Source organism: Lampetra planeri, chromosome 3 (assembly GCF_965212315.1).
Source record: "Lampetra planeri chromosome 3, kcLamPlan1.2.h2, whole genome shotgun sequence".
Taxonomy (NCBI): Eukaryota; Metazoa; Chordata; class Hyperoartia; order Petromyzontiformes; family Petromyzontidae; genus Lampetra; species Lampetra planeri.
In genome coordinates, this window is record NC_136109.1 from 17825474 (window position 1) to 18113831 (window position 288358).

General features: G+C 45.5%; 3 protein-coding genes across 20 annotated transcripts; all 3 read right to left on the minus strand.

Annotated features, from left to right (window-relative positions):
- Positions 1-14135: 14135 nt before the first annotated feature.
- LOC144739339 (ceramide synthase 1-like) lies at positions 14136-72878 on the minus strand. Its single transcript, XM_078622307.1, has 7 exons — positions 72250-72878; positions 35198-35357; positions 29616-29796; positions 28452-28613; positions 23672-23819; positions 18329-18471; positions 14136-14674 (listed from the first exon to the last, which is right to left on the minus strand). The coding sequence occupies exons 1-7, from the start codon at positions 72535-72537 to the stop codon at positions 14629-14631; spliced, it is 1128 nt and encodes a 375-aa protein (XP_078478433.1). The 5' UTR covers positions 72538-72878; the 3' UTR covers positions 14136-14628.
- A 3619-nt stretch (positions 72879-76497) lies between these two features.
- Positions 76498-106849, minus strand: LOC144739352 (CTD small phosphatase-like protein 2). Of its 10 annotated transcripts, none has more exons than XM_078622322.1 (16): positions 106740-106848; positions 99906-99957; positions 96233-96263; positions 95751-95892; positions 94347-94558; positions 92067-92196; positions 89714-89854; positions 88406-88657; positions 86055-86181; positions 85298-85409; positions 84266-84352; positions 83635-83697; positions 83447-83526; positions 82162-82288; positions 81474-81569; positions 76498-80781 (listed from the first exon to the last, which is right to left on the minus strand). In XM_078622322.1, exons 4-16 carry the CDS (start codon positions 95779-95781, stop codon positions 80716-80718), a joined length of 1524 nt encoding a protein of 507 aa, XP_078478448.1. In that variant the 5' UTR covers positions 95782-95892; positions 96233-96263; positions 99906-99957; positions 106740-106848; the 3' UTR covers positions 76498-80715. The 10 variants fall into 10 exon arrangements, with proteins under 10 accessions (XP_078478448.1, XP_078478484.1, XP_078478454.1 ...); XM_078622358.1 differs by having other exon boundaries at positions 95837-95892; positions 106740-106847; XM_078622328.1 differs by lacking the exon at positions 96233-96263.
- Positions 106850-123965: 17116 nt separating this feature from the next.
- On the minus strand, positions 123966-227945 carry LOC144739426 (semaphorin-4A-like). 9 transcript variants are annotated; one of them, XM_078622434.1, is made up of 18 exons: positions 178909-182743; positions 167438-167835; positions 146634-146794; positions 144095-144154; positions 142070-142168; positions 141362-141473; positions 140222-140338; positions 139014-139159; positions 137929-138101; positions 137469-137613; positions 136651-136852; positions 135569-135684; positions 134449-134612; positions 133513-133571; positions 132323-132793; positions 128634-128930; positions 125513-125722; positions 123966-124267 (listed from the first exon to the last, which is right to left on the minus strand). In XM_078622434.1, exons 2-18 carry the CDS (start codon positions 167583-167585, stop codon positions 123981-123983), a joined length of 2967 nt encoding a protein of 988 aa, XP_078478560.1. In that variant the 5' UTR covers positions 167586-167835; positions 178909-182743; the 3' UTR covers positions 123966-123980. The 9 variants fall into 9 exon arrangements, with proteins under 9 accessions (XP_078478560.1, XP_078478529.1, XP_078478534.1 ...); XM_078622403.1 differs by lacking the exons at positions 123966-124267; positions 125513-125722; positions 128634-128930; positions 178909-182743 and adding exons at positions 222499-222595; positions 227704-227945 and having other exon boundaries at positions 129362-132793; XM_078622408.1 differs by lacking the exons at positions 123966-124267; positions 125513-125722; positions 128634-128930; positions 178909-182743 and adding exons at positions 222499-222595; positions 222789-222807 and having other exon boundaries at positions 129362-132793.
- Positions 227946-288358: the final 60413 nt, after the last annotated feature.

Below are 288358 nucleotides of genomic sequence, written 5' to 3' on the forward strand. Positions count from 1 at the left end.
TCGTGGTGTAGGAGGAGGGGGGTGATGGTGATGATCGTGGTGTTGGTGGAGGAGGGGAGGGTGGTGGTGATGATCGTGGTGTAGGAGGAGGGGAGGGTGGTGGTGATGATCGTGGTGTAGGAGGAGGAGGGTGATGATCGTGGTGTAGGAGGGGAGGGTGATGGTGATGATCGTGGTGTTGGAGAAGGAGGGGGGGTGATCGTGGTGTTGGAGGAGGGGGGGGAGACGGGTGAGGCTCGAGGTGTCCTGTGGTGGCTGGTTGGCTGGGCTTGTGGTGGGGTGTGAGAGCCGGCGGTGGGTGGGTGAGGTGGGGAGGGTTTATTGGTAGGTGAATCGTAGGTGGGGCTGGTGGTGGTGGTGGGACGGTGAGAGCTCGTGTGTGGGTGAGGGGGAGGGAGGGTGGGGGGTGAGTGGGTGTGTGTAAGTGTAGGTGTGTAAGTGTATGTGTGTAAGAGTTGATGAGTGAGTGTGTGTGTAAGGGTGGATAGGTCAGTGAGTAAGTGAAGGTGTGTAAGAGTGGATGGGTGAGTAGGTGTGTAAGAGTGGATTGGTGAGTGTGTGTAGGTATGTAAGTAAGTGTAGGTGTGTAAGTAAGTGTAGGTGTGTAAGTGTAGGTGTGTAAGAGTTGATGAGTGAGTGTGTGTGTGTAACTGTGTAAGGGTGGATTGGTCAGTGGGTAAGTGAAGGTGTGTAAGAGTGGATGGGTGAGTAGGTGTGTAAGAGTGGATTGGTGAGTGTGTGTGTAGGTGTGTAAGTAAGTGTAGGTGTGTAAGTAAGTGTAGGTGTGTAAGAGTGGATGAGTGAGTAGGTGTGTAAGTAAGTGTAGGTGTGTAAGAGTTGATGAGTGAGTGGGTGTGTAAGTAAGTGTAGGTGTGTAAGTGTAGGTATGTAAGAGTTGATGAGTGAGTGTGTGTGTAAGGGTGGATGGGTGAGTGGGTAAGTGTAGGTGTGTAAGAGTGGATGGGTGTGTAAGTAAGTGTAGGTGTGTAAGAGTGGATGGGTGAGTAGGTGTGTAAGTGTTGGTGTGTAAGAGTTCATGAGTAAGTGTGTAAGTAAGTGTAGGGGTGTAAGAGTGGATGGGTGAGTAGGTGTGTAAGTAAGTGTAGGTGTGTAAGAGTTGATGAGTGCGTGGTTGTGTAAGTGTAGGTGTGTAAGTGTAGGTGTGTAAGAGTTGATGAGTGAGTGTGTGTGTAAGGGTGGATGGGTGAGTGGGTAAGTGTAGGTGTGTAAGAGTTGATGAGTGAGTGTGTAAGTAAGTGTAGGTGTGTAATAGTTGAGTGCGTGGTTGTGTAAGTAAGTGTAGGTGTGTAAGTGTAGGTGTGTAAGAGTTGATGAGTGAGTGTGTGTGTAAGGGTGGATGGGTGAGTGGGTAAGTGTAGGTGTGTAAGAGTTGATTAGTGAGTATGTGTGTAAGAGTGGATGGGTGAGTAGGTGTGTACGAGTGGATGGGTGAGTAGGTGTGTAAGTAAGTGTAGAGGTGTAAGGTGAGATGGGTGAGTGGGAGCGTGAGTGGGATGGTACGAGTGAGGTTTAGTTGCAGTCATTGTGTGTGTAGGAGTGGGGGAGTTCATAGGTGCTCGCTCACAGCACTTGCCCCAACAGTATGCTAAGGCTATACGGGGGATCTTTCTCTTTGGGGTGATTAGGTATGCGAGTGTTGGTGTGCAGGATTAGATGGGGTGAGTGTGTAGGTAGAATGGTATAAGGAGTGAAAGAGGGGGGTGAGAGATAGCGTGAGTGTGGTGGAGGTGAGGTGGGTGTGTGAGTGTAAATACTAATTTGAAGCGAATGTAGTGTGACATTGGGTGCGGTGGAAGTGCGGGTAGAGAGTTTAAGTATCAATGGGCGAGTGTGGATGTGGTGGTGAGTGTGGGTTAGTGTGGATGGTGGTGTGTGGCGAGTGTTGGCTCTGTGAGTGGTGAGCGTGGGATAGTGGTGTGGTGTGTGGATGTTTCGCGTGGGAGAGTGGTGTGGTGTGTGGATGTTTCGCGTGGGATCTTGTGGATGGGGTGTGGTGGAGTGGCACCGTCTCTATGTGGTGGTGTTCAGGTGTGAGTGGGGGCTGTGTGTGTTGGGTGTGGATTTGTGAGGACTGTCATAATTTTTTTTGACACAACAACAACAACAATTTGTGGTGGCTTTGACATCACCCACAACGCAAATGGGCCGGGTCTGGTGTCATTCATCAATCATCCAGGGCACAGCACGCATAACTTAGTACGTGTGCATTTTTAAAACCAAAATATGTAGCTGTAAAACGCATAGAAATGTACTATTGTGTGTGTAATGCAGGTCTTTGTCTGGTGGGACACAATCGCGCATCCACCCACACACTCACCACACCTACACTCATCCCCACAGAGTACGGATCTATTACACTGCACAGACATACTACATCAAGTAATGCATTCATTAAAAGCTAAGAACTTCATGAAAATAATGTGCGTGCGTAAAGGCAGATTTCATACAAAGACAATGACTCCCCCTGTCGCCTGAACAGACACCCGGCAGAGACCCCAGTGATAACGATTATCTAAACTGGTTCTGGGCCTCCCCTCGGTTGACTCAGCCTTAAATGAGTACCTGTTGCAGTGTGTTTATATCAGCACTGGGCGTGGGTGTGATCACTCACCCCTCGTGTGCCGTGCCAGCCCTTTCATGGGTGCGTGCTAGCAGCACTTATCCCACAAATCTGTTAAGACTATGGGGGCAGTCTTTGTATTTATCTTTATCTTTGCCTTGTATATACTGTACTGTATAATACACATTACTTTGGCGATATGCTGCATGTGCCTTCGACGTGTGTTATGTAGCCATCTACCCTAGTTTATTATATAATTCAACAGTGGATTGACACATAGGGCTGTGAATACAGTTTTGTTTATCCTAAAATTGATGCCCAAAGCACATATAATTGTGAATACACGCAATTTTATTGCCTTTTAAACATAACATTTTAATCAAGATGGTTATTAAATGTTCAGGTTTAAGCCTTATGTTATTTTGCTGCCATTATTTATCTTACATTTGGTGGGAACATTGGATTGATGAACCCGTTCGTGAATTATCTAAATGTGATCGTAATATGGTAATAACACAAATGACTTTACACGAAGTGGCTTGTTGTAGATATGTTTGCGATACAATCATACGGGTTACAAAATATTTGTCTATTTTTTGTCTCAATATTAAACCGATGATTTGGTGATGATGCTGCTGCTGCGTTGGCAGTGGTGCATACGCAAAATTGTCACTAATTCTGTGGCCTTAAAAGAAAAAGTATATAATAGGTGACATTTTGGGCAATGGCCCTTCATAGTATATCAAGCATAACATGTTTACTTGTTCATGCATTACTGAAAATGTATATCAACAATAATTTCTCAGCCTCTGAGAAACCCAGTCCTCACGGTGTCATGTCAGTTATGGGGGATGTTTGACCGTGCTTTACCACGCTGGTCGGAGAATCGGATTCAGATGGCAGGGTTCACAGTGCAGTGCTAACCATTGTGCCACCACTCCACCAAGTCGTTTTTTAGTGAGGTCAAGTTTCTGTTCACGAGTGTTTGTTTGCTTCGAGTAAAAGTTAACCAGACTGTAGCACAAAAACGTTAACGTTGTGCAGTGTGCGTATATTTTAATATCGGCAAATTGAAGAACACAGACCTGATGGAGTATGGAATTTCACAATATGGAATGAATCCGTCACTAACAGTTCAGTTACTCTATTGTCAGTATACATTACATACAAATTGAACTTCACAAAATCGCTGAGGATATTATACGTTAAAGTAAATAGAATCTTGAAAATACCATTACAATAATAGGAAGTTATTACTTTTCTTTTTCATTCCTAAAAAATGTGAGTGCCTCTCACACTGTTGCATATACAGTATCACCATATGATATGCGATCAGTAAAAGCCATGTCACCCTGTACGTAACAAAAACCCAGCGGAAGAAGGTGGCAGTCATGAACGATGATATCAACCATTATATTTGTGAGTGGTGTTTGTGAATGTGTTGTGACTGATATCGCCACAACCATGCGTGTGCTGTGCCAGTCTCGATGTCAAGGCCAAGGGCAGCTATGGGTTGACATTTCCACAAGATTTGGGAATCGGACATCCTACGTGGGGTTTACCACATGGAAAAGTCAGTGGGATAACGTAACCTTAAATGTGTGATCATCTAACAAACAAAAAAAATGTTCCGTTTCAGTATGGGATTTAGGGCAGTTGTGGCCAGCCCTGTGGTCTGAACTTTTGACTCACAAGCTTCTGTTTGTGAGATAAAATCCACAACAGGGCTCAACTCCGTCCATAATTCGTCTGAGCCAATAACATGAGTATCATTTTGTCAAGTGACTTTCTTACGGACGAATTGGCTACTGCTGTGGGATTATGGAATTTCCACCACTTGCCTAGTGGCGCCAACAGGGATGAATGAGCAATGGATGCCCAATATGCTATTTTAAAGCCAGGAATGCCTGAGTATCAGTACTTTTAACAGGGGGCCCTGCTCAGTTTTGCACCAGAGTACGAAGTTTCTATGTGTTTCCCAAGTGAGTAATTTGAACCCAATCTACTTTTTCGCCATGTTTAATGAATCAAATACGAGGGGGTAACACTCAGAGCTCCGCACAAATGTATTCAATCTCTTATCGAATATGTTGAATCTACAGTACAGTATATTCCGTGTGTAAACCGAGCCCATTGCTGTACTGCCATCTCCTGGACACCTTAGAAGCAGTAGATTTTTTACAATGTCAAACAAAAATAAAATGTTAGAATTTTTGTGGCGCAATACAATCACAACGCCTTTGATAACCATGTTTGACCAGTTTTTGGTTGGGGTTGTACACTTAGCACGACAGTATTTTAATTAACAAAATTGGGTTTGAACACCGACTACAAATTGGCTGACAGTTCGAACCATCACTGTTGCTGGTGAGTGAGTTCCGTGATTAAATCGTGACTTGTTAACGTCATTAAAGCCTGATCAGCACCACGTGATTTGAGTGTGCAATTTCGCACAAAACAGCATCCGATTTACCTGCCTAATTTTTGAAGCAATGCCACGAAAGTGGATAGTCAGTTCAATAATTGGCTTTTACTGGAGTTTATAATACGTCCGATACGGTATTTAAATGTATTGCATGTTAAAGTCTGAAACTGAACATTAAATAAAGTTACAACTACATTACTGTACTACTGTCATGTATGTAGATGTCTTCTTGGTTCTTTCGGTAAAGTCACGTAGAAGGGAAGTAATAAAATAATAAAAATAAAACATAATAAAACAATTCTCACGACGTTTAATTTTTATTATTTTATTACTTCCCTTCTACGTGACTTTACCGAATGAACCAAGAAGATGAATCCCTGCAGTCACGAAAGCTTTACATCGAAATTTAAAAATGTATGTAGATGCTTTCACCAATCTAAATAAAGATTCAGTCTATTTTGTGTTGCTGCTGGCTTTATCTGTGGTGCCAAAATAACAAAAAACGTAACGCATTCGTCAATGGCACTGCCTTAAAATAAATATACAAGTCGAAGTTTTGGGCAATGGCCCTTCTTAGCACACAGAGGCCAGAGAGTGGATCAGAGTTGGTCACTAAACTCTGGTAGAGTCTGCACTGCACTTTAGAGCAGCATGAAAAAGGGTCATTGCGCGAAACATCGCCTGTCTCTTTGTTCCATGTAATGCCACTTGTCGAACAACGTGTTGAGTTATTTTGCCACACGTACAAAGGAGTGACGCTCAACGTGAAGTGAGCGTGTAGCAATGATGCCCTCTAGTGGCCACGTGGAGGAATCGTCAAACATATTGTGCCGGGATGGCGAACAAATAAAGAGGACAAGGAGCGGAGTGATGCACTGGAATATCCGTTTGCATAATTCTAGATTTGAAGCTTTCGTGACTGCAAGGATTCATATTCTTAGGTTTTTTTCGGTAAAGTCACGTAGGTAAAAAATTAAAATTAATAAAAGCAAAATTGCTGTGACGGTTCCACCTGAAGACGGAAGCTTGTGTTGCCTCCGAAACGTCGTGATTTTTTATTTTATTTTACTTTTATTAATTTAATTTTTTTACCTACGTGACTTTGCCGAAAAAAACTAAGAATATGAATCCGTTTGCATATCTACACAAGGGCCGTCCGTAAATTACGTCACGCACCTGGGGGGGGGGGGGTCAGACATGTGTGACGAGGTGGGGGGGGCTGAGAAATGTGACGTCACATCAAAATGCGCAACTTTAAATGAATGTAGACAACACGTTGTACTTAATTAAATACACTTTTTAATACATTTTTTCTCCTACAACATCAGAGTGCAGCGCCACATTAAATACGCACTACAATGACAATAGTTTAAAGCGATTTGAAGCATGTTTTATTTTCAAAATGGAAATATGGTTTGGGGGGGGGCAGAGCATTGTGTTGCCTCCGAAACGTCGTGATCTTTATTTTATTTTACTTTTATTAATTTTAATGTTTTTACCTACGTGACTTTACCGAAAAAACCTAAGAATATGAATCCTTGCAGTCACGAAAGCTTCAAATCTAGAAGTTGTGGATTTACTCTCCAACACACGCGTGGGCTCAAGTAGCCACGAATTGAGGCATTGTTGATGTGACACAACCCTTATTGGCTGTGTCGGGTGGTGGAGGGTTACGACACATTGATACTTACACGGTCTAACCCAAAACCCTTTATTATGAATAATTGTTGAGTAGTTGATAGTTAATTGGGGGGTTACAAGACATCTGGACCACCCTGAACATCTGTCTGAGGATGTTGACGATGTGGAGATGACTCGCTGAGTTGATCTGTACGTAGACTGCGTGCCGTTCGGGGTTCCTGGGGCCCAAGCGGTTCGATTTCGTGTCCAAGTTGAGTGATGCGAAGAAGGGCCATTTCCCGAAACGTCGCCTGTCGTATGCAGAAATACGGCTACCACGATTTACGTGTCCGCCTTCTGCGTCGTTTCGCGAATACGTCTTCACGTTATGAACACCGCTACCCGATGTGCGTCGCCTCAACCCCCACGCTTACGTCTCAGACAGCATCGTCACCTCCTCCTCCTCCCAACACGAACTACTTTGTGTCACGCATAAATAAACTACTGTAGTGTAGAGGACAATATATTATTCACGTACACAATGTTGGTGAGTTTTGTTTACAGTGCACTGTATCTTATTGTACCCTGTATCATTTGTGTTTAAGTTTACTTTTGTACACTAGTGTTGAGTACAGTATTTTTTTTTGTAATTCAATATAACGTCGTGTGTACGTCTGTGATGTTTAGCTCTTGTGGAAAAATTGCTTTGACTTACGTCGTTTCGATATTCGTTGCACCCTTCAGGAGAACGCATCCCCGACGTAAACCGGGCCATGACCTATTTTGTTTTACATCAAGGCAGTGTTACCGACTAATGTATGGAGGGTTTTTGTTGTTGTTAATTGTGCTTGTGGCACCACTGCTAACGCACCAGCACCAATTAATTGGTACTGTGGATGCGTCCCTTCACAACGCGCCTAGCCCACTCTATCCACTGAGCCAAACGCGCACAAGGCTACAGGGCAATTTTCCCAAACCATAGCCGATTGCATTGTAGTGTTCTCTTATAAAGCATAATCTGTACTTACCTATATCCAGTACTGCATTACTACAATCCTATTCACCTTTACATGTTGAAGCCAAGTGCATGCCAATATGGTCAAGTGGCATTGTTGCAAAGTGTTAAATGTGTATTTTTATCAGGGTCTGTGGTTATTTAATTGTAACTCAAGACCATAACTCTCACACAGCATGGCCAGGTCCTCGTCCAAGTGTGGGTTGACAAAAGCCCTGTGCACAGTGCTAGAATGTCAGCCAGAATCATGTCCCTTGAATTCGTTTAGTGCACCAAATCTCTTGCCTTATATTGTCTTCGTGATAGTGCGGAGGTGTTTATTATTGTTACGTCATGGGACTATAGAGGATAATAATGTTGTAGTGCCGTATGCCTATAATTCTTACTCCAACCCATCCTAGCAGCGTTCCAGAATATAGAGATATTAAGCCCTGGTTGTAGTGGTAGTGCCTTGTGCTATAATCCTTACTCCAAGCCAACCTAGCAGCATTCCAGAAAGTACTGATTGAGTAGTTAAGCCGTGGGTGTAAATGCTCTTTCATTACAATATATACGGTCAGTTTAACACGTAAGCTTTCGCGACCAATATTATTCATAATAAATGTGTTTTGGGTTAGATCGCGTTATTTATAAATGTGTCGTAACCCTCGACCACCCGACACGGCCAAACAGTAAAAAAAAGTGTCACGTTTACAAAAGACAAATAGTTCACTACTTTAGCCCACCGTTGTGTTGAAGAGTGAATCAACATCATTTACAATTTTGGAGTACGACGTTTCGCTTGTAATTACATCCAGCATCATCGGGCAATTTGCCAGAATGGTGAAGCCCTCCACTTGCTCCCAGTCTTAACACACCGGTGGGATAAAGTAGTGAACTATTTGTCTTTTGCAAACGTGGCACATTTTTTACTGTTTGGCCGTGTCGGGTGTTGGAGGGTTACGACACATTTATAAATAACGCAATCTAACCCAAAAACAACCTTTATAATGAAATACATACCGTGTTAAAATTCCAAATAGCCTCCCCTCTCAAGTCAAGAACTCTGATATCTTAAAACACATGTTCAATCAGAGATGGCATGCAAAAGCGGATTGATGCATGCAGAGGGTAACATTGAAGCAGCGCACGTGACCCTCGCTCCACCGCAATGTGTCCCCCATACTGGGTCCTCACGGAGGGCCCGGGAGGGAAGAGAGAGAGAGGGTCGTGGGTTCAAACACATCCACAATGATCGACTCCGAGTGACTAAGTGGTGACTTCACGGGTCACGTAGGGGAGGCATTGCCTCCTCAACCGTGAAAAGAACATTTTCCAGTTTTAATTGGGTTAAAACACCCATTCATAATAATAACAAACCAAAAACGGAATTGTAATTTAAAGGGTATCACTGTTCGCGTGGGGGTTGAGCAGTGATTTGGTTGATTGCGCAACTGTGCTGTGAACGTGGCAACCTCAAATGTCGATTTAAAGCTTTCGTGACTGCAGGGATTCATCTTCTTGGTTCTTTCGGTAAAGTCACGTAGAAGGGAATACAATTTATTATTTCCCTTCTACGTGACTTTACCGAAAGAACCAAGAAGCTGGCAACCTCGGTTAGCTTTTTCAGCCACCGCTATCATCAGTGGCGAGTGCTATCACACTCAGTGCTGATGGGGTCCCCCTTCACCAACCCACACTGACTAGTGTGGTGAAGTAATGTACACAAACAAAGATCTCCCGTCTCGCCTTCACAGACTGTTGGGGAAAGTGCTGTTAGTGAGTGCCTGAAGGACGGCACTGCACACGAGAGGGGTGGGTGGCCAGCGCCACGCCCGACCGCCTTTGTCTCACTAGTGGTGATGGATACACACTGCACCAGGTACTCATTTGAGGCCGAGTCGATCTAGGGGAGGCCCAGGACCGGTTCAGATGATCGCTATCACTGTTGTTGGCCGTGAGCGGGAATCGAACTCGGGTCGTATTGTTAAAAACCATCGTGACCAGCATGGCACGGGGGAGGCGTTGTTCCTAGAAATGGGGACGAGAAGCTGACACGTTATTTGCATTACTGTTATCAGACGTGCGAAACAGCAGAAATCCGAACCCCGCTGCAGCTGGTGGGCAATGCTTGTAGTGGGATGTTTTGTGGTTTAAGAGTAATGCCAAATAATTAACGGGAGCGCGTCTCTGCACAGTTTGGAGTTGATCATTTATGTGCCGACTTGACTAGACTTGCAATGCAGTGGCAACTGAATTGTGAAGCCGTGCAACACACTAATGACGTATCTCAATTATAAAGCATTGTCACTCTTACATCATATATTACAATATCATGTAAAATATGAAGACATATCTGGCCGGACAGTGCTGTGATAGACGAATGAAGTTACGGATGGAAGGCTGTAAGTTCCAATCCTGGTTGAGAGTTCATTCGAGGACAATCATTATCACCTTGTAGCAAGGCGACAATTGTGATCCTACGAAAAAAACTGGCGCTCACCAGAACAATTGAGAACTTTCACAACTGTGGGATTTGCACCACTGGCTCAAAAATCTGAATGCAACCAATCATTGCTCATTTGAGGAGGAAAACACTTGGACTCTTGCGATTGTATAATCGAAAGTCAACTTTTTCATGTCCACATCACAAATTATACGACGTACAGGTTGATTTCTTTGTTGGTATTTTTGCACTGGCTTCATACATTGTCTTGCAGTGGGCTGTCAATGGGTTGTAAGGGTTTGCAGTCGGGCATGCAATAAGAGCAATGTCATCAGTTAAAACATACTCACTGAAAGCGGTGTTGAATGTTGAACTTCTTTCGCACCCTATGTAGGCAACCGTGCTAATCAGAGGTGTGGGGAAAGGACAACTAAACACAAAAAGCAGTTCTAAAGTGTGTAGCACCAGTGACTTCCTAATATAGGAAGAGTGTTCCAGACGGCCGCAGAAGTGCATTTGAAAGTGCGCGATGCAGTGACCGTCTTTGTCCGATGGCTAGCCAAAGGCTGCTGCGAGGATGACCGGAGTTTGTGTGATGGTTTATGGTTTCTTGACAAGATGAGCAAGGTATTGTGGTTCATTTGTGGCAAACACTTTTGTGTCATGTGACGTGCATGACCGCAATTGAACAACCCTGATGACAGTTTCCATCATCAGGTCTATTATGTTCTCAATGTACTGATGTCTAATGCCCCACATGCTGAAATTTATACTTGAAATATGACGGCATTATTTTGGAATACGTGTATTGGAGATATACGTGAATCAGAATTGTTTTCTTTTAATTCTTAAATAACCTTACAGGTGTTATTGCTAAAGTTATGGATTCTAAAGTTCACATTCGAAATCACATTGTGTATTTAATGTCAGCCTTGATTGCAAACATAAAGACAAGTGGCTCCACAGTGCAACTGGCTTCATACAGTTGAACACTTTTCAAAAAAAGCACAAGCTGAATAAAATTGTGCTCTTGCTACAGCAATGTGTTTCAAGTGATAAGGCCACAATCATGGCCATACACATGGCTCCAAAGCTGCCAGAGTGAAGCTGGCATTGACGGGGTAAAAACATGCTCGCATACACCCATACAAAGACCCCTCCCCCCCCCATATAGCCCCCATATAGCCTTGACTGTTGGAGCAAGTGCTGTTTGCAAGCACCTATGAACGGGTCAGCACGGCACACGAGGGGGGTGGGTGGTCAGCACCAAGCCCGGCCACCTTTTGTCTCCTTAGTGCACCAGATGAGGCCGATTCGACACACTCGTACACACACACACCGGCACACACTGGGGCTACCGAGCTGGGGCACAGCCACACTTTAGAAGTCGGTGGTGTCCAGCCAGCACATGGGCCCAGCTGGTTATTGGTTACATTACATAAATTATCCACGGAGTCTGTCCCCGGCCACTTCGACACCGGGAAGCGCTCTCCTGAATTATAATCCAACTGGCTGCTGGCTAGGAACCGAGCCTAACTGCTTGTGCGCTACTGTGTATTTAAATGTTTCATCATCAGCATGTCAACTGCTGAAATAGAGAAAACGCAGACTCAAAAAATACCACTTGTTGAAATTATTGTGGGTGTCTCGCCATAGCCATGTCCAGACATTGTGTGTGTGCGGACGCCTACGACACCCGCCAGTGCCCCCTGTTACTGAGCGAGGTCCTGAGTTGGGGTCCTCGTTTCCAGCAGTGCCTGAAGCACTGATATTTCAGGGAACAGGACTTCGTTATCCCCAGGTGTTCGTTTGCCTGTGACCACGGATGTAAGAGTGAGGAAGGCAGCACGCTGTGAGGAAAGGATACTTTTTAACTAAAAGGAACACTTCTCATCGCTCAGAAAAAAGGGCTTTCCAAACTACACACAAACAAAACGACACCCCGACGACATTCATTTGAATTGCATTTTCTTACAATTGTCTCAAAAAAAATTACGTTGACAATAATTTAATTTAAAAACAATTACTACCCGCTGCACATTTATAAATTAGACATTTATGGTAGTACAAGTAAAACGAGAAGGAAAAAAAATAGGTCATTTATCATTTGTTGCTACTTAATAACATGCAAAAACAGGTGAGCGCATTTCTCTTAGTTGTACAATGATTAATAAGAATTCTTGAATATAGCTCGAGTGATGACAGCATGACTCGTCTCGTTAATGAAAAACCGCACGAGTTACAATTTTTCCCGACGCGTCAGGCATGTGCAACGACGGTGAAGTTTACAAAAAAAAAAGCCTCATGAGAATGTTTCCTTTTGCTCGACGGTTCGGGGATTGGGAGATCTGGGATCCTTTTTGTGCAAAGCAGTCTCTTGTGTTGCGGTGACGGCGACTCGGGGCGCGTCCCTTCCTTGATACAGAATTTTTTAACATTCTCTTCCACCAAACGAGCGCATTGCTGTCCTGGCTCCGGTCCAACCACTGCGCGACATTTATTTACTGTTGTCAACGTGGCTCCTACACATGAGCACGTGTCTGTGTTCCCACACATGCCTGCTTATGGCCAATTCCCGTGCAAATATTATTCCAGTTACAGACTCTAACCTAAAATACCCCCCCCCCCCCTTCGTTCACATTTCTGTTTAATGCAACAAGAATTAATGAAGGGGACATGCACAAGATAACGATCAATGTACACCGCACAACTGCACAAAAACCATAAGTATTGTGAATGCATGTTTTAACTTTGTGGGAAATTCATTAGAATGTAATGTTATCGAATGTTTCCTTATACCAGGAAAGACTCACTGAGCCTCTGAAGGTTACATTTTATAGGAGGGTTAAGCATTGAGATGTTTGGACAATTTCTTATTGAGTATTGTTTCGCATGTAGGAGGAAGCCAGACTGCCCCGAGAAAAATCCTCGAGCGCTAAACGAACCCATGTGGAAACCCACAGAGCGGATAACAAAAAATGTTTCCATGGGCACACATTCCATTGGTGCTCAATTTAAAGCGGTTAACACAGCTACGTTAGAGGAGACCAGATACAAAGTCTGGTAACGGTTCCTCATTTATCATCAACAGAAATGTCATATATATACTGTATACATTACTTATATGACCATTTACTTTCATAAGAGCCATGTCATGCGGTCAGCATAGGTTCACATGGTGCCAGGGAACGGCCCCGCAAGATGACACTACAGAACTACTTCTGAGGTCACCTCAAAAGGCCTCTCTTACCCAACACTGAATGGCACTCCTTCATGCTCTCCGAGGAGTATTTTTTTTTTTGCCACATGTCAAACATTCGGTACATTTATACATTTCAGCCCTCAGTGCTTGGATGTGCCAAATTAAGTGAACAACCAAATATGACACAAAAGTTTTTTTATACAGTCCTTGGTGACCAGGCTAAGATCACAAAACTTGCTACACTTGGGGGACCTGATTTAATCACAAGTGGCCGATTTTAATTCGAACTCAAGTTCTCGACGGCGGTGGCTCAGTGCTGTAACCCTGGGCTTTAGCTCCCTGAACCACCCATCGGCTTCACAACCCCGAGTGCACCTCAACGTTCGGTGAGGTCATTTGCGCTGGTTTGTGCTCACACAGTGCATGTGCCAATTGCCACAGCATAGGCTCAAAGAGGCTCCACCATAATCTAATAAGGCCTGGGCATTGTGTCAAACCCAGTTGGCAGGACTGAAATAAAACGTTGTGTCTAAAAAATTTTAATATCTGTAATCGCATCGTGTTATGAGATAGCAAACTTTGTGCCCCTTAATGCCCTGTGTTTAAGATTTTGTGTTGCTTCTTGCAAGATGCACACATGTGACTTCCAAATTACACTCTCAATTCGAAAACGCCAGCAACACACAACTCGATTAAGTGAGTCTAAAACAATTATAAGATTAAGAACGTATTATCATATGGCTGATTCTTTTTTTTTCTGAAGATAAAATGTTAACTAAGAGTGAAAAATTAGGAATGAATGGCAGTGGTTGACATGTTCCCCATAACTATTGCATAATCGCCATATATCGATCACAAGATTTTGAATTTCATCGTAGAGATTTAGTAAGACGTTTAAAAGCAACACCGAATGGTCTGAAAGGAGGAGTTGTATGACAAAAAAAATACAACATGAGGTAAGTACAAGCACTGGGCTTAATATGAAGCATAACTGATTTTAAAAAATGACCATACCACCATCTAACCAAATTAGGCTCATGCCACATGAAAGTGTAAAAAAAACACAATTACATACAACCAATGCATATCTAAAATTGTATTCGTTAGCTTTGTTTGTTTAGTCTTTTGAATTTTTGTTGTCCGTCTCTTTAAAACGTTTGAGCAACTTTCCTTAAACACAACTCGCCCGACACTGGAACACGCGTGGAAATTAACAACCGCCACTCAGCAAGGCTCGCTCGCAGCAGTCACGCGGAGCTGCGACGAGCCTGACCGATGCAAGATAATTTGTCAAAAATAATAAGCTCGAGCAGGAGACAGGAGCCACCCTTGCGATGACGGTGGACACACTGTTCGTCCATCACTGTCGCTTGTCCTTCACCAACCCGTTCATCTGTGCGACTTTCCTGAATTGGAAAAGGCAAAGCACAAACAGGTCGAACATTTATGTTCAGTGATTGTTCAGGCAACTTCATGTGAGTAAGCATCTATTAAGGCTTGCACGATCTAACAAAGGGATAGTGTTGCAGTATTAGAAAGCCGAGTTAAAGTTAGACTCAGTCCATCATTCATCCAAGGTCAAACACATTCCTGCGGAGGGAGCTGGTTAGGAACGTTGGGTTGCTCCGTCAATGACCAGGGTCAACGGCGGCGTGGTGTATTCCGCAAATATGCCCGACTGTGAGAGCGGGCACAAGCCGGCATGAGTAGGTTAAACGTTGAGTTTTATAAGGGCACCACGGGGTGACCAGCCCCACCCCTCCCACCCCCCACCCAGCCCCTCCCTCCCCACCCAGCCCCTCCCCACCCTCCCCACCCAGCCCCTACCCACCCTCCCATCTCCACCCAGCCCGACTCCTCCCATTTTTGGATCCACGACGGACGGACACAATAATCCCCTGTGGGCTGGTGGAACCAGGAGGTTCCTACCAGTATCAAATAGGAAGACTCATTTGCGCGAAGGCAACAGTTTTTGTAATACAGTCAGACGAATCCCTGCCGTGGGAATGTCGACTTTATACCAGTGGATCAGGGCTTTCAAAGGAGATGAGCACCACTCGATCAGTCATTTGAGCAGAGATAGCAATGAAGGCCTCCCCAAGTGGTTCATCACGGTCAAGAGACACAACAATCCATCCAAATCGTGCACACGAGTGGATCCATCGCTCCATCAATGTGGCGGACATACCATCAGTCGTGTTACTACTTTGTCTGCCATTCTCTCATTTGTCTCAAGCACCGGCCATAATCCTTTCAAGCGATGTGTTTTGCACAAGCCCACACGTTTTGTAACAGTCAATATGACGTCTGATCCATATGATACTCTGTCTTTCAGTGTAATTCTATGCATGCAGTTTTGTACACGTCATTATAATTTTCTTTGAACTTGATCACTTATTAATTATGGTAATAACCATCAAAAGCAATGTAAAACTGTCTCGAATAAAAATTGTTAAATCAGTGTATATTGCCTGCAATGAGATATTGTTCAGAATGCTGATGACACAATTACAATATACTGCATGCGAAATTAAAAATAATGTATTCTTGTCCACATGATTCGATGCATGTATCACGAACATAAGAAAAATTCTGAATCGACACATCACGTATCATTGCATACCTATTAAGACACTCCAAATGCCAACGTGATGTATGTTGACCTGTCACTGATGTGCATGGCCAGGAATTTATATTACCATTTTTATCATATTATCGTTATATCCGTAGAAAGTGTCCTAAAGGCGAAATGTGAAGATAATACGATCCCACCCTACCAAGGCCAAACAAACACAGTAACGGCCCCCGCACCTCCAATAAGCACGGTTGGCTACATACGGTTCGAAAGAAGTTCAACATACATCCACTTTCTTCACAAGGCTGAGAGTTGGTTTGGGATTGCATTCAACTGTTACAGACACATTTTTTGAATTTTAAATCCTCATAAACTGAGGCGTATGCAATGGGGCTGAACTTTGATATGAAACTCAACACACTCGCCAATAACGCTGCTTTAAAAAGAGAGATGTTTAATCGGCAACGCTTCGGGCAATGACCCTTATTTATAGCACATCCTGAACGTCGATGATTATGTATATATTTTAAGGGAGAATCTTTGGCCTAAGTGCATTGAGTGTTGTTGTTAATTGTGCTTATGCACCACTGCCAAAGCATCTAAAATATATATATATAAAATAATAAACTAACTTTCCCATTAAAGTAATACAAATAAAATAAAAAAATACATTTTATAAATTGGAAATAAAAACAAATAATAATAATATTAGTCTGCTTTCATCTTCAAGCCTTTGTTTATCCACTGCTGGATGAAGGCCTTCCCATTCTGTGTCAGTCAATGGCGACTGTTTGACTGTACTGCTTCGTACCAGTTAATGCCTGTTGGTATAGGGGGGCCCAGGACTGGTTTAGATACCACATGCCACTTATGCTAGCTGTGGCAGGGAATCGAACCCAGATTACCATGTTCAAAGTGCAGCGTGTTAAACTGCTGCACCATTGCTCCACATCTGTTACCCTTTATAATATATTTCAATACATGGATTTAAGTCTAAAATACCAGTCAGCAGATCAACTAAAGTAATGTTTTATTTCGATGTGGAGATGCAGAGCAGATGTCATTTTATTTCATAACTCAATCTGCTCCGAGAAATGGATGTAAAAACATTCCAGGAATTTATTTTTCAATATACTCACCGCCTTTTAAATATGTTCAATATTATCTAATTAGAGTAGTATTAAGTATAATATACATGCAAATACATTATAAAGAGCCCCTCTGCTCACTAAATGAGCATTAGCCAGTGGTGGAAATTCCACGCTTCTATGACTTCAAGCCAAAGGACAACATACATCCACTTAGGAGATGGAGCTTGTGTATGAATGCATTTTGAACTTCTTTCGAGTTGTTGGACTGCAGGACTGTAAAAGATAGCAATGGCTTATTTATTTTCATTTCTTAATAAACCAGTGATTATTCTGTACAGTAAAACCTTGGATTGCGAGCATAATTCGTTCCGGAAACGTGTTTGTAATCCAAAGCACTCGTATATCAAAGCACTCGTATATCAGTTGTGATCACGTGACGCTCTGCAGACAAAGCGTAAACACGTACTGCTCGTATTGCAAGACCTCGCTCGTTCATCAAATTAATATTTATTTAAAAAATGTGCTCGTCTTGCAAAACACTCGCAGACCAAGTTACTCGCAATCCAAGGTTTTACTGTATATATAAAAAAGTGCACATAGGCATCAAGGGCTGGTGCAGTGGCTCGTGCAATGTCCTATGCACCTGTGCGCCATGGGATGCGAGTCATGACTCACGTCACTGTTAATAAATAAGCCAGTCCTGAAACCCCACAGCCTCTTCACCAACATGCTCTGACCAGTACGGTAAAGTTTGGTCAAAACAGCCCCCCCCCCCGTGACTGACAGAGTATAGGGTGTGCCCTTCATCCTGCAATGACTTGACTCAGGGCTGTAAATGATTGGGTTTTTTTTCCATCAGGAATGTTTTGTTGTTTCCCTTGTTGGTGGTGGTGGTGATGGTGGTTATCTCGTGGGGAGCAGTAGTGTAGGAGTTAGCGCGCTGCACTACGAACCCAGCGACCCGAGTTCAATTCCCACTCACGGCCAACACCAGTGCTGATTATTTGAACCAGTCCTGGGCCTCCCCTAGGTGGACTCAGCCTGGAATGAGTACCTGGTGCAATGTGTAAAACATGGCCACGAGGGAGACAAAGGCGGCCGGGCGTGCTGCTGGCCACCCACCGCCCTCGTGCGCCGTGCCGGCCTTCATTAGGTGGTCACTAACAGCGCTTGCCCCGATCTTAAATTTGGAGCTTTCGTGACTGCAGGAATCACTCTTTGGTTCTTTCGGTAAAGTTCCGTATAAAGATAAAATAGTATGCGGTTATTTAATTTATTATTTTATCTTTATACGTGACTTTACCGAAAGAACCAAAGAGCACTTGCCCCAACTAGTCTGTTAAGGCTACACGAGGGAATCTTTGTCTGTGGTGGATATCTCGGCGGTGACTCACCCTTTGACGTAGTGATTCTTGTTGGATGCGTCACCGCCTGCAGGTCTCATCTCGGCCTTCTTCAACTCGATATCGTACTCGCGCACGTCGTCCACCTCAGTGATCCGCCCGGTCACCACTTTCATCACAAACATCAGGATGAGCTGGACATTGGCGACAGAGAGAGGGGATGCAGGGAAGAGAGGGTTGGGTAACAGTAAAGAGGAGGGGAGGGAGGTACAGGGCAAGGAAAGAGTTGAGAAAAGAGAACATGCATAATGTACGTTGGCTCATTGATCCCCCTCCTCCCCCCCCCCCCACTTTGCGCAAGAGCGCAGAATCGTGGTTACACCACATCTACGCCTCTATATAAGGAACGAAAGAGTAAGACTTCTCCACTAATCTGGCTGTCGCCTGATGAAGCTGGTTGTAATTACTGGCGAAACGTCGTACTCAGTTTGTAAATGTTGTGGCTTGGCTCTCCAACACACCGGTGTGCTGTACCAGTGACGAATTGGCCACGGTCTGTTTACGTGACAACCCTTACTAGTTGGCTGTGTCGGGTGGTGGCGGGTGTTAACGACACATTTATATTCTTTGGTTCTTTTCGGTTAAGTCACGTCTAAAAATAAAATAATAAATTAAAATAACATATTACGACGTTTCGATTGCAACACAAGCAATCATCATCAGGTATAAAAGAAATAGCAACAAAAATCTAACTAGAAAACTATAGACAGACATACAAGCAGACAGACATCACAACGGCACACAGAGAGAGGACACAAATCGGCACAAAGAGAGGGGTCGTTTCTGTGACGGTCCCTTAAATATAGAGAGGGGGGGCGGGGACGGAGAGAGGGAGGGGGCAGAGAGGATTAGCATATCAATGAGTGTACGGCAACGTACTGCTGTTGCAAGTAAGATGACAATGTGGAACGGGCACGCAAAATTGAAAACGGGCACGCAAAATTGAAAATTAGGAGACAGGCACACGAAAATTAAATAACCTAGCAAAATATCGAAATGTGATGTAATACAACACAGAGAGTCGGTTAACACACAATTAACGCATAGCCTGGTTGATTACGTGTTTCAAAATTTGCTAAGTTAGAATTTTAAGTGTGAAAATTCCAAAGAGAGGACACAGGCAGAGAGAACAAATAGCCAGAAAGAAAAAGGATAAGCATAAAACTTCCCCGTAGAAGTGGTTCAATCTTAATTTTGGAGCTTTCATGACTGCAGGAATTATTCTTTGGTTCTTTTCGGTTAAGTCACGTCTAAAAATAAAATAATAAATTAAAATAACATATTACGACGTTTCGATTGCAACACAAGCAATCATCATCAGGTATAAAAGAAATAGCAACAAAAATCTAACTAGAAAACTATAGACAGACATACAAGCAGACAGACATCACAACGGCAGTCATGAAAGCTCCAAAATTAAGATTGAACCACTTCTACGGGGAAGTTTTATGCTTATCCTTTTTCTTTCTGGCTATTTGTTCTCTCTGCCTGTGTCCTCTCTTTGGAATTTTCACACTTAAAATTCTAACTTAGCAAATTTTGAAACACGTAATCAACCAGGCTATGCGTTAATTGTGTGTTAACCGACTCTCTGTGTTGTATTACATCACATTTCGATATTTTGCTAGGTTATTTAATTTTCGTGTGCCTGTCTCCTAATTTTCAATTTTGCGTGCCCGTTTTCAATTTTGCGTGCCCGTTCCACATTGTCATCTTACTTGCAACAGCAGTACGTTTCCGTACACTCATTGATATGCTAATTCTCTCTTCCCCCTCCCTCTCTCCGTCCCCGCCCCCCCCCCCTCTCTATATTTAAGGGACCGTCACAGAAACGACCCCTCTCTTTGTGCCGATTTGTGTCCTCTCTCTGTGTGCCGTTGTGATGTCTGTCTGCTTGTATGTCTGTCTATAGTTTTCTAGTTAGATTTTTGTTGCTATTTCTTTTATACCTGATGATGATTGCTTGTGTTGCAATCGAAACGTCGTAATATGTTATTTTAATTTATTATTTTATTTTTAGACGTGACTTAACCGAAAAGAACCAAAAAATAATTCCTGCAGTCATGAAAGCTCCAAAATTAAGATTGACACATTTATATATTTACGCGATCTAACCCAAAAAAAACTCTATTACGGATGATATTGGTCACGAAAGCCTACGTGTTAAACTGAACTTAAAAGATGTTGAGTGTCAAGTCAGGTCGATGCATTTCCCTGTTGATATGAACGTGAGGCAGTGCTGATGTATGTTGGTGGCCACAAGCCACTGGATTCTACATTGCCATGGCTAGGACCAGTCATGGCCTACAATGACCATCCGATGTCGACAACCTGAGTGCATTCCCCGACAGCGATTGTAACTCACAAACCTTCAGACTGCGAGTAGGGCTCTAAGCAACGGTGCCACCTAAATGGACAGCAGAATAATACATTCTTGATACCAAATAGAGAAATAGTGGGAATAATAAAAAAAGACTACATTAAAATAAGTAGGACACTTGTCCAAACTGAAACAACAGTTGCCCAAGTGTCCCACTGGAGGGCATGCTAGAGGCGAGCTTCACGTACGATTATTATTTGTACCCAATCTTGGTACAGAAATATCCTGGTTTACGTCGGGGATGCGCTCCTGAAAGGCGCGACGGCAAATATCGAAACGACGTCAATCAAAGTGATTGACAGGGTAAGGTGGAGGCGAAGGCCGAGGCGACGGATACGAGAAAGGACGGACGATGCTGTCGGCGACATGAGTGTGGGGGGTTGAGGCGACGCTAATCAGGTCGCGGTGTGAAGAAAGTGACGACGTATTTGCAAAACGATCTAAAAAGGGGAGACGTAAATCGGGGTATTACTGTAATTCCCTTAGAACCCTATTTGTGCAGGAGTGCATCACACGGTGATAATATAATAATAATTTACATTGGTAGGGCGCATTTCATCTGTAGATCCCAATGCGCCATAGAATACAACCAATTCACATCTCATCAGACCTTGGAAGCTAAGCAGGCTTGGGCCTGGATAGCGCTCAAATGGACGACTGCCATGCATGCTGTTATAGGCTGCAGGGATACCTAATGGGCAGAAGGGGGCAATGCTCCCACATCTATACTCCCCCCGCCTTCACCATCCTGCACCGACTACCAGCACGGTAAAGTTTGTACAAAACAAACCACACGGCAATTAGGAGGCCTTCGTCCAGCAGTCGACTGACATGTACATGTTGCAGTCCGGCCAAAGTGCACTGGTAAGCGGGTCGAGTGCACTAGAGTCACTGCAGCTCAGTGGCAATGCCGAAGGCAGTGACGGCACATTCGCGTGGCCATCGCAATACGTTTCACACGCGCAGGTGCCCGGCAGATCCTCTCTGCCGCCGTGCATTCCCATGTGACGCTTTGTTTCTGGTGTTTACCAATGGACGATTTAGTGTGAATGTGGGCCGCTGTGCTTCGTCATTGTTCACAGCCTTTCCAAGTTGCCAACTGGGCACAGCTGAGAGCACTGCGCAGCGCTCGCTATAACAGACGCTGTGCGGCGGTGTTAATGGAATTGCGTTCAAATACATCGCATATCTTGGCATAGCGGCTGGAGTGCCCGACTCACATTTGGAAGGCTGCGAGTTCAAATTGGGATACGGCTCGGCCCACGATTCATCCCCGTGCAGTGAAAAGTCTGCGATTCTGATATAAATCAACATTGGTCATCATATGTGTTGGGTGTCGGACGATGAGAAAGAGAAATTTCCACTGCTGGCTTGGGACTTTTAACAGAAATGACCACCGCCCCCGATGCTCGTTTGAACACAGAGATGCCTCCACTTGTCTCGAATTCGCTCTAGGATCGAACGTTTAAAACAAACACTTAAAACACCAAATGGAATTGTTGCAAAAACGTTGTTTGCAAAGAAGTCAGAAGATCCTGAGTTATAATCTCCCTTTAAAGGAAACAACGTATACCACAGGGCTTCAGCCTGTTTATAAATAAATAAAAAACTATTGAAGAAAGTTCTTGTTATCACAACAAACAGCAGCTGCTTCTGTCATCGTGGCCGTTTGCCACAGCACTCCAAGGGTTTCTTCACGCTGGGTTTAACGCCTTCCAGCGGAAGGCATTTTAGCTGAATTTGTATTTCTACCAATTTATCCAGAGGTACTCGAATGTTCCACCCACTCTCCATTCTCCCTGGTGAATTGGGCATGTGCTTGTGATCACCTCTGCCCAGGACCCTGGACCAGTGGTGGGAATTCCACATTACTATGGTGGGTGCCAGTATATCCATAGGACAACCACTTTTCAACAAACAATATATCTTTTTCAGCGAACTGTAATTATAGCCTGTAATTAAATAAATATAAAAACAAATACTTGCGACATCTGTACTGTAACAAAAGCTTAACAAATGTGACTTAAAAATGTTCATTAATATATGCCTCCACTCGTTGATGAATGCATGCATAATTATTTACGTGATAGTAGTGTTGAGTATCAGCTTTCATATTCGTGAGTTTCTCCAGTTTCCTGCCATATGCCAACCACTAATTACCCAAATGCAGGACCACATTGAAATAGTCTTGAGAATCAATTAGGGTTTTTTTCTCCATTTAAAACTAATAAAGCCTTATTATAATCACAATCATTAATAACCATGATAATGATTGATAACCATCATAAATGTGGTTGTCTTGGGGAAGCTTTTATCCCACAGTGGATAAACCATGGCTGATGATGATCAGTTCTAATTTAGCAAAAACTGCGTATTACAAGCTTTCGATTCACACCTCATTCACTGAAATTGGGGGAGCAGGTTTAGAGGAGTTCTCCGACATACATAATAGGAAATGAGTTTTCGCATAAAAAATTAAGATGTTGTACCATCAGATATTTAGGCCCAAATTCAGATTTTATGTTCAATTTCCATATTTAAATGCATTACATTTGAATTACATGTATTGTTTATGTACAAATTGTAACCCATTTAATAAAGTTATATGTCAATCATTGCATATTATTATTCACCATAAAGTTGCATCAGTGAAACAATCGTTTTTAATATACACACTTTTGTATGTTAACACTTTAAGCAACGGTGACATGACGTTATATCAATTTTTGCGTTGAAAAGCAATGCAGTAATGCCATGGAAGTGATGTCACTTACATCTTTTTCAGATTAAATCCCAAATCATGCCTTATCCGGACATTCCGAAATTGAATAACTTTTATGGCGGATGTTCTGGTTTGATTTATTTCGTCAGATCAACCTGTAAATCGGGACCGCATCCCTACTGCTCACGTACAGAGTAGCCACATGTTGCATAGCTGGGAAGGAAGCGCTCACCGAGAACCAGTAGAGATTCATGAGAGCGATGGTGAAGAGGAGGCAGTTAAAGAAGAAGTAGAAGGGGATGTCGGGCACGGTCTGCATGCTGGAGACGCAGGTGGCGTACAGCACCTTCAGCGGGAACCAGTAGAGCCGGAACACGAACCTGGCATGAAGAACCGGAGCACGGGGCACAGGCGGGCAGACACACACACACACACAACGCAGGCGGCACACGGACAGCATGTAAGACGGGGGGCAATGCTAGAGCATGACATATTCAAAGAGTCACGTGGGTAAAACATCAAAATTAATGAAAATAAAATAAAATAAAATCAAATATTTTATTTTCATTAATTTTGATGTTTTACCTACGTGACTTTACCGAAAAAACCTAAGAATATGATGCCTTGCAGTCACGAAAGCTTCAAATCTAGAATTAATATTCAAAGAGGCGGACAAACGGGTAGACAAACAGGCACACAGATGTAGACAGGGGGGCCACGGTGGCGAGATGTTAAGCACCTCGCCTGGTATACAGGAGGTCGTGGGTTCGATTTTGACCCTGATGTCTATATATTTGGAGTTTGCATGTTCTCCCCGTGGTTTCATGGATTTTTCTCCAGCTCCTCCGGTTTCTCCCCCCACATTTATAATCAACATGTGTTTAGAGTATTTGGCCGCGATACATTTCCACGTGATAAGCATAGTTTCGTTTAGAGAGGTGGAAAACTGTCAGGCAGACAGGGATACAGTATGTAGAGATACAGCGATGCCGAGAGAAAGATGGGGAAAAGGAGATGAGCATAGAGATATAGACAGACAGAGAATAAGAAGACAGTGCACATATAAACATATATACAGGGAGACAGGCACGTGGACACACAGAGCGATAGAAACTGAGACACCAAGAGATACTTCAGGTGATCTATACTCAGGCAGGCATAGATACACAACAGAGAGAGAGAGGGGGAAAGTGGGATATTGGGAGAAAGTTGTTTGGAAAAATAGATACAAATAATCAGACAGAGATACATAGACGTTGAGAGACACAGACAGGAGGCAGGTGGAAAGACAGATAAGATATAGAGAGAGAGAGAGACAAGGAAGCCAAAAGACAACGACACAGCAGAACAAATAAAGAGACAGACATACAGGGAGGGCTGGAACACCAACACGGAAGGTCTGGACGGGGACATAAACAAAGGCATGATACACCGCCAGAGGCAAAGATAATCCTGATCACTGCAGGTTTGAGGCAGTGAAAGTTCTGCATCTGCATGGCCTGTGGTGTGTCCAGGCACAGATCAAGCATCATCACCGACGCTGCCTTGTGAAGGAAAAAGGCTAACAGTGACAGTTAGATTTTAAAAGTGGATGTGCCAAGCCACTCTCATGAGCCATGGCTGGGTCTGATCCTTGCACAGGACAAACGCAAACATTAATAACATCCCACCCATTGCCTTTAATTTGGCTGTGCGACAAACATTGATAAGGATCAAGATGAAATCCACCGCTCCCGATGTGGTTCATTTCACCTCACCTCGTTATCATTTCCTTCCCTCTGTCGCAACACCCACGACCAATGTGCAATCAACCCCCCTACCTTGGAAAAGTTACAGCAGCCGATTTCGACATTAAATATGGTGCAATCTGCTCGCCCATCTGTAGCCGAAGGTTGCTCGAGGTTAGTTTACTGCAAGCATGCGGCTTGACGGAATGAACAAATACCAAAGAAACCAGTGTGGGCTTCGGGTAAATAAGCAGCCGCATTCATATTTGTGCATCTGAGCACGTTTGTTCACCTTGGGAGAGTGCCAGGGACATTTTTTTTTATCTCTCTGGCAGCGAATTGGCAGCAGCATTGTCTTTGTGTTTCCGAGCGTCTGTCTGCATGCGCACGCGCCCGTTTATTCATGAGTTTCCGTGTACAATTTTGAACACAGTTTAAATAAGCAAAATATGAAGCCTCCAACCTCTTTTGTGCACAAAAGAGAAATGACTTTCGCTTTTGTTTTTCAGTGTTAAAGAAAAATATATAAGCCTGCTCCAACGACCAATGAGGAAGTAATTGTATTTGTTGGCAGCCCCTGAATCGGTCATGTAAATTCCACATTCCTATGGAGGGGGCGGGGGGGGCAGTATCTCCACGGGACAATCACTTGTTACAATATTGATGCTCTTTGTGTATCTAAAAAAGCCTCGCTGAGTTTCAACACTCTCGTTGAGAGGGTCCTACGTTAATGCACCACAGATCTCCCTTGCAAACTAGCTGGGTAACTGGCTGGATGGGACTTACATGTGTAACAAATAAACATTGTCTTCTTGGTTCTTTCGGTAAAGTCACGTAGAATGGAAATAATAAAATAATAAAGTAAAACATAATAAAATAATTCTCACGACGTTTCGGCCACAACGCAAGCAGCCGTCCTCAGGTGAAGACCAGGTCTGTCGGGGAGACAGCATCTGAATGAATGACGCTGTCTCCCCGACAGACCTGGTCTTCACCTGAGGACGGCTGCTTGCGTTGTGGCCGAAACGTCGTGAAAATTATTTTATTATGTTTTATTTTATTATTTTATTATTTCCATTCTACGTGACTTTCCCGAAAGAACCAAGAAGATGAATCCCTGCAGTCACGAAAGCTTTAAATCGAAAAATAAACATTGATTGATTGAAGTTCATGAATGAGCCTCTGGCACGTGGGCAGGAAGCATCGTACTCATACTCGGATAAATCCCACACGTAAAAATTGATTCTATGGACTCGCTGTACTTCCATATCCTGCCCACCCCACAGCCGAATGGATTTGTGAGTTTCACAATCGTGTGTGATTCACCCACCATAGCCTTCATTATGGGCTTAGCAACCTCTTAAACACACACACACGTACACAATGCCTAGCAATATAGCAAAACACGGGCTCTATGTCAATTTCCACTGTTGTTTTCACGAGAGGATAGAGTTTGGAACAGGAACATTGGCCAACAGGGAGAGTAATGTTTTTTAATGAACGTGTCCACGAGTTCACATAAACCTCCCTGCCACTTTGTCAAAGAATAGCTTCCTTTGGATTATATCTGTGAACAACCAAGTTGCATTGCAACTGAGTGGAATGACACGGGGCTAAATATGTGGAGTGAAAACAGAGCTAAAGAGACCTTGAACAAATGCAATGTTTATGCCAATATTGGTGGTGTTTGCTTTTAGCATTGATGCACACGATACAGTAAAACCTTGGATTGCGAGCATAATTCGTTCCGGAAACGTGTTTGTAATCCAAAGCACTCGTATATCAGTTGTGATCACGTGACGCTCTGCAGACAAAGCGTATACACGTACTACTCGTATTGCAAGACCTCGCTCGTTTATCAAAGTGATATTGATTTAAAAAAAATTCTCGTCTTGCAAAACACAAGCAGACCAAGTTACTCGCAATCCAAGGTTTTACTGTATTAGAATTTTAAGGCTACGAGTGGCTCAAGAAATTCAAAATGACCATGTCAAAACTACCGAGTTGGCTTCACTGATTTTACAGATTCGAATCCAGGCAGCAAATGTGTTACTAAACCCATATATCAAGTGCAGGCAGTTCGAGGTATCCTGCCTGAACATCCATCAAGACAGAAAATGAAAATCAAATAAAGTTGGGGTGGGGTTTCTTCTATTAGTTTGGCCCAGCCGAGCTCAACTCCATGGGCTGCAATTTATAAAGAACATTGGATTCATGACATGCGGCAAAACCACTCCGTGTCATCACCAGGAAGGAAAGCCATCTCATGTTAAACAAGGTAGGCATACTGAGGTGACCACAGAAGTATGGGCAGTTGTCAGTGGCATCTTCCAAGGTCATATTCGGTGAGATCATGTGGCATTATTATGACTGAATGAGTTCCGGAAGGAGGTTAACTCTGCCTCGTGACATAAATGATACCATAATTGTGATGCAATTAAGATTAAAATATGCTATTATTCACCAATCTATATAGTAAGTACCGTTCAGCACTTTGTTATACGACTGTTGGATGAAAGCCTCCGCACTCATTTATTGACCCTGGAGGGATAATGGGCGAAGTTGGTCCCGCCTGGAATTTGAACTCACAACCTTCTGATTACAAAAACCTTCCGATTATGAGACAAACGCTATTTTGAAACAATGCCTATGGATAGACCAGCCCCTTGTCAGAGGAATGTGGAATATTCACCACAGAGTCATGACCGCCAAAGAAGATGAGCATTGCCCAACCGTTGTTCGAGCTGAGAGACATTTAGCTTTTCTTTTATATTGAAAACCAACAAAAACAAGATAGTGATTTAAATAGTGCTGAGAGTGTGTGCCTCTGAAATTGTAGTGCAGGATAGGCCACAAATAAAGGCGTCATGGACCTTCTATAGACATTTGAATTCAGCTGGAAGAACCCAATGAGCTATGAAGCTCCGTTTCACAGGTATCCCAGACCATGCTGGGTCAGCAATGGTGGAAAATCACAGAGGAAGTTACATATAGATAGATTAATTAAACAATCATACGTAAACTTGAAGAAATATACATATCGAAACAAATCGCACCAATCGTTAATAACCGTACACATAAAGGGATACATTATACTCGCAAATTCGTAGTTGTCAAATCATAGTCGCCAATGTATGTATGTATGTTGAACTTCTTCCGCACCAACCGTGCTAATCGGATGTACAGGAGAAGGACAACAAACTAAACACATTGCAAAAACAGCAGCGGGTCATGAGCGACAGTCGTGAATGCGGCGGCCGCTGTGGTTGACATCGAGCATCTGACCAGGACACGGCGAAGGTGATGCAGCCGATGTTGGAGAGGATGTTGTTGAGCCTGTGGTAGGTGTTGTTGCGAGTCTTGAGATAGACGTTGAGCTTGGTGAACTCCAGCTGAATGTCGGTCACGTCGTGCAGGAAGAGGGCCAGCATGCCCACGTTGTGGTAGCTGCAGACGACCGCGCACGCACACAAAGCCAGAGACGACCATCTCCCATTTGGCCCGAGATAACCATTGGAACAAAAATCTGTCCCCGTGATCGGCGAGAGGTGATTATCGCCGTTCGGCCACGTCAGACACATGCCAGAGGACGCCCCTGGCTCATGCCGCCTTACGCGTCACCGACAATTTTGCCAAATTCATTGGTGGTCGGGCTGAGACTATCGACTCGTGGAGTGAGACCGATTGTCGATCGAGGAAGGGTCAAGTCGGTTGGCATCATCACACCGTGCCATGTCACACCCAGCCTCGTCACACCGGACCGTGTCACACTCCGCTGCTTCACACCCACAGCGTCACAGCCCACAGCATCACACCCAGCCACGTCAAACCTGGACGCGTCACACCCGACCGTGTCATATCAATACCGGCCACTCTGCTCCGGAGACGTGGATTGCTGCGAGTGAGCGGCGGGGGTGAAGGCAACTACGACTATTTGCTGATCGAGCACAACAGAAGTAGTAGTGGTACAACTGGCATAAGTGCCATGACCATTGGGGGCAACCTACTACTAAGGCAAATTGCATGAGCATCTGGTGTGGGTAACACCACGCCTGTACAACTCTGCCTCTCCGGCTGATGTTGTTCCCATTTCAGACAAGGTGTTCACTTATGATTTTATGGCTAAGTAAACCTAGGGAAGGCACAGGGCAGGTTAAGACAATACTGATGTTATCCATGAGCTGGGAACTGAACGGAGGCCTTTCTCTTTACACACACACAACTGGCGCACTTGCACCACTAGAGTTCCGAACGGAAACTTCCATCTCACGACACAACGATGACAGCGCAATCGGAATACATTCGGGGGGCTAAAGACGAAAACAAAACAAAAGCCCAATGTGAAAAACCCTCGCGGCGTTTATCATTTTATTTAGTGTACATTTTCTTCGATCAATCCGCGCAACTGCTCTCCAAGATCATCGTGCAAAGCGCGTGCGCGGGACTGACCGGAAGGCGTAGGAGGAGATGAGCAGGGAGAGCGTGATGACGTGGTGCAGCAGCATTACTGGCGAGTCCTTGCGCCACGCATCCATGTACAGCGTGCCGTATATGGAGTGAGCGTAGAAGCTTGCCTGCGCCACGTACGCCAAGTAGATGTCCGTCGGGACCTCGATTCCGCGCTTCCAGCCTGCAGAAGGAACATTTTGTGAAGTTGCACAGGTGTGCGTCTCGGGAACCCGAATGCTACAATGGCGTCGGATCCTCCCAGACCAACACAGCCGAGGGCTCTGGGTCTCAATCCCGAAGGTTGAACCGTATTTCTCGGCTCTAATGAGAGGAATTAGCAGCGGACCGGTCGCTAGCGACTGCATGAAAATAACTGCGCATGCACATGATCCGGCAACTTGGAGGTGAGGATGGTGGATCGTTTTATGATGAGATCGTGTGTGTGAGAGAAAAACCCACTTTGCCATGGGGCAGCAGTTGTGTCGGTAATTAACAGGAAACCGAGTAGCTTGTTGACATATTGGCGTGGAGTGTTTTAGTGTTCTGCCCTCGTATTCAGGAGTGTTTGGAGGCACTCCAGTTTCCTCCCACATGCAGAAATAGCCATAAGGAACTCGCCAAACAACTCTAAGCAGGGCCCTCTTGAAAAAGACTTGAGACTCAGCGAGGCTTCGGTGAGTCACAAAGTGCCGCCCCGCTCAAGGGAAAAACGAAGCGTCGTCGTTTCCATCGGCAGTCCTGAGCCAGTGGTGATAATTAGCACAGTTGGCTAAGTATGGTGCGAAAGAAGTTCAACATTCATGTGTACACCATTCCACATTTCAAGGGCAGGGGGGCCTTTTTCAATGAAAGGCAGCCACTGTTGACTTTCCACACACTGGTATCCATTTTATTCACCGAAAAACAATGAAAGGTCGCGCTAGCCCTCGACTGGATTTTGAACTCGTCTAACCTTCCGACCGTGAGCCGCTCACTTTACCAGCTCCACCAGCCCGGAGTGAAATGATTGAGCAAATACATAATCGGTGTTATTCATATTCGAGTTCAACAGTTGCTATGTTGTCCAAGTCCACTTTTGAATAAAATGCCAGGGACACATCCATGTGGTGGTATTATCGGTGGCTGCTCTCAAACTCAAGGGCAGCGCCGGAGCCCCTCTGCTTGGCACCGAGAGATTCGCAGCATAACCACGTCTCGTGTTCGTCGTGTGCCACCCGCCCGCCCGCCCGATCGCCCACACAGGACAGCTCTCAGCCTCCACTTCACTGGTGGCTCTCCAAGTCCCCGCAGCTTCCCTCCTTGCAGGAGGCGCGCCCAATAAAACAACAACACCACCAGAACCCCTGCGCCGTGGAGAAATGTACGGGACAAATGCGTACAGCCACGTTTGCACCGTTGGGTTTACGCGGTTGGTGATGTACAGTTCTTGGCTGCGTTTTCACCTTGTACCGTACGTTGTTTGGCATGAAGTCTGATACACAGTACAGCTATACAACTAAGGTTGCAACCGGTCCTGGTTTTCCCAGTATCGTCCTCTTTTTGAAATAGCAGTCCTGGGAAATTTCCGTGTTTTCGTTACTCAGAGATTGCAACCGAAGGCTCACAACCTAGTGACATAGCCGGGTGGGTGTATTGTCCATGAAAATACCATGTGCCGTCTGCTTCAAAGTGGACGTTACAGATCGTGTGATGTCGTTCCCAAGTGTAGGCCATTGTGTGCCGACGTCATTGTCCAAGTCTAAAAAAATTGCCCGCAAATTACCGTACTCAACTGAGGATCATACTTTGAAATCATCGCCCGTTACTGCGAAAGCTTAGCAGGACCCTCGTGAAAGAGAGTCATGAGACTCGGCGAAGCTTTCGTGGGTAAACAAGTGTACAGTATTCCCTCGTTATTAACGAACTTGCTATCCACGATTTGGGCTGTCCGCGAATTGCATCAAGAGAGAAAATGAGACTGATGAGATTAAGTGATGAGAGACGACATGATGCGAGAAAGCGATGAGATAAAGTGATGAGATGAAGAGATGAGAGACAGAGAGAGATAACTTCTGTAAGCTTTAGAAGCATCTGCAGACCTTCCGCATACGATATTCGTAGGCCAATATCATTAACCGCGAAATTTGATGTTCACGAGCATCTCCGGAACGTATCCCTAGTGAATAACGAGGGAATACTGTAATAAAAAATAAACCCCCAAAAACCCATCGGAGAGCCATGTCAGTGCCCACGGGCAAATTGCACAACCCATCAGCGCCACGGTACATACAAACAAAGAAACGCATGAGGGTTTTAAAGGGGCATAAATGCCTACCTACCCGTGCATACTTCAGGACGGATGGTTATTATTATGTCTTTGCGTTTCATCTGTCACTCAGAGGCACACACGTGATTACCACCATATTCACTCCCTCCCCCCTCCACTAGATCGCTTGATTCTTAACTAGCTGCGAGTTCAAAAACTGGGTTTGGAAGATTCACTCAGCCTCTCGTCCCACCGAGGTCGATAAAATAGATACCACTCTCAGTGTGCAAAATTCAACAGCTGTCATCCTGCAAAGAGTGGTCCAAGTGAGAAAAACGTGGAATTTCCTTCACTTCCTAAGAGCTGCCAATGAAAAAGAGTAATGCCCCAATTTCCATTTGCTCAGGGAGAAATATACATTTAATTTTAAATGAACAACATAAAATAATCCCTTTTCAAACTCCAGAACAACTCGGAGTTACTTTGTGTTGGTGGTCGTAACAAGGCACATTAAGTGTGTTGGTCACGTGACATCTAAGCAAGGCATGATGGGAGTCACACCACACTGCTGTTTGTGAACACACCTTTTGCCTCTTGTTAAAAACTAGGGAGTATAATATAGAGCTGGACTTATCCAACAAATGGCGTTAGGACTTGCTTCCATGGTTGGACATGATATGCAAAGAAAATGCAGGACATTATGAGGACAAACAGCTGTTAGCAATACGCTGGAGAGCATTCCATCTCCATGGAAATGTTGGTGATGCCACTACCCAGCCCCCACCTCTCCTCTCTCGCTGCCTTCACCCCACTCCACCGCACCACCGCAAACCCCTCCCACATCTCCCTCCCTTCCTTTTGGCAAAGCTCCACGCACGAATTCATTTCTAGATCGTCGGTTATTGCCGAGCATATCTCTGCAGAACAGCACAACGCTCCACGCTCAAGCAGAGCCAGGCCAGAGAAGTCAATTTGTATGAGCATTTTTTTTTGTTAATCGAATGCACTCAACGATGAATGATGTGATAGGAATATTATTGTGTCCCTGGGTTGGCGCTGTGCAGAGCCAAAGACAAAGATCCCCCGTGTGGCCTTTCACAGACTATCGGGGCAAGTGCTGTTGGCAAGCACCTATGTTGGGCCGGCATGGCACACGAGGGAATGGGTGGCCAGCATCCACGCCCGACTGCCTTTGTCTCCCCGGTAGTGATGTTTAAACACTGCACCAGGTTCTTATTTCAGGCGAGTCGACCTAGGAGAAGCCCAAGCATGGTGCAGATATTTGTCACTGGTGTCGACCGAGAGTGGCAATCGAACTTCGGGTTGCCGGGTTTTTAGCGCAGTGTGCTAACCGCTACACCACCACTCCCCAGGGGGGGTGGAGGGTGGTGGCTTTGCCCCACCACCACAAGTGACAACAGGCATGTGATGGTTAACCCCTCCACTCCCAGAGATTTAATGAATTGTCACCATTCGGCTACATTATTTGTGTTTAGTTTCTTGTCCTTCCCCCGCACCTCGGATTAGCACGGTTGGCTATGTACGGTGCGAAAGAAGTTCAACATACATACATTGTTTTTTTAAATCTTATTTTACTCGTTGGAACCGTCTCATTTGCGCCGGGCATCTGATTTGTCCCGTTTTGTTTATTATATCAGCCTCAAGTTACATCAGAGTATAATTTGTATAAATTGTAAATCATTAACTCTAAGAGACACATTCAACGTATACGTCATGAGCGAACTATCCTCGGAAAAATAATTTCCACTCAGAGAGTCTTAGCTGGATCAAGCACTTCACTATAATTATTCCCAATGACCAAATAATTTCAGAATCTCTGATCGCATCAGATCCCAGAAGCTAAGCAGGTTTTAGCCCCAACAGCGCTTACACGGATAACCGCCGTGCATAACAGGTGCTACAGGTAGCAGGGCCACGTGTCGACAATCCACAGTGCAGTGCAGCAACAAGAACCTATTGTTGGATTGTACCTCTGCGTTCCACATCTACGCTCCCCAGCTTTCACCAACTCGCACCTGCCAGCGTGAGCTGGGTTAGTAAGTAAGGACTTGTCCCTTGCTTTTTATTCGACGCGTGTGCGCGATGGCGCAGTCATCGATCGAGGGTCCGATTCGAACCGCGTTGTGTGATCGGCATCGCGCTCGCTGAAGGTGTTTGCCTTCAGGGAAGTGGTGTCCTGTATACGCAACTGCGCACAATTCTGTGAGTCACTTATAACCGCTTTGCCGTTACTTATTGCCAATTATGGACTCAGACTATTGTCCTATCATTCATAGAGTCCCTGGCACACAATAATATGCTACAGTGGCAGTGGGGGCCGCAAAATACCGATTTATCTATATACATAAAAGGGGAATTTGTGAATATGTGTGTCTGTTCAAAATGTTTAGAGCGTACTTCCTGACATGCAACAAATTTGCCATGTGGGTACTTTCCAGACTGTACACCATGAAAAAATTATAAAAATAGACTTTTGTATTTTTTTTGGGGGGGGGGGGGCGCAATAATGCATATATTTTGCACGGCAAGTGAGCTGTGACGTCACATATGTCATGTGATCCGTGTGCGGAAGCGTAACAGAGTGTGCCTGCTGATCGCGAGTAAAGTGAAATACAAATGTGTTGCAGGTCTAAGGCGTTCTTTGCGCAGCATTGCTGCTTTATTATTTCAGTCGTTTACTGCCGTATGCACCCTGAAAGTTGTATGTCTGCAGCAAGCGCATGTATGTGTACCTATGGACGTGCGCGTGTGTGTGGGGGGTGCGGTAGTGTAGTGGTTAGCGCGCTGCGCTACGTACCCAGCGACCCGAGTTCGGGTCGAGTAAGTGGTGTGGTGTGTGAACATCGCCACTGGGGAGACAAAGGCGGCCGGGCGTGGTGCTGGCCACCCACCCCCTCGTATGCCGTGCCGGCCTTCATAGATGCTCGCTAACAGCACTTGCCCCCTACATTCTCACAGGCTACACGGGGGATCTTTGTCTTTATCCTGTGTGTGTGGGGGGGCAGCGACTGTGTAGCGATTCGCGCGCTGCACTATGAACCCAGCGACCCGAGTTCAATTCCCGCTCACGGCTACCACCGGTGACGATTATTTGAACTGGTCCTGGGCCTCTCCTAGGTCGACTCAGCCTCAAACGAGTAACTGATGTGGTGTGTGAACATCGCCACTGGGGAGACAAAGGCGGCCGGGCGAAATTAGGGATTTTGATCGGATCATTGCGGGGGCACGTGCCACCCCACCCCACTGGCTCCGCCAGTGCACGGTGCCATGGGTGGTGGTGGTGGGCGCATCGTCGTCCTGCGCCGTGGTCACTCACCGTAGAAGACGGCCGCTGGGTTGTGGTAGAAGGGGTACTCCTCCTTGACGAGCAGGTGTGCCGCGTACAGCCAGATGGCCAGGTAGAAGAGCAGCTTCCAGCAGCTCTCGGGAAACTTGTCGGCGTCGGCAGGACGCAGCCTCAGCCACTGGGCCATCGGCTGTGGAAAACAAGGATGACAACCGTGCTGATCACAAGTTGTTTATTGATGTTGTTAACAAAAGTAAATAAGCTGATGTGTGTGCTTACACGTGACATCGGCCACACGGCCTTGCGGGGGTGCGTAATTTTAGCCGCGTTGGTCCAATACAAGCATAACTCTGGTCCGGTTTCAACATTTAGTGTCTCGTCAGCAGAGTCAGGCTTGCTTGAAGTAATGCTGGTGAATGCCAGATGTTTATCGGCAAGGACCCCCTCTGTTAGACACGGGTCCCAGTTCGACGCCACATACTGGTACGCGACACAAAATAATGATGAGCATCGTAATGGAGAAAATCAGTAGGAGTCGGCCTTTTTACTTTTATACTTATCTTCTCCAACAACGACGCGAATGATGAATTTGTATTATGTGCAACATGTTTTTTTGTGTAGACATAGAGCAGCACAAATGTGTCAGCGAATTCATACGAAGCACTCGGGGTCAGCGTGTCTCCACGTTCAAATGAGTGTCGATGTGGTGTGCTTATCTCTTAAAGGTCACACTTATACACACAAAGTGCTTGCCACAAATTAACCACAATAACATGCTGACCTCGTCTCAGAGAATAAACCATCCCGTGAACTCCGGTCATCCTCGCAGCGGCTTTTGGTGAACCATCGAACAAAGACGGTCACCGCATCGCGCGCTTTCAGATGCGCTTCTGCAGCCGTCTGGAACGCTCCTCCTTCCCAGATTAGGAAGCCACTGGAGCTACGCACTTTTAAATCATCATCTAGCTTGAAAACTAATTTCTTTAGAACTGCCTTTTGAGTTTAGTTTGCTGTCCTTCCCCAGCAACTCCGATAAGCACGGTTGGTTATGTATGGTGCGAAAAAGGCTCTACATCCATACAAAGAAGTTCAACATACATACAACATCTATTATCTCCACCCGGTGGCCCTGAAAGTAAAGGTGCAGCCCTGCACTTGCTTGCTCGCGGAACTGCCGGTGGCATTGCCTCCGCTGCTACGACGAGCTCTAGAGAACGACTTCTGACCTATTCTTCCACAATGACCACATATCTCGGAAGAGGTGGGAGTACCCGCACTGCTAGCGCATCATGCGCGACCTGCCGAGCCACCAAGCATCGAAACAGTGGTGGAAATTCTAAATTCCTATGGCTGGCATAAGCCTCCCTCTCTCCCTGTAGGATAAGCAACGCTGACTCACCATGAAGTGGGTACTGTAACTCAAATCATTGCCCTAGAGGGAATGACAGGTCGAGCCAACCCATGCCCCTGCTCTGAACTTGCAAGTCAAATACTCTGCTACTCTTTGGTTCTTTCGGTAAAGTCACGTAGAAAGAAAAACAATTAAATAATAGAGTACGGCGTTTCGATTGCAACACAAGCAACTTTCATCAGGGAAAGCTAAATTTGAGAGAGACAAAACACAGACACGGAGACACACAGACACACACAAGCAGAGAGACACACAACATAGACACAGTGTGTCTCTCTCTGTGTGTCTGTGTTGTGTGTCTCTCTCTGCTTGTGTGTGTCTCCGTGTCTGTGTTTTATATCTCTCTCAAATTTAGCTCTACCTGACGACGGTTGCTCGTGTTGCAATCAAACCGTCGTACTCCATTATTACATTTATCTTCTTTCTATGTGACTTTACCGAAAGAACCAAAGAGTAATTCCTGCAGTCACGAAACCTTCAAATCAAGTTTGCTCTGCTACAGTGCCGAAGGAGTGTAGACACGTCCGTTAACAAGACGTGGCTCGAGGAATGTGTTCTCAGGTAGCACAACGCCGGGCGGTGCAACCCAGAATCACGTGCGAGAGCTCCGTGGCACCAACGTCGTGCCGCGTGTGAAATTCATGACGTGAAGCACTTTAATTTGACCGTAGAAACAGTGGCAGGGGCAAATCCATTTTCGAAGGGTGTGAATTCGGCACGTTTAGTGTGATTTGGACCCTCTGCGTTTGCTACCGAGTGAAGTGAAATGGCCACGGAATGCGATAAGCATTGTGTCGGGAATGATCGCTTTTCCTGCCGGGCCCTGCCTGCTCCGCACTTGCAGAGTCAGCATCTGATAATAAACAAAAAAAGTGAACACGGCCAACTACACCGACCAACGTACACGCAACAGCTTGTTTTGTCAGTGCACCGCTACACGGAGAGCCTTCCCCAACACGCCTTTCGGAGGGATGGCTGAGGCGTGCAATTGCAGCGAACGGCATCTATAGCATTGTGTTGGTAATGATGGCTTTTCCTGTCGGGCTCTGTCTGCACCGCACTGTACTCCGCTCCGGGGGTGATGACGCTCCCTCGTGCTCCCTCGGGCTCCATCGTTGTGCTGCTGCTGCTACTGCCATGCGCGGTGTTCGCATCGCAGCGCGGAATTCCAGAATGTGGCGGAGGGTTTCTAGACCGAGAACGCTCTCTCTGGGTTATTACGCACCCCGCCACCCACACACATACCCCACACACCAGCCACACCCCACTCAACACCCACATGCACCCAAACACCTCTACACCCACCCACACACCAACAACAACAACAACCGCCATTCGCCACTGAGTGGCGGTAACGTCACCATGGCGCTTGTGCCAGGCTACGTGCATGTTAAAGTCACGTGAAGTGTCGAACGTCCGCTGGCAGGAGGTCCTGGGACAGACCCAGGTGCCATGTGTCGACTGAGATGACTGGCCGATGCACCACCTGTGCCCTCTACTGTGCCAACTTTCTGTATTTTAGCCGCCCGGCGCTCCGCTCGTTGTTGTGAGCGTCGCTACTCCGCCCTCCGTTGTTGCTAGAGGGCGACTGCCTCCAACTGCCCAGTAGCTGCGTCCTTCACGAGCCTCCTCCACAGAGGCCAATCTTGACACCGCTGGTACCGGTCATCGGCAAGTCCACTCAGCTCCACATCCTCTTGTAGCACATCACTCCATCTCTTCTCTAGCCCGTGCAGCGCCCGTTTAGCCCCCTCTATCAGGCCTAACAAAATCTGTTTAGGCATGCGGTGGCTGGGCATGCGGTGGCTGGACATGCGGTGGCTGGGCATGCGGTGGCTGGGCATGCGGTGACTGGGCATGCGGGCTATAAGACTCAGCCAACGCAGCCTTGCCTGCCGGAGAAGCTCACCGATGGGACTTTGTCCAGATTTTTTAATGATTTGTGAGCTCCTCACACAATCCAGCCTGGTTACACCCAGGATGGATCGTAGACAGGCCAGCCTAAATGTTTCTAACAGGCGAAGATGTTTCATTAGGGGGGGGTTCACGTTTTGCAAGCGTGGAGAAGGGAGGGCATGACCGTGGCCGAGAAGACCTGAAGCTTCGTGCGGAGCGACAGACCAGGTAGCTTCCACACAGCGTTACGCAGCCATTGAAAAGATAATGCCACTCGACTGATTCGGAGTGAGACCTCTGCTGTCAAACCGGAGATGGTCATGAGCACACTGCCCAGGTATGGAAAACTCTACAATCTCTCTACAACTGCCCCATCACCAATTGGGAGTTGTGAGGGTGGAGTGTTTGATGGCACAAAATACCCCCCCCATCCACACCCCCCCCCATCCACCCCCCCCCCCGACCAGATTTGTGACATGTTGTGGGGGGATGTGAATCTTTCCGTATTGGCTCGTAATTCAGAGAATATTCGCATTCATCCTGTACAGTGTGAAGGCTTCTCCCTTAACTGTGGATTGACATCTGCATTGGGAAGGAAAGAAGGGTTGTAAATTGCGCGCAAGCGCTGCGTGAAGGAACGCGGTCGTGTCACTGCGCGTTTGCCGTCCGTTACACGCAGTTGGGCATTTTTCACGATTGGCGTACACATTGGTGTCCATCACGAAATGTGTTTTTTTAATCGCATGAGCACACCAGCCTTATTGCTTCATACCTCCATAAAATCTGTGCAGAGGTAAAACCCCACGAGGATAATTGGGGAAGACATTTCGATTTAAAGCTTTCGTGACTGCAGGGATTCATATTCTTGGTTCTTTCGGTAAAGTCACGTAGAAGGGAAATAATAAAAAATATTTAAAAAAAAAATGTTTTCTTTTATTTGTTTTATTATTTCCCTTCTACGTGACTTTACCGAAAGAACCAATAATATGGGGAAGACATGCTTTATTTCAAAGGCTCTCCTCTTGAAGATATGAAAACCCATCGCTTTTACCACATGCAATCACCAGTGGAGGGGAAAATAGTACGAGGTGCATTAGAAATCAGCGGGGTGGCGATGAACGGCTCACCGTGTTGTATATTCAGACGTGTGCTGTACGTCACCAGTCTGTGGCATGCCCAGTACTGTATTAATATGTTGAGGCTAAAAAATGTTTTGGACTCCATAGAGTCTTTCCAGGATAATAAACTGTATTAGTATAAGCATTCCTTACACCATTATCCGTATTGGAGCAGCACCATTTGCATCAATAAACACCATGGGATAAGTACACTTGACGTCAAGCATTCCTTTTATGGTTTTTTTTGGTAGATTATGCCAATGTCTTCATTAGTAACTGTAGTCTGTACTCCTTCAACGGAGGAGGAATAGCAAAAACTACACGAACTCTCTCCTGAAGCCCTCATCTAAAGTCATCTCGTGGCGAGCAGACCTCGACATGAGCATCTATCTCCTGAACATATTGCCATCATACGCAGGGATAGAATAGCAACAACATGGGATATTTTTCTTCTTGGTTCTTTCGGTAAAGTCACGTAGAATGGAAATAATAAAATAATAAAAATAACCCAATAAAATAATTCTCACGACGTTTCGGCCACAACGCAAGTAGCCGTCCTCAGGTGGAGAACAGGTCTGTCGAGGAGACAGAGTCTGAATGACAGACCTGTTCTCCACCTGAGGACGGCTACTTGCGTTGTGGCCGAAACGTCGTGAGAATTATTTTATTATGTTTTATTTTTATTATTTTATTATTTCCATTCTACGTGACTTTACCGAAAGAACCAAGAAGATGAATCCCTGCAGTCACAAAAGCTTTAAATCGAAATTTAACATGGGATATTGTCGGGGCAAAGTCTATTGGCTGTTTCATGAAGATGTGCGGTTTGAGAGTTTCTGGGTCCCTAAATTTGCACTGAAGCAGTGGTCACAGCAAATTCATTCACACTCGGAAAGTGAGAAATTTAAATTCAAATCAGGGATGGAGCCAGGCCACGAGTACCACTCTGAGGTGATCAGGAGGCTCAGAGTAGGGTCCTGCATCGGGGCATCTTCACCGCGTTATAGCTCACGGCATGACCTGACCTGCACCCGAATGGCAAGCCGTGAAAACGACCTCGTTCCAACTCGATTTGCGACTCTAACTCAGAGGTGAGGGCGCTGTGCTGGGGTACCTCAGAAATCCTGGGTTCGAATCTAGGCAGCCACCTGTGACTATACCAAATTCTCAAGTGGAGTAAGTTGATGGTCTTAACCAGCTTACCAAAGACTGTACGAGAAAAGATGATGAAATATCATTCTGCAACAAACAATATTATACTCTTTGGTTCTTTCGGTAAAGTCACGTAGGTATAAAATAAAATAAAACAATATTACGTAGCAAGGCGGGAGTTGCACTGCTCTGTGAAACGTCCACGTGACATGACACCGGACACACATTTGACATGGCCATAGGAATGTGGAAATTCCACCACCATCTCAGGGGTCACCGACGGAGACGAATTCCATCTCATTGCTCATTTGGGCATACAGACGCTTCACTAATCTTCTGTGTTTAACTTTGAGGCTTGAACCGTAAATGGGTGAGTGACCTATGTAAAAATAATTTTAAAAATTTGGTGACACTGCATTGGCAGTGGTGCAGAAGCACAAATAACAAGCACCACATGCTACGAAGAAGGACCATTGCCCACAGATGTCGCCTATTATATATGTATCCTCTTAAGGCAATCTTACTGACGAATGTGTTATGCTTTTTTGTGTCAAAAAAGCAAATACGGAGTCGGAACATATTAAAGAAAGCAACTCTTAAGCTGTGTCAACGTATCTCAATGGTCGAACTGCGATAAAGTCACGCAGAGCCTGAGCGGAGTTATACAACGCAGCGTGCGTGAACCCTCGGTAGCCACATTGAGAGGCGAGGTTTTCTGCTGGCTCTGCTACGCTGCTCGCAGCGGAGGGCGAGAGGTTGGACGGTGGGAGAGGTCGAGGGGCGGATCTGTGGCACTCACGGAGGGTCGTGTTTCACAGCGGTGACCTCATCAGAGGGCCTGTGATTTTTAACGAGCCGTGCATTGTACCACCCGTGAATGATGCTGGCCGCAAGCTGCTGGTAAAGACCAATTTAAACCGGACGGGCATCCGATGCTTCTCACGACAGAGGCACGACGATGGAATTCGAATTAATATTTTGGAAAACCTGCACGTGCAAGAGGTGTGAAACGCATGATTTGGCATGGCTAACTCGAGTCGGCACGAGTATTTCCGGAGCAAACGTGGGGATGACTTGATCTCAAATTAAACAGTGAGATAACAGGTGACAAGGAGACCGAAGCAGTTGGGCTAATGTTTAACAATAGCAGATCAAAATATGCCTCGTTGAGTCATCGAGGAGTATAAGCTGAGAGGCACAGGACAGAGGAAGGCCATCAAAAAACAAAGAGACAGAATTCTAATGAGGCTTGGGAGAGAAGAGGAATGACTGAGGGCGTGACCGGCACACAGTATACCAGAATGATTGCTTTAGGATGAGCGAAAGAAGAAATTCATGACCCATAAACGGTGTGCTTCTCATAAAATCTGAAATAGCAAGATTTCCCCAAAGCACATGACCAGTGCAAATACCAAACTCTAAGAGAAAACATATCCAGAGGTTGCACCCCCACCCCCCTCTCTCCCCAACCCTCATTCCTCACTTCCCCGCACAAATCCTGCGCCTCACACCCAAACACATGTGGTTATGCAGCAAGGCACCATATGTGCATTGCAATCAATTTCATCGACTTCTTTGCGTGACGATGTTAATGCAACTGCCAAGTGCTCGGGGCCTAGTGAGAAAGATGTTTAATCTCCAGGACGGCAATGCTGCACTTCTAACATCAGCATAAACAACCGGGGAATTTAGGCCTGATGAAGCTAGTTTGTAATTACTGGCAAAACGTGCTCAAGATTGTGGCTTGGCTCTCCAACACACCGGCGTGCTGTACTAGTGACGAATTGGCGCGTTCTGTTTACGCGACAACCCTTACTAGGTGGCTGTGTCGGGTGGTGGCGGGTTTTAACGACACATTTATATATTGACGCGATCTAACGCCAAAAAAACCTCTAATTATGGCGGAACTTATTGCTGGCATAACAAGCAGCCATGGGGTGGTGGGTGGGTGGGTGAGGGAGGGTAATTGATGTGATGACGGGGGTGGCCGCAGGGCAGGCGGAGAGAGCTGACAGGTGCAGTGACCACATTAGGAGCCGAGGTTGTCCGCTCGTAGTGATGGCTCAGGACCCGTGTGCATTGCGCGTGAAAAGCCACCGAGGGTTTGTCCCTCCCCCTACCCGTGCCCCTTCCACCCCCGTGGACTCCGTGCCCTTCACGTGACGCCCGAGTGTCAGGAGGAGTGCGGACGATGAAAAACAAAAATCCCCCATTTCTCCGCGACACAACGAGGACTCGCACGCTCTGCGTGTGAAGCACCCCGCGAGGCCCCTACTGCGGCAGTGCTGCCCAAGTCGGTTGCTTTATTTCAGACGCTGGCTCTGCCAATGTTTTATTTTTTGCCACCGCTGCCCAACCCACACTCTGGTTGGCGAATTAATTTATTAAAAATGTTCAAACACATCAAAGCACCCCCCCCCCTCCAGCTGTGTTGAAGGCCTTATGGTGCACCGGAATGAGGGGATTGTCCCGCTTGAAGCCTACGCCGAGTCCGAAATTCTGTGAATTAAAAAAAATCGGCGGCAGTGGTGTAAGTTTTGCCGTTGGGTTTTCACGTCGCGTGCGTTCCAGCTGAATAGCCACGAGCCCGAAATAACCCTCCCGGTTTTTTATCCAAGATTCTGTTGCATTCGTGTTATTTTCTACGTCACCCATAGTGATCCCAAGGCCAGAATGAACTCTCTTTTTCCATAGCCGTGTGCCAGAACCAACCAAATTATTTCATGCACTGAAAAAGGGTGAAAGGTCCAGCCCTGCAATTGCTCGCTCACGCCACTGCCGGCAGAAGAGCCTTCGCTAGAAGGCTCTCTCGGGAGTATGTTGGTCAAACGTCTTGGCAGAGGTGGGTGTACCCACACTTTACCCCACCACACAACCAAATATGGTTTACCCATTTGTTAAATTGATGGGTGGACAGAGGTATGGGGATTTAAGTAACTGAACCATTTTAACTTAATTATGTCCTCTGGATTGCAAGTGACGTGTGGTAACATTACACCGTAGCAGCATCTACTTTCATGTATGACAAAGGTTGAAACATCATGTTCTTCTCAAGGGGAAGGTAAAGAGACATCTGAAGCCTTAGAGCCAGTCATGAATTTAAAAAAATACAGCATGTTCTAAAATTCACAGCGTCGAGCGATGATCCATATATATCTTCCCTATAAACATGTGGAATTCACCAGCATTGGTTCAAGTAAACCTGATGAGACACTGGGTGTCAAAACCAGTCCAACGTTTGCTTGTATTAAACCAAAGCTGCTGAAATTCTGCACTTCCAGAAGGCTGTGTGGTTGATGGTATGTGTAAAAAATACCGTTGTGTTTTTATGTAGCAGGACAGGTATGTGAAGGAGGCATATTGTGTGACTTATTCTATTTCTGTGCATGCAAGAGAGCTGCTGTGTTCATGCGTTAGCGGAGTACGCAATTGTTGTGCTGAGAGACAGGGCCACACAGGTCCAACAAATGGGAAGTTTGGTCAATTCCATTAAAGACTTGTTTTACGTGTGGGAGAAAACCAGAGTACCCAGAGAAAACCCACACATATGAGGGGACAATATAACCGAAGCTCAGCACAGATGGGCTCCGGGTGTACGGCCATCTCCTGACCAATTCGCAGGCCACCTGCCCCTTCCTTCAACATTTCTGGAGCACAGACACGCACCACCATTCCAGCCGGATAATCACTCACGGCAATATCATCAGCCATGATCTATCCTACTGCTGGACGAAGACCTCTCCCCAAGCCACCAAGCAGTATTACAGGGTGTTTTAAACAGATGGACCCAATTTGAAATCGCTATATCTCTGCAACAACGAACCGCCCATGAATGAAACCACTTGAAAGGGCGGGGCATAGAGAGGGCGGGGCATAGAGAGAGGGCGGGGCATAGAGAGGGCGGGGCATAGAGAGAGGGCGGGGCATAGAGTTTCAAATGATTACCGCTAAATGCCTCTCCCAGCGCACAAACAGCCCCTAGCCTCAGTCATTCGCAAGACACACTGCCTCAACGTTGGATAGGTCGCATGGGACCCCAAGACTTGGCGCTACACTCTTGGCCCCCAAGATCCCCAGACATCACACACTTAGACTTTTTCTTGTGGGGATATATCAAAGACCGTGTTTTTGTGCCACCATTAGCATCTAATCTGGATGACCTCAAAAACTGAATCACGGCAGCGGTTACTTCAGTGGAAGAAGACACTTTGAGATGCGTTTGGGACGAATTCAACTATCGTCTCGATGTTGTCCATACAGCAGGTGGAGGGCACATAGAGCATTTATAAAATGGTTAGTAATACTTGATAACTCATTAAACCGTTTGTAACTTTTCGTGTAATTCTAACATGTTGCCATCGTGAAATATACTGCTTTGAAATTGGGTCCATCCTTTTGAGACACTCTGTACATACCCACAACTCAATTCCCGGATCGACGATGCCTTAAGGTACTGGAACCATCACGGAAATATGTGAAAGAGTCTCCTAGCACGACAAATTATTGGGGTGCCACTCCTATCTTTAGGAAGACCCGAGCCAGAGGTAGGAATTCCAAAGTACTCTGACAAGAGTTCAGTTTATCCATAGGATGACCCCTGTTGACTTCTGACACAAAGTGGTACTTAACTTATTAATTCCACATTGATGATGGGCTGAATGGGTTCCTGACCAAGATTTCAACTTGCAACCTTCTGTTTATGAGTTGTGTTTATCTCGCCACTCAGCCATCAATTCCTCCAGCCATGCTGAGGACTCGGCCTACCAGACCGACTGTTCTGTCACATCCATTCTGTGTTCAACCATCACACTGCAGGGCAAAACATGACTCTTCCTGCTGCTGACTCTTTGGACCTGTGCCCAGCAACTGTGATTTAAAAGCATATATACAATACTCCAATTGAACTGGAAAGAGTATTTGATACGTGTGCAGTGCATGATAATGCACAACTATTAGTCCAGGTCAGCAGAAACTTGACATCGATTTGGAGGGCATGTCGGTGACACACTCGCCAACAAAGAGATCTCCTTAATTACGGCAATTGCTCCCCAAGATGCAGTAGGGCTCCCATCTGTGGAGTTGTCTCAGCATTAAAGTGGGACAGCGTCAGGTTCAATCTGACCATGACATGTAGCTAAAGCTCAGCCGGACTTGGCATTATCCCAGGGGAAATCCTATTATATCGGACACAAGCTGCCAAAGGGGTGTGACCGGTGACAGATGCAGCAATCCAGGGATGTCACCCTAGCCCAGTGTGTTGAATTACCCAGAGCTCATGCCGAAGAAATGTTTCTGCAGTACATTTATTTGGCAGGTGTAGCTTAATTGAGCCTGGAGATGAGAGAGCCGTAACAATAACTCTGAAGAATGCTGGCATGGTCAGAGTGCCCCGAGTGTGCAGGCATATACAAGAGGATTAATTTGAATTCCGGATTCTGACTCAACTTACAGAGCAAACAGGGCTGGTCATTTTGGGATTCTCTCCAATGACTCACTGACCCAGTGTGGATTGCAGTTGGGATGGTTGTGATAAAACGATCAGCACAGAGCAAAGGCCAGATATGCCAGGGATGTAACGAATTTGGTAACACACTTTGTGCTGACACACAACAACTGTCAGCGGTTGTCAATTTGCCACGCTGCGGCATAATCGCGCAAGTGCAGGCTGCAGGACATGTTACCGTGTCTCCTTGAATGCCCAGGCACCAATTTTCATCGCGCGGATAAATCTAATTTGGCAATTAATTCCACCGAGCGGGGTCATTTACCACAGTTCAGGTATAATGAGAACTGCGTAACGTGAAAACCAGCTGTGGCGATAACGATAAAGCCTATTTTCAGCGTTAATTTGTAAAATGGCAAATTCGCGAGGCAGCATAAAGCTTGCTGGCTCCTTCCAGATAAACTTACAATGCTGGGCTCTATAATTGCATTTTAGAGTCAGCATTTAAAATAAAATAAAGTGAACATGGCCACTAGCAACCATGGCCACGACCAACCATGTACATGAACATGGTAGTTTTTTTGTCAGTGCACTGCTACATGAGGGCCTCCCCATGCCATGCGTAGGATGAGGGTTATTTGGCCATACCTCGTGTAATGGCCTAGCAGCGGTAACACGTTCGACGCTTGTTGCAGAGGTTGACGGTTGGAATCAAGCGGCCGCCCTGATAATTACCACCGATGTATTAACCATGGTAATACGCGCCGCCGTATGTCTGACAGTGAATGTTACAGATCTCCTTACATTATTTGCAGTGGTAGGCCAGTGTGTAAGAGCGTGAGGTTGCACATTTTGACGAATTATAAAATTATCTTAATTGGGACTATGCTTGTACATGACAACCATTACCCACTACTGGCAGGATGATGACTCCCAGTCACTCGTGCAAATGAGACGATAAACTTGAAACTTCACCACATAGGTCAATGCGGTGTGGTGCGGCGAATGGTGGCGTACTACAGAATGGATTTTTTTTTCTCTACGCTGCCCCTCAAGTGCCCACGTCGCCTACTGCACATGGACTTTCGCACATGGTGATCGCCCATCCAAGCACTATTGCGTAGCGTCCGAAATGTGAGGTTAGGCACAGAAACTATTCGCACGCCTACCAATCATTGCGCCACCAATTTTGCTTTCGCCGTATTCACGGATCACAGATGTGTCCCACTGCTTCCTCTGATCTATTTTATTAAACCTCATCTCCACCACAACGTTCATATGTACCGTTCTTAATCCTCTCTGTAAAGCGCCTTGATTAAGGTGCTACATTAATTACATTAAGATAAGATAATTTAACACATTTTAATGACCAAAACTATTGTGCACTCTGAACTGGGGAAATTCAAAAAAATATATACAATTGTAATAACTTTTTCAACCGACAATTTATATTTTAAAGTTAGTGCAGGAATCGCATACTGCACTGTATAGTAGTTTATCAAGTTCCTGTTCAAGTAAAAACTCCAATCTCCACCTCACACATTTCATCTACATAACAGCAGACGGCAGCTGTGTGGAACAGTGGCATAGTGGTTGGCGCACTGACTCCTGACCACGGCGAATATCGGTGGCCAGCGATGTCTGAACCAGCCCTGCCTCACAACCCCCTTCATCCACCCACACTCACCGGCATGGGGAAGTATGGTCAAACGACGCCCATGACCGACGACAGCGGCCATAAGGCCTTCATCTAGCTGTGAATTGACCCAAGGTCTCTTAATCATCGTTTTATTGCAGATCCTCGACGGCTAAAGCGTTCCATTTTGAACGTGTTATCACGTTAACTGTACACGCATTTTCAACTACTGTTCAGCAACACCGCCTCTTACCCGCAGCTGCATAACCCACCAATCTCTAATATCTGCATCCCCGATCGATCTCTGTTTTGTTCAGACACAAGAGGCGAGGGTAAGAGGAACTCGTAGCACGTGCATCCTGCCCATCCGTGTCTATCTGTGTGGTTGAAATTTAAGGAGAATTCTCAAGTGGGTATTTTAACATTTGGGCGGAAATGGAGCGGGCAAGAGAGAGAGAGAGAAAAAAAAAACTCCCGCTGCGTGATACGAGGACCGGCTGAGCCCGCTCACTCAAAGACTTTCCTTCACACAGGACACCGCGTACCACCGCGGGTGGCGGCACGCGCGTCTCACGCACGCGATAATTACTGCGATCCACCACCGGTGCCAGATCACAGGCGTGTCCCAACACGCCAACGATCGGTGGGGCAGTGGTTAGCATCAGCGCCTTCTCCAGCCCTGGGAGAGCGGTGGTGCAGCAGTTAGCATCAGCGCCTTCTCCAGCCCTGGGAGAGTGGTGGTGCAGCGGTTAGCATCGGCGCCTTCACCAGCCCTGGGAGAGCGGTGGTGCAGCGGTTAGCATCAGTGCCTTCTCCAGCCCTGGGAGAGCAGTGGTGCAGCGGTTAGCATCAGCGCCTTCACCAGCCCTGGGAGAGCGGTGGTGCAGCGGTTAGCATCAGCGCCTTCACCAGCCCTGGGAGAGCGGTGGTGCAGCGGTTAGCATCAGCGCCTTCACCAGCCCTGGGAGAGCGGTGGTGCAGCGGCTGTCAACATCACCCGCGGGGGAAGGCTTCATCCAGCAGCGGATTGACAAAAGGGTGGCACATTTTTACTGCACTGTTATCCAGCCTTATGTACTGTACACATATATAATTTAATTATGCAGTAGGGCACAATGATATCCATGTTTATAGCCACGTGTCGATTCGGTTCAAGGCCTGCCAGTAAGAGTAGCTGCCTCCAGTATCCAGTGTGTTGAGGGTTCAATGACAGTCAGGTGCCCGTACAGAAACTTAACGCTCATTTAAATACACTTCTGTATTACATTACTGCACTTTATGAACACGACACCTTATGATTGTTATATTTCATGCGTGCCGCATTGTCTGTCTCAAGCTTAACTGCATGCTCTAAATTCAATATTTGTCGAGCTCATCATTCCAATGTTTAATTGTTCTTACCCACTGTCACATTAAAAATGTCTATTTTTTGCTCATACATATGCCACTGGAAACAAGCGAAACGCTGCACTGTAAATAACATAAATTACCATAAACAAAAAAATTGCAATACCAATAATGATAGAGGCAACATCAACGTGACTGCGGATAAGAATCTAATTTGTGCCGCAAATTTGTGATGCATTCTTAAATCAGCTGACAAGGCGGGCAGTAGGAGCTCCTAAATACTATGCCGTGCGTGGTTTTCCAATCTGTAAATGATGAGAAAACTCCATCGTGAAAGAAAGACAGTGGAGGCTGGAAAACCATGAGTTCCAAATAAGATAAAGATCCCCCATATAGCCTTAACAGACTGTAAGGGCAAGTGCTGTTAGCGAGCACCTATGAAGGCCGGAACGGTACACGAGGGGGTGGGTGGCCAGCACCACGCCCGACCGCCTTTGTCTCCCTAGTGGCAATGTTTACACACTGCACCAGGTACAGTACTCATTTGAGGCTGAGTCGACCTAAGGGAGGCCCAGGACCGGTTCAGATAATCGTCACTGATGTTGGCCGTGAGCGGGAATCGAACCCGTGTCGCCGGGTTCATAGCGCAGCGCGCTAACCGCTACACTACCGCTCCCCACGAATAACACGCAGAAACACGTACAAAAAGCACCGAGAGCCTTTGTGCATTATGCCTCAGCCCTTGTGCAGTGTGGTTCGTATGACCACCTTGTGACCGAGATTGCAAAACAACCCAGGGGAAATCTCCCACGTTTATTTAACATTCCACAACGTCCTGCCAGATGATGGCAGGTTATTCATATTGCTCCTCCTATATGGCATGGCCCCTGTGCACTCTATCACACTACATCATGGGCCGTATTCAGTGCGCAAAGTAAAAGTGTCTCCCTGCCTATTGTATACGTGGCGATGGAGTGGATGCTCACATTCATTGGTGACAGTGATGGAAATTCCACATTCCACGTGGTACAGGCAAGTCTCAAGGTCCACCACTGCTGACTTTCCAAAAAGTAGAGGAGCATTCAATTTATCGGGGCAAGTCGATCCCCAACGAGCGTTTGAACTCGTGACCTTGTGATTGTGAGTCTGGCGCTCTATACCACCGCAGGTCTAAACACAGCACAGTGCTGTACTGCTACCGTGCGTATACAGGACTTTCACGTAGACTTAACTAAAACACCACAAGAGACGACGCGATCTTCAAGGAGAACCCCAGGCCTAGCAAGTGTACGCAAGCGTGTGAATAAATGAACGCGGTTGCTCGTTTCCCAGGAGCGCACGCACAAAACGTCTACTGGGCAGGGTTGGCTCGCCTTTCCGGGCTCGTTCGCCGTGGCAAAGGAGAACCCCATGATGGAATAGGGCAGCGGGTACAGAACTCCACAGTTCCGAAAGCGCTTCTGTCTCAACATTCAATTGTGCAGAGAAAAAGCAATTTCAGAAGCATGTCCTGCTCAAGACTGACAATGTTACTGTTGTGCATTGCACAAACGCCATTCATCAGTCACCAAAACAACTCTGTTGGGAAAAAAAAACATTTTATACTCCCCTCATTGGCCATTCAAGCCGATTTCAACATCAAAAAAGCGCTTACTACTGATGTTTAGCTACAATTGCCAACTATTGACCGATAATAGGCTCACCTCAGTTATGGGTGTTGTTCGTCTACTCAAAAAGGGAGACGAAACTTACTCGAAGAATTGTGGAGTAATTTGTGTCTAATCACATGTACATACAGTAAATTGATCACAAATGTCGTAGAGAACAGAATTATGGAGAATAAGAAGAGGGATTTAATTAAAGTTCTCAAAATAAGCACTCTAGGAAAATATAGATGTTTTAATGCATTTATAAAGGTGGACCAGATACACCGAGATTGTACGAAGTAACACAATACAAATGATCACAGGAGTCGGGCAAGGAGATACGCTCTCACCGCAGTTAATCATAACAACAGAAGTTATCTTACAAAAGTAAATTTGGAAAATTGGAGGCATAACATTTTATTGTCCTTCCCCGCACCTCCGATGAGCACGGTTGGCTACGTACCGTGTGAAATAAGTTCAACAGTGGAGACAGTTATTAACCAACTCAGATTTGCGGACAACAGTTATTATAACGAGCAATGGAAATTAACTCGAGGAAATGACCGAAGACTGCAAGGTTGGGCTCAAGATAAATACGAGTAACGCACAAACCATGTGCAATGAGTTTGCTGAAAAGAGGTAAATTGTTGGTGGACAATGCACCAGAGTACGTATATCTGTAACAAGTATTATAGTGGAATCTAAATTATGAACTCCGTACTATTGGGAACTGTTATTTGGAAAGGAAAAAAAACATAAAATATAAAAGATAAATGTGCCGAAACAGAAAAGTTTGAATCACTGCACGCCACATCGGATGGATTCGAAACATGGAACCTGACAAAGAACAACGGAACCAAAGCTGAAAAGTACACAGAGAAGCTTGGAGAGATGCATGCTGAAAATGACACCGAGAGACAGAAATAGTGCATAGTTCAGAAAACCTATGCAAATCTCCAATAAGCATGGATGGCTACGTACAGCACGAAAGCAACATACGTACAAATCTGACACATTGAATCGACTGTGTTAGAAACGTAGACTTGAGCAGGACACGTAACTAGAAGCATGGTCGATGGACGAGGCTGGTTATGGAATGGCTCCCAGGGGAGGGATCGTGCCCAAGAGGATTAACACCACAGATATGGAGCGATGAGATGGCCTGATGTGTGGCATCACATGACTGTGGGGAGTGTAACAACACATGGGAAGGCCTCGATGTCATCGGTACCGTCACCTTGGACGCACTGGGCGTGGCTTGTAGGGGGGTTTCCCACCTTCCCGGGGCAAGATGTAGGGATGGCCACCATTTCTTTTATTAGGCTTTTGTTGTACACAAGAACATAGGCAAAGAGCTAGGTGACGTACGGGAGTATCCGCGGGGCCTATGCACCCAACGCGTTCAGTCTATTTAAGGGGGGAACAGTCAACCCAGGCGAGGGTCCAGAGTAATTGACCACAAAAAAAGTGATTGATTAACTGGCTTCATTAACTAACCGTTTCAGCTCTCATTACAATATACTGAAAACGCACTACTATATAAGGTTGTGGGCAATGTGCTTTCAGAAGACAGCACAATAGTATACATATCAAATTGGTATCCAACACAAGCTTGGGATGGCACTCAATGCTTGTTTGCAATGCGGAGCCAGGAGGGAAAACCACGTGATGCAGGATCAGTCTATCCATAATGACACCCACTGTTGACTTCCCACAAAGTGGTACGTGATTACAGTTTTCCTTTGTCCCAGGGGGATGATGGACAGTCAACCCATGACCGGGCTGTGAACTAGGGAGTGCTCTATCCACAACACAACCCATGCCAACGTTTGCCCAACTTTGGCCCAACATTCCATGTTTGTACATATGCACGTTGAACTTCTTTTGCACTGTACGCAGCCAACCGTGCTAATCGGAAGTGCGAGAGAAGGACAACAAACTAAACACAAAAAGCAGCTCTAAAGAAACGAGTTTTTAGATCTACATTTAAAAGTGCATAGCCCCAGTGGCTTCCTAATATCGGAAGGAAGAGCAGCCCAGATAGCAGCAGAAGCGCATTTGAAAGTGCGCGATGCAGTGACCGTCTTTGTTCAATCGCTAGCCAAAAGCCGCTGTAAAGATGATCGGAGTCCATACGTATATGTGTGTGTGTTGAACTTATTTCGCACTGTACGTAGCCAACCGTGCGAATAGGAGGTGCGGGAAAGGACATCAAACTAAATACAAAAAGTAGTTTGTGGGATGGTTTATGCTTCTTGACGAGAAGGTGGATACGAAGTGCCTATACTATACTCGTTTACAATTTACAACCCTGTGTCAACCTTCTGCCGCCCCCGCGCCATGTCATGTTTGTATTGTATTGGTGTCATTCCGTATTTGCTATGCATGTGTCAATTGACACCCTGGACATCCTTGAATATGAGAGGTTACATCTGAAGGGATTATCTAGGTGAAATATTTAAATAAATGAATTTTTTATATATCGGTCATGGGGGTTGTTTAATCATACTGTACCATACAGTTGAGACCAGGTAAAGGTATGCAGCATGGACCTGAGAGCATAGAGGTAGAGTACAACAATGAATTTTGCTGTACTGTACTAGATTTATATGCATTCACCTCTGCTGCCTTCAGTGTATACCAGCAGCCGACAACAACACGTTTGTGCCGAGTGGAGACCCATCCAAGCAATATCCAGCCTCAACATTATGTAGGCCGTGGGAGGTTGTTTAACCATACTTCACCACGCTGGTTAGAGCCGGTTGGTCTCTAAAAACAATGTTTAGGCTTTTGCACTGTCCCAGCTCTGTAACTTGAGTGCAATGCTGTCACTGGTTTTGTCCCACAGGTCTCCCTTGCAAAAAAGACTTGCCTCCATGGGTTCTCATCTCGTAAAATGAAGTCTATTGCAGTACAGGGACCTCTACTTACAAACATTCGACTTACGAACTTTCAGAGATACGAACAAACCTGTCCGTATGTCCAGTTTCCAGTTCTGACCAATAGTTGTAAGCTAAACTGCCCCACGATTGATGACGGTGGTGACATCTACATCTGCAGAACGTGAAGAACCAGTGGCATCTACAGGAGATTATACAACTTGTAAAGCAATACCCTGTGTTTAGTGTCCATGCCGTACAATATGTTTGGAATCGACAGCAGTAAAGTTGGACTTACGAACAATTCGACTTCCGAACAGACCTCTGGAACCTAACTCATTCGTAAGTAGAACAGTCCCTGTATAACGAAATATAAAAGTACCTGCCGGCACTGCCGATATAATCAGAAGGCTTCCGACTTAATAACCCTTTGGCCGCAAAACAAGTTTCCAAAGCAAAAATTACGTCAAAATAAATGTTTCTTTCAAAACTGTTATAAAAGTATTCACCTTAGTTTACCATACTGTAAAGTAATCTACTACACCATAGTAGATGATAACACAACTTTATACTGTACATTACTGTCCTTTGTAAAATGTACAATAAGTATAGCATGTACAAGAGTATTTGGTGCAATGTCTCAGCATATTCCACACGCTGAAAAAGTCTGGAACTCCTCTTATCCGTGACAAATGTGAGGGGCCGACATTATGGATCCAATTATCCGTGCTGTTATCCGTGAATTTACTCCACCGATCCATGGGAAACATTTGGCAGTAATTTAACGGTAAACTCAGAGGAGTACTGTAATTAATTAGCCCTGCATTGCATGCGGATAAAAATCGATTATCAATACCCCCGGATGACCTGCGGTTAACGGAGTGAATGAACCACGCGACTCCTTTTAAACACAAAAAATCCACGCATAAATTATTTGTATTTAAATTATGCACCCCCGAGAAGGCTGTGGCGTTTAGGGTTTGTGAAAAATAAAATATTTGAAAATACTTTTTTTTTAAACACGTTTTAATGAAATGTACTGTCCGAGCTGCCCCTCCCCCTGCCCCCTTCCCCCATCGCCCCTCCCCTCCTTCCACATCCCCCGCCCCTCGGCGTGGCTCCCCGAGGCTTGCCGTGACGTCAGGGACCACGTGGTGATTTACAGGCAACGTGAGTTGAGCGTGGACAATTAGAGCCGTAAAAAAGATTGTTTAAAAATATATTTATAATTTCAATGATAGAATATAGTATTGTCATCAGTATGACATAGCTATACCAAGTTTGCAGTCGATACGACATTGGGAAGACGGTTGAAATTGAGTTACAAGATTTGAGGATACGACAACACAGAGTGAGTTAAATAAAAGCGTGTAATGTAAAAAAAATATGTTTTGGAGTTTTTACGATAGAATATAGTCGTGTCGTCAGTATGACATAAGTATACCAAGTTTGCAGTCGATAGCACATTGGGAAGTTGGTAAAAATTGAGTTACAAGATTTTTTGAGGATACGACAACAGACGGAGTGAGTTAAATAAAAGCGTGTAATGTAAAAAAATACTTTCATTTTTTATGCGTCTATGTGACATTCACACGCCCAGTAAACATGGAACGTTGGGCCAACCATGGCATGTTTTGTGGGCAGCTTTGCTGCATAAGATAACCCCCCCCCCCACACACCGTGAAAATGCTTTAGAATCGTGCACTGCACCTTGTGAGCTGCATGCATTACACTGGTCAACATACTTTTTCTGGCATAAGGTATTCCAACGGTTTTGGGGTGCTGATTCCAAATCTGGCATCAGTTTTTGTCTATCACATCAGGTTTTTGAGATATCAATTTTTTCATTTTCAATAAAAACTGCAGAAGAAAAATATTAAATAAATGTGGATATCTACGTAAAATGATATTATAAACACACTATCCTAAAAATACAGCACCATATTTTAACACTAAAGCAGTCACTGACTCGCAACAACTTGCAATCAAAAGTGACAGTTAATTTCGGGTAAAATCAATGAAAATGGGGTATGCCGATAGCATAAAAATGATCTGATAGAGAAAATCTGAGATCAGATTTGGAATCAGCACCCTGAAATTAGTCTAAAACAGCTGCAAAAGTCCAGGCCAGAAAAAAAAAAGTTTTTTTTATTGACCAGTGTTATCATCATTACACCGATCGACCGAATCCTCGATGAAGATTCAATCTTGAGCTCATGACACGTGCATTGCACACGCAAGACATCACTTTCATTCAGCTGGCATACAGCAGAGCTCATGTGCAGGCGCGAGGTTGGATTATTACGTCGCAAACAATCGCGTGGTAGATGGCAACGGCATGGAGGGGGCCTTCTTCCGGGAATGGATTGAACACGGCAGATGGTGATACAGTGATGATTCATTATATCCGTATTGCTATATATGCCTAGTACACTGTACGAGAACTACATGCATACATGCGGTAATTGCATAGAATACCAATAGCACAGTCGGTATTTCACACTGACAGGGTCAAACCTTCATTGAAATACAACACAAATCCGAAGCTAAACTCGGTCATAATTGGCTGCATTTGTGAGACCCATTGTTCTTCTAAAACCGGAGCAATGGTTCACAACACTCTCTGATTTGAGTTCAGTAAGACAGCAAGCAGGGGTGCATTAAGGGCAGCTTAGGGCACTCAAATTTAAAAGCTGCAAGAGGTCCATGGCCTCCATCCCACTCTCGGCTCAATGGCCATGTATTTCAGGCACAGTATCAAAAAGGACACCATCTGTTCGACCCCAGAAATGAATCCCATGACACCCTGAGCAAGCGAACATTTACGATGAAGCCAGACTAGAGCCAGCGGACAATTTAAATACCTGCAGCGAAAGCACCAGCGTTTCCCTTCGCGTAAAAACCCAAGCTTCAAAGTGAACACATTTAAAGCGCGGCCGAACAAATTCTACCGTGTGTGTGTACAAAGAATAAACATGAACATGATTTAGAAAAGCGGTGTGCTGTGTACAATAAAAAAGAACTGTAGCGTGTTGGCTGCATGCACACTCATGCTTGCGACACTCTAGGTGTCCACTCGTATGTGACGAAGCATCTATTAATTTGACACGTATGGACTCGTGAGCTCACAATGCATTCCCCAGAATTGACGTAATTCATCCCGTATAAGGTTCAATCTCATGTGCAGGTGCCAGGATCATTATTACATCGCAGGAGAGTGATAGATGGGCAGCGGCAGCTTGGGGGAGGTCTTCATCCAGCCATGGGCTGACCGTGGCTGCAGATGATGACGATGGTGAAATTTTAACGACCTCGCCTGGTATGCAGGAGGTTGTGGGTTCAATCCCGACCCTGATGCCTGCTGTGTATTTAGAGTTGGCATGTTCTCTTCCCGTAGTCGCGTGGATTTTCCTCGGGGTCCTCCAGGTTTTTCACTCCACATTTAGTAGCGGCTGCTGTAAATGTCCACACGATAAGCCACTCCATTGAGCTATCATTTGTGATAGCCAGGTCGCTTCTAGAAAAAAAGCTCTATAGCTCAGTAGGCCTTAGCTGGTAAAATAAGAAAAATCGTTGAGTATGTAATGGCTTCGTGTGACCGCTGCGACCACTATATTCAACACGCTGTTTAAAAATGTAATTGATTGTCAAATCGAATAGCCAGGCCTAAATTGTGATGATTCATCGACTTGTAACAGAGGTGGTGGGGGGAAGGGAAGAATGGTTACACCTCTTATGCACACAATGTCGAGTCACCTCTAGGCTACATGAGTTTGTGTTGGCTTAGCAGCAAATGCGTGTTTGATATGTTTGTTATAGGTAAAATAACAATGCAATCAATAAAAAATGTTGCGTTAAATGTCGCACAGAGCATGGCGTGACTTTACCCTTTGCGTGAGAATGATAGCAAGACACACGCTACCACTTGTGCTAAGAGCGAGTGCTGCGATGGGGTGAAATTTGTGTAAATGACCCCCATCATATGAACACAATGCAGTTACGCCGAATCATGTGATGTGTTACCTGTCATTCACATTCAATCATATGTCACTTACAGTTATTGGGGTAACAGGACATTGCGAACAGCCTGTGCCGTATACTGTATGTAAATCACCCACAATTGACAGGTCACTAGTTCATGTGATTGACACAGGTTTCCTCAGCCAATCGTCCCCACTCAAGGTTATCAAATGAGTAGTACCACTTAGAGGACATTCACGAGTTATTTGTCCTGAAGAAGACGGATCCACACCATAGGAATGGCACTTCCACTCGCGGCTGAGGACATCCAATGACAATTTGCAACTCACGATACTCCGTTCAGCATAAGAACACTGATATCTTTTTTATACAGAGGCACTGATTTCGCTGACTAGTTATCTGTCAACCGTAAGTGAAGGCCTCTCTATTTTGGCACCAGTGCTAGTGAGCTACATGTAACCGCACTCTGATGTGCACTCTTATTTCATATTTCCACTCTGGTCAGCCCCTCGAGTGTGTTCCCTTCCTTGAGTGCTGCTCTCTCAATTGGTTTGATCGTCGATGTTGCCATAACAATATGGTATGCCCTGTCAAAATATATTTCTCATCATAACACAATACAGTTGCTGAAAGCATTGCATTCAAGTTTTGTTTTCTTAATCCGTGCATTTAATTTGTTCTGCTTCCAGCGATTTCAAGCGTGACTTTTCCCATCCTCCTCGGCAAGATTTTAGCCAAAGAGCACGGGGCTAAAACAAACCTTAAACAATCCCACTGGTGTGATTCACAGCTAACTTTTGTCCAGAGCATGGATGCCCTTGTTGGGCTTGGAGGGAGTATCCTGCGAAACAGTGGTAGTGCTGGGAGATCGGAAAGGGTTGCCTCAGAGTTTGCAAAAGCATTCACTCTCCCTATTAAAGACGGTGGTCACATTCCACTCCAGAAACACAGGAGCTAATTGGCCATGGCTATATTCCCTAATGGGCAGAGGGGGGTCCCGCATCCTCCAAGCGGGTATGCGACATGCGTCATCATCCTGGCTTTCCCCTCGGTGTGGCTCGTGTTTGGCTCCAACAGGATATTGTACAGCGTTACCTTCCCTTGAGTTGCAAACACAAAAGAAAAGGCCCATCTGGTTTCCCAAGTGTTTTGATATACACGCATAATAGAAGTGAGTGTCTGCAGGCTCATTTATAAGTGAGCGTTGTAGTTGGCCAGTGCTCAACTCAAAAGAGTCCTGAACCAGTGGAAAAAGCAGTCAAAGCCCAACAAGGCCACTGCTGATTTTCCAACAAGTGGAGGCGCTTCCTCAGATGATGCTCATTTTTACCAAACCCTGATGGATGATAGGTCGGGTTCACTCAAGCCAAGATTTTAATTTATCAGCTCACATCTAAGAGCTTCTAAGCCCAAATCCTTGAACCTAAGAACCCAACAGAGGTATAATCCTGCTATTACAGTGTATTCTCTGGAGGAAAAGTGTCTCGAAGCTCGAATGAGATACAGTCTGTTCTATAACGCGGTAGTTGCGTTCCTGAAACAGACTGCGCATAAAAATTGCGTTATAATAAATAATATAGAGTAAAGCACAGTCTGCGATAGCGTGTGAGTTGCGAATGCAGGCTGAACAAAGGATTGAGACACGAGATCATGTAGGTTTGAGGTATCAGACCCTTTAGAATCGAGATATGAGACCCTGTAGGATTTAGATATGAGACCCTGTAGGATCGAGATATGTGCTACGACAACAAGAACTTGGGATCAATGACACCTGCAAAGGTTTTGCGCACTCTCTCCCAACCGGTCTAATGTCAGGTCTTAGGAGGTACACGCTGACCCTGGAGAGTTTACCGAGAGTGGGCTCTGTGTTAATGCGGGCCAGATGGAGGAAGTTAACCAATCTAACATTTGATGCAAGACAAAACTGAATGCAGTATTGTGGTTTTTCGACCGCGACAGTGATCACAGTAGCACAATAACAATATAGTTCCTATACAATGCTGTACAATAGTACCATATGCAGTATTTCTTGAACTGCCACGAGGTACTTTATATGTACAGTCGTGGGATTCTAAGGCGCTGTTATTTAATCTGCCGTGAATATTTGATGCACGCGACTGTATATAAATACTGAAGACATTTCACGTTTATGCTGTACGGCACTGGACCAGCACTGTATCGACATTGCAAAAATACATGTACATATTGGGTGTCATCGCACTCTGTACGACGCTAATGGGTGCGTCGCTTCTGTTGGGGGAAATTCTACAAAAGAAATTGCCAATTTTGTGATTCACTTCCCCCCCCCCATTCAGTCCTTGCGGGCACCCACAGTGCTTTCAACGCCAATTTCCAAATCGGTGACCCATGGGATTAGGATTTGTGCAAACGTGAGAGTGTGCACAAAGCTCCCTTTTCTCCACACATTTTATTTTGGTTTGTTTGTTTAATCAGCTTCAACTAAAATTACGAGTTCGTTTCCAACGAGACTCTCTCCACCCCCTTTTGGAATACAACGCCGCCGTAATCTAATGATACACCGAAATGTAAATCTCAATTAAGAATTGCACAATTACATTCAAAGATTATTTGTGCTCAAATAGATCCAGTGATAACATTACACCTCATTTTACATGGATAGCCAGACGTAAAAGAGGAAGAGATTTTGTTTTATTTTTCTTCAAATTAATCGGTCTGCTGCTCTGCAATTTGTGGCAAATATGGGGCGTGACACCACAAACAAAACGACAAATGTTACAAGCGATAACACAGAGTCTTTGACATCCTCTTTGCAGCCAGCATCATGCTTTGGTAATGCCCCACATTATTAAATAACTGTCAGCAAGATTCAAGCCATGTAGAACCCACGTTGATTCATTCACTCAGTGAAGACCTTGAGAACGCACTCACTGTATGATGAGCAGGATTGCAACAACAATTCACCATCCCAAGTGATCCCATTACTTGTCGGGTAATGATTCTTTGTCTTGTTTTTACCATCTTGTTTGTATTGTTTCGTTCTTTTCTGTCTTATTTGTACACACTTGCCAGCTTCCTGAAGACGAAATTATATTAAAAAAACGCATTTGCATATACTTTGCATAAATCGTAAATTATTGATTTTGGCACACGCAGTTCCATGATGATGACAATGGATTGTAATCGATCAATGCATACTTTGAATAAATGCTGCTGCCCACAAACATGACCTAAACACATTGTACCACTATCATCATTAATACTGCCTTTTACCATAAAAATCAAGTACATTACAATACTCTACAAACCTTACAGTGTCAGGTGACCATTTCTTATAAATGATGGTGACCCAAAATCTTATGATAGAAAACAGTTTAAAGTACAGTAATGTATATGCCAACAGCCTCAAAATGTTATTGTCTCTTCAAGTTCAATACATCATATTGTGTTTTAAAATGATGTATCATAATCATCACCAATGACCAATCCACTCTGGATAAAGACAACCCTAATCCAATGCCATCTCTCAGGATTTTGAGATGCAACATTCGACCCAGCACCTGCACACCAGCCAATTTAATTATTCCATTTCCTCGCTGGATCACCCTGGGACACGGTCCTTCCCTTTCCATGCTGTCGCTATTCCTGACCCACCGACCATCGCCCTCCCCCCCCCCTTCTACCGACGTGTCCCTGCACAAACCAACTTACTTTTATAAACAATTATAACAATGTCTTTATCCTGTGTATATTCTGCCTTTGCCCCGCAAAAGGGTAATTTCCCAAAAACATTAGCCTCCTATTATATCAATACTGTTAAGTTTCTAGTTTATTTTGTGTAACCAAATGAGAACTCAAGAGCCCAGGATAAGTCTCATTTGCAAGAGTGGCCTGGGGCATTAGTCTGCCAGTAGGTGACAATGATTGCTTTTGTATATAATCCCAATTGAGTACATTTTTTGTGGGTCATTTTCGAATTTGGCTAATTTGGACCCTGACGCCAGCACACACAGTGGTCTACTCTCTCGAATGTCAGCAGGTGATCTTTAATATCCAATGTAAATGATGATGGTTATTATACCAGCAGTAATAATCAGGGCGGCTGCTGGATTCGAACTGTGAACATCTGCAAAAGTGTCAAACGTGCTCCCACGAGGCCACGTCACCACCAGTGCTTTCGTGTTCTGCTACCTGCGTTACTGGGTCGCGTTAGTGTCAGCAGCAACGCCGATGAGGTGTTTTGGACCTGCATTGTGAACCATTCATAGCGCTGTCTCTTTAATGTTATTATCCTGCAGAGGACTTCCATGTTGGCTCCTTTTTATGGGCATCAGTTATTGTATAAGCTCATTAAATACTGTACTGCGTTTTTTTTATTGATTTACATAATTCTCAATTAGTATTTAAATTTGATTCGCGTGTTTGGTGGGCTTTGAAAGGCTTGCACTATTGGAAGCCATTTCTTGTAATGATGTTTTGATTTTGACGTATTGCACATTACCACATTTACATAAAGTACTGCCAAATTATTCCTCGTCTAGAGCACGTTTAATACAGCCAGTTTTGAACATCACACAGGATTAACATTTTTAAATGCAAATGAGTCACATAAAGTATACATATATATGACTTTGTGAGCGTAAACACGTATGCTCAACAAGTTTGTACGCTCGTTTTATGTTTTGCTGAAGGGCACAGCAGGTTGCGGGCCACCACACCGTTATTTCGGCCAACCGCGGTCCACAAACATACTGCACTAGACGGTGCTGTACTTACCATTAGGATCAGATCACTTCGATCCCTGACATTCTTTTTTATGCATCACTTTGATGAGTGGTCGCGGTTAAATTCTCAAACCCATATTCCGCCGAGACCTAAACAGACTCTAAATCTCGTCATGGTAATGTGGCTCTACTACCCCCTGCTCAGGGCCGCCAATGCGGAGCAGTGCTGCCCAAAGCAGCACTTTTAGGACGATACCAGTCATAGCTTGCTATAAAAAAAAAACACTCCCTTATAACCTATCACGTAACTTACATATGCAAATTGGAAACTCAACACCGTTATTCAGAAATGTAGCTCATGATATGAAACATTTGGGGTTCCTATGATAAATTCTTCTTTTTCTTTGACAAGAGTATTTTTTTCAACCTAGTGCTGGATGAAGGATCTCCCATGTTGTGTCACTCATGGGGGTTGTTTGGTCAATGGTGGGTTTATGAGGTGGGAAGGACCACAACCGGTTTAGATATAACTTGTGACTGATGCGATCCATGGCCTGGAATGCAACTCAATAACTTTAATTGCATTCCACTGTGCCAATACTTGCCTTGAAACTAATATCAGGATGTTCAATTTATGCATGGCCTCATTTTTATTACAGGATATAGTATTTATTTATTTGTCTTCTTACCACAATGCAATGAAGAGCAGAAGTGCAACGTATCATTAACACTGCATTGTAATAATAATACTTTCATTTTACATAGCGTCATTCATGCTAACAGCATCCCATAACACTGTACAGGAATTATATATGAGGACCAAATCCCATATACAGCCACTACCAAGCAAATGAAAACCCTGCTACCAAGCAAAATTAAAACTGAATAAACTAATTAAGAAATGGCACCAAAAGTAAAAAGCACAAACAACAAAGTTATTACAACAAATAAATCAGTCCAATAGGTCACATTTAGAAAAAAGAATGCATTCATACTGGAGTCAGTGAAGGTTCCAGGGACTGGCTGTTATTCAGAGCTGAGAGAGGGATGGAAGATTTACAGTCCAGTACTGATAGTAATATAGGGTAGTTGGAGACTGCAGTTACCATAATATATGGAATTACGCATTCAAAGTTTGAAGATTTGACATTTGGGAATTTTATCCTGGATATAACTCAAACGTCTAAGCGAATTACCATAACTGTTGTTCTTATGATGAATTATGAAAAATATGAGTCTCACTTTAGTATTCCTACTATCTACTTTTCAGAATGCTATGACTTGTCCTTGTGTTGTAGCACCTAGAGATCCAAAGACCATCCGTATAGCCGTACAAACTTTTGGGACAAGTGCTGTCAGCGAGCGAATATGGAAGCCCGTGTGGAACACAAAGGGGTGTGATGTAGCCAGGAGCATGCTCGGCAACATGATTCCCCAGCACTGATGTTTAAACCCCACTCTAGGTAGGCCATTTAAGGCCAAGTCAACCAAATAGAAACCCAGGACAAGTCCAGACAGGACTAGCCACTCGTGGTTGCCTGTGATCAGGAATCTAACCCAGGTGCAGGAGGCTAACCACTGTGCTATCACTGCCCAGTGTATTGTATAACTACTTACACATACATGAATAAGTATTGCACGTTTCAAAAGCAATACATGTTGACACGAAATATAACCCTGTACATACAGTGGTGCAAACGAATTATTAATGGAATATTTATTCTGCATCGTTTTAACACCACGCAGGCATCTCGAGCTCTATGACCGCCAGCTGACAGTGTGAGACTCTGCGAGCTTGTGGCCTTTATAGCATCCGTACAAGAGTAGGCATGTTGGAGTTGGAGCAAACACGATACATATCCAGAGCGTGTCATTAAGCATTTCATGTTCTCCGCTGCCCCAGCCTCGTGTAGCAGCAGCTGCAGTGCGTGCGTGCATTCGTATGTACGTTCTGGGGCTTTCACAAGCGCCACATTACACTCCCAATTGTTGAAGGCAAAGGAGAGGGGGGGGGGCTTGTATTTGACCAAGTGGAGGCAGCTGTCATAACCCTAAGGCGACGGAAAGACAGAGGCCAGGGAGCGGGCTCCACAGGGGTAATATCGTGCCGTAGTCTCAGGAGACGTGGGCACGGTGGTACCAGTCAGCTGTGGACCTGGCACGCTCGTTGCGCACGCTATGTCGCATCTTTGCCCATTCCACCGTGCATTCTCTGCGTTCACAGCTTCACCCCCGATTGCGTTCTGCGAGTACGGTGTCGCGTATTTGACCGTGACAAATCCGCCCCGGCGAATTGGCCGCCCACACCGCCGAGTCAGCGTTTGCGCGTGCTGTAACTATCAATTTCCAGAGATGTTCCCAAATCCCAACGTCCTCGCATGCACCAAGTACAGGCCGTGCTCCTATAACACGTGTTTTCATAACACGAATTGGATACAACGCGATGAATGTACGAGGGAACATGTTTTTGTTAGAACGTGGATGCGAACTGGACATAACGCGAGTAGGAATAAGCGGTTGTACGGCTGCCTCGGCGTAGCATCACACAAGACGGGATGCTGTTGGATGCTTCTAGATGCTACCCACGCACCTCGGTCTTTGTTCAGCCTCACTTGTTATCACGGACTGTGCTTTACTCTATATTATACATCATTTATTATAACGCAACGACCATGCCATAGAACATACTCTATTCCCGATCTCACGTGCGTTCGCTTACTTCCAGAGCACGGTCCTGCATTCACCCATGTTTAAGCAGTTTGCTCTTCATTGTTGTCCAGCCACTTATTTGTGCATGGGTCTTGCAACCGTCGTTTTCAATAATTGTTCGTATATATCCGACCCTTTCAATATCCACCTACATCTAATTCCCCCCGCCCCAGCAAGTCTGATATGTGACGCTGTACTATGATTGCCACAGTGTTCACCCCAATGTCATTCTGCATGCTGTTCCGATCTGTTAAATGGCCCACGCCATTACAGTAGTGAAATTCATTTAACACGTGTAAATTATAACGCAAATAAGTACGTACAATTGCATATTCTGTCACAAAGGAGGGTTTAAGAACCATTCAATCTACAATGAAGCCTAACCATGCACGATGCACAGGCGCACTCAACATTATTTAATAATAATCGTACATTATTTATGCCGTGTCCCATTATGAGACTGTCCCCCGCCATCGAAATTTGGAATTTCCCCCACTGCCTAATCAGAAACGTGTGCTGTCGCAGTACTTGTTTGAGCATAGAGACACTCACGGTATCACTCAGCTAGTGCTTTAGAGTATTACATTGTTGGAGCAATACCCACAATCAGCTAATGTACCAAAAAACGCATAAAATCGATTCACCTGAAATGCCCTCCCCATATTGCCATGTTTCAGAAGCCAAGCAGGTTTTGAACCTAGTTGTAACCTTGGTGGGTGACACGAAGTCAAACACTCCTTTATGATATTGACCAAACATCCCAAAGGAAGGTCCTCTTGAACACGAGTCGTCAAACTCCGTCATACTTTGCTGGGTAAATAGTTACCATAATCATTTGTGTTACCGCATCCACTTGGGCAGGACATGTCACTCGAAGGGATGGCTGATGATCAAGAATAATAACGGAGTGGCAGGTAAGGAATGGGACGTTCGAAAGGACGTTCACCAAGGATGTGGAGAAATAAATTTGGTTCATGTGCCGGTGCTAGGTGGATTTTTACATCGCGCAGGATCGTGAGATGTGGAGGTGGTGGAGGCTTGCCGAGGTCTTCATCCAGCGGTGAATTGGCCATGGCTGGTGATAATGATGATGAATGCGTTCACATCCTCTGGCTTTAACACTGCACTCTTGCGAACCCCTTTGAGGCTAATTTGAACAGGAGTCACGAAAGTTGGCGTCATGCTAATGATGAGACTAATGATGACGATGATCGTTTTCAAAAGTGCCTGGATTGTCCCTGCATGAAGGTCAGTCCGTCCGTGCCTCTTAATGTTTCGCCTGGTCACACGAGATGGGTCCCGGGTTGAAAACGCATACCCTCGATATCCCGAGGGTGCCTGTTGCCACCTTTAATGCGGGGGGAGGGGAGGGGAGGGCAATTAGTATTGAAGGCGACGATGCCGGGGGGCTCATTAGAATAACAAACGCTGTCTCATGCTGCGTGTGACTTCATCTGCACCCACCACACGCAGCCACACGTAGGAAAACTCCCCTCCCAACAACCAACCCACCTTACCCCCTCCATCCCAACAGAGTGAAATAAATGACCACCGCACCCCAATCATCGTCACCCCTTCCTCTCTCCTCCATCCTCTTCCATGCCATCCATCACGCGCGCGCACAAGACTGCACACGCCGCCTCCCCACACCGCCGTGTCCCAACGCCGCGTCCCCGACATAAATGATTGAGCCACACTCGTTGATTTTCGGGGCACTGTCACCGTCCGGGTTAATGTGCTACCACACCGATCACCCGTGCTATGCGGTTTGCTACGACCATGCGAACGATCAATGTCATCGTCGGCCTTTGGTCAATCCACTGCTGGATGAAGGCCTCCCAGAGCCGCCGCCGTTGCCGCAACCGCTCGCGACCCTGCGATGTAACAATCCGTCCAACACCTAACACGCGAGCTGATATCATCCTCCCGGTAGGCGATGGAGCGATTGAATCAGCTCACCTGCAGGTCTTGGTCGTACAAACGATGAGTGTCGAGTAGATGGATGAGTAAATCCAATTTGTTTGACTGGCTCAAGACCTCATTGAGATGTGTACCCGTTTCCAAAGAGAACGTGTAAATATTTATATACGGATACGAATCGTAAATTACTTCCCCTTTGTTAATCAGCTGCTGTGAGGATCTCATCACACCGTTCTCGTTGCAGGGATTGTTTGACCATACTTCACCGCGCGAGTTAGTGGAAGGCCGGGGTGCAGGACCAGCTCAGACACGACTCGCCGCTGATGTTAGCCGTGGCCAGCAATCCACCTCGAGTCGACGGGTGCACAACTAAGTGCAGATACCTTGTGCGGTTTAGCCTTTCAAATAATCAAAACACATGAGTTCAATCCATATCACAGCTTCCAAGCCCCGGGCATAGGAGGTGGCGTTATTACCACTGTATGTGGAACGATGGTGCAGTGGTTAGCGCACTGCCCCTGATGAATCTGACGACCCAAGTGTTCTGCCCTGCCATGGTTAACATCAATAGCGAGTGATATCTGAACCGGTCCTGCCTCCACCCATTAATCAAGCCCCATTGACAGGTGTGGTGAAGTACAGTTTGTTGAAATAACCCCAATGACCCCCCCACAGTGTGGGGAGGTGTTTATCCAGCAGTGAATTGACAAAGGACCTGTATAGTATTGGTATAGTTTTGTTTAGATTACAGATAGTCCCCGAGTTACGATGCTCCGACTTACGATATTTCGATCTTACGATGGCGATACGACAAAATTTGAAAATATTTTAAATTTCACGCGGCAGGCAAACGCAGCAGCGTACAGTACAATATGATACGTTACGATACGTTCAATGCATGTATGAAACGTAGCTTTAGCGATTTCATTTTAGGGTTACCACGATACGATCAATGCATGTTAAAAGTTGTTTTTATAGCAGATAGGATTGTTTCCTGAAAAAACTTTCTATTAAATTGCATTTCATTTAGGTAGGCTAAGAATTTACCTTGTTTTTTTACTTTACATTTGACTGTGCAATACAGCATTGTAATGAATAAATACATACAGTATATAGTTTTTACAGTACGTTACTGTAACTTGCTCTGTTTTGCTAAATTGTCACCATTCTTTAAGACTCCTGGGTAGGCTAGGCCATCTTCGACTTACGATATTTTTGACTTACGATGGGGTCGTCGTAACGCATCTCCATCGTAAGTCGAGGACTACCTGTATTTGGCTGCTATACATTTCCACAACATACGTCACTTCGTTGAACTCTTATCATTTGTGGCCAGGTAGCTTCTGAAAAAGAATAGGTCAGTGGGCTTTACCTGGTAAAATTAAAAATAGTTTAGTTTTCATTATATTACTTAATTTAGTGATTTGTTTACCTTTCCTGTACTTTGCACTCCTATCGTTTTTGTATTGTTTGTTGTTGCAAGTTTCTAACCCGCTCCTACTGGACATCTGTGAGAAAGAGCTTGAAAGCTCATAGGATTTCTCCAGGATAAATACAGATTCTGAATTAAATAGTCTCCATTCAAAGGGGTACACATCTCAAGGGGTCTTTTACCATGTTAAACAAACTTGATTCACTCGTTCGTCTACTCGACACGTGTCGTTTGTATGGCCAAGATCAACACCATCACACGAGCCGATTACATCGCTCTACTGGGAGATGACAAAGATGTTAGCTGGATTGTCACATTGCAGGATCGTGAGGAGGAGGAGGAGGTGGCAGCAGCCCTGGGGAGGAGGCCTTCATCCAGCAGTGGATAGACCAGGGTCCGATGATGACGATGTTGCTTTGTACAATCGGGACAACTCGATATGGAAGGATTGATCGGTAGTAATTAGCACAATAAACATTCATCGCAAACCATCTCCTCCGAGCGGGACGGATTGTTAACATCGCAAGATCGTGCAGAGATGGTAACAGCTTGGGGGAAGATGGCATCCATCTAGCAGTGGATCGACAGAGGGCAGCGCACTTATCATTATGATGAAACAACATACGGCGTGCGTGGCGGTGTGTGCAGAGCGGTGGTGCAGCGGTTAGCGCGTTTGTGCCAGTGACGATTATCTGAACCGGTCCCGGGCCTCCCCTAGGTCGACTCAGCCTCAAATGAGACAAAGGCGGTCGGGCGTGGTGCTGGCCACCCACCCCCTCGTGTACCGTTGCAGCCTTCATAGGTGCTCGCTAACAGCACTTGCCCCTAGAGTCTGTTAAGGCTATATGGGGGATCTTTGTATTTTGCAGTGCGTGCCCCTGGTGCCGTTATTTGCCCAAGACCGGCGCCTTTCAAAACTCGTAACCCTTAATTGCTACACACATGGCGTTTATTATGCCGTGCCAAGGATATGTCAAATATATCTTGTGTCGCAACTCTTGTTGTGTCTAACGTGTGTGAATAAATGTGTGTGATCATAGACTATTGCGTGTATGGGCACAAGTGTGTGTGTGTGAGCATAAATGTGTGTGTATGGCGCAGTAGCGGGCACAGCTGGTGTGCATCTACCAGTCATCTCAGTTAGCCAACCCATGGCACCTGCTGGGTCTGTTCCCGAGACCTCCTGCACCTAGCCTGGCACAGTAGGGGGCACAGCTGATGCATCTACCGGTCATCTCAGTCAGCCAACCCGAGACGTCCTGCACCTAGCCTGGCACAGTAGAGGGCACAGCTGGTGCATCTTCCAGTCATCTCACTCAGCCAACCCATGGCACCTTCTGGGTCTGTTCCCGAGACCTCCTGCACCTAGCCTGGCACAGTAGGGGGCACAGCTGATGCATCTACCGGTCATCTCAGTCAGCCAACCCATAGCATCTGCTGGGTCTGTTCCGAGACCTCCTGCACCTAGCCTGGCACAGTAGGGGGCACAGCTGATGCATCTACCAGTCATCTCAGTCAGCCAACCCATAGCATCTGCTGGGTCTGTTCCGAGACCTCCTGCACCTAGCCTGGCACAGTAGGGGGTACATCTGGTGCATCTACCGGTCATCTCAGTCAGCCAACCCGAGACCTCCTGCACCTAGCCTGGCACAGTAGGGGGCACAACTGGTGCATCTACTGGTCATCTCAGTCAGCCAACCCATGGCACATGCTGGGTCTGTCCTGAGACCTCCTGCACCTAGCCTGGCACAGGCGCCGTGGCGAGTGGCGGGTGTTGATGTGGCGAAGTGGTTAGCGCACTGCGCTACGAACCGGAGTAACATCGTTGGCCAGTGGTTTCAGAACCCTGCCCTGGGCCTCCCTCTATGTTGACTCGGCCTAAAAGGAGTACCTCGTGCGTTGCGTAAACGTCATTATGCTGGGGAGACAAAGACGGCCGGGCGGGTTGTTCGCCACCCCCACATTGTACGACGTTCCAGCCTTCTATCGGGATGCTCTCTCAGAGCACTTGGCCGAATGCTCCACGAGGCTACGCCCGGGATTTTGTCTTTAAACTCTCCGCGTGTGCGTACACTGAACATCTGAGAAAAACAATCGATTGTGTTGTGTAATTTACATTCTTGTTGATTCATATTGCAGACGTTTTTAATGTCCCTGGGACGATTTGTATTGTGAAGGGCGCTAAAGTAAATAACGTTTGATTAATCGATTAAATCTTATACATAGCATCCCCCAAGACAATTTTAATTACACAACACTACTGGACATCTGTGAAAACTGCTGCATATCTGTGAAAAAGAGAATCGTAGCTCATCGGATTCCTCCAGTCGAAATAAAGATTCTGCATATGCGAATATATTAGGGCTCAACAATTGTGGGAAAATATCTCATTGCGATTTTTCTGACATTGAGATTTGATTTGCGATTATCTTTTTTAAATGTCAAGCTTCAATTCAATATTCGCAAGCATTACCACATGATACCATCAAAATATTAACTGCTCTATATATTCTAATGCAATGATGATAACTTAAAAGATATCAATTGCTTTCAACATGTATTTTTTTCAAATCAATATAACAATAAAACATTGAACAATTGTTAAGTTAAATAAATAATGTTATAATAATAATAAATAATAAACCAATTCCAATAAGAAAGTAAAAGGACTTTTCAAATCGCAAAAAAATCGCGGCCTTTGCGATTCGCCAATCGCATTGTTTCAAATCGCGATTTCCATTTGAAATCGATTAATCGTTCAGCCCTAATCGATATCCATTTAATGCATACGTATTTAAAACAATGACGTGTCTACGCATACAATTGAAATGTACATGCGTGTTGGTGAGAGGTGGGGGGGGAGCAAAATCCCGATTGCAGCCAGAGGCTAAAATATTGGCCGCATTATTGCATGAATCATTTGGCGAATACTGCGATGGCAGTGGTGCACAAGCACAAATACTGATGTTGTTGATGTTACTGGGTGTTTTTTGTTGTAACGTTCGTATGTGTAAAAGCCAACACACGTGGTTTGTTATTCGAGTACAGCTGTTGGCAGGGATATAGTTTGCAAGCGGGCAAATTACTCAATTGGAATGTATGGAACCAGCAGGATCCTCCTGCAAATAATATAGAGAGACTCCTGGGGTCCACAATCGTAATCATAATAATAAAGCTTCTGGGGTGAGAGGGGGGGGGAGCAAAATCCCGATTGCAGCCAGAGGCTAAAACATTGGGAAGAAATGAAAGGATAAATTGGGAGAAAGACGAGACACTTCAGTCTGGGCTGGGCAACCGAGAGAGATTCTGACAGCTGCATGATAGGGGGGGCGGGGGTCATAGGTTTACAATAGATGGCGCATAGGATGACCATACTTCACTACGCTGGTCAACGTGGGTGGGTGAAAGCGTGGAGGATTAGGGGGGGGGGGCAGAGCAGGATCGGTTCTGACATCAATGTTCTTCACCGGAGTGAGTCTGGCTGGGAATGTAACTCGCTCGGCTCGCTGGCTTCATTGCGCAGTGTGCTCAGCAATGCGTCACCCACTCCCTCCGCATTTTTTACGCCAACACACGCGTATAATGTGCGTGCATGTGTGGATGCTGTGTGCGCGTGCCGTATATTACGTGTATAGTATGACCAAGTGACCATACAAGCACCCACACATATACACACACACGCATGTACACACACACGCATGTACACACGTGCGTGTCCACCACGTGCGCGCGCGCCCGTTTCACACCGCCCCCCGCCCCCCCCATCCCCCCTCTGCAACACCCCGCCCGTCTCTCGGTGCGTCTCCTACCCCGAAGACCTTCTCCGTGGCGGCGTGGCGAAGCAGCGTCCATCCCAACGCGAGCCCGAGCAGAATGGCCGCGTCGGAGCAGCTGACGAAGGCGCTCTCCCCAAGGGCGTCCCAAGCCCCCGCGTAGCCGCAGCCGGCGCAGTCGCGCCACGCCCGACGCCACGTGCCCAGGGCCAACGAGAAGAGCTCCACGTAGCCCGGCATCTCCGCAGAAGCATCAGCGGATTGTGAGATTCCCGTGCCGCTGCTTGTGCCGGGGTTGCTCGGCCACTCGTCCTCCTCCGCCATGATGAGATTGGCGAAAATGAATCGAGAGTCGGGGGGTGGTGGTGGTGGTGGGAGGATGAGTAGCAGAGATGGAGAGGGGAGGTGACGTGGTTGATGGCAGCGGGCAGGGAAGATTGTGGCCGTGACCCGGTCCCGTTGTGTTCGAAGCGGAGAGGGGCAATGGTGGTTCAGCGGAGGAGTGGAAGGGGGGAGGTGTCGGAGTGGAAAGGGAGAGGCTAAAGGGATGGGGAGGGATGTCCGTGCCTGCGGGAGGCTTGCGGGGAGGGGATCTGGGCGCAGGGTGAGACGGATTGGGGAGTATTTAAGGGGATTGCCGAGCGCAGTGAGTGGCTGGGGCCCCTGTTCGCGTTGTGATCGCCGCCTTCTCAAAGGGCTCCCCCCCCCCTGCCCCAGAGTGATCAGCCGTGGCCGGGATTATTGAGACGCGGCCACGTTTCCTGTTGTGAGTAGCGCAGTGGAAATTTAAAAGAACCTCCCCACGTGTTATGCAAGATTGGTGGCAAAAATCTGCGGCTTGAGCTGTAACATCGGCTTAATATTTTAATGTTTCCTGGAAAGTTGGTTATTTCTACCATTGGTTTTCATCGTCTGTCGTGCTATTGCACTTCATGTATGCTGGAATTTTCATTTGCAAGGTTGCTGCGGCGGCTTACTTATGTGGATATATTTATTTTAAATGAATCGATTTAATGCCGTGGTTAAACCATGCTCAATATTCATCGACAGCCCAACCTCGCGGGCAAACAAAACAAGACAGTGCATTATCAATTGCTGAAGGTTCGGTCACATTGCTAAGGAACGTGTCTAGAATGCATAAAGAAATACGTTGATCAGATTAGTTAAAAAAAATATCCATATGTTCGCTGCAGGCTAACGACGTTGAGTAATAGATACATAAAGCCTGATTTTTTTTCACGGTTTTACTTAACTTGATTCCTCTGGGTCAAATCTTGTAATCAAACTTCCGTCCACTTCCCGTTGTCCAATCAATTTCACATTTTGCACACCTACTTAGATCCAGTGACAATGCATGGTTGTATCAAAATCGGAATAAATCAATCTTCTACTTTAAAGCAATTCACATTTTGTATGGACGCATTTTTTATTAATTATATATTTTGTGTGTAGGTCAAAAACGCCGCGGTCCCTAAACTGTGAAATCGGCGCCACGTGGCGTGTCCCAACACGTGGCGTGTCAGGCGTAGACACGTGTCGTGTCTCACCACGTGGCGTGTCAGGCGTACGACACGTGTCGTATCTCACCACGTGGCTTGTCCCAGGCGCCATTGACGCACTTCTCAAAGACCGTGAGTTTAACAAAGTTTGCAGTCGAAACGTCGTGAGAATTTTGTTTTATATTTTTATTATTTTATTGTTTCCCTTCTACGTGACTTTACCGAAAGAACCAAGAATATGAATCCCTGCAGTCACGAAAGCTTTAAATCGAAATTTTAACCAAGTTGTTAATAAATACGTTTTTTAAAAAAAACATTTTTAACGAGTTTATTTGGCTTTTGTTCATGTTTTACTCGTGGTGGACAGGATTTCGCTGTGTTATATCGCCTGCAGATTTATCCGGCAACCATCACCGCAGCTTCAAATATAAAATTACGGTTTCCCGAGGTCTAAATTTCGTGGCAGCGCTCAAACGATTAAAACAACTTTATTTTACCAAGCAAGGCGCACTGAAGATATACATCACTTTTACAAAAGCGACCTGAGCACAAATGATAGTTCAACGAAGTGGCTGACCATCATGTGGAAATTTCTAGCAGCCAAATACTCCAAAGGCATGTGTCTTAAGTGTGGAGGGAAAAGAACCGGGAGGACCTGGAGAAAAATCCTCTCTCTTAAGTGTCATTTCCACAGGGAGAACATGCACACTCCCTAATATACAGCAGGGGCTGGGCTCGAACAAATGCCCTCCTGCATACCAGGCGAATTGGTTGACATCTCATAGATAGGGCCACACGTGGAAGGGACATACATACAAAGATCCCCCGTGTAGCCTTAACAGACTGTAGGGGGCAAGTGCTGTTAGCGGGTACCTATGAAGGCCGGAACGGTACACGAGGGGATGGGTGTGGCCAGCACCACGCCCGACCGCCTTTGTCTTCCCAGTGACGATGTTTACACACCGCACCAGGTACTCATGTTGAGGCTGAGTCGACCTAGGGGAGGCCCAGTACCGGTTCAGATAATCGTCACTGTGGTGTTGGTCGTGAGCGAGAATCGAACTCGGGTCGCCAGGTTCATAGCGCAGCGTAGCGCTAACCGCTACACCACCGCTCCCCACGACACACAAACATACACACACACAGACATACACAGACACGCAGTTGCCCCTCTCTTAAGTGTCCTTTCCAAAAACAGCATTCGCCACTAAGTGGCGGTGACGTCACCACGACGCTTGTGCCAGGCTAGGTGCACCTTGAGGCCACGTGAAGTGTCAAACGCCCGCTGGCAGGAGGTCACGGGGCAGACCCAGCAGGTGCCACGGGTCGAATGATTGAGATGACCGAGATGACTGGCTGATGCACCACCTGTGCCCCCTACTGTGCCAACTTGCTGTGCTTTAGCCACCCGGCGCTCCGCTCGTTATTGTGAGCGTCGCTCCTCCGCCCTCTGTTGTTGTTGGAGGGCGACTGCCTCCCACTGCCCAGTAGCGTCCAAAAACAGCACACACATCACATCCCCCCGTGGACACATGGTGGCTTTCCGGCCTGCCCCGGTTCAAGCTGTTTGCAGTCACCAGAGGACACGTGCGCACAGACGCCGGCAATGAAGAAGAATTCTAGATTTGAAGCTTTCGTGACTGCAAGGATTCATACTCTTAGGTTTTTTCGGTAAAGTCACGTAAGTGAAAATAAATAACATAATTGAAATAAATGAAATAAAATAATAAATCACGACGTTTCGGAGGCAACACAAGTCTCCTGATGACGGAGACTTGTGATGCCTCCGAAACGCGATTTATATATAAAAAAAATGCTATTATTTTATTATTTAAAATGTTGGTCCTTTTCTTATTTATTTTTACCTACGTGACTTTACCGAAAAAACCTAAGAGAATGAAGAAAAACTTGCACGGAGAGGAAGGAGCCACCACAGGAAAGCAGACCGACCTATCCGGGATATTTCTGGACAACATCACCCGTGGTGGGGTGGGAGGGGAAAGAGAATCAGAATATTAATTTCTACTGGAGGAATCCGATTAACTATAAAGCTCTTTTTCACCGATGTCCAGTAGGGGGCACATGGTCAGAACCTTACAACCAACAATCCTAAACACGACCAAGTGCAAAGTATAGGAAAGGTAAATACATCACTTTTTTAAAATCAAATATGCAAATAAAACTAAACTATTTTTAGCTTACCGTGGCATGAACCACACACAAGCCACGGGTGTGCAGCATCAGCAGCTGCTGTTGTAGATCCCCCCAAGCCACGCGATTATTAATTCGGGTGACCCAAATCGGCTTACACTGAAGACGGACTTCACTGCGTGTTGGATCGGTGGAAAAAACTAAAATAAACCGTGACAAAGTGGCGGTGACATCCTCACGACACTTGTGCCAGGCTAGGTGCACTTTGAGGCCACGTGAAGCGTAAAACGCCCGCTGGCAAGTCACGGGACAGGCCCCAGGTGCTATGGATTGACTGAGATTACTTGGCTGACGTTCACCAGCTGTGCCCCCTACTTGTGCCAACTTGCAGTGTTTTTATCGCTCGTTGTTGTGAGGGTCGCTCCTCTGCCCTCCGTTGTTGAAGGGTGACTTGCCCCCAAATGTGTCCTCCAAGTCTCCTCCCTTACACCACCTAAAACAATATCGAACTTAAGGGACGAATATCTCGTCGCAGTTACCCAAATGACAAAGCCGGTTTTGGTTCAACGTCAGACATCTCCTAACGTCACACACGCAGCGGTGTATATAAAACAAGACTTGTTTGCACGCAAAGAAAAATACATATTGCTTTATTTTGGTACACCAAATGATGTTGCTACTTGCACTTACTATACAGCACATATAAAACGCTTTTAATAAATCCGTGATGACAAAAAAATGTCCAAGTGGGTTATGAACGAAATAAAACGGTAAACAAAAACACGTTAACTTTACGGACGGTATACATGTAAATGTGATGTTAGGTGATGTTATTGTATTTTACCTAACATGCTCAAAATCTTTTAAACTTTAATGGCGACCGAGTTTCCAGCTTAATGAACACGAGTTCAAAATGTGTTAAGGAAATTGCCATGCCGATTCACTTTGCATGCGATGTTACGCATCTCGCATGACGTTTTGGATTAAACAAGTTTTTGATTACGAACTTAACCGCTTTTTGCACTTTAAAACAAATCTGCCTCAACAGTGCATTGTGCATGATCCCTATTTAAAAATCCACTTTGCACACAACCTAGAGTTTACATAGATGGTAAGAAAAACATTTCCTTGCAACTTACCTTCACCCAGGCTTGTTGATGATAGTTTCATTCTGCCCGACCAACCATGCCGATAGCGACAATCACCACGTGCATACAGGGCTGCTCCATTCTCATGCAGACCAGGTGATCGGAATTTATGATGGCTCTTACCGGGATGTTCACCACATAATTGTCTCGACCGGACAGCAGCTGCTTGGATTGTAGCGTCTTGTGTTTTGTTCAGGTCAGTTCAATGACACACTCTGGGCAGTTTATTGGGTATCACTGTACCAATACTTTGTACATTCTGGTGCGCTTTTTGGGAGATATCATTTTAATTGGTTTCAAGAGACCGGGCAGTCATTGCTATACAAATGGCCCATTCGTGTTTCTTGTGAGAAGACCATCTCCAAAAACCAGAGGTCGCTGGACAGGGCACCCCTTATGGAAATGTAAAGTATGGAGAAGAGTTGCCACCTAGTGAGTGGGCAAGTGGTTTAATTGAGTGTAATACTGTAGCAAGCAGAGAAGCATAAAATACAATAAAATTTGGAGCGAATATGGACACCATATCGTACGAAAAATATATTTTCGTTTCACTTTAAATTCTCGAAGCACAAATCAAAGTCACAAAACATGCAGCAAGATACAACAAAGGCAATGGAGTAAACGCGCATGGCTTGATAAATCGCATGGAATTAAAAACTTGGCTGGTGCGCTCGTTTCAACACTTGTTTCAGTGGCCAAACAAAACAAACTGTGTACACCAGCCAATAGTGCGTTTTCAAGAGCAACAACCATTCATGCAAGCATCGGGCAAAGCAAATGAGAACTACATAAAATTCCAACTTGACAGGAAGCCATGTGTATAAAATGGACCTTTTCATTTCAAGATAGCACAAGCAAAAATCTGTACAGTACACAGTGCAAAACCTATAGCTCGGCTAATAGTCGGCTAAAGGTGGTGTGCGTCTGTAAGTGTCGCAAGTCGAATTGGCATATGAAATCAGTGACACCAAACGATGTCAATAACTAGCAACACTTCTGGGTCATTCATTCAAAACTTAACCACCCTATTCTTGACACAAGCTGGAAATATATACTTTACAGTATCTGATCAAAAACAATGTGTCCGTTACTTCTACTTGCTAAATATGTTGTGCCAACAGGAGCACCTGCCAAATAAGGAAAATGTTTTGCCTGTTGCAACAAGCAAATCAGTGATATGCAACAGACCCCAATGCTTTTAACATAATTACTGGTCAGTACAGTATGTAAGAGAATGCTAAATTTGAAAATGTGAATGCTGATGTGAAGTACTGTCCATGCCTTTTGCAGAATAGTTTCAAATACTTTGCTGTAAATGCAGGACACAATATTGTTTCTTCTCTTCTGTTACCCTTTCTAGAGGGCGAATTAAATTTACTGTACATATAAAATGGAAATACAAAGGAACTACAGTATTTAAAAACTAGGCATTCTTTAATCTCTCAAAACATTAACCATTCTTTAATTAAATGTATTATGTGCCGAGCTGACCCGTCATTCTGTTCAATTTTAAAACCTATAAAACTTCAGACATACCTACTACAGTAGAACTCGGATTATCCGCAGTGAATTGGGTAATATCACAGGTTGAATTCAATTGGAATTATGAAAGTGGCAAAATTCTTCACGAAAAAATGACCAAAGTTCACAATTCATGAATGCAAAATGACCAAATGTCCTAAACAATGGCTAACAAGCACCTTTAATCAAATGAATCTCTTAAGTCTGCACCTGACCCTTACTGGAATGAAATTATTGGCAGGTACAATGGTGCCCTATCTATATAAGCCTTGTACATTATTTTGATCTCTGCGTGCCAATGACTATACATTACTTTAACACAACACATTCTTTCATATCGAAGAAAGATTCCGTTTACAAGTAGGTGAAAATATGGAACCTTTATAAGTCACTTTTTTATATAAATTTCACCAGAATTTTTTGTACATTCCTTCATCTCAGATAATTCAACCCAGTGCTTAATTTTCATATGCAAAAATCCAGAACTCTCGTCTTATTTTGTCCTAAATCATGATCATATCAGAATTTATGGCAAAATAATATCGTACTGTGGATATGCGTACCTTGTAATCTGGGCGGTATAGTGTCCGACGCTGATAATCCCATCTCGAAGCCAACAACAAGGTAAAATATTGAGGAAAAAATTAAGTCCTGATTAGAATATTCTAAAAGTGCTAGTTAATATAGTACTGTAATAACTTAGATATGGCAAGTACAATTGTTTATATTAACCTCCAATTCAAAATGTAGCAATTACAGTACTTTTGGGAAAACATTGTTCTTTTAAAGCTTTTTTAAGGGAATTCTGATGTCATGGATTACCGACTGCATAAACGAATGTACCACGATTACTGAAACATGTTCCAGGGACAGTTATATCGATTATCAATGAGGTGAACCGATTAATCACAATACTGACATTAAATGATATATTATCATGTGACATTGGTTTATGCTTGCTGTTAATTCACTTCACTTGATTACAGATAATTGGAGTTCCACTGTATGTTAAAACTCAAAACCAAAACACAACCCTATTGTGTGCAACACGGGGTAGGAGATGGATCCCATTTAACCCACAATTCTTTCTGCAATCAGACACCACTCACTCTACAAATCGCCCAAGTGCCACGTTGGGCAGACAAGACGGGACACCCTTGAACGCTTCAACTTGTTCCACGCATGCACATTGGCTATTTTACAAAGCATCAGACAGGAATGTCACCGACTTTAGGATAGAGAGCGAGGGGCGGGTAAGGGTGCTTATATCCAGGAAAGCGGGGTTAGACGTACATTACATATACTCGTACACCAGTAAGAACATCTATAAACTATTATAGGCAGTTACACAGTTCTGTCCATATTACCCTGGGTTAGGCCAAGACTAAAAGTCATCACGAAAGGTGCTGCACAGCTTTTTGTACAGCCTGGAGTAAAAGCAGGCTGGTGGTCACCATTATGCATCTATTTACAAAGTTACTGACTTATCAAAATCTGCACTAAGTTGGCCATTTACATGAACATGGGTTCAGATAGGACTAGCGTTTCTTCATTCGTGTCCAGCAATACAGTCGAATGTTATGGATATGCATATAAACATCAGCAAAGATACACTGGGATCAACAGGTTAAAATAATACAAAAATACAAAGTTTAAAATTTGCGCTGCTGTTTAAAAGTAAAAACTTCCAATTTACACATTACACATTTACCCTCCTATTTTAGTCCAAGTTTTAAAAAGGTACTTGAACTATTTTTAAAAAGGGATATTTTACAAGATTTGCTGGTTTGTATAATTCACATAAAATAAAACAAACGGTGTATTTTGATAAAACGTTTACATAAACAGATCTTAAATATGTAAAATTCTTCATAGCTACCATAGAAAATATAAGGTTTCTACATTAATTTGAGCTTTTTTTTTCATTTTAGCATTTGTTATGTTTACATATAAAAAACAACAAACCTCATTATGCCAACTGATTTGGCCTAACTGGAAGATTAAACAACTTTCTGGTGGTGTCTGAAGTAGTACACTTGTTGTAAAAACAAGTTCCAAGATGTCCGGAGTTATTCAGGTGTCATACTACAATGTTGCAGGCGATGGCACTGATGTGGAAAGTGATGCTGGAAATTGAGCTGGGAAGGCCAGTAAACGGTGACAGCACCAGCACCATATCCACATCAGTCTGGCGGCAGAAGGTCATGTAGGCGAAACTGGTCGTGGATGTGTGGACGCACATCTTCCTTCTGTACGGATATTAGGGATGGAAAGAATCACATTACAATTACAGAAATGCACTCAAGTGGAGAATTCATTTCACCATAGTTCTTACCATCACACACTGTATGCCGTTTGTACTATGTAAAATGACACTATAGAGAGCATAGTGATCATGGGACCTCCCTTGCCAGTATCAAAACTGATTGGTGTGGACCAATCAGTTTCAAACACAATGCATATACTACCAGAGCATGTGTTTTTTTGCATGTTCACCACAAGTATATGTGGTTAATGCAGACATGATTCCTTGCAAAAGGTTTCTGTTTGGTGTTTTAACATCTTAACACCTGTTCTATTGCCAGAAAGGGTAAAACCTATTATTTTGAGTATAGTGAAAGCACTATATAACCTTTTTAAGGTATCAACCGAATTAAAACAAAACAGACGTGGGGAAACATGAGGGTGGTGGTGGCTATGTACGCCGGTAAACAATTGATGGCGTATCAAGAGCAAATGTCCTATGGAGAAACTGGCCCCTCTATGGGACTGTACAAATTTACACTGATGGTTCATACCCACCGACAAAAACGAGTGCCGCCACTCCTTGCTCGACTGAGCAGGGAGACAACTTGCATTTGATTTCATTCATACTAGGTTATATTTGAGGACAACACTTTTCTTAATGATATGAATCAGATCTTCTTGAAGCTTGGCTCACCATTTCCACCAGTGTCTCCAGAAAGGGAATGAGCTTCAGGAGCTCCTTGTCATTTTTATCGACAAACCAGCTCTCAATTGGGATCCCATTTGATAACTGGCAAAATAAGAGAAAAGAACAGCAAACGCATTATGGCAAACTTACATTTGCATTTTTGCAAGTCAGTTACGACTGACATTTGTTCATATTTATATATGAACAAGGTTCCTAAAACGTCACGTGCTAACCATTTACATTAAGTCATGTTTGTATCAAGCACATATACAGCAGGGCAGTCATTAGCGCACTGCGATGATTCCTAGCCACAGCGAACATCAACGGCGAGCCATTCCGGGATGCCCCTGCACAAACGCACTTTGATTAGCATGGTGGTGTACAGCCAAACAACCCCCGTGACCGATACAGTGTGGGAAGGGCCTTCATACAGCAGTGGATTGACAAAAGACTGTACCTTATTATTATTATTATTTATAATCACATATGTATGTAGGACTTCTTTCGCACCGTACGTATCCACACGTGCTAATTGTGCAACACAAACATTTGAGTTATGTTGAAAGCCGACCTTGGATGGAACCCTATACAATTGTTTTTATCTTAATAATGACTTAAAGTTCACCAAGAAAATAAGTGATGTAAATATAATTTGTGGAATAAACACTTTTCATTTAAAATTGATGTGACTTGCCTGATATGCAAAGGCCTGTGGGGAGTTGTCAACAATGATGGTCTTGGAGAGGTCCCTGCCCAAGATGTTGAGGTCCTTCACGTAGTTGCCTTGCACACATACACAGTGCTCCCGAAAGAGCCTGTGTCTGCAGAGTAATTCCACCATTAACCATATGTCACATAAATATACATGTCTCACAGATAGTCAATACATTATGCATCAAAGCATGCCCATGATTAAAACGATCAATATTGATCTTCATTCATACATAAATAAATAATCGAAAATATATAAAAACATTATGAGATCTCTTTTACCAGTGGCAAAATATAGTAGTAGGTTTTTACACTTTGAAACTGGTACAAAAGGTGTCAGTTTTGTACCAGTTTAAAAGGGTAAAAACCTACTACTATATAAAAACATGTTTTCAATAAAGTGTACTGTGTACTCTAGGATCAAAACAGTCTTGCTCAAAATGACATTTTTGCCAACGGTAACCAGCTAAAGCTATTGCAAAAACACAATGTTTAGATGATTAAATGTTCAAAAAAGAATGCAGTTTTACGGTTGATTACACTACGAAATATAGAGTATTAAAGCTTGGCAATGCATGAAGGATGTTGAGAAATGTGGCAAGCGTACCTACTTTTGCAGGTGTAAGGGCTGCTGCCAGTGTACCTTATTAATTAACTATATCTGCCATTGTGACATAGCATAAACCTACAACTTTGCCGTTAGAATGGGTACGTTTGTTTCTCATTGGTCAGATGTCCAAGCTGTAACGGATGACCCGTTAAAACGCAAGCTTCGACTCGCGCAATTGACTGCCCCGTTCACGTACACTGGATTGGCGGGATGTGAACGGGATATGCTGACTAGTGGAATGGTTTGAAAGGCTCAAAACTCAAGACATTTAAGCACAAAGGGAGGGTCGGTTAGAGACCCATTGGGGGGTCAAGGGAATGATTAGGTAAAGGGTCAGAATTGGTTCAGAAGGCTATAGAAGACTAAAGATGGGTATATAAGAACTTGAATACAGCTCACCTGGGACTACTCCATACGCGTTACATTACTAGCTCCAATTAAATGCTCTTTGTGAGTCCTCCTTTTTACAGGTACAGAACAACGTAAGCCTAAAAATAAATATTTACAAAAATGACTCCAACTTGTATAGATTTATGAGGGGTGCCCAAAATTCACAGGTATTGCCAGCATGTGGTGGAATGTAATTGAGGCATGACAAAAAGCAATCAAAGTATCAAAACATCAAAGTATAGAAGCAATAATGAAAACACCAGCTTACTTTACAAGTTTCTTTTTTGGATCCAAAATGTTCAAAAGTTTATCTGCGTAAACCTTCTTGGAGGCAGTAAAGAGGATTACCTGTAGAAAGAGACATTTTTCATCAGATGTGCACAATGAAGAGCTTATCAAAATAAAGCCTTTACGTACTGTCAAAAGATTACCATAGAATACAAACTTTGTTCTTACCTCATAGATTTTTGACATTCTTTCCAGAAACTCTCGAAAGTGTGGCCTTAACCTTACATATACCTGCAAAGAAAGCAAAATGTCAATTACTATTAGATTTTATTAAATATTTAAAAACCCAACCCAAAATACATTCCAACCCTTATATTGCATGTATATTTAGTCTGTGTCCCCAGCTGCCCAGCATGGGTTGAATCCTCATTCATGAGAAACAAACCTTTGAGGTAAGGTCATGAGTGTTTAGAGCACTCGAGTGCTATTTCCATTGTCGGGTCCATACATTTTAATAAGCAAATGCAATGACATCACGATAGTGCACTATGGTGGCTGCACCTGGTCAGAGATTTTTTAAGTATTTTGTCTCATGAATAAAGCTTCAAACTCATGTCTGACAGGCCACAACATGCAGATTCTGGGAGAGTATTTACAAGAGATACTTTTTGGGTTGTGTCTTCCTTTAACACAATAACATGTAGAGCAATGGTTCACTCTGTATGGACACAGACTGGCAGAAATATGAATGCTTGTTTTTCGCGCTTTAACGAAAATACACCTATAGACCAAACAGCAATCACATTTGGAGATCAGTGTGCTTTGAAGCCGATGTGTGTGCGGGTGCAGTTCGGGTTACCTGGTAACTGACGTCCTGGAAGAGGACGGGGAAAGTGAGTGCAGCATCCTCCAGTTCATTCAGGCTGCAGTGAACCAGCGTCTCGTCCTGTTTTTTGTGTGTTTTAGAATGGTGTAGAAAGACAACCGTTCTCAGCATACACAGACAATTGTGAACATTCCAAATTGATTTTGGTGCCAAAGTATCAAAGTCCAGACAGGTGCCATTTATGTGTAAAATGTGGTGGAGTGGTGGCCTACTAGTTCATGCAATGCAATGCTATGACCCTGGCCACCAGTTTGATTCCTGGCCATGACTAACATGAGTGGCTCACTATATTTAACCCATCCTGGGCCCTCTCCAACCTTCACCAACCAACACTGACCAGGGTGGTAAAGAATGGTCAAACAAATCTAGATTTGAAGCTTTCGTGACTGCAAGGATTCATATTCTTAGGTTTCTTCGGTAAAGTCACGTAGGTAAAACATTAAAATTAATAAAAGTAAAATAAAATAAAAATCACGACGTTTCGGAGGCAACACAAGCTTCCGTCTTCAGGAGGAACTGTCACAGCCACGACAGCTGTATCAAGTAAATACAGCTGTCGTGGCTGTGACGGTTCCACCTGAAGACGGAAGCTTGTGTTGCCTCCGAAACGTCGTGATTTTTATTTTATTTTACTTTTATTAATTTTAATGTTTTACCTACGTGACTTTACTGAAGAAACCTAAGAAAATGGTCAAACAAACCCCCCATGCACTGACATTGTGTTTAAGGCCTTCATCCAGCATTAGATTGTCAAAGGGGAGCAAATATTTACTTTCAGCTTACTGGCCTTCCAAACTTAAATTATTTTTTCCTCCAATGTTATCCAGGAGATGAAAACTATGGGCAGCTGCTAGATTTGAACCTAGGAACTTGTCAGTGTCAGCCCAGCGCTCAAACGTCCGAGCCAGCTGGCTATCTCTGTAAATTAGTATTTATATTATTCTAGACGTATCAATGAAGGAGAAAACCCAATAATGTATGGCCAAATTTTAGTTAAACACTCACAAGGTCCAGCACCAGAGAGTACTCCGGAGTGCTGCGCGTTTTCAACGGAAGCGCAGGTTTCCGAGTCAGCTGGTCTTCACTCAGTGGTGGCAGGTGCTTAATAAAATAGTACCTGTGGTAAAAAAACACATGTGCAGAAACCACATTTCCATTATACTCTTTCATAATGGAAAGAACTGCTTCGTGCACATTGTGTAAACACACTTTTATATTTATTTTAGATACATATGATAGTTCAAGAGTGACTTTACAAATTCGTAAAAATAATGGAATATTTTTAGTAATTTCACATTTCGAAAAATAATATTAAGTTAGGTTCAGCAATATCCTAGAACATTTCAAACCTTAACTTAAAATTACATTTGTTACACAAATGCACAAAGGCCTACAGTGCCTTCTTGACCAGGTCAAAAGTGTGAGGCTGGAAAAATAGGTAAAAGATGTTTCAAAGGAAGCTCTATTAGAAAAAAAAACTAGAGAAAACATATTTTGTTAAGACTGCTGCACCCAGTATGGACAACAACAAGCAGCTAAACCTGTACCCCATCCTCTTAGAGATCCGAAGCATTATCAATACATGCAGTTCTTGAGAGCAACAACCATGATATTAGTGGAAAAGAGACAAGGAGGTAAGAAAACAATGAGAGAATGTGCATTTTTTTTAACTATCACTGCAGAATAAATACAATATTAACAACTCTAAGGCTGTCAAGTATGATTTCCAATGCAATCCAGCTTAGAGCTTTGTTATACGTACGGGTCAAACACATCCCAGTCCTCCTCGTAGTTGGCTTCAGGTTGCACGGCGGAAGGATCAGAGTACACACTTTCTGCTGGGGGCATCAGCACCCGACTTGTGTCACCTGGAGCCAGGCCACTCTCAACTGCACATTACACACAATGAATTATGAGCACATACACTGCATCTAATGTGTGGTTGCTTGCAATGACTGTTAATTTAAATACTTTGTGGCAAAAAGCTGACAAGTTATTGAAATTTTCAAACAGTACTGGAAAGGGGAGGGTAATTTAATATAATTAAATACATTCCCAAATTAAATTCCAATTGTGCTACCAGTGGCATGTTATGAGATGAAGTGTGAATCAGGACGATACATTAAGCTGTGTGCATCGGCCTGCGTTAAAAACAGTCCATGGAAGGTTATATCATAGAACTACTTCTGAGATCCCATCAAGTGATCTCTTATCCACACTAGGGGGCTGAACTTTCCCACACGCTTTGTTATACAGATGCTTGCCGCATGCAAATCAAACCACAAATTCTTAGGGTTGGAACTTTCGCTTAATTAGGCCAAAAGCCAAATTCAATTATAGATGTATTTGTGCAATCATTGGTGACTAGGCGAAGACTATCAACTAGTTACATGTTTTAATCACCGAAGGCGACCTGGATATGAACCCACATTCTCAGTAGTGCCAGCTCAGTTAACTGATGATCCACCATGGGTCACCTCATGGTAGGGTAATTTTTTTATTCTTGTAACCATTCATACATCTCACTACAATATGTGAACATGGACTATGTACTACACATGGGTATTTAATTCAGTAGGTGGTTGTTGAGAAGTGCAAATTAAAGATGCTGTGATATTCTTCTCCAAAGCAGGATATGCAATCGTAAAGCGCTTGAGGTGGGGTTGGTGTTGGACTATGCAGATGTCATCATGTGCTGTAAAACTCTCAACTTGTAAGGCTGCGAGGTGCCCAGAAGATGGCAGTAGAGAACATTAGTTCATATATATTTGTATTTTTTATCTTCATTTTATTATTTGTATTCTTATTTTTAACTGAAAGAACCAAGAAGTTTACATTATAGACTGCCAGTACACTCACCCAGCTTAATAACCATTACTACAGTCTACGCTATAGACTGCCAGTACACTCACCAAACTTAATAACCAGGCTACAGTCTACATTATAAACTGCCAGTACACTCACTCCGATTAAGAACCAGGCTAAAGTCTACATTATTGTTTTTTTATTCACTTTTTTTTTCTATCTACGTGACTTTACCAAAAGAACCAAGGAATATTAGTTCATGACTCGAGTATTACTGAATTCTCATGTTTCCTCCCACATAAAAAACACTCACTGGAAAATATTTACCGACATCCCATTGAAGAACCAAACTGAAAGAGACTGCAGGCTGAATGAGACTTTTCAGTATAAAGGATTATTATAAATTCCAAACGAGATCAGATGTAGCAGTGAATTGACAGGTCTCCATTTTAAAGAATAACATCAAAGGCATCTCAGTCTTCCCAAATAATTATTTCTCACTAGTTCATAAAGCCTGTCTTCGCCAGGCAAAAGTTTTCAATAAATATAATAATTAACCTGATGATTTCTTACAATTTTTATTTACAATCAGACACTAACAACTTCTCCAAAAACGTGTAATTTTCTGCCAAAAAAACCCATTGATTGTTGATGATTTGATTCAATTGATGTTTAAAGATGTACCCATCGGAAACCGTTCAATGTAAATATTCCATTCATTTTTTTATGATAAAAAACACAAATGTATTAACTTACTCTGAGGGGAAGCTCCTATATTTTACCATTTTTTAATTATTCAGATTTGAACATCATAAAATGCATATTTTTTCATTCAAAACCGCTTTAATCCAAAATATCTCGAAAACCATAAAATATAGAATAATGGTTCTCACTTCAATTTTATTTGCTGTACAACGTTCTATCAAACAAATACACCTGCAATCTTATATTTTGAATGGTTTCTGAATGACACCTACAAAATATTTATATGGAGCACTTAAAATCGAGATTTGGGGGCCTTCAAATAAAAAAAATCTCAGATTTTTCCTGTTTCAGCTTTCGACCTTGTCGGGAAGTACCCTAGAGTTTTGAGACATACATGCAGATGAAGGTCTTTATATAGATACTGCAGTCTTGTTTTACCTCAACAGTGAAGTTTTCTCTGATTGCCAACTTTTAACATTCGTATGCAAATCAACCCCAATACAAGTTGCACACCCTTGATAATCATAGGAAACTGCACCATGGGTTGGCGGGGGGGCATTAGAACTGCAGTTTGAGAAACCCAATGTGCAACACTGTACGAACCTGTGACTTCCGGTCCCAGTGGCATGGGGATGGATGGGTAGGAAGGTGTGCCGTTGCTTTCACAGCCAACATTTTCGGTTGTGGCACCATCCGTGGCCCCACCGCCGCACGGGGCCACGCAGCTGCTGATGGTGCTGGTGCTGGTAGGAATCTCGATGGGGTGTTGCTCCAGGTCAAGCTGCCGAACCACCTCTTCCGCCTCAACGGCCTGGTCGTCCGGCGTCTCATCCGAGCTCGGCTCGCTCGCCTTGCCTGATACATGTGCACACACATAATGTGACGCTGGGATGCAGGACAACCTTTAATTGTCTGTACGATGAAGGTTCATCATGATGCACAATGGTCAAGGTGACCACAAATTAACATTAACTTTGCGCATTAATATTGGTGTCCCTGAGAATAAAACAATCTAATAGAGTTCACAGGAGAACAGAGTTATCAAAACTCCAGTGCTTGTTACCCACCATGGTCCATATTTCCATTTTCACTAATCATCTCAATTTAAGTATAAATGAAGTGGTTCCGCACTGCACATACCAAATTATTGCTTTAAAAAAAATCTCACTTGACTGAGTACCGATTCAAATGTAATTAAATAACTTGAGCGTGTGTCCTACATGGTGGAGATTGCATTTTTTCAAATTAAAATGCACTGTAAATTTGACTTAGCACTCTCTACATCATGTGGTGTTTATTTACCAAGCATATGGCATAACCAGCAGGAAACAATTTGATTTATATATTAACTGAGAAGTGGTAGGCAGACCATGGTACGTTATGAGGATTGGAGTTTGGTAAAATCTGCAGATCTCGAATCCAATTAACATTAAATACACAAGCATAGAACCTCACATGGAGTGCAAGTGTCATATGTAGTAAGATCACGGTGCTGTTTGTACCCAGAGCCAACGTATACGTGCCTGCTTGTACATTTTAGCCACGTCGTGCTCGTTGACTTTAAATTGTCATTTCTGCGCCGTAATGTGAAGGGGACAGCACCTCATTGTTTCATCAGAAGAGCTCAAAATCATCACATTCATCAGCGAATTGTTGTACCCTGTTACTTAACCAGGAAGTTAAATAAATCAATTGAGAAACGTGAAACATTGCCTCCTTTTAAAGGGCAACAAAAAACATTGCTCACAGCACCTCAACATATGTTGACATTTACATAGCATGCATCAATCCTCAAGGCTACATTGTGGCTTCATACAGATCCGCAAAAGTATGCAAAAAATCCAATGGGTGTCTCCAATGAACTCAATAAATGACTCTTAGGTGTGCTGATAGGAGGTTTGTTATCCTCACCATCTTTTCCAGATGAGAAGAAGTGGAAGACGGGAGAGAAGATTGTCCCCAAGAAAGTGGTGCGAGGGGGGCTGAGGACATCAGGGTTTCCCGTAGGTTTCTCGGCCACCTTGACTACCTTCCCTGCAGGTGGGGTGGCACCTGCGGTAGAACGATAACACACAGCGGTCTCTTTAGCATAATGTATGCCCAATACAGAATCGGACAAATACTGCTATGTTGCATACTGATGTTGGTAGAAAATGTGTCATGAACAATCCCTTACACGCCACTGGTAGTGGTACGAGTAAGACTGGGCACCCATGATAGGAATGTGGAATTCCCACTACTGGCTCAGGACTACCAATGAAGGTAATTAATGCATCATGCTCATTTTAATTGAAGCAGATATATTTTTTCTTCTCCCTCTGTATAAGAGGACAAACACAGCATGGTAAGAGTGGCAAACAATAGGTTGATGTCTTCAAGCTGCACAATCAATGGGAACTAAAAAAACATTCATTTAGTCAGAAAATACTCCTTGGAGTCTCTGCGAATTTTCACAAATGAGAGGATATTTTTAAAAAACTCATAGAAACAATACCACACAAAAATACACAACAGAAAACTCGTATAAACACATTCATGTTTCTATCTCCATTTCATAAAAATCAGCCAGGAATATTCCTCAACCATTTATATGTACACACACCTTAGTCAACGTATAATATAAACATACATGTTAACATCACTTGCTTACCTTTAACACTGCGTTAATTACATACGAAATAATGTGCTGTGACAGAAAAATCAATAGGATATCATCCATTATACAGTTTTTTTTGGGTTAGATCACGTAAATATAAATGTGTTGTTAAATCCACCACCACCCAACACAGCCAATTAGTAAGGTTTGTCACGTAAACAGAACATGCCAATTCGTTACTACTACAGCACACCGGTGTGTTGGAGAGTAAATCCAATATGAGTACAACGTTTCGCCAGTAACTACAACTAGCATCATCAGGCGGCAGCCAGATTTGTGGAGAAATCCTGTTTCGTTCGTTAAAAAGAGGGATAGATGTGATGGCATCACTTGTAAGCCAATCACGTGTGAAGGCCATTCACGTGTGAAAACTAGTTACTACTGGCCAAGAGTAATTATAGAATCTATCGAAATTGAGAGAAAAAAATTACCGTTCGGATAGCTACAGGCTTAGTGTTGCTTAGAAGCAAATAATCAAATAATACATTGTTTAAATGCATGCCTATACAGGTCAGCATACATCAATGTGGATTACCTGTGAGCAGACAATAACGGGTACTGCTATTTTAGTGCACACAAACGACAGGAGGTACAAGAACAATGTGCATGCATAATGTATATACATAATGTACGTTGATTGCCAAATGAATAACCCAACCGGTAATGAATACCCTTTGTAATTTATATGCATTCATTCATCCCCCCCCACCCACTCTGCCCTTCGCACGTGAAGGGCTCACAAGTGACGCCATCACATCTATCCTTATATTTAAGAAACGAATCAGGAGGATTTCTTCATAAATCTAGCTGCCTCCTGATGTTGCTAGTTTTAATTACTGGTGAAACGTCGTATTCAGATTGTAAATGGTGTGAATTTACTCTCCAACACGCAACGGCTGTGCTATACGAGAAACGAATTGGCACGTTCTGTTTACGTGAAAAACCTTACTAATTGGCTGTGTCGGGTGGTGGCGGGTTTAACGACACATTTATATTCGTGTGATCTAACCCAAAAAAAACCTGTATTATGGATGATATTGGTCGCGAAAGCCTATGTGTTAAACTCAATGGGAAATCGTTGTATTTTTTGTCTGCAATAAAACTGTGAAGGGTTATCTTTGGTAAAGGCCACTGCATTTCCCCAAGGAGCCCCTAGCAGTGTTCAAGTGACAAGGATTAGACTTCAAACCTTGGACCTGGTGGTGCCTGGCCATTCATTAACAATGAACCATTTGCAAAACACTGCCATCGATTGTGAATAATACAATTAATAATACCTAATCAAAGCTGCCTAATGTATTACAAAATTCAAAAAATGTATGGCATTGTGCTACCTTTAAAATAAAAGGAATATCAAACCTCAGCCGTCATTTACAGTGACATTAACAAAAACTAAGTGTAACCACATTCAAGCAACAAGGCATGCCCCCTCTTGTCATGTGACCAAACACCTGAAACTTCAAACACCTGAAACTTCGCACTGTCACTAAAAGCAATGCTTTATATCTTTAACCACTATTCGCAAAATAAAAATGTTTAAAGACCATGAAAATGTTAAGCCTAAAATGAGAGGCATTATTTGCACAGTGCCGTGCTGTTTGCATGCACCTCCGTTGAGCTGGCTCCTCCGACGAGTGCGCACGGCACGCCCGGTGCCTGGGTTTAACTGTGGTGTGGACGAGATGAGAATGTCCTCCTGCTCCACCTGTAGACGGCGCTTCTTAGCTGGAGTCTCATCCTGGAAAATATTATCCTTTTTTCCATTAAACGAAGAAAAATGGGCCTTTTGCATATGCCAATGAGCAAAAGCTTTCAAACAAGTGGCCAGTATTCAAAAACAAAGTAATGCCAATATCATATTTGTAAAATAACAAGCGTTTTAAAATACAAGAAAAACGTTTATATGCATGGATTCTGGAATGTTTTCCATCACATTTTTTTTCTAGGGGGCAGATAATTATTTAAATAACGTTACTTTTCATCTCTTTCTCACCCTCACCAGCTAGTGTTCAGCCAAATTCAAAGGGAAAACGACAAATTAGTGCATCCCTAATACAACACGAACGGGTTTACAATACAAGTAATGCGTATTAATAAAGAAACTTTACAGATAGGCTGAAAATATGATTTAGTGTTATGGGGGACATATGTAGTGTATATGGGATGTAGCAGTGACATTGTAGTTAGAGTGCTGTACTATAAACCCAGCACTCTTAGGTTCGATTCCTGCGTATGGCCAATGGCTAATATCAGTGGTGCGTGATATCTTAACTGATCATGCCCCCGCCTCTTTCACAAACCACCACTGACTAGTGTAAAGTATGGTCACACATCAGCCTCTATGACTGACAGTGTGAAATGGGCTTTTATCCAGCAGTGTAAATGATATGAATTTATTTATTTGGTGTATCATATTTTGTTGCTGTTAATCCAATGCAATAATATAAAAGCCCAAAACAATATTTATAGCAGCACCATTGTTAAACAATTAGTTCTTTCCAATTTTCTTATTTGCTTAAATAAGTTGTTTGAGTAAAAGGAGGTTTGGAAAAATAATGATATATTATGATTATAGCTCCTTAAATGAATTACATTTAAGACATGCACCTGTTCCACATTTTGTTTAATATATGAATTGGAGATGTATAAAATATATGGAGAAATTTTGCATTATAAAAAAAAACTTGACTAAGACCATTTACTGAAAAACTATCAAAAAATATCCTTTGGTCTATACTTATTTCAAACCAATTTTCTTTGTTGGATACGACATGTTTTGCCCTGTATTTCATGCGTGTTATGATTGTGCAGGATAACCATAGTTGTCGGCTGTGTATCGTTTGTTTAAAGAAAGTCTTATGTCAGGAAGCAACGAAACTTCATTATGCGTGTTGTTTTAGACATGGCAGAGCTCCAAAATATCAAAAAGGATGACCCCAGGAAGTGCTGCAATACAAAAAAAAAGCCCGCACACCACCAGAGGGCCCCCTGATTTAATATTCTGTCAGCAGAAGACCACAAAAAGTGGGGGAAGGCTACCGAGGGGAGAAGATAAAGTGAACTTTGGACTCGATGCACTAAACTGCCAGACAACTCATCAAGTCACTTGAATGGTTCTTCATGATTTTAAGTTTCGCAGGCAAATCTCCCAACAACCCCAACATGAGGTTGCCTCAATCTCATTAGAGCCGTTTCATTTGACATTGTAATCAGTTTGCAATTACCCATCATGTGTGTTAATTACCTTGTTGTTTATTTTTTAAATGTAGTGAGTCCACAAACAATTAAAAGTGAAACGATTATGTGAATAGATGGGCTAAAGCAAAGACAACAACGGCCAATGCATAGATTACATGCAACAGAGCATAGAAGCAATGGATAGTGTTGTTACATCTTGGGGTAAATGTTATAATCACTGTCAAAAAAGCAAGTTCATTGTTCTAAACCAAGCAACTTCAGTTTGGTTCCCAGCCATGGTTAACAAGTGATGAGAGATATCTGAACCAGTCCTTAGCACCACCTTCACCAATCTGCACTGACCAGCATGGTAAGGTATGGACCTACAACCCACACGGCTGACATTGCGTGCGAAGCCTTCGTACAGCAGTGGCTTCACAAAAAGCGGTACACACTAGGCAGTCTGAAAAAACCAAATTATCAGACAATATTCTTAAAATTAATAAAAGTAAAATAAAAATATTTTTATTTTACTTTTATCAATTTTTATTTTTTACCTACGTGACTTTACCGAAAAAACCTAAGTATATGAATCCTTGCAGTCACGAAAGCTTCAAATCTAGAATGATCAGACAATGTTGCTGTACTTCAAACACTCATATTCACAAATGAGAGACTTCCCATCAGTGTAAAGTGCGAATGGACTCTCACCGTCTTGGGTGTACTGCCTCGGATTAGCCGCTTGATGGACGCAAGCAGCCCAGTGGGTTCGTTGCCACTGTCGCTGTTGGGGCTCTCACTGTCCTTGCACTCCGTGTGCCGCCGCTTGAGGTTGGACGCTTGCCGTGCCCCGGCCGGAGGGGCCATGGGCGAGCAGCCCCTCCGTGATCTCAACTTCATGCTGCAGCTCTGAGCCTTCCAAGCTTACGAGGCAAAAAGAGAAAAAGCGGACAACATATCACCACCAAGCCTGTTTCCTGCAAGGAGACTAGCTGCAAGACATATAAGCGGATATAGACTGACATACTGAAATACAAACTACCATTTTACTGTTCAGATTTATTACGCATCTAAACACACGTGTACGTGGATCAAAGGTTTTGGTGGAACTCAGGACAAATCAGAACAAACGCTAACATACGCTGACAATTTTCTTTACGGTTGATGTCAAATAAAAATCCATAAGAATTCATACATAAAAAATATTTAGCTTCTACCAATAGATGGCACTAGCACTTTGTGTATACTTTATAGTGGGAATTATTGTTGATCATAACGCTGTGGTGGATCGAGGATCATGTTGAGATCCACCAAAAGGTATCAGTGCTTGGTGTAATGGCCATTGCTGCTTCAAATGTTCAAAGTGGATGGTGAGTTAGAAGGGGATTATCAAGAATTATAGAATGTTGGTGAGTTTTAACACGTAGGCTTTCGCGACCAATATTATTCATGATAAAGTGTTTTCGGTTAGATCACGTAAATTTAAATGTGTTATACGCTCACCTCAACCCGACAGAGCCAATTTGTAAAGTTCTGTTTATGCGACTACCTTACTAATTGGCTGTCGGGTGGAGGTGGGTGTAAGACACATTCACGTGGTCTAACCCAACTAACTTTATCATGTATTGGTGAGAATTGTACGTGCAGAATTGGCAATGATATAGGTATAAATAACTAAATGTGCAAGAAACAAGTTGAGGATAGAATGTCAGTCAAAGGCAGAGAAGAGGAAAGTCTTAATCTTGCACATGAACAGGCGGAGAGGCAGGAGTGAAGACAATCAGTAGGACTTCCATACAGCAGGGACAGCAGATGAGTCACCTCACATTGAGCAGAGGTTTCAAATGCACATTCACAATTACGATTCAAATATTAGCATTTTAATATTTTAATAATATGACTGGTTACATCGTTTGTCGGGACTGTGGGTTTGTAACTGCGAAAAATTAGGAATCTATCACACTTTGCGGATCACAATGAGAGATGGTTTACGTAAGTCGAAGTTCTGAAATGATTGGTTGTTTGTACTGGAATATCGTTTATTCACACTGCAAATTTAAAAAACATTAAAATCGACACTAACCATACACACGTTCAGCAAAACTGCAAATATACCTGCACAAACATCATCCATGGTCGAATGCATCACAATCAAATATAAGAAGTCTATGTAAGCACCATGCCCCCAGAAATAGCCTCACCACCTAGATACAGATAAGAGCACGGTGGCCTTGGGCTGGCAGTGAATTCCTGAAGTCTGAGGATGAAAGCAAGGATGGGAAAATAAAATAAGACATTCTGCAAATATGTGGTGATATTCAAAGAATCTACATGAATTTAACAACCATTAAATACATCTTCATCTCAATTAATAATTATGTGTGCAAGAATACTCCAAAATCACACACAAATTTGAGAGAACCCTGGGTTTGGATTTCTGAAAAGTCCAGAAAGGCCAAATTTTCAATACAATCTATGTAAAAAAACATATCTATGTGTATGTACTAAAAAGTATATTGTCTATATATAATACACATTGCTGCGTGTTAGTATGAGTGCACAGGCCTATGAGTAATTTGTGTTCTTTGCTGCCTCACCTGGTTCTTCATGTCAACAACCTTGTTGGAGCTGTATGACAACAGCACAGACCAGTGATAGGCAACCTAGACTGGTCAGTGGACCACGTAAACGGACCTCTACCACCTCAATGGGCTGCAAGCTTAAAATCGTGCTTGTGCACTAATCATGACCCCACACATTACCCGAGATACACTTAAACCAGGCCACAACGAGTGGTTCCAAGGGCTGCAGGTTGCCCACAAGTGACAAAAACTATGTTTTCTTGTAAAGAGTGTGCAGACACACAGCTTTAAAATGTGTAACAGCAATATTTTGAATATGCATACATGAAGTGAGTGCAATCGGTGTTGAATAGGTTGTGGTTAGTATTTTTTTAATGGTAACTTTTTTAAATAGCCGATAATGTAATGTGTGTACCTGTGATTTGGCAGCACAAAATAGTCTGATTTACATATAGTACTGCTATTATTTTTAAATATTTCTCTGAAATGCAAAGCTGAGTTGCAACTTCCCATTTTTTATTGTAGTCTTCAAGATAATTTTTCAAGGACATTCTTTTAAATTGCAGCATGTACACTCTATTCAGTATTCCACACACATGTATATAAGTATAAAGAAACAATAAAGCAATATCATTCTGAAAAGTACAGTGCTGTAAGCAATATGTTGAAAACTGTTGTCATTTCATATATAACACATTTGCGAGCTTAAATCCAAACTGAGTCACCAAATAAGTCATAGTTTTCCAGTATAAATTTCAGGTACTGTATTACTGATAGTATTTTTTAGGATGATTGACAGTTTTCTCTGCTGTTCACATAAGACTGTTTGTTGCACTTGATGTGGGATTTGGGGAAAACCTAGTGCTGACATTAGATTATCAAAGTAGAGTTTAGCTTAAGCCACCTAAAATCAATAAGAACCCGAGATTAAAAAGCAATACCAACCTGCATTCTTAAAACATATATACAAAAGGCAAAATTATTTTGAAATATGAAATAATGATAGTACTACATTTATTAGAATACAAAAAATTTGTTTTGAAATATGAAATCATTATAGTACACATTCAGTACAAATCACTTTACCAGAAAAATACATTTAAAGGAAATAGTTTTAAATGTACCAGTCAATCTGGTACAGTACCATGTATATACTGGCACATGTAAATCCTGTTACAAACTGGCTTGCAGGACTCACTTTTGAATGGAGAAGAATGCACAACAGCTGTTAATTTTTAACAGGCATTGTATTTAGCACAGTGACAGCTGTCAGATGATACACCTTTTAAAGATAAAAACATAATCCATGAGCAAATAAAAAAAATCCACCTGGCAGACAGCTTTAATTTCCTTAGGTTTCATTTTCGTGGAGGCAACACACTTTAATTGAAATTCCAATAAAACGCTAGATGTAAACATGTCCATATAGAATAGAAGTTTGTATATAATACAAGATCTTAGATAACACACCTCACAGTAAGAAGAGACTACATTCTAATGATCCTGCATATTGTTGACGATATACACTTTCAGTATAAACTCAGGACAACATAAATTTCAGAACAATTAATGAAGTCCTATTATGCTGCACTGACTTGTAGTAAAAATCAGCATCCAAGTAATAAATGTATCAGTGTTTGTGTGCCCAGTAAGGTACGTAGGGCTGACAATGATTTGAGATGTGAAATGTACTTGCCCAGGAATTTTGGTGGGGTGGAACAGTACGGTGCACACACTGAACTAATTTGAATTCATATTTCATCCACACCTGTATGCCATTTTGCCAGTTAGATGCATGAGGGCTTATGCTGCTAGAAGAGGTCTAGTTTTGAGCAAAGTATTCTAATACAACAAAAAACTCACTCAATACTAATTCTGCATACAAACACAAAGGTTTACACGGGTAACCGTAATTTTTACACTCGCAAAGTCACAAAAGCGATAGGAATTTCATTGATAAAGGTTTTTGGATCGTTAACCCACTACCACCCAACACAGCCAATTTGTAAGGATCGTCATGTGAAAAAAACGTGCCAATTTGTTACTGTCTGCACACCGGTGTTGGAGAGTAAACCCACAACATTTACAATTTGAGCACGACGTTTTGCTGGTGATTATAACCAGCGTCATCAGGCGATCTGAAAAAAATGTGAAGACGTGTTCCTGTTTTCGGTCTTAAACTGAGTAAGATTATGTCATCACTGTGTACCTTGTGTGTGAAGTAGTGACTAATTGTCTTGTTTTGGTCACATGACAAACCTTACTAATTAGCTGTGTCGGGTGGTGATGGGTTAACGACAAATTTTAATTTACGTGATCTAACCCAAAAACTATTATTATTAATATTGGTCGCAAAAGGCGAAGGGTCCAACTGAATTTCATTCAGTACATTTTTTCACGTGTCATAAGTTCGTTTAATTTGTATTAACAATTTGTTTGTAATATAAAACATTGTGCATATTTGCTAATAATTAACCCATTGTCCTTTATATGTATATTGACAATCCAAAAGGTATAAAGCGCAAAAAAATGCATTCCAGGTACAATATGATTTGCAAAGGCTATGAAAAGGTCTCGTTAACACAAGAATGTGCAGTGCCCTTGTATGAGGTGCATCCTAATCAGGCTCCTTGTGAATTGTACATTTTTGGTTTAAAAAATCTTTGAAACCAAGTAATGCCACTACTTGATAGGCCATGGTCAATTAAAATTGATATCTACTGTTAGGGGCAGGTCAAAATCAAAATATACAACAATTTACTCACATTATTTGTATTATTAATAACCTGTATATCTGCTATGTTTAGAATAGTACGACTGTAAGCTGTTCCTTGTCCAAATTATGTAGTGTATATGCATTTTATGTGTTGCAGTGCTGCTCTATGAATTGACTATCTTATCTACGACTCCAAAAACACTGTGAAAGTAAAACTGTATTCATAGCAGGCAGATATCCAATACTTTCCATTAGCTCCAGTACACATGTGGAGCCATGCCAAAATGTGCTAACCTGCAAGACATTCCTTTGGTTCTTTCCCTTGAGACCTTCCGCTCAAGAAGGAAACACTGTACAGTACAGCAGGGCTTGTACAGTTTACACAAAACAAAAAAATGGGAAAAATTCCTCATACACATGTACTGTACAATGCACCATAAAGCCCTAATTTCCAACTCCTCCCATAACATTGTGACCTAAAGATGGTTTGGATGCACACCTGCCATATAACATTAACTCTAGTTTTTTTTACAGAACTACTTTATCCGTGGTAATCTGTAGGAGTCTGTGCATCTATAAATATGTTAACTGTGGCCAATGAAAATTCACAAATAAGCTCAGAAGAGCAAAACTTAACCACATCTGCATTATGAAATGTGTGATTAACTTTCTCCGCTTTAGTAAAAACTTCTGTTTAGGTTGAAGCCATTTTATGTATTGCACCAGAAAGAATGTCCGAGAAATGGGCACACCACACCAACAGTAATTCGTTCAGACATGGAAGCCTTTTGCTGTGCATCGACAACGATTCCAAATGCAAGGGAATTATTCGCATTGTCTCCAAAAAGGGAGTGAAATCCGTGTGAAGGTATGTATGAAAAACATTCCTCTTGTTTGAAATATTGTGGACCAAGAGAAGTTCCCACATTTCCAGATGTGATGGACTGCATGGTCTATGTTTAACATACATACCATGTGACACCACGGCCAGCAGTGCTGTCGGCTTGCAAAGTAGAGATGTTTTCTACAGCATACAGTACATGCATCCTCATACAACCACATACACGCTGCACAGAGCATCATCTATTCAACTGCATTTGTGAGACGAGGCACATCGAATCTCGACGTCCAAGAATTGTATCCAACACTATACAAGATACAAACTAGTTTTAATATAACACTGCCGTGAAAGGAAACATATATAATAGGTGACGTTTGAGGCGATGGCCATTCTTCATAGCACAACATGGGCTATTAAATGGCCAGTGGCTGAAACGTCACCTATTATATTATTTAAATTAAGAGTGTTATTGACGAACGCGTTGAGTCTTTTAAATTTGTACCTGTGCACCGCTGCAAACGCATTACAAAACACTAGTTTTAAAGGTCGCCTTCTTACCGACTCGAAAGCCACACCAAGCCTGAGTGACATTCCCTGCACACCTCACCTGTTTTTAAATGATTTTTTTGCGTGCACGTGCACGATGCCACATGTTGGAAGAAAACGGCTGTACATGTCCTAATGTAAAAAAAGCTAGCATATTTATTCATGCCACCCAAAATTAAAACGATTCAGATAATCAAATGCAAGGTGTTTCACTGTACTTGCAAATAAAATGTGCTATTGTATGGTACAATTTTACATATTTTACAATTATTATCATTAAGATGTTCAGCAGTCTGGAAAAGAGACATGAGGCCCATTCAGATAAGCGTTTTTATTAAATGCTCCCATGTGACATTTTTTCAAGTATTTTACAAACATATTTCCAACAAATTATTCTTACAAGTTCAAACTTAGTGTGCTGCTATTCTTTTCAATCGCTTAAAAGCCCTGACATCAACTTGTGAAAAGGACCATAAAAGCACTGCCATACCTATTAAAGTAGAGATTTTTTTCTGAAATTCACCTCTTTAATATACAATTCCTCTGCACTGCAGAGGTAACCCTATAACATAATGACAGAAATGTAAACAGGAACAGCACTAAAGCTTGAAACTGCACACCACATGTCCACCCACCCACAAATGCCACTTTACTGCCTCCATAAGTACACCCAGTTAAACCATATAATATTATATTCTTTGACAATATCTGGAAAGCAGCCAAATACTAATTATGCAGGTAAGATTCTACCAAAAAGAACTAGGCATAGTGAAGACCAGAGTGTACAGTAAAACCTTGGCTAGTGGGACTAACCGGAGGGAGCCATGGTCCAAGCTAGCTGAAAAGTCCAGCGTGCCATTTCAATTAAAATCGGATGAAGGAAAACATTACAGTTCTGTATGTGTATAAGTCTCTCCGGTGCTGAAAGATCTGCATTGGCTTCCGGTCTGCTCGTAGATCACATCTAAAATCCTCTACGAATAACATATAACGCCTTGGATGGTAGCGGTCTTACTGACCTCTCTGAAATTTTGGAGAGATATGTTACTACCAGAGTTTCAGATCCTGGATGCAGAGCCTCCTTGTAGATCCTCGATTAAGGTGCATTAGTTTAGGACAGCACTCGTTCCATTATTTGGCTCACAACTTTTGGAATGATCTCCCCATTGTCATCATAGAAGCTGGTAGTTTATGCACATTTAAAAGGTTGCTTAATACCCATCTCTTCGGTCTAATACAATTCCCTATTGGGTGATCTGTCAGCTTGATGCCACTATTTGATGGTCGGTCGTGAGGCTTGCTATTGCGCTCTGGGAGTGGGTTCATAATACTGGTTCGTGATTCCTCGTTAGAGTGTGAGTTCCTAGTCTGGGTTTGTTGTTTCGGCGTGTTGAGTTTATGATTCCGTGGTCTAGGTTTGTTGGGTTGCGAGTTCACGTTTGTGGGTTCGTAGTTGAGGTTTATGGGTTTTTTGCCTAGGTTTGTGGATTTGTAGTCGGAGTTTGAGGATTCTAAGTACGGCTTTGTGGGTTACATGTCTCTGCGACGTGCTTGTCGACGTTTTGTTGATGTGGGTTGCACCATGAATACCATCTGATAGTGTTGCAGTTTTTAAAATCAGGCTAAAGATGTATTTGATCGCTTTTACATATTTGAACGAATGTGTATACTTTTTAACGTTTTGTGTAACTTTTATTTTATTGATCTATGCTATGTTTACTTTGTGAAGCACTGTGACAATTGTATCGTGAAGGGCGCTATATTAAGTAAATGTATTGCAGTATATAGTGCAGTTATGTAATACTGTATATACAATAGTGACATGTTAGTGTAGACCACAAAAAATACAAATACTTACTGTGTATTTATTGTGCTCTCGGAGTCATTGTCAGTAGGTCCAAGTCTAACACTGGTCCCACCATCCCCCCACTGCTATCAACCTTCCTGTCATCCCTTACAACCCCTAAAGTATTAGCACATATAAACATTCACTACTTTTGACAAATTATAAACAATGTTACATGTTTTAGGTAGTTTTATATGCATTATATATTAAGTAAATTAGTCTACATGTTATATAAATTATATTTCATTTCTATTTATATTTCATTTCTAATTCCTATCATTGAATATGTATTACAGATGTATTTTTATCAGCCGACCTGGTCTGACTAAATACAAAATCTGCCGAGCCAAGGTCAGGTTAGCTGCGGTTTTACTGTATTGCTGTATTGCATAGCAGCAGTTGCATTCCCATGTTCATTCAGAATCTGTTCTGAATAATCTAACTTTCGAGAAAAGATCTTACAGGCTGTTTGCACTTGCTAGAGAAAAATTATATCCAGTGCATTTCAATCATACTTAACTCAACTGCTGAATAAACATATAGTTCTCCATGCTTACACAACCATAAACAGTCCTGTATGGATACATTTATTCTCGCCAGCATGCAATACTCAATGTTTATGCACATTTACACAAATGTGTATCTACATGATCAAATTGTATTGGCTGTCTGTTTAAGCGTTCAATGGCTCGATCTCTAGCCAGTAGTTTAAGGTTTGAGTCAGAAAACATTAATACGACCACTTTCTTGTGCTTGATATAACAACCACACCAATCTAAAGCTAGTTCCAGTTGATTATACCTGGAAATATTTGGTCTGGACGAAACTGGTCATGGTCTACTCAAGCTTTTTGAAAGACTCGCTGAACCAAAATATCTCAAAACCACCGGATCTTGTCATATCCCAGAAGCCTAAGCAGCACTGTCCCTGGCTAGTACTTGGATGGGCGACGACGGTGCAGGTTGTTATACACTTGCAGAACTACAGGGTGGGCAAGAGGGCAGTTCAGAAAAATCGAATGCCTCCCGGTAAATGTTCCACACTTTCACCAACCCGCACTGACCAGCGTGATGAATTATGGGCTCGTCCTCAACCATCAGTGGACTGACAAATGGGCCATACAAGCGCAGATCTGATTTAAATGTTAATGGTTATGCTGATCAACACACACCATTGCATGTGGCTATTTCTTTATTTAACTAGGTTTGGAGTCCAAACAACAATTATATAAGTGACTTAGTATACACTGTATGTTTAACTTCTTTTGTACCGTATGTAGCCAACCGTGCTAATTTGACTGCGATCTTCAGATGAGCATATATTAATTAGGAGTTTCATAAATGTGGATATTCATATTTTATATTTAGACTGAAGAATTAATTGAAGTGTACTTTGTCTTTTGGAAACTTGCAACATGGCAGATGTGCCAGTTTAATTGTACATATTCCAATTCTACTGCAAATGCAAGCAATACATTTCACATTTACTGATTTGAATTAAAATAAGCGATGCAAATTTCATCTGGGACAACTGTAATTACAAGTGGCGTTCGTTTGTGTGCAGTATACACAGGACCATGGTGTTGTGTGATGTGGACTTCAACATGAACACTACTAACATTAAGTCATTACTGAACTTTATTGTGCAATTACTTGTATTAATACACTTAATCCTGTAAGCGGACATCCGTAATTTTAATCAGCAGTTACACTTTCACAAGTGCCATTCGCCAAAATATACTCCACGTACATTCAAGGGCAGTCCGATAAAACAAGTTTTTTTTACACAACAGCAGCCACTACAAATTGATCTAAATATGGATACCCCACGGATTTCTTATGATCCTCTTACTTTTTCAACAGGTGATGAAATTGTGAAAGCGATTGCTCCATATTTTAAGAGTGTTAAAATATTTAATTTGTACATTGAAAAACAGTGGGAGACATGATGATATGTTTTTCCCCTTTTATCTGGCAACAAAACAGGTGTTAAGTTGTTAAAACCACAAACGGAAACCTTTTACAAGGAATCATGTCTGCATTAAAAACAATACCTGTGGGCAAAATTCAAACAAAAAATATACTCTGATAATATATGCATTGTCTTTGAAACTGATTGGTCCACACCAGAGACAGCTTTCTTTTGAGCCTCGTCTCAAACGGTGTTAGACCAGAGTATTGTGGTTAATGCAGACATGATTCCTTGTAAAAAGGTTTCAGTTTGGTGTTTTAACAACTTAACACCTGTTTTGTTGCCAGATAAAAGGGGAAAAACATATCATCATATTTTGGTACTGGCAAAGGAGGTTCAATGAAGTGGGAGACATGTACAAGATATGAAACAACATTTTTACTCTATAATGTAAAATTATTAGTTGGGTTTTTATAAATGGATCACCCTGTATCACTACCCTGAGCACTATGCGACAGAGCGTGCATCTCACACTGAGATTGTGAAATCAAATCTCACGTAGGGGAAAACTCGGCTCATCATCCTTTGAGGATTGGTAAATGGGTACTACTTTGTGGGGTTTCTATAAATGGCTTGGGCTTTGCCTCTGCGAATTAAATCTTGGTTGCCACGCAGTGGAGCAAGCGGGTCCCTACCGCTCTGTAAACACGAGCACGTGCGCGACTGGGCGAGCGTGAAGCGGCCGGTGTCAACGAACATCGCCGCGCCGCGTGCGCACCAAGTAAACACAACGAAAAACACGAGGCTTGCACACTCCACAGCCAGGACGGGTGAGGAGTGGGGGGGTGAAACTGAATACTTCAGGTGGGCTCGCCTCTGCAAACATTTGTTTGAAACAGGTCATAATCCTCACCCCAAATAGACTCCGTCAGTTAAACTGATCAGAACCCGAATCAGCCCAATGCAACCCCCCAAAAAAACCAAGCGCAAACTGACTACTGTATAATCATTAGAAACGGACTATACCCAAAACCACAAAGCACTCCCACCGCACCCCCGATGCTTAATCGACCCAATCACAGACCCTACACCAGTTTAACCCCCCAAACAGACCTTAACCCCAGACATTAAGCCTAACCCCATACTCTAACCCCAAATACTGTACACCCAGAACAGACACAGTGCCAAAAATGTGGAAATAAGTCTGGGCCCAAACGGTACCGAGGGTCTCCCTCTCACCCACCTCCCCGCGTCAATGTGATCGTTTCGTCGCACGCGGGAGTCCCTCGGCCACCCACTCAGTCTCGTGTATCAGTGCCTTCCTCAAGCGACCCCCCCCCCCCCACAGGGTATGTCCATCATCCCTCCTGAGTTAAGTCGCGTGCACAGCCCCCCACCCCAGCCCAGCCCATGCGATCCCTCCTGCAAGTCGCGTGCGCAGGGGGCTATCCTCCTCCTCAACCTCCATGTGATCGCTCTGAAATTTAGCGTCAGAAATCGCGTGTAACCGAGATATACCGGACTAACAACTGTCGCCACAAACCCTATACGCGATGGCTCAGGAAGGTGGAGAGTACCCCCCTAACACCGAATACCCCCCTTGTGGTTCTGAGTCTCCCCAACAGGGGTCTCCGACCACTCGGCCCCCCCCCAACACCTTCCCCCACCCCCAATGCGCTCGGAGTGTCACGCGCCAGAGTCTCGTGCACGAGCCCCAACGGCCCCCCTCCCTCCACGAGCCCCCCCCCCCGTGCGCTCGCAATGTCACGCGCCAGTTTTATGCACGAGCCCCAGCGGCCCCCCTCCCTCCACGAGCCCCCCCCCCCCGTGCGCTCGGAGTGTCACGCGCCAGTTTTATGCACGAGCCCCAACGGCCCCCCTCCCTCCACGAGCCCCCCCCCCCCCGTGCGCTCGGAGTGTCACGCGCCAGAGTTTTATGCACGAGCCCCAACGGCCCCCCTCCCTCCACGAGCCCCCCCCCCCCGTGCGCTCGGAGTGTCACGCGCCAGTTTCGTGCACGAGCCCCAACAGCCCCCCCCCTACGAAGACCCCCCCCCGCCCCCCCCTACGAAGACCCCCCCCGCCCCCTACGAAGACCCCCCCCGCGTGCGCGCGCTCCTCCGACTCGCGTCTCCCGCGCGCGGTACCGTACGCAGCCTCGGCCTCGTCCAGGCGAGCACCGCTTTAAATAAAAAAAAATTACAACCACCACACACACACGCGCGTATCTATCTACACACACATACACGAGCCCGTCCACAAGAGACTCGCGCGCGCTTTAATATTAGAACGTAAATTGCATTATTTTCTTTCTTTTTTAAATTATAAAAAAGATCCCCGCACAAACGGTGGGTAACGAGATTAAAACGAGCGTGCGTTTCAGAGGCTGGGAAATCGTTGTCCAGCTCGGCCGCGCTAACGATATATTATTAGTTTGATACGCCTTTTGTACATGCGCGTTTGTATTTGTATTTAAACCGAAGCCCCGCCCGGCGCCGCCTCAGCGTTTGGCGCCAGCTGAGGAGGCGGACGCCTTCACTCACTCCCCTCGTTCGCTCGCTTCCTCAGCCGCTAAAAAAACCCCGGCAAACTAAGAACAAAGACAGCCCGCAATCGGCGGCGAGGGACGCGGAGCGGTGCGAGCCGCCATGGCGGCGCTTACCGAGCTGCGGCGCTGGCGGCGGGCGAAGCTCGGCGAGCGCGGCCGGGGATGATGTTTACAGTCTCCGCTCAAGACGCCATTTCCCGCGCACGAACGACGTGCGGGGAGGGGGGGTGGTAGACGGGGCGGGGCTGTGGGGGGTGCGGGGGGTTGGGGGGGCAGCGGGGACCGGAACCCCGCCCCTTCGCCCCGCATGGCTAAGCCTCCCCATGGCCCCTCCCCCCTCTCGCTCTCTCGCTCTCAACTCCAGCATCTGCTGCTTGCTGCGCATGGCACCAATAGGTTCAGGAGCTAAATGTTGAGGTCTGGTCACCACAACGAGAGGGCTTCAGGAGAGAGAGATAGTCTTCATTTAGTCTTCACCTGAGGACGGCTGCTTGCGTTGTGGCCGAAACGTCGTGAGAATTGTATTTTATTATGTTTTATTATTTTATTATTTCCCTTCTACGTGACTTTTCCGAAATAACCAAGAAGAGATAGTCTTCGTGTAGTTGTGCCATTCCTCAGGACGTCAATTAAAGTCCACAGTTTGGGGTTGTAATAGCTACAGTCGCACGACAGTGGCTTGTCTTTAATTTGCATCTACTTGTTTATATCTGGGTTCACAGGAGAGGGATGTAATTAGTCCATGGGTAAGAAGAGAACTGGAACCACCGAAGGTAGCAAGACGTTAGTAGGACTGATTTATTGTGAAATGTCTTGACTTAAAGCTTTCGTGACTGCAGGAATTCATATTCTTTCGGTAAAGTCACGTAGATAGGTTCAAAGAAAATAACAAAAAACTGCGACGTTTCGATTACAACACAAGCGATCGTCATCAGGAGGAAAGAGCAGAAAAGCTGCTGAATACAGACTGTTTTATAGGGTGTAGTCCAAGGGTCATCAACGAAGTGGGCGGGGCTAGTGATGTTAATGTGAGAGATTAGCATGTTAATGTAAGATCGGAGAGCGGCCTCCAAGATGACGCCGTAGAAGTGGCTATGTTAATGTGAGAGATTAGCATGTTGATGGGAGATCACAGAGCAGCAACGTCAAGCTCGGCGAGCGAGGTGGCTGTGTTAGTGTGGGATATTTAACCTGTTAATGTAAAACCAGAGAGCCGAAAATAAACAACTGAAACACGGTAGGACCAATACCTGATCACTGTTTTAATGCGGTGGGCTCGCACAAAATTGATTTCTCCAAGACGAAGGTACTTTGCAACCCCACTGGCTATCAACAAAGATTCGTTCATGAACCTATCTACGTGACTTTACCGAAAGACCCAAAGAAAAGTGAAATATCTGGTCTGGGCTCATGGCAGGCAAAGCAAAGCACCCATCCAGAATGGACAACTACCTTGCAGATGGAGCGATGTAACCGGTTTATATTTGTAGAAGTCAAATTCATGGTCGCAGCACTGGGCCATGAGAAATGGAAACGTAGTGGGGAGGCGGAGAGTGTAAACTATATGTAATTTAATCTATGGAAATATGTCCTGTTTACGTATAATGAGGAAGAAGACGTAGAATGCAGTTTGCATTGCTTAATCGGCTTGGGAGCTGGCATTTTGGCGGTCAGGTGGGCAGTGACAGCTAATAGAGCAGCGCACGCAAGAGGCATGGTTCATCGATTCATAGGCTGACAATATATGCATACTCTTTGGGTCTTACCGAAAGAGCCAAAGAGTATGAATTCCTGCAGTCACGAAAGCTTTAAGTCAAGATTTTATATATGCATACAATTGCGTGTAAAATCGATCGGTTACACGCTAGATTCTGAATGCATCTCGATGGCAAAACAATACGTTGATTTATAACCATCAATTATAACAATAAGTAGTCGTGTGTAGGGGGTGACTGGCAACATTCCCCTTTTCTCGTTTTCCCGTTGAAAATCGCTGCCTTCAAATCCCAATCTTACAAACCCTTAAAATCCCCCCACCATTCCATGAATGTTTCCCTGCGACCCGCTCCTCTCACGCCTCACCCTTCATCCCCTCCCCACCATTCCTTTCCTTCTCATCCACATCATCACCCCTTCCCTCATCAGCCAACCCACCCTTCTCCCATCCTCATCCTAACCCTTGCATCTCACCCCGCCCTCCCTTCTCATCAACTCCTCACAACTCACCACCTATCCCTCACCCTGACCTCTCCAACTGCTCACCCAACACCTAAACCCATTCCCTCCTCACCCCGGCCTCCCATTTATCTTCATCCACATCATCACCGAGCTCTACCTCCTCACCATTTATTATGAATCCCCATCCCTGTCTTCCTCCCTTATCCCGATCCTCTTCTTTCGCCCCCCCCCTACCCACCAACCCGAGCCCTCCCCCCCTTCCCTGCCCCCCCTCGTCCTCCCTTCCCCCTCGCCCTCCCTTCCCCCTTCGCCCCTCCCTTCCCCCCTCGCCCCTCCCTACCTTCCCCCGCCGAATCTCTCCCAGCCCCTCCCCTACCCCCGCCTCTTTCCTTTCCCCACTCGCCCCTCCCTTTCTCACCCCTCCTCCCCCAACTCTCTCCCAGCCCCTCCCCTTCCCCCGCCTCTTTCCTCTCTCGCCCCTCCCTTTCTCCGCTCCTCCCCCTTCTTCCGACTCTCTCCCAGCCCCTCCCCTTCTGCCTATTTCCCCCTCACCCCTCCCTCCTCCGTCTCCCCCGAGCCCCCCCCTCTTCCCAGCTCCACCCTCCCTCCACCTTCCCTCCCAGTCTCTCATCGTCATTGGCCAAACCTTCCCCGTAAATAGACCAATCGCGCAAATGCCTCGGGCACGGTCACGTGCGTACGCTCTATGAGGGGCGGGGTGGGTTGTGTTGGGGGAGGGGCGCGCGCGCGGTGGGGGACTTAGGTGGGGGGGCAAACTGTGTGCGCGCGAGGCCATGCCTGGGGGGGGTTGGGGGTGGCGCGCGCGTGACGTTTCATCGCAGAGTCCCCGGATGTTTCCGTTGCACGCACAACAGAAGACGGCGTGCAGGGGGTGTGGGGGTGTTGCAGAAATAAAAAGGCGGCACATTTGAAATTGGCGCACGAGGTTGGCACGTGGACTATTAACATTGAGGAGGGGGGGGGGTTGCAGCAGCTGCACATTGACCAACAACTGCCCCCCTCCCCTTCGATGGTCATGACTGGGGGGCTCTGTTCAGTGGCCCGCAGTGACAGCGACGACGACAGCGGCGGAGGCGGCAGCTGACGGAGCCGCCACGTGCCAAGTGTCAATCACCCATCAAAGGGATTCACATCATGAGGCCTCCTTTGCCAGTACCAAAATATCAGAATAGGTTTTTCACCTTTTTTTCTGGCAACAAAACTGAAACCTTTTTACAAGGAATCATGTCTGCATTAACCACAATACTTGTGGCCAGAATGCAAACAAAAAATATATACTCTGATAAGTGATGCATTGTCCTTGAAACTGATTGGTCTTCACCACAGTTGTACGCCTTTTGGCGTCCTCTGATCGAACACCGTTTGAGACATGGCTCAAAAGAAAGCGGTCTCTGGTGTAGACCAAGCAGTTTCAAAGACAATGCATATATTAGCAGAGGATGTTTTATTTTGCATTCTGGCCACAAGTATTGTGGTTAATGCAGACATGATTCCTCGTAAAAAGGTTTCAGTTTTGTTGCCAGAAAAAAGGGGAAACCCCTATTCGTATAAAGGGATTCACGTCAACAATAAGCAAAAGCATCAATTGCCAAATGGCCATCGTCAATCGTCGGTCAATGAAAGTGTCTCAAAACATACATTGTTGAGAATAGATTTTCCCCTTTTTTTTTGGCAACAAACCTATTTGCACCAAACCTGTTTGTTGCCAGAAAAATGTTTGATTTAAAGCTTTCGTGACTACAGGGATTCATTTTCTTGGTTCTTTCGGTAAAGTCACGTAGAAGGGAAACAATAAAATAATTGTTTTATGTTTTTATTATTTTATTGTTTCCTTTCTACGTGACTTTACCGAAAGAACCAAGAATAGGTGTTAAGATGTTAAAACACCAAATTAAAACCTTTTACAAGGAATCATGTCTGCATTAACCACAATACTTGTGGTCAGAATGCAAAAAAAACACACTGATAATATATGCATTGTCTCCGGGGACGTGTCGGTGAAGTGCGCCAGGGAGGCGTTGGTGGTGACGGTGCAGTGGGCAATGCTCCAGCTGAGGTCGCCGATGCGGTTGTACATCGGGCTGGAGAAGAGTTGCTTCCAGAGAGGCCTCTCCGGAGAGATGCAGGGCAGGTTTTTCCTCCAGGCATGGTCCTTGTGGCTCTTCAGAGTGTCCTGTTGGTTAAACCAGACCATGTAGGAGTAGAGCACCTTCCTCTTTACGATTGCGAAGGCGACCTCCGGTAGGTCTTCCAGCCGGCACAGGTCATGATCTGCCTTCGTTTGTCGGCAGTGGCAACGCAGTGGCATGACGGAGAGCTCTGGTGGAGGGGGACCGAGAGGAGCCTCGTCATCCCCGATGCCGATGGGGGGCGTTCTCCCCGCTCCCGCTGAGAAGGCCCCCTTGGCTTCGGCCAGGATCCGGGCAGCCACCCGGAGCGTCTTTGCGGCCATCTCGGCCGGTCTGAGCCACCGGCCCCGTGTTTCGGGCTCCACCAGATCTCCCATCCTGGTGAGACGCGTGTTGGTGAGGCGCCTCTCCATGCCGGGGGTTGTGATGGATGGCAGCTTTGTCTGCGGGTTCCTGAGGATCGGTTCGAAGACCAAATCCTCGGCCGATCGCGGCTAGTTCAGCCTCCTAACGGCGAGTCTCAGTCACCATTGCCACGTGTTAATTGCCCATTTCAGTAAATATATCAATTACTGTACTCTTAATGTGTAAGTCACCCATGACAAATATCAGTCACGAATGACTACATACTGTATTTCAGTTCACAAGTTTCTGAAATGTCCTGAATTCTAACAAATTAAACATACAGTAATGCCCCGGTTTACATCGGGGTTGTGTTCCTGAAAGGTGCGACGACAAATATCGGAACAACGTGAATCAAAGCAATTTACAGAGTATGTGGAGGGGAAGGCTGATGCGACGGATACGAGAAAGGACGGACGATGCTGTCAGCGACCTAAGTCTGGGTTGGGTGACGCAAATCATAATATCGTGACATATTTGCTAAATAACTTAAAAGGAAATCGAGGAATTAATGTACGGTACAACTACACTGAAAATACATCGTCCAGAGTGAAGTGTGCTTTAGAATATGGAATATGTAAGGACAGCATAACCGAGTCCAGTAATACAGAAGTGATTAAAATCTTTAAGACTTTTCAGGAGATTCCCTGTTAGAGTTGAAGACCAATTACATTTAGAGTGCATGGAGAATGCGTCAGTGCTTACTATAGTCCTTGTTTACACTGTTGGGCTAAAGAAGCACCACTTGGGCTCTCTAAACACGTTTGAAAGGCACCTCTTCAGGATATTTTGTCAGTTAAAATGTTTGGGCAAATTGACATTTTTTTTTATTTGTAATTATCATTTAAGTAAAGTAATATAATTCACAATTAACACAATGGGAGGCTAATCTGTCGGGCGCACACTTGGACAATTACATTTTACGGTACCGTCATTTGTGGGTTTATTTACACCCATTCATTACAATTATTGTTGGTATCATATGTTTTCATGGGTAACAGCTTTCATGCGGAGCATAGCAAATTGCATTGCAACAAAAAATCGCTAAAATATTGTAGTAAAAGGGCATTTCCATTATTGAAGATTATGATTTTTAGAAATGCATCATGAATGTGACATGACTGTGATACTCGTAATATTTCTTCCTATGTTTCTGATAGATGGCAAACATAGTACATCGAGGCAATCTTGGACAAATCCTGTACACAGACGACCATCGATCTTCAATTATTTTTTGCGCTGAGGGTATATAAAAGACGTGCAATTTATCAATGTTTAAAAAGTAATATCAACCCATAGTACAAGAACCAGCGTAGTCATGGGTGGCTGCCTGGATTCGAACTCAAGTGATGTTGACGCAGTGCTTTGACATGGCATTAGCTCCCTGAGAACCACCCAATCACGTTCAAAATTAACTTTGAGTCAAGAAACCACAATTTGTATGATAGTACTTTTTATTCCCCATAGCAGAATGGGCAGGGTGAGGATGATGGTGCTCAGAGTTTGGATTGGTGATGTGCTTGTTGCACGGAATGGGGAATGGTCAATACAATTCCATGAAGTGATATTTTTGTCTCACAATTTAGGTGCTGCTGCTGCTGCCTTACAACTAAAAGAGTTGTAAAGCCACAAGAGCATATCTGAACTTTCTGCCACACTACAGTCGATGCACTGTTATCATTTGAGTAATTAATAATGTTATCACTGAAGGGTATCTTAAAATTAGAAATATTTTTCGGAGAATACATTTATTTTCTGATATTCCATACGACAGCAGCTTCTCATCAGGAAACTAAATTAGGTGACACTTTATGACAAACATCCTGTGTATGAGTATGAAGTGTATATCGCACTGGTATACAGTATATTCATCACCAATGAACACATTCATTATCCGTGAACTTTGGTAAGTGTAAAATAATCCAATTTAATTTGAACTGTATCCAACTGATAAGTGAGCCACCAGAGCCGTGGAAGGGTAATTTAAATGAAAAACTATTATTTTCACTGCAGTGATCAAGCTAAGAATTTAGCTGGTTACATTTGAGAGCCATCATTTATGATTATTGTACATTTTAAGTTATCAAAATTATCAAAACAAGGGATGGTACACACTTGTGGCATTAATCCAAATATTTATGTTTCTGTATAGATAATACACGACAATGCATACCTCTTAATTTTCTTCAAAGCAGTGAATATTCATAAACCGATATTTTATAGCTCAACATTTATTGCTTAACTCCCCTTTCTGGCATGCAAAATATAAATGATCTTTTTTCACACTTGATCAGCAAAAAAGTGTTAACATCAAGTACAGTGCCTCAACAGTTTGACAATGAATACTTTAAAAAATACATTATTTATTAAGAAACATCATATGCAGTACCTTATTACAATGAAAAACACAAAAGTATTTGGCTGAGCTGAACTATACAATAAAGTATATTTTCTGTGAACTAAATAAGCTCAGAAAGCCCGATAATCATTACAAAAGAGGACGGCGGCGTGCCTGTTTGCCAACAAAAATACGACAGTGCCTAAATAATACTCACAAACAATGGTGTTCATAGTTTCATAGAGAAATAGATTTTTCAACATCGGGTCATTGTTATTTATAGAAATTTCCTTGCAGTGCCAACTGTAGTTGTTTTGGTCCCCGTGTGTTTCCGCAAAAAGTTGACAATGTCCCTAACTCCCCAAAGTTGAGCGCTCTCTTCTCCAAATTATTGCATGCCTCCAGTTTTGAAACTACTCAATTAAACACACTCCACTGATATTGACAATGGCTGCAGTACAAACAGTTCTCACTCGGTTTATCGTCCCGAAGCTGCACCTGCCGAGATGTCTGAGAATTGTATTACAAGATACCGCATTTAGCGACAGATCATGACAATGAACTCACAGATGAAAATCATATCACATGACTGATGTAACGATATAGCAAATACCAAGCCTGACGATCATGGATTTAAGCTCTCACCTCATGCTATTTTATATTTTGTTGCAATTGTGAGAAAAAGTGTTATGTTTAAGCCGTGACAATAAGAAAAAATCCATCCTGTGTGCTTTGCTTTTCCGTGAGAAATAGACAACATTTCACAATGGAATTGTTGCGAGTATTGTACTGGAGTGAAATTTGATACAGAATTTCACAACATTTCCTAGAGAGGGTGCCCTTTGTGTGATGCAGTCCTTATTTAATACATTAAAATGTTCTCTCGAATAACCCTCTTTAATTAAAAAAAAAACAATCCAATAGGGTGAAAACAGAACATACAAGTGCGTCTTGTGCAACAGTTTGAAAATGAAACTTTTATTTACATCCCATCTTTCATCACTTTTATAACACCGGGCCGTACACTGTTCAACTTTTCAATTTTGTGTTTCAAGAAGGCTATTATTTACGTATGGCACACATTGTTTTACTATTCCTAAAGCATCTATGTTTTTCAAACATTTTTTTATTTTTCATTGAATTTGTACCCTGTGAATTCTTTCATGTGCCCAAAGTTTTCCTTTCCAAAAGGCTCTCATCTGGATATAAACACACAAATGAATTCATTATTTTATAACGTAGCAGGCTGTCGCGACCAATATTATTCACTGGCCTTTTGCCCGTCCAAGGACGGGTGTATTGCAGTAAATCTGAAACTTGCAAGCGGAAAACAGACCGCGACGTGATATTCATTGCATCAATGTGTGTGCAATTTGCAAGCGCACGGTGACATAGACCTATTTAATCTTAAGGTTATAATCCATTGTTCATCATGACATCCTTTTTACTTTGATGTCTCAACAGCGCTACGGAGATCGCGTGACATGAGTGTTCTGCCTTTGTAGTGAGGGTTGTGAGTTGACGCCGAGGAGGGGGGAGGAGGCGCCGAGGCCCCCCATGGAGTGACGTCAGCCGCTAATTAATATTAATTGGGGGGAGGGGTGTCCATTTGGAGGACGTCACCTGTTAATGATTATTTATGAAAGGGGCTGTTCGATGTGGAATTACGTCACCTGCTCATGATTATTAATGAGGGGAGCGTGCTCCATGTGGAATGACGTCACCGCTCATGATTATTAATGAGGGGGGGTCCCATGTGGAGGATGTAACCTGTTCATGATTATTAATGAGGGGGGCTGGTCGACGTGGAGTGACGTCACATTCCTGGGTGATTATATATTATTCATAATAAATATTTTTTTTGGGTTAGATCGCACGAATTTAAGTGCCGTTAACCCAACACCACCCGACGAAACCAATTAGTAATGTTTGTCACTTAAAGAAAACGTACCACCTAGTTACTACTTCAGCACACTGGTGTGTTGGAGAGTAAACCCAAAACTTTTACAATTTGAGTACGACGTTTCGCTGGTGATTACAACCAGCTTCATCAGGCAATTTTCCAGAATTGTTTTAAAAAAAAAAACTTCATTATTAATTCATCGAGTGCTTAGTTTACTAATTGCATTACTTGGCTCGGTAATTAAGTCGTGTCTGATACATATTCATGAGTGTGGCGCAAAAGCTGTTGGAGTGCAGAGCCAGTGCATTTAGGGTTATATTATGTGTGTACTTCTCACTAATTCAATTAACAATTCATCACCATCATTATTTGTGCATCCGTGCCTGAGCATGGCAATACCTGCTATGGAGGGCATTGTGCCAATCACAAACAATAGTACTGTATATCCTATAATCTCAAAGGAATTCGATGTAAGTGAAACATCCATAACAAAATGTTGTTTAACACTGTATACAATTTGTTAGACAAGTGTGAAACCCATATTACTGTATTGTGAGGGGTGGAGATTAGAAGTAGGAGGGATGAGGGACAGAAGCATAGAGTCTTTTAGGAAATTAAACCATGACATTTCACAGACAGGGTATAGTCATGTCAAATTTCAATTCAGTTCTGTACAAACTCTATCGTAACTTGAATTTTAAGAAATATCCACAGACAAAATTCAAGTGTGGCACAGGGGCAATGTATTTGTTATCTTTGTCCCCTTTCCAACTGCTGCTATTTACAAAGCCAGTTACATTTAATAGTAAAAACATTTATTTGTAACTCTGTATAATTCTAAAGTAGTTAAATTTTTTTTATATTGGATTCATTGTTTTGCATTATTACCAGTGTCGTAAGTGTTGTAAGTATACCGGTTTCGATAGCAATAACACATTCGTAATAATTACAGTCAATGCCAATTTATTAATTCAACAATTTAATTCGATATTTTAATACAGATTTTTGCGCGTCATTTATATACACATGTAAACTATTAGCTGTTACCTCAATCAGGTCTCACACCAAATAGAATATGTACGATGTGCAAAAAAGGCCCTAATATTTAGTGCGTAGACCTGACAATGCACTTTGAAATACAATTCCAATTTCACACTCCAAAATTACACAACTGTACAAATCCCAATAGAATCCTAAATAAATTGTATGGTGATTTTAAACTCGCAAAAGGAAGTATGTTATTTCAAGAACTACAGGCTTATTTTTTTAAGAGTTGGCTATGCTATTTAAGAAAGAAGTGAAGTGCGAGTTATTTGTGTCCAACATATATAAGATCTTGGATGTTAAAGCAACGCAATACTCTTCACGTTCATGCTGCTGCCTAAAGTCAGTGCGTAATAATAACAACAGCCATTCACCAATGATATTGAGTCACAACAAAGATGCTGTGCATATATACACGCTGTACTTTAACACATGTAAGAAGCTTATTTTAGATGTACTTGCCCATTTATTACCACAACTTTTTTAGACTTGGAGCACATTTTTAATTACAAGTAACTAGACACGTTTTTAGACTGTCACCATTTAAATTACAATTGTCACCTTTCATCATGATTATTGAGGTGTACTTAAATTCAAACGTTACTTAAATCCAAATTGTGTTTGTTTTATTTTCATAAGGGTTATATTCTTACCCACATTATAAATTTTTCCAGAAGCTTAGAGTTTTGCACAATCTTACTCAAACAACTAATGCCATAATCATTTACATGAGCACTTTAAGCACCCCAGACACACAATCCCTGTGTCTCGAGTAGCTGTAACGCTGAGGTCCTGGCTCCCGTTTAGGGTTGAATAGTTTATCTGATTTTCTACTTCATATAATTGCAGCATGTTTGGTCCATCTTTATCAATGTTTAGATAATTTAAATATGATTAAGACCCTGCATCACTTTCCACTGAATCAAATGTCTTCTCAATCTACAAAAGCTTAGTATAATGGTGTTTGATATTCATGTGTTCAGCTCTTCATAAAATGTCTTTCAACCCGAGGTGGTTTGTTATTGTGGGTGCATAAGCAAGGACAATAGCGGTATGCCGTTTTCCCTTCAAGGGAAGTTTAAAAGTCATGAGTCGATCGTTCACTCATTTTGGCAGACTCAAACGTTTGTTGACGAGAACAGAGAAGTCGAATCCCCGCCAGCCATGATATGCTGGCTCGGGTGGATGAAGCAGACATCGTTAAGGGCACCTTTTCCAGCCCCTTCCTCATGCCCCGGAGGTGAGCAGTGTGATCATGAAAGAGGATTGCTTGGTCGCTCAGGGAGTTCCACCGCCGCTTCTATCCAGCGAAAGATGACCTTCTGGCCTGAGCCACCTGTGTGCGGGTCTGCGGCTACAACTCCCGGCTGCTTCATCGCTCGCCCATCGCCACAGGACTTGGTATCGATGGTGGGTGATGTCACGACTTGCAGCTGAATTAGATTAAAGTGAGGGAGAGTTGCACAACGTCTGCCTAATACTCTCTTGTCCAGGCCCTTCAATACAAAAGTCAAGACAACTGGAGATGAGACCGGATGCAATGGATGACCAATGGGTTCTTCAGTACCTCGCCATTGCTCTGAGCCCTTCACACCACTTTGCTGTAGCTGCCTTCGTAGCCGTCGAGACGCTAGATTTATATGTTCAGCCCCCTCCAGTGGGAAAAGTCTTCGCATGCGGGGGGGGGGGGGTGTAATGGGCTCGTCTCACCAAGGGTTTCAAACCCGTTGGCTACCCTCGCTTGGTTTTGTCCGCCAGTCGAGGCGGTTTTCCGGCGTGTGGCCGCTGCCGCCGCATGCAGGTAACTGTGAGGAGCCACAGGTGAAAGCTGGATACCGGTGGGGACTAACAATGGCCAATCGCCACTCAGAGAGGTATGATTGTTCCCCCTTTTAGAGGTGCCACCCCTACCTGACACACCCCACACACCCCGAACTTGCATGCATGTATGTTGAACTTCTTTCGCACCGTACAATAGCCAACTGTGCTAATCGGAGGTGCGGGGGGAGGACAATGAACTAAAACACAAAAAAAACTGTTCTAAAGAAATTAGTTTTCAATCTAAATTTAAAAGTGCATAGCGCTGGTGGCTTCCTAATATCAGAAGGACGAGCGTTCCAGACGGCCACAGAAGCGCACGTTTAAATAATAGTGACTAACTGCAACGAGCACGGTTGGCTACGAACAGTGAGAAAGAAGTTCAAGATTGATGGGCTGCAACGACCATTTGAACTTGCACCCATTCCTATTGTCAGTAAAGCACTGTTGTCTTAACACCACGTGGCCAGATGTAATGCACAGGCATCATGTCGTCGAATTGTAGTAATAATAATGATGGCGTTCCAATTCTGGGTAAACACATGCCCAGTGCCGGATTAAGCTAGTGCGGGGCCTGGAGCATATACTGTATTATAAAGGGGCCCTATAAAAAAACATTAAAACACATAAATGTTTAATTTGCACAGTAAAGTAATTGTATTTTTTTTTATTTGCTATACAGCCAGATAATACGACAAATAGCTAACCTTAAACACCCAGTCGTTCATATAAGTTGAAGGCAGTGTAGTACTCTAGTGATAGTGCAAGTGCAGAATCACTGAACTGGAATTTATAGCTTGAAATAATTTAGCGCGGGGCCCTTGAAAACGCGGGGCCCGTAGCATGTGCTCCTTTTGCTACTCGGATAATCCGGCACTGCACCTTCCTGGTTCGTTTGCGAAGCATCCACATTTTCATGCACCTGTGCGCTGGTGTTTTAGCGCTGGCATCACATTCCAATCGCTTAATTAACCTCCTGCACATGTTCCTGGAACTCGAAAATCCGAGGCGGAGTTTGTCTCTCCCCAAGGCTAGAGCCACTGAGAGCCACCATTGCCATAGACGGTTAGGAACTACACATAGGTGTATGGATTAATGTGATAGATAATTCCACACAACGACAGTATTCCCTCGTTATTCAGGAATTTGCTATCCGCGATTTTGGCCATCTGCATATTGCTTCTGAAACTCTACACGACTGCATCGAGAAAGAGAGAAAGAAAGTGATGAGAGAGAAAATGATGCGATAAAGTGATGCGATAAAGTGACGAGAAAAAATGATGAGAGATAAAGTGATGTATTTATTGAAGGTTTTTCGTAGGCCAATATTATTTACGAAATTTGCTATTTAAAAGGGTCTACATAACCTATCCCTCACGATTAATGAGTGAATAGTGTAATTTTAATACACATTTTTTTTCTATAACTTACCAAGATTGTATATTATAGTGGGGCTTAGATTTCAGATTTTTATATAATTTTATTCTGCTGTATATTATAAAAAGTCACATTTTGGCAGCGTGCAGTCAGTGATGGAAATGATGCTTTTCCATGGCGGGGGCAGTCTCTTCATCTATCATATGAATATCTATATATATATGTGTGTGTGTCATAAACAAGCAGAGTTTACATAATACAACTTTCAGCCTTTGATCAATCCATTGCTAAACGGAGTCCTCCCCATGCATCAGGGGGCGCCACGGTGACGAGATGTTAACTACCTCGCCCGGTATACAGGATGTCGTGGGTTCGACCCCGACCCTGACGCCTAGATATTTTGACTTTGCATATTAACAATTTAAGGGGGCTATTTAACTATTCTTTACCATGCTGATCAGTGCGAATGGTAACCTCTGCGCCACCACTCCACACTCTGAGCACAGTGTACACAGCACCTACATTGTGTATGCCTGACCGTACCCAGCACTAGTGGAAACTGTATATAAGCACATCGCACATGACCACAGTTCTGTCTGATGTAATCAACACATACCTACAATGCACTCGTATGTGTGTTGAACTTCGTAGGGGGAAGGGCAAAGGAAATTGTCTTATACAAGCACACTACTTCAGATATAAGCACACCTGGCCATGCTCCCAACGGGTGTGCTTATAAGCAGCTGCTACGACGATATAAATACGAGGTCAGCGTTCATGTTTGAACCCCGTGGTGTGGTGTAAAATGAGCCAGTCTGGGGTTTGCAGAGCTGACGTCAGCTTGCTGCCCGGTGGACTTGATTCTCTGGAAAAATACCACAGTTATTCGACTGTGCTACTGGGCCGACGTTGAAATGGGCGTTTTGTGTTGACTCGAGATGATTTCGTTTTCACCTCTTCAGAAATAAAGGAAACTCGATGGTCCACAAACTAACAGCATTTTTTTCGTGTTTTTGCGTTTTGTTGTCGGTGCAGTGTATTCGTGGCATTAGAACAAAAACCGTGGCAGAGAATACCGATGGCGTTGGTGCGTGGCCAATAAGAGCACGATTACATAAGGATGGTTGCACTGCACGGCGATGCGACCACGCGCGTATTGCGGAATAGCGTGACACACCGTCTCGCGTCTAAAGGAGGAGCACGCATTCGCTCTCCAAATGCTTCCCACGTGCGCGCGCGCGCGCGCGCAGGCGGTCCGACTTTGTCATGCGACTCTCTCTCTCTCTACATTTACACATCATCTACATTAACTCGATTTTGCGCCCCTATACAATTGTAAACTTCACAGCCGGTTTTGTTGTTGTTGTTGTTCATCCTGAAGAAGGCACCGTTCTCTAGTAACATTTGCACGGCTAAAACTCTCCGATGACCGTTCAGAAGATATCAACGAGCTTTGAGCTGCGGGGGTGGGGGGGGGTGAGAAAAATGCGGCTGTGCTACACAATTCCCCCCCCCCCATACCCCTTGCCGGATGGTTTTTCCCAATCTAAATGCAGCACAGGCCGGCTGCTCACAATGCCCATGCCAAACGTGCTGCGTTTAGTTTTTTGGCGCCTTTAAAAGGATTGCAGCGATCCAACAATAGTGCCCGCCCCCCACCCCCCACATCATGCACCCCCTCCTTTCCACCAATTGTTTTTTCATTAGTAGGTGCAGCAAATATGCATGAGTGTGTGTGTCCGCATGTACACGTACGGTATATGTGTGTGTGTAAATAGAAATTGGTAAGTATAATTCTTTTTTTATAAAATGGAAGATAAAGTTAACATATTTTGTGAATGCGCCTTTGCTGGAGACTAACTAGATAAGCAACCGTCATCTTTAAAGATTACTTCATCCCCAACTCATGTACAAATAAAGAAAAAAACCCTTCTTTTTGCCAAATTATTTTCAAATATATCTCACAGCTGAAAAACACACAAAACCCAATAAGCAACACTTCTTTTTATATACACGTACAAGATGTGAATGTGCGCGAGTGTGTAAACGTGTGTGCAGCGTACACTACTCAGTGTATAGTTTCACATATACCGTTGCAGCCGGTCCAATGCAGCAGTTAATGAGAGTGGGAGCACGCAGCCCTGAGTTAAAGGGACGGCTCCTACGTTTGGCTCCTCTGTAGAGAGAGAGGAGCCGCGTTGCCATGGTGCCGGGATGGAGCAAAAGGAGGAGGAGGTTTTGTGTGCAGCCGCCCAGCGCAGCAGCTCCCGGAATAATGGGCTAGTTTCCATCGCGATCCACGAGGCAGTTCTCCGTCTGCGTGCAAAATAAAAGAAAAATCGAAAGAAGGCAATTTCTTACGGGAACTAAGATCGCCACCTCTTGAGGTACAAAACAAATGAACTGGGACATAGCACGGGAAGAATGCCACAATCCTGGAAGAGGGGAGAACGGTATTTAAATGTATTGTCTTTAGAAGTGTGTTCTTATTATTAATACCACACAACGGATACAAAAAAACTGGACTTTTAATGTCCCGGGAAGACTTACAGATTTCCCCAGGTGGGTTAGCACAACAACGGATGATCCTGGTTAAACCAGGACAGGTAGCAGCCCTAATGCTTAAAGGTTCCAATGGAATGTGATGAACATAGTATCTTCTTCTTGGTTCTTTCGGTAAAGTCACGTAGAAGGGAAATAATAAAAATAAAACATAATAAAATAATTCTCACGACGTTTCGGCCACAACGCAAGCAGCCGTCCTCAGGTGAAGAACAGGTCTGTCAGACGCTGTCTTTCCGACAGACCTGTTCTTCACCTGAGGACGGCTGCTTGCGTTGTGGCCGAAATGTCGTGAGAATAATTTTATAATGTTTTATTTTTATTATTTTATTATTTCCCTTCTACGTGACTTTACCGAAAGAACCAAGAAGATGAATCCCTGCAGTTACGAAAGCTTTAAATCGAAACATAGTGTCTGTTTCTGGAACTACTTTACTTGTTTCACATCTTCCTTTCGGTGGTGAGCGACGTGGCGGGTGTGTGAAGATAAGCTCTGAGATAACCACTCAGAGTGGGGTCATTCCGCCGATTACTGGTTTGGCTAATGAAAAGGTTTGAGCTTGATTTTGAATCAGCAGCCATCCACCCAGAACTGAATCTGTTATCACCCTCAGCCCGGTTCCACAACATTCTGACATACGATTCTTTTTTTAACACAGTTGGTGCTACAAAAAAATGACTTATGAATGTAAAAACTAAAAATATATTGACTTATATTGATAACATTTGAGAGGCACATTCATACAAAAATTCACAGAAACCTGATGCTCTCAGATCAACCCACAATCTACTTAAAGCCAACAACATTCAGTACGCTTAGAGATCCTTTTTTTGAAGCCCTCCAAAATGTAGCTATGTTTTGTTGATTTTTGTACGAAAAGCCGCGACAATCCTTTAACGGACATTTGGTCCCAAAATGTATATTAATCTAAATAGAATTGGAATGCTATTTTCATAGATTTAAACACTGAGCACTAATTTAGTGTTTAGTAGCCATCTGTGCGAGGACGAATCTTTTTCCAGATAAGCCTTGTTGCACCTTGATGATATAAACGTAATGCTTTGAGTATGATATATATTCATGTTTTTCAATTATACAAGCCGGATTGTTTTAACTACATCACCTATTACAGTAAAAACCTTTCCTTTTAAGGCAGTGATATTGATAAATGTGTTGAGTATTCTGGGCTTGTGCACCACTGCCAACGCAGCAGCATTACCAAATAGTAAGTTGGATGTTAATTCATGCATTTGTCTCGCATCAAGGTATGAATTGTACTGAACGGTGAGAGTTTAAAAAAAATATCTGCGGGAGGTCTGTGACTCCAATATACCTCATACATGATACGAGCAAAATAAAAACATGTTCTTAGAAACACATGTGCCTTAATAAACACGTAATCATGTCCTGCATGTGTAATACTTAATCATCGTTATGCACTGAACTATCCCACAATGGGAATATGAGCAGTGCATTTTGGACGTGCATTTACTTTCAAGGCAGCATTTGCTTCCCAATAGAGACATTCAATATTCCATATATAAATCTGTATTTTGTTATCTGATTAATTTTAAAATGAAAATCAAATTGCGAGCAAGACAATGCATTTAGGCTGAAATAATGGAAAAATATACAGTATTGTAAAATAAATATATAAGTAAGCATGCTGATGCTTTGCCAGAGTATCATTTTTTCTCCCCTCCCTTACACTGGTAGGACAGCAATACAGTTCAGTATTCATCATGGCTTTCCCGTGCAGCCTTACCAAGGCTTTTTTCCAAAGGTGCATCATCTTGGCGTGGTCACGAGCTGCACTTTTCCATCGTACAAACTCCATATTCCATGCATCCTGATAATCTGTGTCAGAGCCTGATCCAGAGTGAAGAGTGCAGTGGCAGAGTTAGTGAATGTACAGCATTCGATAGGGGTGTAATGCTGCACCAGTTCATTGTTTAAAATTGACTCTTAAGAACATGATACCTCTATAGAATTGCGTGTGTAAAAATCAATGTTGTATGTAATGGGTTCAGGTAACCCCACCAGCCACTAGGAGCCACTAACATTAATCGGGTGTTGTAACCATAAAATAGCTGACGTTAAAGTTATCTTGACATAATTCGAAATGAATAGACGTTTTGGTGTCGGTGTCATGGTCCACACTTTCCAACTTCCCAAAAAATACCTGCAAATTACTAATTTGCAATTACACATATCAATCGTCACCCCCGACTGGCAACAAACGCCCACTTGCAGGGACGTGCTGAGTCGTCTTGTGCCCCACAGGGACAGCTGCCACTCAGGGTTCCCATGAAATATTTCAGATGTGATGTAAGGCGCTTTGAGTTAGCAACGTATTTAGGCGCCACATAATTATAAAATATATTACAATGGAAATACTTTAATTGAATCTTGCATGGATAGTGACGTTAAATTGTGAAAATGCATTTGATTTCCAGGTAGAGAAGGTGTATTATATATTATCTTTAGTATCCAAACTTACACAAATTTTATGATAAAGCACTTCAGCAGCTACGAGATCAAAACGTATTTTTCAGAGTTAGGAAACACAAGATGCATTTACTTATGTTTATTCGCAATTGAACTTGAGATATTTGATTTACCCATTTTTTTTCATGAATCGAACTACATGGGGCCCGAATACTTTTGCTTGGTTGGCTTATGGCAAACGCTGTAACCTGGTCCTTGCCCCAAAATGGCTTGTTTGGTACAACTAAGGGTGGCAAATGCTACTAATGATTTTCTTGACACATTTTATCTGTAAAATACACCTATGTATGATAGCAAGGTCACTATTATAGCCTTTTTATGACAATAATATCATGAGACGAGGGTACTAAAGTATATTAATAGAAAATTATTTTGGGGGGAAACCACATGTGATATGAATCATCTATGGAATACGACAATAAATATTAAGTGTATAAAAAAACAGCGTGTAGGCTACACTTTCTGCTCAGTGTGGACACTGCCCATGGTGGGCAATGGTATCATTTTCCACCCCAGATGGTGCCAACCAACCAAACCACTTGGCTCACGGGCTAATTGCAGAGCGCGCACGTTCACGGGAGGACACCTGCTGGGCGCCTGGCTCACCTGCCCGTCGTACGAGCGCACTCGAGGACTTGGCCTGCCCCCGACAACGAGCGGAGCAGGTGTACGTCACGTCCCCCGGCGCCGCGTCTCTCAGCCAGGACGTGGCGACGGCGAGGGAGCCTCCGTGCGAGGGGACAACGTCCACGTGGTAGTCCACTCTGCTGAGCTGCTGGCCGTCGCGCGCCCACGTGACGGAGAGCTCCGGAGGACCTGTGTGCACGCGTGTGCAGGGCCGATCGGCCCGTGAGGACTCCACGCTGCGAGCGGCGGTGTTGGGCCGTTGTGCATCTTAAGCTGTGACTACGAAGAATGAACGGAGCTTTCGGATGCCCCCATAGTGTTGGGGTGGAGTGAAGGAGAGGGGGGAGGATAATCAGCATCGTTGTCATTACCTGTCCCTTCTGTTAGCTCAGTGGTGATGATGGGACTGAACAAATTTACGCTGTGGTTCTTTTTCTTTTCCCAGTATCACTGGCTCCGCTGAATACTGAATTGGCTTAGTTAGTATTCTTTCCATTTTTTGTTTCGATTTTTTGCTGGGTTGCCAGAGGCAAAGTTTGATGAAGAAACGTCTATAGCAAACGTTTTTGGGGGGTTAAATTGCATAAACATAAGCCTCTTTAAATCCGCCACCACCCGACACAGCCCATTTAACGTCTACGGATTAACAACTGGGAATAACATTAGTGCAGCGTAATATTTTCTTAATTGGGAATTCAGAAATACTTAGTCATCGCAACACTAAACCCACACATTGAGCACTTTTCAACCAAACTTTCTTTAAATCTGTCATGCGCAGGCCAACATAAACAACTCAGAGCTGATGTGGTGATGCAAGCAATAATGTGCGCACTTTCAGTTTGTCGGTATGACAAGCTGGAAACACGAATCAATGAACGGAGAGAAACGCAAAGCGAGGTGGGGTGTATAGTGGAGAGATTACTGCACGTGGGTTAAATGACAAAAACAATGATGCAAGCACTCCAGTGATGACATCACCGCACTCCCACGTGTGGCTCATGCGGCAAGGAGAGACGGAATCGGGTCACGTGTTCCTTCAGACGCGCGTCTCATGAGCACCGCTTGTTGTAGTGCCCAAGGGGTTAGAGGGGGGGCTGATCTGTTCAGTTTAGCTGCGTAAATATTTTGATTCGCCACGGCGGTGGATCTTTGCGTTACATATTGCAAATGTGAAAGTGGTTTCCAGTTAAAATGAGTGAGAACCGTGGCCCAGGGGTGGGCGTCCCATTGTTCTACAGCGAGGGCCAAGCGTAGGCTTGAATGTTTGGGTAAACAGTCGACATGTAAGGGGCCGTCCATAAATGACGTCACGCGATTTTGGACGATTTTTGACCCCCCCCCCCCTAGTCACACGGCGTCACAAAAAGTCAGACCCCCCCCTCAAATGACGTCACAAAGCTCTGCCCCCCCCCCCCCCCAAAATAAAACATGCTTCAAATCGCTTTAAACTATTATCATTGTAGTGCATATTTAATGTGGCGCTGCACTCTGATATTGTAAGAAAAAACATGTATTACTGGTAGGAACCTCCTGGTTACACCAGCCCACAGGGGATTATTGTGTCCGTTCGTCCATCGTGCAGGGAGGGGCTGGGTGGAGAGGGAGGGGCTGGGTGGGGAGGGGGTGCTCACCCCGTGGTGTCAGCCCCTATAAAACTCAACGTTTAACCTACTCACGCCGGCTTGTGCCCGCCCTCACAGTCGGCCATATTTGCGGAATACACCACACCGCCATTGACCCCGGCCATTGACCGAGCAACCCAACGTTCTAGATTTGAAGTTTTCGTGAATGCAATGATCCATACTCTTTGGTATTTTCGGTAAAGTCACGTAGGTTAAAAAAAGAAAAAACAAATAAATCACGACAGTAGTTTTGCTGTGACGGTTCCACCTGAAGACGGAAGCTTGTGTTGCCTCCTAAACGTCGTGATTTAATTTATTTTCTTTTTCTTTTTTTAACCTATGCGACTTTACCGAAAAAAAACAAAAAGTAGAACGTGTTGTCTATTTTTATTTAAAGTTGCGCATTTTATGTGACGTCACATTCTCAACCCCCCCCCCCCTTCGTCACACATCGTCACAAATGTACAACCCCCCCCACCTTAGGTGCGTGACGTCATTTATGGACGGCCCAAACAAGGCGCAACCCCTCAACAATTTGATGAATTGTCATCGCTCAGCTTCGTTATCACAATTTAAGCTCCTGTTTTGGCTCCTTGTTTTACCGTCTCTATTTGTGGCATATTATTTAGATTTTTTTTAACAAATGTCTTTGCTCAGTCAGCCCAAACGTGACATGACCATATTATTTGCATATAATTTACAATAAACGAACAATCAATTCTCACACGCACAGTTTGACGCACGTATCATGAGCATAACAATCAATTTGAATCGAAGAAGCGATCTAGTATTTCAAGCCAAGCCATGAGTAACCATATACAAGCCAAAATGTGTCTTGAACAGCAAAAGGAGAACGGGAATCCCAGCATGCTTTGCATGTCACAGCATGACATTTTGACATTTGTTTCTGGCCTGCAAGCATTTTTTTTGGCGGTTGAATTACTGAAGATGCTACCATGAGTGGCGGAATTGGGTCACATGTTGCTGGAGACTCGTCTCACGAGCTCCCTCTGTTGCAGTGCCAGCACCGACTTGGGGGAATGCTGTGAAAAAAAGCCTCTTTAACTGAATTGCGACAATTCATCACATTTCTGGGATGTCGAATCTTTAATTTCATTTCTAATGGAAAGCCACTAAAAATTACTGTCAATTTGTCTGGCGTGTAGAAAGTGGTTGTGATATTTAATAGAAATAAACAGTTGTTTTTCGAAAACACATTCACTGCTTCCCAGTTGGCAACGGGGAAGGAGTTTGCATTGATGTCCAGAGCAAAATGTCCTTTTGTCCCCCCCCCCCCATGTCCACCATACAAGAAGGGGGGGGGGGCTAGAGAAAGCACTTCAATTTCGTGAGCAAATCTTTACCCCATCTCCCACCCCCCCCCCACCCCCGACGCCTCGCCACTACACGAGACGCGGCACTAGAGCAGGGGAGGTAGGGGGCGGCACGGCGAGGCGGCAAGGTGAAGCGGCGCTTACCGCTGGCGCGGCAGAACAGGTGCACAGGCTGCACGCCGCACCAACTCTGGTTCTGCTCAGAGAGGAGCGGCGGCAGCAGCGTCACCGGCGGCGGCGGCAGCGCCGGGCGCTCCGCCCCGAGGGGCCCTTTGGAGGACGCGAAGATGACGGCGGCCGCCGCCACCGCCGCCGGGTCCACGGACGGAGCGGCAGAGGAGGAGGAGAGGCGCAGTCGAGCCGCGTTAGAGCCGAGGGTGGCATGAGGTAGTGCGAAGGAGACAGAAGATGATGAGGATGAAGAAGAGGAGGAGGAGCGAGCTGGAAAAAGGCGGCAGGCAAGAGGACAGGGGGATGGCAAACAGAGAGGGAGAGACACAAAAGTGCGCAGTGAGAATCTGAAACAGGGAACGGCACTCAGAAAAACGATGCAGCGTTCCCCACTGGTTGCATGCAAAGTAAAGTGATAATAAACAGGCAAAAAGATGTCTTAAACAGGAAAACATAACAGGAATTCTCAGCGTGCTTTGCGCTCTTGAGAAAGCGTCGTGTTATATTCGAGGTCAGGTCATTCGGTGAGTTACTCGAGCAACAGAAAATAACGACGCTTTTGGTTTACAGCTTTAAAAAAAAGTTCTTTTATAAACAAACAAAAAAAGGGTAGCGACCGTTTTTGAATTGAAAAAAGACGGTGGTTTTACATTCCTCGGTATACGAACAAATACGCCCAAAACAAAAATTACATGGGAGAGTTCTGGAAAAAAAGGTTTTATTTTAAAAATTAAAAATAAGGAACTGTACAGACAAGCTTTAACTCGTTCACAATTCACATCTCACTTACCATTTGATTTTAATACGATACATAGCAATTGTATTATGACCTGCACCCCCACCCCTCCTTCTCCAACCCCTGCCTCAGACCCACCCTATAAATTTCCTCAAAAAATGTTTTCCCATTGCAGAATTGTGTGATGACAGTTTGCAGTTTTTTGTTTGTTTGTTCCAAGCCTGTTAAGTGCTAATTATAACTACGAAAACGTATGTTGCTCCTCCCCTTAATTCTTGCTGTTTTACAGACCCACAAGGTCGACAAAAAATACTTTCAGACATATTGGCAAAAAGCACCCGGTCCCAATTTGTAAAGTACAGTTACGGTAATTAAATTTTCCCACGATTGATTAATTTAACAAAATAAAGGCATAAAAACAATGGCCCTTTCAACCATGATGTCTGGACAACCACTCCACTCGGTACCCAGTGTTTCACGAGCCCGTGTGTATGCAGGACTATACCCCGCGCAAATTTTTGATTTACTCGGAACTGTGCACATTTTTTATTGAACATGTTTAAAGTTTAAAAACTATCAAAACACGAAAAAAATGTTTTACTTATAGTCCAGTTAACACTGCAGCAAGAGTGCTCGACTCACAGTCAGAAGGTTGAAAGTAAAATTCCTTGCTGGGGTGGAGGACCCAGGCCAACAGCTCTCTGGGGTAATTAAAATGACTGCCACAGAAGTCAACAGCAGCCATCCTGTGTTGAGACAGGCCCCTGCCATAGAAACGTGGAATTTTCACCATTGGCCAAGGACCACCATCGGAGATGAGTACCGTCCCAAGATAACACAACCGACTGACAAAAACGGCGATTCGCTTAAAATATTCACTCGATTGAACACGCGACGTTATTTTCCCGTGAATTGGCGACACGACGGTCAAACCCACATGCTTTAAACCTTTGTGATGTAGTGCGCAAAAAAATAATTTGACGTGGAAAAACAAGCGAGGTGAACAAAGGTGCAGGTTTCCAGCGACGCGACACCCATTGCAGTGCTCCTGCGAGGCGGCGCAATTCAGATCGCGCCACCTTCCCACCCGTCGCGGTGCATGAACACCGCTCTCGGCGTGGCCATGCACGTGAAACACAACAAAGGGAATGGGCCGCGTTCAACACTGCGGCGTGGGCAAGCGGACACCAAAAGCATTGTGCAACTAAGCGTCTGTCAAAAAGCACGTGCACATTTACACAACCCCGTAATGCCTGGACGGTTGATTAAAGGATGGTTCAAGGACTCTGTGTGTGGCTGCCAGCAGTGGTGAACATCACATTGGCTGGCGAGTCCCTGGTTCTCGATGGGCATTGCGCAATGCTGAGCTATGCAAGTATGTGCCACTGTAGGAGAGGAGCAGCTTCCTGCTTGGCAGGAACCCACATTTATTAAATTTGCCACGGGCTCCACAACACAATGTGTGTTAGGAGTTGGCCAATCAAATATCCAGTCCCTCCCCCACCCACACCTCTCCACATTGCCCACGACACAAAAACAATACTTCAATTCTGGAAGCTCCAAAAAAACACGCAAACACACACAGGCACTAGGGGGCAGCATTCTTATACATATGGTGGCAAAATTCAAAAGTGAAGGCGCAGGCGAGAGAGATGGCAAGTCCTTCAGAGAATCAAACTAAGGTGCACGGATGTGTTACTTGTCCAGACGTTCACGCAATGGAACGCCTTTAACAAAGCCAGGAGGAGGCTCTTACAAAAAAATGCACACACACACACACTGTCGGCCAAAAGATTTATCTTTTTTTTCTTGTCATAAAAATTAAATTATACACTTACCACTTTGCTTGCCCTAAAAAAAAACACACATAGCTGCCCTAAATGTGAAAATGTACACTTCAATGAAAGGCGACTTGCCCAAATGCAACCCAAGCGAGCTCCGTGATTGACAACGAGTGCAGAAGACAGCGATTCTCATCCTATGAAAACCAATGACAGTTAAGAAGGAAAAAGTTATGTTTCGGCAAACAGTGTCAAAATGAATGAGCAGTTGCTAAAAAAAGATCAACTCAATACGTTTCATCAATCGTTGTTTGTTATCACCTATCTGTTGAAATGAAATAGATTCTGTGCTGCTTTAATTTTCAGTTCCGAATAACCTCAAAATACAGGATTTCACTTTAAGGTCATCACAGAGTAACTGTTGTACATACAGCCTTATGGCTTGCGATTCTCAATAATAATGATTTGAAAATCAGTTGCAAGGTGTTTCCGTCTTCGTGCCCTTCTTGCTTCTTTTGTTAAAAAAAGGATAAAAGTCTCATTCGCGTAGCACAAAGTTTTAAAGCTGCCGGTTGAAAAGTTTATTAATCAACCTTTGCAAATCCAGAATTCTAATCCATCTCCTCATTGCCGACAAGACCCAGAGCGTGAGCCCAGCCGAAGTTCAACACAGGATTAGTCAGTTTCTTGGCAGTTGCGTGAAATGCGACCAAGCACACTGTTCCGTTCCGCGACTCCACGCGTTTCTTCGTCTCACTGCCGCCGCTACGCCTGCGATTCGTTTAAAGCCGGCGTTCCAATGAGTGGCGACTTCGTGTCGGGGTCCATGTTTATGCAGTGGGTGGGCGACCGCACCGGCGTGACCGCATCTGCCCGGTTCTGCCCGGCCTTGGTGCCGTGCGGCGTGCAAGGCCGCTCGGGCATCTCGCAGTGCACCAGCCGTGCCACGCGCTTCTTGCACTCGCGCGCGCGGTGCACCACGAACAGCAGCAGCAGCACGTTGACGGCCAACGAGACAGCCAGGGCCACCACCATGCCCACACCCTCGCTGCCCGACTGCGCCTGCATTTGCGTCTGCGGTCTGATTACAACCTCAGGCGTCTCCTCCCGAGTACGTGACAACGACTTTGATCTTTTGCCATTACCTGCGTTCTCGTCGCCGGAGCCCGCGGTGGTGCTGGGCGCCATAGCAGTGGGCGCGACGGAGGCGTTGTTCCTGGTCATCTCGTCCAGCCCCGAACCGTCTAAGTCGGAATTCTTGTGCACCGCGGGGGTGATCTCGGTGACAGGCGTGGTGGTGGTGGTGGTAGGCACGGTTGTGGTGGGCACGGTGGTGGTGGTGGTGGTAGTCGTTGTGGTCGGCGGCATGCGAACGTTGAAGCTCGCCATAGCGCGCCTGAAGCCGCCCTCGAGCGTGTAGCAGATGTAGGAGCCGACGGATTGGGGCCCGGGCGAGGACAGCAGCAGCCCAACGCGGGGATAGACAGTGTAGGCCACCTCCTGCGAGGTCAGCTGCCTGCTGTCGCGCTCCCACTGCTCTGTCGCGAGGTTAGAGGGTGGCGTGCAGCGCAGGAGCAGCGGCAAGCCCGCCTGGATCCTCACCTCCTTTTCCTCCACTGCGGTCAAGCACAGGGAAAATAGAGCAGCACTATTTGAAGCAGAATTCAATTCAAGAAGTTTGTCTCGCTGCTCAAATGAGCGACGCAATGGTGTCAATTTCTATTGAATGCCCCAGAGCTCGTGGTGGCAATTCTGCATTCTGATTGCATGGATTAGTCTATCCACATGACCCACTGGTGAGTTCTAACGAAGCAGTATTTACTTTAACAACCCTGGACAAATGCTCAGTTAACTTTGAACCAAATGACCGTATTTTAAAATCGTGAACTTTCAAGTTGTAAGTCAAGTGCCCCAACCACAGCTTGGTGACAAAGAAAACAGAGCAGTTGAATTAAGCGATGTGGTTCCTCCAAAATATAATTCCTGTAATGATCATCACTTGAACTAAATTCACATGTATCCGCAGTAACGGTTTAGTTCAGTACAAGTCTAGTGATGAGATTGGGTGCATTTTCCAGGTGATTTGGTCATTGGTACTAATGCATAGTTCCGTTATAAATAAGGTTAAAATGAAAACCAGGGCTTTCTTGCGAGACATTCTACCTGCCTTGATGATCAATAGCCCGCTTAAATGACCAATTAAACGTCGGAATAACAAGACATGTGTAGAATAGAACATTGTATCGCTTGTGTGGTTGTGGCTAAAGTGTCAACGCTCCCAGATGTCTCTTTCCAAACCACGAAGACTCCCGTACCTCATGCGCTTTCGACTCACCTGGGTCAGCGGGACAAAGGCTGCTTGCGTTCGCACGTTCAATGTCCTGAATCCACGCGCTGCGAGGCAGACGACAGGCAGCAATAAGTCACGTGCAGTCATGTGAGGGGGGGAGGGGGGGACGCGTCGCTCCAGTGAAAAGACCGTTCTCCAAATGTTTGCCTTCGTCTCCCCGAATAGTTTGTGCAAGAGGCCTAATCACAGTGACGTTCGGATATCCCACCATTGAGAGAGCGGTGGCGCAGTAATTAGCACAACATTACTTTATTTATTTTACCAGGCAATAAGGCCCACTGAGCTCTAAAGCTCTTTTTCAGAAGCGACCTGGCCATAAGTGAAAGCCCAAAGAAGTGACTCATTATGTGCAAATGTATCCACGGGGAGAACATGCAAACTCCAAATATACAGGCAATAGGGTTGGGATCTAACCCATGACCTCCTGTATACCAGGCGAGGTAGTTAACATCTCACCACTACGGCGCACCAGCACACTGCGGTATGAAGCAGTGAGCTAATCACTGCTCCCCTGCTGACAATGTAAACCCACAGCAGCCTATAACATCTGTTTCATGCATGACGGCGGTCACCCATACAAGCGCTATTCAGGATCAATCCTATCAAGATATGACGTGAGCGGGTTCCATTCCGGCCGATTCGGTCACAGTGTTTTGCATCAACAACGAGGTTGAACTTCACCAGTTGTTATATTTTCCGATGCGCCGCCTCCGATCGTGCGAGCGACTGTGCCGAGCCTCACTTGATACAGCAAATCTGGCTGTGACGGTCCCACCTGATGACGGAGACTTGTGTTGCCTCCGAAACGTCGTGATTTTTTATTATTTTATTTTTTAATAATTTTTATTTCATTTTTTTACCTACGTGACTTTACCGAAAAAACTAAGAATATGTGCCGAGCGCATTTGGCCTGTCACTCACGATGCGGGCTCGGCCTCCTGCGTGTCGCGGCAGCGCTCCGACTGCGCGTCCCACGCGCAGTGCGGGTCCCGCGCCAGCACGCAGTCACCGCACGTGGCGTAGGCGCCGCAGTCCGCCACGGGCACCTGCAGCACCGACGACGACGAGCCGACGTACAGCAGGCCCTGCGCCAGCAGCAGCAGCAGCAGCAGCAACAGATGCAGAGGGGGAAGAGCAGTGTTAGCCCACGTTCCCACAACTACTGGGAAGCAAGTTTTATTGGTTGGCTAGACCAGGCAAAATGGGTTGGGTTAATCGGCCAGAATGATCACAGCAGCAAGCCTTATCGGTTTAAGCTGAGCGGGCCGTGTAGCCCGCTCAGATGCCGCACCGACACTCTCCACTGTGTCAAATGCACTGTTTGATGCTCAATGTTCTGCACATTGTTATGAGCATGGCTCGACATCTTTTTGTTGCCGAATGGCTGGCGGGTGGCTGTTGGTGACCCTTTTCACAAGACTCCTCGACAGAAGTCTGTGCTGACAAAGCTGCAACCAGCTTTAGGCAAGGCCACTCATTAATCATCGCGCTTCCTCTTAAACCACAACAGCCAGTGTCTTCTCTAGCCTGTCCCCCATCCGCATCGTCTCATCTATCCAGCTGAACAAAAGCTCACACACCTTGGAAGTAGCTGGGCATGCGGGACTACACGACAAAGCAAATGCAGCTTTGCTCCACAGATGAGTACACTGATGGGACTTGCCTCAATAACACACACACAGAATAACGCACGCACACACAACCCCCCTCATACAGCCATAATGGACTCTTGGAGGAAGTTCTGTAGGCGAGCACCTATGAAGGTCGGCGCAGCACACAAGGAGGTGGGGGGTCCGCACGATGCCCAGCCGCCTTTGTCTCCCCAGTGGTGATGTTTACACAATGAACCAGGTACTCATTTGAGGCCGAGTTGACCTAGGGGAGGCCCAGGATCGTTTCGGATGATCGTCACCGGTGTTGGACATGAGCGGGAATAGAACTCGGGTCGCCGGTTTCGTAGCGCAGTGGGCTAACCGCTACACTCCCGCTCCCCCCAAAACACACACATACACACACAGATAAACGTGCATGTGCAGTATACCTTTTTTTCCAGAAGAAGTAGGCTGTTTATTGATTGGGGCTCTGAGAAAAGCTGCATCTCCTCAATCAGATGCATGTCTCCGTTGACATGTATGGCTTTGTGTAGAGTCCCAGCATCTGAAATTACAGCAAGTACATCCTAATAATTGAACACATAATGATTCAACTCTCCCAGGAAATCCCATGAATTGTCTCTGATTCCGGGGTTAGGATTCAATTTAAGAATCGACTGTTTTATTTTCCAATCTCATTGGCATTTTCTGTTCCAATGTGTTTGTTCCATTAGCTCAAACACAATATTAACAATGCATTTGTATAGTTGAGACATTTTCTGACAATTGATTATTAAATGCGTTCGATGCACAGATCGTGAGAGTAAGAATCGATGTTAATGGAAGAATCGTATCATTGATATATGCCTACTGATCATCGTGAACATCACCAGAGAATACCAACAGACTCTCAACACTCTCTGTGTCACGACTACCTTTAATGTGACATTTATCATCTATCACGGTGAATATGCTAACTCTTCTTAACAGCCATTTGCATGGGAAGAACTCCAGCAAGACATATGCTGTATCACACGTGTGTATGGGTATGATGCATAATCACACTTTATAAGAGTATGTAACAGGTCCAATTAAAATAAAGATAGGCCTTGTTAAATATAAATACGTAATGACGTATATCTATTTATATTTCACAATATAGCACTGCATTAACAAGATCTCACAGTTCAGTCTTGTTAATATTCACTTATTCCCTCGTTACTTTTCAATTGTGCTGCCGTTTATTATCTTACCTTTTTTGTTAAGAAACAACGGCATAAACGCACGCTCGCAACTATTTCGCCGTGACAATATCATCGTTCTTTTTTTAATTAAAAGCCCGTCACTGCCAGGGCCCCTCCACCCAACCGCCGGTGCCAGCACCTCACCTGACCAAGCCTCTACAACGTAGCCCGGCGCTTTGACCACGGAGGTCCGATCGGCCCCCGCTGGCTACCGGCAGGCGCCAACAGCACCGTGGCCCCCACCCCCCACCCTCACCCCCTCACCCCCGGCAGTGGCGGCGACTCACCTGTGGCCATGTACATGACGCGGTGGTCGGCGCCGCCGAGCGAGCGCACGGTCTGCACGGCGAGCTGCGTGTAGCGCGCGTTCGCCGCCACCAGCAGGGGCCGCTGGCCCACGGGCTCCACAGTCTGGTCCACGAGAGGGTGGTCCCTGGCGAAGCTGACCGTGCGGTCCGGCAAGTCCAGGGACGACTGGCCCCTGAGGCACTGCGGGTGGGAAGGGGCGGTGCGGGGCGGTGGGGTGGGGGAAAGATGGGCGACGTAGTCGTTACAGAGGAGGTAAGTATATAAGGAAACCCTGTAATAGAGTTTTGGCGTAAGAATCAAAATGTTACAAGATGCTGGAGAGAAATGAATGTCATGTTGATGCAATATATTAGATATTGGAGACCGTACAGACAAGTCAGACATATTCAGACGGAACATAATAATTTCCCGGTTCAAATCACCAGCATGATTCATGGAAATATATCGACATGGTTTTGGTGGGGGTGGTAAATAAACTCTAGCAAGGTAAAGTGCAGTCCTGCAACTTCCACTCGAGGGAGTTCCAGGGTATTTTGCCTACTCTTCCATGCTACACTCTCTCGATTTGTACAACTCTTAGTTCGACATACGCCACGGGGCAAAACAAAGCCAGTGCTGAATATAATCATGACCCTGAAGCCTGACAATTCAACACCGCATGAAGGACGACGTTGATGATTTACCGTCCGTACATTTCTCCAACACAGGTTGGCCTAGATGAGCATCTACTCCTCCACACTGCCGCATGGATTTGGTCATTGGCGGCGGGTGGTGGTGGTGGTGGTGCTGCACCTACGCTGCCAGGCCGAGGCTCCGGGATGTCCCCCGTGAATGTGGCCCATCTCTGGTCGGGTCCCTTCTGCTCCTTGAAGCGGCCCTGGAACGTCTGCTGCACGTCGGCCATGCTGTAGGCGCACACGGCCGACACGTTCGTGCCCCCACTGAGGAAGAGAGGAGGCGACGCCGCCGTGTACACACGCGCACACACACACAGTTCCGGGTTACTGTCAGTGGTGTTGACTTGCAGTGGCAGTATTTCAATCAATCGATGAAACACATTTATTCTAAAGTCGCATATTACCCACTGAAAGCCTCCCCAGCTGCCGCCTATCACTCAGTCTTGCAACGCAATGATCCATCTCGCTCGTAATAATCTCCTCCGACCCCCTCCCCACTTCCCCTACCCCGAGCCACACGGCCACCCCTGCCGTGCTCAGTGTGAGAGTGTGAACCAGCAGGGAACGTGAGGGTCGTACACTTCGACGGTGAAGACGGCGTAGAAGGTGGTCTGGCCAGGCGCCGTGCGCAGCGTGAACACGTCCTGGATGAGGTTGAAGTGGATGTTGCGCTCGGGGAGCGAGCACTCGAGCTGCGCCTTCTGGAACGATGTCCACATGCGCTGTAGCATGCGCGTACCTCCCACATCTCCCTGCAAACACGGCAAGCCGGTGAGCGTCTCATCGCCCCCCCCCCCGAATCACGGGCAACTCACGATGCAACTCTCTGTGGTGCTGTGGTGGCGAGACATTAACTCTCTCCCCTTGTATGCAGGAGGTTATGGGTTTTGATCCCGACGCCTGTTTATTTGGAATTTATGTTCTTCCCGTGGTCACGTGGATTTTCGTTCGGGTGCTCCGGTTTTTCCCTACACATTTAAAATCAACATGCTGTCTAGAGTGTTTGGCAGCTATTAATGTCCACGTGATAAACCACTTCATCGAGCTATCATTTGTAGCCAGGTCGCTTCTGAAAAAGAGCTAATAGCTCAGCGGGCCTAACCTGGTAAAGTAAAAAATAGTTTATAGTTCTCTCTGTCAACGTGCAGCTGAGCAATGCTCACCGTCCTTTGGCTGCCACTGTCATTAATCACGACCACGGCCCACGCACCAAGCAATACGTTCTGCCCTCCATTAACAGGAACCACATTGGCTGCTTAACATTGACACCACCCCCCCCCGCCCCATTGCCACTTACTCCCATCGTATCGGGAATTGTTACCAAGTCCCTGGATTTACACGCACAACACAAGGCTCGATCACCGGTGATGCACAGCCTGGTACTCATAATGGTTAGCGGCTGGAGTCCCATATACAGCGGTGAGGTACTTATATATATTACTTATATACTTTATTTGTTTATTTTCTCGTGACTTGCTTACCTTTCCTATACTTTGCACTCCCATCGTTGTTTGTATTGCCGTTGTAACTTTCTTACCCACCCCTACTGGACATCTGTGAAAGAGAGCTCCGTAGCTCATCGGATTCCTTCTGCAGTCTCATTAAAGATTCGGATTCAGATTCCGAGGTGCGAGCGCCGAGCACGGCGACGAGGAGCAAGGTACCTTGCAGACGCGGGCGATGCGCGACACCACCACCTTGCTGTAGAACTCAAACTCGCGCGCCGTCTCCGTGAAGAAGAGGTACACCTTGTCGTCCTCGTCGCCCTCGGGATCCTCCTGCACGAACTCTGACCCCACGAATCTCGGCTCTGCAGGCGCACAAAAAAAACGAAACGGCTCATGTCGACGCGTCAGCAAGGGGGCCCTCCCGTCCCCCCCCCCCCCACTGTCACCGGAGAAGTGAATTGCATTGCCGTGGCACCTTTGCACACTTCCACAAGTGAAACCGAATTTTTGTCACTGTACCATCGCTCTCTCTAATACAGCAGTTTAAATATATATTCATATTGTATCTTTGTTACCAGTGAAGAAGTATTGGTGGCTTCTTACGCATAACGCATGTGCTATTAATGGTGGTTGCCAAAGATCACGTGGAAGTTGGCTGTGATACTGAACTGTTTGGGAGCCGGTGGTATTCATTCTGCTGGGTATGGCGTTAAAAACTGCATATGACGATTGTGTGAGGCAACCACCACAATAAACTCTCTCCAATTCAGGTTCAAGAACCCTGGCACGTAGCACGGTGCGGCAAGGTGGGAGACGTGGGAATGGGATGAAGGTAGCTTGCCAAAGACCTGCCTGTGGGCAGACATTTCAAGAAGAACGATATTCTACAATTCTGCAATATTTCTAAAAGCAGTGAGCCTGTGGGTTTGTGCTTAAAGCTCAGCTGACTCCTATAGCTCGGCTGGTCATTGCACTCTTCCCTTATGCTCGATTTCACACCTTGTAAATTTTCACTCACTCATTTTACATAAAATAAAGTGGAGATGACACATCTGAGGATTATCCGCTCCATCCTGAGACCAAAACTACCCTCCGAGTCCCCATGAGCAGCGAGGTCTCGCCGTGCAATTCCACCCACGTGATGTAATGTTACGCGGATAAAATCGGAGAAGATTCCAGAAGTCTTTGCGAGAAACTCTTGGCGCCGTGGCTTTAAGTTAAGAGTCAGGGCCACAGAGAGGGGGTGGGGGAAGCAGGCAGGTGGGTCCAGTTTGCCCTGGGCCACAGATCCAAGGGTGTCTCAGGAAAGGGCTGAGGGTGCCGCAGAGGTTGGGAGGGCTTCGTCTGGCGTTTTTTGTTTGCCTCGGGCCTCCACAAACATTTCAGAGGCCCTGGCGCGAGTGGCAGTGCGAGTGCTGTCCCACCGTAGAGCCAGGACACCAGCAGGTCGGACTTCATGGCGGGCCGGCTGCCCAGGCTGCGCTGAATCACAGGCTCCGTGCCCAGGAAGTTCTTCATCATGGCCGAGTACAGCTCCCCATCTGTTGCAACGAGAAGAAGAGAAAACGAGGTCACGGTGCCGCACAGCAAACAGGAGGGCGCCGTGTGCTCGCTCCTTCGTTCATTCTAGTAATACGGCGCGCTTTGTAATTTCCTGTCATTCTTGATATTTGGTGTGGAGCACAATATATCGACTTATTTCAATTAATCTTATGTTACATTATATTCGTATTAATTACGTGAATTATATAGAGTAGCGGCGCAGTGGTTTGCACGCTGTGCTATGAACCAAATTGTCCGAGTTCGAATCCTGGCTATGGCTAATATCAACAGCACGTGATATGTAAACCAATCCTTGGCGCCCTACTTTCAAGAACCTGATGAATGATATATTGTGGTGAGGACTTCATCCAGAAGTGGATTGAAAATGGATGTAAATTATTATTAAACAGCAATGTTACTGGATTAGGAGAAGGTGAACTTGCTTTCTCAGAAGCGGTCTGGTGACAACAACAAAAGAGAATAAGTCATCTTAGAAAATATTACAATTTATTTATAGGTGATTTAAAAATTCTGGATGTGGATTTACACTGAAACACAAACACTTTGTGTCCTATGAATGAAATCACAGGGCACCTGGCCATTAAAGTCAACTTTACTGCAGAAGCTACGCTTTGGTAATCCTCTACTCAAACTGGTAAGCAGCCAGAATCAAAATCGAAATATCGACTTTTCTGCAGCTGCCACTCAGGCTGCCTCGGCAGCAAACATGCCGATCCCTGAAGGTGTTAATCCATCCGACCACAATAAATAACAGAGTTAATAAAAAGTCGTTAAAAACACATCAGTTGTCTTTCGCAAGCACTCTCGGCGGCATTAGAGTGTGCGACGGCTCAGCGAACCAAGCCGATGAGGTTCAGGGCAGGACCGCGACACGACCGAGTGGCTGCCGTGGTTGCGGCTGCGGGGTAGCAGCGCGGGGGGCGGGGGGCTGGTGGGGTGGGAGGTGGAGGTTGGGAGGGCGGGTGGAGAGGGGGAGGAGGTGGGGGGGGGGCGGCTGGTACCAGCGAGCGTGGCCGTGTATGCCTGCGTGGGGTTGTACGGGGAGCGCCCCCGCCCATCCTCCGTCAGGACCTCGCCTTGAGTCGTCGTCACCAGGGTGAAGTTCTCCTTCTCCTGCGAGTGAAGAGGCTCCTTGGTTATCGTCTCGGATTTAAATGCCATTTCTGGTTTGCGATGGATGGCATCGTAAAGGTGTGAGCGTGTCAAGCGGTGAGCAATATCTGAAGCGGTCACGGACCTTTTGACCACTTCATTCAACCCGTACCGACCAGCGTGGTGAAGTATGGTCAAACAACGCCCACGTGACCGACACTAGGTCACGTCTGATCAAGAAGCTAATAGCTCAGTGCCCTTTACCTGATAATAAAAAACAAGTTTATTTAATGGCTGTCCCACCTGATGACGGAGGCTTGTGTTGCTTCCGAAACGTCGTGATTTGATTGATTTTTATTCTGTTTTTTTATTTTAATTTATTTATTTTAAATATATTTTCATTGTATACCTATGTGACTTTACCGAAATAACTAAAGATTATGGATCATTGCAGTCACGAAAACTTAAGATCTAGATTGAAGTTTATTTAACTTTCTGATCTGCCCCCTACTGGAAATCTGTGAAAAAAAGAGCTTCATAGCTCATCAGATTCCTCCTGCAGTCTAAATAAAGATTCTGATGTAATTGTGAGTGCTATGCGTGTGCAGAAGCCTTACAATGTAGGCACACATTGGATGGAAGGCATACGTCCCACAAACAAAGAGGTGCGTCTCGTTAAGCTCGACAAGCACCCGGATGAAGTTGAAGCACTCCATCTGTAGACGCACACACACACAAAGACAAAGATCCCCCGTATAGCCTATTAACAAACTGTTAGGGCAAGTGCTGTTATAGCGAGCACCTATTAAGGCCAGCATGGCGCACCACGACCGACCACCGCCATCATCTCAGACCACCATAATAGGTATTCATTTGAGGCCAAGTCGACCTAGGGCAAGACCAGAACCGATTCTGATAATCGTCACTGGTGTTGGTGGCCGTGAGCGGAAGTCTGATTTGTGTAAAATGCATTCAGGAAAATAAATGTTAAATTTATGGCCCACTGGTCTTACAGGCTTCATTTTTCCAATTTGTATATTTTTTTGCCGCAATATTTTCGCTTGTTAACCCAGTGCCAAATTGGGTGGAGGGTCGCCTGCAGCCAAACCAATGATGGCAAGGCTAGAAAATAATCGTTGCACGGCGTTTAAAGCCAATGTCGCTGTAAAACATTAATCTACCAAGCCCATAATACACCACAGGATTGAGCTTTCTTTCACCTCACAGATTTAAACACTCCTCATTTTATGTACTAATTATAGGAATTAGTCGAGGCAGAAAATATCTTTATTTCAGCAAAATATTCGTAAGGCTCATCAGCAACTCCACGTACGTCAACATCATTCATCTCCAGAAGAAGTCATTAAATCTATTCACTTGGTTTAAAAATGCGTGAACACACACAAATAAGTTGGTGTGTGTAGTGAGAATGGAATAACATTGTTAACCAAATTAATCAATACTTTGGTCAAAGTCCCTCCCCCACTCCAATGGGCAATGGTCATTTTTTTTCTTTATTGGCAGCCCTTAAGCCAGTGATGGAAATTCCATATTCTGACCGCTGAGGCCAGTCTCTCTAAAGGACAAACACTTTGTCTCTCACAAATTGTACTCATTTTGATAATAGGGTTTGTCCCCTTTTTTCTGGTAACAAAACTAAAACCTTTTTACAAGCATTCATGTCTGCATTAACCACAATACTTGCAGTCCAATGCAAACAAAAAACACTGATGATATTTGCATTGTCCTTGAAACTGATTGGTCCACACCAATGGCCTTCAATCAAGGACAATGCATATATTATCAGTGTGTTTTTTGTTTGCATTTGACTGCAAGTATTGTGGTTAATGCAGACACGAATCCTTGTAAAAAAAGGTTTCAGTTTTGTTGCCAGAAAAAAGGGGAGAAACCCTATTATCATATTTTGGTACTGGCAAAGGAGATCTAATGATGTACTCATTTTATCGCACCTGAATGGATGATTAGGCCGGATGTAACCCCTTGTTAAGAATGTGAACTTATGACGACTGCCACAGTAGAACGCACTGTCAGTGTGACGGGGCTAGATCGCAACTATATTTTTAAGACCACAGCCGAGCAGGTTTGGTGTCCCAGGAATGGCCATGGGCTGTGCTGGCACGAACTGGATCTTGTTCCAAAACTTTTCTGAACTGCAGCTCTGAGTACTTGGCCCATTCTGTTCAGTACCCCCGGCCCCCCGTGGCCTTATTGAGAGATCATAAAACAAAAAAGGCCTTCAACCAATTCTATACCAAGGTAACACCTATTATTGTTTACATTTCCCAACGCGTGTGTTTAAACAAACGAGGCCCTGAAATGTGAGCGACGCCGTTGACCGTGTGTCTCATTTCAAACCGTGAGCTGGCCAATGCTATGACCGGTTCGGAAGTCAGTCTGCATGAAATTATGAAAGGAGGCCAGCCCACATGGCCCACAACCTACTGAGGCCCCCTCGTGCCGGGTGGGCACGATTAGGCTGCTGTGGGAAGACAGGCAGCTGGGCCCGGGGTAGCCCAGTTTATGAACCGAGCTGGTTTGCTTTTCAGTGGCCGCAACAATCCAAAGTGTGTATCCCCTTTAGTCACGTGTGTGGCTATGAGCGTTGCATCATGCGATCTCACCGTTTCACTTCTGCCCTTCATCACACACTCTTGCTGCTTGGATGACGCATCCCAGTCGACCTGGCCAACGACAAAGCAACGGTCACTCATCCACGTCTCTCGCAGCTATCACATTTTCTAAGTTCTTTCGGTAAAGTCACGTAGAAGGGAAGTAAAAAAAACCATAATAAAATAATTCTCACGACGTTTCGGCCACAACGCAAGCATCCGTCAGCGTCTGACGCTGTCGCCTCGACAGACCTGGTTTTCACCTGAGGACGAAACGTCGTTAGAATTATTTTATTATGGTTTTTATTATTTTTATTTTTATTTTGTTACTTCCCTTCTACGTGACTTTACCAAAAGAACCAAGAAGATGAATCCCTGTAGTCACGAAAGCTTTAAATCGAAAGCCATCACATTGCCGCACACATAAAGTGTGACCTCATAATTGTGCACGTGCTGCACGTTCTCTCTGCTCACGTGAGACTGTAAGAAGGTTTCAGTACTCGACATCTGTGAGAGCTTCAAAGCTCATCAGATTCCTCCAAGATAAATAAAGATTCGGATTCAATACAGAGATTTTTTGGTATGTGAGAAACTGCAGTTCTTAATTTTGTATGTACAACATGTATTCCCAAAGGTAATCAAAGTGGTCTATTATACAACAGTGTATACAATGCAATTGGGACTTGCATTGTTACATTGGTGTGCCTTTTATAAATAGCTCATCAAAATGTGTACAGTCTATTGTATTTATTCAAGTGTAACCAATGCACTGCAGTATCATCCTGGTATGCACATTGTGCGGTGTGTATGTGTATACACGTAGGAATGCATATGTACACATAGCACAGTAAATATTAAATGTGTTATTATAATAATATTCACATAAGTTATGCTCACGTGAGCATAGAGAACATGCAGTGCATGCATAATTATGAGGTTACACAAAATTAATCCATAAATAAACTACACAGACTGGTATGTCATATAAAACCGTACCACAATTTTACTAAATAAATACAATTTTAAATAATTGCTTCCACACCTGCTGCATTTCCACTATTGTGCATTTACATTTACGCAAGTTAAGAGCCAATAAACAAAACCTTTTTCAAACATTTATTCTTAAAAGGAATTCTGTCAAACTTTAAGCAACTGCAAGAACATGTGATGATTAATGTGACATGGGTAAATATTTGCCACGGTGCCCTAACTAGGGCCTAATTGTTTTGAATGAAATCACCGAATACACTGGGCCGGAGCAGCTTCGTCATGTTTGAATCGTACCAAGTGCAAAAATGCCAGCGACGGAAAAAGGGTGGAAAAACAACGTGCAAGTTATATCTAGCGCGAAAATATTGACTTCAAATGAAAGCTCTGTTGCGAAATAGCTGATGTCATGATTGTGTGTGCGAGGCGCACATTGGGAAACGTGGGCCCGGCTATCTTTGCCCCATGCACGCACGTCGTCTGCTACGCGCTCAATTCGAGATGTCAAAACTGAACCGAGTAGACTGCATCTGTACGAATTACGCATGTAGAAATTTATCGATTCATTGAATAAAATCGACTCCTTTGCTCACCATACATCTTGCGTTTATTCATCGAATGCTGCATTGAACATTGACGGAAATTGAATAAAAATTATACACTTACATTCATATTTAGTCTAATGGAACAAAACACATTGTAGCGAGACCAAAACCACCTTACGAACAATACAAATGAGATGACAAAAAACGAGACGACAAACGATGCATTATTAATCACATCACGAGGCAGAATATTGACAATTCATCACATTGTTCGAGGGGTGAATCACCGAATGCCTAATACACCTGCTGTCATAACATTTGTTGTGACAGGTCCTGCTGTTGGCGAGCACCTATTAAGCCTCGTGCCACCTTAGTTTCCCTCGTGGCGATGTTGACCACACAGGCCTATGCACTCACTTGAGGTTGAAGTGGCCTCAAGGAGGCACCAGGCCAGACTGTGGTGCCGATTGCTACTGATGTTGGACAACATCGCCAGGCGTTTGTGAATTCGTATTACGTCGAAATAAGCTACGCAAAATTATTTATGTTCAATTGAAATCAAGCTGCTACTGTAAACAGAAAACAACGTGTAAATCACAGCATACCAAAGCAACGGTGGCTGGTCAAGAAACAATTACATTTGGAAACAATAAGTTGCTCAACGAATAGTAGACATTTTGATTCTAACAATTCAAGTTTTTCTCTCCTTTCTCATTGGGGAGACAGCAACAGGATCGTCCTGCATCACACAAGGGTGCCAGGGCCATAACTGCACACTTTCAAATCGGCTGCAGTTGATGGTACAGGGGAGGCTTTCCTCAGCCGCCCGTGCAGTCGACTCCCTGTCACTGATCCAAGTCAAAGCTCCTCTCTGCTTATGAGCGACTGCCTCTTCTATTCTCTCTATGAAGTCAACAAACACGCACGGATGTTCAACTTCTTTCGCACCGTGCGTAGCCGACCGAGCGCGTCTGGAGATGCGGTTGCATTTTAGACGCCACGGAAGACAAGAAGCTCACCCGACTGTGCGTCTCCTCGGAGATGTTGCTGGGGTTGAGCGAGAAGACGGCGTCGCGTGCCCCGACGTACAACACGTCCCCCTGCTCCGACAGCAGCAGCGTCGAGTAGTTGCTGACGCTGGGCCGCGAGAACGCTCGCAGCCGCCCTCGGCTCTCCATGGCTGCCACGGGAAATAGGGGCGAGGGGGACAGGGGTTAAGGGGGAGACATGAGAAGCGGGTCGGCACGAGAGGCAGCGTTTCGGAGGGGCAATGTTGAGACAACACCCGTTTCTTGCCATCGATTATGCTGACAACTCCGCCTATCCATCCATACATCCATCGGCTCTTCTGATAATTATCCGAGGATAATAGCAGTCACTCGACAGTGCTGGAAACGTTTTAACTGATTATTTACGTTTATCCGTCGCCAGTGGCGGTTTCTCGGGAGCACCGGATTCGTGACTCTTCAAGAGACAGCAGGATGGAAATGACACCCAATTATTCCTCTTGTCCGTGTTCATCTAAGAAAAGCCGTGCAAGCGATAGCGGTAATTTCCACGGAGAGTAGATTTCATCCCATGGCAGCCCTTACACAGCCACGGATAAGAAGGGTATTGCGCTACTCGAGGTCTTAGAACTCATGAATTTCGCATTTTCAAAGTAGTGTAATCTTATTGCTCGATCACGTTCGTGATTATTTATTCCAAATGAGCATAAGGTTGATTTAACCACAGGTATAACCGAGCTGTGCAACGTGTTCGCAAAGTTCACTCAGCATGAATTAGCCAGTGGTACGAAATAAAACGAATTGTAAATTAAAACGCCGCTTTGTGACATTTCCTTTATCCCTCGGGGAAGGTCACGTGGGTGGGTGCTCGATCTCCGGTACCCTCCCTGCGTGGGAGGGGGTGAGGGGGATTGAAGGCCCCACACACCTGCAATGTGTAACTATATATTAAATGAATACAAATGCAAAAAAGTGCATTGGCCGAGTTCCGAGTGCTGGGCAATGTAATGGTGTTCTAATGTCAATGTTCGGAGTGTGTCAGTTACCGCTGTACGAATAAACCAAATTGTAAATTAAAAGCAGGTTTGTGACATTTCCTTTATCGTTGCTTAGAAAGTAGTTCAAGTAAATTCACTACATTTACGATACATGGATGTATTCCTAATGCAATCCCGTGGAGCGTCATATAATGTGCTTCTTTGCAGAGCAAGTAACGAGCGATAGCAACAACATTCATTCATTAATTCTCGCAGGATTTAAGATTGCACATAGCAAGGCGTCAACATCACAACAAGCGTTCAAGCACATGACTGATCCTACTGCTCCGGCACAGAATATAAGGAAAGGTAGATTTTACGTTGCTGGTGTGACCGCATCAAAAAAAGAATCCACAAGGTGGCAGACTAATGCCACCAGCTCGACATTGTGCAAAGCACTTCCTTGGCGGTGGCGCCCAATCCAGACCAGAGGTCGCAACCGGGTACCCGATACCCGTACCCGGCTGGGTACGAGTACCCGTTTGCGACCCTGGTGCGGCTGGGTACGGGTAGGCCGTGAGTCACTGGTGAGTCACCGTTTGTCACTCATTTCGGGTAAGGTACGGGTAGGGAACGGGAACCCGTACCCGGCCGGGTACCCATTTGCGACCCTGGTGCGACCGGGTACGGGTAAGGAATCAAAACCCGTTTGCGACCTCTGATCCAGACTCGGTGGCAATTCACCTATCCCTCTCCCGAGGATCCGTTGTCGTATCGTGGTGGAGAAGTTTGCGTGCTCCAACGATCCCGAGAGCGACAGCGTCGGCCGCCCATGGGCGTCAAGGTCAAAGGGGATGTTCCAGGCTAAGAGCGATCTGAGAAGTCCTCAGCGGAGGAGGCTGTGGGTGTTTCGATGTCTGTGAAGGCGGACGAAGAAGGCCGCATCTTCTTAAACTGCCACCCTTGTCATTAACCAACACTGCCGTGTAACTGCTCGCAGCATCGCAATCATTAACCGCGATCGGTCTGCTGGTGGATTCAGCCCTTGCCAGGTCATCACCGTCCCTCACGGTCCCACGGTGCCACAATCCATCTCACTCCGGCGCATGAACAGAAACAAAACTATCGCTCCATCTCTGCTGCGGTCGTGCGATTGGGCGCATTCCCTTCTTTCCCTTTGGATTTCATTCCGTCACCAATCTCGCCTACCAAGAGATCATCCACTTTAGTGACGTGTCCTTCCCAAATCCACTCAACTTGTCTTAACAGTCAACGCGACCGGAAAATGTATGGTAACAAAAAACAAGTTAAGCTTCCCAAGACGTGATCAGGTTTCCTGATACCTGGAGGAGTTTGTTGATCGTCACATAAACCAGAGCCCACTTGGCTTTCCTGGAAAAAATAGGATAAATCCACTTGTGTTGTGCCACTGCCTTTGAAGGGGACACCGAGAAGGGAGTCCCCGCTTTTGTCAACGATCAACGAGGACGATTTGAATGGCTCTTTTCACTCTCCAAAACGACTCGTCCTCTACCCCCTTTTGTTGCTTTTGAAAACGACGTCCACACGGCACACACTGTGCCCAAGCAACCGGTACAACATCACCAACAAACACGATGTGCCCGTGTCGCATTAAGCAAGGCAGACAATCGTGTTCCGCTCCGTGTTCACTTGTGTGTGCGCGGTAGTGATTAATCATGAAGCGAGTTGTAGGTTTTATTTTTCGTTCACTCACAGAAGGTGCGAGAGTCAGAGAAGCATTACGGAGGAATAACAAGGGGACTTCCCCCCACTGCACGTAGCTGAAGGTCACGTGATCGTTTCTGCCTGGGCTTGCCAATCCACAGCCCTCACGGGGAAACATCCCATCCCCGGCTCTAACACGTTTAACAATGTGATGAGCTTTTATTATCACAGCCACAATTCTAAGAGTCTCACTAACTCAGAATAAATTGTGGCAGTGGCCATCTGAATTGGTAGCCAAAAAAACCAGTGGTGGAAATTCCACGTTCCTATGTTGTGGTGGGTGGTGGGGGGTCAGATGCACTTCTGTGGCCGTCTGGAACACTCTTCCTTCCGATATTAGGAAGGCACTGGGAGCTATGCACTTTTAAATCGAGATTGAAAACGAATTTCTTGAGAACAGTTTTTTGTGTTTAGTTTGTTGTCCTTCCCCCGCACCTTGGCTACGTGCGCTGCGAAAGAAAGTTCAACTTACGTAAGTCAAGTTTTTTTTTTTATTTGACATCGGACAACCACTGTTGTTGACGTTCTACATTTCATCGACCGCTGCGTGACGAGGGGCACCTTCGAGTCGCGCGCTGTTAACCTTGATGCAGCTAATTCGGCTGTGACGGTCCCACCTGATGACGGAGAGACTTGTGTTGCCTCCGAAACGTCGTGATTTTTGTTTTTATTTTATTTTATTTTCATTAATTTTGATGTTTTACCTACGTGATTTTACCGAAAAAAAACCTAAGAATATGATTCCTTGCAGTCACGAAAGCTTCAAATCTAGAATCACGAGCCCTTTCTGCGACCAAGCAAAGGGAAGTGTGTGGTCCGTCGAGGAAATGTTCTTTTAACCGGCAAAAATTATTCTTGCTCCGCTGGGCCCCGAGTGAAGGCGTCGTGGAGGTCAACGCACCAGATACGGAGCGCAGCCTCTTCACGGAAGGACAGCGCCGGCCAACAGGCCATCGTAAAAAATGCTAAAATGGAAATGCAATCTATTATTACCCCCAAAGAATCAACCAACACCCTGATTACACCTGACAAAGGTTCCCACCACGAGATTTGTCATGCATACCATCGGCAAGGCTTTATTTAGATAAAGCGTGGCGGTGGACTGGTGTAACACGTGACAATGCAAGCTCTGGCACTCCTGCTGAACAACACTGCCAAAAAAATGTAAATAAATAAAACGTAAACAGGGTTCAGGGTTACACAACACAACTGCATTGAAATCTTAAACCCATTATTTAGACTTCCCGGTGCTGTGGGTTTCAGATTTAGTTTCACATGAGTTACACACCTGTATGGCTGGCGGAGCAGCAGTGAGGGTGGCTTGACTCACAATAGGAAAGTTGCGACTACAAATTACGGTCATGGGTTGACTCAGCCGATCGTGCTGCCAAGGGTCGATAGAGTCAGTACCATTCCAATGGCAAGTCGAAAGTTGTCATTCTATGGAGAGAAAGGCCGCCACCATGGGGATGTGGAATTCCCGCCACTGCCTCAGCGCTTCCCACAGAGAGGAGTGTTGACCCATTGCTCATTTGAGCAAGGGGACACTGATATTTTTGACATCCACCTTAAACTTGATGGCTCCAAAGACGAGCCTGTTAACCAGGCAGTCATATTAATGAAATGAATCCTCTTCTAACTACGCATCATAAAAACGCATGGCATGAGTGACCTGAACTAAGTCCTCCACCTAGACTGCAGGTTCACATGGGGAAAATGTTTGCCAACATTTTTTTTTTACCTCGGTGAAAGGTCATCGGTTTAGTCTGGTCAAAACGAGCCCCGACTCGACTCCGTACAACAAAAACAACCCAGGTAAATCGTCTTGGTTCTTTCAGTAAAGTCACGTAGAAGGGAAATAATAAAATCATGGGAATAATAATAAAGTAATTATTCTATAACTTTTTATTTTTATTATTTTATTATTTCCCTTCTAAGTGACTTTACCGAAAGAACCAAGAAGACGAATCCCTGCAGTCACGAAAGATTTAAATCGAAACCCAGGTAAAGTGCTGCGACTGACAGACTGGCTCACCGATGGACACGTGCCGTCGAACATTGCAGCAACTCTGAACAAACACCGCGCGCAGGGAAGCGCGTCGCAAGCATTCGTGAAGCCCCGCTGCCTGCCGTCTCCTTGCCACTGCGCTAACTCTGGGGACAATATCTCGCTCCATTGGCACGGCGGGCTCTTCATTTGGCGTGTCGCAACACGCTCGTATCGATTTGTATGCAAATTCCCATCACTTGAAGGCGTGATGCAAGTGCTACTTATTGTCAAAGTACAAGCCGCTCCAGCCCTCCTGCAGCTCGGCAAAAGAATAATAATTAATTAAACAAATCGGTGGAAGAACTACTCAGACTGAGGGTCACACCAAAAGCAATCGTCCAAATTTCCCTTCTGTTGCGCGCAAGGCAAAAGTCCTCATTGAGAATTATTCATCGGCCGCTTTTGTAATAAAGCATAACATCACGAACCCTGCGTTAGTCACGACGTGTCAAGTGTCCATCAAACCACTCAGATTCTTTTTTCAGCGCGTGAATCTGGGTGTGTTGGGCACACGACCATTGGAGGGTGAGTTAGGCTCGGGTCGATCTCACACAGATCAGTGTGCTTGAGACAACGCACTTCAGAAGAAGTCATTCACTACGACCGGCAAATGACAACGCAGGAGGCTGCATTCCGAGCGTTATCCCCAAGTGCGCGTGGTTTTTTGTCCTCACATTTACAGTCGCCTTACAAACGCCAAAGCACCCAGTGAGGATCTATCCATTTCTCGAGCAGAAACCTCCGCGAACAAAAACAATCTAATTCAGACACGGTGGGAGACTTGCTGGAAAACCGAGGAACAATTCTTCGTGTTGTGAAGCCTTGTGATAACAGTGGCAGAAACGTCACTCACGAGGCCATAACATCGCAAACGCTCACACAAGCCACTCGTCGAACGCCCCTGTCAACGCGTGCGTTAATGCATGCGCGCGGTCCGGTTTAGTGCTCCGTGCATAAGCAGTTTATTTGGCGTTTCTTTACGTGTCCTGAGGCAAAGTAAAATGCATTTAATTCCATTTTTGTTCCAGGGTCATTATCGTCTGGGAGACCATTCATGGCTTTGTGGGGCGGCCGCACGCGCGCGCGCTTCCCAAGCGTCGTAACGTGGTGGTGGTGGTGGCGAGGGACTGTCGTAGTGTGTGTTCCCATCAATGGGGGTTTCAGATGCCCCCGCCTCACCGTGAACACGAAGTACACGAGGTGGGGGCGGGGGGGGGGAAGAGACGTTATTTGGCCGAGATGGACGGTTGTTTATTCCGTACGCGTCCAGCTACCGCTGGCAACACGACAATTTGTTGCTTAAAAATAAAATATAAAGAGCGATAGAAGCAAAAAAATACCAAAAACTAATTATCGCGGCACCAAAGAACACACCACCCGTGAGGTGATGGGAACACCGATTGTTGCCTTTCAGAACAAATTTTGTGAAATAAATTAACAAACATATTTTCCATTCAAGTTTATGAACACGTGCCTGGCATTACATAATTTTTTTTCAATACAGAAATTGCTATCATGGCTGTAGTTTCAGAGTTAAATTAGTCTTTCACCAACTCGACGAATATAATTACGGAGTGTCCTCATTTTACTAAACAGTGAAATGTGAAGGCCTGTATCGTGAACTCAGTCTGTGTGAATGCAGTGCCACGGCTTTATTGCACTTTTAGCTCTGGGATTCTTGGTGTGGAATTTTGTTTGGGGGCACTGGAATCACATTTATCTCTTAAGAAGTCTAATTATACTGGATAGTGGCGTTCATCAGCATAGGCATTGCAAATGAAGCTGGCTGTAATTGCGGTACCGATTTATTTTAAGTGATTCAAGTTGTTGTGAAAACAATCCTGCAGGATAACTTGAGCATAATTTCCGGGACTAGCAATGAAGCCTCATGCATAAGCAAATTCATAATGCAAGTGCATGGTATTTGTACTACGATTAGGAATTGGTTACTTAAAAACAAACACGTTGCATACGTCCCTTTGTCAATATGCTGCTGGATGAAGGCCCCTCTATGCCGTGTTGGTAATGGTGCGGGTGTTTGACCATACTTCACCATGCTGGCAAGTGTGAGTTGGAGAAAAGGGGACCCAGGGCAGGTTCAGATATCGATCACCACTGATGTTAACCGTAGCTGGGAACCCAACTTAGTTAACTGGGATCCTAAAAGCGCAGGGTGCCAAATATAAATATACAACTGCACGGTAATGACTGCGGTCCATTATCATAATCACACTTACTTTAATCAGACTTACTTTCCCTGTAAAGGACACATTCCACGCTCGCACTGGTGGTGCCCAGAAACTCACAAAGATTAGGACTGCAATACCGAGCAGAATAACCACAGCGGTGTTTTGGGACCGTTGCCGAGCCCGCGTACCCACGACGAGTTCCACATCACGACCCCACCCACAGCATGAGAAAAACGGCGGCGGACGTATCCATCACGGGGGGGGAGGGAGGGCCTGGGAGAGTCGTCAGCGTGGTGAAGTGGGCACAGCGGGGGTAGCCTGGGGTCCCCAACCGACTGCTCTATCATCACACGCCAAGATAGAATCTAGCGCAGGTCGCATCCAACCAAGGGGCCAACATATTTGAAAAATTGGCGTGAGCTTTTCAGCCCAGCGAACGCAGGTTGGCAAAAGCTGGTGGCCCCGAGGTTATCGGAAGCAGGGCACACGCCGTTGCCGTGTTGGGACTGCAGCTCGCCCGCTGTGCCGGGAACTTTTAGGGAGGTATGCAGGTCATGGGGGTTCGATACAAATCCTGACACCTGCTGTATATTCGGAGTTTGCGGTGTCTCTCTGCCCGTAGTTACGTGGATTTTTCTCCGGGTCCTCTGGTTTTCCCCCCACATTTAGAATCAACATCACGTATTTAGACTATTCGTTGAGCTACCATTGGTGGCCAGGTCGCTTCTTTAAAAAAGCTATATAGCTCAGTGGATCTTATTACCTGGTAAAATAAGAAATATTAATAGTAGAAATAGCCAGCACATCACTCTACGATGCGGGTGCCCATCTCCCCCCCCCCCCCCGCAGTGTCCCCTCTCTCCTGCTGGCTGGTGCACTTTAGCGCAAGCCAGTTACGAGAGTCACAAGGAGAGTTCAGCTTCTCGGCCTCACGTTCTACCCCATCGTGGAATCCAATCCCTCTTCCACTTGCATCCGCCCCTCCCCCCACCACCCCCACTACTCACCTCTACCCATCCCCCCCTCCCCCATTTCACAATCCCCAGATAAGCTTCTCAACAGGGGCACCCTTTCCACAAGAAAAGATTACAATAATTTAAGTACCATTACATCCCATTAAAAAAAAACATTTGATTAGAGCACAACTTTTACGTTGTGTTGAAATTATGTTAATCCTCCAAGAAGGCGATAGCATTTCAGCCCCCCCCCCACCCTTTATTCAATGTTTTGAGCCTTGGACCTGCAGGGTGCTGCACAATTGTAAGCTCCCATTAGTACAAATTCCTCGCTCTGCCATTCAGCAATGATTGCTTTCACCGCAGCAGCGTTGGTAATTGAAGAATAAAACAAAGCCAGAGAATGGCAAAACAAAGTGACTGTGCTTATGTTGCATTGCATTGCCTATGTATGGACGAAACACTGCAAACATAAATCCAAAACGTAGGTGTCACTGGGATGCGTTCTGCATGGACTATGGGTAAATACACCACATTCGTCAATAAAGCTCCTCGGAGAGGCTGCCATTGCTGCGGAACAACATTTGCTACAAAACTACGCGGAATTTCAAGGAGGCACATCAGCAAATCAAAATTGTGACAAAAAACTGAGCCGCAAACAAATGTGCACGTGTCTGCTGTAGCGGTGCCACCTCATGAAGGTCGCTTGTGTTGCGATCGAAACGTCGCGATTTGTTTTATTTTATTATCTAACTACGTGACTTTACTGAAAGAACCAAAGAGTACGTTTCTTCCTGCTTAGGTGCAAGATAGTGGTGCAAAGAGATCACACAAATAACAATCCGGAACCCTTGCGCGCAACACACATCTACAATACCTGCACCGGGGCAGCAAGGTTTTTTTTATTTTTGGCACCTAACCTGACCTCACCCCGACTGTTCCAGATTTTTTTTTTAAGTGTCTTGGTTAACCAGCCGTCCAAATCCACACTCGGTGAACCCACTCTAAGCCACGAGCCCTCTCTCTCTTTCTCCGATTGGTTGTTTTCGTTACAGCTCACTGTACACATAGCTGTAGCCGCTGCAAGACTTGCAGAAGCAACTAGCCAGCAATAGTTTTGAAATCTGTGCCAATGAAACGTACGTGTGCAATGAGACACACACACACGTGTGCGCACACACTTAGAAAAAACACACGTAGATTTTTTGAGACAAGGTATTGCTTTTTGCAATCTACCGCAAAACCACACCATGGTGAAAACAAAATTCTTTGAACAAATGGCAAATCTGATAAGAGAAGCAGTTTTTTTTTGGTTGTTGCTCCCATTCTCGCTTCTCTTTTTTTGTAGAAATACCGCATTCAGCAGGTGCAGGTTTCACAAAAATATAGCATCGCCTGGTGATGACATTTGTGATGTGCAATAATAATAATAAGAGAGCCTTGCTGCAGGCAGCCCTGAGATCATTCTCGCCGTACACTGCGAGACTTTGTAGTTGGATGACTTTATTTTTGGCTTCGCATTTCCACCGAAGGATCACGCCAAAGCGTCTTTGGTTCACAGAGACAACTGTGGACAGAGTTCACCTCCTGCTGGCAGCCCGGAGCCAGAAGCGGACATTCCACAGTGCCATGGCAGCGGCCAGTACTTGCAAAGGATGAACGCTGTTTACATCCGACGAAGCCCTGAAGTGATGATAGGCCCAGTCAAACCTCAACATGGGATTTTGAACTCCTAACCTTCCATTTGCAGCAAGTCAAGCGCTCTCACCACCACGGTGCCACCTGGCCCGAGACTTAACCCTAAAAATCCCAAATAAGCCTTAGGTTTGGCTTGGGCGGCGTTTACCGAGCCATAGAGCTTAAACATGCTGCCCACAAAAATGGGAAAACAAACCGATGGTTAATAACTCGCAATCCCTTATTGCACAACCTGCGTGTTGTTGATGCAAAAACCGGGCGCGTTGCAATGGTTCACCACCACGTGAGGTACGCAAGTGGCGAATCCAGTCAAGAGGTTGACTACATTTGATATTGTTTTGTCATCTCATTTGTATTGTTTAAATTTTTTGTCTCGTTTGTATGCTTTTCTTTGCTCAATCAGTCTAAATCTAACACTAGCACCGTACATGATTTGCATGAATAAATCAATTATTATATGCATTGTTCAATGCGTAGGCAGTTAGCGTAAAGGTCATTGATGGGCCGTGCATTGTTATACTGGCCTAGTGAGCACAACACAAGTCCAGGAAATGGTAAAATTACTTCAAATTAAAAGGGAGCCACATGTTTGACCACATAGTGTAACTCATTATGCAACGTGCACATTGTTAAAATGGTAACTGACGAAATATATTGGTGCAGGAGCCACTCTAAATGTCTTGACACTGGCTTTCCGAGACAAATAAAGGATATTACATAAGCAGATCATGTAGCCCCATAGTCGGAGCACTTAACTCACTTTTGGAAGGTTGAGAGTTCAAACATCAGTTGGTGGCCAACTTAGACTATTGTTATTTCAGGGTCGACAATAACTATGATATTTATTTTTCCGTGAATTCAACGTAAAATGGCTCCCACCATGAGAATGGGGAATTCCCAACACTGGCTCAGAGCCACAAACAGAGGAGTGCATTGCCCAATTACCCCAATACTCTTTGGAAAGGCAAGGAAATTTGACTTTGGTTTAATTTAGATGATGGAACAAGCCGATGGCTTAGGGATAAATATCAATCACTTCGAAAACTGGATTGACCGCACCTAAGGTGGGCCCACTTCTCCCTGCCAGGCGGAATGCGCACGGGCCGCAGCCTCAACTCGCCCGAGCATGCAAATTCAACTTCCGTTCAATGACACAGGGGGGGACATGGGAGGGCCATGACTGGAATCCCGGGCCAGAAGAGACTCCGCTTTCCTCTTGAGTCACGGCGATGACAGCAGGAGTGAGACCTCAACCAGAATGACTCATAGAAGTCAAGAAAATTAAGAGGAGGTGGACACATCCCCTACACCTGCGGGTGCCTTCATCGTCCCCTTGCGTTGCAAGACCGATCTGTCGCATCGCAGAGGAGAGGGCCAAGCGGTGCACCCTGCGCACTGCAGGCAAAATGCTCCCACTCTTGAGGGGCGATTAGCGAAATTGTTTCATGCTCGACCAGATAGGCTGAAAGAGGCACGCATGTAGTACAATGTGGATTCATTAAAGTTATAGGAGGCAACTAAAGCTACGAGGAAGGGACAAGCATCGTTGGGGAGGATTGCTCACAATCCACCGAGCCTGAAGCACGCATCACGGTAACAAAAACTCAACGGCATATCGCGTAGTAGCCCCAGCAGTGGATAGATCGTGGCGTGTAATGATTTTGGCGATGGTGAAGGCTCGTGCCATTAAATACATGTTTTGAAGGTTTCAACTTCGCAAGCAAATTCCAATCCACCGCAGGCTTTAAAAGGAGGGCTCTGATCAACAGTTGGTGTGGTCTGGGACTTGTTGCTTTGCTGCCTTGCCCAAGCTTGTATGTATGTTGAACTTCTTTCGTACCGTACATAGCCAACCATGCTAAACAGAGCTTGTATTTGGTGTTGACAAATCGGAAAGAATGTATGTGTACTTGTGCAATTGGTATTTTCATACTTTGTTTGTTTATTTATTACCTTTTCTCTCTCTTGCTCTTAGACAGTGTTTTGTGTTGTTTGTCCATGTAACTTGCCGACGACCCTGCACGCCTACTCGACATCTGTGAACAAGGACTCCGTAGCTTCATGAGATTCATCCTCCAGACTAAACAAAAGATTCCGATTCCGATACTTTTCGTGACCCGTGCCTCACAGTCATCAGGGGAAGAGGGAAGCGAAGAGGAGGCCGTTTTGGAGAAGTAAGATGCAGGGCAGAGCTTATAAGGAAGCAATGGTGCAGCGGAGGTGAAAATCGAAACGGCGTGGAGGAATAGGTCACGCTGACCAGGAACCGAGCGCGACAGTGGCTCCCACTTAAGTATTTATTTAAAATGCACCCAATTTGTAAAAAAGGCGTTACATTTAAAAGGCTTTAAAAAAAAGAGTGCATTATACTCGCAGAATAGCACTTCTCATCAGTGTACACCGCGCACACTCCTTTTTGATGACTATAACAAATACCCACATTTCTCCCCACCACAAGCGATTTGTAAACCTAACCACATATTGCGCGTCTTATTGCTCAGCAGGCAGACAAAGTGGGCGCATGAAGCGGCTCGCGCTTAATAGTTTTTTTCCTTCGGATTAGGGTCTGGGCTCAGTGTCAATAGAACCACAGCCATGTGCCAGCTTCCACGTAGCCGATTCACCACTGGCCAGCACCGCATGCTATACACCACCGGTTCATTCGTTAACTTAATAATAATAATTTACATGCCGTTGCCAATCCACTGCCAGATGAAGGCTTCCTTGTTGCTGTGTCAACCATTGGGGTTATACGACGACACCAAGCGTCGGTGCGGGGGGCGGCGGGGAGAGTGGGGGGGGGGGCCCAAAACTGGTTCAGAAATTTGGCACCGATGTTAGCCATGGCAGGGAATCGAACTCGGGTAGCCAGGTTCAGACGCTAACTGCTGGGCCACCGCTCAACCACGATTCTCGTTTACATATCTGCATTTTCACTCCAGACACACGACACTTGCGCACAATCAGGAGTACGGGTAATTTGATTATAACTTTGCGGAAAAGCAATCACGGTGAAACCCCCCCGTCTCCCCTCTCTTCGCTCTGGGCGCCACAACTTCTGCGAAATCCCGGCCATACCCACCACCAATTAATGAACTTTCCACTGTGGTTTCAGGGAGCGGCCGGCTGCATGTCTCTGCTCCATTAGTACTATTCGCCATCTCGTTGCGCCCGTGAACATACAAAGGGAGATTACTGTACCTTTGTTTCCCACCAAATGTAAAAGATGTGCATAGCAACTGCGTGCAGTGCGTTGGCGTTGCTTGGAGGTGCACTAATTCTTCCTGTTTGTTTTTGCGCAATAAACGATTCTTAAGAAAACACCGCAAACTGGCTCGCTTGCGCATTCACTTGCACCTCGGGTGTGTGTGTGACTACGTCCTTCCAAGTGAGTTTCCTGGGCTAGTTCGCCGCAGATATATTGTTAACACTGCGTCAGCTTTACCCAAACAGAGTTCAGCCTTTCAACCACATAAAATCAATAGATTAATGTTTGAAAAGTCAGGGCACGCTGGTCCGCCTCTCTGCTCAATTGAATTTGAGGCAATGCTCATCTCTGTTCGTGGTGGGAAAATCCACATTACCGATTTGTTTTAATGTCACGGCTAAATACATGTAAGTATACATCACCATGAATGATGGGGTGGTGTAGTTTAAAGTTCATTCTTGGCAACACCTACATTTATACACTTATTCTCACGATACCCTTGCGTGAAATAGTTTATGGGGAGAAATTAATATTACACGCACAACAGCCTGATCTGAGAGCCACCCTGTGTTGTTGTTTTGAGCTAACAACTATAGTCATGGACCTGTACGTTGAACTTCTTTCGCACAGTACATAGCCAACCGTGCTCATCGGAGGTGCAGACACAGGCGAATATGTTAGCTTATCTATCCCTGGTCTTAAGCAAATATAAGCAGAGCTTACTTGTATATATCTCCAGATGTGGGAATAAAAAGTTATATTTTATAAGCTTTCCAGGCTAAAATTATCAAGCATTTAAGAATCAAAATCAGAATATTTATTGATAGTGGAGAAATCTGATGAGCTCCAAAAGCTCTTTCCCACAGATGTCCATTTGTTAAAGCAAGCAACCTCTGGACTGGTTTCTACATAATGGCCATCACAAGCAGAGTCCGACTTGTTTGACAAAAGCATGTGATACAGCTGGGTAGGATGGGCATAGCTGTGGTTAGAGCAGCAGACTGCGACTGGAAGGAGGCGAAGCACAAATCATGATTGTGGGTGAATTCTATCCTCCCTCTGGTCTCTGAAAAACGAGTTACACTTTGTCTTAAGTCAGGAGTGGTGATCCTCAGTCAGGCTGGCAATGTGGCATTGCCACCACTGCCACCACTGCCACTGGAGATGAGCGTGATCAAATTCATCTTCTTGGTTTTTTCGGTAAAGTCACGTAGGAAAACCTGAAGATGGCTGCTTGCGTTGTGGCCGAAACGTCGTGAGAATTGTTTTATGTTTTATTTTTATTATTTTATTACTTCCCTTCTACGTGATTTTACCGAAAAAACCAAGAAGATGAATTCCTGCAGTCACGAAAGCTTTAAATCGAAATTTAAAACGTGATCAAATTGTTTAACTGCCCGTGAAGATGTTGCGACTTCACTCGAATTGTCGTCCGAGCAGCGGCGCTGCCGATACCAGAAAATGACCGACATAGAACGTCCATCCTTTGACTCTCGACCTCCACGCGGCGCTCGGAGCCGGCTAATTGCGCTCGCGTGTTCCACAAGAGTCCCCCGTGCCACCCCGTTGTTGCAGCCTCAACGCGAACGGAAGCAATACGAGTTCCGTGTCCACGTATTCGGTGTGCGTGCGTGCGAGCGAGCAGGCTCAGGACATCACGTGCTGCCTCCTCCCTCCTCCCCCGCGTCGCGTTTGATGGAACGATTGTCCCATCCCCGTCCCACGCATGGCGATCCCTCGCCCGCGGCGGTGGGGGGTGGCGGCAGCGTCAGCGGCACGTGCACCCGTGTGGTGTGGTGGTGGTGTGGTGGGGGTAGTGGTGTGGTGGTGTGGTAGGGGTGGTGGTGTGGTGGGGGTGCCCGGGCCTGGCCCGTGTCACCGCACGCACTCCCCTACCCCGGTATTTTTCACGAGCAAAACAAAAAGAGAGCACGCCACAGTAGAAGCCCGCATCACCGGTAAATAACTAACGTATGGTTTGCATACCAAAGGATAGGTTTTTGAATCGGCGTCGGCGAACATTTATTGCACTCACGAATTTAAATAAATCGCCATGCAGTCCAGCCGATATCATTGATATCATCAGCCACCATCACCCACTGCTGAATGAAGGACTAACAACTTTGTATCCCAAGCCATCGCCATCCCTCACGGCGCCACCGTGCAGCAATCCACACGAGCCGATCTCATCGTTCCATCTCTGTGGCGGACGCAATCTCTCCGGCGTGTTCCCTCGTCGAAAACAGTGCGAGACCAGAGGACGCCAAAAGGCGAACACAGCACATGTACTACCAGAGCACGTCAACCACAACTACGTGTGGTTAATGCAGACATGATTCCTTGCAAAAGGTTTCTGTTTGGTGTTTTAACATCTTGACACCCGTTTTATTGCCACAAAGGGTAAAACCTATTCTTATATTACGATGCCTCAAACTCGCATACCTTCTCTACGGCCAATATACATCGAGTAAGTGCACAAGTAAGTAAAAATAACCAATTTTGGTGCTGGAAATTGAAATCCCCAAGGGATGCTGGAGCCAGAAGCTTGAAGTAACGAGTTGTGTGGGGGCAGCCTGGAAGGAAGCAGTTAGGCTCGACGGTGTCCCGATCGGAGGAGAAAAGTGAATTGAACTGCAGCCAACAAGACCCCCCAGGCTCTGATAAAAGTCACTGTGACCCATGCCCCCCCTCGCCCGCTCGCCCTTGAGGAGTCACAACAGTTGCCCGTCAGCTCGACCTTCGATTCGCGGTCACGGATCCGTGTTTGCAGAGTTGGGAATAAACAACAAAAGATTATCCTGCAACGAAGGTAAGGCAACAACCCGGTCACACTCCCCCTCCCCCCTTCCGCAGCATTGCTTACTCGGCAAAGTGAAAAGGAACAGGTGACGGCTACTAGAACCATGGTCCTTGAACGCTTCGCGATCCTAACGGAGGCGACGCGTTCTTTATTGCAGTTAGTCAAGCGTTGTCCGGGAGCGCGTTCTGAAACCCCACACAGGGAGAAGGAAGCTTGAGTAAGAAAACAGCGAGACGCGTGATTCATGCACCCCGCCCCCCTCCCACACAGAGCTGGATCTCACCATTAACCTGGCAGTCATTTAAACAAGCTCGTTCCACACGTGGGGGTCATGCGCCCGACTACACAAGCCAACTTGCGCAACCGCGGAGTGGAAACAATTCCACCGCGCTCATTCAATGGAGTGACTCGATCTACCATTCAACCATCCGCCGATTCGCAAACTATCACGTGGCTCACGCAAATGCAAAGCCAAAGGAGCAGCCCCCGGAATGTCCTGCTCACGAGCCACTGCTGACGGAAGGGCCTCCACAGGAGGGGGTTCTAGAGAGCCCCCCCCGTAGAGGGCACATTGGCCAACTCTTTCCATGCTGCCCCCATACATTTTGGAAGAGGTTGGAGTACACGCACACTTTACTCCGCCAGGCATGGCCTGCCAATCGAAAGATCACGGTGGTGGTACCCATTTATACTGCGGGATGGACAAGGGCCAGGTGCGATTGAAGAAACGATTGCATTGCTTTAACCGCCCTGCCGGTAGTTTGAGTCTAACGGCGACCTCTGGGTTGCACACCGAGTGTAGCAAGCATCATGTCTGATGGAAGCGTTCACATTTTTAGACGGAATGTAGAATGTGGATGCTTAGGCACTGTTGGTTGTGGAGAACTGGCCAAGTCGGTTTCCCTATTTAAAGAATTCTATATCTGCCAGGTGATGGTAAAGAAACCACTCATACTGGGTCAACTCAAATGCAAATATCGGTCGTAAATAGCTTGCGCTGAAAAGCGCGACAAAGCAAACACGAGAAACCACTCGAGTGGTTCTCACGTTGTGAAGGATGGCTTCCCAGACAAGTTGAACCGCCCGGCAAAGCACCTTTTTATATATTTTTGGACTGAATTCACTGAGCATCAGCAGAGCTCAAAGTCTAAATGCCTGGACAAGTTAAAATAATTTCAGTTGAAATGCAAAATGCAGCCAAGTCTCCCATCCTGTACTTTGAATAACACCACGTTTAGGTCTATGCTCTAGCAGATGTCATCAGTAACAAGAGACATGTTTACCTCCACGTGCTTGACTCACAAAAGTCAGGCCAGCAGTTAAAAACTCTGGTCGGGGATTAACTTAGCCCTTAACCTCTCCAGGGCTCATAAAACGTGCCAATTATTTTTGACAAGTCACCCGTGGGTCATTCTTTGGCCAGTCTGGTCACTGCCATGGCAATGCAGAATTTTCCCCATTGGCTCAGGTCCACCTATGAAGATGACACGACTGGATTTCTTGTTTGGGTATGGAGGTTATTTGGATATTTAAAACAAATATTTGAAATTGAATTCAAATTGTCTCCCTGCTCCAACGAGTCCCCATTCCATTTAGCAAATCTGCTCTCGTGGTCCAAATTCCATATTCCTTTGGCAGGGGATAATAATTCTGACAAGTGTGTATGTCTGCCCTCGTGAAGAACTAAAGAAAGGTTTCAGTGATGCTGTTGTATGTATGTTGAACTATTTTTGAACCACACGTAGTCAACCGTGCTACCCAGAGGTGTGGGGGAAGGACAAACTAAACACAAAAAGCAATTCTAAAGAAAAGAGTTTTCACTCTAGATTTAAAAGTGCACAGCTCCAGTGGCTTCCTAGTATCATAAGGAAGAGCGCATTCCAGACGGCCGCAGAAACGCATCTGAAAGCGCGCGACGCAATGGCCTGTTGAGAAAAGATTGCAAATCAAGTCACGTGATGACTACAAGGACTCACAAGAGACGGACAAAAGTCAACCACGGGGTGGAGACTGAGAGAAGGCAGATAAATTCAGAGGAAGACAGTGGAGAGGGGCTGGCGACAGCCATGAGATGAAATCACCGAGTTTGGAGGCTACGGCTGGACAGGAGTACCGAAGGAAGAACAAATGGGGGGGGGGAGGAAGAGGCTTTTTTGCAGCAGTGGGAAGAAGCTGCAGCCGAAAACTAAAAAACAACCAATCTCACGCGCTATAAAACAACGTGGAAATTGATGCCTTAATCTGAAATTTTAAGCCGTCGTCGGGTTCGCATGCGACGTTGGGGAGGGGCTATTCTTGGCCGAGCGAGCCGATTTGCGTGACAGTAAACAACGCGCTCGTCTGTGTGCAATGCTGCCTTGGCTCCCCCTCTCCTTTTCAGGGCCGTTTTCAGAACGACAAACAAAATAAGAAAGGCACAAAACTTATATATATAAAAAAGCCCTCATCCAGTGTTAAGGCTATTGACATATACCCTTTATACAGTGTGTTTGAGTGGTTTCATTTCCTTTTTCGATGACAAAAAAAGATTTTCCTGGCACGATTCAAGAGTAATTTTTAAGTTATATAATGTGATCACAGTGAGGCATCAACAGGGCACAAGATGATGGCAAATGTCCCCTGGTTTGTGCCAAGAAACGTGCGGATTATTGGAGCAATCCACCTCCCCTATTTCACAATCGGGGCATTCCTCTGCATCAGAGGTTCTCAACATTTAGTCTCCACACCTCCACGGAACATCTCGGTATCTCTACCTATCAATGGATGTGTGGTGGATTAACCATTTCAATGCCTACAATTGTCGAGGATGGAGGAACGGACTGAGTAGGACAAAGAATGGGAAGAAGGAACCCTCCTCTTATCTCAAAAAGATTGACGACCCCCTCCCTGACCTGCCCATGTCAGCCGGTGTGGGAATTGGTCGTGGCGCTATCAGTAAACGGCAAGAACTGCAGAATGCTGCTCTGGAGCAACAGCAGGAGCAATAAAGCACTCGCACAGCGCTGCTCCGCTACCATGCGTGCCGTCATCCACTGCATAGGGCAGCATCCCTCACTCCACACACTCATTCATATGGAATTGGTCATACATCCTACAAACACGACCCCTCCTCAAAGAGTCGCGAAACTCAGCGTTGCTTATCTGAGTAAATCGAGGGCATTGTTATTATAATAATTGTTATTTGGGTGGAAAAATGTATCGATTCGTAAATATTTAAATCTTAAGGTGGCAATGAACACATAGAATGAATGAACGTGTAGGAATTAATGCCATTCAATTTTCACGCGTGACATAAATAATCGGTTCCATCTGCCCCTACAGCCACTGGGCGCGCTAACATTCAACGTGATGTAAAATAATGAACGGACTCGTAGCTCGAATCGTGACCCACATAATGAGCTGAGATGAGACTGGAGAAGGAGTGTCAGGGCAAGGCACATGTCAGACCTTTAACAATGATTCGTCACGGTTTCTTGACTGCATCTGCCCTTTAATGAATGGGGCGTTAAGTAAAAACATGTTTTTACTGCAACCCTTGATAATAAATGTATCCCCGGTCCAACTCCCTCCCGTGAAACACCACCCATTCCAATAAATCTTTCTAATGGTTGGAAGATCTCGTAAAAGCCGTCAAGCACACAAACACTCCCTGCTTTTGCGTCGTTCATTCTCGAGCACACAGGGCGATGGCATCCAGCAGTGGATTGCTCATGGCACGCGATTAATCCACCTCTGTTTGTCAGATGTAGTCCATACCACCCAAACCCTTCTTCTTCGATCCCCATTTTCTCTCCGCCCCTTCGTAGCGAACGTTTTTGGTCCCACCTCGCAGGCTTTTCTCGCGCACAAACATCTCTGCTTCTCATCGTTTCCTTTCACAGCGGTCGGGGTGTAAATGTGGCATGCTTTGTGCTCGGTCAGATAAGTGGGTGCACCTGTGCACAATCCCAACAACAGAGCGCCATAAAGCAAGCTAGCGGAGTCTCATGCATTGCCCAACTTCACGACGACACAGATAAACAACGTGTTATTCGAGTAGCAAAATCTAATCTTGTTGCACTATGCTGCACTTAGTGCTGGCATTTTTTCCCCCGAAATATCTAATTTGTGACTTGTCTGTCACCCCTGAATGTTCGGTGATAAATGTTTACATGAGTTCCTTTAGAAGTGTATTAATCTATGACCTGATTTTATACTTTACAGAGAGATGGTTAATATATAATTATTTTGCTAAGAAAAATTATCCAAGTTGTTTGGAAAAAAGTCAACAGTTTCTCATTTTCTCGGCATCTGTGGCATCTGCATTCTCAACAACGCATGAATCAAGCCCCTCTTGACACCCAATGTGTCTAGAAACCGCGTCGTTTAGACAAAGTGCAGCATTTTAATGTACGACAATAACGCTAAATTATCGCAAACGACACCCCATAACAATCATCGCCCCATGATGGCAACACTTTGGCGGGACCGTCCTGAAGAAGAGTCATGGCACTCGCTGAGGCTTTCCTGGATAAACAAGCGCCCTCGTAATAAGTGAACATTTAAGTCATCACGACGGATTTATTCCCACTTTTATATTAAAGATGCAACTCCTAAAGTTTTCCAATGCATTCTCAGCTTGTTATGGAAAATACAATTGGCATAAGTGTACAAGTTATGGGATTGTAACCAACTTATACATAATATATCCCTTAATAATATTAATAACAATTACGATTTACAGCCCTGACGATCCACTGCTGGATGGAAGCCTCCCCAAGCCAAGTCAGTCACAGGAGTTATTTTTAACCGTACCTCGCTACGCTCATCGGTGCCGGTTAACGAAGCGGAGAACACAGAACTGCCTCGGACATTAGTCAGCACTGGCGTTGGCCCTGGCTGGGAATCAAATTCAGATTTTTCAGCTCCGGGGCACAATTCGCTGCCACCGCATGTCACCGCTCCCCCGCGTGTTCCCCCAACGTGCGTCAACGTGAATTGCCAAAACGGCCGTCGTCACCGTAGCGTCACGGTCACGGGTGGTACTGCTTCGCTTTGCCCGCGGCCCGTTCACATTACCGAGCGCGATGCGGAACGTCCACCAAAAACAAGCAATTCATGGTAGCCCGGGGGAGTGCGCCCGTGTGAATCTGGGGTGGGGGAGAGAGAAACACCCCACGCCGAAATGCATGTCCGCGGCACCGGTCACCTACCCTGGTACGTGTGCGTGAGCCTTGGCGTTGCTCCAAGCTCCGTCGAGATCGCGAGGTGCACAGACAGAGCGAAGAGGCACGCGAACAGCATTGCTGTGGCCGTGCTGCAGCTCAGGCACGGGGCAAGGGCACGCGACCAACGACGCATGCCGAAGCTGCTGCTGCTGCTGCTCCCACGAATCTTCTCCGTGTCCCTTTAGTCGCCACAAGCCAATGGTCGGGATGCTTTTTGGCCGTCGGGTTCTTCTGCTCTTGGGGTTTCTTTCGTCCTCACGGCGAGCTCGCTTCGGCGTGGAGGGCGTGCTTCACGAGGCTCTCAACAGAGCCATGTTGCTGGGGACGGTCTCGTACGATCCTCTTGGACAAGGTGCGGTGATGATTTCTTCTGCGGCAATAACCTGCAAATTACACGCACATTAGACCAGAAAACGTAATCCTTGTAAATACTCTTAAGCTTCTCTCACATACGTGAATGCACATGAAATATTCTACCACAAATGGAAATGAGACCTTGGTTCGAGGAACAATAATGTGTTTGTAGACCACCCGCTGTTTTTAATACAGATTTTACAACATCATCGCACACGATGACAAATATCCATCCATTATCCTTGCAGGCTATTGGAAGAAATGCGGCTAAGCGAGCACTTATTCATGCTGCCACATCGCACGTGGGGACGGTGATATTGGGACAGGTTCCCAGATCCAGGACAGGTTCAAATATGAATTGCCACCGATGCTCTGCAAGGCTATACACATTGCGCCGACTCCAAAGCCATAATTCCTCCTATTCACACGCACGCTAACACGGACACTTCGGCCAGCACCCGTGCCACACACCAGCACACAACGATACTAACCAGGGTGCCGTCACATTACTTATTCACGCTGCACGCTGACAACTAAGCAGGATTTACAACAAATTCCTTTCTTATACATCTGCCAACTTGGAGATTGCATTCAATGTTTCCTGTCTCTTGCTATTTACATTTTTTACACCCACGCCGACCGCGATCAGGTGATTTCATCACCGCCATCTTTCACAACACCGCTGAGTCGTCAGTTCCTCACTCACTGTATGCAAGGTTAAAACAAAAAATTGTAATCTCGCTTAAAAATTTACAGACGAAGGCAAGTTCAATCTTCCTCATTCGGCCTCAAAACTGGCCTACAGACCACATAAATGCAGACAAAACGGGAACTGCGTCGTGGTTTGAGCAACCGACGGAGTCTCAGTAAATGTGTCCAATGTGCAAGGTAGACCCGCTGGTGAAATTGTGTTGTCGTAAAATACGCCAGACTTGCGCCACGCTACCGTTAACTTTAGAGCAGTGTCATCAATTTACTTCAGCAGAGCGACACCGAGCGTCTCAAGCGTCCTGCGTCGAGATGTTGGGGACATTCCATTGATGAGCGCTGTGCATGTGGTAGGCAATCAGAGGACCTGGGAGAAAAAAAACCTTGCCGTACAAATGGGTCCAGCAACCCATTTCCTGTACTGCCACCTTCCAGGTGACCTCACGTCCCACAAAAGAGGTTTTGTGAGTGTCATAAATCCGTGTGGTTCACCCGCCAGCCGTCGTATGCAAAGCAGCGGATGACAGGCGTGTGCCACCCTGCCTGGTGCGGTGTCCGGGGGCGCACGCCACCACCCCCCCCCCCTCGTCCCACGTGGCTGCCATCAATTACCTCCACTACAACTCGCGCACACACACTTGGCGCAAGGCCACGGTGCACGGCCCACGACCGAGTTCCTCAGGTGCTCTCGTGAGTCAGGGGCACATCCCCGAGTTCGAGACTAGACCCTAGGTCATTTGTTTACTTGATCTACTTATTTTCATCACTTCTAAGGCCCAACCGGATGGAGCTGTGGTTAAGATTGCCGAGTTCACCGTCGGAGCACGCTGGCGAATCTCTAGCCGCAGTCGGCCGTCAACTTGGCCCATCGTCTCTCCAGGGCCAACACACGGCGTGCCGTCTTGTGGGCAGGCCACCCGTGGATTAAACTCTTGGGAGGACAGTCGCTACAATACCAATGTGGAATCTACACCACAGCCAAGAGACGGGAGCACAGCGCCAATGCTCCTTATAGTGCGGGATACCGACTCAACATCTACAAAGGGGCCGTGAATGAGCTGCGAACTATATCATCATTATTAATGAGCGTGGCTTGAAGGGCATCCATTATTAATCGCATGCATTGCGTGGTGCCGTGCCTTCGCCGCGCGGCGAAGAGCAGCCGTGCAATAGAGGCGGCTGCGATGCGACAATCACGTCGCGCGATTAGGAGAGTGCGCGTGCAAAAAAAAAACAACGGGCCGGCACAGCGTGGCTGCGATGATCTCCGCCGTGCCTGCAGGGGAAAGAGGCTCCGGCTGCAGATAGACACGCGGCATGCAGCGCCAGATTCCCACACAGGTCGTGAGCGCATAATGGACAACTGGTGCCAACCAAGAGCTGTATCGATTTAATTGCTTGCTTGCGATCATCATCATTATCAGAGTCGGAGGAGGACTTTGACCTTTTATTCGTTGTGCAAAAGAAATGAAGGCACGTTTCCCGCGAAGCCGAAGCAACAGATTTGCGTGCAAAGTCGTGTTCGTGGATTGTGCACCCGCATGTACAATCGAATGCCTCTGGAGAGCGCAAACATTAAATATAAAGATCCCCCATACAACGCGCACAGGTTTGTTGGGGGAAAGCGCTGATGTTTGCATACCGCATCAGGAACTCATCATAAACCTGAGGTAGGACAACAATGTGCTTCTGACATCAATCGCCACCGATGTTGGCGAACTCACATCGCCGGATTCGTAGCGCGGCACACACACCACTGTGCTTCCGCCCCCCAAAGCGCAACAAAAGAAACAGCAACCATCACCACGGCGCTTGTGCCAGGCTAGGTGCACGTCGAGGTCACAGTGAAGTGTCGAACGCCCGCTGGGAGGAGGTCACGGGACAAAACCAGGTGCCACGAGTCGACTGAATGAGATGACTGCCCTGCTGCACCAACTGTGCCCCCTATTGTGCCAACTACACACACGTTTGTGTGTGTACCGTACACGCAAGAAATGCAAAACGTCAGTATTCCTTCGCCGAATTGAGCAACGAGCGGTTTTCATTTCCATTGGTGGTGCCGACTCAGCGGTGGGAATTCCACATTTGCATAGCAGGGACCAATTTCCCATCACAAAACAAACAACTTGCCGACTTCCCACCATGTGGTACGGATTTTATTGACCCTGAAAAGGATGATGGGATTCGTTGACCCTTGCTCAAATTTCAACTTGTGCCCTCACAAGCCAAAGGTTCACACAATGTGGGCTATACCCCCAAAAAACACTTGAGCTTTTTTCTTATTTATTTACATGCCAACATTTGTTTACAGGTCACTATTTATTTATACGAACAACAGAGCCGTGCATGAATATCTGGAACAGCATTGCCTCTGCTTATTCAGTGCGTGAACAACAGTAACAACGTGTAATTGTGCCACCTCTACTTTGCGCTGTTCACACTAATTGCCTTCATTTTACAACATTAAAATCCATCGCAGCTGGAAGGAATAACAATTAGGACTGATCCTTGCAGCGGCACGATGCTTCGTGACCATAAAACCACACGAGCTAAACCAAGCTGACCTATATTGAAAAAAGCGAAACGAATTATTTGGTGATGCTGCTGCTTTAGCAGTGGTCCACAAAGCACAAATAACAAAAGCATCACAATCCATAACATCGGGCTAAAAGGGAAAGTATATAATAGGTCATGTTTCAGGCAATGGCTCTTCTTCGCAGCACATAAATAGAGAGGTCAGAGGCGTTATTGACAAGCGCGCTCCGTTTTTTGTGTATATTTCAAAGGGTTTCCTTGTAACCGAATCAGTGCTGCTGAAATTATTCACTCTCTGATGGCTATGGGAGCCGAAAGGGGTTGTGTAAAGAATACTTCTTTTTTAAGCGCAGAGACAGATACACATGAAGGAGATGTACCGTCTGCTCATCTAAATCGTAAGATGGCAAAGCGGATCCCCGCCGAACCACGCTCTTTCTCACCAGCGACGCATGGATCGAGTTGAACACGAAGTTGAGGCAAACGGTGCAACGTCACACCGGTGTCAATTTGTTCAAGGAATTCCAATGAAGAGTTGACTCGGTATTCTTAAATCGGACAGGAAACAATTCCATCACTGCTCCTCTCTGCCTCAAAAGGCATTCATGGCAGTTGCCAAAGTGCCCCCGCTTTGTTTTTAAGTGAAATACAACAATATGGCGACTTAAACATTTCGTGACTGCAGGAATTCATATTCTTTGGTTCTTTCGGTAAAGTCACGTAGATAGAAAATAAAATTAAATAAAAAATGCAGTCTTCATCGTCTTCATCGTGTGAAGTTTAGAGCAGCATAATGCTGTTTTTTAAAAGATGAGTTACCAAACAAACATAACAGCTGCACTGACCCGATGACCTGTAGTTAGAGTTTATCTCAAAACTGCATCTTGGTGGCCTGATCAGATGCAGTTACCGATTCAGGACAATGCTGTTTGAGTTGACCCTACTTAGATTTAACAGACGATGATGATGTTGATGGTTATAATACTACTCCTGGTGTCTTTAGCAACTGCACAGATTTTTCGCTGGTTGGGGGGGGGGGTCCAAGCTATAAGTGAACCATCCGATAACTTGTTGAGATGCAAAAAGGTTTAGATCTCGTTACATTTACTACTACAGTAGACAAGAACCATCGTGCGTTGGTTACAAGAATAAACCATCGCTCATACAAATGTTTTCAGGCTTTACGGAAAGGATGCCTCAGAATTGAATCCTGTAAATATTGTATTTAGAACTTTACTGGGAGTTTACCTCTGCATAGGGAATGCATCCGATGGGAAATGCCATCTCACGAAAAAAGGCTTTGAGCAAGGAACGTTGTTTGAATATTCGGGAATTTATTTTACAAACGTATCTGTCCAAAGTATTAAAAATGTACACACACAGCAGGTTAGAGGCACTAAAGGAATTCAGTTTTGCTTAACTTAGGATTAACTTAAGATGAACTCATATATCCCGAGGCCTTTGAAAGGGTTGTTATTCTCTGCGATGTTGGGAACAGAGAGATGAGAAAGATCGCGAATCGGAGATTGGTGGCTATAACTGTTTGAGGTTGCGAGATTCGTTTAAGTTAAATATAATTAAGGTTTACTACTCAGAGCAGACTACCTTTGAAGAAAATTACACCGTGCAAAGGTGAGTCGGTAATACCAAATAAAACACGGCATATTAAAACCACCTGTTTCCAAGATTTTTTATACAAAATAACAATCACATGTATCTGTGCTAAGGATGTAATAATTCATCACCTTGTGGATTCTATGAATCACAATGATTTAGGTTCGTGACTCAATTCAACATCATCCGTCTTGATCAATCCACTGCTGGATGAAAGTGCCTGCCATCTGTAACGGTCCAGCGATGCAACATATTGCACCCAAGCGTCTGCGCCCAAGCGTCTGCGCCCAAGCGTCTGCGCACAAGCGTCTGCGCCCAAGCGTCTGCGCCCAAGCGTCTGCGCCCAAGCGTCTGCGCCCAAGCGTCTGCGCCCAAGCGTCTGCGCCCAAGCGTCTGCGCACAAGCGTCTGCGCACAAGCGTCTGCGCCCAAGCGTCTGCGCACAAGCGTCTGCGCCCAAGCGTCTGCGCCCAAGCGTCTGCGCACAAGCGTCTGCGCCCAAGCGTCTGCGCCCAAGCGTCTGCGCCCAAGCGTCTGCGCCCAAGCGTCTGCGCCCAAGCGTCTGCGCCCAAGCGTCTGCGCCCAAGCGTCTGCGCCCAAGCGTCTGCGCACAAGCGTCTGCGCACAAGCGTCTGCGCACAAGCGTCTGCGCCCAAGCGTCTGCGCACAAGCGTCTGCGCACAAGCGTCTGCGCACAAGCGTCTGCGCCCAAGCGTCTGCGCCCAAGCGTCTGCACACAAGCGTCTGCACACAAGCGTCTGCACACAAGCGTCTGCACACAAGCGTCTGCACACAAGCCGTCGCCTCCTCTCTGCGGTCGACGTCCCCCCCCACCCCCCCTGCCCCCCCCCCCCCGTTCGCTCCTTTAGCTGCTGCTCTGTAACTTTTCTTTCCCAGTGGCCATCATCGACGTATCCTGCGCAAAAAAACGTCAGCCGCAAGCCGCTTTTTTTCCCGACGTTCAAAGTTACATCCTTGACTTGTGTACATTCTCCAATCCCCGCATTTCCCGTTCAGTCTCAGCTTAATCCTCAGCATGTGTATCCCTGCTCTTCTTTGCACGCGTTTGGCCCGTCCTCTTCGTCGGTGTCCGATCCATCCGTCATAGCCGATCGAATAGTAACAAGAAGCGTACCGTCAAGCCGGTATTCGGTTGATTTTCAATGGTACCCAGCACTGAGAAACACCAAGTGCAAAATAAACCAAAAACAGAAATAAAAATTAAACCCAATAATCGTGACGGTAAGTAACCCCGGGACATGTTTGCTAAGTTGTAAACAATGCAGCGCATGCTACAAGGTAGACCGAGATGTGGGGATGATATGGTTAAGAAGAGTCAATTGAGTCCAGCCAAAGTTAATTTGCACCCGGACAAATGACGGCTTAATTTAAGAGTGGCGAGGAGGGAAGATTTACATTGGGCTATCAGTCATTTCCCACTGCAACGATTTCATGAATTGTCACCATCCACGTTTTTAACCATCTCATTTGTTGTACCGCTTCCTCATATTTTTTTCTCGTTTGTAGAGTTTGGTTCTTCGCATTCGCCTCAACGTAAATATAAGCAAGCGTTAGCATCAATAAAAAAAAAATCATCTCATCACACGCGCATTATTTTGATTCCTGTATTTGGATCATAATACAAAATATTTTTTTACCAAAGTATCAAAGCATCGTGACTCACTTAACCGTAGAAAAGTGTGCGGTCAGCTGGGATTGATTGGCATCGGCCACGCCACAGGATCGCTCGCAATTAAAAAAAAGAAAGCAGTGCTTTATTGTTTCGTCAAGGAGCGTACCAGTAGGTAAGGTTTGGGCAGGTAGTTTGGATAAAGTCCAGCATTAACGAATGTTGCTATTGAGAAAATAAACAACTCACTTATTTGGCCGCTCGTGGGACTTGTTCGTACACGTCAGTCCGCGCGGGGCCGTGTCGGCCCACACCGGAGTGGGGCGTGAAGGTGACACAACTCCGCCAAGGTAATGGCCACGTGGATACCCTCGTGATGATTTATCCTCCCCCAGCGATTCGATAGATTGTCACGCATTGGGCGTCGCGATGTTTTGCTGAATTAAAAAAATCCGTCCTTTTTGAGATAACGACGCGGCGAGTATAGAGCTGCACCTCGAGTGGGGCAGCACGAAGGCACCAGGTCCCAAAGTCACCTACCACGGCACAAGTGGAAACGTTGTACATTATCGGATGCCCAACATGTGCAATGGCATGGGCCATACGTGTACGGACAATAATCCCAATTTTGTTAATCCACTGCTGGATGATGGCCTCTCAACTCCACGTGGGCCATGAAGGCGGGGCGTGGGTTCAAGGAGTTGACCCCGTTGTCATCCCTTCTTCTCACTAAGTGAGCAGCAGCACGAACTGCTAAATCAACCACTTCCGCAAATGACTAAAACAAAGTTCCGCGTAGGAGAAACAAATTCCTGCGTGAGATTCTGCACCTGGTACGAATCGCATAAACGGGCGTGTAATCGTGACAAATGTCCTCTTGATCCTGCAGCAAGTTTGCAAAAGACATTCGCAGGGCATCTTCGGCTTTTAACTTTTCATTTTTGAGTACAAACAGGTGGCGTTTCCGCGGGACACGGACGCTCGATCAGAGCTGGGCGGTGGACGCAAGCCGCTGCCGCTGGCCAAGCCGTGCGAGCCCCTTTCAGAGGAGGCCAACACAGCACGCTGCAGCCAGCTCCCGACACGGCCCAGGAACAATACCGCGCTGTATTTAATTTCAAGCGCTTTTCAGAGCGAGGCTTAGTAACCGTAAACTCCGGCTCTTGCAGGTACAGACGGCAACCCTACACTGCAGTTCCATTTGATTTGCGACGAAAGAGGCCCAAATAAAAATTCGAACATATTTGGAGACTGGAGCACCGAGTCACTCGGATAGCTGATGACTGGTACCGAGGGGTTATGGGTGGGGGGGGGATGTGGGAAGGAAGGTGTGCGATGAGTAATCTGCAGAAAGCTGTCGCCGCGGATGAGATTCCAATCTGGAGAGTGGCAATGTTTAATGGACGAGTCACGAAAACTCCCGCCATTGATGCTATCAATCTGTACCGCTCCGAGTAAGACAATCTGCAGCTGCCCGCATCGCGACGAGAAGACCTGCTGCTGCTGCTGCTGCCGATGCTGAATTGTGCAACGCCGTGCGGCAAGAATGTGGAGGATGTCACCACCGCTCGTCCAGAATACGCACAAGGCAGGCCGGCGCCAATAGCCACGGCAATCGTGGCATCGGTTTCGTGCCCCCTCCGTGACTCGTGTCCAGCACCCCCCCCCCCCTACCACCACCACCATGGTTGGTGGTAAAGATCAACAGAAACGTGCCCCTTTGATTTCTCAGCATCTCACAGCAGAGTGAAAACAAACAAAAAAAACACAATTGTGGTTGGGGAACCATGTGCGGCGCGTGATACAGTATCGTGAAATATTACGTAAAAAAAAAACACGTAACAGTCCGACTAGACAAAAGTTTACTCTAATGGGCATGCCACATGCCGACCGACCGGCGGCACGCAGAGTAGTAAACTCTGCATTATTTATGGCCGATGGCCAATTAACTCCTAATTGCTGATAAACCCCCCCCCCCCGCAGGTTATAAAAGAATGCACCATGTGACCACATTTCCAGCGTTCCCTATTTAAAACAAATTGGAAGCATGAACAGCTTAACCTTTGTAATTAACCTAGATTCTTTCGACACTGCGGCGGCGAGATGTTAACTCCCTCTCCTGTATATTTGGAGTTTGTGCGTCGCTCTCCGTGGTCGCGGGGATTTGTTTTTTCTCCCGAGTCCTCCGGTTTTTTCCCTCCACATTTATTTGGCTGCGATACATTTCCACACAATAAGCCACTTCGCTGAGCTATCACGTGTGGCCAGATCGCTTCTGACAAAGAACTCTATCATTCTTAACCGGTTAAAATGAAAAATAGTTTAGTTTATGGTTTGAGAGAACTGTGTTAAAAAGCGACAAAATAAACAGCGGCCAAAGCTGCTCATTCTGCGACCACAAACGATCCATCAACTCCTTTATTTAGAACGTGTCGGTAGCGATGGCCTACTGAGGATAAAATTACTTTTGCAACAGATACCAGAGTCCAAAATACGGCGTTGCAAAAAAAAACCCACTCGACAATAGGTGAGGACGAATTCTGGCTCAACTCACGAATGCACGCAGTGTAACAGCAGAAGCCTCGGCGTTACACAACGACCAGGAGCAATGCAGTCACCGAGTCTCCCGGCCCCAACAAGCGAGCAATTGGCAAAGCCATCACACGTTGGGTTTTGGTCTTGAGGCGGGGGTTGAAAATGCACATTCCTATGGCGGGGCCCAGTCTATCCATAAAATAACTGTTGCCTTTCGGCAGCGGGGCTCACCGACTATGCACCGCCACGTACACTCACGAGATAGGACTCATACTCTTACTTAGGACTCTGCCAAACATGCTGGTGCAGGACCCTCGTTCAAAAGAGTCGAGGCTCACTGTGGTGTCCTTGCACGTGAATGGCAATGTATCGACCTTGGATGGACGGCGGGCCGATTGATCCCGCACTGCCGCCTTCCGTTTGCGAGCAGCGTGCTCTTAGAAGCACGGTGCATCACCATCACCACCAACCACCACAAGGTCGGGTGAGTGCACACGCAGGGCGATCCATTTAGAGATACCCCACTGATTTACAACGGCCGTCTTTCGCCTCAACAGGTGATTTAATATGGTGAACGTGATGGAAAGTGACAGATTGGATGGAGATTCCAGGAGAATCTACACGGCTCATGCATACGTGCAAAGTGACAACGTAGCAATGCAGATTCCAGGAGACATTTGGCCGTGCGCCAACGCAAGGGAAAAATCAGTTTGCAAATTGCATCGCAAATTGTGTAACGCAGGTTCAATTAAATGCATAAAAGAAAAAGAGAGCAGAGGGAAATAACATTTGACAAGAATGTGTCGCATGCACAGCATTCCAAGATTAACGTGCCTCAATCACAATTTCACGCTGTATCATCAGCTATGATCGACCCACTGCTGGATGAATGCCTCCCCAAGTCACTGCCTCAAACAGTTCTGCGATGCAGCAATACGTTATTGTAATGTATCCCTATGCTAGTTTGGGTTATCGAACATAAAATCATCATACGTTATATACGGATCACCCACGTACTATATTTTGTTGCTTACAAACTGCCAGGGTGGGGGGGGGGGGAGTTTAACGTTCGCGTGTGAAGCCAACGCGTGTCGCGTGGCACCCCAAAGATGCCGAATTCTGACAAAGTCCAGGCAAGAGCGTTGGACGCCGCTCATTTCGTGGCCGCGTTGACGGGACGGACTCCCGAGTTCACGGCGCCGGGGTAAAAGCCAAGTCACCGACGTCGAGAAGAGGGGGGTGGTGGGCAACGCTTTCTGCGGTGCGATCAGAAGGGACCACTTTTAGGTCGGACAAACGCGTACCGCAAACCAACGTACGTTGGGTCGGAGATGCACCGAAGATATACAAACAGATATAAATCATGATTTAAAACTTTCGTGACTGCAGGAATTCGTATTCTTTGGTTCTTTCGGTAAAGTCGCGGAGATATAAAATAATAAAATAAAAATAATAAAATTAAAAATTTAACAACACAAGCGGTTGTCATCAGGCGTCGGGAGTTTTGGGTTTTTATTAAATGTTAAAATTTTATTTGTTATTATTATCTATCTACGCGACTTTACCGAAAAAACAAAGAATATATATAAATCACTGCAGGATCCCCTCCCCCCCCCATACCATCACCATTCAAAACAGAAACGTTGCTTCTACGGATTCTTCTCGGTCAAAGGAGAAAACAGGCAATTAATTGACTGGTAATTGTAGGAAATAAACGAAAGCTGTAAGATTAAGTAACTTTACAAAGTGAACTTGTGGCGTGTCATTGTGTTGCCGAGACGTAAAGAATATCTTGCCATTTAGACTCCTTAACCTTCTTTAAAATAAACAACACACGCGCATGATTTGCAGCAGATGAATTACTTAGACATGAACTTCAGCTTTAAGCAACGAAAACAACGATTCACATCAACGACGACAACATCGTCGTCGTCACCACCACCAACAACCATTCTCTCCGAACATCCCGGAGGAGGGAGAGAGGCACGTGGAACTAGGACAGCGAACCCAAAGTACCACCTCGCACACTTCCAACAACAACACGACGGGCAGCGGAAAACATCCACAAGTAGCTCACGAACCATTATTTCACGGTGCTTGCAGGCGACGATGACGACGACGAGGATGATGATGATGATGAAGTCGTCTTGGTGCCTGCTCCTAAGACGCACCCATATCCCCCCCCTCAATGAGCCATCGTCTTCTTGCGTTCACCGTCTCTCTCTCTCCGTGGCTCAGCGCACGGATGCGACATCGGCAGTAGCAGCAGGCGCACGCTTTCACAATGTCTCTTCCCCACCCCCGCTCCCCCACCCCTTTGCACCGACAGTCGCTTACTTACACGCCTGCCAATTTTCATCTAATTGTTACCCAAGCTTGGTGCAAGTACAAACAAGCGCATGGGGAGTGCTTTGCCTTTCTCTCTCTCTCTACGGGTGCGGAGGCGGAGAGGGAGGGGGGGAGGAGGGGAGATCAAGAGGTGGAGCTTGGGGAGGGAGTTCGAAGCCACCTGTGCTGCTGCTGCTGCTGCTTGCTGCACCCGTGGCACCGTGTTGTTTGACCCGTTCGTTGCTCGTCTTTCCAGTTCGTATTTGTGTGAACTTCACGTTGATAAGAAAAGAAAAAAACTGAAGCAAAATCAATCGCATGCTCCTTCGAGCGCCGAGTGGGGCTCGGCTTAATTGGTTGCGTTAAACAATTCGCGGAGATTCCACATTCCTCTGGCAGGGGCCTGATTATCCCGAAAATGACAATTGTTGAATTCTTACAAAGAGGAACGATGATGGCCCGCGTGGCCCTCTGACCAGGATTTGATACTTTGCTCAATCTGTGGCGTTAACCGCTGAGGTCACGGCGTGGGTTATTTTCTCATTCGTGTTGCTCCAATGCCCCCTCTGTTACCGTTCCGGTTCCGCTGTAAATGTGCACTGATGCCTACTTCATTATAGGGCGATATTGGCACGCAAAATAAAGATCCATTGATTGAACTCACGAATTTCCAACTTTGAGCAGAGCGCTTTGCAGCAGCAGCACCGCCAGGTATGACCAACGCATCCCCAACAATTTCATCCTTTGCACAACACCGAGCGTGCATTACACAACGCCAATTGCATCATCCCCACACTCGACTCTCCTCTCTTTTTCTCAAGTGGGTAAGAGCACATGATCCACGTCCAACGCATAACAAACCTACCTTTGTCAAGAAGCGTTGACTTGTTATCACAACCCAGCTTCGAAAATAAAAAATGGGCGTGGATTGTCGCACCTCCCATCCTGCTCAACCCTGCCATCCGCCCCGTATTCAGGGAGGCACTGAGACTTTGGGAGATGGAGATAGCGACGATACTGATTATATTTTATCAGTCAATGACCAGTGCCCTGAACTGAGCAGTTGGACCCAGGGGAGATTCAGCTGCTTTGGAGATAAAATCCAAGGCTACGAAGAGCTGAGATCGATATGCCCTGCTAATAGAGGCTTGTTGTGTTAAAAACCACCATTGCCCTCGTGCAACATGTAAACTATTACAACTCATTTACAAGGGACGACACACACACGCACACTCCTGCCGTACCAACGTTATGTAACTGGAACTTTGTTCAGACTTTCACAGTGCTATATCAACGAGTCAAAACGCCTTGCTGCTCAAACAAGCAACGAGGCAGCCACTCACTTCTGTTGGCAGCCCTGAAATATCTTAGGAAATTCCATGTTCCCATGGTGGGGGCCGGTTTTTCCATAAGATGCCACTTGAACGGTAACCATAATGCCAATTGCGGTCATCCTCGCAGCGGATTTTGGCTGGCCATCGAACAAAGACGGTCACTGCATCGCGCGCTTTCAGACGCGCTTCTGTGGTCGTCTGGAACGCTCTTCCTTCCGATATTAGGAAGCCACTGGAGCTATGCACTTTTACATGTAGGTTGAAAACTAATTTCTTTAGAACTGCTTTTTGTGTTTAGTTTTGTTGCCCTTCCCGCACACCTCCGATAATTATACAAAGCCATCATCTTCCCCTACTAGCAGACCAATAACCCAGGCTACTCTTGCAACTGAGACTATCCCTGAGGTCTCACCTGGTTAAAGAAAATAAACTTGAAAAATTACTATATATTTAAAATTGAGACGTGAGATAACGTTGTTGCCCCTGCCTGGGGAATCTCCCTACAGTCCACATGGATCACACTTTATCACGAATAAAAACATTTTCAACACAAAATCATACGAACCCTCCATCTGCAATTAACAAGCAACATTACAATGCACCGTCCTTGTACCCGCTTTACAGTTTGATAGTGAACACAAAAGTGCCCAAATCTTAGAATAACGCAAGTACCCTGCTTTGGTCCGAAGAACAGCCTCGGGTAGATTATTTTCAGGCGATGGCACTTTCATATAGAGCTTGGCTGCCCTCGTAAATTTCAGCACAAAGAGGGCACCTCAAGTCCCGCTAAGTCTGAAGCCCAGACGTGTCCAGAATTGCCGCCTCGACCGAGGCACGCCGTGTGGCCCGGGCACAACAGAACAAAACCACGCTCGTGGGGCCGTGCACAAAACATGTCTTTGTGAGCGTCCAAAGCCTACCTGGCACAAGCAAGGCACATCCTATTCCCTGGTTTAATGGCCAGCCTCGTCATCACGAACCACGATCTGTATACACTTCCTGGACGAAGGTAGCGCCTTCCATCGCGAGCGTCCCATGCATCAACCCCAACTAGCTGCCGCACATGAGCTGATTTCATCACTCCATCTCCGCGGTCGTCATTCTGTTGGGCGTGTTCCGTCCTTTAGCTGCCACTCCCATCGTTCGTCTGACCACCGGTCGTCATCCCTTCTCGAGACGTGTCTTGTCAAAGCCCACTTACTTTTCACAATTTATTGTTCAGAATGAACGTAATTGCTGTAAAAAAAATTGACGGCAATCCTTAATGTTTCACTTTGACAGACTTTCTTGGTAATAGTAATCTACAGTGAAGCTAACGTCTTTCAACATTGAAAGTGCTCATGAGATCAATGCATTTGTCACTCATTCGTGGGTATTTGACATGTGGTAGCATGTGCAAACTTTGATTCAATTAGCTTGCTGCTCTTCCAACTCCTAGCCACCTCAAAAAAACTGTGGTCGTTACGAGTTTAAAAAATGCACACGATCGTCATCTCCAGACTGCTGGATCACAGACGTGCGCTACCTCGGTATATGTGCACCCAAATTATAAATCAGTCCAGGAACTATTTTACACTCGTGAAACATTATTAATATTTTGTGTCAATGTTCCTAGAAGCACACGAGTTTCCCGTGAGAAATTCCATGCACTAGCGTTTCCCTGATGGCCACAGCCACCGTGAAAGCCTTCACACTCAGCTATGGTGCGTGGCCTACCTGAAACAATTGTGCTGTGAAATGCGACCCCATGCTTTTCTGAGAAACGCTGTGTATCTGTACGTATAATTAACTTGTTTTACATCGTACGTAGCCAACCGTGCTAATCGGAGGTGCGGGGGAAGGACAAAAAACTAAACACAAAAATCAGTTCTAAAGACGTGAGTTTTCAATCTAGATTTAAAAGTGCTCAGCTCCAGTGGATTCTTGATATCGGAAGGAAGAGCGTTCCAGACGGCCGCAGAAGTGCCTCTGAAAGTGCATGATGCGGTGACCGTCTTTGTTCGATGGCTAGCCAAAAGCCGCTGTTAGAATGACCGCTGTTTGCGTGCTGGTTTATGCTCCTTGACGACATCAGCAAAGTGTTGTGGTTCATTCATGGCAAACGTACAGTGGGGAGAAAACCCAAATCCCCCCCCAAAAATTGGGGGATAATAAAAGGCTGCACCAATGAAAATGTTAGCTGCACCATGCAGTCCCCGTGCAATCTGCAGTCGGTTTAGAAAAAAAAATCGGAGCAAGACCCGTCAACACCACCAGATAAAACTCCACTCCACTGCAGTTGGTCCATCTCAGCCAAGCAGACACAACTCCCCTCCCACCCCCCCACTCTGTCCCCAACTCCACCCCACCACTTTGTGTTGATGCGGTACCGGTCTAGGCCCGGTGCAGACGAGTCTGCGGTGGCCGGATCACACGCAGACGCTGAAGGTGCCAAGCCGAGAGTCTTATCGTGCTGCGACAGGACCTGGACGTGGCACAGAACCGAGCACTCAGACGAGAGAGCACCACCTGAGCTAAAGCCCCGAGAGCGCCAGACTGGCGCGGCCCGCCTGATCCTAACAAAGCAGGGGCAGCCCTGTAGACCCATTGTGCTCGCAGGTTTACTCGAGAAAGATCAACACCGCTAAGTGCTTCGGACTGCGCCATCACATTGGGCACGCGACATCTGCACGTGCAATCGTACGCGCGGCCAGCGATGTCGGCGGGCATTTGTTACAGTCAGCATAGCGCCCAGTGGGGGCGGCGTGGGGCGATAACAACGCGTCCGTCCGTCCGTCTCCCCCAGTGCCGATGCTGAGACTGATAACGACAGTGGCAAGCGCAGAACGCTGCATCGAGACGACCTGAGTTAGGAGTTAGGTGTCAGGCCCGGCGAGATGCGGCGTGCGCAATGTACATACCCGTGTGCGCGCGTGCGCAACGCGAGAGTGTGCACGAGCATCTCGTGCTTGCCTGCTCCAGGATGAGCTGCGCCGCGTGTTCATTGGATGCTGCCATCCGAGAAGTCTCCCAGATCCGCAAACTCAGCAGAAGCCTCACTTACCTTCCAACGCAGCGACCGCTTGGCTTAGGGACTTTGCATTCGCTAAATAAAAAAAACAACTTAAAGAACAAAATAGATGTTCTGTTCCGCGCGCAAACGCAGCGCGCCTAAGTGTGTTGTTGTGTTTTTCGGTTTTTATACTTTACCTTGCGGCGGCAAAAAAAGACTACTCCTCCCTTACCAAGACCTTGGCATTATACCAAGTCGACCGCTCATAAATGTGGGGGGAAAAGCCCACACGCGGCCCTTTGAAATACTGTACTGCATTTCACGTGTATAGCTGCACTTTACATGCGCACAAATCATGGCAGGTATTTATTTTCCAAAGCGGGACACTTAAATTTACTTTGCCATCACGGTCTGCTGCAGTGGGAGGGAGGCGGACGGGGTGAGTTCGTGAAAGCGTCTAGACTTCCTCCACAATTACTCACCCACAGCGATTCAAGCAACAACAGAAATTCCGAGCGTCTGAACTGGGTCCCAGTCATGGAAGCGTCGGTGGCAGGGGGCAATTTGTCACCTGACTTTGCAAAAGGTCCACCGCACCTAGTGGGTAATTGTGGTCGGAGTCAGTCTAAGCCATGGCAGGAACAGCAGCAATCGACACTGATCACCTAACTGCGTGGATTTCATCGGCGTCGTTCATTGGTCCCATTTTAACCAATGATAATGTCGGGACAGAGTGCTGCTTGTGCACTCACAAAGATAACGATCTTCCCTTTTAGCCTGGGTAGACTACTGGGGCTAGGGGCTATTGCGCCTATTGAGGCCAGCATGGCACACGAGGAAGGGAGGGAGGGGTAAATGTGGTCAGCACCGGACCCAGCTGTCTTTGTCTCGCCAGCATTGATGTTGACCACATCACACCAGGTACTGAGTAAGGAAAATCCAGGCCAGATTGAGATATTTATTTGTTGAAGTGTGCAAGGCTGAGGAATAGTACCTGGGGATCCCTTGGATCTTGGTGTGAGGCTTTAACCGCCACCGTTCCATGGCCAGGCACGCACACATGCCATCAAGTGCACTTACTCACGCAGACACGCGTTTGTTTTGGCTTCATAAATAAATACAAATAAACTCTCTGGCTGAGCAGCGAATGTAAGTGCAATCGAAAGCGGGGGGAAAAAAATGTGAAAACATTGCGGCAATCTTGGTAACCATCCGTGGAATAAATGAGAGGTTCGTTCAAAAGTAATGGACGCAGTGGCAAAAAAGCATCCGGCATCGCACCATCGCCTTCCAATGCATTTCTCCTACAAAAGCAACACGGTTTTGAAGAAACTTAAAAAACGAAATTATTTTTATTTGACCAGGTAAGACCCAATGAGATATGTAGCTCTTTTTCAGAAGCGACCTGCTCACAAAATATATCTCAACGAAGTGGCTCATCGTGTGGAAATTTATAGCAGCCAAATACAGTACTTAAAACGCGTGTTGATTCTAAATGTGGAGGGAACCTCCGCAGGAACCGGTGAAAAAGCCACGCGACCACGGGTAGAACATGTAAACTTAAAATATACATGCATCAGGGTCGGGATTGAACCCACGACCTCCTGCAGGTAGTTAACATCTCACCACCGTGGATGCTGTACCCACGTTTTCCTGCAACCGCAAGCAAATTTGCCAATCGACTCACTGCCACTTCACCCATTCCACCGGAGGCTGGAAAGAACCGAGGGTTGTGGGAAATAAATAGCCCACGGTTTCACCTTGAACCAGGAATTGAACTCCGTTCCCCCGAACGTTTGCCTCCACGCAATGGTGAGGTCACAGACGTAGAGAGATGGCAATTATACAAGTCACTGGCACAACTAACAAAAGGGGCAAGCGTCCGGTTTCTTTCTTTTAGCCAAGTGCTTTTTAAATGTTATAGGCATGAATGTAAAAAATAAACTAAAAGTAGACAACCAAAAATGGCACCGATAAAGAGGCGCGTTACACCAGCAGTGGGCAGAGAATGGTATAAATTAACCATTGGCATCGGAACGTTAAACTTTTGATAATGGTAGTTTTTTTCAGATTAAGACCTTAGACTTTGTGTAATTGGTTGCATCACTCGTGAAATGTGACATTAAGAAAGACTAAACTGGTACTGTAATTATTGAAAAGGATAAAAGCATCCCACGTATCACTCATTTATGATTGCACGTAAGAACAGAAATGTCAGAAACTTAAGAATTTGAATGTGTTTAGCTTACGCTGCAGGGTTGAGCTTTCATTAGAATGTTGACCTTTCAATCACAAATTTAAGAGTTTTATCACAGTTGGAGTCCAACTTCAGACCGTCATCCTTCTGGGGGGTCCATAAATTATTATATCACTTTGTGTTGTCAATATTAGTTCTCCTATGGAAGGATTGGTATTCACCATATAAATGTGGAAGTTCCACCACGGACCCAAGGTAGCCAACGGAGATTGTTTTTTTTTAAATGCCCCACAATCCATTGAGCAGAGAAATCCTTCAGTTATTGAGTTTTAAATGATATGTGATACACATAGCCCATCACAGTTATTTATTTTATTTGTTGTTTACCATAAGGATGTTGACTTTCATATTAGTTTGGTCTTTCGGTAAAGTCACGTAGGTAGGTTCAAAGAAAAAACAACAACAAAAAAACCGTTGTACCTATCTACGTGACTTTACCGAAAGACCCAGAGAATATGAATTCCTGCGAGTCACGAAAGCTTTAAGTCAAGATGTGATGTTGACTTTATTTATAGCCTGCAGTTTTAAGGTGGCAGTGTTTATTTAATGCGCTGTCTCTATTGGGTCCCGATTGCCTCCTGCGGGGAGTGACGTCAATGATGTCATAGCCCCCCCGCCCCCTGGACGGTTTATGGCAAATGCTGAGGTGGCGAGTTCCGATGACAGGGCATTGTTAGTCAGTGTCTGCAATAGTGGGAGTTGTGTAACACGAGAGAGGCAGGCGGTGATTTCAACAATGGCTCAATACTATGTTTTGCTTTGCCTTTGCAAGTGTCGAAGCTATTCGTTTTGGAGATGTGTTAGGCTGGGGAGGAAGAGGCAGGGAAGGTGGCAAGGGAGGTGGGGGGGGCAGTGGAGGTGGGGTTATATGGTAATGGATATGTTAGATCTAATCAGCAACAAAGGCTTAACAGAAAAAACTCACTTTTAATTAAAGAAAGGGACCCATTTTGTATCTAATTATACAGCGAGACAAATAATGGTCCGTTTGAAATGCGGACACCACAAAAGGACAAGAAGCGATGGTTTTCTGTGACGGCCAACTTTTGCAGCAGCAGCGGCAGCAACGGCAGCGGCAGCAGCCTGGTTTCCCAACAGAAAGCAACTTGTTCAGCTGCAAGAATTGTCCGTGATTGGCATTCCCTGTAGAATTCTCCAAAGTCAATTCCAAACATGTTTTGCGTGTCGAGCCCCCTCCCTCCCCCCTCGCTCCGATGTCAAAAGTCCACGAAGGCGTGATATTAAACACACCTCGACTTTGATAATTGCCCCGTCATCCATCCAATCACGCCACGCAAAAGTCACACCGGGGAAAAAAACCATCCGCTCCTTTTCGGAGATCGCCCAGACGTTTTGGAGATGGCCCAGACAAACCAAAGTGGTCAATTATGTTCTGAACATCGCGTCTAAACGCGCTAACTCTCACAACGCCCACCACCGCTTGAGGAAGTCTCTCGCACAAGCAAAAACAAATCAATAATTTCTCGACCAACGCGTGCATTTCTAACGTGAAGATGAAAACATAGTGACAGAGGGATCGAAACCAATACGCGACGTGCCTCAACGGTGACAGCGCGCAATGTATCAATCGAGGGGCCGCAGGCACACTGCCCACGAGAGAAAGTGCGCTTCTCTAAGTCACAACACACTCTTGGCGTTGTAAACCAAACTCCATGGCGGCCAAAACATTCCATCTTGCCCTATGAGTAAGCGCTTTGTCGGTGTGCAGTATGGCAAAACAACACCACTTGCCTATTATCCAAGGCGACTGCATAAGGAAAACCCTCCCTTATACACACGCAGACATATACACACACACAGCAGAAAAAGCCAGAACCTTTCCATCTCTCCAAACAGGCACGAGAAGGATCTAAATACACAAAAGGGGCCAATTTGAGGCTTTGTTTTGTCTGCTGGGACCACAAATAAACAATGGATGGCACTGAGAGTCTATTAGGCCAATGTCTGTTAGGCCTATGTCTGCCACACCGTGAAGCACAAAGGCGGCCGTGAGCCGGGGGGGGGGGGAGGCAAACAGAGGAGGCTCCACAAACACGCCTCTGCCATAAAGGACCCTTTCTTCGTGGGGATCTTTGCTAAAAATTGTAGATCGGGCTCGAGATCTCGGAGCCAGATCGCCTCCTGTAAAAACAGTGAGATTGAATGGGATTAGGTTTATGGCTACAATATGGATTAATGGAAGAGAGAGAAGAGAATCGGTAAAACCAAAGAAAATGTTTAGTGTTCGGTGTAACTTCCCTCAGCCCTCTCACGCGCATTGAGTTAATGTGTGGCCCACGGTATACATTAATTTGGGGATTTGTTAACCCAGGAAATGTGCTAACACGAGGAGCACTAACAAAGCTAGCGTGTAAACGGCTGCCCTGGCTAGGCGAGATGGTGGTAGTCACTCAAGGTGTGCCCTGTTTATTTGTCGTTCGTAGAGAACAGATAGATACAGCGCATGTCCCTCATTTCCACAAATCTCACACACACACACTGCAGTGTTTACCCCATGCGCAACAGCGTGCATCTCATCTGAGCTGATGTAAAAAGTGTACATGATATGCATTGGCCATCATCGGCCAATGTCTATCCACTGCTGGATGAAGGCCTCTCCATACAATTGCCATCCCTCGCATTGCTGCGGACGCCATAACCCATGTCACCCTTTGCAGATGAAGTTATCGCATTGTTCCATGTCATCCGCGGCCATCCGCTCAGGCGTGTGTCTGGCCTTGGGCAGCCATTCTATCGCCAGTCTCATCCATCGGCTATTATATCTCTGTCGATGGGTTCTGCCCAAGACCAATTCATGTGCCTCTGATTTAAGAAAAGGCTTTACCCTTTCTGGCAATAAAACAGGTGTTAAGGTGAAGGAAAGTTTTAGTGTTCGGTGTGAGGTGTTACGATGTTAAAACAGATGTCGAAACATCTTAACACAGCTGTTTTATTGTCAGCAAGGGTAGAGCCTATATTCTTATATTTAGATATACTGGCAAGGGAGATCCCATGGTTCCTCTGATTTTTTTTGTTCGCTGATCCGAGAGAGCCTTTTCCGAGCTTTCAACTGGCGCACCTTACCCACTATGAGGTATGGATCAGAAGCATGGACACTGACAAAAACAATGGAACAAAAGTGGATTTTAAAAAAAAAATCACGCAAAAGGGCCCGCACAGAAAGCACTTTAAAACAATAATTATCCAAATTGTATTGAATCTTATATTTTGTTAAACCCTCTTACAACCTGTGCATTATGAGATAGGAGTTATCAAGATCCTTCTTTGGTGAACTTCGACAATAATTAACAGGTAAATAAAAAAACTGGTTTTCAACTGTTTGAGAAGGAAGAATGACGTTTCAGCTGACCAGTCTTATTCAGGACATGGTTTACAAAGGCGTTATGCAATAGAATAGACACAAAACTACAGGCTTCCACACTCACAGTTGCAGCCATAGAAATGGGCTTTCTCACAGAGCTGCTATGGAAACATCACACGCAGCCTCCTTCCTTTGGTGACTCAATGCCAAATCAGCTGTGGAATCAGGAAGCTCTTGCTTTTGTGAGAATGGAGGAGCACACAGACACACACTTTGCAGGAAGGGAATTGGGGAACCAGGAAGGCTGCAGTGACAAATATTTTGATAAGTCACGAGGGTGGGAACACACACACACACGCACGCATCTCCCCCGCGGTGGTAGCTATACACCCCTGTAATACAGCACGTTTGGCTACGTACGGTGTGAAAGAAGTTCAACGTACATACATGGTTGGTGGATCGCACAAATGTTAAGCTCCCTTTCCGTCGGTGTCGAGGTGCCATATCCTGGCTTGCCAGGAGAAGCCGGTAAATCAAAGTGCGGACTAATATAATCCCTCCCTCCTCTGCGGGACGCAGTGTTTGCCCCTCGCACGTGCGGGTTTTCTCCGAGTATTCCGGTTTCCTCCCAGGTGTAAACACACTCAGGGGCTGAAAACATCTGCATATAGAGAAGACTGCGGATCTTGGGCAAGTTTTGGTAGCGCTGGCTCTCACCGCCTTGCTGCCTTCCCGCGTGTCTGTGGTTCTTCAGAAATTGTGAGAATGCATGACGCTGTATAAAACGAAACATCTTCATGATTAGACGCCAACAAAAACGCTGCTTGCTCTGCTTTGGTGATCGAGGCTCGTTGAGGCTTCGCGTGAGATCTATTGGGATCGTGCTCGTGTGCCCATCGCGTACAGTGGTCACGCGCAAGTGAGAAAGGAACACGCTGTTCCACCTGAGGGCACAGGTTCAAGTTACAGGCGTTTAACGCTCACGTGTGGAGGAGCTCTTTGGGTGATAAGTGAGTTCGTTTGGTCATAAAAATAATAACAATAAAACAATCAAAAGCGTCCACTTGTTCAAACGACTGATGGGAGTCACTCTTCTCCATTGGTGGCCCTGAGCCAGTGGTAGAAATGCCACAATCCTATGGGTTGGGAATAGGTCTCTCTTCATAGGACAGGTACTATTGACTTCCCGTGAAAGGATACTCATTTTGTAGACCACGGAGGGATGATGGGCCGAGTTGACCCCTGACTAGGCTTTGAAAACGCAACGTTCGAATTGTCCGCCAGATGTTCTGCTACAGCGTGACCCAGCAGAGACAATAAATATTACGATTATTGGGCGTGTAACTGTAGATCAATTCCTCGATGATTGTAAACTCGAATTTTGCCGTTGTGCTACGTGCATTGCATTTTGGAGAAGTGTGAAAATCGGTGACAGTATTTACAGACACTGGAAATAATTCACGAATTATATGGTGCAGTGTAATGTTGTATGGCGCAGGAGTAATGCAAAGGAAACGAAACTATACAAGCGAGACAGTAGGCAACACAAAAGGAGCTTGCAACATGTTTGATTTCAAATAATCGTTGAGTCTTAATTCAAATCGAGACATTTAATCGCGACATTTAATCGCTGGAGGCAGGGCGGTGGATTGTTCCAGGTGTACTATTTATAAACTCTATTCCATAAAAATACGAGATATTAGCCGTGGTAGTGTTTATCAATTACTTCTCACCACTCCCTTTCCTGTGCATTGTTGAAAGAGTGAGTTGTTCTGCTGTGGCACCACCGTACTGCATCGAATTCTAAAATTTCCAGGGGTCTCTTTGTTTTTTGCCAAGATTTTTCCCAGCCGGGTGGCAGATCTCTCGTTTTGTCAAGAAAGATATTCCCAAAGATATCTTAATCTCCGCTCCATAAACACATCCGATATTTTGCTTGATGACTAAAAACAACATCGGATAAAGCCACCTGTTCACCACGCCCGTGAGTCATGCCCTGTGCGTGTGAAGGACTAACAACCTTCAGCCAATCCTCCTGTTGCCAACGAGACGGGGAAAACCCAGGGTATTGCTCCGTAGAACCCGTTTGCCCCCCTCTTCCCAGAAACGTACGCGGACAAAGTCCAAGTCTTTCCAGCAACCATATACGTGCGTCGTCACAGGGGATAAACGACCAACAGGTGCAGCACAGCAGCACATTTTCTTCACACTTGAGGGCATCTTGCCGACCCAGCATGAGATCTCACCTTTAGCCAGTCCTGGGTCTGAGCGAAAGTGTCACAAAACTTCTGAAACCTGCCGTTCCATATTCACACATATGAGTTATATGAAAGACCCAGAGAGTATTGGTTATATGCTTTTGGAATATGTTAGTCTTATTGCCATGCCAGACTTATGTGAAGCAGAAGTAACTGTTTCAATACGTAATACAGTGATCCCTCGTTTATCGCGGTTAATGGGGACCGGGACCCCTCGCGATAGGTGAAAATCCGCGAAGTAGGATTGGCCCCCTAGGAATTTCCGTATATGTGTGTGTGGGTACCAGAATGTTTAAAATATGTATATTTATACTTTATATATATATTTTACTTAAATCTATTTAATTATAAAACCTTAATATTATACATTAACTCTCTCTCTCTCTCTCATACGATACGTATTATGGTGTTCTACACTCACCAATGACAGTAGTATCTTGAGACTTGACTCCAGTAATGACGACGACGACGATGACAATGACGACGATGACAGACTTGTGCAGTTCGATGAATGTGATGATGAATGATGATGATGGTGTTACTGCACAGGTATAATGAGGTTTTTATATCAGTTCGAAAAATCCGCGATGTACTGAGGCTGCGAAATTTGAACCGCAAAGTGGCGAGGGATTACTGTATACCAGTTTTGTCCTTCTGCGGGTCATCAGCAGAGCCAGGCTTGTTAAACAAACACTGCGAGTTTACCAGATGTTATTGGCAAGTGACCTCTACACCACAGAGGCACAGACCGTAAGTGAACAAATTGATGTCGCATAAAACCTCACTGAGCGCTGTAATAGAGCATTACGGGTAGCAATTTAAATAGATCACCTTCCTATATCTCCACAAAAAAATGTAATTTACTCTATCAGTCTCTTGTTTAAACACACTCTAGAGCACTTGCTACGCTTTCGTTAAATTCTGATAACTGTGTTTTGCACTCTTTAACCATATTTGCCACGGTACGTCAACCACGAAACCAATGTTCTATACTAAACTCTATGAGCTGAGGTTTTGCCACGTTAATTAGCACGCTGCCAAATTTCGCGACAGCAGCTTCATGTAACGGCCCTTGATCAGGGTAAGGCTATTGGATTTCTCCGCGTACAGGAATTGAATTAAAGTCAGGAAATTTTCCAAGCCGGGTAAGCCACGTTCGCGTTTTTCATTTGCCCTCCCCACTCCTGCTGGAAAATGAACACAAAACAGATACCACACACGCTCGACCTGTGCAGCTCTAAAATATCCAACAGAGAGTACTGTGACAAGAAGTTAAAGGTGCAGCCCTGTCATAGCAACTGCTGGCAGAAAGACCTCCACCAAAGGGAGCCCTAGAGAGCCCTTCTCGAGGGTAATTAGCCAACTCGGATGTCTTGGGTGAGGTTGCTGTAGCCGCACTTTACCCCTGCCACCTGCCGATCGCGTAACGGCGGTGTGACCATTTATACTGCTGGGTGGGCAGAGGCGAGCGTCGCGGCGATACAGAAACTAAAAACACGAGTACGGCCACCACCTACGAGCCTTCAGGTTCCACGTGTTTCACAATTTAGGTGAAATGAATGTGAACATTCCCCAGTGGCACCAAGACACATGACGTAATCACGTTCAGTCTCTTTCACCACAGATTTTAAAACTTACCATGGTAACAACGATGTTATTTTATTTTCACCTTATATCGTACAACTGGACAATATCATTAACACATTAATAAAGTTTATAAAATGTCGTGTGTGTGTGTTGGGAGCGGAAGTATAGTGGATAACGCGCTGCGCTACAAACATGCCGACCCGAGTTCGATTCCCGCTCACGGCCGACACCGGTGACGATTTTCTGAACCAGTCCTGGGCATCCCCTAGGTCAACTCGGTCTCAAATGAGAACCTGGTGCAGTATCTAAAAATCGCCACTGGGTAGACAAAGGCGGCCGGGCGTGGTGCTGGCCACCCAGCCACGGTGCCACCACTATCTAGAGGAATGTAAATTCGCATGATGATACCACAGCGTTATGCGTCCCTTTTGTGAAAATGTATATATCACGAGATACACATTTCTTTGTACAAACAACTGTGCAGCACCCCACTTGCACTCGTGTTCTACTTGAGGTGGCCTACTTGCTAGGCCAGCGATCATCATATCAACAGCTTCTTTGTTACGGACTGCAAAGCCAGGAACTGGAGGAGACGCAATAACATTTGTTTTCTGAAAAACAATTACAAGCTCGCATGTGCAAGAGGCCACACTTTGACAAAGGGACTCCAGCAATGAGCTCCACCGCCCCTTCCCCCCCTGGGCCGCATTGCACTCCCACGGAATGTGAATTCAATCAGCACCGACAGGCCGAGCAGAGTCACTCACCAGGAGGTACGCGGGCCGTGCTGAGAGAGAGAGACGCGCGCTATTCCATCGGTGGGTGAGATGGGGCCGTTCCCTTCCCTTCCACAGCGCAACAGAAAATATTACCGCCGCCTAGAAACGTGGGAGGGACGATACTAAAGGGCATTTAACTGGTTGGGGGAATTTTTCCCCGTTGCAAGCAGGTTGAAGTCCCACGGATTAATGAATAACCCAGACCAGTCATTACAATGCTCCCAAAGCCCCATGGTGAGATCTGGCTGGGCCTCTTTTGTTTCATTACTGTAGTTTACTATAATTAAGTTAATTAGTTTTTTTTTAATTATTGTTGACTAGAGACAAATGTACTGATCACTCGAATGACGCACGTGACTTGCCAGCGTCAAGGCACGGCACCCGCCGATGGATTCTCGACAGTTCAATAGCCACAAGAGGAATGTGGTTGCAATGGCATCGCAAAAGTACAATGCACTTTATCCGTGACGCCCACCGAAACGACTTGAAAATCCGTTGATTATAAACTTCAGTTATGTGTTTGCGGTGCCCGTCCCGCGTGACAAATTATAATGTCAAAACGTGCTGGCACATTCGTCACCACTTGATAAATATTCACCGGGGGAATAAACCACGGAACACTGATAACGGCATAGGCAAACAACTCACTGTGTGCGCTGCTCACACAAGATCAATAGACCACATGTCCAGCTTCTGCCCTCCCTCTCCATGCCCCTTCTTTCTCAATTCCCTGTATCCACTTGTACTTACCACGCCTTCATATTTTCACCATCCGTAAACAAAACTTGCACTTTCGATGTCTGGCTCTCAAATCCTCTCAATGACGAAGATGCTCATAAAGGGCACGCTCCATGTTGAGGCAGTTCTTCCTGTGAGGATCCGTGAAGCACTCCCGAGTGATTCGTAAAGCGATGGCAATTTGCCTGGAAACATCCCGGACAGTTACGCTGGCAACGTGGCTCGAGAGTTCGATGCCGCCGTTCGCGTCAGCGCTTTGAGACAGCACTGCTAAGATCTCGGTTTTCAATCGCAGCAGCCGCATGCATCTAAACCAGGTTCTTAGATATCATCAGTTGCTACTGTCGGCCAATTCATGAGGGTGTTGTGCATGTATTTTGTTGTAAATCCACTGCTGAATGAAGGACTTCCCATGCCTTTGCCATTCCTTTCAGTCAGGCAAAGTCAAAAACATCTCCCACCCGCGCATGAACGTATCTCATCGCTCCATCTCCACAGTGGCAGGGAACATGGGCACATTCTGTCCTTTAGCCACCATTCCATCACCAGACGTGTCCATAAGCCATCATCATTTCTAGCGATGTGTCCTGCCCAAGCACACTTGCACCGTGTGGGTTGTTTGACCATATTTCACCACGCCGGGTCAGTGGGAGCTGGTGGGGGCCCTGAACCAAGTCAGATGTCACTTGCGACTGATGTTGGCAGTGGCTTGGAATCAATCTCATGTTGCGGGGTTCATAGCGCAGTGTACTAACCATCGCGCCACCACTAGAATGGATGAGATCTTTGTTTTGTTATAAATGACCATGCCACTATTTAAACTACACATATCTTCAAATCATTTAATTTTACCAACCCCAGCTCTGCAGCTGAACTTGCAGAACACTGAATGACTGGCATGCAATGCACCACTCTGCACAGAGCACAAATGAGCCTCGTATTGTGCTGCGTGACAAACAACCGTGGACGTGACGGCTTTGGTGCCAAGTTCACTCACATGACATGACACTGCTGACTAATATTATTCACGAGTTGCATGAAAATACACGATCTGTCACTTCAACACAGAACAGGATGTACCACGACAAACAACGTTAACAAATTCCCCACACGAAAAAGAGCATTGGATGGCATTCTCCTCTACCGGAGATCTTGAAGCAGTGGAGATCCCACGTTCATACGGTGATGATTGGTACCTCCATTCGACAACACTTATTAATGATGTTGACCAAACGTCCTAATACAGGACCCTCCTTTCTAAAAACAACCTCTTGAGAGTATGTGAGGCAGAGGTGTGGACTCGAGTCATGTGACTTGGACTCGAGTCAGACTCGAGTCATGAATTTGATGACTTGCGACTCGACTTGGACTTGCATAACAATGACTTTGTCCCACCTATGAGATGTGGACTGGAGTCATGTGACTTGGACTCGAGTCAGACTCGAGTCATGAATTTGATGACTTGCGACTCGACTTGGACTTGCATAACAATGACTTTGTCCCACCTATGATGTGAGGCTTTCTTTCCTGGGTAGACATCTGGCAGAGCTATGATCACTGCTGACTTCCCACAAAGTGGCAATGGAGTAATCAGTGACAGGGTTAATGAAATGGTGCAGCTCTGAAATTGCCTGCTCACGCCACTGCTGATGGAAGGCCTTCTACTCGAGGGAGCTCTGGGGAACTATCTCTAACTAAACTATAAACTATTTTTTATCTTTTAATGGTAAGACTCATTGAGCTATGTCGCCCTTTTTCAGAAGTGACCTGGACACAATTGATAGCTGAACGAGGAAGCTCATCACGTGGAAATGTATAGCAGCCAAATACTCTAAACGCGTGATGTTGATTCAAGATGTGCAGGCAAAAACCGGAGGACCCAGAGAAACATCCACGCGACCACAGGGAGAGAGACACCGCAAACTCCAAATACACAACAGCAGGCGTCAGGGTTTGGATCGAAACCCACGACCACCTGTGTACCAGGCATACCCGCTGGCTGGCCAAACATCTTAGAAGAGGAGTTGGCAGTTCTCACACTTCACCCCACCACACTCGGCCTTTGAGCCGTACCCATTTGTACTGCTGCTGGCTGGGACAGAGGCGGCGGCAAGGAGGAGGAGGAGGGGGGGATTTATGAAACGTGCCAATCATTTAACCTCACAAAGGCTAAGCGTTAATTGTAACAGAACAGAGATCTTATCCATCGTAACGCGAGGGTTGCGCACAGTAGGTTGGGGGATGGGATGGGAGGAGGTCACAGTGCAGTCTGTGGCGGTGCTGCAGCAGGAGGAGGTGACGGAGCAAGCTGCCCCTGGCCGCTGCTCGTCGCCCCGAGTTCATAAGCAGGGGGCGTGCGAATTTGCGCACCTGAGACGCCCGTTCCGTGTCCATCAGCTGCCACTTCCTGCAGCTCCCACAGTCGTCGTCTCCCCCCCCCCCCCGCCGAGCTACTGAGTTGTCCGTGAAGAAATTCAGACGCCAAGTCCCATATGCGGCCAGGTGTTTGTTTTGCCTATTTCGTGTTTTTACAAACAGGTCAACGGGGCCGAAACAACAACAATTAATCATTGCACGCTCGCAGCATTGGCCCCGTTATGTTCCTACAAGGGGCGCTATCAACAAGTGTTGGCATTTTTGTTGTTGTTAGTAGAAGGCACCTGCTTTCCCGATAATACATTTCGGTAAAAAATGTGCTTGACTCGGAACCAAGCGTGAGCCCACTCGTGCACTAACGTGGCAAGGGAGACTGACATAACGATACTAAAAGTTAAAAGTCTCCTAAGTGTTCTTCTTGGTTCTTTCGGTAAAGTCATGTAGAAGGGAAATAATAAAAATAAAACATAATAAAATACAATTCTCACGACGTTTCAGCCACAACGCAAGCAGCTGTCCTCAGGTGAAGAACAGGTCTGTCAGAAAGACAGCGTTTGAATGAGTGTCTGCAAGGCTCAAATGAGCATTGCACAATACTATATGTATTAACTATACATTTTTATTTTACCAAGTAAAGCCCACTGAGCTATATAGATATTTTTCAGGAGTGACCTGTTCACAAATAATAGCCAAAATGAAGTGGCTTATCACGTGGAAATGTGTAGCAGCCAAATAACCCTTTGGTGGTTGTCAGTCCTTGGCAGGGGCCAGTCTCATCTTGTTGTTTTTCTCATGCTTGTTCAGGCAGGAAACCCTCAGCTCGTCTCAAGTCAAGGTTTCGGAGTCAGGTGCAATGTTGCTTTGTGTAACCACAATCGAGTACCATGTCGGTAAAGTCACGTAGAAGGGAAGTAATAAAATAATAAAAATAAAACATAATAAAACAATTCTCACGAATTGCGTTGTGGCCGAAACGTCGTGAGAATTGTTTTATTATGTTTTATTTTTATTATTTTATTACTTCCCTTCTACGTGACTTTACCGAAAGAACCAAGAAGATGTTTTACGTGCTGTGGACAAGGGCCAATCGGTCGAAACGAGCGCCTACGTAGATACACCACGTTCTTGACGAACGTGGTGAGATTTCCACTTACACGCGACGTACACGAATCGAAAAAAACAACAGCTCTTACATATTATTGGTTCTTTCGGTAAAGTCACGTAGAAGGGAAATAATAAAAATACAACAAAAAAATCTCACGACGTTTCGATTGCAACACAAGCAATCATCATCAGGTGTGAAACCCACAGCAATAATTTTTTTGAAAAAAAGTATTTCCCTTCTACGTGACTTTACCAAAAGAACCAAGAATATGAATCCATGCATTCACGAAAGCTTTAAATCGAAATTTAACAGCTCTTACACTTCGTTGAGCCGTCATTTGTGGTCGGGTCCCCTTCTTAAAAAGAAGCTAATAGCTCAGTGGGCTTTACCTGGTATCTACTACGTCACTTTACCGAAAGACCCAAAGAATATACAAATATATTAGAATGTTTTTGTGTGATTTGTTTACCTTTTCGATACTTTGCACTCCTATCGTGTTTTTGTGTTGTTTGTTGTCGTAACTTTCTGACCCGCCCCTACTGGACATGTGAAAAAAGAGCTTTATAGTTCATCGGATTCCTCCTGCAGTATAAACAAAGATTTTGATTCAGATTTTTGTTTTAATCAATGACTAAAGACATTGTTCTCCCCCTGTTATTTTTAACATGCGGGTTTGTTTGTTTTTTTGCACGCATCGCCGTCTTTGCCTACGTGCTTCACCTAAGTCGGCTCGCTCGCCCTCGAAGTGTTTTTGACATTGGCTGTAAATAGAAGTCCCCATCACCGAGCCGATGTTGACAGTGGAGAAGCAGAGAAGTGTCCCACGTGACGACGCTCAGAGGCCCGGCACTATACGGCGATTGTAGAGTACCGAGGCAACGAACAAAAAAGTTAGGCAGAGATTTTCATTAATTTCCTGCGCTCGAGACTTCCAAGAAATCCCAGTGATGGATGGAGTGAGCGAGCGGTGTATAACAGGCATGGTACTGTACATTGTGCAGTTTTGCACACTCGGGGCATCGGTGTTAAAAAAAATAAACTCCTCTCCAGAGGAAAATGGGTGGTGTGTGGATGTGTTTTTTTATATTCCTGTGCATTTGCCAGGATCACCAGACAGCCTGCTTCGTGAAAGCACCCATTCTGTAATTAATAGCAATAATAAAAACCAGTCAAACAGTCAAAGCGCCTTCCCGCTTAACCCTCTTGCACAATAATTATTCAAAGACCAAACCTAAAAGAAATGTTGTTTTAGTTTAATGTGAATTTTAGGACTCAAAGGGAACTCTCATAAAAAAATGTGTTGAAAATATTCAATGTGATTTTACAGAAGCCGTATTAATAACAGACGCAGACTTGATGTGCGAAAGGGTTAAAGTGAGTACCGTACAGGATGGTGATAATTTCTGTAGGTTGTGAGCCAGTGAGTGGAAAATCCACACATCCCCAAGCTGAGGCCATTCCCTCCAAGAGAACAAACACTGTTGACATCCCAGGAAGTGCTACTCATTTTATTGACCAGAAGAGTGATTATAGGCTGAGTGAGCGCACCAACAAGATTTGAATGTTTTGCAACCCTTCCAACTGTTAACCATTGCACTTCACCAACAGTGCCAGCCAAAGTAGCATATGATGATAATAATGAAGTCCTTTATTTGTCCATGAAAGCCTCACTGAAGCTCAATGCTTTATCAGGAGGGGTCGTGCATTGTGATGTTTGGCCAGTTCCTTTTAAAAGGAGCGTTTTGCATGTGGGAAGAAAGCGGAGTACCCAGAAGGAGAGAAAAACCCCTCCTCGCATATGAATTTGGATAATGCCCCAATGTCTGCACGGAGAGATCACAGACTCACTTTCTGTACAGACATCGTCTTATACAGAATAACCCATCCCTCAGGAATGTGATTTAAAATATGTATACTTTCGTTAAAAATAAACCTCTACATTCCGTCCGAAAACAAGAGCTGTGGATGAAAGTAAAACACTGAACTTTTGAGACAAAAGGTGAAACGATAATATACAGACACTGAGACACCTTTTGCCCATACGGGGGACATGCTGCTATACAAACACAACCTTCAGATTATTTTAACAGCTGCCTGAAATCTCCATCGTTCTTAAGCACCTACAGTTTATATAGTAGGAGCTTCGGGCAATAGACACTGCCGGAGCTTCAAAGAACTCCACAGAGTTGCGACAGATGTTTATAACGCAGTGGCAAATACCAATTAAACGGAGCCAGTGCCAGTCTTGTGTAGCCCGTGCCATTTGCGCAATTAGTGAGCAAACTGTTGTGTGACGAGAGTAGGCACAGGTCGAGGAATTCCAACAGCACTTTAGCTTGCACGTTGCCTGTGTTTGATGTTCTTTGTACGCAGCGTTTGTTTACAGCTTCTGGCGGACAATCACAATTCATTTTCACAATTGCCTACCTGAGTAGCAGCAACAACAGCAGCAGTACCAGTGTTGGGACGTAATTGAACAAAAATGGAAAGATATGCAGGATTTATATTTTCATTACACGATACTGCATTGACCCACTTCACGGTCGAATGGACTATGAAAGTAGTGTCCGACAAATAATCGAGTGCAGTGTTTGGCATGCCCTCTGAGAATTGAACCATGCGCGTGCTGGCTGACAGTTCAGCTTGCTGTCTCGTTATGCGGCACTTTTGGTTACGACTCGGCACCCCCACGGGTATAAAGCTAACAAATAAAAACGCCACGTTAAAAACACGAGAAGTTGTCAACGGAAAAGCACTGGTTTCAAAGATCTGACTGCTGCCAAACAGACGAGTGTACGTGTGCAGTAATTACTACACTTGTTTTTCAATTAACCAGGTAAGGCCCCCTTGAGCTATTCATCTCTTTTTCAGAAGCGACCTGGCCACAAATGATAGCTCAACGAAGTGGCTTCGACGCGGGGGACCACTGCAAAATCTGTAGCGCAAACCCGCAACTCGGACCCCACACTCTGAACACAAAATCAACGCCGCGAACGGAGACTAATGAATGAGCCGCACTTCACGTTGCGGTGGGGTCATGCGAGGAATGCGTACCGCGCAACCAAAGGTCTGCAAGCAAAAAGAAGAGAGCACTGGCAATTTGAATATTTCTTAACCCCCCCACCCCCACCAGACACAACGTTCACTACCGCCCCACTCCGACCGTGCAAAACTGTTCTGTCAGTCATAAACAATGCGGCTCTTTCCGAAAGAAAGTCGGTATTCTTTCACTTTCACCCGTAGCGCTGCGCGATTCGGAGCCCCGCGGCTACATCCTGCACGCAGGAACGCGGAATTTATTTCACTCTGCGCTGACGACCGCAGCGGTCACCTCCGTGCGTGTGCTAGAGGTCTGCGCGAGATGCAACGATGCACGGATTGCATACTCGCGCAGAGACCAGAATGGAAGGCGTGTGTGTGTGATTGTATGTGTGTTTGTGTATGTGTGTGGTGGGAAGCGGTAGTGTAGCGGTCAGCGCGCTGCGCTATGAACCCGGAGACCCGAGTTCGATTCCCCTTCTCAGTGGCGATTATCTGAGCCGGTGCTGGGCCTCCCCTAGGTCGACTCAGCCTCAAATGAGTACCTGGTGCGGTGTGTAAACATCGCCACTGGGGAGACAAAGGCGGTCGGGCGTGGTGCTGGCCACCCACCCCTCGTGTACCGTTTCGGCCTTCATAGGTGCTCGCTAACAGCACTTGCCCCGACAGTCTGTCACAGGCTATACGGGGGAACTTTTGTCTTTTGTGTGTGTGAAAGCAATTGTGATGAGAAGAGTGGGATAAGAAATAAATACGAGTTATGGCACGTGTCTTTTCCCATCTGAGCACGCATCAAAACAAATGACCGCTGCCTTTCAAAAGGCGGCTTCTATTCCAATGAACCCAAGCCCGTCATCATCTCGGAGGTTGTAAACACGTGTACGCAACACTCGGGGAAGGGGTGCATGAGGTCTCGTCACAGAGCTCGATTTAGACCGGTGGTTCTTAAACCTTTACTGCAGCCTTGCAACCCTTTGGTTGTCAATCGTTACAACAAAATTTAATAAATACATCGGCGTTTGATGAAACAAGGTGGTTTGTACTTACGTGCCCGTTCTTTATTTGTGTGTTTTTTCCGATGATTATTTACCGTCTAAAAAAAAATCTGTCATGTTTCGCACCCCCAGAAAGGGCACCTCGCACCCGCACGGGGTGCGTGCCCCCCAGGTTAATAAGAAGAAGAAGTAGAAGCACTGCTTTAGACGAAAGAGTTGCGCAAACACACCGCGGTAGCCCGCATTCGTCACGGTTCCACGTGTTCCGCCGTCCGTTGAGTTCACAACAACCGTCGCGCTCAGCAAACGCATGGAAGCGACTCAATCTCTCGCTCTCTCGCTCTCTCTCCACCTGCTCCTCCGAATCCGTGCAACGCGCACGCAGCAAGGGAACGAGCGCGCTGTGAGCCCATCGGAAGGACGCTTTGCAGTCCACGTGCTGCCTCTTACTCTGCGATGATACACGGGATGTGGGTGGTGGTAGTGGTGGTGGTGGAGGGCACGTGCCGGCAAAACCACGCCGAACGAAGCCACCCTCCCAAACAAAAACTCCACCCCCACCTCCGCTTCTCTTCAAACGCGAATTCGCGACCAACACGGAGCGCGCGGTGCGACGTTCACCGCATCGCCGAACACGTGGAGCCTCGCGCTCGCGTGCGATGCAACTGAACTGGCGGACCCCCCACACACCTCCCCCCTCTCTCCCCGAGGTCTCCGCACGTGTTACCTTTCGCTCAGCGCGTCTCCATCGCCGTCGGCGTCCGCTGCGGAGTCATCGTGGGGACGCGCGCCGAATGAACGCGAGAGCGCGCGCGGTTCCCTTCTCTCTCTCCTCTCTCTCTGTGCGAGAAGGGGGCGAGAGAGACTTGGTCGTTGTTGCGGCTCGCACGAGCGGCACTTTCTCCACCCCCCACCAGCACTCACCCTCCCAAGCTACAAGCAGCCGAGAGGAGGTTTCGGAGCGAGGCAGCACAATGGAGGTTGCCAGGGCTGAGCCGTGACCGTTTGTGAGTGCGACCCCCGGGAGCATTGTCAGAGCGCCCAATCACCCCCCGCCACCCCCTGCCCGCATCGCCCTGTCACACACAGCCCCACACACCAGGGTTCTACCCAGCCCCCTTCTCACACTCGCTCCACTCCTCCTCCTACCCCCCACTCCCGTCTCTTCCCCCAGTGAATGCTAATCCACACACACACGCAGTGGCCCCTCTCCTCTCCCCCTCCTCCTCCTACCCCCCTCTTTGCACCTCTCGAGCATAGAAGCGGTGGCTACGGACCCCTGCACCCACCACGCATGATGCATCAGAAGGAGGTTTTTTTCGCTGCGATGTGGCGCTACACCCACTGGGCTGCTGGGCTCTCTCCCGTCCCGGGCTGCAGCTCCGGGCTCTTGCTGCAAGGTCACGAGGGCTCTGCAACAATGGTTTTGGGTGAAACGTAACACTGCGATCGTGGCACGCATCTTCTTGGTTCTTTCGGTAAAGTCACGTAGAAGGGAAGTAATACAATAATAAAAATCAAACATAATAAAATTATTCTCACGACGTTTCGGCCACAACGCAAGCAGCCGTCCTCAGGTGAAAACCAGGTCCGTCGAGGCGACAGAGTCTGAAATGTGGCACGCAGCTATGTTCGATCCACTGCTGCATGAAAGCCTCCCCCTCCATTTCACTGCTGCTGCTGCATCATCAGCTCGATCCAGCGCTCCATCTCCGCGCTGGTCGTCCTTCTGGGTTTGTTCCCACAATTGTAATTAAGAGCAGCGCATCATACTTGTACGTCTCGTTGTTCACCCGCTCACGGATGCTAGAAGCATCGCCGCGTCCTTTTGACAGTGGAGGTCGTTTGGCCATACTTCACCACGCCGGTCCAGTGTGGGTTTGTGAGATGGGGGTGGGGGAGGGGTGGGGAACAAGTTCAGATATCACTCACCACTCATCAACTTTATTGTAACTTATATACTTGATTTAAACTTATGTAATGTATTTATTTAATGGGCGCCAAGGTGGTGGTGAGACGCTATCTTCCCCGCCTGGTATGCAGGAGGACCAGGGGTTTGATCCCGACCCTGACGCCTGCTGCTATATATATTGGAGTTTGCGTGTCTCTCTCTCCCCGTGGTCGCGTGGATTTTTTTTTAATCTCCGGGTCCTCCGGTTTATAAACATGCGTTTAGACTATTTACTAAATTTTGCTGCTATAAATGTGCAAATGATAAGCCACTTTGTCGAACTATCGTTTGTGGCCAGGTCGCTTTTGAAAAATAAGTTAACACCTCCGTGGGCTTTGTCTGGGAGGATGGACACGGTTTAGTTTCATCCGCGTGTGTTGTTGTAACGTTCTTACCCGCCCCGAGTGGACATCTGTGAGAAAGGGCTTCATAGCTCATCGGACTCCTCCAGTATAAATACATCTTGTGATTGTGATATCAGCCGTGGCCGGGAAACAAATCTCAGATCGAGGTGTTCACAGCACTCCACTCAGTCATGTTTAGGGCAATGGCTGCATGAAGAAGGGCCATTACCCGAAACGTCATCTATTATAGATTTTTGTTTTCCTTCTTTCAAAGCAGTGTTATTCACAATTGTCTTGAGGATCTACCGATCAAGAATCGCTCAGTGTGGCCGATTTCGAAATGTGTGTCTACCCAGCTCTAAATCATCTTTAAAAGTATATTCCTTTACGGCACTGTATTTCACGATGAAATCATCAAAATGCTATTTATTATTCAACAATGATTTATGTTTGCACGATGTTTGGGATTTCTCACATGGCACCGGTTATTTACTTCATCGTTGTGCTTTCATTTTATTTGTTTGTCTGTTGTCATTTTAATGATCCCAATCACTCGTTCAGACTATCCTGGTCTCTTGATGTCCATCTGAACATCTGTGAAAAAGAGCTTCATAGTTCATCAGATTCCTCCAGTCTAAATAAAGATTCTGATTCTTGAATGCTCACCCGGTTAAACAATATAAAATTGAACGCATCACTGCATGGGTAATACGTGCTTGATGGTATGCAATTATAGCTTAGAGAAAAACAATTAGGTGATTATCACAGAAAATAGCCTTAATGCGTAAATTAAAGGCAATTTCAAAACAATGCAAAACCCACAGGCTTAAACTGAACAAAAACAATTTTTTTTATTTCAGCAGACAAATCCCACTGAGCTATATAGCTCTTTCAGAAGCCACCTGGCCACAAATGATAGCTCAACGAAGTGGCTTATGACGTGGAAATCTATAGCTGCCAAATACTCTACATATTTCTGCAAAAGCAATAAAAGGTTGATTATTTTTTATGTGCACAGTATTCACTCACATTCGAAGACACACCAACTTACTCAGAGGTGCGAGGAGGAACCACGGACAAGTGGGAAGACAGCCACACGGTGAGCCGGTGCAAACCTACCCCCAAGCTCTGTGATCCTATATATATGAAGGCGTTATCAGCCAATTAACAGGTGTTTGTTTACATGTGGGAGGAAACTGGAGCACCCGGGGAAAAGTCACGCACACGACGGGGTAACACGCTATCCCGTATAGATGGAACAGGTGAAGTGCACATTTGCTGCACCACCGTATCCTGGCAAGCCAGGGTATATGACACCTCGATGCTCACGGGAAAAGACATTTGTGTGATCCACCAGCCCTCGTCTCTACAGTGATGGATTACAGGCGTGCGCCACCACCGGCTGAATTTGTCGCGCTGAAGGATATGAGATGTGCGTGTACGGTACATTGTTTTATACAGATAGCTTGTTGCATCGTGAAACTGTGAGAGATGCGATAGCTTGAGGTGACCTTCACCCAGCCGTGGATAGATCACGGCCGGTGATGATGATAAGCTAGAATTGTGAGCATAAAACAACGTCAATGGTTGCAGCAAATGAACACAAGTGTACGTAAATTAATCATTTGGTCCATTGCCAATTACGTTTTCGTCATACAAATGAAGGAAGTTGTATGACGAAAATGAGGCATCGTTTCGCAACTTGGAGCCTGGTGTCACAATGGGGTCAGCCACGGAAGGTGAGTGTCCCACAGAACTAATTGCAGTGTCACTCGTAGCTAGCTATCTCTGAGCAAAAGTCATTGGTCTGTAAGGAGCTAAGTCCAGTACATTTATAACTAGGACGCAATAGCGTAAAGAGGGTCATTGCCTGTACGATCGGCAGTTCACGAGCAGTGATTCAAGAAAACCTCACTGATGATGAGACACTGTATGTCGAAACCAATCCAGACTTTGCTTGTCTTGAAACAAAGCTGCTGTAATGATGCCACTCCCAGACGGTCGTGCGGTTGACGGGATGTGTAATAAATAAATATACGTGTTTTCGTGGGGAAGGATATGCGAATAATACATTGACCACTTGTTTATTTTGTTAAGTACTTCCGCAACTGTTAGAAACTGGGTTATCACGAGTGTTCCTTACTGTGCAAAGAGTGGAGCACCACGTGTCCATCGCATTACACGAATTTATGCTGAATATCTGGTCACGTGACATTTACAGTTTCTCAAGACGCTTTACAGGTTGGCACTGATGAGGAAGCTCTTACTCTTGAGTGGATGAGCAAGACTCATCGACAGGTGCACAGAGCTGCTGGTCCAATGGCTCAATATTTCCCTTAAGCCTTATCGGTGCGCGCTGACTCGATAACAAAACACATTATTTGGTGACACTGCTGCGTTGGCAGTGGTGCCACTAAGCACGACTGCGTGGAGGTTGAACTTCTTTCGCACCGTACGTAGCCAAGCGTGCTACTCGGAGGTGCGGGGAAACGACAACAGACTAAACAATTAATTAATAAGCTCAACACACTCGTCGACGACACCGCCTCTAAAGAAAACATGTAATTAGTGATGTCTCAGGCAATGGCTCTTCTGTGATATGAAGGAGGGCCATTGCCCGAAAGGTCACCGATTATATGTTTAGTTTTAATCTTTAAAGGCAGTGTTGTTGACGAGTGTGTTGAGTTTTTCGATGAAAAAAAACCATCTGAATTTGAGCGTTATACAAATTGTAAAATGATGCAGCAACATGTGAAATGTATGTATCCTGTGATCTAAACATTGTATCACATGACCGTAAAGTTCGTTTCCAATAAATATTGTTTTCTGGCACATGCCCTCCCAATGTGAGAATATTTTAATCAGGAATTCAGTGGACGATGGATTGGGAGAGGTTCTGATATGATGTGGCCAGCCCTGAAGCCCACGTTTGGGGAATTATCAAGAAGAATGCTTCACACTTAAGATTAACAAACATTGAGGAACTCGAAAACAGCTGTTACGGAACTGCTTTTATAGGGAGGGGCCATCATTTCACTCGGAAGAACCTGTGAAGGAGAACTGTGACACGACTCCAACCACGTGCTCAGAATGAAAAGGCAACAACATGGAGATGTTGGAATTAGAGGTTACATTTTCAGGTTTTTTTCCATGCAAAGGGACTTCGTGCCCATTATTTACATGCACAGACGTGTATGACCTGACAAAGGACCGACAACCCTGTTTTAGATGCTCACTGCGTACAAAGATGGACAATGCATCGCGCACTTTCAGACGCGCTTCTAAGGCCGTCTGGAAAGCTCTCCCTTCCGATATTAGGAAGCCGCTGGAGCTATGCACTTTTGAATCTACAATGAAAGCTCAGTTCTATAGAACTGCTTTTTTGTGTTTAGTTTGTTGTCTTTCCCCTGCACCTCCCATTATCGCGGTTGGCTATGTACGGTGTGAAAGAAGTTCAACAATCATACAGTCTAAGATGGGGAATTGGTATTCGTGAAAAGGCGGACCCTATAGTACCATTGCGAGCACTGCGGTCGGAAAACGCTGCTGTAGGAACACACACGTGGGCAAACACCAATCCTCGTGCATGTGACGATGCACCCCTACCCCACAGCGGCGAGCGATTCTCTGAATCGTCACGACTTGGGAATGATGATTCGGCTATTTTTCTCACTCTCACAAATACCGTCTCATTTGTATTGCTTGTCATTTATTTAGTTTCCTCGCATTAGCCTGGAGGTGACAGCAGCATATTGTCTGCACATAGTTTAAATTTGTATAAATTGTAAAAAAAAAATGGTATTCACCATTCCGTGGAACAAGAAATATAACCGTTTTCTATATTATAATTTAATAATTTACAGAATGTTGTCAGCACACTGCCATGTCAGTCAAGGGGTTGTTTGATCATACTTCACTACGTCGGTCAGTGCAGTTTGGTAATGTACCGGTTCCGATACAACTCCCCACTGATGTTAGCCATGGCTGGAAATCAAACTCAAGTCACCAGGTCCAAAGGGCAATGTGCAAACCACTGCGTCACCCCCCCCCCCACCTAATACATATACATATACAACTATATATATATTCGTGATAAGCACGTGATGCAGTGCAGGATATTCAATCATAATGCTGACATTGAGGGAAGCGTGAGATGTTGAAGTGTTGTGGTTCAATCTCCGTAATCTCCGGGATTTGCATGGCGTTCATGCTGGCTGTCTCGAACGGCCAATCTGATTCGGGCAGACAACCAATTGGCCGCACGTCTCCTTAATCTCCAACAACAGCCAGACTGGGCACCCACAGACCACAATGCCTGCAGGGCCTAAGGAAATTCCTCCCTGCTGCCAACAGCTCCAGCAGTTGAAATGCCGTGGTGGGTGTTTAGACTCAGTTGCTGCTCTGTCCCAGGGCCAGAATGCTCGATCAACAAGTAGACTGGCTCACGAGATGTAAACATTAAAATATTTAGCAAAACATGTTAGCATTCCGCTGCATCTTGCGTTACTATAAGCAACAATCTCCCGTCTCGGCGCCCTTCGACGCTGATGACCAACAATAACACGTGCGCTCCAAGCTTAACAAACCCAATTACAGCGCACGCTTAACGACAATAAACATCTCGTTAGCAAGTGGGTTAAAGTCCAACATTGCTCTGGTTAAGGTCTCGTGCACTCCGCCTCAATTCAGAGCCAAGTCTTGGTCAATTCTTGCCCCTAGTCTATCGCTTTCAATTAAGGCTGTCTCAAGAAAAATGTTCATTAAAGCTGAGTTTGAATGTTTGTATGTTACCAGCCTCCACGAGTCTCACTCTTAAATTATGGCCAGCTTCTGCACTGTTGCTACGCGTGAATCATGAGCAATTTAATGCAGCTTCTCCGCAACTGATTTCATCGCTCAAAACTCAACTATTTTATAGTTTTGTTACCTTTACCAGGTAAGGCCCACTGAGCTATGTAGCTCTTTTTTCAGAAGCGACCTGGCCACAAATGATAGCTCAACAAAGTGGCTTATCACGTGTAAGTGAATAGCAGCCAAATACTTTAAACGCATGTTGATTCTGAATGTGAAGGGACAAATCGGAAAACGCAGAAAAAAATCCACGCGACCACAGGGAGAGACATGCAAACTCCAAAGATACAGTCGTCAGGGTCTGGATTGAACCCAATACCTCCTGTATACCAGGCGAGGACGTTAATATCTCGCCACCAATGTCAACTCCTTTCTGGGAATTTTTGAAGCATAAAAAGGCCACGTTAGCAAACAACAACAACAACATGCATACTGCATTACACACAGTTTCATGAAAATGATGTCTCAGAAATGAAATAAATTGGCAAACATGATTTTTTACTGAAACATTAATTCACCTGCATTGTGTTATATGAAGTCCTCACACGTCAATCCTATTTTTTCTTAAGTTACTTTTCATTCTGATTAATGTTTTCATAATGATTTTAAACCACCACTCTGACCAAAGGGGGAAAAGGCTTAAGGCTCAAATCTATTAAACAAATCAAATTACACATTTAGAAGTTTTAGATTTGCTAAATTAGGAACAGAGCATTGCAAGTGAGATAAACAAGGCGGTGTAACACAACGTAATCTAATGACGTTTTGGCAGGGATGTGATTACAATGAGATCTTATTACAAGTGACTGATTTTTGCATGGGACAAAAGTTTCCGCGGTTCAAAAGTTTACGCAATTGCATTAAGTAAGTCTGATTACAAATGGCAAGCAGACAGTTTAATGGCCATTGGCTCTGCATTAAGGACCTCCAAAGGGATGTGTTGGCCATTTTTCTTAGGTGTTTTCGGTAAAGTCACGTAGGTAAAAAATTTTAATTAATAAAAGTAAAATAAAAAATACAATAAAAATCACGACGTTTCGGAGGCAACACAAGCTTCCGTCTTCAGGTGGAACCGTCACAGCACGATAGCTGTATCAAGTGAGAGAAATTCTAAGAAACAGTATTTGTATATATACTGGTTGAGGGTGGGAGGAGCCAAGGTAGGCCCTGAATATTATGTCTGTGAGGTTCGGTGTGGTGTGTTGGCCATTGGCTTTGCAAACAGCGGGCACTGAACGTGCGAGAGGAGAACCTGTATCCTTATTCAGAGAATAACGCCACTAAATGTTTACTTAACAAACTCGCATAATAGCAGCCGCACAACAAACTTTCACGTTGTTAAAATCAGGTGATGGATTTGTAAACGATGGGACGGGGTACTTCTACAATTGGGTGCCGGGCGCTGTTTTTATTTAATACAAAAGTGTCAGGAAAACGAACATCGTGTGTAATTGTCATTCATCAGAATTCACACCGGTTACAAGAGACGTAAATGATTACTTTGCTGTTCGTGAGTCAAAAGAACACAGTTATATTGGGGACTTGGGGGGAAAGATCGTTGAAAGAAAGGCAGAATAATATTTGAGTAGAAAATACTGCTTATTGCTATAAGCGCTTGGTATTATTTTATGGTGTTAAACGAAACAAGAATGTATTCTTTGAAAATAAATCCCTCAGAAATTCTATCAACCTTACACATGAACGAGCAGCGCAAGACTATGAGCGCAGAGCGTCTTGCGAAATAACAGCAAGCACACGTTACCTCCCATTCAAAGAAGACAAATTACCTCAATATTGCTCACACTGTTTTAAATTGCGATTGACTGATTAACTGAAGTGGAGTCACATGGCCAGGACTGCCATCTTGTGTAATTTCACGTACGCATTTGCACGGCGGAACACACCCGGTCCCTTTCGGCTGCCGTAGGGAAGCATAATATTTTTTTTTATATCGGGCCAAAATACGTCGGGAAGTGTTTTTTCAGACCGCTAAATGCCTCTGGAAAGTCAGCTGTGGCCCATGACACCCGCTGTGTTTATTGGAGCCAGATATGTGAGAGGGTGGGGCGCAATGGTTGAGGGGTCAGTCAGCTGGTCCTGGCAGAATAAAGTTGGAACAGTTTAGAGCCATTTGATGAGGAGAGCATTTTTACGTGAGGCCTCCAGCATGTGTTCAAGTTTAAAGTCAAAAAGGTGAAACTAATTATCGGTAGTCTTTGTCACAAGCAGTAATCATATGACACCAACTCTTGAGCAGGTGAATATTTACAAGCTATTCCTAAGAATGGTGAAGTAATTTTAACATGCAAAGCATGCTGGGATTTCTTGTAAGATTTGACGTTGAAGGCACATTTTGGAATAAATACATTAAAAACTTTCGGTAACGATGTTGTGTGTCAGCCTTTATCATCTCCTGTTCATGTGTCTTAAATTGTCTGTGTGTTTTTTCTTCATCTTACATGGCACAACTAACACCTACACTGACACACTTAATGGGATGATTTTCCAGAAAGAACCTGTTCAACTACAATGCTAAGGACAACAGGTGTTTTGAATTTTTTTATGTTTATTCATTACGTAATTCTAAGAGTGAAGAAGCTTTGTCACAAATTCAACATTGACTTTGCATGATCGCAGAAGGGTGGGCCCTGTAGAGACCATCACACGAACTCCGGTCAGCGTCACAGCAGCGGCTTTTGGCTGGCCATCGAACAAAGATGGTGGTCGCATCGCATCGCGAGATTTCAGATGCGCTCCTTGACGCCGTCTGGAACGCTCCTCCTTCCGACATTAGGAAACGACCGGAGCTATGCACTTTTCAATCGAGATTGAAAAACTAATTTCTTTATAATCGCTTTTGGGTTCAGTGTTGTTGTCCTTCCCCAAGCATCTCCGATTGGCACTATTGGCTACGTACGGTGCGAAAGGTGATGTGGAAATGAAACATGCCTGGGGACTAACTAAGAGCAGGAGAATCAGGCTGGCGGTGGTGGTGGTGGGGGGCAGAGGGGTGAAGGTGTGGAGGAGGTCCCGACAGGCTTGGCTGATTGTTGTGCCAGCACAGAGGGCAGTATCCCCCCGCCCCCCTTCTCTGGAAAACAATGGCAGTGTAGGTCTACGGGCACAGCCAGACTTTTGAAGTTGGGGGTGTCCTTGCTACAAGCGAATGATGTTTCCCGGTGGTTATTGGCGAGATCACAAAACATGATTCATAAGAGGAGTTTTATACTGCACTTGAATTATAAGTATATTTCACCAACACTCCTACTGTACTTGCTACTGACTTGGGACCGAGCCTGCTGTTCCTAGGATACTGTGCATTTAAAGGATCCATCATCGGCATAATACAAAAACACAGCGATGTTTGTTGAAGGGAGAAAAAAAATCACAGGCTCAAAAATATTCAAATTTTCGTCCAAAAATGTGGGGGTGTCACTTAAGTTTAGAAGTCCGGCCAGACTGCCAATAACGCTCACAGTGTCTGCACCCCTGGTTGTGGTTGAGGGGTCCAGAGAGAGAGAGAGATGGGGATGGGAGGGAGGGAGGGAGGAACACCAAAACTGGTCCGTTGTCGATTTACAGTGGCGGCACAGATGGGCAGGCCAGCCTTCCAAGTGCTTAAGAGCAAAGAGGCAGAGAGGGAACTCACTCAAGGGCAGCCATGCCTCAACCCACAGACATCTGTGCAAATTGTTGAGGTTAGCAGGAGGGCACAACACTGACGGGTAATCATTAAGGGAATAAAAACACGTCACGATGTTTACTTGCTTTACTTTTTAGGTGATGGTTGTGTGACCGCATTTTGTTTGTCAGTCTTATTTTGTAGTTGTCAAAAGCTGCGGAAAACAACATGTGAATAGCATATTTGTAAAGCCACGAATTTAAATGGATTCTTAAGCTCATTGGCACGCGTATGTAATCATTGCATGTCAGATTGTTTAGCATGTATTGCAACTTTGGAGCAATGAAACAACTGTGAGACAGTACTAAAAGAGAAACAATACAAACGCGATGGCAAAAATTAGGCAAAAATAAATCAATTGCAATTCTTTAATCGAATCGTGACCCCCAAATCATAACGATTGATGGAATTATGACGTGGGGGGGGGTAGGGGGCCAAGTCAAAAGTTCACATATTTACCTATCAGTTTATGTAAATGCACCCGTGGAATTATTTTTGAAACGTTTTTCCGTTTAAGATGCTAATCTGCCAGCTAGGTTGGCTATAAACAGACTTTCCGTCCAACCATCCCGCGCGCGACAAGTGATCGAGATTTCCGAAACACATATCCGTAGCGCCTACACCACGCCGCAGCAAATATTATTGCACCGCTGCCGTGTAAGGTGTCCTTCCTTCATCGCGTTTCTCCAAACGCTCCATCATCACCACTGGCACAGGTGTCCAGGAAAAGAAAAAAAGCCCCCATCCATCCATGCCGATAAATGTCTGGACTGAAATTACTGCCAGTAGTATAAAACATTTTACGAGGTATTTGCCAAACTTAAATGAGGTCACGCATCAAGAGGTTTATCGGCCAGAACTGAAGTGCCTGCACGCACCACCACCACCACCCGTGGGGGTGGCACAAAATGTTCTGTGTTTGCGCACTCCCTCATGAACTTTGCCAACAACACTCAGTGAGTGGCAGAGAGGTGGCCCTCGGTTGGCTCACGGGGGCCCAATGCTCATGTCGCAGCACTAAGCCCGAGGCCACAATAAACGTCCCGATTTTGGCCGGGATAATCCCGGTTGCAAATAGGATATCCTGGTGCCTCTGAAGCGTTGGCTACAAATCTGGATTTTTTTTTTCCCAAGTTTAAAATGTACTGCCTTCACACTCAACTAATGATAAAGCTCAATGGGCAAGGTTTACTGAACCAGTGGGTGTGATTGGCAGAGGAGTAGATGTGGCATGTGACCGGTCTTCTTCTTTCGTATGGCTGATGTAGATGCAGCAAACCGGGGCTAATACGACAGAGAGCGAGGCCATATAAGCGGGATTTGGAGCACGATGCAGTTATGTTAAAGGTAGCTAGGGCTAAAAGGCAGAGGGGCTGTGAGCTCACCACGTGTCCCGGTTGAGCCTCTCAAGTGTGGAGGCCTTAGTTGAGCCGGCACAATTGAGATATTTGGTTCAAACCTGGGAAGCTTACTCGTGATTCAATTCCGGGATGCCAGAATGTAAGATCCCGCAAAGAAAGAAAATATCATATAAATCTGCCACATCCCTTCATTCGGTCCACTGAAGTGTTTAAGAATCACCAGAATGGCATCATATTTAAATTGGTAAAACTAATCACCTTCCCTAAGCCCATAGCCAGCATTGGCAGCCAATGTGCCTCTTGAGGCCACTAAATTGTCCTCATAAATGTCAGCCCGCTGTGTTTATTTAAACACCGCCTGACAAGGCCAATTCAATAAGAGCCTCATTTTCACGATTCAGATTAATTCAATACAGAATTCTAATCTATAATGTAATACAAACGTGTATGATAAATGTGACAATAAAATACATATATAACTTGAACCCCCTTTATCAATCAACTGATAGAAGACAGTCTCCCCACACCATGTCAGTTATTTAGGTTGTTCGGACATACTTATGATCAGTGTGGGTTCGTGAAGGGGATACGTGCCAGAGTTGGTTCGCATATCGCTTGCCACGGATGTTAGCTATGGCCAGGAATGGAACTTAGGTCGCTGTGTTCGTAGCACAGTGCGCTAACCACTGCACCACTGCTCCACAACAACTTGATAATGTAACCAGTCTTGAATTACTCAATCATATTAAGTTGCTCGGTTATTGTCTGAATAAAATGTATATATATAGAAATCACGTGCTACAGCTGATGAGGAAACCCAACAGCCAGACACGCGTGCAGGCCAGAAACGAAACGTTCATTATTTACATCAAAGGTGTGCATTGGCCCCTAATAGCCACCGGCTCTAAACAATTTTAATGTCTTTCGTTTCTAAATTCCAACATTTATTCCCAGAGATGTCAAATTTGCCATAGAATTCCAATCGTGCATTGCACTCAGGCACATTGTGTCTTGGTGTAAAAATTGCACGGAAACCGCTAAACTGTGAGCAGCGGTTATCCACTGGACAGACTGGCTCCTGTCATAGAAACACGGAGTTTCCACTGCTGCCTGGGGAGAGTAAACAAAGCTATCCATCGCGCCCACTCACGTAAATTATGAAGCGCTCAAACACTCAACCGCCACACAACTGTTGCCTAGCATTGTATGTGTGTACGAATGAATGTATGTATGCCTGTGTCTTACGAACAAGTTCTATTATCTTCAATGCGCACAGAGCGCCATGCTCGTCGCTCGGCCCTGGAGACGGCACGACGTCTCGAGCCACGTTGCATTGTTCGCTTTTGCGAAGCTTCGGCGAGAGAGGCAGCCTTTAACGTCAGGGTCCCGATTGTGATGCAAGCCGTGCCTGCAGGACTATAAAGGACCTACCCCGGGCACAACAAGCACATTTGCACATTCTGTACCCGCGGAAATCACACACGCGCACAGCAACAACAACAAAAAAACTCGCCCCACAACAAACACACCGACTGCCCTGTGCCAGCGAGGCCACCAACTCAGCCTTCGGGAGGCGCGGGACACACCGATGCCACGCGGGAAATGGAACAATGCCAGCCTCCTCGTCTCCTGCAAAGTCACTCGGGACCAAGGGCACAAGAAATCCTCGGGGGTGGGGGGTGGGGGTAGACAGCTTTATTTTTTTTTTACAAAAATGTTGTCGGTCGCTTTGAAAGCGAATGCAATGACGTAAGGGAGGGCCTTGTGGATTTATGGACTGGCCATGCAGGCGAGCGTCTGTGATCACGCATAACATTCCGAGTAATAAAGTCCATTGTGTCTCAAATTGCCGCACAAACGTGACAGGAGAGGTTTTATTTGACATTGAAGCGCGGGGGACGGGTGGGAGGGGATGGTGATTCGGGAAAGTGGAAATGTTTTTTTTATTTAATCAAAAGATACGTTCAGTTGGGGGTCAGCAAAGAGGACGGTCAGAGAAGAAAAGCGACAATGCAGCTGCGATGAGAAGCAGTGTTGATAGCGAGACAAAGGCACTCGCAGGTAGGGAAGAGAAACGTTTGAAGTCTGCGATTCAGAATCAGAAATCTTGATTTATCCTGGGGATTGACCAAGAGGAAGGATTTATGCACGCAAGCACCCAGCACAGCAGTGATGGCTCACGTGATCTGAAGTGAAAATGAACATCGCTCACATACTATGCGACCAATCAGCTAAGTAATACGAGTTATACGTCCTTGAAATCCGAATGCGTCTCTGCGGCAGCGCTGTCATGGAGTGATCTGAGCGGGTCATAATCACGGGGGGCATGATCGCCATACGCCTAGCCGTCACCGTCTCTCTCGCCGCCACGGTAGCCACGAGGCAAAGCCGCGCCTGGACTTCGCTTCACGAGGAGGCGCGGCGGGAGGTGCCTTCATTCTTGTCTCCACAACTCGACGAAGTAAGCTCAACGATACCTCGTAACATTTATAGTGCCGCTAAAACGCAGCTCGGTTTCGCTTTGGCTTAACAAAATAAAAAGCAAAATAACACCCCCCCCCCCCCCACATGACCCCCCCCCCTCTCACTCCTCCTTCTCCCCAACATGATTCGTTTCAGTATTCTATTAAACCCATGTGGAGCTGCAGTGCTCATATCCTACTCAGACTGGCATGGTGATAGACACGTAATTAAAGCCAGGAATGCCACTGCGTCAACCACCGGGAAAGTCTCCCGGAGACTCGACTAGAGCAGCCGCGTTTTTGATCTATGAATGTGGTCTCAAGCACGGTCTGCTGCTCTCTTGGAGGCACATTTAAAACCACTGATCCCGAGATCGTGGCATCGGGTTATCACTGCTTTAGACAAGAGAGCCGCTACAACTGAAGAGGAAGCATTGCATTAACAAAAACACACACAAATTTTCAAGCCTATACCAGATATGGCTGGTTCAAGTATTTCCCATAGTTAGTGCAACTAACTAATTAGACGAATCAGCTAAATATATTTTAATCAAAGTTAGTTCACTACAAACGATGCATTTTCTGAGGCTCATATAATTCTCAGATTCAGCATTTACTGTGCCTAACACTTCACTCACCCACACTCTGCACTTTAAGGACACTGCAGCCCAGCACACAGTTTCACATTGTCTCTTGTCAGATAAAACGTAATATATGGTTGCACTCTGGAAGGAAAACAATATATATTTTGTTGACTAATTCAGCCTGGAACTAGGTTTTCCAACTATCTAAAATTTTATGGACTTTGGGGCTATAATGAAACACGTATCACATCACATTTGTAAGAATCAATGGTTTTCAAGTCATATGCATTGTATGCACTGAGTTCATATCCCCCCGGCAGCCACGAGAGGTGCTTTTGCATTCATGGCATTATTAAGAAAACATCAATGGATTATTTAATTGAATATTAAAAATTTTTAACATGACAATTTAAATAATCCCTAGAAATGTGATTTATGTCATTCCTTACACAAAGTCTCTTAAAATGAGTGCATGTCTCTGTGAATTGCAATTTTTGTTAAATTTAATGTGAGTAAACCACGGTTACTTTGTAGATCCCGTGCATCTGCTGGTTTCCAACCCTCCACCCAGAATGAGAAGAGCGTCAGTGTTGATGTCCAGAGTGGGATATCCTGTCTTCGTTCATGTCCACCATAAAGGGAGCTCTCTGATGATGATAAAATAATGTTTAGTCTTGACATCAGTAATAACTATCATCACGAAGATGGTAATCCTTGAACTTGAACAGTTTTCATCGAGCGATGGATGAACAAAATACCTTGTTTTTTTATCACACAAATACCATTACACAGCGGCATATGAATTAAAAACAAATGTTTTCCCATTTCTAATGTTTTAATAAAACAATGCTACACTGATGATGCAATGGCTCTTGTGTGCCATTAAAGTAACGTATTGTTACTGGGCAGTTACCTAGGCTGCCAAACTCCCCGGTCACTGCTCTCCAATAACCGTCCAAGGGCCGTGCCGGGACACCACGACGATGTAAATAGTGGAGCAATGCTTGGCCTTGCTGGCCAGTCGTGGTGGGCAGGAAGAAGCGCAGGGGGGCAGTCAAGAGGGCAGGGGGCCGACAGGAGGGCAGGGGGCAGACGGGAGGGCAAGAGGCAGGCAGCAGGGCAAGAGGCAAACAGGAGGGTAGGTGGTGGCTAGGAGGGTAGGAGGCAGTCAGGAGGGTAGGGGGCAGTCAGAAAGGAAGGACAGACAGGATGGCAGGCAGGAGGGGAAGGAGCAGGCAGGAGGGTAGGGGGCATTCAGGAGGATAGGGGGCAGAGAGGATGGTAGGCAGGAGGGGAGGGAGCAGGTAGGCAGGTAGGGGGCAGGTAGGAGAGTAGGGGGCAGGTAGGAGTAAGGCAGGGAGGGCAGGCATGAGGGCTGGGGGAAGGAGAGAGGTGCAGGGAAGGTTCCGTCTGTGAAAACAAGACAAAGCAGGCCCCATCGCTCATCCTGGCACCACGTCAGATCCCTTAACGCGGGAGGAAAGATAGAGCGGCCAGACCCAGGGCCAAACACATTCTCTGCCAAGAGGCACACGCGCAAATTTACGCATGTGCGCGGGCGGGCACATACCCGCACGCGCAGACACATACATCTACCCCCACACGCGTGCACACCCAGACACACATACGCACCTCCGCTGCCCCCCGCTGCTTCTGACAAATGCGCATATTCGCATTCGTACAAGTGGTCCCCCTGAACCGATACAAATCACAGGTTGGCATTCTTTTGGTAGGGCTACTATCATCCCAACACAAATGCGATATCCCCGTTTGGTTCGTTTAGGGTCGTGCGAGATTGTTTGCATTCGTAGTTTTTGTTTTAAACGTGGAGCTATTGACCCCTTTCAACTTGTGGCACCCGCTTGCACATCCCAAGCTGCTGCTCAAGGATTAATTTTTTTTTAAACGAAAGAAGACACCGTTGTGAGTTATTTTTCTAAACAAAAAACGTGAGCCAAATACTCGTCACGAGAACGTTGACCCTGAGGCCCATATCAGTCTACGGCCCTGGAGGCGGCAGCAGCAGCAGCAGATGTCACGTGTGCAAACAGGCTGCGGCAAGTTGAAGAAGCTGGCAGGGCCTTCTTGGCTTCAGGAAAACACAAAGTCCCCTTTCGCTTTTAAATTTCGATTTATTATGTTTTATTTTTATTATTTTATTACTTCCCTTCTACGTGACTTTACCGAAAGAACCAAGAAGATTATTGTATTATGTTTTATTGTTATTATTTTATTACTTCCCTTCCACGTGACTTTACCGAAAGAACCAAGAAGATGAATCCCCTTTCGCTGCAACCGTATTGAAGACATTGTCAGGGGGGAGGGCGGTGAGGGGGGGGGTACCATTTAGCAGGAATGTACTGAAACGCAACATTTTATTAACTCGATGAAGACAGTGGCAGCAGCAGCAGCAGTAACAGAAGAAGAATGATTATTTTGACAAATAATGCATAGCTGTCAACCCATACGGTTTACCCGTGTTCTTGTACAGGGAAACTGAGTGTTCAGGTCCAGACGGCGTACAGCCGTTTCAATTTGGGCACATTTGTTTCATCTATTTGTTTGTGTTTCTCCCTCGTGATGGGACTGTGCGAGTTGGACGTTGGGATTTATAAGGGGCACGGGGTGACCAATGAGGTCTGAATTGGCCTGTAATTAGTAGGCAGCGCTGATAAGGGTTGACAGGTATGAATAATGAGACAACCATCTGCCCACGCAATGTTTTAGTTTAAATTTTTCTTTCGTGTGTACATGCGCTGCTGCTGCTGCTGTACACCACACACAGAGATTAAGTTAATTACCCCCGTACCCCCTCCATAGACTGTGTAGGCTGTTGGGGTAAATGCTGTTAGCGAGCACCTGTTAATGCCAGCCATACGCACAAGACGATGGCGTGGCTTATCAATATACCTGGCAACTCTTGTCTCCAAATTGTTGACGTTTATATAACTGCACCAGATACTCGTTTAAGACTGAGTCGACCTTCGGGGTGAACCCCAGGACTGGCAGGTAGCATATGCCACTGATGTTGGTCGTGACCAGGAATCCACCCTGGGTTCGTAGGGCAATGCGATAACCACTGCACAGTCGCTCCCCAAGTACACACATTCACAGCCACATAAGCACGACGACCCCCCGTTGTTTATCCTTATGGACCACGCGACAAGTATTGTTGTTCGCACGTAACCGCAATGGTCGGGACCGAGGAAGTCTTGAGACCAACAACAAAGCCTAGGTAGTAATTTTCATTTTGAAAAAAAAATCGGTGGGAGGCCCAGGATAGCTTCGGATGCCACCTGCACACACATGTTGTGAATGACCAGGGATTGAACCCAGATTGCCGGGATCGTATTTCAGTGTGCTAACCACGATACCACCACTCCCAGAAAAAAAACACACACAAAGATAAAGACCCCCGTCCCCTTATAACCTTAACAGACTGTTGGGGCAAGTGCTGTTAGCGAGCACCTATGAAGGCCAGCACGGCACATGAGGGGGTGGGTGGCCCGGACCACGCCCGGCCGCCTTTGTCTCCCCAGTGGCAATGTTTACACACCGCATCAGGTACTCATTTGAAGCTGAGTCGACCTAGAGAAAGCCCAGGACCATTTCAGATAATCGTCAATGGTGGCGGTTTCTGGCAATCGAACGGTTTGTAGCGCAAGTGCGCTAATCGCTGCGCCACCGCTCCCACACATACAAAAGACAAAGATTCCCCATATAGCCTTAACAGACTGTTAGGGCAAGTGCTGTTAGCGAGCACCTATGAAGGCTGGAACGGTACACGAGGGGGTGAGTGGCCAGCACCGCGCCCGACCGCTTTTGTCTCCCCAGTGGCGATGTTTACACACCGGACGAGGATACTCATTTCAAGCTGAGTCGACCTAGGGGATGTCCAGGACCGGTTCATATAATCGTCACTGGTGTTGGCCACTGTGAGCTGGAATCGAACTCGGGTCACCGGGTTCGTAGCGCAGCGATCTAACCACTACACTACCGCTCCCCACATACATACGCACACGTACAGACACGCTCACACTTTAATCTCATTCTTCTCAACCTCCCAAACCCATAAAGGAAATAGCGCCACGTTTTATTGTCCGAGCCACTCGCGATCAAATTTCTGCCCCCCCTCCCGCCCGCCCCGGCTCCTTTATACGTGACCACGGAACAAGCGATCTCTTCACGCTAAATTACTCCACTCCGTCTCACCCAATTACAGCCCAGCGTGTGGACCATGCAAGTGCCCCATGCGAGCAGACAGAGCCACATCACACCCGGGCGGCAAAGCAGAAAGCGTGTCCCGTAAACACCCGCCGAAGCCGCTGTTCTATGGGCCACGCGGTGGGTGCACAGGAGACGGCACGAACAATCCCCGCAAGGTGCCCCCCGTCTCCTTACTGAGCGCTTGCCGGAGCTGACATTTCATAACGGACCTACTCCTCACAGCACTTTTCATTATAAGATTTCAATAGTGTATATATATATTTTAAAAATGTATATATCTACAGGACACTCTCACCACCTTCATCACGAGCACTGCCTTTCTCGCAGAAGAATGCAAAAGGTTAACATTTTCAAAGAATCGCCGAATTACACTTGCCAGTGGAGAAAAGGCAGAGGTCGCAACCGGGTACCCGATACCCGTACCCTACCCGATACCCGGCTACCCGTACCCAGCCGGGTACCCGTTTGCGACCCTGGTGCGGCCGGGTACGGGTAAGGAATCAAACCCCGTTTGCGACCTCTGAGAGAAGGTCTCCATCGCCGAAACCACTGCCCGACCCATGGATGTTGCACCCCTAAAGCAGCGTTCACGACGAAGGTGGCAAGTTTAATTTTATTTGTGCTCGTGCGTCAGTGCCAACACGTTTCTTGTTTAGCATCCACCGCTGTGTTTTCTTTGGTTACATTTGTGTTTGTTTTTTGTGCACTCCGAGTTCTAATACATTTTAAATAAACAACTGCTCAACTTTGCGCGTTCGATTCTTGACGTGTTTATATTACCTGATCGCTATTAAAACAATCAAACATTTTAGACCTGCCAGAATAGAAAAAATCATTAAAAAATAATAATAATAAAAAAGGAAGCAGTCCGGGTCACATTGACCGAGCCAATATTAAACGGTACATATATATAAATAAAAAAATATCACAACAATGCTTACAACCTGTTTTGTAGAGCCAAGTTCCGCGCAACTAAATGCCGCAGTAAAACAATAAAGATGGCTCGTTGAAACTGGCTTGCTGCCGCGGTGAGCGACCGTTTAAAAATGACCCGTGGCCTCCTTTTGTTTGTTGATTTCTGTTGTTGTTGTTGTGTTACCTTAATCCTGCAGCGGGGGTGAGAACGGCGCGTCGCTATCTCGCTGCAACCGCCACGTCGCGGCGGGCACAGCGAGCCGGTCCAAGGTCGTCGGCGCCTGCAAGATAACCCACGGGGGCAGGCCAGGAGGTAAAACTATTAAAGCCTTTAAACAGGGGGCATCCGGAGTCCCGGCTCGTGGCTCAAAGTCTGCAGCCGCAGACCAGGGTTTCGCTTAGACGTACAACGCCACGCCAATTTGTCTGCGCTGATCAGCGGTGTGCGTTACTCTGTCCCACGGCTCGGGTTACCGGACATCGTTTGATCCAAAGGCGGACGAGTGACGCGGCTAACATCAGTTGGCGCTTCGGTTTAGTGCTGGGCGACGTCAAGTTTCGTGATGCTGGTTATTTCGTAATGGAAATAATAGAACCCCCCCTGCGCCACCCCGACCCCCAACTTCAGTGTTTGATTTTTCATCAGATAAACGATATCAGCAGGATCCGCACGCGTGCCTAAATGCTGTACAGTCCAACTCGTTAAAAACAGGACGTTATCACTGGGAGCCTAAAGAGCTTAATTAGATTGACTGTAAGTGTGTCTCAAGTCTTAGCAGGTAAGCCCTTTGAAGAGGACTCTGCTTGAGGGTGAATGTTGCAGTTGAACCAACGCGCCAGTGAGTAAAGACAAACGAAAGCTAATTCCTTGTCCCCCTGGCTAGAGTCTAGACTGCTTTAGATGACACATTTACAGAAAATGCCACTCAAGAGGTGGTGGTATGCCACCAGCCGCAGGTCCCACGTCACTTCTCTTTTAAATAATCAATTTGCATCGATCAAATGTAGAAAAGAAAAACTTTCACGAGATTTGAAGCTTTCGGTGACTGCAAGGATTCATATTCTTAGTTTTTTTTCGTAGGTAAAAATTTAAAATTAATAAAAGTAAAATAAAAATAAAATAAAAATCACGACGTTTCGGAGGCAACACAAGATTCCGTCTTCAGGTGGAACCGTCACAGCACGATAGCTGTATCAAGTAAATTTTAATTTTTTACCTATGTGACTTTACCGAAAAAAACGAAGAATATAACTTTCACGAGGACACGTGTGCTTTCAGACTATCGGCAAGTGGGTGGCAGGGGTTAGCGTTCATCCCTATTGGATACTCCGTGCCACAAATCAAAATTCCACATTTCTTTGGCTGGGCACGGTTTATCACTATTGACTTTTACAAAGTGGGTACAGTGCCGATTTTAATCAACCCCCGAGCGATGGTGTGGCAAGTTGACCTCCAATCGGAAAATGTATTCGCAACGTTTCAAGCGTGAGTCAAGCATTCTGTTAGGAGTGCCACCCGAACACACTTTTTTTGTGTCGCTCTTTTGTCAATCTAAAATTAAAGGCAATTTCAAAACAATGCAGAAACCACAGACTAAAACTAAACGAAAACTATTTTTTTATTTTGCCAGATAGGGCCCACTGAGCTATCGAGCTCTTTTTTCAGAAGCGACCTGGCCACAAATGTTGACTCAAACTACCAAGTGGCTTATCATGTAGAACTATATATCAGCCTAATACTCGAAACGCATGTTGATTCTAAATGTGGAGGCAAAAACCAGAGGACCCGGAGAAAAATTCTACACGACCAGGGGGGAGGACATGCGAACTCCAAACATACAACAGGCGTCAGAGTCAAAATCGAACCCACGACCTCCTGTATACCAGGCGAGGTAGTTAAGAGCTCGCCACTGTGGCTCCCTGCCGGATCAACTGCCGGACGAAGGCCTCTCCACACTCTGTCAGTTGTGGAGGTTGTGTGACAGCACAGCACGGCACCTCGCCACACTGGTCAGCGCGATTCGAAGGGGGAGCGGGCGGAGGGGGGTCGGCGCACGACCGGTGCACATGTCACACTGACATTAGACGTGGCTGGGAATCCAATCAAGGTCTCCCCCGGGTTCATTGCGCAGTGCTTGAGCCACAGTGCCGCTGCTCCACGTGTATATATACACACACACACATACGTGTATATATATATACACACACACGTGTATAGCCCCCCCGCCCCCAGCCATGCCGTGTGGATCACGGGGGTTATTTGACCACACTTCATCACGCTGATAGTAGAGTACAACAATGGATTTTGCTGTACCACGTAGCCCCGTGTATATGCTCTATGCCAGCGCTTCTTAACCTTTGCTGCAACCTTGCACCCTGTTGGTTGTCAATCGTAAAATTAGTTTTTCATAAAGACATACGTTTGATGAAGCGAAGTAAGCTGTACTCACGTGCCCGTGTTTAATTTGTGCTTTCGATGATTTACCTTCTACAAAAAATCTGGCATGTCTCGCACCCCCAGAAAGGGCATCTCACACCCCCAGGGGGTGCAGCGTGCGCCCCAGGTTAAGAAGAACCACCGCTCTCTGCAGCGCTAACTGCAGCAGCCTCTGTCACCATTGAGCTCACAAGCCCGACGTCCCAGCGAGCTCGGGTTAGCGTGACGCAACCCTCTGTTTGAACAAAAGTGCCGTTGCAGCCCGGCCACCACCGCCCACAGTTTGAATGTCAGCGGATGAGTTACGAGGGCGGCAGAGGCAAAAAAAAACGACTTTCCGGTTCACCTGGTGCGAGAAAGGTGGCAGCGAAACGCTCCGTTATCGCGGCAAATGATATCTGCCGCCTGCACCTGCTGACGCATCAGGTCTCACGCCCTTACGGGGTCTGGACGGCGCCTTCTGCCCCTAACCTTGGGGCACCCCCTGGTAGAAGCCACCAGACACCAGCACAGGGGAGTGAAACGATAACGCAGATATCACAAGCCAATCGGGGCCTCAGCCTGGTTCGTACTTCGAAGGGGACACTGCCGAGGGTATACCTGGTGTTGTTGTCGGGCTTGAGTCGCGAGGTGGTCAGGAGATGGCGGTACAGCGATGGCTGCTTGAATCTATCTGGGCTGAAACTTCGAGTGCTGTCACTTCGTGCGTGTGGATTTTCTGAGGACCGTACTGCAGGAGTCCAGGTGTCCTCCCACATGCCGAACATTCGTGAACGGAATTCACCCAACAATGCAATGCGGGTCCTTCCTGACATAGATGGTGTCTCGAAATTCGGCTAGGCTTTCCTGGATAAATGAGGGACATTGTTATTTTCACCATAAAATGTTGCTTGCTACCAAGTGGCGGGGCTTGTAGGGACAGATGAGTTTGGGTACAGGTATAACGCTTAAACAGCGGCAGAGTAATTCCCTTGTGGGAGGAACCACACACGAGAGAAAAGGCTCCCAACCAAGTTCCCCGACGTGTTTTCACGTTGTACCGAGTGTCGTTCGGCTCATTGAGCTCCCGGCACGTGGGGCGAAACGTCACACTCCGAGCCGAACAACACGCGAGACAACCCCGAAAACGCAACGGAGATCCATACAAAGCATGCCCGCGAAAACCTGCGCGGTAAATAGCAGCACACGAGTCTAACAAAGTGCAAATCTTCCACCCACGGTGCCATTTATAGCAGCATCGGCCACACCACTTTTGCAGTAAGTGCTGCCCTCAAATTAAAAATAGTGGTGGCAGTTATGTAAACTAAACTTTTTTTTTATTCCTCCAACGGAGTTAGCAGCAGCAGCAGCTGTACTTTTGAAATCTTTAGCCAAACAGGGTCAAGTTAAGCCCGGCGTTGCGCAATGGCCCCCTCAGGGCCCACTCATTCTTGACCTTTGCACAACAGTCGTTGTGGGAAATAACCTTTTCAAACGCAAATTGTCAGGCGCGGCGCACTCCAACGTGCACTCTGGGTAGAACGTCATTATTTGGATCCTTTAAATTGTCGCGGCTACCGCCACTGCAAAGTCACACCGATTAAAAACAGACCTCGCCAACGTGTGTCCATGCAGGTGCTTGAGCATGTTACTGTACAGCCCTCTTGTCAATCCACTGCTGGATGAGGGCATTCTGACGCCTGTGTGGTTCACGAGGGTTATTTGGACATCTTCACTCCGCCGGTGAGGTGTGGCATTGACTCTGCCTGTGAGGTGCGGCTTGGTGAAGCTCCGAGCAGTGGACGTGTGAGCACAGTATAGTAAGATGTGTACAACACTAAATGTTGCTGCACTGCCTTCTACTGCCCATCGCATAGCCCTGAACCTAACACTATTTGTGCATGGTGGTCACTCATCTAAGCGCTGTCCAGACTCAAACCCTGCCTGGCTTCCGAGATCTGATGACATTAGGTGCATTCCGCAATTATTTATTCACATATATTTTATGCAATTTAATTGAATATTACATGTTTATCGCTTGTTTGAAAGGTGAATTAATATCACGTTTACATGTCAATGCCCTCATAGGCAAGTATCATGTAAATATATATAAAATGTACACACGTCATCTCTTGAATTCATGTACCAAACATACCTTTGCGTCAAGTCACGCAACACCTGGTCAACGATGATGTGATCATCAATTACGCGAATTCACTCGAATAAATCGGCGCACTTGTAGCGATGCAAATGTATCAGGGTACACCGAACATTGTCATGAAAATATTCACTAAAACATTATAGCTCTTTCTCCCTTCACGAAAATGCGTTATTAATCTGCGGTGTGGGTGGGGGGGGAAATGTATTTGCTGAAGGATTGCAACAACAGAATTGTAAATGATTTGAATAAACGTTACCCGTTTCAGAGTTATTCAGCGTCTAAAACATCGTACACAAGGCGTGTGCAATCATGTCCAGCGGTGGGGGGTAATGCATTACCAGAAATCCAATTACAAAAAGCAATAACGCGTATTAGTAATATGATGCTATTGGGGTGTTTTTCTATTCCCAGTGTGGAATCAAATTACCGACACTTAGCATGCACCGAGTAATTCGATTTTACAATAATATTCATTTTTAAGCGACGAGTCTGTAGCCGCTTGGATTAACGTGAGGACAACAGAAGGCAATTGCTTTCATTCGCGCTATAAAGCCTACAGCCACGGTATAACATGATGAACGCCAAAGTTAGATTAAATACCATATATTTGTTTTACTAGTAATCATGAGAATAATCGAGTGATAATATTATCGGACGAGCTCGACTTTAAAAAATACCAAACAAGGAATTCAGTTGCATTATTTCTAAACCTCGCTTCCGTGATTAGAGAATATAATGCTTTTCATAAGTCAATCTCTCCGCACTGCGATACCGCGGCTACAATTTCACACTTTGACTCCGTTCCAGCGTACCTCGGGTAATTTCACAGCGCGGTAGTCGCTTTCGACAGCAGCCCAAGCACCGTCGCCACAACCTCCGATGGCCAAAGCTCTCACGCGTGGAAGGAACAGCGCGCGTGGTGGTTTCCACTGCCACAGAACGCTCCAAGAATAAACATCCTCCTACGAACCCCACGGCTACTCGGAAGACCACGTGTACACACACACACCGCGCGCGCACACAGCCGCGCGCGTGCGCGTGGAAAACGCAGCTGCTGCCACGGAACACAGCGCCCCGTGGGTCAGGTGACCCTGGCAATGCCTCGCATGCCCACTCCTTCAAGCTACGTGAGAATGATGACGGGGGGAGGGGGGGGGGCTTGTACTCAACGCCGAGGGACGCTCACAATGTCAAGGAACCACCGCGGATGTCGACTTGTTTATGGAACGTTCTCCTTGTCCTTTGGTGGCGACTGTTTGCACACCGCGGTTAAGCGCTCAGACAATGATGACAGCACGAGAACGCTGGGGAAACGTCGCGAGCCGCGAGCCTGTCATTACGGGCGTTTCGTAAAGTCGGTTGGGTCATCTCGGTCTAAAGGAGGAAAGAGTCTGCGTACGCATAATTTGCTCTCGCTATTCCGAGCACTTTGCTTCTCCATAGCTAATGGGACTCGGTTGCGCGTTGCTGGCATAGTTCACGGCCATTCTTTTGCGAAGCTTTCGGTGGTGCTTGCTTTGTCACCACCACACCGGGGTAACCAAACGCGAGTTGATATTCGCAGCATCACACGGAGAGGAGGAAGGAGTAAGTTGAGCCATGTTTTGTTGTGACCGCACAAATATACAGGACTGTGGTGTTTGGCCATGGGACAGAACTGCTATCCCAGTTCAAGTTTCAAGTTGATTTTGTTTAGCCGGGCGACAATTGAAGAGGCGAGGATAGAGTCCCATTGGTGAGAATGACTTGGGTGACCAAAATGGCAAAAAGCCAAACAATTGGTGCAATGAAGAAAATAGAAATCAGAACTAAAAACAAGCGTTACGTGAGAAACCGAAAATTTTTGACAAATAGAATTGAACGTTAAACATTCACACCCCTCCTAGCGCAAGTTGACTCGGGAATAATATTTGTAGGTTGATCATAGTACAATAAAAATTAAGTGACAGACATATTAAGCGGATATAAGGTGACGAGTGGACTCGTATGTAAACAGAGAGGGATGTCATCGGAAGGTAACAACGTGCACCTGTACAAATACCGCATTTCAAACAAGTCATAACTCATTCGCTTGACTCCTCTACCTTGATAACGTTTAATGCTGTTTGGTCACATCAACCCATAGGGCAGGTGCAAAGCCGAGCTCGGGTCCACATCAACCGCTTAAGCGATTTGCCCCAAGTTGACAACATTCTATTCCCGGAGCCTGAGTAACATAAAATGATCGTAAAATCTGTCACGGAGCCAGCCAGTAATTTCTTTAGGAAATTACCAACGTGTTCCTCTCGATCGTAAAGTGGATGTCAAAGTATGCGTGACATCGTTTGCAAGAGTATGTCACTGTGTCACAATGTCGTCGCCCAAATTCCACATTTGAACATTCAAAGTGTCCCCCCGTTTAAATCAGGGCATGACGCGGTTCCCATTTCCGTTGCCAGCCCTGAGCCAGTGGTAAGAATTCTACACTGGTATGGCAGGAATGAACAAAATAAAACCGTGCTACTGCATTGGCAGTGGTACACAAACACAAATAACTAAACTCAACGCCTTATAATCAATAAAAGTGCCCTAAAGAGACAACATTATATAACGGGCATTGTTTTGGGCAACGGCCCTTTATCGTACGTGAGATAATCATGAGTGTTGTTTATGGGAATATAAATTAAATAGATTAGCAGAAAATATTGTCAACATCATATATCTGCGTCTCCATATAAAAAGTAAAATAAGTTCTTAGACAACCCATCGGTCCCGACGGCCTTCTGGAATTAGAAATGTTCAGCTGCGTTGATTCAGTAAAAGCAAGTTCGGGACCGATTATGACACACACTGTCTCGTTAGCAGTCAGGTCTGCTTGAATCAATGCTGATGAACTGCCAGATGTTATATGCGAGGACCCTTTAAGATGTAGGTTCATATGTTTGAGATATATTGATAGATGTTTCGTAGGAGAGATTATTTCTGCTATGAAATACCAAGTGGCATCCAATTTATCGACTCCAGATGAATGGTGGACTTGAACTGACCACCAATCCAAATTTGAATCGACAAATATTTTCAACAAAATTGGACAAAATTATCAACTGCGCATACGTAACTATGGTTATAAAGACCTCCATAGTAGTAGAATAAATGGACATTCGTGAATTCTCATCTGGCCATATGAAAGGCAATGATTGATCAATTTCTAAGTGAACAGATAAGCAACATGAGTCAATATGCCTTCAGAACCAATGTTTTCTAGCCACATTGACTCAATCAGACAAACTCTCTCAACTCTGTTGAGTCTCATCAGTAGCATCAGGAAAATCTGCCAAGTTGCCTGATATTTCAAGAAAGCTCTCCATAAACACATGATGTAATTTGGGGGGTGATGAATAATAAATAAAATCACAACAAGTAATTTTACAGCCTTTGTCAAATCCATTACTGGATGAAGGCCTCCTTACACAGTGTCAGACACGTGCGTTATTTGACCAGACTTCAAACTGAGACTCAAACAATCAAAACTGAGCCAAGTATGTGTGCTTGTTTAAAACACATTACTCCGTAAAACACTGGTCTGGAAGTCGCAAACGTCGTGGAATAAAGTGTTATTTGTATTATTTTTGAAGGGGTAATCTATTTTTACATGGGAGATGCGAGCATTTTCTGTTTATCGATGTATCATCCAGTATCTTCGCCGGCGTATAGAGAGTTGTGAGTATCCAATTGCCAACTCGTGTTGTTTAATTTGTTACCGTAGCACTACGACGAGCAGTCTGCTACAAGGGTTGTTGCTACCACTGGCCCAAGCAAGTGTGCAAACAAACACAATGCCGTACATTTTGTACTGCCTCTATATAAACATGCTTATGGACATTTTTTCGAGATTTTTTTAATCGAAATATCATGATTTTCCTCCAAGCAAATACCACAAGCTATTCAATGCCTCTGTGTACACTGGAGATAATGCAGCCTTTGAGATGAAGCATTCATCAGCATGATAGAGCACGTTACATTACAGTACACCGCTGGTACAATTCCTCATTCAGGCCAGCCCTCCGGGCACAGGGTGACCACAGTTTTGGACCATCCTCGGTCCAGCATTGACAACAAGGCAAATAGAACTCCCCCCCCCCCCAACATTCTTATTGGCGATGGCTGATCGTCCTTGCTATTCCATTTACATTCATTTATTTCTATTGGCTCTAGCATTTTAAGCATCTGTTGCATTTAAAGTCGAGTCTCCTGCTCCTGCTGGAGAGGCACAGAGAGAAGAACAAAGCTGTGCACGTGTCGTTCCTCGACCTTGAAAAGGCATTTGACAGGGTGCCCCACGACCTCATCTGGCACTCGCTTCGATCCCATGGAGTCCCTGAAACCTACGTGCATTGGGTGCAACTCCTATACAAGAACGTCACCAGTGCAGTCAAGTGTGCAGTGGGCATATCACCGCCATTTCCCATCAGCGTTGGAGTGCACCAAGGATCGGCCCTGTCACCACTCCTGTTTATCCTGTGCATGGACACGATCACTGCCGACCTGCACACGCCCCTGCCATGGTCAATTCTCTACGCGGATGACGTCCTCCTCTCAGATGAAGAGAGAGGAGAAGTGGAAAGACAAACGCGCCTTTGGAAGGAACGTTTGGACGAAAACGGGATGAGGTTCAACATCAAAAAGACGGAGTATATGGAGTGTGGCCCCAAAACCGACGGCACCATCAGCATTGACGAAGAAGATCTGAAGAAAGTGATGGACTTTAAGTACCTGGGCTCCACCATCAGCTCAGATGGTAGCATCACGACTGATGTGAGGTCACGAGTCAATGCGGCATGGATGAAGTGGAGGCAAGTCACTGGAGTCCTCTGTGATCGGAAAATGCCGGATAGGCTGAAGGGAAAAATTTACAAGACCATCGTCCGACCGGTGGCACTCTATGGATCCGAGTGCTGGCCAGCCACAACTGTACACGAACAAGCTCTCCACACCATGGAGATGAGGATGCTCAGATGGAGCCTCGGACTCACTCGATGGGATCGTGTCATGAATGAAGACGTTCGGAAGCGACTTGGTGTGGCCCCCATTGCGGACAAGATGCTTGAGGCAAGGCTTCGGTGGTACGGTCATGTGATGCGAAGTGAAGAGTCATCAGTGGCCAAGACTGCCATGCGTATTGAGCCAGAGGGCCGCCGTCCACGCGGACGTCCGAAGAAACGATGGATGGATCGAATAAAGGAAGACATGAAGATGGTCAACGCATCCCCCGAAGATGTCCTGGACCGAGCCAAATGGAGAAGACAATGCCGAAAAGCGGACCTTGCGCCACAGCGGGAACAACGCTAGGAAGAAGAAGTTGCATTTAAAGTCGAGTCAAAGTATCCCCAGGATCAAATTGAACGTCGGTCAGTGCCTATCTTCACTGCAAGCAAGTTTTGGAAATTCCACATTCCCATAGCTGGTGGACGGGGTGGACAGTGTATACTGAGAATAATTGCCGTTGAATATCCCCGCAAATGGTACATATTTTATCGACAACGAAGGGATGATGGATCCGGTTGGCTGCCGACCTAAATTTTACCTCTCAACTTTGAGATGGGGAGACAGGAACCCGAACTAGAGTATGTCCTGGGCGAACATGTACACATTTTAAGCACTTACAATCAGCAAACAAATGACGTAACCTTCTAAATCTCATGTTAGGTTCGGGAAATTTAATTAGGTTACTTTCATTAAGTTAAGCCAAGTTTAATTTCCGCTTTGGATGTCATATATGAGTTATCGTAAATATTGAGAGAGCGTTCAGTCGTATGTGCAGCTGCTTGGAACGAACGCTTGTTGAACTCATAGTTTGGTGCCTTTTTGTCAATGTTTAAAATCTATAACTACATGCCAATCAATGAAGCACGTTTCATTTAACTAAGAATGTAGCATTTAAAAGTAATGTTGAACAGCACACAAATGCATGTTTAACTTGGCGGTGGCAGGGAATTCATTTGAAATCAATTATCTGGAGCAGACGGACAACAAAGACAAAGATCCCCCGTATAACCTTAACAGACTGTTGGGGCAAGTGCTGTTAGGGAACGCCGATGAAGGCCGGCACGGCACACGAGGGGTTGGGTGGCCAGCACCACGCCCGGCCGCCTTTGTCTCGAGCCTCAGACATACAACACACACACAGATCTCTGCTCGTACAACGTGAGCCGTATTGACCCGGTGCCTGCTAAACACCTCGGCGTTCGTTTACCTGGCAATCACTCAATCACGTTTTCATTTAAACGAAGCCATTTCTGTAAACCACTAAGTAATTGCCGATCGATTTGAACCAATTTGCAATTTCCCTTCACTAGTGATGAAAATTGGGCGGCCACGAATAAAACATCAGCTGGGAAATTACTTCCCACAAGAAAAGTCCAAACATAAAACTACAAACACATCTCCACGTCCCCCCCCCACATTCCCCCCCCCCTCAACGCTCCCCCACATTGCCCCCCCCTCCACGCCCCCCCACATTGCCCCCCCCTACGTTCCCCCCCTCCCGACATTCCCTCCCCTCCACGTCCCCCCCCCCCACATTGCCCCCCCTCCACGTCCCCCCCCCCAAAATTGCCCCCCTCCACGTCCCCCCCCCCACATTGCCCCCCCCCTCCACGCCCCCCCACATTGCCCCCCCCTACGCCCCCCCCCCCACATCTCCCCCCCCTCTACGCCCCCCCCCACCACACCAGGTTTGGTCTCAGTGTCTCATCACCGATGTGGATCATTAATCCGGCCACCTCGGTTCCCTTTGGCAGAGGTGGTGTCAACAGCTCGAAAGATTGTGTTGTTATTTCTCTTTTTTTTTTACTCCCAAACAACGTGAGAATAACTTGATTGTGATCTCCACCAAGTTCAATTTGTTTTCATTTCGCTTGTCAAAATAAAAGAAGCGCCCGATGATGAGCACACTTTGCGATGAGCTACACGCGACTTAATGACACGTTACGAAAATTGTCGTGGGTGTGTTTTTTGGCGCTCACGTATGTAATGAAGTAATAAAGCGAGCGATATTTGCCACGTTTCAAATAATACTTCAGCAAATGAGCAGAATTCCACTGTGGCGCAAAAACACATTCCATCGGTCTGTGGTAACTGCAAAATAATAAATGCCACATCGTAAAAAAATTGAAAGCCTGATCGCGCGATTAAAATATTTATGAAAAATAAACCAATGAGACGTCTCGAGTAAAAACATGGCCCTGAGTGCGTCATTAATATCCTTAAGACTACCACAAATAAAACATTATGTTACATTTTTCAACACTTTCGTCTGTCTTCACTGCTTACGTTACACTTTAAAAAAAAAAAGTACGCGGTGGCATAACACCACAAAATACTCTTGAGAAAACCTTGGGCAGCAGCTATACAGGTGCAGCTGTGCTCCATTAATCGAGGTTGCAACCCACGCCTTTGGCTTACCAATGGCTCCATGCATTCTGTCGCTGACCCACGGCTCACAACGGCGTTACTGCTGGACGCCGAGCCCGGTATTGTAACATTGTCACCGAGTGGCAGCATTTTTGCATTGTGCCCCGTTACCAAGAGGGACAATTGCCTCCGGATGGAGAAGCTCCGAATTCGCACGGTCGGTCATCTCACAGCTGTTGTATCTGAGCACGTTGTTTTGTTTGCAGACACACAGAGAGAGAGTCCTATATTGACTCGAGAAGGTCGACAGGTTTTGGTGGTGGCTGATGTCACATGATGAACTTGGTGTACATGCAACAGAGGTCGCAAACGGGTTTTGATCCCTTACCCGTACCCGTACCTGACCGCACCCGGCCGGGTACGGGTACCCGTTCCCTACCCGTACCCGTTCCCTACCCGAAATGAGTGACAAACGGTTACTCACCAGTGACTCACGGCCTACCCGTACCCGTACCCGGCCGCACCAGGGTCGCAAACGGATACCCGTACCCGGCCGGGTACGGGTAGCCGGGTATTGGGTAGGGTACGGGTATCGGGTACCCGATTGCGATCTCTGACATGCAATCGCGGCATTCCGTTTGTTTCGTTGACTTTCTGTCTGCAATTGGTGACAGGCAGCTAGATGACAGCAAAGCTTACACACAATTTCACAGTTTTACATGTTGGGATCCCATTTAAACGACCGGAAGCCTGTTGTTTATATAAGTCAAATAACTGTATGCTTTGTGTGCGTGCGAGTGAGTACGAGAAAATCAATGTCCATCGGTGCCGTGGTGGAAAAAAAATCGTTGAGAAAAGCAATCCTTATTTTTTAAAATGGCATGTATTTGTATTACATCCTGCAATTAATTAAGATCACTTTTAGACAACCGACTCGCTTGTCTCAGCAGACATGGACAAATTAGAGCCAAGTAGAGGTGACATCACGTAATCGTCCTGAAGTGTACCGAGGGAAATTGAGACCATGCAAGAACGTATATAACGGCGTACCTCTTAATGTTGGGATGGTCATCAGAGGCATACGAACACAACATCGGAATTTGGAATTTTTAAACCTCGGACATTAACGCGAGGCATTGTTTGGTGAATGGCGTGTCATTAAAAACAAATCTCCATAATGTTCATTTCAGCAGTTTTGCTTTATTATGCGAATTAGACCAAGCAGTGTTGCAATGAAAGGAAGCCGTTTCAACTTTAATTTCTACTCGCGCTCATCCCATGCTGTCTATTGCAAGTTGGTGTAGGGCCCATAAAATATACCTCCAATTTGAATATGCTAATTCATGCATGCGGGGAGCATTGGCGGAGTGGTTGTCGCACTCGCCGTGAACCCGGTGTGACCTTTGTTAGATTCTCGGCCACGGCTAACATCGGTGGCGAGTGATATCTGAAATTACCCAGAGTACCCCCCGCCCCCCATGCCCCCCTCCAAACTTTACCAACCGGCACATACCATCATGTATCAAAGCACTGTACTCAATCTTAATTTTAGAACTTTCGTGACTGCAGGAATTATTATTTGGTTCTTTCGGTTAAGTCACGTCTAAAGATAAAATAATAAATTAAATTAAATAATAGAATACGACGTGTGTTGCAATCGAAACGTCGTATTCTATTATTTAATTTAATTTATTATTTTATCTTTAGACGTGACTTAACCGAAAGAACCAAATAATAAGCACTGTACTCAACACATCCACTTACCATTGCTTCTTAGAACATCTTCAATCGTGTGTGTGAGTTGTGGCCTCTAATTAATTATCTCATTCTGTCTCTCATGGTGTTACAGAGTTCTGTGGATTCTATCTTTTGTTTGACATGTTCATACCTTTTTAATACCTCTCCATTATGAGCGGTTTCAGATTAACGCATCTTCTCCGTTTCCTTTACGATCACTTTGCCTCCCATTTTCAGGACACTGCCCATTATATCTCTAGTTGTTTCACTCATTGATGTGGTAACATCCATTTGATATGTTTTATTTCTTCAGGAATGTGACAGATGTCCTCCTCTATGGTTCCTCACTCCTACCCCAAATATTACAAACACCCTCCCATCTCTGCACCCTTTATTTAGCTTTGATATTCGCTTACCCATTATCACGTGGTAATGTGTGTTGCCCTCGTTTAGAGGTCAATACAATAATTTCACACATTTGGGCTACTTTAACATTTTCACTGCTTGCTATTGAAACATACCTTTAAATGATGTTTAACGTGTAGTGGTTGGAGGAAGCCTCAGTGTTAGCTGGGCATGTACGTATGTAGGTTGAACTTCTTTCGCACCGTACGTAGCCAACCGTGCTAATCGGGGGTGTGGGGGAGGGATAACAAGCTAAACACAAAACGCAGGTCTAAATAAATCAGTTATCAATTTAGATTTAAAAGTGCATAACTCCAGTGGCTTCCTAATATCGGAAGGAAGAGCGTTCCAGACGGTCACAAAAGCGCATCCGAAAGCGCGCGATGCAGTGACCGTCTTTGTTTCGATGGTTATCCAAAAGCCACTGTGAGGATGGGGCAACTCTATCCGAAGTTATCTTGAATCCCTAGAATTCTATCTTTGAATTCCACTCCTCCGTAAATACTGCCAACTTTCAGACTAGCACAATTGATATAAAACCAAATTAGTAACGTTGACAAGCAAACTAGATAGTAAATCAATTATCAGCATGTTCATAATAATATTCATTTATCACAGGTATGATTAATCTCCTGCGACCTTAGCTAGGTCATTACTCTAAATCATAATGCTAACCCCGTGAACTTTGCTGATTATACGTTTCAACGTTCCCTTAAATAATCGAGTAACTGTTAAAAACATTACAGCTATAATCCACGTATATAAACCATCATGCACTGCCATATCCACACTGCGATCCAGGCATCGGTGGCCTCGTACTGCCACGAGGAAGGAAGGAGAAGGTAAGGCCGTCACGGCATGCGGTGACATCAGAACACAAAAAAGTGTAACGGCAAAGTTGCAGCGCTGCAATTTGTTTCTCGCTGACCGCCTTTGGGGAGGGTGTATAGTATGAAAGGCCGAAACACCCTAGGAACCAAAGGTTCACTACTGACGATGCGCTCCCCAAATTTCACCAGGCTCACTGTTCATGAACTCTTGGAAGTGCTTGCACAAAGGATAGTAACATCTCATCCTGTGTTCTTGGAATCACACCACTGCTTGGAGAAAAGGTCTCCACTCGCGAAATCGCTCTCGAGTCACGCTTAGAGGAGTATACTCTCCCACACTTGCCACACGTCTTGGACGAGTTGGGAGTACCACCACTTCACCCCGCCACACGCAGCCTGCTCGTCGACTAGCTGTGGTTGTACCCATTTAACCTGCTGGGTGGACAGAGGTGGGCCGGATTGATGGTGTCGAGAAATGAACTACCTCGCCTGGTATGCAGGAGGGCGTAGGTTCAAACCCAACCCTGATACCTGCTATGTATTTTGGAGTTTGCGGTGTCTCTTTCCCCCGTGGTCGCGTGGATTTTTCTCCGGGTCCTCCGGTTTTCCCCTCCACATTTAGAATCAACATCACGCGTTTAGAATATTTGACTGCGACAAATTTCCACATGATCATAAGCCACTTCGTTGAACTATAATTTGTGGCCAGGTCGCTTCTGATAAAAGAGCCATATTGCTAAGTGGGTCTTACCTTGAAAAAGAAATAACTAAATAAATAAAACTTGCCCCCCCCCCCCACGCCCTGGATTGTAAGTCCAGTGTGTTCACCACCATACACCACGGCAGCATCCCGAACGGCATGAGATTTAATGAAAGAGAAGAAGCAGAACAACAAAACCCCCAGCGTCGGTCGGCAGAAAGCCGTGACCAGAGTGTGTAAAGAGTGGAAGATGCTCGCTCGTTCGTCCAGCCTCGGCATCAGCTGCCACGCGACGACGGACAACGGGAGAAGAACACGGAGGTGTCCATCGCGACATGGCGCGCACACATTCGGCGACGGAGGACTATTGTGTTATCCCTGGGAGCTGCGCACGTGAGTCTATCGACAGGTACCCTTGAACGTAATGTTGCAACGTGGCGAACTGCGCTCGTTCGCTTCGTCGAGGGCGATGTGAATGGACAAACATCGTTTTTTGTTTATTTTTTGCTGCAAGTCAAACAATGCTCTTGCATCACGTAAGGAGGGCAAGGCGCGGACTTCCAGTTCGGCTCAACCTTTGTGCCCCTTTGCGAGCGGCTGCCCGGCTGATCGAGTTATTCGCCATATAAACCCTCCTTAGACAATTGCGCTCCCTCTGTTGATTGACAACATAATGGCGACACAAACCAAAGAGGTTAACCCATCTTCACCACGCGGAACACACGAGCAGACACGCGCAACATTTGCCACAAAAAGACAAAGATCCCCTGTATTAACTGTGGGGGCAAGTGCTGTCAGCGAGTACCTATGAAGGCCGGAACGGCACACAAGGAGGTGGGTGGTCAACACCACGCCCGGCCGCCTTTGTCTCCCCAGTGGCGATGTTTACACACCGCACCAGGTGCTCATTGGAAGCTGAGTAGACCTCGGGGAGGCCCCGGACCGGTTGAGATAAATCGTCACTGGTGGTGTTAGCCGTGAGCGTGAATCGAACTGCGGTCACCGGGTTCGTAGCGCAGCGCGCTAACCGCTCCGCCACCGCTCCCCACACACGCGCGTCTGCCAGGCGCACCCACACACGCAGCACAACGTACGGGCAACGTGTTACACGCGCGCAGCAGCAGCGCATTGTTTGACAAGTGGGAAACTCAATTAGAAAAGTCACGGAGCGGTGCTGATAAAGCACTGACACACAAATATACTTGAAGGCCCCTTTAAAATAAATAACTAAGGTGGCAACCATCGCAGCAGGCGTGGGTCGCGTTTGTTCCATGTGCCCTGTGTGTGTGTGTATACCCAAGGTGTCGGCGAGAATCACGTTGCACGTGACAGCGGGCGTAATGCGATGTGGTGTTTATTTTCACGTGGATGCCGATCTCTTTAGCGCTGCTTTTCCAGCAAGAAAGCCAGCGGCCTCCAACGGCGACACGCCGCTGGCTCCTCAAGTCCACAGCATTTACAAGCGAGAGCGGCACCCTCAAAGTGCACCTTCGAGGGTTGAAACGTTCACCTTTGAAAGGCACCCTCGGATGAAACGTGTTGCTCTTTAACTCTACTCCTTTCCCTAAACAGTTATATCGCTTTAATGTAAAAAAAATCGATTCGGACCCAACACAGTCCGAGCGACTGACGATGGGGGAAAACATAAACAAAACATCAGAGGTCTTCGCGACCTCCGTTGCAATCTCTTCTTTGTATGTTGTGTACGTGCTTTTTTTTATTTCTCTAAAAGTAACAGTCATTTGCTTTCCAGTGAATCGTTTTGGAGGCCAGAACAATTCTTGGTAAAAATTCAAATCGAGAATTCTGCTGCAACTCCACTCCACGCTCCCGGTGTCGTTTGTGTTTACGGCAAAGGGCACGGGAGAACATTTGCCTGTGTTTCCACGCAAAAAAAGCCCGCAGAATATGAAATAAAGGCGGGTGTATTGTGCAACTGAAATATTGGTAACTTTGTCGCAGAGACAAGCTCCGTTTCATTTGAGGGCAATCATTGCGGCTTTGTGAAATACGCTCTTGCCGTCTCATCGGGTAGCAGCAATCACGGGGCTCTCGTAAATCACGCAACAAGAATGGGTTGTGTAACAGTGCGCTTGATTGTGTTTAAAAAAAAAAAATCATCCGTGTCTTCAAAAACTCTGCTGCGAGTCAGTGTTTTACCGCACATCCCTCTTAAGCTCCGTACATCACTCATAAACGCCATACATCCCCATTAAGAGTTAACATCACAGATGGAGTCTTGATGGAGAGGCCCATTCCCTGGAGGAGTCTATCTTATTTTATTATTATTCCATTTTAGAGAGTAAACACAGCCCTATTCTTGGTTCTTTCTATCCACATGACTTTACAGAAAGAACCAAGAATATAAACACATCCCCTCATCTGTTTTTTTTTTTCGTCATTACCCATAACTCACTGGGGCAGCACGTAAAACATTGAGCTCTTTTGCAATTATTTGTGCAAACTCAATGTTGGGCCCCGCGGTGTTCAGGAGTAGCTCTTGTCGAAAACATCGGGTTACCCGGTGGTCATGCGTTTAACCTGCCACACTCGGCTGATTAGATTAAGTGAAGTCGACACCAGTTCAGAGTTTGCCTTGTTTAAACAAATCCTATCACGTTTTTTTTATGAAAGCTGAAATTTTGCCAAATGAAATCCCCATTTTATTTGATCACTTTGTTTTTTTTGTTCCCGCAGTCATTTTGGTAACCCGATCGAGACCACGGACTCTTTAGCCTTGAGCACCCAGTTGCAGCACAGGCAGCCGTCATACTCAGACCAATGTTGTCGCCAGTGGTGCTGGCTGGCTCGGTGCTCTAACCCTGAGCCACCCAACCAGGGGCACGGCACACTGCGAGTGCCGTGGCCGTCTGCAACACCCCCCCCCCACAACATCTTTTGATAAGGCGAAGAGACACCCGCAACTTTTTAGACAAATTTCATCGGTTTATTGAGTCAAAAAAATGCCGCCGTCAATAGGGTGACGAGTGCAAATTGTGCCTACGACAGAATCTTTTTTAAAAATCCAGTCGTGCACAAACATTGCAACACAAATGACGTGGGTGGCAGACAATATTCAATCGTGCGTCGCCTTACAGATAACACAGGGCGGTCACGCTTCTTGCGGGGAGCGATCGCTTTAATTTGTAATCCTCGCAACCCCCACTGACACACAATCCTGCACCAGGGATGATCTCCGCAAACAAATGGGGGGGAAAGTAAAAAAAATCCATTTGTTATGGTTAAACTTTCGAAATAGGTTTAAGACCAGATTTAAGGCTGGATTCAGTGAATGCACTCAAGAAGCACAATTGAATTCTGAAACACACCCAGAACGAGACGCAATATGCCCACGTCAATACCTTTGATAACAATCATCATGAATTATTATGGAAGATTTTCCTCCACCCTTCCTGGTTGAAAATGACTCATGCTTGTTATTAAGCTACTTTGTTCACCACGATAGCGTCAGCATTTGTTTTCAAGAGCAGGTTGTGACACACACACGCGCACACGCCTAGACATACCCACCACGACGGACAATTATTTCCCTGGTTGGTTTCATAGAACACACGGGGCAAGTGCTGTTATTGAGAACCTTACTATTGCCGGCATAGCACACAAGGTGTGTTGCCAACATACTTCCGTTTAAACTTCGCGTCTAAGGCTGAATCGGGCCCTCAGTAACAGCTTGGCAATAATGTTCCGGATGTCCAAGAATTGAACCCAGGTCGCCAGGATTGTAGAGCAGCATATTAACACCGCCAACAACAACAACAAAAACAACCGCCATTCGCCACTAAGTGGCGGTGACGTCACCACGACGCTTGTGCCAGGCCATGTGCACCTTGAGGCCAACAAACCACACTTGTACCTGCACACACTCACCGCAAAGACAAAGATTCCCCATATCGCCTTAACAGAGTTTTGGGGCATTTGCTGTTCGCGAGCATCTTTGAAAGCCGGTGCATGACAAGGGTGTGTGGACAGCACCACCTTTGTCTCCCCAGTGGCGATGTTCACACACCGCACCAGGCTGAGTCGACAGAGGCGAGACCTAGAATCGGTTCAGATAATCGTCACCGCAAAGACAAGAGGACAAGGATCACCCGGATAGCCTTAAGAGGTAGTTGGGGCAAGTGCTGTTAGCGAGCACCTATCAATGGTGTAAAGGCACACCACCAACAACAACCGCCATTCGCCACTAAGTGGCGGTGACGTCACCACGACGCTTGTGCCAGGCCATGTGCACACCACCATACCCTCTTCCACACACACACAGACACTCTACTCGACTTTGTCGGCTGCCCTCTAACTATTCAAAACAGAAATTCAAAGCGGCAGCCAGCTTATTGTGTAAGACGTTAACATCGCTTCCTTTCTTCACTCCCTGGGGAATCTATGCAAACTGCGCAAGTCAAATACACGTTGGCACTCGATCACGAGAGAGTTAAATTTGCCTTCGTGCCAGAAGAATTGCGTTCAAGGAGTTAAAGCTGTCCAGGATTTCAGTTGACCTCACCTTTAGCCCACAAATGCGGCTTATTGCCCCTTTCACGAAAACCAGCCTCACCTGTTTACCGCGCTCATGACAAAACACTTTGAGCAAGAAAGTAAAACACCGGGGGGAAATAATATAGGGCTGCGTCGCTGGGAATTGGTGCAAATCGGCGTTTAAAGTGAACGTATTCAACATAAAGGAGAGCTCATGCCACTCCGTGCATCTCGTGCTAGCGATGTCAATTGGGACGAAAATCGCTGGTGGACTTTAATGAATTCATTATTATGCTTCTGCTGGCATTTCCCGAAGATTGTAATGAAATAAGTTTGTACCAAACGTGCCTCCTCCCCTCCTACCGTGATCTTGCCGCTTGCTCATTAATAGATTGAAAACGAATATCTTTAGAGCTGCTTTTTGTATTTAGTTTTTTCTTCTTCCCCGGCACATCAGATTATCACGGTTGGCTATGTACGGTGTGAAAGAAGTTCAACATACACACATTGCCACAAGGGTAACCAAATCGACCTAATTACACCCTGTGTCGTCATATCTCAGAAGCTAAGTAGGGTTTAGCCTGGCGAGTTCTTGGATGGGTCAACCTCGGGGCTTCCCAGATGTTGTAGGTGTGGGGCTGCCATGTGGCCAGGAGACGGCAGTGCTGAGTGTCACGTGCCCATGTGCGTGATGGGAATTCCATCGGCACTCCAGGTTCATGCTATAAAAGGTGAAGGAACGCACCTGAAAACAAGTATTGAGACTTTTATTGAGGCTTATGTGGGTAAATCATTGCCATTATTAATATTTGGGATTGATAGCAATGTCTTGTAGATATAGTGTGTCAGTTCCCCCCAAACAGAGTTATGCTGAATGTAGAACATACTGAGTACAACATTGTAGACCAGTATAATGTTGCGTGTAAATTATTCTCGTAAAGTAAAAAAAAGATACCTAAAATAACCCTTTCTTATGCAATAAAACAGATTCGTACGTGTTGTGATCATTTTAATTGAATCACTATATTACATATCGCATATCAAAACATGCAGACTCAAAATTGCTGGATGACACACCTGCATACGTGGGGTAAAACGTCAGACATCATACGCAGTACATCCTGAAAACACATCGGAGAGCTATACTTGGATTGCTAGACCATACAACTGGAACCAAACTCCCTTCACGTGGGTGTCGAGGTGCCATACCCTGGCTCGCCAAGAAAATGCGGTACAGCAGTTGTAGACTCCAACTGTACCATCTGTATGGGATAGCGTGTTGCTCCTTCTCAGGCTTGGGTTTTCTCCGGGTGCTCCGGTTTCCTCCCCCACGTAAACACTCTGCATCGCGCGGCGCTTTCAGATGCGCTTCTGCGGCCATCTGGAACGCCGCTTCCTTCCGATATTAAGAAGCTACTGGAGTTGTGCACTTTGAAATCATCTAGATTGAAAACTAATTTCTTAAGAACAGTTTTTATGTGTTTAGTCTGTTGTCCTTCCCCCGCACCTCCGATTAGCATGGTTGGCTACGTTCAACATACAAACACACTCAGGAAAAGGGCGATAACACCTTCATATATAGAGAACCGCAGAGCTTGGGCAACTGTTGGTGCCGGTTTACCGCGTGGCTGCCTTTTCCGCTTGTTTGTGGATTCTCTTGCCTCCGAGTCTCTCTCTCTCTTTGAGAGCGAGCGAATACTGTGTAGCACATTACAATTTTACATTATATTATTATTACCGCGTGACTGTGTTTATATGGATATATTAGTATCAAATTCCTCTGGCTGGGACGCGCTATCCACAGTTGTATTACAACACCAGGTGTTGGACTTTCTCAGACACAATGAGGATGAGTGGACCTCTTCACGCACGGCTGATGGATTACAACAACCGGTGCTCCAACGAGAGAGTGAGGTCACTTTTGAACGTTCTTTGAGATATCAACTCACCTGACAGCAACAGAAAATTCCCAACCCGAGCAGGTGCACTCGACTTCAAGGGCAAGTGCGAGCTTAAAACTGACACCCTCATCATAATCACGCCAACTTTGATGTACCTGCATAATACATTTCACACGTTACATCAACGCTATTCTTTATGTGTGCCCAAAAAAACTTCAATCGCACAGCCATTTTCACCATTTAATACAAAAATATTTAAAATTGAACAACTCATATCTATTGGTGACACTCGGCCAATTGTGGAAATTCCACGTTCCTATGGCAGGATATAGCCTAGCCATTTGACAGCCACTGATTTTCTATCAAGCTGTATACGTGTATATATTTTATCGGCTCAGGAGAGACAATGGGCTGAGCCGACTCACAACTGAGATATAGAGACACTAACCTTCCTATTGTCAGTCAAGAGCTCTGCAGGTGACACCTGGTTTGGATTACACACACTCATATGAATACAAAGATAAAGATCCCCCTCATAGCCTTAACAGACTTTTGGGGTAAGTGCTGTTAGCGAGCACCTATGACGGGCAGCACGGCACAATAAGGGGGTGGGTGGCCAGCACCACACCCAGCCGCCTTTGTCTTCCTAGTGTGAATGTTTACACACGACACACCAGGTACTTATGAGGCTGAGCCGACCTAGGGGAGGCCCATAACTATTTCAGATAATCATCACTGGTGTTGGCCGTGAGCGGGAATCAAACGCGGGCCGCCGGCTTCGTAGCGCAGCGTGCCAACCACTACACCACCGCTGCCATATAATACAACTCGCTTTCTTGATTTGATCTACTCGCTTTACTAGCCGGCTTCGCACGGGACTTGGATTCTTGTCTTGGATTAACACACGACCTACGCGGAGGGTGGGGGGGGGGTGCGTGACGTCAGCAGGCACACTGCGTGACGCTGCCGCATGCGGGTGACATCACAGATGTGACGTCACTGATCACTTGCCGTGCAAAATATATCCATTATTGCGCCCCCCCCCCCCCCCCACAAAATACAAAGTCTATTTTTATACTTTTTCCATTGTGTACAGTCTGGAAGCTACCCACATGCCACATTTCAAGTTTGTTGCATGTTGGGCAGTATGCTAAACATTTAGAACAGACACATATTCACAAATTTTCCTTTTATATATAGTATATAGATATTCTCCAGCACAGACCACACGAACGGTAACAACTGCATATACGTTTTCGAGGTTGTGCTGCATAGCTCTCCGATTTGTTTTCAGGGTTGTGCCGCGTGCTCTGTTCGGCTCAACGTCCGACGTTTCGTTCCAACTGCCGGGAGCTTCTTCACGAACTGCATTCAATTGTAACGAAGGAGCATCGGAACTGAAGTCGGTTTCCGTAGAAGCTGCCACCACGTGGATCGAAAGCGTCGGACATCACGCCGAACAACATGCGGTCCCATATGGGTGCTTGTATCCAGGTGCACGCATAGAGGCAGATCATGTAGGCAACAGCAGCTGCTCCCTCTCTCTCTCTCACTGTGTTAGAGTCGTGTCGCCCCAGCTGCCTCCTACATGGGGATGCTGAGCACATTTAACAAACGATTAATCGATTCTAGATTTGAAGCTTTCGTGACTGCAATGATTCATATTCTCAGGTTTTTTCGGTAAAGTCACGTAGGTAAAAACATTAAAATTAATGAAAGTAAAATAAAATTATTTTGTTTTGTTTTATTTTACTTTCATTAATTTTAATGTTTTTACCTACGTGACTTTACCGAAAAAACCTGAGAAGATTAATCGATTCATTAAGCCTAATCCTACGCTCCCAAAGTATGGAAGGAAATAGTAGGTGAATGAATTAATTGTGCAAATGTACGTCCAGCGAATGAATGAATAAATGAACGAACGAGTCGTAAAATACAAATGACATGCTGCAGCATAATCGCGATAGTCAAGACAGTCGGTACAAATGAGACAAATCCATGAGATGGTACCAGCGTGAGACATTGTGACGTAGAAAATAGCTGGATGGGCGAATTGTCACCAAGCACAGTGCTGTATTGGTCAGTTCTGAAAGTCAATCCCTCCCAACCCCGAGGGTTACACCTGCATGCCCATTGGCTGGTCCAACACAAGGTTACCCTGGGGCACACGCCACTGTTTGTGGCAACATAACAAGACGAGCGTACGCGACCACACGCCGGCGGGCGATAGCCCAACGCAACGCGAACAACCCAAACATCCCATCCGGTGCTCCCGTGTTCAGGTCACCAAGAAGGAAATGGAACCTCTGACCGCTGATCCACGGCTACTGCGGCCATCATTAGTTCCTCTGGCAACACTGTACCGATCGAATTGTCTTCCGTGGGCACAAAAGGGCCATTGAGATGGTAGTCTGCGGCGCGGAATGCGCAGTTGCCACGAAGCAATCGCGGCAAGACCGAGTAAATAGGCGCGCGCGCGTGCGTGCGTGTGTGTGCACAAGATAGCGGTGTTTGTGTAATGCATGCACGCGCCAGATTTCGGCGGAGAGAAAAACAAAAACGAGAGCGGATATTCGGTGGAGGCCCAAAACAACGCCAGAGCTGAAACGATAAGTGGCATTCCACGCAGAGGCCAACAACGGTTCGCACTTGTACGCTGATGGCAGCAGCAGGCGGGACTGCCACTGCCCCGCGCATCTCGAGAGGGCATCTCACACGACTGGCGAGATGTTGCCGCCAGCTTTCTGACCGCGAAGCCCCTTCATTAAAACCAATTAAAAACCCGCCCCCCCCCCTTCTCCCCCCCCAAGATTTAACAACAGGCGTCGTTACTCCACGTGCGTCGCGTCCTTTCTTCAAGATGTCGGCGATCTTGGCCTCCCGTTCGTTTAGCTCTGTCGGTGGTATTTTACTCAAGAAATGTGCACTCACAGTTGCATCCAATAGTTCAGACTGGTTATGCATTTAATTCGCTGTCTTCTCTGGCTTCTTATACCTGGAATTGTCCCAGGCAAAACAGATTTACGTCCAGTCTCTTGTTTTATCCTCATTATTATACGTCCAAGAAATCTCACTTACCTTTTTCTAATTATTTTCTTTATTATTCTGTTTGTACCTGCGAACCATACGACGTTTATGTCACTCATCTGACCTTGTCCATGACAATCTTAACATCCTTCTCAAACACCACACTTCTGTTGCTTCCAGTTTGCTTTGCAGGGTTCATGTAATTGTCCAGCTTTCACATCCATATGGGAGACCTCACCATATGTAACGCTGCAATATACTAATTCTCGTCAATATATATATTTTTTAAACAAATCAAATGTTCTGAAATATATATTTTGCCAGCGCTATTCTTCTGTTTATCTCCGCGTCTTTGCTACTGCGTATGGGGACCTACGGATGGAATGATCCTGAGAAACGTAAATCATTATTTGTATTATTTTCACGGTGGTGCTGCGAAGCCCTGCGATGTGTTTTTGAGTCTGACCACGTGTTGTCCAGCATGACGCACGACGGTTAGCTCCGCGTGCCTGGAGCTTCTTCCGCATTCTGTTCAGCTCCAGATGAATCTCCCAGCACGTGGAGCGAAACGTCGGACATCGTGCTGGACGGCACGTGGTAACAACTCGAACACAGATCAGAGAGATGAACAGGTCCCATGTTTTTCGGTGACGCGCAATTCTCGAGCACAAGGCACGTATCTGGATCTGTGCCACCTATTCTGGGAACAACACACACACGGGTATTAAAAAAACACATGTTTTTGAAATGGCTATTGAGCGGTCTGGGTTACTTGCATACCAGCTGGCGATGTGAATCAGTTGTTGTGACTAGCGGGCAACGCTGCGTCGCTGCCACAATGAGATGAATCTTGCCGTGGATCATCGAGCGATTAGAGGATTCCTATTCCGGAGAGAGATCATTAAATAACACAAGGTAAAGGTGCAGCCCTGAAATAGCTTGCTCATGACACTACTGGCAGAAGGAGCCTCGCTAGAGGAAGATCTAGAGGCCCCTCTAGAATGTAATTCACCTATTCTTCCACATTGGCCAGATGTGTTGAAAGAGGTCGGAGTATACCCACGGATGACCTGCTGTTGGACTAACTGTGCTATATAGTACCCATTTATATTGCTGAGTAGTTGCACGAACAAAAAACCGTATCGATTGTTTCAAATGGCATGCTGGGAGATGGAATCGGCGATCTGTGGATCGCGAATCTAGTGTGCTCACCATGACGTCCCGGCCGCAGCATCCTCCTGAGATTAACGAGCTGTCCGGCTCCTCGTGCCTCTCAACTGTTACCAGATCTCGATTTAAAGCTTTCGTGACTGCAGGGATTCATCTTCTTGGTTCTTTCGGTAAAGTCACGTAGAAGGGAAGTAATACAATAATAAAAAGAAAACATAATAAAATAATATAATAATATAAAATAAAATAATCTATTTTATTATGTTTTATTTTTGTTATTGTATTACTTCCCTTCTACGTGACTTTACCGAAAGAACCAAGAAGATGTTACCAGATCCTTGCAATCCACATTTCCGACATTCGGCAGCTTTGCCAATGAAAGATAAATTCATGTTCATTCCCTTCATTGGGTCCCGAAGGAGATCTGAAGTTAAAAGTTGAATTTGAGTCCATCGGCTTTTTTTTTCTTCTTCTTGCTTGATTTATTTTCCCAGCATTCACATTTGGTAGCCAAACAATATGACGACGGTTAAACGTAAAAAAAAACGACAACAACCATAGACTTTCTGAACCTTGGGCACCCCTGGCGAGGGACGCGCAGAGACATAACAGACCTGCCGAGTATTTAAATGGCAACGGGAAAATGTGCTGACAGATCTGTGTCCTTGTGCGCACTCACCCAGCCCCCTGAGCCAAAATACACTGGGCATCAGGCAGGTGCACTTCATTTCACTTTGGAGATTCCACATGGCCAGAGACCATGGTGGAATGCTTTAAAGTTAATTTGGGAAAGTAATGCATTCCAAATGTTCCTTCGTTACAATTAGTAACGTGATAGTGAGGAGCAGCAGAGCGGCGATTAGCGCACCGAGCAATGGACCCGCCGGCGTGAGTTTGATCGCCTGACCAGACTATGTCATCACTGCCGAGTCATATTTGAACCTGCTCTGCGCTCCGCACTGACCCCTATGGTGAAGTATGGCGAAATAACAACCAGGACCCGCATGGCGTGAGGGAGGCCTTCATCCAGCAGTGAATTCACGAAGAGCTGTTAGCTATTGTATTATTAGTTTTTATTGAAGCAAACGTGACCTCCTTTGCCAGCACCAAAATATGATAATAGGTTTTACTTTTGGCGTCCTCTGGTCTAACACCGTTTGAGACTAGGCTCAAAAGAAAGCTGTCTCTGGTGTGGACCAATCAGTTTAAAAGACAATGCATATATTATCAGAGTATGTTTTTTGTTTGCATTCTGACCACAAATATTGTGGTTAATGCAGACATGATTCCTTGTAAAAGGTTTCAGTTCAGTGTTTTAACATCTTAACACCTGTTTTGTTGCCAGAAAAAAGGGGAAAACCTATTCTCAAACGTGATTATTGTTGGATTGAATCTCAATTATCCTCGAGACATTGCCAGGAAGATGCCACTGTATTGCATTCTACAAGCAATTTATTATACGTTTGTGTTTGGGAAACATAATTAAGGAGAAATGGGATTGTACGTGAATGTACATTCTTGAGAGGTGTATGTATATGTCTATTGAACTTATTTCGCACCGTACGTAACCAACCATGCTCATCGGAGGTGCGGGCTCTGCTAATCGGATGTTTCGAAGTTCAGTGCGATCAGATGTCCAATGACTCTTTTACCAGTCGAAATGTCTCTGTCTAACGCGGTTATTTTTTACAGGGGTAAATTCCACCTCTCTTCAAACCACTATCGGCTGTTCCATCAGCATCTGTGATGTCCCATAACAAACCGTAGATAAATGAGGGGCTTATAAGAATGTCACACGTTTGAGATGCTAGCTTTATAAAGGATCTGCTGACAATGTTCAGTGGAGTGCACTGTGAAATGTAGCAATAATTAATTTTCATTTGGAATTGCTCTTTCTCTTTAATTCGGCGATTCAACACCCTGAAGCTCAGGGTCTCACGCACATGGTGATGATGATTTGTACCAAACTACACCTTCTCATTGCACCCATTTTCTAACGCGATGTTTTCACAGCTTATTGTGAGAGGGGCCCATTGACACGAGGGAGCTCTGAAATACAACATGCACTCCCATTGCAGCGTTCACAATGGCCCCTTCACCTGCACATTTAAAAAACTCCTCTTCAAAGCACCGGCACGTATAAGCACCAGAGATCAACAACAGAGTTCCAAAGCGTCACGTGACAAAGCTCTCAATGTACAAAACAACCTCTTCCCAAATACGGAGCTAATGAAACAAACACACAGAACGCTTTTTTTTCCTCCCAGCAAAATCAACATACGCGCGGATAATTGACTAAAACGTAATACAACAAACATGCAGTGCGATGCACGTACACACACAGTGAAAACACACATACCTGGCTTGCTTAGCGCCTCTAGTTGAGGCTGTGACGGAGTGTTTATATACAGCCGGGAAGCCGTGGCGACTCCATTACAAGCAGGCGTTGGCAGTCTGATCACATCAAGTTGATTCACTACGCAGATAATGCACGACACCCATCTCATTCTCCAATGCCGTATTCTGCGAATCATAAGGCGCCGCAGAAAGTAAGTCGAGCTCCAAACCTGTGGCTGCCCGGTCTCAATGGAGTGGCACACATTTGGTCACATGGGCACAACACACACCTGCTGGATTATAAGACGCACCCTTAACTTTTGTTTTTATAATACGGGGTGGCGGGCGGTGGAGGGGGAGAATGCACGTCTTATAACCCAGAAAATACGGTAAACACAGAGGGAAAATTATTTTCCATAAAAAAAATTCCTCGCCGTAACATGAAAAACATATTCTAGATTTGAAGCTTTCGTGACTGCAAGGATTCATATTCTTAGGTTTTTTTCGGTAAAGTCACGTAGGTAAAAAAATTAAGATTAATAAAAGTAAAATAAAATAAAAATCACGACGTTTTTATTTTACTTTTATTAATTTAAATGTTTTACCTACGTGACTTTACCGAAAAAAACCTAAGAATATGAAAAACATAGTTTTGTATGAAAACTCACTTTAAAATAAATGTTTGCATATCATGTACCGCTAATCCCTATCTTCCCAGCCGTTATTCTCAGACGCGCGGCAGCTGCGCCAGCGGGTCCGGCTGTATTCGTTCAGGAAATCCGCGCTTCTCATTCACCGTATTTCGAGCTTTACGCCGGGAAAAGCCTCTGAAATAGCGAGGAGATCAGGAATCACGCGACCACTCAGCGGCAGCAGGCCGTGGCGCCGTCAAAGGGGCTGCGCACGCGCGCGCGCGCGGGTCCTCTCCTGTTTCCACTGCTCACACGGCTTGCACCCATGGTTATCAACAACAACAACAACAAAAATCACATTTCGTGCCGTAATTCCTGCGGTGCGACGCACTGTGTTGTGTCATCGGAAAATTGCCGTCGCAATTGCTCGTCAAACAGTTTGCGTGTTCCTTATTTTGTATACCCTGTGGGGAAAGACAAAAATATATAATTTTAAAAAAAATTGCGTTGTTCATTTGCACAACCCGAGCTCGGCCGCAGTGGTGTCTTACCCGTCGCTATTTCAGACTGGCATCGCAAACTCAGATCGGTTACTGCCAGCGTTTGCTGTCTCAATCTGAGCCTGCCCAAGAGAGGGTTCACAGTTGTGAAGTCTTAAACCGGGTCATTAAAATACATACTTAAAAGATTAAAGCAATAAAATGTTTCTCGTCTCTATTACAAAGATTAATATTTTCTCTAAAACTGGGTTTATTGCATGGTATGGAAATCATTGCAGGGCTCACTACTGTACTTAGATCCTGTAATTAAAATACGCTGTCTAATTTAGTGTATTATAACAACACGATTTCCTTATTCAGTAAAGCCTCACTGATACAGTGTGGACATAAGCCAAGGGAACCTTGAGAAAGCCAACGCTTTAAGTAGCAACAATATCCAAACATCGACACAGATGGGTCAGCAGTAAATCTGCTGTGCTACTACACAGAGAAATGGAATAATGTTTGATCAGACGCTTAAATCCCGCTGCATCTCAATGCGCCTTCTGTAGCGCAAAACAAAACAAAAACTACTAAAACATCACTGTGACGAAAAATGGGATAAGATAGACGGAAGGAAAATTTTTCTTCTTGGTTCTTTCGGGAGGAAAATTACCAAGGAAAAATCACAACACTTGAAAGATGTCACAGAGGGGCAACCGATGACCCCCACAACCTCCACAGACGAATCTGAGCGTCAGCAAAGGGGTCGTGGGGGAAGTCCAGCAGCAACGCGACGAAAGAGAGAGAGAGAGAGCCGTGGTCCAGTCTGCCATCTTGGCATCGCACCCAAGCACCACCCAACCACAATCCAAACTGGAGAATCTCTAGAGAGACAAGATGCCCACCAGGATGCGATATTGGCAAGCCCACCCCAACCACCAAAGAGCAAGATAGCAAACCGACGTAATATTCACCTTAAAACGCGATATGTCTGGTTCATCTTCTTGGTTCTTTCAGTAAAGTCACGTAGAAGGGAAATAATAAAATAATAAAAATAAAACATAATAAAATAATTCTCACGACGTTTCGGCCACAACGCAAGCCAAGCAGCCGTCCTCAGGTGAAGAACAGATCTGTCGGGAAGACAGCGTCTGAAACACCACCAAGCCTGGTGGTGTTTCATTCCCTTCTACGTGACTTTACCGAAAGAACCAAGAAGATGAATCCCTGCAGTCACGAAAGCTTTAAATCGAAAAATGTCTGGTTCTGTATTACTATTCGGTATTTCCAGTGTCTCGTTTACAACTTGGTTTTAAAAGTTTTTACTGAAGGATCGGTTGATAATAATCGTTTGGCTTTGTACTGTGCAGTGATTTCTTCAGACGTGTCTATCGTGCTTGCCTGTGTGTGTTGTCTCAAAGACGTGTCAATGGTCACTGCTCTCGCATTAAGGGCCCGGGGAAAGCTGTCTGGCTATGAGGATTGCGAGGATTTAAGCGAAGGTCAGGTCAGCGTGGATTTCAACTCCGTTGGTATTACCGAGTAAGAATTATTTAGCAGCTGAGCACACCCAATCCCATGACAAAGTCAAGGCACAGCCGCATAAACCAATCTAGACATAAACGCTAAGTGTATTAATCGTGGAGCCAACAGTTGTTCAATTATTTCCAGCCATAAGAAGCTACTGTAATCGCTGTAATAATCCAAACATATCCGGAAGCCTGCTGCAAATGCTTTCAGATAATTTATTTTCAGTATTAGGCCCACGACTTTGCATCACATGGAACAAACAAGGAAGTCCTGGAAATAATAGACGTGAACAAAAAAACACACAAGGTGATTGATTCATTGACGAAAATGATTTATTTCGGACATGAAGAGGATGGCGATGGAGATAACACTCGAAGGTTCTAAGGAAGAGGAAGACCACGATACGACTCGATGTTAAATATAAAAAGTACTGGACGGCATGGAAGCTGTCTCAGCATAAAATTTGAAACAATCGATACGTTTTTTTCCCCCTGCCTGCAACTACTCAGCAATATAAATGGGTACTATATAGCACAATTAGTCCAACAGCAGGTCATCTGTTGCTTTGGCAAAGCGTGGGTATACTCCGATCTCTTTCAACACATCTAGCCAACGTGGAAGAATAGGTGAATTACATTCTAGAGGGGTCTTTAGATCTTCCTCCAATGAGGGCCCTTCTTCCCATAAAATAAAAACAGTTTCTTTAATTGTATTATTTATGATTTATTTTTATTTACTTCTTATCTTTCTTTGATATTCGTTGCGCGTGGTTGCAATCAACTTTGCTCAGTCGGTGTCAGCCGCTGAGTGAATGACGGGTTTCTTTTTCATGCACTTCCCATGTGGCCTTTGCCGTTCCGTTGTAATGTGCACTACTTTATTGAGGGCGATATTGGCACGTAAAATGAAGATCGATTGATTGCTTGACGCAGCGGCGGGCAGAAAGAAGTGGAAAGACCACAGCAAGGGGTAGAGGACATGGTCATGCCTCCACGGCCCAAGAGGCCAAGGGAGGAGACGGACAAGAACACTTACTTCACACGCTGGACGAGTGTTACCTTGGTATAAACAAAAAAACAACAACAACAACAAACCCGATTTACGGCAGTGATATGTAAAAATTGCAAAGAAAAAAAAAGTCACGCTATTTAAAATTAACAGAGGCCCTTCAAATCGGCTACCCATTGTTTTAAACCAGTCCAGTCGTCGAGCAAAAATAAGACCTGTTTTAAAGAGACTTGCAGTTTGAATGGGTTCCCACGTGGTTCAAACAAAGGAAACATACGTCGCTATTTGAGCTTGGCTTAATACCTGAGCGGATAATCACGTAAGTTGGCACAAGAAAGTCAAGACTTGTGCTCCAGGGACAATTCCTGGTTTCTCGGTTTGGGACACGAGGCACGCCGTTTTCGTAATCTGTAGGATTACGAAAACGGTGTTACAATGCGATAACGTAAGGTTTTTGTTTAAGGGCGTGCAAACAATACACGTACGCAATTTGAATATACTCATTTTGTACGCAACTACTAGTTGTATTGTGTGTGTTTATTTGTTTTTGGGAGGTTATGTTCTACCCAATGAGAAAACATACTGGGACAAACAAATACTGTTCAATTATTATATTATCAGCTATGAAAATACCAGCCATCATCATCCATGATCAATCTACTGCTGGACGAAGGCTTACTCAAGCAACCATCACTCACGATCCAGTGATGTAATAACGATCTTCCCAGCACCTGCACAGAGCGCTTATTTCATCACTCCATCTCCTCGGTAGAGGACTCCTCAAGATGCGTTCCATCCGTTGGCTGCCACCCCATCATTATTCTTGACCATCATCCATCATCACACTGTCTGTGGCAGACAGTGTGCATCCCGCATCGGACGATACAGTCATCGGAGAACCCACGAGAATGAATGGAAGTCATCATCGGATGCGATGGACTGACTACCTAAAGCAAAGCAGTAAGCAAGATTGTGGGTTGGGCAGTGCTCATCTCTCTTGGCGGTCCTGAGCCATGAGTGGCGATTCTACAGTATTCGACATTATTCCGATTGTGGAGAAAGGTCTTTCCATGTAACACCACCCGCTGTTGTCTATGTTGAATATAATGGGAGTGGTATGATTGTATTCATTTACGTATACCGTGATGACCCTAATTAATGGACATAAATATCAATCATTACACGTTTGTAGTAATGCGTAATGATCTTTGGATATTGTAGCAGACAACATTATATTAATCCCCTCAACTTACCCATGAAAGCCACGGTTTTATTTTGATAATGGTCTTGTATTAGGATGTTTGACCAATTCAATTAATGAGTATTTGGCACAAAACTTGAGTTATATGAAAGAACTCAGCACATTTGAAGGGTAACACACAAAGCTCCATGCATACACGTTCAAGAATCCGTTGCTGTACTGCAATTTCCTAGCTACTTCACAGGCTAAGACCTACAGAACCTGGTATTCACAAGCAGTCTGTCATCCAAGCGCAACCGAGGCTTAAGCCTCCGAGATTTGATGAGACCGGGCACATTCAGGGCGATTCGGTTGTGAGTATATGCAATTGTCTACCACCGTTAAGTCAGACGCTGCAAGTGAGACTGAGGTGAAGGGCAAGTGGGTAGGGACGAGAGGGGGGCTCTCGGGTTTGCCGAGTGTGACTGATGTGTGCACGCCGGGATTCCATGCAGCCTTGCCATACTCCACGATCCATCCACCTTTTTTTAACGGCTTAGAAACAGCAACATCACCCAACAGGCCGCGTCAACAGCAACGTGTTAGAAAAAAAAGTTTGCCGTAGACGTTGTAATAATACTCGTAAGGGATTTTAAACGCATTCCTGATGGTTTTTTCACGTAGTCGACTCAAGAAGCCAAAGCGTCTCCCTCTTTTATGTACTCTCTCTTCAGTCATCCAGAGTTAATGCTGGGCATTCCACATCCCTTTAGCAAGAACTAGTCTCGCCCTATGCATTACGGGAGTAACGGTGCATCGATCCTTCGGCTGGTATCTACCGTTAAATAATTCACGATATATGCATCAAATCGCATGTCTAAGAATCAATGTTGTATTATTCGTATACAAGGCAAGGGGTTCATGTGACTCCTGCAGCATTGCCACCCGGCACAATTTAAATCGATCATTGAAACGAATCACGACCCTGAATCGTGACAAATCATGAAATCTCAGGGAGTGGGTGTGGAGGGAGGGGGGCACCGTTATTGCACGCCTCATGTACACGGTAATTACTTGGCGATTAGCATTTTTGTTTAAACCAGGTGAGAGACAATACTATTGCCATGCTCGTGAATTAGGAAGTGCAACGGCCAACCTCTAGATTCGCTCAGTTGTTAATTAATCCTCCTGAATTACGGGCCTTGCCCTGGTAGAAATGTTAACATTTTAACAGCCTATAAAGTGTTGAACATGCGTCGGCTACTCGGGGCAGCAGTGATGAGCACAGCTGCGGTAACCCAGAAGGGGAAAGCAGCAAGTAGCTGACTGCAGAGTCCCACAGCTCTGGAGTCAAGGCCCCACGGGGGGGACATGGCTGGAGGAGAGTGGAACGAGCGGGAATCGCGGGCGGAGAGAGATGGAGATGGCTGTGTAAGAGGAGCCGGAGAAGATGGATGGAGAGGGTTCATACTATTCGTTTTTTTCGGTAAAGTCACGTAGGTAAAAATAAATAATAAAACAATAGAAATAATAGTAGAAATAAAATCATAAATCACGACGTTTCAGAGGCAACACAAGTCTCAGTCATCAGGTGGGACCGTCAGAGACTTGTGTTGCCTCCGAAACGTCGTGATTTATTATTTTATTTCTATTATTACTTCTATTATTTTATTACTTATTTTTACCTACGTAACTTTACCGAAACAACCTAAGAGTATGAATCCTTGCAGTCACGAAAGCTTTAAATCTAGAAGGCTTCATACTGACCTGTCTCCCTCGTGGATGTCACGACACGTGCACAGCTCTACAGAGCGCATGAGAAGGAGACCACCACCGAGATGAGATCCGCTCGTGTGATGGAAATGCGGCATCACAGGACCGTAGGGGGGGGGGGGGGTGATGGCTTGGGCAGGCCTTCATCCAGCAGTGGATGTGCAATGGTTGTTGCTGCTCATGATGATGGGACACTTACGGATACAATCCTGGAGTTTATCTTCTTTTACATTATAATAACGTTGAGAGTAATGTGCTCTTCATAGATGTTCTCGACGCAGCCATGATGTTAGAGACTGCTGTATGGCGACAATGAACCAGGGATGTTATTATTTAATATTGTATTGGGTTTCAAGTTCCATTTGTTATTTGAGCAAGCGCCATGCGTTCAAACAAAACGCTGTTCGGTAAACAAATGTCAGGCTGAAAAATGTTTGCTACTCGCAAAGGGGATACAAATGCACGTCCTTTTTTATTTTGTTGAATAAATGCATTAAGGACTTCAGTTAATTAGTTTTAAGTTGAAAGACATTTACACGTGACAGATTCCCTCCAATCAGAGATGGTTATAATTTGGAGACTTCTGTAAAAAACAATGTATTCATCACAAAGAGACACAGTTCCATACTGGAAAATAATAAGTCGCTTAACCCACCAAAATACATTTTTATTCAAATAATCCAAGTTATTTCCCCGGCATGTCTAAGCAAACTTAGTGTCAGAGAGCCCTGTTTGTGATAAGAGCATCTCACTGAACACAATTTGGACAGTAAATTTAGCCACCTCTCAAATACGTCGGTCAGGATATTCCATAACGTGGACGTATCTGAGAGATCCATATATATATCTAAACACAGTACGGTATTTTAATTTCCTTCACAAGAGCGAAGACGAAATATTTACGCCCAACCCATCCGTCCAAATCAACAGGAATGGTAATAATTATTTTTTTTATTGCGTCTATTTAATTGGCATTGCCAGCACACACCCTCTTTTTAACAACTGTGTGTGTGGCAGTGGCTGCTGCTTTAAGAACAGAGCTGATGTTTTCACAGAGCTGTTTCTGCAGCCATAACAACATTGCTTCACTCCCTCGTAAACATCGTTTGTTTACTTACCTACGCGCTGCGTGTTGCGTGTGTGCACATTCACACACACACGGTTGTACAATACTCAGCAAAACGATCTGTACTATGTACGTACGCATGCGTTCTCGGTAGGGGGGAACGGTGGTGCGGTGGTGTGTATACTGAGCTCTGAACCTGGGCTAACATCAATGGTGAGCGATTTCGACCATCAGCTCTGGGTGCTCCCTGACGCAATGTGCGGAGGAGGCCTTCAATGCTACGGTGGATTTGACACCGGGCCGCAACTTACGTTGCGCGTCTTCAGCTCTTTGTCAATCCACTGCTGGATGGAGGCCTTCCACACACCACGTCAGTCAACAAGACGGTTGATGCCGACACTTTACCACGCTTGTTGGTGCGGGTTGGTGAAGGTTTGTGGCGGGGTGGGGCGTGCAAGAACATTTGAGATATCACTCATCACCGCCGATAATAATAACAATCGGAATATGTATTTATACTGGAGGAAACCGATGAGCTTCCAAACCCTTTTTCACATATGTCCTAGTCGGGGGATGTCAGAACGGTACAACGACAAACACTACGACAATACGGCAGGAGTGCAAAGTCTAGGGAAGGTCAACAAATCACTCACAACACGTGCAAATTAAGCTTAAGCACGCATTGTTTATCTTAGCAGGTAAAAGCCACTGAGCCTTTACCTGTGGAAATGCATGGCAAGCAAAATAAAATAAATAATCGAGACGCATGTTTCTTAGCGTGAAGGGAACAACTGAACAACCCAGATTTTAAAAAAAAATCCACGCGACCACGGGGAGAACATGCAAACTCCAAATATACAGCGGGCGTCAGGGTCGGTATGGGACATGAACTCAGGTCACCGGGTTCATAGCACGTAACACAAACCACGGCATCACCGCTCCCTCCCATGCGTACAAATATCGGTTGAAAATACTTTCTGGTCGTTGTCATCACCGAAAAAACACGTGCATATAAATACTAAGCAAATGTTTTAAGACGGCGACTATTTATTTAGATCTCGAAAGTTCTAGTGCATTGCCTTCATGCTTAAGTAGAAGATGGTAGCCTTCACGTCACTAACTCTGTTCGGCGAGAAATCACGACTAGTGCCATCGACCCGGTGACCAAGCGTCGATCAATGGCAACGATTCAACAAACCTTCAGCCTGAGCTATCACCACACCTCCTTCAATGAAGTATTAGTTAAAGCTCAATGAATATTAATACTGTACGGATAAAGGTGCACACGTGAACACGAGTGGCCATGGTATTAATAGACATGTTTTTATCATGCTTATAACCACAGTCTCTGTGGATAAGAATTGCTCTTGGAAACATGTATCCCTTTGTAAATGTATTCCTCATGAAGTGCCTTTGAAGTACTGTACCACTAACGTACTTAACCCCGACTAACATTAAACACACAGATCTGCTCAGCAACAAATAATCCAATGTACCCTACTAGTATTTTAGGAGTAATTCTGTAACTAAAAACTACATATTATTGCCCAACATCTTAGGAAATGGGGGTCGGCAACCCTAAATAACAAGACGCGCCAATGTTTTTCGAATTCGGAAAAAAAAAAATCTCATTATTTCAATGGCCGCAACGCATGTGAATATGAGACGGATGGTGGCCCTTAATAAAGAACTGTCAGGAATTAGTCCTTAAAGAGCCGCAGGTTTGCCGACCCCTGGTGCAGGGAATTGCGCCCTTCATGGATAACATACAAATTATCGAGTTCCCGTGAATGAAGTGAAGCTGTGGCGCTGTTGTACGTGTGCTGAGCCATCGAACCCGGCCACTTGAGTTCGATTCCCGGCTTCAGTTAACATCAGTAACGGGTGGTATTCAAACCGGCGGCCAACTCCCCGTTCACCAATATTCACTCACCAGCGTAGCTAAGTCTGGTAAGAATAAAACCCCCCCGGATACTGACACAAGTGTGTGAGGAAGGCGTCATCTGCAAGTGAATTAAGTTAAGAGGCTTATAAATGTTTGGTTCTTTCGGTAAAGTCATGTGGATAGAAAAAAAAATACAAATAAAAACCACGACGTTTCGATCACATCACAAGCGATCGTCTTCAGGAGGAAGATCGTCTTCAGGAGGAAGACGATCGAAACGTCGTGGTTTTTTATTATTATTTTTTCCATCTACGTGACTTCACCGAAAGAACCAAAGAATATGAATTCCTGCGGTCACGAAAGTTTTAAGTCAAAATTTAGAGGCTTATAAGTAATGAATATATTTTTAAATCATTGTTTTATCTTTTTATTATTTTATTATTTCCCTTCTACGTGACTTTACCGAAAGAACCAAGAATATAATTAATAATTATTATTGTTTGTCATCATATTTGTACCAAGTGGCGTTTTAAAAAAAAACAGCAGCCATTCTGACATTCGTCAAACGTCTCGGCCAAAAATACTCCCGTCTGCCCTTCACTTTTCAGCCCGACACCCGATAGGGCGTCAAGTTCGTCAGCTGGTATCCGCGACAGCTTCTCATCTGGGCCTGTCCACTCGCGCGCCGTGCCGGCGTCAATAAACACAAGGCAGCCCCGCCTGGCCCACGTGGCCTATCGCGGCCCAGGAATAGCCACCTCCTTCCTCAATGATCCTCGTTTCAATGTGTAAAACGTGCCAGCCTCTTACACGCAGCCTCAACGGGGACCTCTTTAGGAATTCGTTTTTTTGTAAAATCAAATATTCGTATTCCACATCCTGCCTCTCGTCAGACCATGCAACAACCTAACATTCCGGACAGCATTGCCAGTTGCATCGACGCTATCAGGCACACTCAACTCATCAGAGGGGGGGGGGGGTCATTTGGGACATCTGGATTGAGTGGGACTGTTTAAATATCAACTGGGATGTCCTTCTTTACGTAATAAAACCTCCTGCAATGTTGCTGCCCAATGACATTCCAGACATCATTCGCACCCAAGCGTCAGACTCGGTATGCTGATAGCCACGTGAATATATTCCACACGTTCTGAGCAGATTATTAAGTTTAGGTTTTTTCGGTAAAGTCACGTAGGTAAAACATCAAAATTAATGAAAATAAAATAAAATAAAAACAAAAATCACGACGTTTCGGAGGCAACACAAGTCTCCGTCATCAGGTGGGACCGTCACAGCCGAATTAGCTGCATCAAGTGCTGCATCAAGTGCTGCAGCTAATTCGGCTGTGACGGTCCCACCTGATGACGGAGACTTGTGTTGCCTCCGAAACGTCGTGATTTTTGTTTTTATTTTATTTTCATTAATTTTGATGTTTTACCTACGTGACTTTACCGAAAAAACCTAAGAATATGATTCCTTGCAGTCACGAAAGCTTCAAATCTAGAAACAGATTATTAAGTTCATAATAGTTTTTTTTATTAGAATACATAGCCTATTCTAAAAAAATCAATTGGGATTCCTAGTATTGGCTGAAAACCCCTACGTGTTAAGATATTTAAGCTGCTGATTAGTCCCCCCCTCCCTTCTCCCCTCCTCTACCCCTCCCTTAAATATATTTTGTCTCCGATCGTTGCCCCTACGGGAGTAGAGCAGTGAGCCCAGGGGTTGTCGCTCGCGAGTGACTGTGCTTCTCCCTCCCTGACGTTCGAATTCTGTATTTGGCTCTTGAATGAGCGACGTTTGTCACGTAAACAAAACATGCCAACTCGGTACTGGTTCAGCACATCGGTGTGTTGGAGATTAGACCCAAAACATTTACAATTCGGGTACGACGTTTCGCCAGTAATTATAACTAGCATTATCAAACGGATAGCCAGAGTTGTGGAGAAATCCTCCTGCTTTAGTCCTAAATAGAGGAATACATTTTCGTTCAATAAAAAAGATCCCCATAATTGGCCTGCTTTTCCAGTGCATTTGCAGCCCGCTGCCTTGTCATCTCTGTGCCCGGAGTCTTGATTTCTACATTTCCCCACTGTCACTCTGTTCCCGTGTCAGATTTATCATCGCCGACCATCCAGTGTCCTCCAGACTGCAATGTGTTTGATGTTGTTGTGCCAGTGCTCATTCCTCGCTTCCAATCCGACGTCAAAATTCCGTTTTAGCACAATTTGCGCCGTGCAAAGGAGTGTACCAAACACATGGCATGGAGCACCGTTTTGATGGAACCAGATTCAAACTGGTCCAGGATTTGTCTGCTTAAACAAAATGCGGCCATAAACAATTGGTCCTAGTCACAGGAAAACACCCTTCCGGACGCAAATGTAGTTTAATGTTCTGAGAGACCAGACTCAGGAGCTGCCACGGTTCTGTGAGCCGCCAGGACACATCCACTGTGCATTTTCACTCAACCGTGCCGTGTGATAATCATTACGGGGGCACAGCTCCACGCAGCAGGCTGCCCTCGCTCTGTGAACTATCACATATAATTACCAGACGCCCCCCAAAGCTCTGAGGCCGCAGCCTCTGCAATGTGACCTTAGTGATTGTGGCTTCCTGTGAATGGGTTGATGATCGGCGCTGGGTAGCAATTCACAGAACTTCCCGGTTCAAAGGTCACATCCATCGCCACAGGAGACACCCGCAAAGCAGAAGTGTCCATTACTAAGGTATCAACACGAACAATCGATCTAATTGCAATTTTAATCAACGTAGCATGTCAATATCTCTTAACATGGTGGTGTTACATCGATTTGGTTACATTTTGCACGTAAACGAATGATACAGTTTAATATGTGTGATTACATTTAAATTGTCTGAAAGCCATTTTTAGTCTAAGAATTCAAAGTGATGGCCACGTAGCTCAGGGGTCAGCGCACTAAGCCGGTATCACTGTGTGTGTATTGAACGTCTTTTGCACCGTACATAGCCAACCATGCTAACTGTGTCGAGGGTTCGCCGGCAGGAGGTCACGGGTCAGACCCAGGTACCATGGGTTGACTGACTAAGATGACTGGTACTCATACACACACACAATACACGTATACACCCGTACACACATGCGTGCACACCATTGCACCTATAGACACGTACACAAGAAACAGATCAACCTGCCATGATATCGCTCACGGTGTATGTATGTTGAACTTTTTTTGCACCGTACGTAGCCAACCACGCTAATTGGAGGTGCAGGGGTAGGACAACAAACTAAACACAAATCAATCATCAGTTCTGAAAAACTGAGTTTTCGATCTCGATTGAAAAGGGCTCAGGTCCAGTGGCTCCCTAATCCAAATCCTGGTGTGAATTTGGGCAGCCATCCGCGATGACAAAGTGGAGTGACTAAGTGGTCTTTGCCTAGTTACTGACTGCACAACAAATCCAGCAAATTAAATGTAGTTTTTCACAGTTGTATATGATTCTAATAATAATTAGCATTTATAAAGCACCCTTAAACAATCTTGATTCGAAGCTTTCGTGACTGCAGGAATCCATACTCTTCGGTTCTTTCGGTAAAGTCACGTGGGTAGAAAAATAATAGATCACGACGTTTCGATCGCAACACAAGCAATCGTGATCAGGTGCGACAACCACAGCAAGAACAAAAACTGAAAAAGTAGGCAAGAGATCTGCCGTGGCACGAGGTTATGTAGAACTTCTCTCTCCCCCCCTACTGCCGAGGCCTACTATATAATCTCGTGCCAAGGCAGATCTCTCTCCTATTTGAGCAGTTTTTTCTTGCTGTGGTTGTCCCACCTGATGACGATTGCTTGTGTTGCGATCAAAACGTCGTGATCTATTATTCACCCTTGGACAATTCATTCTCGTGGAGCTAATTCAACACTGAGATTAAAAAGAAAACAAACTTAAATATGTTTTGATTTCCCATGTGCTAACATCGTAGGACATCTGTGGAAGCACAGCGCCTCCAAAGTGGATAAGAGATTACTTGGAGATCTCGGAAGTAATTCTGTAATCTTTTGTTCTAACGGGTCATACTCTAAGACAGGGTGATTCGCTGCTCTGCGAAATTTACAAATGGATAATTCTTTGTCTCATGACATAGCACAAATGGAAAATGAAAATTGGGAAAATACATATTTTAAAAACTCAATGTGTCTCTCTACTCGAACATGTTGTCCTTCTCTATTGGCACACGCTGAGACAATCGTGGAGATTCCACATTCTTATGGTGAGAATCAGTCAATACACATAGCAGTAATTCTAGATTGGAAGCTTTCGTGACTGCAAGGATTCATACTCTTAGGTTTTTTCGGTGACTTTACCGAAAAAACCTAAGAGTACACATGACAGTACTGAGTACTCCATTGTATTGACCCGAATAAATGACCATCGCATGATGGCTGGGTTTGTGGTGGCGCACCCAGCAATTACAACCCAACAACACGAGGTGTGGTTGACGAGACCGCGTGGAGATGAAGCCAGCGTGTGCGTGAAAAAACAACCTGCACGGCAACTTGTGCCTTTAATTAAGAGGCCCATTAGAGATGCATCCGGTGCTCATATTAGTATGAGCACTGGATGCACGTATTACGGATGTGCAAGTCAGGAACGAAGGCATTAATGGCATACATTTGAGAACTATGCTAACATTACAAAAAAATTACGTAATTGCACGCTTTGTTTCACACTTAATCGCAAAGCCTCTTTGTTGGCCAGCAATTCTGAAAAAAAGTTGTTATACAACACGGCCCGCATCACATTAAGCTTAAGCCAACTCTTAATTTCTAAGCCCATCTGCAAACGGAGAGAGACAGGCGCGCGCTGGGAGTTGGCACCATGGCCCGTCCCGGCAAAGCACACGGCTGACGCATGGCCTCGACGCCCATCGGTGAAAAAATCTCTCTCCACGCTTTCCTCTCGAACCATCCCAGCCTCGCGATGAAAGAGCTGCTGCTGAGAGAGGCAGAGAGGCGGGGGAGGGGGGGTCCCGGCGTGAGCTCCCTCGCTCCAACGCTCGCGCGCTCTGGGACCGGGCGTGCAGCCAGCGCTCACTGGAGGCCTCCCTCCCCAACTCGGCTCAGGCACAGAGCTGCACCCCCCCCCCCCACGTGTGCCTGCCGCACCTCTCTGACGGCTCGGCCCAGTCTCACGGCCCGGCCACAACACACATAAAGCAGTGGGGGGAGCTCAGCAGTTTTGCGCATTCAGAGTAATTGAAAGTGCCACATAAGCCCCATCAAATGTGCACGATGCTTTTGTGCCACGGCTAAATTCTCAAATTGCAGCAATTGTCAAGATTGCTTTTATTTTTTTTTATGGGCAATCAGCGCCAATGTGAGATGTAATTTGTTCTATTCGGCATTCTGTACCCCCTTAAGCTGCGGGTCTTGGGTTGTTGTTGTTGTTGTTCGTAGAGAAAGCCTTTAGCGATGGCACTCGGGGAGTTAAACCGGTGAAACGTATCCCATTTAGAGGGAATGCTCGGCCACGTTAGGACGGTGCTGGCGCTGGCAGCACGGTCAGCTCTTCTACTTTTACACGAACTGGTGCTGCCTCCCACTCCCGTCCTGCCCGGTGGTGACCACACATTTGTGTCACCGTAATAAGGGGTGGAACGCCACTCCCGCTGCCGCCACACCGACGATTCAACGAATTGTCACAATTAAGGTTCACGAATTCAATTGGAAAACTAACTTCTCTCGAATTGCTTTCTGTGTTCAGTTTGATGTCCTTCCCTCGCACCTCTGATTGGCACGGCTGGCTACGCACGGTGCGAAACAAGTTCCACATACATATTTTACTATTCTTGATTTGAAGCGTTCGTCACGGCAGGAATCCATACTCTTCGGTTCTTTCGGTAAAGTCACGTAGGTAGAAAAAAAAATAGATCACGACATTTCGATCGCTACACTGGTTTATCCAGGATGTTTCTGTTGCACGTCGTCGCTTTAAGATGTTCTCTGTTCATATTTTGTTTGTTGCGGTTGCACCCGACTCAAGAGCCGCATGGCTCACAGGGCTATACCTAATAAATGAAACTTGAAACTACACAAGGAACCGTCATCAGGTGTGAAACAAACGTCAACAGTCCTCCTGCTTCGATTTAAAGCTTTCGTGACTGCAGGGATTCATCTTCTCGGTTCTTTAGAGTCACGTAGAAAGGGAAATAATAAAATAATAAAAGTAAAACATTTAAAAAATATATTATTATGTTTGATTTTTATTATTTTATTATTTCCCTTCTACGTGACTTTACCGAAAGAACCAAGAAGATAAGTCCTCCTGCTGTGGTTGTTTCACACCTGATGACGGTTGCTTGTGTTGCGATCGAAACGTTGTGATCTATTATTATTTTTTCTACCTACGTGACTTTACCGAAAGAACCAAAGAGTATACGTAACTATTCTTATAGCACAAAAATTATGCATAACTCACCCTTAGCTTGGTGAGGAATCATTACAAGATTTGGAAAAGAATGGGAGTCATCATCATCACGTTCCAAAGGATCGAGCTATCTGGGGGTATGAGCTCCTATTTTGTGATAATTTCTCGTTAAAATGTCAATGGGGCATCTGGATTGAGTGGGACTTTTCTTTTTTAACAGTGGCCAATGAAGGGGTCGTGGGAACCTGTTACATATGCCGTATACAAATGTAAAATATATATGATTCTTACATGGTTTATTCGACGTGTGTTAAAGTAGCGTAATAAATGATTGTAAATCAATGCACCATAACAGCTACAATGTTTAACGACTTGACGTGCAAGGCCAAGTGTTACGTAATAGTCAATGTACAACTCACAATAACACATCACTGGTAGATCGAGACAGACAAACAAGAGTTGAAACACTCCCTTCGTCAAAGCCACGGGTCAACCTAAAGCACTGCTCTGACCTTTAGCCTACAAATCGAGACGATGTATAGGCTGAAACAAATCACAGTGGCATTTAGACGATCACAACAAGCGCTGCACACGGGTTGCAGAATATCGCATTTAAAGCCGTACACTTCAAGAGGAGCTAAAGCAGGATTTCGGCTCTGGTTGTGCACTCACAGAAATGCCCTGCAAGTATTTCGGGCCACAAATTACGCAAAGTCGATCGTCGGTAGTATAGTGCTCGAGAGCAGAGGCAGGCGTGATGAGTAACGCAGGTGATGCAACCAGAGGCTTCCATCTCAAGCTCATTCAAGTACAGCTGCGAATGGTGACGCTGTTTATTGGATTAAAGTGTTTTTATCTTGTCAATGCATATTAGCAATTTTTTTCCAAAGATTCTAATGAGGTATACATACTATTTAAACGAATCATGTTACTTTGTACACTGAATTGAGTTGCTCGTAATACATTTCAATACATTTATTTTTAGAAGCTGGCGCATAATCCAAACAGTTTCGTCCAAGTAAAGCGAATTCGATTTGGGTCGTTGACATTTTAGGCTGTTGCTTTCGTTTGTTTGCACACCGTACAGTGCTGAGAAAATATATATAACGTTTAAAAGTTTCATAGTTTCACCAACTGGTGAAACTTATAAAAAATTGTATATATCACGAACGCGTTCCAAAGAACGTCCACCAAGGAGACGGAGCGATGAAATGAGCTCGTGTGCAGTGTGGGTTGTTTCACTGCAGGAGAGCGAGAGACCGCGACGGCTCGAGGAAGCATTCATCCAGCGGTGGATTGAACTTGACTGATGGATGATGATGATGATGATGAATAACATGGTCATTTTTACTGCGGTTATTACATTCATGTGCGGGTGAAATAAATTAATACAATATGAAACAAACAAACAAAAAAACCGTTACAATATTTACAACAAATGCTTCACAATTGAGTTAAGGTGCGCACTTAAAAAATTGCCATGTTAATCACAGAAATATAGAGCCATTTGTTAATCCACCGCTGGGCGAAGGCCTTCCCATGTTCTGTTGGTCAAGGGGGGTTGTTTGACCATACTTCATCTTACTGATCAGTTCAGGTATCACTCTCGACTGATATAGACCGTAAGTGACTGGGATTAAAACTTGGTTCGCTCTGCTCATAGGACAGTGTGCTAACCACTGCGCCACCGCTCCCCAGTACTGCATACGTTAACAACTTAAAAAATACAATCTGATTTGGAGGGGGAAACTTTCCTTACACACCATTTCATCCGTTAATGTATTGTGATAACACAACGAAGGTAGAGCGTCACTCTTGGCAATGCTTTGATGGCTACAAGAACAGATAGAAGAAGCGTACGAGCCACGGGGTGAGAAGTAGCCACAACACGATACGCAGTGTGAGCGGCACAGTTCCGCTCTCGTGCTATTCAAATCGTGACATGCAAGGGTGGCTATATTTATGCAGGCCAGCCACAGCAATCCATAACACGCGGGGAGTAACGCCTCCCAGGAACGTTGCCTATCGATGGAATTCACTCCACCCAACGACCCAAAAAAAAACAAGCGAGCGACCCATCGAACCCCTTGCGGACAGCAAGCGTCGAGACAGCGTCGGCGTTCCTGGGTCCCCCCGGTGCGGCACGCACGGTGCCAGAGACCTTTTGAAATCCAGTCGGCACTTTGCGGATGAAAAAATACCCAGCGTAGGACAGACGGGCAAACGTCGATATGCTCTCCCAAAAAGAAAAGCATCATCGGGGAGTATAAATAGAGAGGGTGTGAGCGGCCACGTATAGTTTGCCCCGGAGTGCCGGGCACTTTGGGAATGGGCAGGAACGTGAGGGTAATAAGAGAGAATGGGTGGTGGATTTGCAGCTGCCGCAACGGCCATGGGCAGCCGAGTGTCGGGTAATGTGTGCGCTCAACTGGCAGCCTCAGTGGGAATGGGGATAATTGAAATAATATTTTGAGTAAATTGAGGTACATGCGCCGCAGAGTGTGTGTGGCGTGGCGTGGCGGGGGGGCACAGTGGCGAGGGACCGTCACCGAGTGATCCCGAGCGAGCGAGCGTGCGCATGCTGGGCCTGCAAGTGCCTCCAATTGTTTGCAGTTGTGCTCGTGCACGTGCCACGGGTCACACATACACTGTGGGCCGAGATTAGGTGACACTCGTTTAGCAATGACGTGCTGCATTACCGCGTATTAGCGGTTATTATCACAAATGTTAAAGGCTGCAGGTCGATGACAGTGACTTATTTCCGTTGTTTGGTTTCTGTAATGACCTTCCATTGTCAAGCTCGAATTTTTGTATGACACGCAGTGACAAGAGAAATACTTTATCCATCACTATTGACTCAACCACCTATGCACGACAAACCTAAAATGTATTTCGTTGTGGTAAAGCCAGTAATTTAACAAAATTGAAAGTAGCTCCACGTTCATAACAAGCCCCTGGATTGCTGACCTCTGTCGAGCCAGTCGCCCATGGTGGAAATTCCACAGTCCACAAAGGTAACCCACGCTCACTTCACACAAAGTCGTACCCTCTTGTATCAACGATGGAGGGATGAAGGGCGGAGTTGACCCCCAAACGGGAATCGAACTCACAACCTTGTGAGCTTCACCCAAATACTTTGCGCCAGCACCAGCTGAGCATGTATGTTTAATGTCCACCTTCTGTCTAAAGTCCACTGCTCGCAGGCTGCCAACGCTCCACGCTTTTCATTGTCGAGTTGCACAACGTTATCGGGGATGTGCCATGCATGGGCAGGGTGGAGATGAAGTCATCTCATCCCGACGGCACGCGTCGCTCGGATTCTTCCGGATTGCGTGGCAGTCCAAAACCGGTGACACGGATTAAAGGAAAGCTAATTGACAGGACTTGCTCTTGCATTATCGGGGCTCATGTATAACTTGCGAGCGTAGCGCAACTGATAATGCGCCTGCAATAACCGCCAGTCCGATCGTCTCCGTAAGCACATGCGTGCGAGGTCGCTGAAGGCATCCTCGCATCTCCGTCTCCCACAACGAGCGCATAGTTCTAATTGAGGGACACTTGATCCAATGGGCCGGCAGGCCACACACACACACACGAACCCACACTCACCTGCCTTTTAATTACAAAGCGTCATTGTTTTCCTACGCACAGTGTCCCTCCTGTAACGGCGAGTCGGTGGCACTCATCCGCAGCCAATTTTCATCGCAAGCCACCCCTTGCTCAGGGACAGGTCATTGTTTTGTTTGTTACACGTGACTGTGCAGCCCAAGGGGTCATCTACGCTGAGATTTCTGACATGGAAAAACGGCGCAGAGCCACGGTGCATAGCGCCAAGAGATTTCTTGTCAACAGACGGCCCTGATGTTAGCAGCACTGACCACGCGTCTCTCTTTCAACTATACGCAGCCGTTTTGCTCCAAGCCGGGAGCGAAATGTCGGACATCATATGGGGAACAATCCAAAAACACATCGGATACAGCGCAACTGCAAAAAATATACGGAAAAATAGGAAAAGTCATAAACTTCCAGACTTTGTTAAAGCACAGCTAATGATTAATACACACTGTTATAAATTCCTGCCACTTCATATTTCATGATCACGTTTCAACCCAATTCACCAATAAAGGGGACTGAAAGTCTTTGACACAAATGCCAAAAGTGAGTGGTGTAATTCTCGACGAGGCTTCGAAAAAATTTGACTAAAACCCTTACGCTCAGTCAACCGGTAACATTTACAGACAATACCAGCCGATTACAGCACAGACATTTACTGCGGTTTCGTGCTTTTGCGTTTAATCCATCCCAGGATCATGTAAAATAGTCGTAGGTGTTTGTGCACGTCCTCTGTGTCAATTACCGCTGCCTATACACAGGTGTGTGCTGCTGTGGTTAGACCACTTGGCACACAACCAGGAGGTTGCTAGTTCAACTCCTCGTCGGTGATCGACTCAGCACATTGCCCCTCTTGGAACAACTATACACGTACCATGATGCTGGAAGCTAAGAGTCATCCCCCTATCAAGATAGGCTGGTACCGTCAGGAGAACGTGGAATTCCTACCACTGGCTGAGAGCCACCAATGGAAATGAGTGCTGTCCTGTTGATTTGTTTGAGCGGTGAAAACATTCTCTCTGTTCAAAAATTGCCCAGTGATACGAGTTGTGATCCACGGATTTATTTTTGGATCGCTGCAAATGTGTATTGCGAGATTCAAACAACACACGAACGCGTGTACAAATCGCTCAGCCTCTGTGCATGATGAGAACAACAAAACGTCAGCTTTTCCTGAAGAAGCGCATTTTACTCATATTGTCTTAGATCACTATCAGAATAAATTTGAGCAAATGTGACCGGCTGACAGGCAGCAGTGATGCAGAGATAGACATATTAGGACTCATCGGTCGACTCGAGACACGCATTTTTTCTGTTATGATTAACGGATTTGATTAAATGTGACGTGCTTTGAAACCTTTTTGTTGTTGGTGTTGTAAAAATAGTGTTCAAAGTAAAGTGGAAGATTGATGGACGAAGGAAGGTGACTGAAGATGAGGACGCCCCATTGAGGCTGTTGCAATTCTTTTTTTAAGCTGATTTTTGTGTTTAGTTTGTCGTCCTTCCCCCGCACGGTTGGTTCCGTGCGGTGCGAAAGAAGTTTGACATACAGTCGATAGACAGATGACTTGTTCCACCACCGGTGGTTTGGAGGCTTTGTTTATGGTTGTCAACCTGCTCTCGGAGCAGACGGAGATTAACGCACGCATTCCCTCTTGTCTAGACTCCAGACAACTGTGTACCAGTGGCCTGAGCGCTCGGTGCCTGCCACGCTTGACCAGAGGATTTATATTACACGTTGGAAGGGAGGTGGATTCGGGCCAACTGACAATTATTATCTAACAGCCAGGAGCAGAGGCGTGCAAGGTGTAATTTTAAACGCTTTACCTTTTAGCTCATAAGTGCTGCAGGGGGGAGGTGGTGGAGGGAGGGGAATTCATGCCTGCGCGTCGCGTAAGTTGACGGGGCACACGTCAGCGTTTTGCCGTCGACGTTGTCACACAGCGAGGGAAGTCTAATCAGCAACATCGCACGCGTCGTCCCACTGCGAAAAGTGAAACACAGGGGCATCCGAAGCACAGGCCCTTTCTTTTGTTAATTCAACTATTCAACTGTTATTTTGGTTTTCGTTTCACCAGGTAAGGTCCACTCAGCTATATATCGCTATTTTTCAGATTAGCGACCTGGCCACAAATGATAGCTCAATTAAGTGGCGTATCACGTGGGAATTTACAGCAGCCAAACACTTTAAACACGTGATGTTGATTCTAAATGTGGAGGAGGGAAAACCCGGAGGACCCGGATAAAAATCCACGCTATCACGGGGAGACAGACATGCAAACTCCAAATATACAGTACAGGCCTCAGGGTCGGGATTGACCCCACGACCTCCTGTATACCAGGCGAGGTATTTAACATCTCGCCACCGTGGCACCCATGGGGTGGGGAATCGACTGCAATAATAGACGTGTAAATGATCACGTTGTTTCGTAATGCTTGTAACACCAAATACATAAATTCACTGCATATAGCACTGGGGCAATTGTTGTTTGCAAGCATTTGTTAAGGCCGTATATACGGGACATGGAAATGTGGCGTGGCCAGCACTATGTTCGGCCGAATTTATCTCCAGAATGGAGATGCTTACACGTGGTACCACGTGCCTCTTTCAAGCAGAGTTGACCTCGGCAAAGCCCAGAACAGGTTCAGACTCCACTTACCATTGATGCGCACGACAGAGAATGAAACGCTTATCACAGAGATCTCCTCGGCACTGTGCAATGACCCCTTCACCGCTCCGCGCACACACCCCAAGAAAAGGATCCCTTGTATTGCATTAACAGACTGTTGGGCAAGTGCTGTTAGCAAGCACCTATGAAGGCCGGCACGGCACACGAGGGCGTGGGTGGCCAACACCACGCCCGGCCGCCTTTGTCTCCCCAGTGGCGATGTGCACGCACCGCACCAGGTACTCATTCGAGGCTGGGTCGACCTAGGGGAGGCCCTGGACCGGTTCAGATAATCGTCACTGGTGTTGGCCGTGAGCCGGAATCGAACTCGGGGCGCCGGGTTCATAGCGCAGCGCGCTAGCCTCCACACTAGCGGACACACACATACAGCACAAGTACATATTGGCAAGTAGAAACATGAAGGGCGTTAACTCCACAACACAATTGCGAATTTCCTAGCCAGTAAAAAAAACATTTAAGCTAGCTGCTAATTAGTATGCTGGACTGAGCATGTTTTTGCACGACGCCTCTCTGTCATTTAATTGCATTTAATTGGCTTGTCTGGGGCACTTGCTATCCTACTGCTAATGGAGTTGACCGTATCAGGCAGTTCACATTATTTTAAAACCATCGGCACCTCTGACAATGCTCCCGTTATCGTGCACAGATTTTGTTACGGACATGCCATTCATGCGAGTGCATTAGTTTTGCGCACCAATTACACATTCGGGCGCGTTGACATTTGAACCTTATGGCGGGTCCCATAAGCCCCTGGCTCTCTCATAAACTGCGTTGCGACGTCATTTTATGTATGTTGAAGGCGAACGATACAGAAATCCATTCCTCTCGACGAGCTCTTCACGATGCACTAATCAAAGTTTTGTTTCTTCTGCGCATTCGTCCTCGCTGCGGCGCTTGAACGACACGACAGAATGATCCGCGCCAGGTGGGTCGCGGCGTTGATGTGCGCGGTGGGATGGAGTCGCCAAAAATAAATAAATTATTTACGATTTTTACTTCCGTTTATTCGGGACCCCGGGATTCCGCCATAAGGTTCATTTGCTATTAAGGAAGGGCGTATTCCAAAACGCTGAAAGTGAAATAATAACATTGCTTTATTATTATTATACTGTAATACCAATATTATTTCGTACACTAATGCCACTTAAAGTTGTGTACATTATACTCAATGTTGTCCAGTAGTTACACACAACCTCTGTTGAGAAAAGGACTACCTGCATGGATAGGTAACAGCAATACAAAAACACTGTTGTCATATATGAACACGCTACTTGCATGTTGGATAAGATATATCATTATCGTCGGCCAGTCTCTACCCGCTGCTGAATGAAGGCCTCTCCCATACCATCGCCATTCCTCACGGTTCAGAAATCCCGAAATATATCTCACTCCTGGTTTCATCACTCCATCTCCATGGTGGTCGTCCTCTCAGGCGTGTTCTCTTCCATGGCTGCCATTCCATCACAAGTCCATCGGCCATCATCCCTTACATCCACGATGTGTCCTGCCACTCAAACTGTCCATTTGACACTTCTGATTTTCTATTTTTCTGATGAATTTCAAGCATGTTCTTTGTCAACATCAATATTTCTGTTCCACGTACTATATATCTGGCCATGCGCGATGAATGAAACGTGCCTACTTCGGGCACATCTGTGTGCTGTTTTTCAATGTCAAATTCAACTTTTCAAAAACATTTCATCACTCTCTTTTTCACCTCGCTATGTTACTATTTTAATCCCAATTTGCCATCAATGATTGCCCGAGACTTGTTCTGCTATGACATGATCCGAGAGTTTGGCTGTTTGCACCAATAATACATATTGCAATGTGTGTCCTTATGCGACATGAACTTTAATAAACTATGCTTCTAATCGCTCCTGGGATCAAACACTACAATCTGAAACTCACAACCTGGATTCAATTGCTACTCTATAAACTAAATTATTTATACTTTACCAGGTAAGCCCCACTCAGCTATATAGCTTTTTTTCAGAATTGACCTGGCCACAAATTATAGCTCAACGAAGTGACTTATCATGTGGAAATGTATGAGCTAAATATTCTAAATGCATGAGGGCAAACCAGGAGGATCCGGACAAAAATCTCACGCGACCAAGAGGAGAGAGACACGGCAAACTCCAAATTTACAGGCGTCAGAACCCACGACCTCCTGCATACCAGGTGAGGTAGTTAACATCTCGCCACCGTGGCTCTCACAGCTAACATCGGTGGTCAGTAATATCTGCACCGATCCTCGGCATTTCCTTCGCCAACCCGCACAGACCAGTGTGGTGAAGTATGATCAAACGTTACTCATGGCCGACATGGCATGGCGAAGCCTTTAACCAGCAGTGAAATGATAAAAGGCTGTACATTATTATTATATTCATATTATTGTAATGTAATACAATAAAATAACTATGAAGGTTGATGAAAAGTTATTACGAATCGAAGGTTACATCATGGCATGTCAACGTTAAACCTTTAGAATCCTGTGCTTTTTCGCTCATTTTTGTGAATCTTACGTAGACTCTTTGAATAACAATACAAGTTCGATGAATAAGATTTAATGTGAGAAGATAATTGTGTCAGTCTGGGTCGACATCACTGCAGGATCATCAATTGAGCTCTTGTTGTAACTTGTCCCATGTCCCAGCGGCAGTGGTTAAATCAAAGCCCATGAAGCCAACTTAAGGGCCAAATCGAACCTCCCCTCGGAGCTAAAGGTGTGGCAGCCCGCAATCCACTGCCACGCCAAGCCTCCCAAGTTGTGATTGTATATCACCGACAGCCACAAAATGCGACATTACTGTTACACGCAAAATAAAAGGACAGCTATGTTTTTAAGAACAAATTAAACTACCTTGTAAGTGCTCTAAAATGCTTTCAAGAACACGAGATGTTCCAAAAAGCCAGCATCTGACAGCATAATTGTTAGCAATTTTGGTTACGCACGTCACACAGCATGTGTATTTTTACGTGCAGTAAAAGTATATGTTTGCAGAAAGCAAAAAATATTTTGGCAACAAAAACACTGATGTTGCGGTCGGTAACCTTTCAACACATATAAAGCTCTTCGGCAGTGATGCCTGTAAATGATAATAAACGTGCCTCTCCAAGTCATCACGCAGCGAAGCACGCGTACCTGCGTAAGAGATTCAATTATTTCCCAGCGCATAGCAATCGGAGATAACAAATGTCAAGCGGGATTAATTAAAGGGCAGCTCGTGATTTAGTAGGAGGATTTCGGGGGTTTTTTTGCATTCCCACGCAGGAGCTGTCTCCAAACAGGGCTTCGGTGAAACGACGAGAACGTTCTGCCAAGGAGCTGGCGCCCGGAGGAGAGGGTCACTTACTTCTTCAAACTTGACTTCCCACACTGGTTGTAATGTTTTTGTTCAATCCTGGATGAATGAATGGCTGAGTCGACCCCCTGACCCCCGATTGAACTCGCCATCTTCTTATTATGAATCAATTGTTCTAACCTCAGGGCCACTTGGTAGGGAATAATGTAACCATTGGGCATGCCAAGTCATTAAATGTGGTCACACGTTTTCAGTATCACACTTTGGAAATACATGGCAGAACATTGAATATATTGATTTGAAGCTTTCGTGACTACAGGAATCCATACTCTTTGGTGACTCTTTGGCGACTTTACCGAAAGAACCAAAAAGTATTGAATATATTACAGAAGTCTTAGTATGGATATCTTAACTATCTGAAACTGATATTCCAAACAAGGCCTCTTCCAGACTTCTATGAGTGAGATGGTAATGTAATGGAATGTACAGCCCTTTGTCAATCCACTGCTAGATGAAGGCCTCTGCATATCGGTCATGGGGATTGACTGACCATATTCTTCAGGGGGCACCTCGGACCGGTTCCCATCGCACTCACCGCCGCTCTAAGCTGTGGCCGGGAATCGAGCTCAGGTGGCCCAGGTTCGTAGCACTGTGTGCCAACCACTCCTCTATCGTTGCCCTCCAGCGAGACAATGCCGCTCCTATTTCCCAAGATGGGAGACTCAGTGGCATAGCGTTGTTCGCAATGGGCCCTGGTGCAAGAAATGAAATGGGGCCTCCCACTATGCACCCTTCACCTGGGCCTGCATCGCATTCACACTCAAAAGTTACCCCACTGGGGAGAGCCAATAGATTCACCACCAAACACCTGGCTGAGAGCGAATCTGTGCCAATAACCAGATGCCACGCGTCTCGCCATCTTTAACGCTATGGCTTTCGAACATGCGCGGAGTGGCGCGGTTACTCATCGTGGTCGTGACATCACCACGTTGCACTCCCTTGCTTTGTGCTACAGAGGTCTTGTGAAAAACACATGCCTGTGGCGGGGGAAGAAGTAATCATCATCATCATGTACTGTTTGCTTTATTGCAAAATTAATATTCTATGAGCTTAAAAAAAGGGTTGGTTATAAGGTTTCAAGGTATGTATGTTGAACTTCTTTCGCGCTGTATGTAGTCAACAGTGCTAATCGGAGGTGAGGAGTAGTCAGTGTCGTATACATCTATTAAAAAAGCAGACTGTAATGCGTAAATAGTTCAATTTGCAGGCCACAGTTAACGTGAGCGGCGAATAATAACGGAGCCAGTCCTGTACAATGAACTGCTTTGGCAACCTTCACTCGCCAGCGTGGGGAAGTATGGTCAAACAACTACCGTGATCGACAGAGCATGGAGAGGCCTTCATTCGACTGTTGATTAATACATGGCTGTAAAGTATTGTTTTAATGCGTACATTGTTTATAAAAAATCGATTTTGCCTTTTTTGGAAGATGTCATAGTAACACAACACCAGGTATTGTGTAAAAGATTCTCAATAATTATCAGACAAACCCTGATACTGAATAAACTTTATGAAATGTAGTCGAGGACAGCTTCTTCAAATATAACTTTAGAAACAAAACCCCCGAGCTAGTTAAATGGCTCGTGACTCAACAAGCCTAGCACGTACCCCGAGCGCTCAGGATCATTTATAGCGCACGGCAGAGAAAACGAGCTCAAATGGGCCCCGTCGCCGTACAGCTGTCGGATCAGATCGAGACACCGCAAAATGTGAACACACCATCGTCTGTGCTCGCAGCGTGACCACAGCGCCCACACTGTTCAGGCAGATGTGTCCGACGCGAGATGGTTCTGCTGTGTTAATACAATGCTGGTCATTCGGGTAGAAAATAATCAGGGGGGCATTCGTTTTTGTTGTTGCCTTTGCGCGGCAATTATTGCCGGCTCTGCGTATTGCCGTGGCTTCTTTCCTGTACTGTGCCTACGCTGCATTCTCCCAATCCCATTTAGACCTCCCAACGTGGGTCAGACATTTCATCCAGTGAGTGTACAATGGTGAATTATGTTTAATGAATAAAAAAAATCACAGCAGATATGAAAATGTAATTTTCTCGAGTTCCATGAACAAGGGCAGACTCTTGCTTCGCGCTCCTTCCCATCCCCTTCGATTTTGTGTTTTCCTTTTTATTTCATCATACTCGCTATATCCCCCACCCACCCCCTCACCTTCTTGGAGTTGTCAAGTAGTGCCTTCCATTTTCTGCCACTTGGCCTTTCCCCCAGCTCCCCTATAGAGCTTCCTTCAGCCCCCCCCCCCCAACCTTGAAAATAAGCTCAATCCAGAGATTTTTGCTTTCTCTGAATTATTGAAAATCATCCAAATAAGACCATTATCTTTCCTAAACCCACTCTGGCACTTCATCGCTTAACAACACGTATGCTTTCATTGCCATTATTGTGATTAATTATTCAGCCATGACACGTGTGAGAACTATTCAAATGTGTGTTGTACACCCTTGTCCACCTGACACAGCCCAAATTAAGTTGTCGCATGAACAGATGTGCAACAGTGTTTTTTGTTCACCTGACAATTTTACTTATTCGGCCGTGTTGGGTGGAGGGAGGGTATACGGCACACATTGTGCTCACGCGATCTGACCCATTCACCAATGACGGATCGTTGACTTATTCTCTCTTTACCTCCAGCTGACTTTCTGCATTTGACGCGACGTCCATATCTCGAAACTTTCTCGTCTTCAAATAGATTGTCCTTTCTCAGTCTGATCAAATGGAATTCAAAGTACGAGGCGATGCACGGTGGAGCTAAGTAAATTCCGCAGGATGGACGAACGTTCACTTCGATTGTATTGGCACAGTTGCTAGTTCTTTGCCATGCATCTCGGTGCAATGTGTGTGGTTGTACTGAAGGTCATACATATTTTGCAAGAGCCGAGCATAGTTTTGGTGTGGTGAGCAAGTGCAATAAGTTGCTGAGCTCAGCGAGTCGCGTTCACTTTTGCGTGGATTCTGTAAACAAAAGCTCAGGACCACTTCCCCCTATTAATACTGTACGTTTAGTAGCCTAAACTGCCATTATATATGCAGGCATAAACTTATTTAAAAAGCTCGCACATGTATATCAATAATGCATATTTTATATACAGTGCTGTAATAATGTACGTCATATACAAGATCGCAAAACATCGGTCAATAATACTGCCTGTAAAGAAAAAATATATATAATAGGTGAAGTTTCAAGCAATGGCCGTTTTTCATACCACATGCTGGGCTCTTGTCTGAAATGTCAGCTATACTTTTTGCATTTAAGGCAGCAATGTAATTGACGAATGTGTTGAGTTGCATTTGTTAATACTAGTAGGAACCTCCTGGTTACAACAGCCCACAGGGGATTATTGTGTCCGTCCGTCGTGCAGGGAGGGGCTGGGTGGGGAGGGAGGGGCTGGGTGGGGAGGGGAGGGTGGGGAGGGGGTGGGGAGGGTGGGGCTGGGTGGGGAGGGGAGGGTGGGGAGGGGCTGGTTGGGGAGTGTGGGGAGGGGCTGGGTGAGGAGGGTGGGGCTGGGTGGGGGGTGGGAGTGGTGGGGCTGGGTGGGGAGGGGCTGGTCACCCCGTGGTGCCCTTATAAAACTCAACGTGTAACCTACTCACGCCGACTTGTGCCCGCCCTCACAGTCGGGCATATTTGCGGAATACACCACGCCGCCGTTGACCCTGGCCATTGACCGAGCAACCCAACGTTCCTACCAGCTCCCTCCGCAGGACAATGTGTTTGTACTTGCGCACCACTGTCAATGCGGTGTCATCAAATAATGAGCATACACCAGACAGTGAGTGATGCCTTGGGTCTTTTGTGAGTTTCCCCCCCCCTTCATTTTAATCCCATTGTGCTCTCAGCGTAATGTTGTGAGATAAAGAATCCAGTCAAAGATCTCACGGCCATCATCCCCTGGATGTCAGAGAAGGGCTGGAAGAGACATTTTGCACAGAACTCCTGAAAAATTATGTACGTGGCTTTTAATCACTTCACACATTAGGGGGAAACACTTTCCCGTACACACTGCTAAGAGTGTGTCGCATGACGATCATATTTAAATTGAGATATTTAAATTATCAGTCCGAGAAAATTACCAAATCAGTGCAAAACCAAATTGTGCACTGTTTGGTAACTACGTGGTACCGTCACCTCTGAACTACCGAGCAATCTCTAAAGATAACCCTTAAATACAGCAGCGCCTTTGGGGCCGTCCATAAATGACGTCACGCGATTTTTGACGATTTTTGACCCCCCCCCCCCCTCGTCACACGGCGTCACAAAAAGTAAGACCCCCCTCAAATATGACGTCACAAAGCTCTGCCCCCCCCCCCCCAAATCGCTTTAAACTATTGTCATTGTAGAGCGTATTGAATGTGGCGCTGCACTCTGATGCTGTAGGAGAAAACATTTATTAAAAAGTCTATTTAATTAAGTATAACGTGTTGTCTATATTTAAATTTGCGCATTTTTATGTGACGTCACATTTCTAAAACCCCCCCTCGTCACAAATGTCTGACCCCCCCCCCAGGTGCGTGACGTCATTTATGGACGGCCCCTTTTGTAGAATACAGAGTACGGTACCGCATTGAAATGATCATTTCCACACACGTTGTTTACTGACCATACACTTTAAAGCACAACACATATACTGTAATGTTAAGATGACGCAGCTTTTCTGCACTAACGTTGCTTACAGTAAGTGATGTTTATAGCCTTCTTGGAAAGTCGAACGTGACCCGCACCACAGGGGAAATGAAGTTAGGCTTGGATCTGAAACTCAAGTATGTTCAAAATCATGATGACGCTATTTCTCGTTACACGTGCAAGAGAGCCGTGACTGGCTGCGCGAGGTCCCATGTGATCGACAGGGTTGTCGTGGTGACGCCGTGGCAAAGAAAGAAAAATGGTGCCCATTTTTGACGTGCACACGTGGAAGTGTGGCAATGTTTAATAAAGAAACTATTCGTCGACATTTTTGAAGGAAATGGAAACACTCCCATCAGCTTTTTTGCACATCATTTATTTTTGTAATTATTTGTTCAAACTATTAGAATGTATTTATTAACAATATTTTTAGCTTAATCAGTTCGTAGACGCAAGTTACATTTCCTTGCCGATTTCCCGATTCATGAGATGTTTGGTCATGACTTCTGGGGTAGTTTTATGCCATCTAAGGTAAAAATGTATGAATAATTACAAGTAATAAGCCACACTGTAAATTATAAACAATACATTTGCGGTGTTTAACTTTTGAATAATTAAATGGTTAAGTATATGAAAGGTGATTTTTTAACTTCAGTCTAATGGCTTAAAAGAGACTACTCACTTAACCATTTGTAAACGTATGTTGGACTTATTTTGCACTGTACGTAGCTAAGCGGAGGCGCGGGGGAAGGACAACAAGCTGGTAGAGTAGTAATACATTTAAGTCTCTATTTGAAAACCACATACAGTGCCGTACTTACCTTACAAATCTGGGTTCGGTTAAGGAGTTTAAACCTTGGCTAGGTGAATAAGGCTGGCAGCATGCAGCACTTGGCATGTCATTCTCACACCATCCTAGCTACGAATAATTGCGAAGCAGGTCAAGCCAGCCTTCATCGTTTGAAGAATTGCCACCGTTTACGGGAAAAGAACAAGGCCAATATCAATGGTCCGACTTGGAGAAGCTATAAATACCAAAGCCAGGACGCTATGTCACAAGGATTCAAATGTGAGATGATACAACATTGAATTAAGGTCTGACGCACACTTACGACTAACATATGCCACCGGTGAGCCAGGATATTTAAAGCACATGGATGACATGATCAGTTCACCAGATCTTCAGTTCAGCAGACACTGTCACAACAACATTATTATGACTATTAGCAACACGTTTTTAATGCTGATTACAAAGGACAACTCGTAGAAATACAGATAGGCACCACATTTCTCAGCTCCGTATATCTCGTGGTTGGTTGCTGCCTCTAACTACCCATTATCATTCATTCAGCAGGCTAACGCCACGCTGATGAGATTAATTGGCATCACGACCAGATTAGGATTGCCTTGTCTAAAGAAATGATATTGCGATACGTTGGTTTGTATTGAGGGTCCTATGGGTGATAACCTTGCAATATTTTTTTTATTTCACTAAATAAACCCTCTTTCAGCAACGGTATCATCAGCCATGATCTGACCATTCCTGGATGCAGGCCTCTCCAAGCCGTCACCATCTCTTCACAGTCTTACGACGCAATAATCCATAACACACCCTCCTTTACCCGTTTTTATTATTATTACAAACAGAAAAGGCAATCGGCCCAACATCATTAATGAACTGCCCTGTTTTACGTCAAAAAACCAACACCCACACCCACTCTTCACGCATGAAGATTTAAATTCAAGTTCAATCACTGGCCCTCCTCTCAGCCTGAATTCTGGACGGCTAAAAGTGCACGAATTACACAGCGCTCGCTCGCTCACCTTACCCGCATTACTCCTTATTCCGAGCACGCCGCCGCTGCTTCTAAAGGGACTCGGCCTGCTTCCGTTCTGTTGATTTGCGTCCAGCTCAGTGGGGTGCTGCCCTGTCCTCTGTGAATAGGGAGCTTATTGTGTGCGGCCAAACAAGAGGGCACAGTGCCACCGACCATGGCGCAACTGCTGCTGTGCCAGCGTGCCAGGGGCGGAGAGTCCTCATTCGCCAGCCAGAGCTGAAGCAAAGGCATTTCTAGATGAATGAGCCAAAGGCTCGTAGCAGGTGTGACTTAACTGAATGCAACTGTCATATTTACTTTGGCCTCCCCCCCCTCCCCCCGTTATAAAGCACAAGGAGCTTTAAAGTGGGTTGGTGATACTGAGATAGTGCACAGAGGGAGGACAAACTGATATTTACTCTGATCGATTTTTTTTTTCAACGTGTGAAATTTCTCTCCAGTGATATAAATGCCGAGGGCCTTATTCAAGGATTGGCAGAAATTGGAGTCCCTGACAATATACATGTATGGTGATAAAAATAGATAAATCAATAGCATTTTCTTCCTAAGTGGCCGTTTAAAATAACCAAATATGGAATAATTTATTTTTGCAAACACATCAATCAGCCTGCAAGTCTTGTGCCGTGGTAGTGGAGTGAATATACCTTGCAGTCACGTCCGCCATCATCCACACTTCTAGACTAATTGCAACGACTGTACTACACGTTCATGCAAACTTTCATTCCATACACTTTTAAGTACGAATTCAAAACAGCAGACAATTTTACACCTAAAGTACAAACTTTAATAACAAGTCAAATGTTATTTATTTTCTGCATGAATTATCGCAATGAGATTGTTTTAAATCAACTACCACATATAAACTGTAAATACAATACCTGTACCACCTTTTAGTCTTCAGCATATTGCATGTCTGTGATTACATGAATCATTTGAGATGCAAAAATAATTTCGTCAAAATATCCGTCGTCAAATCACAAACGGTATAAATTGATTTGTTGAACGGCAGGCGTTATCTGCCGAAATGCATGGGACACTTGTGACTTACAAGACAACCAACCATTGTTCGAGCGCCTGGCTGTACGCATTTGCTGTCGCGTGCCAAATAGCGCGCGACAGCAAGCAGTTGTCCCATCCCGGCAGAAAGGCGCGTTGATGCGAGAGGATCGCGTGGAACAGCTGGTTTTCTGTGGCACGTGATCAGAGCGTGAGAGATAGCGCAGATTCCACGCTCGCTCCCCGACACGCATCCACGTCGCCTGCTAAGTAGCGAGCAAGGGGCTCGTCGGCTTGAGATAGTTGATGAGTTAATGATGACGTCACCCTGCTGCTGCTGCTGCTCTATATAAGACCGGGAGCCAGAGCAGAGCCTCACCATTCTGGCGAATTGCCCGATGATGCTGGATGCAATTACCAGCGAAACATTGTACTCAAAAATAGTAAATGTTGTGGTTTCACGCTTCAACACACTGGTGGGCTAAAGCAGTGAACTATTTGTCTGTTGTCAACGTGACACTTTTTTACTGATTGGCCGTGTCGGGTGGTGGAGGATTACGACACATTTATAAATAACGCGATCTGAACCCAAAAACGTTGATTATGAATAATATTGGTCGCGAAAGCCTACGTGTTAAACTGAGATAGAGAAACGATGCGAGGACGCTGCGACCTTTTCCAAGACAGAGATGATAATGTCGTTACACGTAATGATTCACGGCCCCCAAGAGATCCGATGAATTGTCACAATGCACAGTCCTGATTAAAGTTAGGAGTAGTGGTTGTCTCCTATCTACCATCACATTTGTCGTGTTATTTGTTGGTTCTAGCTCAGGATATCATTTGCACACAATTTATATTGCCAATAATCTAATTGTAAACATGGCTGTTCATGTATGCGTCAATAGTGGAATAATTAATTTCAACCAACAGGCACACCCATCGTTACGTGTTAAAAGATGTGCAGCTACCTTCTATTGTTATGGATGAAAAATAAGTCACAGGTGAACGTATCTCCAAATTAAAAGTAGCAGAGGAGCAGCGCTTATACTGGTAGGAACCACCTGGTTCCACCAGCCCACAGGGGATTATTGTGTCCGTCCGTCCTGCATCCAAAAATGGGAGGGGTGGGGCTGGGTGGAAAGGGGAGGGTGGGGAGGGCTGAGTGGGGAGGGTGGGGAGGGGCTGGGTGGGGAGGGGAGGGTGGGGAGGGGCTGGGTGGGGAGGGTGGGGCTGGGTGGGGGTGGGAGGGGTGGGGCTGGGTGGGGAGGGGCTGGTCACCCCGTGGTGCCCTTATAAAACTCAACGTTTAACCTACTCACGCCGGCTTATGCCCACCCTCACAGTCGGGCATATTTGCGGAATACACCATGCCGCCGTTGACCCTGGCTATTGACCGAGCAACCCAACGTTCCTACCAGCTCCCTCCGCAGCAGGAATGTGTTTTCTGCTCATGGCCATGAGCCAGTGCGCCAAATTTGACATTTCTATGGCGAGGACAATCACAGTCGACTTCCAGAAGAGGGGGATTGTGGATGACTGAGTCGATCCCGCGTCAGGATTTGAACCCCAAATTTTCTGAGTTGTGAGTCAAACGCACTGGCTACACCGTGACCCAATGAGACAATGGCCATTACAGTATACATACGTGATTGCTGGTTTTGTTTATAATGCTCAGATTCTATTTTTTTCACTCTATTGATATTTGGAATGTTGCATATTAACGTTAAACTAAAGGCTACACTTATATACCTTACATAGTTTGGATGTTTCACAAATTATGTCTGTGTTGTGAATTGTGTATCATTAAGATGATGGTGATATATAATTCTCAAAGCACCACTGTGTTTTTCAATGGGTGGTACATCCTTAACGCATCAAAGCTATTCTGTGCACGCCAACACTTTAAAGGATATCTGCTGACTCCAACATCCACCGGAGCTAGCACGTCTCAAAAAGGCCACAGTACCACCAAGACATATCTCCGTGTAAATTATCCATTCACTCGTTTTAGCTGCATTCACTGAGAGGGCTTTTCAGCTGAGCAGAAAATTGCCCAGTTCACTGTGTAGCTATTACCAATTAATGTCTTTTCAGAGTGAAGTGCAAACCAAATTAGTTGCAGTCATCCTTCTTGGTGTTGATGCAGTCACCACAAAAAAAGTGACCCTTTAACTCCAAGCGGTCACTCAGAGCCGAAGCTCAGTCTGATGTGGGTCTTCGCCACCCTCCCTTGAGCCACTCAGTCACCTCCTTATTTTGAACCCTATTGGAATTCTTCAAGTTGCCTGTACAACTGGGAGTGCTGGCAATAACTTTGTCTTCTCCCCCGTGACACGCGGGCAGCAGAAATGTCATAAAGCTCTGCACTCACACCGCAGCCCATAATAGGCGTCGCTGCAAGCACAAGCCCGACCACAGTCATGCGTGACTAAAAAAACACAAACCGAGTTTTTAATCTGTCCCTGAAAAATAAATCCACTGGACGGTTTTTGTTGTCAGGGGCCTCTGTCAAGATAAGTGTCAACCACGAGGGCAAGATGGCAGTTCCTATCCCAGAATGACAAACACACTCAAGTGCATTTATACAGAGTTAATATGCACTTAAATACCAGCTTGTCAAGATTAGCATAGCTTCAGTAATGGTTTTGTTGCGATAATTGCAGAAAAAACACCACTTTTCTGAGATTTCACGTTTCCTTATTAAGAATTGTTATAAGCTTTGTTAAATGCTCTTTCAGTAGTCGCAGTGCTACCTCCATTAGCATTGTTTTTAGCAATGTGAAACTCAGCTTCTTTAAATGATTATTATGCACATCCAGAAATAAGCTCAGAGAATGACCTCTTCTAAGTATCACTTTTGCACCATATAATTCAGCAATATGTGAATAATACCCTGGATATTTTTCAAATTTAGTCCAGTGCATTGAATGGTCAAAGTAAAATATATATATATAAAACATTATTTTCACATGTATCTATTGTAATTCATCGTAGTTTATTTATAATGTGTTCATCACTCTTTAATCAGCTAATTTAACTTAGAAATTCAATATTCATGACAGCAAATTACAAGGGTCCCAGGACACATAGGGGCTTTGTATAGCTGTACAGGCCAGTTCATGCAAAATCACAGATTATACTTAGCCAACACCCCCGAACCAACCTATCAAGCCACACTCACCCCACCCTAAGAGGCAGCCAAATCAGCTTAAGCGGGCACACAGCCCACAGGGCATTACATATAAAGATGTGGACTGCAACAGCCTATGCACACCGCCAGTGACTTCGCTAAAGTTCACAGGTCGCTGCACTTTGTGCAACCCAAGCCCAGCCAGGGCACATGCTAATTGCTGTACTGGATGGGTCTTTTCTTCACTCCCATCCCAGGGGACCCTTCGCCAAAATTGCCGACATAGGGCGCGTTCTTTAGAAGACTGCTGCATGTGTCTTGAAGAGAGAGAGAGAGGGAGACTCTGTACAGTTGAATTGGAGAGAAAGGCATGTGCTCGTCCACAATTGTTTCATGCACAGAGGATAACATACATCAACGGATCATCTAAAGTCTGAGCCCTCGGCAGACCGAAACGTGTCATGAGGATGATACCGCACACAGCCACGTGGCTGGACACACTCGCACCACTCACCTCTGTTCACGACGCGTGCGTCACTCGCTGAGAGCGGACGTCAGCGGTGCTTGTGGCTTCATGCTCAGGGTATTGAGGGTTGACGCCAATGCATGGGCTGGTGGCGGAGGAGGGGGGGGGGGAATGGGAGGGGTTGGGATGAGGGTGAGGATAAGGCTGGGGGAGTGGTGGATGTCGACTTATCATCGGGAGGGTGGGGTCCTTGCGACACTACTCAGGGCTTGTGCTCATCAAGGGGATATCATCTTGCAGCCCCTTGGGGGAGGGGGGGTCTCAAAAACACGAGGACGCCAAAAGCCCTGGCCAGCCAAGCCTGGGCTGCAAAGCACTTCACCAGAAGGTGGATCCTGGCACGAATTCCATGCCGTCTTTAAACATTAGGGTTCAACACCAAAAAAAACATGACACGAAACGGACGGTCCAGCACTACATCAGCAGCTCGCTAACGGGCCCTTCTCCATTATATGAGCATGCTTACTTAAAGGGTTAGACATCACTGTTCAACAAAGGTGCAGCAAGTCATGGGATATCTACCTTGACCGGCAATCCACATTGAGCCTGTTTACATTTTACGAGGGCGCGTTTGATAATTTCGTTGAGTATTGTGCAACGCAGCTTGAATGCTAAGTTATTTACTGTTTAATTGCTTAACTGCAATATTTAATATACGTCGGATAGTTCCCTCCCCCACTATTGCTTAATTAATATTAATTGACAATGATGATGA

Coding starts and splice junctions, on each gene's coding strand:
- LOC144739339 (XM_078622307.1), bottom strand. CDS start 72,537: ATGGCGGAGGAGGACGAGTGGCCGAGCAACCCCGGCACAAGCAGCGGC. Junction 28,614..29,615: donor ATCTCCTCCTACGCCTTCCG/GTCAGTCCCGCG, acceptor GGTCGTCTGCAG/CTACCACAACGTGGGCATGC. Junction 18,472..23,671: donor TGAATCTCTACTGGTTCTCG/GTGAGCGCTTCC, acceptor GCCAATGTCCAG/CTCATCCTGATGTTTGTGAT.
- LOC144739352 (XM_078622334.1), bottom strand. CDS start 95,781: ATGCATTCGACCATGGATGATGTTTGTGCAG. Junction 86,182..88,405: donor ACTGGGACCGGAAGTCACAG/GTTCGTACAGTG, acceptor TGTAATGTGCAG/TTGAGAGTGGCCTGGCTCCA. Junction 84,353..85,297: donor ACTCTCTGGTGCTGGACCTT/GTGAGTGTTTAA, acceptor CACAAAAAACAG/GACGAGACGCTGGTTCACTG.
- LOC144739426 (XM_078622434.1), bottom strand. CDS start 167,585: ATGCGTCGTTGGTCGCGTGCCCTTGCCCCGTGCCTGAGCTGCAGCACG. Junction 142,169..144,094: donor TGAAGGGCAGAAGTGAAACG/GTGAGATCGCAT, acceptor GTGCGTCTACAG/ATGGAGTGCTTCAACTTCAT. Junction 141,474..142,069: donor ATCCAATGTGTGCCTACATT/GTAAGGCTTCTG, acceptor CTTCACTCGCAG/GAGAAGGAGAACTTCACCCT.